This window comes from Lampris incognitus, chromosome 3 (assembly GCF_029633865.1).
Source record: "Lampris incognitus isolate fLamInc1 chromosome 3, fLamInc1.hap2, whole genome shotgun sequence".
Classification (NCBI taxonomy): Eukaryota; Metazoa; Chordata; class Actinopteri; order Lampriformes; family Lampridae; genus Lampris; species Lampris incognitus.
Window position 1 is genome coordinate 97347907 of NC_079213.1, and position 288358 is coordinate 97636264.

Here is a 288358-nt window from a genome sequence, read left to right on the forward strand (position 1 = left end):
CACAAAGGGGTGAAGATTAAGAATGTGACTTGCCATGTGCCATGAATATTTAACTACAGAGAACTGTTGGAGGGCTTACGGACATGAAGGCCTCCACGAACAGGAACTGAATAATTTAAAAGGTTTTGGTCCACAGGTATGACCCACTGACACAGAGATGTTGATCTTATCTGGGTCTTCGGCAGACCCCGATCCATAGATATGGAATAATACAATATATTCGCTAAAATCAATTAAGAAGCTAACAAAATGCAGAAATATATTTGCTACAAGAGGCACAGACGCCACAAAACAGCCTATACTGAGTCCCACAACGATTTCTTTTAGACTTAAGTTCGACATGTTCAACAAATTCAAAAGGCAATTTGTCAAGTGGAAGACCAAGAATATTATTTCTCATCCAATTCAATAATTTATCTGTCCCCACTTTGGAATTGGGTGGTTTTTGTTTTGTTTTGGATTATTTTCTTATGCCCCCCCCCCCGTTTTCTCCCCAATTGCACTTGGCCAATTACCCCACTCTTCCGAGCCATCCCGGTCGCTGCTCCACCCCCTCTGTCGATCCGGGGAGGGCTGCAGACTACCACATGCCTCCTCCGATACATGTGGAGTCGCCAGCCGCTTCTTTTTCACCTGACAGTGAGGAGTCTCACCGGGGGGGACGTAGCGTGTGGGAGGGTCACGCTATTCCCCCCCAATTCCCCCTCCCCCCCGAACAGATGCCCCGACAGACCAGAGGAGGCACTAGTGCAGCGGCCAAGACTCATACCCACATCTGGCTTCCCTCCAGCAGACACGGCCAATTGTGTCTGTAGGGATGGCCGACCAAGCCAGAGGTAACACAGGGATTCAAACTGGCGATCCCCGTGTCGGTAGGCAACAGAATAGACTGCTACGCTACCCGGACGCCACAATTATTTTCTTATGTTAAGTATTTGTATGCAGACATATTATCATGCTTGTTCTTATCTATGTTGTTACGACAAGTCGTTCCACACCAGCAATGTGTGAGAGTGGGTGGGGCGGCAGTTTCCCAATGTATGGTCGTCTTGACAGGTCAGAAACTGTCGTTTTACCATTTTAAAAGGAGATCCACAATAGCTGAAGGTTAGCACAAAGTTTGGGATGAAGAGGATCCTATGCAAACACTCACAGACAATGTGGACCCTCTGAGCAAAGTCAGTTTGACTTCGTGCCAGAGGAGCTGTGGCTCAAAAGAACATTAAGTTAGATGGCACTCTCCAAGGGGCCACGGCCCGTCACAGTAATGTGCTGTGACACATCCTCCCCCAGTCCCACGCACTGACTCAGTGATGCCAGCCGAGGGTTGCAGAGTGGTGTTACCACGTCAACCCACAGTCTTCATCAGCAACACGCGGTCACGGGTTCCTTGTTGTTCTCAAGCAATTAAGGCCCATTAAATGGATGGCAGACCTATAAATCCTATTTTTGTATATTTCGAATATGCTTGCAAGCTTCAAATACTGAGAGCGAATAGCGGCTGGACTTATAGCGATTCAGTATCTGCTTTGGCTTCATTCAATTTAATTTGCCATCTTTCGTCATTTCTATTTTTTTTTTGGATCAAAATAATCGTAATTTGTTTGAGAGACTGAAAGACTATTGGAAATATTCATTTTACGAGAGGTTTATCAGCTGAAGGCCAACTTTTAATTTATCCAAATGTGGATAAATATAGTCTCAGTCAGGATCATCTTTTTTTTCCAAGACTGGAGTGACCTATCTGTCAAAAAAACCTATTAGCACAATTGTTTTTACCTCGTGCAATCCATATCGTTTAAAGTGCAGGTGTCAAATCTTTTTCTTTTTTTAAATAGTATTTTTGTTGTTTTTGCAGGCCGAATTCTTCATCTTTATAGAGCAATACATGGACACTTGTGGCTTTGCTCTTCATTTATTCCGGGCATGGCCCGGGTGTCAGAGTGGAACAACCGAATCAATCATTTGTCTGTCTGTCTGTATGTATGTCCGTCCATCGGTCTGGACAGGATAGGATGGTCACAAATAGGTCAGCCATGTGTGGCACCCATTGTATGTGGGCACTGGCAGCCAGTCTCTCAAATGGACATCCTCACTTTAAGCCCCCTGGATCAGTGTCAGTCAGGCGGCCCTTTCCAGTCAGCCTCTCAGGCCACATACACCACTTCAGCAGGGACTAGAAGTGACAGAATACCGAGAAGTATAGGCTACAATTAAGGGAACTGAGAGCGAGAGTGAACAGACTGCGCTCGGTGGTTTGATATAAGCCGTCCATTTGTCCCTGTCCAAATATGTTTGATGCGGCTTTTTTTGAAACGTTAGAAAAATAAAGCTGAAATTGTTGAGGAGTCACAGTCTATTGTGTCTGTTGATTTCTCGTGGGCTGTTGGAAAAGGAGAATTCTGTCCAGAGGAGAGTTGGTGCCATCTAGCTGGAGGATTTGTGTCCTTGAAAGCACTCTGATCTATTACTAAATTTAATGACTTGGAAACATCCATTACTCTGCGACCCTCGATGATTGTAGAGTAAATGGCTCTTTGTCAACTGCTTTGAACCTTGATTGTTTGAGTATGCATGGCACCTGTTCAACCGATCACTGTATAATACGCTCATCTATTTCCATTACGCCGGTGCAATGGAGGAATTGGAGGATTATAATACAGAAAGCTCAAGTCGTTCACCTACACTTGCTGCAGTAAATTTGTCAGAAACACTGGCAATTCATTATCTGGCCTTATCGTTCAAGGTTACAGTGGAGAAACAGTGAGTAACTCCAGCACGACTATCCTAAATGAGGTTATTTATCCACTCCTGCCTCACAATCAAACCTGTCCCCACACCCCACTGAAAAACCTGTGGAAAACTCTCAGAGCGTCTGGGTAGCATAGCGGTCTATTCCATTGCCTACAAACATGGGGGTCGGCGGTTCGAATCCCCGTGTCGTCCCCCCCCCCCCGGCTTGGTTGGGCATCCCTACAGACACAATTGCCCATGTCTGCGGGTGGGAAGCCAGATGTGTGTAGGTGTCCTGGTCGCTGCACTAGCGCCTCCTCTGGTCGGTCAGGTCACCTGTTCGGGAGGGAGGGGAAACTGGGGGGAATAGCGTGATCCTCCCACGCGCTACGTCCCCCAGGTGAAACTCCTCACTGTCAGGTGAACAGAAGCTGCTGGCAACTCCACATGTATCAGAGGAGGCATGTGGTAGTCTGCAGCCCTCCCCGGATCGGCAGAGGGGGTGGAGCAGCGACCGGGACGGCTCAGAAGAGTGAGGTAATTGGCCAAGAACAAGTGGGGAGAAAAAGGGGCAAAAAATCCGGTAAAAAACAAAAACGGGACACACTCTCAGGTCACCGAATATTGAGAATCAATTTCACAAAGCCTCTTTGGAGAAAAATATGAGTCACAAAGGTTGTTTTTTTTCTCTCTCTCTCTGCCGAGTTTTCCTACATCCTAATCGAGGGTGTAAAGATAGAAGGTGTGGTCCATTGTTGTCTGCTGTATCCACCTGTTTTTTATTGTGTGGATGTAAAGCCCTCTGAGGCTGCAACTGTGACTTAGGGCTACACAAATGAACCTGATTTGACTTGACAGCGTTAGCTTCATATGAAACCTTACTCATGGGACTCCTGAATCCTCTCAAAGCCCTAAATCCAAAAATAACATTTCCTTAAAAGATTAGATGCATCATAGAGAGTGAATAAAATTGCAAGCTTTCAATTCCCGCCATATAACAAAAAAGCTCAGAACAAGGGGGACAGAGAGAAGAAAAAAAATCACGGTGAGGTGGAGGTCTGTATCATCAGCATCGCTCTTGGCGTTGACTTCTTACTTGGCCGGCCTCGCCGCCCTGTCACCAGCCATCATTTCAACCCGGTTCATACAATGCATGTTGGCTTCATTTCTCCTTCCCTCTTCGCCACATTCAAGAGGGGCAGAGATAAGGCGCATTAGGCCGACAAACTGCCCCGTCACACACCAACAAGTCATTTGCACTCGCATTATCTCACACATGCACATGCATGCGACAACACGTGCACGCACACACAGGGAAATAAGGCACGCATTTTAACAGAGGGTGCACCCACACAAATACATGCAGCGGGACAACTGCACACAGAGATGCAGACACAGACTGACAGACTTATGAACACACACACACACACACACACACACACACACACACACACACACACACACACACACACACACACACACACACACACACACACACACGCGATGTCCTTTCCATCTACGGAGAAATAAAAAATGAGCTGTAAATTAAAAGGCCAGTGTGTTACATCCCCAGGGACTATTTTTTTTACCCTCAAAAGATCACGGGGGGAGGGATGAAGCAGATGCCCTGGCAATCCTCATATTTTCCTCTACTGACAGCGAGGGACAGTGAAACACTCATTTGAGCACCACATTCTGACTTCTCATCCTTATATTGGTCCCTGAGTGCACTGACATTGAATGGAAGTATAACATGTCCTCTCTGCAGCAGCCAGTTCTAATCCTACTTGAGGCCCGCGGCTCTGTGTGTCCTTCTCATTGACTTCGTCAGGAGGATCCCTGTCCTTTAGACTTCCCCTTTCACTGCCCGCTGCCTGCTAATCAACCAGGCCAATTACAACCAGTTATCTGGAGTCAACAAGCATCCAGAAGAGGTCACACCACTCATTGCTCCGTCCTCTCACTTCCGTCCTTCCTTCTACCAGGTAAGTAAGAGGCCCGATCTGTACGTGAGAAGCAAAGTCATCAATACAGGGCTCAAACAGAGAGCAGCAGCAACTGCCGGACATGTCGCGTAACTTTATACTGTGTGGTGAGTATCCATAGAGATTAATTCCTCAAACTTTTTACATGATTGGCGGGGTTCGAGTTGCAGGCAAGCAATCCAATACTGCTGCCGTGATCCCTCGAGAAAGAAGTCTGACAAGCGGTGCAGGGTAGCTGTGCGCAAATTGCAAGTAATCCTCAGGCCTGGCCGGCAGTGCTGCTGGATTCACATCTATTCATAATTTACCACTTGACAGCAGTGAGTTGGAGAAAGTTCTGACCATGTAATAAGCTGGGAGGAGACATCTATCGGAGCCACTGAATGGGACCAGGCAGATCCATCTACCTTTGTACTATGGAGGGGTCCAGGATTGAAAACCACATTTTGTTATCAGTAGAGAGAGGCACATTGCTAAGAAGGTGCATGTATCAATCTATTTCACATCACCTTACATCTACAGCTGTCCATCCACAACGTTCAGCGAGAGATTAGTTGACTGAGCCACTGCCAATCAACTCTATTCTACTGGCAATAGTCTGATAGTGTCCAAGCCTTATTCACTTAGGCTTTCAAAGATGAATCACTCCTTCGGGTCACCTCCAATGGGAGCCATTGAAGCCTGTATCAGGTTGTTCTTCTCTCACAGTAAGACCACTTGGATCCTCATCTCCTCCTCAAGCAAACCAGTAGGAGTGGAATAAACCCTCCTAAAGCACCTCCTCGGACACATTGTTACATCATCATGGACCTCCTAGGATGGACTAGGGTTCAGAATCAGAAAACTTCATTATCTATCACACGGATGGAAATATTTCTTCCACATAGGCTGTCCCACCGCGACCCGACCTCGGAGAAAGCGGCCGATGATGAGATGAGATGAGGCTGTGGACACAAACAGCATAGATGACTGAAACAGCCAACAAGCATTCCTTAATCAAGACAACTGGCCAAATAATATTAACGGTTAAAAGGGAGCAAATGGAGTATGGAGAGTAAATGGAGCCAACACACTGTTCACAGTAAAAAAAAGAAAGAAAAAAATCACGTGCAAAAGTGATGAATAATTTGCAACAATAACATCTGCAAGTGTACAGTTTATAATTAATTGTTAAATGTTTATTGCTAAAGGGTGAGGGATTTTTAAATTTCAATGGTCTTAACATTTCTGTTATGAGACAGCATAGGATCAGCCAGACAGGATGGACTGGAAGGGGGCACGTCTGCACAGATCCCCTCCATTCATTCATTCATTCATTCATTCATTCATTCATTCATTCATTCATCTCTCTGACCTTCATGTGATGTTATTATACATAGTATGTTGCCCAGTATATATGTTAAATATTGTTTGTCTCAATTTTTGCTGCAGCATGCAACACCAAGCCAGACGTGGGTGTGTGTCCTGGTTGCTGCACTAGCACCTCCTCTGGTCGGTTGGGGCGCCTGTTCGGGGGGGAGGGGGAACTGGGGGGGAATAGCGTGATCCTCCCACACGCTACGTCCCCCCTGTTGAAACTCCGCACTGTCAGGTGAAAAGAAGCGGCTGGTGACCCTGCATGTATCGGAGGAGATATGTGGTAGTCTGCAGCCCTCCCCGGATCGGCAGATGGGGTGGAGCAGCGACCGGGACGGCTCAGAAGAGATGTTCTTCTTAACATTGAAAAGTCCTGAGCGACAGGCAGTGTTTGGCCGTGTCGTCGGGACAGAGTTCATCCAATTTATTTCCAGACAATGCAGCTGACACAGTTGCTGTAACTAAGACTACCTGGAAGGTCTGTTACGTGCCAGTACATACAGACGGGAACACTCTGTCACAGCAGAGTATAAAATCAAACTAGTTTGAAATATCAGCTATAATGCAGTTCTGTCACAAGATAAGGCTGACAAGTGAGCACACTCACCCCTGAATCACGATGCAGAAATCCTTCGGCAGGTTAACACCCGTGGCCATTTTGGGTGGAAAGCAGCACCACTTTCAACTGATGGACAATGGTTTTATTCACTCATTTCAACTCTCCAATCTCTAGCTGCTGATTTATACAGGACCGAGAAGAGTAACTCTCAAAGGTTAAAATACATATGACCTTGTAAATATAGGGGCATAGTGTCACAAGAGCAAAACAAGTTTGAAGAGGCTTTTCATTATCACTGCAACGGCAAGCAAGCAAACGCAGTGAAAACGAGGTCAGGGGTAACCTCACTTTTTTCAAGTTTAAATAAAACAAGTGCAGCTTGTCTGGTGAAACACATATTGCGGAGGTGACTTTGGTTGTCTGGGCTGTGTTATCGGTCCTGCGGGCAGACAGCAGGCCGCCTGCAGGTTTGGCGCAGCACTGACCTGGAGGTGACGAGGAAAGGTGCTAAAGGGGAAAGTGAAAGGGGTGGGGGTGGCAGGGGTGGAGAGGATGGACCACAGGGAGCAGGAGGTAAGAGCGGCTGTGGTGCATGAACACTCAAAAAAATATCTAAACCTACAAGTTAAAGCTCATGTATTTCAATTACATGTGAATTTTCCATCCAATTTGATCACATAACTCCAATGTAAAATATGACATTTCAAGAAGAAACGTGGATTGAAATGTCATGTTTTACACTGGAGTTATGTGATCAAATTGGATGGAAAATTTACATGTAATTGAAACACATAAGCTTCAACTTATGGGCTTAAGTATTTTTTTTGAGTGAAGGAGGGACAGGCTTTGGAAGCAGGAGAGTGTAAAACAGGAGAAACAGAGGAGGTGGGGAAGGGGGACTGAACTCGGGGCAAAGATCAGGACGGAGGTGGCCAAGCAAGAGGAAGCGTAAGGGATTGTGGGAGTGCTGATGTGAAAGTGGGACGATGTAGTGGGGAGGATTCAGCCAAAGGTTACAGATAGTCACAAGGACACCAAAGACACTGGCGTGTAATTGGACAAACAATGAGACAGACGGAGACACAGATACCACTCTAGCACAGGATTAGTCATTGGCGCTCAACGCAACATTTGCCTCATCTGCTCCTTGCCCACATTATTATTAGCTATAGCGAAAAACAATAATGAAAACAGAAAAATCACATAATGCAAAAAAGGTCCTTTAAGTGATCTATGTGCTATAGATGGAAGAAAACAAAACGATTCTGTGTAAATGATGCAAAAATTACGGGAAATCCCAGTGGCCCAGCCACTTAGCACACATGGGCATCTAAAAGGGGCATCTAAACCCTCTCTTGCTACCATATGCAGATGTGCCTGCCTCTCTTTAATTGACACGGAAACATTAAAATGAATTCACATTTTGAGGAAGTACAGACCTTCTCAGTAAAGATTGCATACTCTCGCTATGTTTTGTGTGGGTTTCCTCTGGGTGGCCCAGCTTCCTCCCACAGTCATAAGACGTGTGTGGACGGAAACTCCAGTGAGTTAGAGTATGAAGGCAAGGGTGAGAGATTTATGTGTCTATATATTGACCTTGAGATCGACTGGCAACCTGCCCCCTACACGAGGTATTATACGATAGGCCCCAGGCCTAAAAAGGAATAAACTGTTGATGGATGGATATTTGAGAAGAGCGGACTGCCCACCTTGCCTAAAAAGGTAGATAACATAGTGTAACATAAATCTTACCCGTCCTTAACTCTTACCAGTTGGTACTGGTCAGGACAGTGTACTGTGGGTCTCCATGCAATGCAGAATAAATCTTTCCCCCGAAAACAAAACTGAAAAACATTAAATTAGACTTCTTGGCTGCTGTTCGTGGAGCTCTGATTTTTGATCCAAATAAATCTCTCATACAATAAAATAAAATGTCTCAAAAAATAGGGCATACGTGTGATAAAAGTCATGTTGTTATCAATCTGCTGTTTTGTTTTGTTTTTACCCTGAATTGAGGTGAAAATAACAATATCCACAAGTGTCCCTGAGCAGTAATTATCCCCGTCTGACACACATGCATGGTGTCCTAGTCTCGGATTATAGCATAATGACATAACGATGAAATTTACTAGGCCATCCAGCTCTGTCTATGCTGTGCTGTGCTGCCCATAATTCAGATGATTCTGTTTATATGGCCTACTTCACTGTCCCGCCCTCTAATCCTGTGCTGTTGGGCACTGCCACACAGGCCGGCCCACTCCCCATCTCTCTCCTATACTCAGCTTTATTCTAGCCGCTGCCAAAACAGCCACCTCTGCACCGGGGATGGCTGGCTGGCAGCCTAAAACACAATCTAGACCACATTTCTGAGTGGTTAAACAAACTGCAAAGCAAATACTGAAATATCTCTTTCACTGGCCTTTCTATTTTTGATGATTTACAGCCCCCATAGCGTGGAGCCAAACTAAGTTTTCCCTTCTCCGAATTGAGCGTCTATGGATAGGGGGTGTCGTTTACGTACCTGTTTTGCACCGTGGGCATGCAAAGCCCTTTGAGACCGTAACTGTGAGGGCAACATACACAATCTCGGTTTGGTGTGGCAAGAGCATATATGTACATAATCTGACACTTTACTTTCGCTCTGATTCTCATACAAACACATTCAAGCATGGCTGAATATTCACATGTACTGAGATGATGATGAAGGGGGGGGGTTGTGTATGTGTGCATGCTTCTTCTGCACGGGTGTCTGTTCCCCGAGTTCTGGGAGCACGTCTCATTCTTCTCCTGCCAAATTGAGCCTGATAATGTGCGAACAGTAAAGTCGGAGAGCCTCGAATAATTAGATGGGAGTGTTAATTACAGGAAGACTGCTATGGAAATTACAATCCTTGGGATGATACTGGCACGGTATAACTTCTAAAGGCACAGAGGGAGGGACTCTCACGCCGTATCGCTGACAATTACCTCTTGATTAATCTTCCAACACACTCACGAGATATTCACCCCTCTGCAATCAGTAAATTGGTTGCGTGGGACCTGTAAGCGTTTGAAAGCTAGTTTATCAGCCATTCGTTAAATATTCACGACAAATTTGCTCTTTCATTTCCCTTTTGTGCCCATTAAATGGCAATGGGAAGTTTGGCTGAAAAGAAGCCACTGTTTATTGCTGGGAATTTAAGGGGAGAGCGGCATGATATTGAATCTGTGCCATGTCATCTGAGACAAAAGACGATGACACATGGGCGGCGGGGCAGCGTGGCGGTCTATTCCGCTGCCCACCAACACAGGGATTGCCGGTTCAAATCCTCGTGCTACCTCCGGCTTGGTCATGGCATCCCTACAGACACAATTGGCCGTGTTTGCAGGTGGGAAGCCGGATGTGGGTATGTGTCCTGGTCACTGCACTAGCGCCTCCTCTGGTCAGTCGGGGCGCCTGTTCAAGGGGGAGGGGGAACTGAGGGGAATAGCGTGATCCTCCCACGTGCTACATCCCCCTGGCGAAACTCCTCACTGTCAGGTGAAAAGAAGCGGCTGGCGACTCCACATGTATCGGAGGAGGCATGCGGTAGTCTGCAGCCCTCCCCAGATTGGCAGAGGGGGTGGAGCAGCGACCGGGACGGCTCTGAGAACAGGGTGATTGGCCAGGTACAAATGGGGAGAAAAAAAAAGGAGGGGGGGTCCAAAAAAAAAGACAACGATACATAATGAAACAGTAAAAACAACAGTAAAAGTCTTGTTAAAAGCAAAGGCAAGAATGGAGGATGCAGAGGCTGAAAAGAGAAGAATGTGTGGAGTTGCTAGCCATGATGTGAATACACAAAAACTGAGAAACTCAATGAAATAAAACAGAAGAGAAGGATAGGGTTGACTTAGCCAAACGACAGTAGAAATAAAGCTTGGCAGCACAGAGAAATAAAGACTGTTGGAGAGGAGAGAGACAGAGACAGAGAGAGAGAGAGAGATCTTTTTAAGGAGTGACAGATGAAAAGAAGTCAGATGCGAGATGGTTTAGAGGAGACGTGATGAGCGATTATACAACTTCACAGAACCGCGGAAGGAGGACAGCGTAAGAAATGGATTTGTCGAAAGTCAGGCAGTTTTGGGAACGCCAGCGAGAGAGAAAAGAGAGATTGCAGGCATGCGTGTTTGGATGAGTGTCTGACAGGTTCAGTCTCTCGTCTCCGAGGCATAAATCTCAGTTCACGAGACGTTCTATCCCATAGTGCATTGCTGCTCCCCATGCAAAAACTGTGTGCCTAATAAGGGGCATGCATACTGCTACAAAAAAAAGCACACGCAAATTCTGACTAATGCAATCACACACACACACACACACACACACACACACACACACACACACACACTCTACCTGATGCTCCGCAGGGAGTGAACACTGAGCCATGGCAAATGACACAGGTTTTCAGCTCTCCGTGATGAAGGCTTACTGAGGGAAAACAGAGGGAGGGTGGAGGAGCATGGACAGACTGAGGAAGAAGAGAGGGAGGAGACAGTGACTCAGCTGCTGTCCCTGACCAGAGAAGAAAAGAGGGATGAGGAGGCACCAAAAAGGAGGGAGGCAGAGCAGGACTCATCTGGTCTACCAGCTTTCATGTTCCTTTTCCAAATTCAGCTGCGGTGGGAAGGGGAGACAGACTGTGAGCTATGAGCTGTACAAGCGACAAGTATGAAAGGTTGAGTGTTTTGTCAAAGGTATTGGATATCATACCCACAAAAAAAACCAAACAAACATACATGGGTCACAAATCCTGATAGTCACAGTCAAATCCCTATACTGTATATGCTGTAATTGGCCATACCATCTATAATACTACTTTAGAGAATGACCACTCAGTGTGTTTGACAGGGATAAATATTGCACGCCACCTCGCTGCCCCTGTCTGAGGCCAACCATAAGATCATGGTCTTTCATCTGGCTTGCTAAGGGCCTCTCCACGGTCTCCATATACTGCTGTGGGCCCCGGGTAATTGGGCCCTGCCTGCACATCAAAAATAGATCTCTTCTGACATCACACAGGACTCAACCCTGGCTGCACTGCAGTTGGGATGAAAAGGCATGCTTTGGAGAGCCAAACACACACACACACACACACACACACACACACACACACACAAGAACGTGTATGTGTGTGTATGTATGCACATACAAGAACATATCCATACAAACATGCACAACAGCAACTGCATTCTGATGCTCGTGCTGTCAGCTGGCTCTGTGAAAACGTTTCCTGGGACATGCAGGCATATGGCCCATCACACTGCCTTCTCCACACTTAGAAGGTGGAGAGATCCGTCCAAGTTCTGATGAGGCGAGCACAAAACGGAGGGGGGGGGCAGAAAATTCTTTGAGAAAATCAAAGCAATGAGGCAGATAGAAAGTACAGGGAGAGAGACAGACAGACAGACAGACAGACAGACAGACAGACAGACAGACAGACAGACAGACAGAGAGGCAGAAAGACAGAGAGAGCGAGAGACAGATAGAGAGACACAGAGAGACAGAGACAGAGAGACAGAGAGAGAGGTGAAGGCAGGCAGTGTTGTGCTATGTAGAGAAACTGAACAAGTTCTGACAGCTTACTGTCATTCAGACGGGCCGATCCGTGATTCTCTGATCACAGTGTTTTTCTCCAACAAATAAATAAATAAAAGACAACGATGAATTATTCATCTCTATCCAATAACAGGACTTGGGAGAGGACTGAGGTGTCGGCTGCCATTGTTCTGCATCACCCCGGGACTATTTTGGCTCCAATTTCAAAATTCATAGCACGTCCCTGGAGTCCAAAAGCAACGTGTCCTCTTCACCTCAAAGTGTGGCAAATAACGCAAGGGAGCCAGTACACCTGTCAAACTGTGAAAAGGCAACAAAAGAACATCAAATAGACATAAACTTGATTATCTACACATGCATGCACCACACACATGCACACACACACACACACACACACACACACACACACACGCATGCAGGAGCACACGTGCAATACGGCACGGAGGTATTCATAGAAACTGACAACAATGACACACCCAAAGATTTGGATCAGCACTGACAAACACTATATCTCAATACGGTGACAAGAAACCATGCTTGCGTGTGTAAAAATGGCTTCGGTGTGTGTCAGGAGCAGAGCACAGCTTCTCGTCTTTGTTTGCAGCACAGTCCTCCAAACAACACGCTGCGGCGCTCGCCACAGCTTTCAGTCAGTTCAAAGCGGCACTCCTCGGCAGAGTACGTCTGATCAAACAGCTCTGACAGGCAAACCAAGTCCATATGTTCCCAAAGGAGGGGGAATGAGGAAGAGAAAGATGGGGAGGAAGAGGAACCACAGTCTGTTAAACATAATCTCCTCACACCCATCTGTTCCTGTTGCGAATACACGCACGTAACGACACATTTATTAGTTAAAATGAAGTAGAAAGGAAAGAAAGGGGGAGATTCTGCTTTAAGCGATGCCATCCTTTTAAAAGGAGAGCTTCATATATCTTTAGGCACCTGCCTAAAGATATATTGGGTTTGCGTCTCGGCACCACCATCAAGCTGCATAATGACTTAAGCTCTTAACGGAGATAACAACACATTGTCAGCTTTGATCATTCTCGGTTCATCATAGACATTTGATGCAAAATGTCACGGAGTCTACTGACAGTCTCGACTGGGTCTGAGAAAAAGCACTGGCTTCAGGAACCAGAGACACTATTTGTCATTTCATTTCATGCACTTAAGTACATGAAATGAAACGAAATGCCGCTTTCCCCAGCCCACAGCAGTGCAACACAAAGACAAAAACACACATCCAAAAACTACAAGAACCCACATATCCAAACTAACACATATATCCAAACTAAAAAAAAAAAATCACTGTCCAAGGGAACAACCATTAGCCAGGATGACTGTCAGAACCGCAGGTCTGCACAGGCTAGCAGTTAGCTTAGCCTGCCCCACTTCCGCATCCTGTCAGACCGCCCTTGGTGTTTCCTCCTCGGGTGCAGCTTCAGGCAGGGGCCGTGGTCCCTGGATCCGCCGGACGAAGCAGACACCCTCGACACACCTCCCCGCACTCCACACGACGACATCAAAAACACCACAGTCAACACCAGGCGAGGCCGCCACCAGACTGCCCTCGGTGTTATCGGAACTGCCGGTCTGCAGCCGGGAATCGAACCAGGGTTCCCCGCACCACAGGCAAACCAGTCAACTAAAGGGTCCGACCCGTTAACCAAGGGCTAACGAGTCTACACATCTGTGGTCGTTACACTGTTACACTAGCAAGTACACAAGTATGTCAGAAAGCAAGAGAGAAAGCAAAAATGAAAAAAGATATGAGAGACTCCTTAGTGTTCACTTTACTCTCCTTTCCCAGTTGGACTAATCGACACCTCAGGAAAATGACTTTTGATCACACGTCTTATGCTGAAAAGCAGCAAGAGGATAATGAGGTGTGGAGGCATGAAATTTATCCTTAATCTTTATCTAAGGATCTCAGGATGAAGATTAAAGATAGGCGGGATATAATGGGTTCTAAATCCAATTTCTTAATGTCCTGGTGAAGATTAGGCCGGGGACCACTTAATACTTGTTTATTTCCTTGAGTAACTGCAGCTAAATTTCATCATTAATCCACATCTAATTTTTATGACCATCAACCTAAAAACAGCTGACTGGATGGCAGCGGGTTCACAACCCAGCTGAGTCTAACAGACTGTTAACCGTTGTGCATGAAAGCACCCGTTTGGAGAAAGATTAATTAATCCAATGCTTAATACCCTTGCAGAGTGTTAAGTTCATCAAACCAAATGACATAGAGCTCTCATTATAGTAGAAGTCATTAGCAGGTTTGGGGCTGAGGGGACATCATGACAACAAAACAGCTATTTTTGATGATCAAGCACTTAAAAATCAATTAGGAGAAACTGGTTACATGCCATACGTGTGTGTGTGTGTGTGTGTGTGTGTGTGTGTGTGTGTGTGTGTGTGTTGTGTGTGCGGTCAGTAACAACACCTCTGAGTGCTGTGTGTGCTGTGCACATCATAAAAGCGAAGCAATAAAATGCCCAGGACTCTGTCATCAATCTTAAAACAAAACAATGGTGCGATCAGTCCTTGGCTCATTTGACAGGAAAACTGGTGTATTAACTAAATAGCTTCTGTACAGGGGCCCACGGAGAGATAGTACAATAGATGTGTTTAACTAAATTCAATCCCCCGGGGAAAAACTAACGGGCAATTAAAATTACTAATATGCCTAGCATAACTTGTCACTGGCTAAATGTACAATCATGCCATCTTATTCAAGTCTGGATTGTTCAAGGACTTGATTTAAGGAGCCGAAACCTGTTCTAGTCTTAAATAAAACAGGCTACGTATTGGACAATTTATAAAAGCCTAATATGAAAGGATCTGGACAGAGTCATTGATATGCTAGTTAATTTACTTGACTCACTGGATTATTTTGCTCCTTATTTGTTGAGCACTTTCCCTACCATTGAGTGTTTCTTTTAACAAAGTTATATATATATATATATATAAATACATACCGCAGTCCAAAGAAATGTCAGTCATGTAAGTCGGCCATACTAAATTGTCCCTAGGTGTGAATGTGTGTGTGTTGGCCCTGTAATGGACTGGCGGCCTGTACAGGGTGTCTCCCCGCCTGCCGCCCAATGACTGATAGGCTCCAGCATCCCACGACCCCGGTTGGGATAAGCAGCTTGGATAATGGACGGCTATATATATATATATATATATATATATATATATATATATATATATATATATATATATATATATATATATATATATATCATAGCACAAGCAAGCAGCCATTAGAGTATTAGAGTCCAACTATGGTCCTTGTACCTATGGCACAATGGCACAAGTATAATGGAGAATATTGTTTTATGGCTGTCCGGTCACAATACTTCAAGCTGCCAGCAGCAGTGACAATACATAAAATGAAATGAGCTAGAGAGCCTGAGAAGTATATTAATGCCCCAGTCCCACCCACCCAGGCTCATAACGTGATTTAGCATTAGAGTTGCTTTTCGGTCTGTTGCACCGACAGACAAATGTCTCTCTCTCTCTCTCTCTCTCTCTCTCTCTCTCTCTCTCTCTCTCCCTCTCTCTCTCTCTATATATATATATCAGCCAGCTCACACGAAGAATTTCATTTTATCTACCTATCAGCTGACACACAGTAAGAGTTACCCTGACAAAGATATCTCTGTTGCTTGACTCTAGATCGTGTTTCCTCTGCAAATTATGTTGGATTCAATGCATAAGAGGACAGTTAAGGAATACCCTCCCTCCTAAAAGCAATTAGTAAGGATAAAAAACACCTGCGGCACAGAATAATATCTGGCCCTCTCCTTTGAAATAGCGTGCAAATATAGCCTTACCTACTATACTCTAATGAGAATTCCTTGGTTTCCATTTTAGCACTCATGTAAAGACATTGCCAGCGCATCACACAGTCTTTCATCCCGAGACAAGAAAAACATCAAATATGCAGCACCCAAGTAGCACAAATCCTTTTTCCCGCTCTCTCACTTCTCGCTCTATTTCCTCTGTACCCTGGCTCCACTTCTAAGCCTGTCAGGTATCCTTGATGGCGCAAAGAGGTCACACAGGCAAACTCAGCAGCTCAAATGTCAAATGAAGTCACCGCGTTTTCACATGCGCTCCACCCAGTGACAGGACATTTTGAACGGAGCGAAAGCAACCAGCATGAAATAGGTGAGACGGCTGTCTGACGGCCGGGACGCGCTACAGGGTTGGCGGCGCCTTTGATAGCGTTTGGTGTTATAGGCGATGGCACTACGGGAGTGCGTATAATGTGGCATGCCGTTGCTTTGCAGAGTAAAAACACTCAGTGGACTCAAAACGGATCAATGTAAGTGGATGAACTGCTTCATTATCCGTCTGAAAGGATGATGTTTTCTCCTCAGTTGTTTCACCCAGAGAGACAGTAGCATGAATGGCATTATGCTCAATAAGCTCACTGTACTGCGATAGGTTAGTGCTGGTCTGTATTGATATGAGAGGAAAGGGCTCTGCAGCACACTGCGATATTTACCTGCGTTAGAGATAAATATATCATTCGACAATGATTTACTACTCATTTATTGCCATGAGTCATCGTACAACACAGTAATGCTTCAGTGTATGCCTCAGAGGCCAAATGCCACCTCTTAAGGGTTTGGAGCAAAGTAAAATTCTTTTGCTTTTTTTTTTTTTACATTTCCCCCCTCTCCCCAACTGTATCTGGCCAATTACCCTACTTTTATGAGCCGTCCCGATCGCTGCTCCACCCCCCTCTCATCTTCCCCTATTTTCCAGATCTTCAGTTTTTGCCTGTAATTTTTTATAATCGCTCCTCAACTGCGTGTATCATGTCTCTATGCTCTCCATGTGGGCATCCAAATTATTCAGCCCTTCTTCATGATCACGCAGTTTGTCACTACATTCATCTAGGGCAAAAAAGCCCCCCCCCCTTTTCTCACCAATTGTACTTGGCCAATTACCCCACTCTTCCAAGCCGTCCTGATCACTGGTCCACCCCCTCTGCCGATCCAGGGAGGACTGCAGACTACCACATGCCTCCTCCGATACATGTGGAGTCGCCAGCTGCTTCGTTTCACCTGGCAGTGAGGAGTTTCCCCAGGGGGACGTAGCGCGTGGGAGGATCACGCTATTCCCCGCCAGTTCCCCCTCCCCCCTGAACAGGCACCCCAGCTGACCAGAGGAGGTGTTAGTGCAGCGATCAGGACACATACCCGCATCCGGCTTCCCACCCGCAGACACGGCCAATCGTGTCTGTAGGGACTCCTGACCAAGCCGGAGGTAACACAGGGATTTGAACTGGCGATCCCCGTGATGGTAGGCAACGGAATAGACCGCTACACTACCCGGACGCAGCAAAGTAAAATTCTGGGTACCACAGCCAGATAGACAACTTTTAATTTGAATTATGCATCAGCTGTAGGAAACTTTCTGAACTTGGATCAAATAAGAGCACCCAGTGTCTTTCAAGGTTAAAGTGGCAATTTCATTATTTAGCGTCATGTACCTGTTGGTGTCCGGCCCAGCTTGTACAGCACAGGTGCTCTCTGAGCTCTGCATTAAGGTTACAGGCCCCAAGCTGAACATCCATAATGACGGTACAGTAGCCAGAGAGTGGGAGGGCGGCAGACACAGACTGGCCCATATTTCCCCACTGATCTTTCCAGCTGGACATTTTAACCATGGCAGCTGACATGTCAGAGTGCCGGTAGGCATTTGACAGCCACTCACAGGGGCACACTCTCCTTTCCCATCCGCCTCCCTCCACGCCTCCACTGCTCCCTCCTTCCATCCGCTGCTGTTTTTGTGCCGTTTGCTACCATCTGCAACAGTGAAGCCGGGCTTCAGCAGCAGTGAGCTCAGGTAATGTCACCACTGAGCACAGCTGACAGCTTAACGCATAACAGCGAGGATGAGGAGGGCACATAGGCTTTGCTATGGACAGGATAGACTGGCTTTAATTCCACATTGCAATCTCTGGGCCGTGTAAGGCTGTCAAGCAAGACATTTCATTACTGACAGATAAAAAAGGTTAGCTGAGTGCCGTCATTGGTGCCTGTTAGGGGCGGTTGAATAATTACATTTCATTCTTCCTGTAGTTCTACTGATGGCGAAGACTATTGGTATACTACATAACAAGGAAACAACCAAGGACCTATGAGAGAGAGAGACCATAATATTCCTTTCACAAATAAAAAAAGAAAAGTTAATGGGGGGGCGGGGGCAAATATCCTGTGTTTTGAAAGATTATTTAGAGCGTGACTGCCCTCTGTGTACTTAACAGTTTACATTTCCATTTTTTACAATTTTATGTGTCACAAAAACACGAATCACGCCATACAGCTGATCAATTATCATCTGATCGTTTCATCAATTTGATAATGCAACTGATAACTGTATAATTTGGGCATCCGGGTAGCGTAACGGTCTATTCTGTTGCCTACCAACACAGGGATCGACAGTTCGAATGCCCGTGCTACTGCCGGCTTGGTAGGGCATCCCTAAAAAAACATAATTGGCCGTGTCTGTGGGTGGGAAGCCAGATGTGGGTATGTGTCCTGGTAGCTGCACTAGCGCCTCCTCTGGTCAGTCGGGGCACCTGCTTGGGGGGGGGGGGGAGAATAGTGTGATCCTCCCATGCGCTACGTCCCCCTGGCAAAACTTCTCACTGTCAGGTGAAAAGAAGCGGCTGGCAACTCCACATGTATCGGAGGAGGCATGTGGGCATCTGCAGCCCTCCCCGGATCGGCAGAAGGGATGGCGCAGTGACCAGGATTGCTCGGAAGAGTGGGGTAATTGGCCGGATACAATTGGGGAGAAAAAGGGGGGGGGATCCAACAAACAAACAAAAAAACAGTATAATTTAAAGAGCTTATGTAATTATTTACAAATCATCACATATACTACTAATCAACATTAAAAAAAAACAATGTTAATGGTGGAAAATGCTTTGGTCCCTCTCTCGTTTTTGTTGCAAGAGCATCAGTTTCCCAGGGCAGAGAAGCACCAGGGTCATCCTTAACCAGAACAGGTCAAAATAACCACCATAACTCAACTTGAAATTCAGATGATCAGAGCTGAAACTGCCATGATAATTACATAAAAACTGAGCTAAGAACACAAATCAAGCCGACAGAGAGCTGATCAAACACAGGGAGAGGGACAGGACAGTGACTGGCACGGGCGAAGACGTGTTGTTCAGGCGACAGGCACCGAGCCCCCCTCACGCTGGGCTGACTGCAGGGATCGATCAAAGGCTGCCTTTTTCTTCTCTGCCCAGCGTTTCAATCACTGAAACCTAACTGAGAGCCGATAAGCAGAGACACACATGCAGAGCAGCCGTGCCTGCGTGGAGACACAGAGGCGGTGGCACGCGGCGTTTGGGGGGATGACAATGGAACAGAATACCCATGGTGAGATAATGAGACCTGATGTCCCTCTGCATGAGATAACAGCTCTATCAACAAGAGAAGGACTGCGCCGCAGCAGTTTGTGAAGAAATTGAGATGGATAAGCCAGCAATGGAAGTGCTGAACAACCTGTGCAGTAAAAAAAATATATCTAATAATAACCAAAACTCCAACACAGCCATGTCAAAAATGTTTAAACTGGAACCTTGGCTGTTCGGTCATCTGTCTTTGTCCAGTTCTTTTCAAAGGCAGGAAAAAAAGGACTAATCAGGCACATAGGCAGAGGTAGTGAAAGCAGTAGGGAGAGGGAGAAATGAAGATGCTCTAATACAATGCCAGACACAAACTCTACTGGCCTGCTGCTATGATATCAATCTTTGATGGCAGGTAATGCATGCCCTCGTGATCGCATACGGGTGTGCAAAGTGACGGCTTGTTTCTGGCATACCTGGAAAGATCCCCACAGGAGTGTGTGTTGGTGTACGTGCACAGTAAGAGGCGGAAAGTTGACTTACCCAGGACCAGAAGTTGAGCAGCGGTTCTTCCACATCTGCAAGCCTGCTGACGGTCTTCGCTTGGCGTGCAGCAGTCCACACTTGTTTCCTCCTGGATGTCTGTCTACGGCTTGTGCAGGATAATGTTGCTCCTCCAGCCTCTGGTAAATGAGCTACCTCCTTGTAGCATCAGTTGCTGGGTTAGACTGCATTCGCTCCCTCTCGCTTCACTCTATCTTCCCCTCGCTCGCTCTCTCTCTCCACGCTTTTCCCTCCTCTCCCCAGCATTGCAATACAGTATCTACTACCTCCCCCTGCCTCTGCAGATGAAAAGACAAATGAAGTCCCCCCCCCACCCACCCCTTTCTTTCTCCCCCTCTCTCTATTGTATTTCTAAAACCAGCAAAAGGTTCTCTCCCAGCGGAGTCCACCGGCTTTGTGTCTCGGAGAGGCGTGAGGGCTGCCACAAGCAGTGGCAGGTTGTACGGAGCGAGTGTGCCGCTTTATTATTAAGAGTCCACATGTGTGAGAAAGATTATCTGTGTGAGAGGGAATATGCATATGAGAGCGTGAGCTCGACTCTCATCTGTGCTTTGGCAAGCATGTGTGAGAGCGGCTAGCGTTGGTATGTCCACGTGTGTGTTAGTGTGTTAGTGTGTATGTGTGAGAGAGAGAGAGAGAGAGAGAGAGAGAGAGAGAGAGAGAGAGAGAGAGAGAGAGAGAACCCTGCTGCTGCTGTTGTTCATCGTAGCTCATCTGCACCATTGCTGCCTCTCTCCACTACTCCGGCTGTTTCACCTCACAACTCAGTCTGCTTGCCAACAGGACCACTAAGGGATCATCAAGAAAGCCTGCAGTAAGAAAAAAAATGCGAGTAAAAATGCAATTAAATTCTTGCACACAAGAATTTTAACAGGGCATAAGAGAACTGTCAACTCTGTTGTATCAAATCACAATAACTGTATCTGGTTTTCAATACAGTCGGATGTCTTGTTCTAGTATATATTAATCTATGCACAGTGTTGGGAGGGTTACTTTTAAAATGTACTCCGCTACAGATTACAGAATACATGTCATGAAATGTAATTTGTAACATATTGTTAGATTACTCAATGTGAGTAACATATTCTAAATACTTTGGATTACTTTAATATTGTCTTACATTTTGTGTAACAGTATATGTAGCATTCACACAATACTACTTACTTGAGTAGACGATTCTGTTTCTTCTATTGTATCAACTGGCTGAATGCATTTGAGTCACCTTAAATATATATTAACAAAGGCTAGACGAGTATGTAAACACAAAAGATCTATGATTTTTTTTATCTGGTAAAAAAAAAAGAAAAAAAAAGGGAACTTTTCTTTATTTCCATAGCTGTTAGAATGAAAAACCTGAGACGAAGATGAAAATATAGCATACCGTTTTACTGAATTTACTGTTGAACTAACATTTAGGTATCACTTTCACTGCATTTTGTGTCGCAATCCTCTTAAAATAAGAATGGCACCAAAGGAAAAAAAAATGAGTGATCCATTAATTTCAAGAATGTAACTATTCTGAATACCATAAATTTAAATTGTAACTGTATTTGAATACAGTTACTCATATTTTGCATTCTAAATACGTAACGCCGTTACATGTAGTCCGTTACTCCCCAACACTGTCTATGCATTTGCAGTTTAGTATTTTAGTATTTCTTTAGCATCATCTTTAGTAATTTATCATATTTTATGGACTGCTAACAGTTTTTTTTCTTTTATTCCCTCCCCCCCTTTTTCTCCCCAATTATACCCGGCCAATTACCCCATTCTTCTGAGCCATCCCGGTCACTGCTCCACCCCTTCCGCTGATCCGGGGAGGGCTGCAGACTACCACATGCCTCCTCCAATACATGTGGATTCGCCAGCCGCTTCTTTTCACCCGACAGTGAGGAATTTCACCAGGGGGATGTAGTGTGTGGGAGGATCACGCTATTCAGGTGCCCTGACTGATCAGAGGAGGCGCTAGTGCAGTGGACAGGACACATACCCACATCCGGCTTCCCACCCACAGACACAGCCAATTGTGTCTGTAGGGACAAGCCGGAGGTAACACAGGGATTCAAACCGGCAATCCTCCCCGTGTTGGTAGGCAATGGAATAGACCGCAACGCCACCCTTTGCCAACAGTTTTTACTTTGAAAAGCACTTGGTCGGCTTATTTTATGTGTATGTTGGTAGAGAAGGTTCAGCGATAAGAAATGTCAATATTTCACAGCAGATTAGGTGGTGTACCCTTCCCTTCTCTCTGGACTAGTCCCAGTTTACCCTTTCATGGACTCAGATGTCAACAAAGATGAGATAACATACTATTGTTCCTATGACGCCTTTTTCACATATCTTTCATACTGTGGCGTCATCTTTTAAACCGAGCTTTAATCAGAGCTTAAGGCAGTGCAAGGGTGCCATATCCCGGTGGAAATGGAGACTGTAGCATGATGTACCCTTTACCCTGCACAACTTCCCCTAAAACAGACAACTCAGCTGTGCTTTTTATCTTTTAATCTAAGACCCTGTTTTTAATCTAAGACCCTGTTTACACTTGGTTTTAAAATGCGTTTTGGGCGATCTGATCACAAGTGGACAGCGAGACACATCGCTGTTTACACCTGTGTCTATCATGGGTCTCCAAATGCGTCCTGCTGACCACTTGTGATCAGATTTTGTTATTCCGACAAAGAAGAAAATTTCCGGTTACGTCCTTGTCGAGGACACATCAGGACACATTAGCGTTTACACTCCAAAAGATATGTGGTCAAATGCGTCCCAGACCACCTCGGCAGGTGGTTTGAGTAACAGAGGCGAGGGATGCTGCTTCACATGGTTGAAAGCTCGGCTCCAGCAATTCTGTCCACCACAGGGGTGCAAAGATTACAACCACCTTCTCCATCCTTCACACCTGAGGGTCAAATAGCACTACAGCACCATCTAGAGAGAATGAGAACCAAGAATTGCTCCAGGTCCATCATGATGAGTGTCACATGTGTTTCTGTGATACAATTTGCCCTCATTACAATACCTAAAATGTAAAACATGGTTGAGGAGGGCTGTAGTTCAGTACCAGGCCACAATCTCAATTTGTCCCAGTGAGAGAACTGCTGAGGATCTGGCTGTGGCGTACAAAACTTTCATAGGGATCATAATCAAGCACTCCATATTTTGCAGCTGCTGTAGTAGCTGAGGGGGGAAATTATATCTATTCAATAAATCATACACAAAATCTGTGTCAGCACATTTACTGCACCCTTGATTACTAAATCAATGGTTCGCCAGAATGAAGAAAGTAATTGATTTGTGTTTATATAGCAGATGTTTTGCATCGGTATGCGTTTGGTGATTTGATGCCTTAGTTTTGATGTGCTCATTCTGTGCACAAGCCAATTGATGGAAAGTAAAGAGTTATTACAGTTATCACATACATCTGTCAGTGCATCTCCTACTTTACTGATGGTATACTGGTACTAAGTCTGAACACCTCCAGTATCACTAAAATACCCATGTTTAGGGCATCTGGGTGGCGTGGCGGTCTATTCCATTGCCTACCAACACGGGGATTGCCGGTTCGAATCCCTGTGTTACCTCCGGCTTGTCCCTACAGACACAATTGGCCGTGTCTGCGGGTGGGAAGCTGGATGTGGGTATGTGTCCTGTCCACTGCACTAGCGCCTCCTCTGGTCAGTCAGGGTGCCTGTTTGGGGGGGGGGGAACTGGGGGGGAATAGCATGATCCTCCCACGCGCTATGTCCCCCTGGCGAAACGCCTCACTGTCAGGTGAAAAGAAGCGGCTGGCGACTCCACATGTATCAGAGGAAGCATGTGGTAGTCTGCAGCCCTCCCCGGATCGGCAGAGGGGATGGCGCAGTGACCAGGATTGCTCGGAAGAGTGGGGTAATTGGCTGGATACAATTGGGGAGAAAAAAAATCCCCACACTTACACTAAAGAACATCAAGTGTGGAATAGCTTCTACACTACTAACAGTGAGCAATGCAAAGAATGATGCCCACTAGGTTCAGTGTTACAAGAGCTAGCATGGAAAGGAACGGATTTTTTTTTCTTTTTCTGAAGAACAGCTAGCACCATTTAATTGAAATTAGGAGCCCAGTTGGAATGTGTCCTCTCAGCTGCTCATTGAGTAATGGATCATACCGCAAGTGTGCTTTAAAATCTTAATAGCCATCTGGAATGGCTATAAATCTTCTGCTGCTTCTACCTACAACCAGTACCTCGTTACCTCGCAGTTTGTGCATCTGAACAACGCCGTCCATTACACCGCCTGTGAGTCATAAAAAATTGAAGCCCCTCCAAGACTTTGCCTTCTTTAACTGCTGTTCACTTTGACTGAAGGTCACTTACAAAAGTTCACAGAACCCTGCTGACATTTTCAATATGTTGTATCTCTAAAATTCGCCCACTCACTCAGGCAAATAACAAGCTGATTGCCTTCAGTGACTTTTAGCAGTTTCCCTCATTAATACACTCCCACTCATAGCAAAACACAACATTGTGAAACGAGCCATTTTCAGTGAACGAAGGCGGAGAAGCGGAGTAGTAATAACACTCAAGATGCCACAAGACTGCAAGTTTAAACTGACGGATTGCTACGCAACAACATTTTTGGATGAAACTCATGAGAATGTTGTCGTTTCACTCTGCTGTGTCTGTCTGTGGTATCATGAATACATGCGTACGCTGACTGACTGAGGATTGAATGGGTGGCAAAGTGAAAGAGGGACAAAGTCAGTGGATCCATTGTGCATTCAGCTGGCAAATATTTCTCTGCTATCAGTGTGTTAAAATGCTAAAACTAATTTCTGCATTTTAATGAGTAACATTGTAAATATCCATCCATCCATCCATTATCCAAGCCGCTTATCCTACTCAAGGTCGCGGGATGCTGGATTCTATCCCAGCAGTCATTGGGCAGCAGGCAGGGGGGCACCCTGGACAGGCCGCCAGGCCATCACAGAGCTGACACATTCACAACTAAGGACAGTTTAGTACAGCCGATTCACCTGACTTACATGTCTTTGGACTGTGGGAGGAAACTGGAGCACCCAGAGGAAACCCACGCAGGCACGGGAAGAACATGCAGACTCCACACAGAGTACGACCCAGGACGACCGCCAAGGTTGGACTACCCCGGGGCTCTAACCCAGGACCTTCTTGCTGTGCTAACCACTGCACCATCATGCCACCCCATTGTAAATATTCATCCATTTTCCGAACCACTTATCCTGCTCTCAGGGTCGCGGGATGCTGGAGCCTATCCCAGCAGTCATTGGGCGGCAGGCTGGGAGACACCCTGGACAGGCTGCCAGGCCATCACAGGGCCCGCCCGCGCACACACACACACACATTCACACCTAGGGGCAATTTAGTACGGCCGATTCACCTGACCTACATGTCTTTGGACTGTGGGAGGAAACCGGAGCACCCAGAGGAAGCCCACACAGACATGGGGAGAACATACAAACTCCACACAGAGGACGACCCGGGATGACCCCCAAGGTTGGACTACCCCGAGGCTTGAACCCAGGACCTTCTTGCTGTGAGGTGACCGCGCTAATCACTGCACCACCGTGCCGCCCCATTGTAAATATATTACACAGAAATCGACAGTGGGGAAAACGTTGATTATACCTTCATTTATAGAGCACCCTAAAGGAGATTTAAAGTGCTTTACAGGATATATTAACTATAAATAATAAATACGAAAAGAAAGATATACTAATGGGCATATTGGAAAAAGGTCACAATTTGTTAAAATGTTTTGTGGGGGGTGTGAATTGCCATACAGCATGCCAATATTCATCATGTAGTCCCTGTCCTTAGCCTCTAGTTGGTAGTAATCAACAGCTGCAGTAGCAATTTTATTGTTGCAATGATACAGCCCTCCATCCATTATCCGAACCGCTTATCCTGCTCTCAGGGTTGCAGGTGTAGTGATACAATTGTGAATAAATTCATTTTCAGATGCAATAATCATGTGTTTTTCATGGGGCCACAAGCTGCATACCAGAGTGTTGGGGGAGGGGGGAGGGGGTTGTTTTCCAGACATATACTAGCTGTTGTGTTGTGTCTGCCTAGTCCTTAGCCGCAGTTATATTAAGTAGACAGGGCCTTTTACAGCAGAGCACTTGACAGTATATAGATCAATTCTGTCACGCAAGGAAGACGTGTGTGAGAAAGTGTGGGGCAAACAACCATAGAGTCATATCCTCACTGCAGCTGTGAAACTGGCTAAGTGAGTAATCATGCTGCTCAGCCTCTCTCTCGTTCCCCTTAGACACCCTGGCAGTACAGTGAGCTCAGATGTACGGACACTCTTTAGTACCATGCCAACGCTGTTGACTTGCTGGGCAACGTGCAATTCCATCTCACCACAAATATGCATGTAAACACACATGTGTACATGCACACGCACACACACACAAACACTGCGAAAAGCTGCTACTATAAACTGCCAATTTCTTCTTTGCATCTGCATAGTGGTGTCTGTCGTGAGGACGCACAAGAAGTGATGACGCCGTTTGCATCCTTTGTTGCATTATGTAAGATGCACCGCAAAAGAAATGGTGCCAGAGAGGAACACAAGAGAAATGTTTGCCAACGAGACCCCCCCCCCAAAAAAGTGTTCAAATCAAGGCATAGGCTAAATATAAACTTTTATCTGTGAAGTCGTGCCTTCATCTGTGCCCTGCAGTTGCAGTCCGTGACGTGATGCTCTCACCCGGAACACATTGGGATCACATCAGCGTCCTCTTAATGACATGGCTCTCTGTAGCTGATTTGTGTGAACAGGCTTTCTGCCTTGTCTTCACAACACGATGTGATAAGTTAAAGTCAAGATTTACATGCCCGCTGTCCGGAGGAGGCAGGGTTGAGTAACGTGCTGGTGCTTTGGCGTTTGCGTGACATGCTGGTATGCACGTGTGTGAGCGTGTGCAAATTTGTGTGTGTGTGCATTTGTTCGTTTGTGTGTGTGTGTGTTTTCGTGTAGGCTGGATATCCCTATGCCCTCAGGACTCAGACATAGTTCGGTGACTCACCAAAGATGAACAGAAGCAGAAATCTGAATCTACGGTGCGTGGAGGACACAAAAGGGAGGGGGGTGGGGGGCAACAAAAGAACAACAACAAAGAGTAAGAGCATTAGTAACTATTCTACCAGACCGAAGAGGAGAGGAGGGATGGAGAGGAAGAGAGGAGAGGGCTGGTTAGAGAGATTTTTGGGTATCAGATGAGAAAAACAACGATGGGGGGGTGGGGTGTGCAACTCTTTTAGGAGCTTGTAGACCCATAGTTATCTACCAGGACAACAAAAAAAAAAAAGAAGGGAGCACAGGGAGAAGATGGAGGCAGAGTAAAAAATAATCTACTGGGAGTAAGGAAAGGCTGAAGGAGTAGATAAAAAACGGAGAGAGCAAGAGAGGGGAGGCTAAGCGGCATCCATGGGGATTGAGAGGGAAAAAGAGAAGTAAGGAGGGAGGAGACAGCTTGCAGGAACCCCAGGGCCTACACACACACACACACACACGTGCTCACAGATATACGAGCACACACATACATGCACAACACATACACACACACCAAATACAAGATTATCTGCATGCACACAAGCACCCAAATACACAGAGCAATTTCTATTGTATGTGGGAAGGAGACCATACGTATTTTATGGTGTGACTACAGAAACCACTGGAGGCCTGTGTGTGTGAGGTCTGTGTGTGTGTGTTCATGTTTGATTACACACTCAGTTTACTTACAGCATCCACCTTCTATACATCATTACACAGTAATTACAGCAAAAGGAACCAGAGACTATAATGGCATGAGGCCATAGGCTAGCAGCTACTGCATCTTGCCCCCCCTCTCACACTTCTTCACAATGAGGCTTTGAATGCCACTGTATCCATTCAGTTGAAGGCAAACCCGAAGGGTTTCTCACTTAATTGTTTCTACTGGGAGTTCCCATGTGATTGAGTGCAGCGCTGCGCTTGCTTGGACAGTTATTATCATTTGTCTGTGTTGTGTAGACTTAAGCTGTTCTTTGCCAACTCTCTGTAGCAGTACTATTCAAAAAAAAAAAAAGGGTTTCATCTGGTGTTTCAAAGTGCAGTTACACAGAGAGAGTGACATACCCAATTTGGGGCAGGCTTTGCGATCTCGAATTTTGTGTCAATCATTGGTTGATTCGGGTTAAGCGTGCCACAGCAGGGAACACCTCAGCTTCTCACAGCAGCGATTAGTTTGCTCTCATATGTCCTTAACATACATACGGTGGCGCAGTGGTTAGCGCGGTCACCTCACAGCAACAAGGTCCTGGGTTTGAGCCCCCGGGTAGTCCAACCTTGGGGGTCGTCCTCTATGTGGAGTTTGCATGTTCTCCCCGTGTCTGCGTAGTTTTCCTCCCACAGTCCAAAGACATGCAGGTCAGGTGAATCGGCCGTACTAAATTGTCCCTAGCTATGAATGTGTGTGGGTGTGTCAGCTCTGTGATGGCCTGGCGGCCTGTCCAGGGTGTCTCCCCGCCTGCCGCCCAATGACTGCTAGGATGGGCTCCAGCGTCCCCGCGACCCTGAGAGCAGAATAAGCGGTTTGGATAATGGATGGATGAACGTCCTTAACATGACAGGAAAATAGAGGTTTTATCTAAAAATAGTGAGTAAAACTGGATCACTCACGGCAAATTTCCGTGACAATGACCTGCTGGTGACGAACTTGAAACAATCCTTTAGTGTAAGGGGTGGATGCCTCTGAAAACACATGTGTGATATTTTCCACACACACATAAACCCTGCACGCATCACTGGGGAACACAAATGACCCCAGCAGCAACCCACCAATCTGACGGACAAACATGGCATTTAAACTCCGACAGCAATAACCAGGGCGAGGGAGCAAAAGAGGACGGGGACAAATTTGCGTTTCAGAGCTCTTGCGGGGGCTTTGATTAAAAGCCCTTTGAAAGATTGAGAGCTGTGATTAAATGGCGCCACGTAAAGAGGTGTTGGTTTCTATTTATCTTCTGCATAAAGGCATTGCCCTTATGTGGAAGTAGCTGAAAGGGAAACGGCGAGCCAAGCTGGAGAGATCCTGAGCCATGTGCCGAGACGAGAGCCCCCTCTCTAAATTCGCAGAGCACTTCAAAAACCGTCACTGGAGTGTTAAATAATTTAAAGTTGCCAGGCGACAAGTTATTAGCAGGCGTGCATCTGACTGCTGTTTGCAGGACAATATATGGCTTGGGCTCGAACGCCATATGGATACATTAATTATCTCAAGGCTTCAGGAGTAAACCAAACCCTTTAGATGAGCACATATTCTCCTGCTAGGGAGGCTAATTAAGTCTCAGCAATTATTTAAAACACACTCTTCATGTTGTTTCAAAGTTTAATTTTGTACCAAAGGCATCTGCAGAGGTGTGTGTGTGTCTCTGCATATGTATATATCTCTCTCTGTGTTTGTGCATGTGTGTGCATGTGTGCGTGCTGGGGGGCAGGCAGTGGTGTAGTGGTGGCTGTGACCTAGATGGTTAGATCACGAAGGAGAAACTGGGTATACGCTCCTATATATTTCAATGGTTTTTTGGCTGATAGTTGATTAAACTAGGACGAAACGGTGGCACAGTGGTTAGTGCGGACACCTCACAGCAAGAAGGCCCTGGGTTTGAACCCAGGGGTTGTCATACCTTGGGAGTCGTCCCGGGTCATCCTCTGTGTGGAGTTTGCACGTTCTGCCCGTGTCTGCGTGGGTTTCCTCCGGGGGGGCTCCGGTTTCGGCCGTACTAAGTTGTCCCTAGGTGTGAATGTGTCGGCTCTGTGGTGGTCCAGCGGCCTGTCCAGGGTGTCTCCCTGCCTGCCGCCCAGTGACTGCTGGGATAGGCTCCAGTGTCCCGCAACCCTACTCAGGATAAGCAGCTTGGATAATGGATGGACGGAGGTGATTAAACTATAAATTTCAGAAAACGAGCTGGGTATACTCCATATACCTCCGTATACTCTCCACTACACCACTGGCTGCAGAGAGAGAGAGAGAACATGTTGAGGAAGGAAGGATGAAATAAGGAAAGACATGAGAGTGAATTGAATATTTGCTTTCATATCGGAGAGAAAAAAAATTAATTTTACCAAGATGGGGCCTGCTGCTGCGGGAGACAGAAACATCAATGAAAAGAAAAACATAATACATAAAACATGATGGCTCGCGCATAATACACAACATCCATCAAATAGAGCTTTTAGCCTGCACCTGCTGATGCAGCAAATGAAGGTATGGGTGAGAATCAGTCATGGACGTGTGCCCCAATGAAGCTGAGGTTTGCAAAAATGAGGCGGGAGGCTGCAAGATGAAACAAAAGGCAACACAGCAGATACCTTGCACACGTAGCAGGCTTGTGTGGGAATTTAAAAAGGCAATGGCATCAAAATATTGTGCCAATAACAAGTATTTCAAAGTAGGAAATAGACCAGCAGCTATACGTCAGGTTCTCGGATGTATGGTTGCTTTGGATAAAACCATCTCCTAAACGAAATTGTAAATATGTCAATGTCATCTCCATCATCCTCACCTCTGTCCTACTTTGTGCTAACATGCTTTCATCTATAAGGTTAGCCACAGGTACGTTTGACTGGGCCAACCAGACAGGTCCAATTAGCAGTGCAAGAACTCCACATGGATCCCTCCACCACACACACACACACACACACACACACACACACACACACACACACACACACACACACACACACGGGTAACAGGTCTGACAGGACAGCCGTGGCATCATCTGCATGTTTTAAACATGGCCTCTTTGGATAAAAGCCAATGAAGCTGCAAGGGATGCCTTCAAATGATTCACTAACCGTGTCTCTGTCAAGTGAAGTCGACCTCGTTAAGATGGTCTGCCAATGATGCACAGAAGGATGTGCATTTTCTAGTAATTTTATATAAAATCCTCATTCAATGCAACAGGCAGAAAGACTATTTGAATCTAAGGATACACAAGGTGTTGCAGATTCACATAGCGGCAACGTAGACTGATAAAGGCATTTTCGATTATGCAAAGGATAAAAAAACGCACAAAAAGCATATTCGATTAAGGCAGACTACAGTCACGAAGGTCCATCTTTAATTACTTGTATGCAAATTTTACAGTGTATTTAAGGCATAATGATTGTTTTGTCCATGGCAGCACAAAACCCTGCCATCATTAAAGCAAACAAGCTTGACATTCATCTTGGTGGGGGCTTTAGCGAGTCAGCCGGTCTCTCAATCCCCACATCTTGCAGCAGCAGTTCATTAATGTTCCTTTGACGGCCTTATAGATGTATGCATACGTGCATGCATGCATTTGTGCACATATGCATTTGTATGCATGTGTGTGGCTCAATGTAGCTAGCATCCAGAGAAAACAGCCAAACCAATCGAAAGGATTTAGACTCAGTTTAGAGCGTGAGAGAGAAGCAGTGTAATGGGGACCCCTCGCCTGCTGCAACCCCCAACTCTAAAATCACACCTTATCTGCAGAAAACGATTTTTTTTTAAATCACTCTCATCCCTGTATCCTCATGTTTTCACGTCAAATTAGACTTTGTTGACTTTTTATCCAGCAAAACAAATTATGTATCCTGGCATCTCCTTTCATGCATATGCAAATTTGACCAATTCATCAATGTGTTGTCATTTACCCCTGCTGCTTTGCATGCACAACACAACACACTGCCTTTTACAGAGATGTTGGAGTCTGCCTGTACCATCTGCATCTCTATATTTGTAAAACTTTGTTTCTACAGGTGACAGCCACCGACAAAGCCCTTAAGGGGAGAATGAAAGATCACCAGACAGCCGAATCTTGTACTGCGGTGATGAGTTACCCCCCCCCCCCCATAGCAATTCTCTTTTTTAATTGGATTTGATTTGATTTATTTTGAACATGTAGAAGAAGACGGCAAGGTGGTGCAGTGGTTAGCACGGTCGCCTCACAGCAAGAAGGTCCTGAGTTTGAGCCCCGTGGTAGTCCAACCTTGGTGGGTCATCCTCTGTGTGGAGTTTGCATGTTCTCCCCATGTCTGTGTGGGTTTCCTTCGGGGGCTCCGCTTTCCTCCCACAGTCCAAAAACATGTAGGTCAGGTGAATCGGCAAAACTAAATTGTCCCTAGGTGTGTGTGTGTGTGGGGGGGGGGGGCCCTGTGATGGCCTGGCAGCCTGTCCAGTGTGTATCCCCACCTGCTGCCCAATGACTGCTGGGATAAGCTCCAGCATCCCTGCGACCCTGAGAGCAGGATAAGCAGTTCAGATAATGGATGGACAGGTGGATGTAAAAGAAGACGCAACAACAACAAAAAACAAAACAATAATAATATTAAATTGAAATGAACAATAAACCTTCCCTGGGTAGGCAGCTCACCGGTGAGTGTCTCGTGGTTAAGCCTTAGCCCATGGGCCCGGTCGGGCCTAGTTTGAAAAGAAAACATGGAGCCACCACCCCGTGGACCCACCACACATGGGGATAAGCATTAGAATAGGGTGCGATGCAGGCCGGGTGGCAGGCAAAGACAGGGACCAGGGCATGCCAACTTCTGGCATTGCAGATTGGTCCTCAGGACATGAAATGTCATCTTTCTGGCAGGGAAGGAGTCTGAGCTGGTGTGGGAGGTGAAGCGGTACCAACTAGATATAGTTGGGCTCACCTCCACACATAGCATGGGCTCTGGTACCACATCCCTGGAGAGGGGCTGGACTCTTTACTTTTCCAGAGTTGTACAAGGTGACAGGCCCCGTTGACAGTCCCCCATTGAGTGCCGCCATGTTGGAGTTCTCCCCTGGGAATGAGAGGGTCGCCTCTATATGACTGTGAGTCGCTGGGGGGGGGGGGGATCTGACTGTTGTGTGTGCTTATGCACTGAATAGCAGTTTGGAACATCTGGCCTTCTTGGGAGTCTCTGGGTGGTGTCCTGGATAGGGTTCTGCCTGGGGACTCTATAGTTCTGCTGGGGGACTTCAACACTCTCGTGGGCAATGATGGAGAAACCTGGAGGGGCATGATTGGGAGAAACGGCTTCTCCAATCGGAACTGGAGTGGTGCCTTATTGGACTTCTGTACGAGTCATGGATTGGCCATAACCAACACAATGTTCGAAAATAAGTGTACTTGGTACCAGAACACCATTGGCCGAAGATCGATGGTAGACTTTTGTGGTCATATCATCAGATCTGCCGCCGTATGTATTGGACACTTGGGTAAAGAGAACAGCAGAGCTGTCAACTGATCACCACCTGGTGGTGAGTTGGATCAGATGGTGGGGAAGGTTGCCGGACAGACCTGGCAAACCCAAATGTGTAATGAGGGTGAACTGGGAACATCTGGTGGAGGCTCTTGTCCATGAGATCTTCAAATTCTCACCTCCAGAAGAAGTTCTCCTGTACCCCGAGGGAGGCTGGGGACATGGAGTCTGAGTGGACCATGTTCAAAGCCTCTATCACAGATGCGGCAGGTGGGAGCTGTGGTCATAAGGTCATCGGTGCCCCTCAAGGTGGGCAATCTAAGAACCCGCTGGTGGACACCGGTGGTGAGGGAAGCTGTCAGGCTGAAGAAGGAGGCCTTTCCGGCTTAGTTGGCCCAGGGGTCCTGAAGCAGCAGACAGGTACTGGGAGGCCAGATGGGCTGCGGCTGCGGCGGTTGCACAAGCAAAAATTCAGGTGCGGGAGCAGTTCGGCAAGGCTATGGAGGAGGACTTTCAGATGGCCTCAAGGAGGTTCTGGCAAGCCATCCGGTGACTCAGGAAGGGGAAGCAGGGCCTGACTCAGGGGAACTGCTGACCCAGACTGGAGATGTTGTCAGGCAGTGGAAAGAACACTGAGGAGCTCCTGAACCCAGCTAACACGTCCTCAGTGGAGGAGGTAGAGTCTGACGACTCCACCTATATCCCTGGCAGAGGTCTCTGAGGTAGTTATAAGAAGCTCCTCGATGGCAAGGCGCCACAGTAGCATGACTAAGTCCCCTGACTGAGTAGCCCCCTCTTTTTTGGAAAGCGTGCAGGTAAAATCTGGATTTTTTTTTTGGTCTTGGTGACACACGATTCGAAGACCATTGAGCAACATAATAGCCCCCTTGCAGCTGATAGGAAATCAGTTTCTTGTTTGTACCTAGATTCTCCAGTTGAAGGACACCCCCATCCCACCCCTACTCATTACGATATCCCGCTGTGACCCGGGTTGACGTAGCGAGCAACATCAGCAGCTGTGTCTCCCTGAATTTTTGGGCGTGGGTTTGGGCCTGAGCCAGTTTGCCTGGAGTTTGTCTCCCTTTGCTGCCCTGGGGCATCTAATAAGCGATGGAGCCCAACCGAGCGCTCTGCTGCCCACATCATCATGGTAGAGCAGGTCTGGGCACAGAGCCAGGGCTCAGACAACATGCTTGTCTGTCATGGCTACCAAGCCTGCAGCCCTCCTGCTAGGGGCTGGAGGTGGGCAGCCTGCCCTTCCATTAGGGGCAGGCGTGTGTCTAGGCTGATGCGCTGAGGGTGGTGTGGGTTTGTTTATGTTTGGGTTGGAAGGGTGGAGGGTGGGATGGAGGACGAGGGAGGAAATGGAAGACAGACACGTCAATATTGAGCTATCTTTCTGCTCCCACCTTGGGACTCGAGAGTCTAGTGTCTTTAATGATCTATGACACTTTTTTGAGGGGAGCGATGAAGTGTGTGTGCATGGAGAGAGAGAGAGACAGAGAGTTGGATCATCTACGGTTCATAACCCACCAAGCACTAGATGCATTTTCAATGTGTCAGCTATGTGTTAGCTCTCATCTAGCGCTGAATGTATACAGCGAAATGTAACCCCCTTTTAGAACAAACTGTTTAATTGACCATTACATAACAACTTCAACTGTCTAAAGTACACAACAGAAATCCATGTATTTAGCCAGAATTGTTTTTGTTGTACTAGTGGCTGTTTAGGTTAAGATTTAGAAAGCCATCAGGCCTTCCTTTTTCAATCAAATCTAGCCTGGTTTTACATAGATGGTACATACCATTTAGACATCTTTTGAACATTTAAACCTAAAGGAGAGACAATGAAAGAACACCAAGAGGAAAAATCTCAGTCCACGTTTGTTAAAAAGAAAAAGAAAAAAAATCATTTCTAACCATTTGTAAGCATCTCAATATGCTTCTTTTACTTAAAACGCCATATTCCACCTACAGTCGAACCTCGTATAAATCTCCATTCCTCTTACTTGCGGTTGGAGAACAATTCGTTGAGACCCGTGCAGGAAGAATGTGCTTTAAACAAACGGACCACATTCAATCACCGGGCAGGAGCCTCTGCTTCCACTTTGTCTGGTGGTAATGACAGAACTGTCTGCAGCTGTCACCCAGAGAAATACACTGGGGTTGATTAATCCACCTCCTCTCCGCGCCTCTGTGCCTCTAATCCAATCTCAAGACCACAGACTCCATAGTCCTCAATCTAAACAAATGGACTGCTCAGTCCAGAGAGAGACGGGAGGGAGTGAAAGACTTGCACAGAAAACTAGAAGACATTGGGGTCAGCTATTGATGAAGCCCTCAAGGCTGCTGGCAAACTTACACTGCAGATGGGGGGGGGGGGGACACCTTACTTCTCTGTGTGAGGGAAAGGCTGATCTACAATGAAGTGGAGTTGAGGAATGGTGTGGAAAATGTGATCACAGTTTCAATTTGAAGCTGTCAGGAGTAAATAAGGAGTGCATGGCTGCAAGGCGATAGAGTGCAGGATTAGCTGAACCTCGCTCCACTTCACCAGGCAGCATATTTCCACCATTACTATGAAAGAGGCAAAGAGTGAGAGACTTAACACCGCTCAAAGCCAGCAGGGGGGAGGATGACAAGGCCACAAAAAATATATATACACATACAAGACTTTCAAAAGGCAAATACAGCATGATGAAAATGTATGAGCTCAAGGGTGGCTTATAGTGAGGATACTGCATATTATATGGACAAACAGAACTTTTCCTCTTCCAGAACTACGGATGGGCACGTTAAATGATTAATAAAGTATAATATTTTGGAAACGGCTTCCTCTGAGTGATGTCACTCCCTAGAGCTTATTGGCCTAAAATAAATAAATAAATAAAACATGGGATGCGGCATATCCACTCTGTGGAAAGTGTCAGGGGATTATGGGAGCTTGGTCATAGTGAAAACACATGAAGGTGGAAATATTTCCAGGAGCTTAGCTGAGTATGGAAATAAAACATGAAACAGAGAAAAGAGCAGTCTCAGTGAACAGACTGTCGTTTCCTTCTTAGTATTTTTTGGGGGGGGGGGTTAAAGTGTAAGGTTATGCATGATATGCAAATGTACAGTTTGTCCAACAAACAACCATGTATGAAATACAGAGAAAGGCAACCACACACCCACGCATGCATGCATGCACAGCTGCAGGCACCAGTCGCTCGCAGACTCCATGGAGTTTTTCATCAGATACATTTCGGCTTGCTGAAATAAGTATGCTACGTCAAAAGCTAGCGGAAAATAAATGCTCCAACGTACTTGACATACATATGTTAGCGTCAGCCTTTGGCAAACTTTTCTACACAAGATATATCAAGCAGCACACAGTGGGGGTCTATGTGTTTGGAGAAAACAAGACACACTTGTAATACAGATGTAGCCGTGGAACAACGGACTACGGGCACAGACTGAGGGCAGAATGCAAAAAGGGCAGAAAACAACTTGTTTTTTTAGATTTGTTTGGAGAAAAAAAGGTGGAAATGTACCACTGCTTGCTAAATTTTGGGTCGTAATTGTGGTTGTGGCACCCGTTGTTTGATGATATGTGCTTTTTCGTGTTTCAACGTCCACATTCATTGTGGTTATTCACACGGATCAGATGAGCGAGTTCACACAATAGCCTCCCACGTCGGATGCAGACCGAGGCAGTGGAGAGGATGGTGGGTGGATTAGAAAGCTTTGGGGTTATGTCTTCCTTTACTGTGGTTTCCACCAGGATTTAACAGCTTATGTGAGAAGCATCTAAATCATTGCACATGATATTATACCGTATGAACCGGGGGGGGGGGCTACAATAAAAACCAATTAAATGGACAAAAAAAAAAGAAGAAAGAAAGACATTTCCTGCGGTTGAGTTTCACTGAATAGGACGAGTGTTATCAGCCAGTGTACATTTCAGCAAATGGATCTTCGAATTACTTTAAGAGGGCATTATGGGAATGAGACTTTTGCTGGTGCATAGGAAATATCACATTTGCAAACATTAATATCTGCTGCTTTGTAACTGCAGCAGATGTTGTACTGTATCTCACTTGGGTACGGCCGTATCTGCACATACTACGCTGGAACTGAAAAAGCATTTTAAACACATAATGAAATATGTGAGCTGGTACATGCATACGTATCCACCCAGCTTGCACTGGACCACACACACACACACACACACACACACACACACACACACACACACACACACACACACACACACACACACACACACAGGAGGTGCGAAATATCCCTGACTGCCTGGTTTTACTTGTTGGTGAGAGTGTGCCGACCGCTGCTCCATTTTGCTTTAAGCTTGTTAGCGTTCCCACCAGGAGAGCCGATTAGGATGGGCGGCCGGCTGAGTTAAGCTGAGGACTGCAATGCTCACAGTTCATACAAATATCACTGCACACATCAGAAGGAGATAATGAGAGAGAGTGGAAGCGAGAGAGCGGGAGGGATAGGGAGAGAGAGAAGGATTAACCAAGTGGACAAAGAGAAGTGCCTCTCCATTAAATCTAATGTAAAGATAATTTGCTGCCAACCAATGTTTCATGGCAGCCTTTACATCGTGCCAAACTACCCTTGATGTGTGACGCAGCTTTGGTTTGGTTCTAGACTATTCCACATGCGGTGTTGTATTATGTTTTGGTTTATTTACGATTAGACCACTGACACAACAAGTGTCTTTTGGTCCACAGACACATTTCAGAGCGGGTGGCAGGAAAAAAAGCCATTTCATTATCAGATAGAAAATAAATTAGTCCCATTGTACTGCCCTCCCTTTCCCCTCACTGCATTGCTCCCTTATCTTTTCCTATTTTGTAGGCCTGCCAGACGGCTTTGACGGCATCACAGACCCTTCCAGTGCCCGGCACGTCAACACTGCTCACGTGGCTCTGGCCACATTCGTAGGGTTTCTCATGTTACACAAGGACCCTGGAGAGACGGTGAGTACAGTTTGGTTCTTCGCGCCATTGATGCTACATTATAAAGTCAGGCCGACGGGGCGTCCAGGTCGTATAGCGGTCTGTTCCCTTGCTTACCAACACAGGGATCGCAGGTTCGAATCCCCATGTTACCTCCGACTTGGTCGGGTGGCCGTGTCTGCGGGTGGGAAGCCGGATGTGGGTATGTCGCTGCAGTAGCGCCTCCTCTGGTCGGTCGTGGCGCCTGTTCGGGGGGGGGGGATTGGGGAGGGATAGCATGATCCTCCCACGTACTACGTCCCCCTGGTGAAACTCCTCACTGTCAGGTAAAAAGAAGCGGCTGGCAACTCCACGTGTATCGGAGGAAGCATGTGGTAGTCTGCAGCCCTCCCCGGAGCGGCAGAGGGGGTGGAGCAGAGACCAAGACAGCTTAGAAGAGTGGGGTGAAATTGGGGAGAAAAACGGGTTAAAAAAAACAAGTTCGTTGTCGTGTATGAAACACTAATATTGTTCTAAAACTGTTTAAGTAGATAACTGGAAAGTGCACACGGCAGACTTATGACAGTAACGTAGTATATTTATTCTTACGCTGTAACAACCTAGCTATCCCGAGTAGAGCGGAGTACCAAGAGAGCGCCCTGGTGGTGATTCTGCCTTATATACTCTTCCGGAACAACCAATAGCTGACCTCCACCTCATTCAGCACCAACCACATTTGAATGTGCACATTCAAACCCTACCCACCCACACTGGTTAATATTCTGTGTTGGGAACACCACACTCGTACTTTCAAGATTTAGTTTATTGTCATTTCATTATGTACCCGCGCACATAAATAAAAAAGAAATGCCGTTTCTCCCAGCCCATGGCAGTGCAACAGAAACGACAAAAACATATCTAAAAATTCGATACCACGATACCACTAAAAACACAACATGGCAAGGTGGCGTGGAGGTTAGCGCGGTCGCCTCACAGCAAGAAGGTCCTGGGTTCGAGCCCCAGGGTAGTCCAACCTTGGTGGGTCATCCCGGGTCGTCCTCTGTGTGGAGTTTGCATGTTCTCCCCGTGTCTGCGTGGGTTTCCTCCGGGGGCTCCGGTTTCCTCCCACAGTCCAAAGACATGTAGGTCAGGTGAATCGGCCGTACTAAATTGCCCCTTAGTGTGAATGTGTGTGTGTGTGTGTGTGTGTGTGTGTGTGTGTGTGTGTGTGTGTGTGTGTGTGTGTGTGTGTGTGTGTGTGTGTGTGTGTGTGTGTACGTGTTGTGATGCGTCTAGTGCAGCAGTGTGTAGTTGGAGGGAAGGTGCATGTGTTCTTCCAACCCGCTTGTGTCCCTCCTGCCCTTAGCTTGCTGGCGCTGGCTAGCCTTTGTGGCGAATAGGGAAGCATCCTAGCGTGTGAGCCTTCCCTTGCCAGTACATAGCCTCTCCTTCACCAAGACTCCTGCCAGGCCTCCCCGTGGCCACACGTGGTAACTGGGGTCTTGCGGCCCCAGGCTAACATGGCAGGGGATCTCGGAGCAGCAGTGGGCCCCAGAGATATGGTGTGCAGGCCCACCCTGGTGGACACGCCCTGGCACCTATCAACCACTGCCCCGCTGCCTTGTGGGTGACTCTGGAAGACATAAGGCTAAGGGAGCTTACCCCAACAGAAAAGCAAGCTGTGGCAGCACGCTTCGAGGCGGTTTCCGAAAAACTGGATTTCCGGCAGCCCCCTGCAGTTGTGTGGAGGTGCCGGTCATCTAGGGATCCCCCTTGCCATCAGAACCATCTCCTCTACAATCAAGTCATGTGGCGTTGGGAGAAGCGCATCCCTCATGCCACTTTAAAAACCATCTCTGCGCAGGTATCTTCTGCTATCTGAGTCCCCGACCTCACAAAGTCTGGCGGCGATGTAGTATCTAATGACGGGAGCAGGTCTGAATGAGCTGGGAGCTCTTAGTTGGAACTCTGCACGCCAGCGGCACCGGGCAACGGTCGTTAGCAGCTGGGATTGAGTGGCAGCTGTTTCCGGCAGACCCCTGTGCGTCTGAGCAGCCCTATTTAGGGACCGCACTGCTCATCCCTTTCGGGGAACGGCCTAGAAAAGGTGGCCTAAAAATTGCCCACTCAATACTGCGCCTGGGCAGGAAACCGCACCTGCCGGGCCATTCCACTATGCGGTCGAAAAACAAACATTATACCACTAAGATTTGCAGCTTGGAACATAAGAACACTCCTGGACGTCAGCCATGGTACGGACAGACCTCAACGCAGAACAGCACTTATTGCCAGCGAGCTGAAGCGCTATTGTGTGGATGTGGCGGCACTCAGTGAGACCAGGCTCCTTGAAGAGGGCTCGCTCAACGAAGTAGGAGAGGGCTATAACTTCTTTTGGAAAGGATACCCCCTAGGAGGTCAACACATCCATGGAGTTGGTTTTGCAATTAAGAACAGTCTCTTACCCAAACTCGAAGAAACACCAGTGGGCATTAATGAGCGGCTTATGACTCTCCGTATACCCCTTGCAAAATGTCGATACATCACCTTGATAAGTGCCTATGCTCCAACTTTACCATCTCATGATGAAGAGAAAGATCGCTTCTACCAGGCACTCGATGATATACTCATCAACATCCCAAGGAGCGACAAAGTCATTTTGCTTGGTGATTTTAATGCCCGAGTTGGGAAGAATATGCAAAATTGGAATGGAGTGATTGGCGCCCACGGCATTGGAAAAGTCAACCCCAATGGCATAAGACTTCTTAGTCTGTGCTCGGAACATGACCTCACCATCACAAACACCATTTTCCAACAAAAGAATAAATACAAGGCACCCTGGATGCATCCCAGATCCAAACTCTGGCACCTGCTTGATTATGCTATCGTGAGGCGGGTTGATCTTAAAGACGTGCTCCTTACAAGAGCTATGCGAGGAGCAGACTGCTGGACAGACCACCGTATGATCCTGACAAAAGTCAGAGTACATGTCCGACCCTTGAGACGCCAATCTGGGCCAAAAAAGAAACCACTCCACTGCGCCAGACTATCCAACAGCGACACCCGAAACACCTTCCGTCGTTCTCTAGCCGACAACTTAGTTGACATTGAACAGCTGATCAACTCAGAGTCTGGGATGGATGAAAAGTGGACCTCTCTGAGCACCACCCTCTTTGACAATGCAGCCCAATCCATTGGCTTCAAAACCAAGAAACATCAGGACTGGTTTGATGACAATGCCGGAACGATCTCCACCCTCCTGGACAACATGCATAAGGCACACAGAGCTGCCCTCAGCAACCCACTATCCCAACCTCTCAAGAAAAAATGGCAAGACCTCCGCTCTGAGGCCCAAGCAACTCTGCGGAAACTGCAAAATGAGTGGTGGATTTTGAAAGCCAACGAAATCCAGGCTCATGCAGACAGGAACGACATGCATGGTTTCTATGATGCAGTTAAGGCCATCTATGGCCCCAGAAACTGCTCCCTGACACCCGTTAGGTCTACTGATGGAACAACTCTCATCAAGGATCAGGCCCTGTTAGTGGAGCGGTGGGCCGAGCATTTTAACACCCTGCTCAACCAGCCCACCCCAGTGGACTCAACTGTACTGGCAAAACTCCCTGAACAGCCTACCTTGCAAGACCTAGACCTCCCACCATCTTTTAAAGAAATCCTGCATGCAGTCAAGACCCTGAAAAACAACAAAACCCCTGGACCTGATAATATTCCAGCTGAAATCCTCAAGGAAGGAGGCTACCTCTGTACGAGGACACTGTATCTCTATATCCTTGAGGTGTGGAGTTGCGATTGTGTCCCCCAACAGTGGAACGATGCCAACATTGTGGCCATTTATAAAAACAAAGGAGACAAATCCATCTGCTCCAACAGTAGGGGTACTTCACTGCTGGCCATTGCAGGAAAGGTTCTAGCCAAGATCATGCTCCGCAGACTAACACTCGCAGTAGCCGAACAGGTCATACCAGAGTCACAATGCGGCTTCCGAAAGGATAGAGGGACCGTTGACATGATCTTTGTGACACGCCAGCTCCAGGAGAAATGCAGAGAACAGCACAAGGATCTATACATAGCATTCATAGACCTCTCAAAGGCATTTGATACAGTTAACCGGGCCCTGCTGTGGCAAGTCCTGAAGAAATTTGGATGTCCACCCAAGTTTCTTACCATTCTTGGACAGTTTCACTCAGGAATGATGGCCCGAGTGGTAGTGGGGAACCGCAGTTCTGAGCCCTTTGGTGTGCAGACTGGAGTCAGACAAGGCTGTGTGCTAGCCCCAGTCCTGTTCAATATCTCTGTTACAACACTGTTACGAAGGAGGCTGGAGAAGCAGGCTGGAGTTACCATTGACTTCAGGCTCGATGGAAACCTATTCAACATCAGGAGGTTTCAGGCAACCACCAAGTTGACCTCTGAGACCATTATTGAGCTACAGTATGCCGACGATTGTGCCCTGGTAGCTCACACACCAGAAGCTCTACAAAACACTCTGTCGGCAGTTGTAACTGCATACAGGAGAATGGGACTGATTATTAACACCCAAAAGACAGAGGTAATCTGTCAGTTGACTGCCGGCCTCTCAAACCACCCAACAACCTTCACAGCAGAAGGGCAACAACTGGCCACTGTTCCTGCCTTCAAATATCTGGGAAGTATGCCATCCGACACCTGCAAAATAGACGATGAGATTCAGCACCGCCTCAAACAAGCCTCAACATCTTTTGGCCGTCTAAGGAGAAGGGTTTTCCAAAACAGCAACCTCAATCTCCACACTAAAGTGCTTGTTTACAGAGCAGTGTGCATCTCCACACTACTCTATGGATGTGAGGCATGGACTATCTACAGCCACCATCTCAGAAGCCTGGAGGCCTTCCATGTAAAATGTCTCCAGAGGATCCTCGGCATTACTTGGGAGGACAGAGTGCCACACACAGAGGTGTTGGAGCGGGCAGGCAGCTGCAGCGTGGAGTCTACCCTAAAACACCATCAACTCAGGTGGCTTGGGCATGTTATCCGCATGCCCAGCGAACGACTCCCACGAAAAGTCCTCTACGGCCAACTACGCCTTGGCCAACGCACTGCTGGTGGGCAGAAGAAGCGGTTCAAAGACCAAATGAAGACCACACTAAAAAGATGTCAGATCAACCCCTCTTCTTTGGAGGAACTTGCTTTCTGCCGCACAACCTGGCGCTCTCACATCTCAGAGGGAGTGAAGTACATGGAAAACCAGCGCACACAACACCGTGTAGCAAAGCGTGCGAAGAGGCATGCTCGCAAAGCTACCCCTACCCCCTCCAGCACCACTTTTACATGCCCGGTCTGCAACCGCAACTGTGCATCCAGGATCAGACTATTCAGCCACCAAAGGACCCACAAATAGAAGAAGATGGTCATCATCGGGCACGATGGACAACCAGCAAGCAAGTGTGTGTGTGTGTGTGTGTGTGTGTGTGTGTGTGTGTGTGTGTGTGTGTGTGTGTGTGTGTGTTGGCCCTGTGATGGCCTGGCAGCCTGTCCAGGATGTCTCCCCACCTGCCACCCAGTGACTGCTGAAATAGGCTCCAGCATCCCCGTGACCCTGAGAGCAGGGTAAGCGGTTCAGATAATGGATGGATGGATGGATAGATGGACATAAAAACAGAGAGGGGGGGAGCACAAGCAATTAACAACACACTCTATTCAAGTGCCATTTCAGTTAAATGTTGACAGCTGGTGTCTGTCAATGGCGACCAGCACTGATGGGGGGGGGCATAGTTTGTTAATGATCCTGACTGCTCATGGGTAGAAGCTATTTAGATTCTGCTGGACTGAATTCTACATTCATTAATGGAAATGAGCTTGTGTCAACATTTCAAAATTGTAAACTAGTTCTTTGACATCATGGTGGGTAGCGGTGTGCCAAGGGACTTTTTCCCCATCATAAAAAGTGTGCTGTGGCAGGAAAAAGGTTGGGAATATTTCCCAACCTTAACCTTCACCCTAACCTTATCTAAATTTGAACCTTAACCCTAAACCCAAGCCCTAACCCTACAATAGACCTTTCAAAATCAGAACCAACTTTATTGGCCAAGTGGGTCTATGCACACGAGGAATTTGACTGCGGTTCACAGCGGCTGCTAAGTACTTGCAGACATCACTCAAACAAAAAAGAGAAGAAAAAAAAGAAGAAATAAATAGAACAACAACAACAAGATGGAGGCAAGCATGTAGAGTTTTGTTATGGTTGAATAATCAATAATCTATGCCCATATATTACACCATATTGCTTATATACTATATTGCCCATGCACTATACCATATACCAATACCACAACCCATCCGTCCATCCATTATCCAAACTTAGGGTCACGGGATGTTGGAGCCTATCCCAGCTGTCACTACACAACAGGCAGGGAGACACCCTGGACAGGCTGCCAGTCCATCACAGGGCCGACACAATCACAACTAGAGGCAATTTAGTACGGCCGATTCACCCGTCCTACATCTCTTCAGACTGCAGGAGGAAACCGGACCACCCGGAGGAAACCCACTCAGATAAGATCATGCAAACTCCACACAGAGGATGATCCGGGACAATCCCCAAGGTTGGACTACCCCGGGGCTCGAACCCAAGACCTTCTTGCTGTGAGGCAACCAAACAAACCACTGCGCCACTGTGCTGCCATACCACAACCCATCATACCCATATACCATGCTATATACGCCCACTATATTATCTTATATACCAGAAATATACACTATATATTCACCTACCATCCACCTCACAACTACATACTACTACACAAGGCTGGATTACGGACCGGGCATGCCGGGTGAGTGTCCCAGGGCCCCAGACCACGAGGGGCCCCAAAAGGTCAGGGGCATTGTGTTCACGTATAATAGGGATCCCCAATCATACACTACAAGGGACATTTTGTTCCAACCCTGCGTCGCAATGCAGGGCCCAAGCTAGTCTCTAATGATGCGGGGGCCCCAAGCTATTCTCGTCTCTGTTTGTTTTGTGATTCAAAATTGTGTTGTACTTTGTAGTTGCCATCCGAATCCCATGCAGATTGACATAGCATTGACTACCATGTTGGGTATTTGCATTAGTTTTACATTTAACAATGTATAGTATTGTCTGTGTAGCCTATCTGACGGGGCAGAGGGGACAATGGAAGTGCGTGCCCTGGGGCCCCCTGGTGGGTTAATCCGGCCATGCTACTACATACGAAATAGGTAGCGATTGTACAGAAAACGGCTTGTGTTCTATTATAACAGGTGTCTGAAATTCAGATTTGGCCAGAAATGTAAAGCACTTTGAGTGGCTGTTGCAGCTAGAAAAGCGCTATATAAAAGGCAACTTGATTGATTGATACTATATTATATACCTATGTTACAACCACAACAATAACAGCGATCATATGTAACCAGTATACAGTATTTGTAAGTACATTTACAATTGTACATTTGAAGAAGTGAGGACTAGCAAGAATGTATGGTTAAAAACATAAATTAGTCTTCACTAATATAGCAGAGCAAGAACACACACACACACACACACACACACACACACACACACACACACACACACACACACACACACACACACACACACACACACACACACACACACACACACACACACATCAAACAAGTCCCTGTTTACTTGGTGTGGAATCAAATTTTTATCCTTTGTTGTGTGTCCTGCCTCTTACTATTTCTGTTGCCACACTTGAGTGAGAACATTAAGGATCATTCTTTCGTAACGAGACAGTCGGCACCGCTAGTGTGGGCACAGAAGCAAAGGGGAGGCTAGACAGGCTATTACCCATCATGACCTTTCGCAGTTTAAATCAATCGCAGTGAGATGGCTGGACGACCACGTGTCCTCTTTCGAAGGACTGGAGGTACACACTCATTGTGTCCAACAATCAGCAGCCTGCCAGACAAGGCGAAGGGAAATGAAAACCAGCTGAATGATGTAATCTCCAGACAGTATATATCTAAAGAAATATATCAACAAGACGGCAGGTCTATGTGGAATTATTGTCTATGGCTGAAGGCCCTCTGGATTTTTTTTTTCTAACTGAGAGGTGAGGTTTAGGCCACTTGGTGTTACTTTTTCCCTCAGACATCCCGGTTTAATTTCCTCCCAGCCTAGCCATCGCGAATCTCATCAGCAGCCAGACTGTGTCAGAGAAGAAGATTATTGAAACAACATCACACTTGAATCAATAAGTCAATTACACACGTACTTTTGCTTTCTCCATGCCTCCCCATCCATAAATATTCCCACAAATCAAGGCCATCTTCCCCTCTCACAAAAATTTTGTACCGTGCCTCGCACTGTGTCATTGTGTGCTCGGGAGCCACGAGGGAAATTCATATTTGTAATAAGCTGAATCATTCATAGTGTGTCTCCCGGCTAATCAGACTCAGATAGTCTGCAGTCAGGGAGCATCCGTGTTTTACCTCCCCCGTGTGTGTGTGTGTGTGTGTGTGTGTGTGTGTGTGTGTGTGTGTGTGTGTGTGTGTGTGTGTGTGTGTGTGTGTGTGTGTGTGTGTGTGTGTGTGTGTGTGTGTATAAAGACAGCCATACACAGCCAGTGAACGGAGACTGCAGTGTTGGTTGCCTGAAAGGTGACAAATCTCATTAGTGCTAGTGGGCACATCAAAGACTCAGGTTTAGGGTGTGTGTGTGTGTGTGTGTGTGTGTGTGTGTGTGTGTGTGTGTGTGTGTGTGTGTAAATTTAACGAAACAGCGTCTCTCTGTGACTAACATGAAGGTAAATATTCACCCCCGTCACATACTCAAAAGAGCACAGGACAGCAAGGAGCTGCAGGAGGAAACATGATGATAAACAAAACTACAGCAGACATTGAATCACAGTGGATGGGATTAAAAAAAGAAAAAAGAAGCCTCGGCACAGGTCTAGGAAATACTGTAAACAAAATGTATGACATTCCAGCGGGATACACCATATTATCCCACCACAAAACAAATACTATTTCACTGAACCAGAAAATGAAGCTCTGGAAAAGCACTCCTGAGCAGGCGGTGCAGCCTCCTCAACCAGCCAAGCTCTTCGTCTCTCTGCCCTACATCCCACAACCGGCACCATCAAAAATAAACTCTCCCCAAGCAGAACACTTTTCTGAGAACTGAAAGCAAGAAAGCCCGCCTTAATTGGACAAGTGGCAATTGGGGTACGCTATTCTCTTTCATGCCCTGAGCGACAGTATTCAGAGGGAACAGGGAAATGGGTGGAAGGGGCTACAAGTTAAACTGCTCGTGCCCTGAAACTCTGTTGCGATTTAAAAACAACTCCATCCATCCAGTTCATCCCCAGAGCAGAAATAATATTATACAATGACAACCACATTTTTATGTGCAAAATACCACTTGATAATTATGATTTTTTTTAAAATGTAATTTTGCCCATTTGCGCAGCACTTCCGGTGTCCCCTGCCCAATTTCAATTACTGATGATATTTCCGCTTTTCTTTTCCATTGCTACAAAAATTAAATGCACCACGATTTGGAGATAGTCAACGTGGTGGCGTTAGCACGGGAAGGGGGGGCCTGCACCCCTCCCTCCCCCAAGTAGCGGCAGGTGACTGTGTAACACCTTAGACCCAACAGTATGCCTAACGTTTCCTAACGTACAAATGCAAAAAACATAAATAAGTAAATAAATAAAATATACCTTTATTTAAACAGCGGGCTGGGACTGCGTGGAATGTACATTTTAGTAATAAAGTGGGCAAACACTCCATTCCAAATCTGCTACACACGCACCTTACAAACAAAAACAAACAATGACGTCATACTGTAGCGACTGGAGGAGGCGCTAGATCCAACGGGTTGTAGGCACGGAAGTAGCCGTGATTGGTTGTTGGTTAGGGTTGGGGTTTAAACTCTTTTTGAATTTCCATTGTTAGCAAGCGTTAACGTTAGCTATGGTTACAGTACGATCTGACAATGTTAAGGTCAGTTGTAAGCTAGCTAGCTAAATGTTTCAGTGCGCATCTGTAACGTGCATGGATAAGTAGACACGTTGGTCATCATTTGTTTCAAGTCAGTGCGCTTCGAGGTTCCGCGCTGTCTATTGGCCGACGCAACAGCCAATCACGGCTACTTCTGTGTCTACACCCCGTTGGCTCTGGAATCAACCTTCTGCGCTGGGGGAGCGCAATGGCTGATGGGACTGTTAAAGTTACATTTAAAATTGGTGTTTTAATGATGTGCTATTCATGTTGTGGTTATCTTGTGTTGTTGCTTTGGGGGTTCGACTCAGACCAAGTTGGAGACCGTTTACTGACTAACTGACTGTAGGACCCTGACTGGGACTGATGTCGCCACTTGCCACATGGGGGGGGGGGGCATGATGTTGTCATCAGTTCTGGTCCGTTCTTGCTGGTGTGAATGAAAGAGCAATCCTGGCCGTCGTGCGGTGTATGGGGCACGGGCAAGGCTGGCTTAGAACCCCCAGGGGGCCCTGGGCATTTAAGCTCATAACCCCCCCCCCCACACACACGCGCGCCACGCCATGTCCCAGCCATTACACCCCACATTAACTATTTTGAGCTTCCAGTCAAGCTGGTATTTCAAGTCCACCAGACCATAATCACACACCTATTTGTCAAAGGCTGAATAACCAGTCCAGCTGAGCAGGTATGCCTATAGACCAAGTTGTGCGTGCAAGGAAAACAAGGAAACAATGGATTAAACCACCCCAAGGCAGTGTATGACTCTAGACTGGCAATATTTGTGATAATGGAAAACCACCCAAGCAGACAGCACACCAGTTATTACTGACACATAATAATGTGACTGACTAGGAATAAATAGGCTTACAACAATGCCATCCCTAAGGTAATCACACAGCACAGCTGAATGCAGGTTTCAAAATAAGGCTCACAAAGTGAGCTAGGCAGCTTCACAAAGAACTGCAAAAACCAACATATTGTAGTGAATTCGGGGGGCAGCCGCGGAAACAGCCACAGCCGGGACGCGAACCCGTGTGTCCCGCTCCGCAAGCGAGCGACAACGTTAACGTGTCTACTTATTCGTGTACGTTACACTACCCCCCTCCTTCGGGAAGCGTATCCGATGGAGGAGACAACCGCCGGGGATCCCACTTCTGACACAAATGTAGCGAATTCAGGGGGCAGCCGCAGGAACCGCCACATCCGGGACGCGAACCCGTGTCTCCGCTCCGCAAGCGACAACGTTAACCACTCGACTAAAGGGTCCGCCCCGTTAGCCAAGGGCTAATATGTCTACTTATTCGTGTACGTTACAATATAATGAACTTGACAAACTGACACTAATACAACATAGCAGCATCACACCACAGTGATGCAAACACAAGTTATGAGAAATAAACTCATCCACAAAATATACAGCAACACACAATCACAACAGATAATACTGCCCAATGCACAGAAAACACAATCAAATGGTTCTTACCTTTAGAAGTTCTTCTTTCTTGACTTTTTCTTTGCAAACTCTGATCTAGTCCTCAAAATCCAGCTCCCTCGCAAGCTCAGACTCGATGGCCATCAAAGAGAGCGCTGAAAGCCTTTTCTGACCAATGGTTGTTCTGAGTTCGTTTTTTTTTTTAAATCAATTTCAGCTGTGAAAATGTCCTCTCTCCCTCGCAGTTGGATACAGGCAGTGCAAGAAAAAGCCTGAGCGCAACAAAAACGTTGGGGAAGGTTGTCTGGAGTCCATTCCTCAGCACAACTTGCAATAGGTTTGCAGGAGTCTTATTTTGCTCGGTGCTGACAAAAGACCTAAACTCATCAGCTAAGGCCTTGTCCAAGTCAGTTGGATATGAATGAGGAGAGCGCAGCAGCCTGTTTGCGGAGATCAGTGTCATCACAGTCCATGTGAAATACGATACCAACGCGACCATTTATGTCTCTGTATGCATCCAGCCGTTTGTTCAGTCCTGAGAGCAAACTGTCAACAGTCACACTGAATGTCTCAACTTGGAACTTTTTACTCCCAGTGAGAACGACTTCGTTGTCGACTGGCTCATCAGATCTTGAATCTGTGCAATGTAAGCCACCTGCTCTCTATGCCCACCCACCTTGACCGTTAGCCAATCTATACTAGGGCTGGGTATTGGCAGGGACCTCGCGATACAATGCGTATCATGATACATGGGTTACGATTCGGTTGAATCACGATACATTGCGATATGAAACATATTGCGATACACTGCAATACTCTACATTATTGTCACGGCGGGAGCAGGAGAGGGGGAGCGCAATGGCTGATGGGACTGTTAAAGTTACATTTAAAATTGGTGTTTTAATGATGTGCTATTCTATTCTAATAAGGCAAACGAACTTACATTACAGGAACAGTATCTACAGACAGCAAGGAAGACTCGGTACAAGGCATGAAGCATCCGGCAACCATGAGCCAACATAATATACGTATTTTTGAGGATCCGACAAAGCGCCAGGGCAACCAGGGAGAATATATAACGTTGGGGAGCCAATCAGGGAAATTGGGCGCAGATGAGCAGGGGAGAGCAGGAACAGAAAAGCCAATCAGGCTTGGGCGCAAAATATGGGGGGGTCAGGGGGGACAAGGACCCTCCCCTACTTTTTGAAAGTTCGATTTTCCACAACTACTAGATATATACATATGTATAATATTAGACATACACTCCCTGTATGTGGCATTATTCATGTCATTCCCATCCCAAAATAGTATGTAAAAGTATGTTATTAAAAAAAAGAAAATCCCCCTCCCCCTCCATGTATTTGGTACTGGCCGCAGCCCTCGCATCATTTTCATCTGACGTGACTGGCAGGAGGCACGCACAACTTTTTAACAGCATCTGGCTGAGGCACCACCGATGGCTTATCCGCGGTGCAGGAGATACGGGTTCGCGTCCCGGCTGTGGCAGTTCCCGGGCTGCCCCCCCCCCCCCTTATTCGCTACATTGGTGTCAGAAGTGGAATCTCGAAGGAAGGGGGCAATGTAACGATCACGGCTGAATAGGCTTGGTAGCCCTTGGCCAACGGGTCGGACCCTTTAGTTGACTGGTTAACGTTGTCGCCCGCGGTGCGGCATACATGAGTTCGCGCCCCGGCCGTGGACGCCCTTCCCGAAGGAAGGGGGGGCAATGTAACGATCACGGATGAATAGGCTCGGTAGCCCTTGGCTAACGGGTCGGACCGTTTAGTCGACTGGTTAACGTTGTCGCCCATGGTGCGGGAGATATGGGTTTGCGTCCCGACTGTGGCGGTTCCCGAGCTGCCCCGCTAATTCACTACAATACTTTTCGTTTTAGTTCGCAGCCCCCCTACTAAAATAAAAAAAACTGTTGTGGCGGACACTAGGGGCTATACCTCTCACCCAGCAGGACTGTGACCTGGGGGCGTGGTTTACGTTCCCGGACTCGCCGGTGCAGGGTTGTTCCTGCTGCAGTTGGTTTTTGGAGTTGAGGAATAAACATCAAACTCGCCTTGGTCTCCTGTGTTTTTCCAAATCCTGCCACATTGGTGACCCCTCCGTGCACGTTTGAGGCGGCGGGAAACTCCAGGGCCAGCGCTCAGTAGCAGCTGTGGGCGCTGGTGGACGTAGTGAGCTGATCTTCATTAAGGACACAATGTCAGGAAGACGGTTTCTGCTGGACTCAGGCTCGCAAAAGAGCCTACTCCCTCCTGCTAAGACAGACAGGTCGGCCGAAGGCGGCGGCCCACAGTTAAGGGCAGCTAACGGTTCGTCCATTGCGACGTTTGGCACAAGGTTGGTGACTGTTTGCTTCCACGGGCGCCATTTTGAGTGGGACTTTGTAGTGGCCGCCATTACTGTTCCTATTATCGGCGCGGATTTTCTGTGTGCTAATGGTCTGCTGGTTGAGGTTGCAAACCGCCGTTTAATTGATGCTGTGTCTTTCGCCACTGTTCCGTGCGAGACAGGGGGAGCCGGGCCGTTAACACACGCTAACTTTTTAGCATTAGGGGATGTTTTTCAGCGTTTGCTGGCGGATTTTCCATCGGTGACTACGCCTGCCTTTTCCACCGCGGTTACTAAACACGGGGTAGAACACTTCATTCCCACGGTGGGACCGCCAGTTTTTGCGCGCGCGCGGCGCCTCGACGCGGTAAAATTGGCTATAGCTAAGGAGGAGTTCGCCATCATGGAGCGTCTGGGTATAGTGAGGCGTTCCAACAGCCCGTGGGCCTCGCCGCTTCACATGGTGCCCAAGGCGGATGGGTCGTGGCGGCCTTGCGGCGACTTTCGCCGCCTGAACAACGTCACCGCCAATGACCGCTATCCCATCCCACACATACAGGACTTTTCCATACGCCTGGCAGGTACCACTATTTTCTCTAAGGTGGACCTGGTGCGCGGCTATCATCAGGTTCCCGTGCGCGCAGAGGACGTGCCCAAGACCGCAGTGATCTCCCCGTTTGGGCTTTTTGAGTTCATGCGCATGCCTTTTGGCTTGAAGGGGGCAGCGCAAACCTTTCAGAGGCCGATGGACTCGGTGTTGCGTGACCTTGCTTTCGTGTTCGTTTATCTCGACGACATATTAGTGGCCAGTCCGTCAGCTGAAGAGCACCTGGCGCACCTGAAACAGGTTTTCCGTCGTCTGGACGAACACGGCCTGATAGTCAACCCGGCCAAGTGTCAGTTTGGACTGCCGGTGATTGACTTCTTGGGTCACCGCATTTCGCCGCAAGGCGCGGTCCCGTTGCCTTCTAAGGTGCAAGCGGTGGCGGAATTTCCCCGCCCAGTCTCTGTTAAGGCATTGCAGGAATTCTTGGGAATGGTGAATTTCTATAACCGTTTCCTCCCTCGTGCTGCCCACCTCCTTCAGCCACTTTACGAAGCCCTGCGGCTTAAGAAGGCTAACGACCCTGTCGACTGGACTCCCGAACAGATCCAGGCCTTTGACGGAGCTAAGTGCGCCCTGGCTAACGCTGCCCTCCTCGCCCATCCCACACCCACGGCGTCCATAGCTTTAACAACCGATGCGTCTGACATAGCCGTGGGGGCTGTGGTTGAACAGCGTGTGGAGAATGCGAGGCAGCCACTCGCATTTTTTAGCCGCAAACTGCGGGATAGCGAGCGCAAGTACAGCGTTTTTGACCGGGAGTTGCTGGCACTGCACCTGGCAACCCGGCATTTCCGCTTCCTGCTGGAGGGTCGCCCATTCACGGCTTATGTGGATCATAAGCCGCTGACTTTTGCCATGTCCAAGGTGACTGAGCCGTGGTCTGCTCGTCAACAGCGCCACCTAGCGGCGATCTCCGAGTTCACAACGGACATTCAGAATGTGGCCGGGAAGTCCAACCCTGTTGCTGATTGTCTGTCTCGTGTGCTTGTGTGTCCTGTGCACCTCGGTGTGGATTTCTCCGCTATGGCTGCCGACCAGCCCAGCGACCCGGACGTCCTTGCCCTTAGGTCAACGCGTACCGGTCTCAAGCTAGAGGACGCTGTGATGCAGGAAGGCAGTCCTGCCCTCCTCTGCGATGTCTCCACCGGCCGTCCCCGCTGTTATGTCCGCACACATCGACAGCGCTGCATTTGATTTGGTGCTGTTCTATTGTGCTGGGATCGATTGGTGATGCCTGCGGGCTCTGGGTTGTTTGATCGGGTCTGCCTGTGATGCTGTGTCAGTCTAAATAAATAATGCAACGTAGCGGTTGTGTCGAGCGACAGCGCTGTGTCCTGACGTGATTTCTAAATACAATATTGGCGACAAGGATGGCTGATATTTATCTCCAACCACCTGCCCCCTTCCTGGCATTACCTGGCGAGCCTCCGGTACCATGGACTCGCTGGCTACATAGTTTTGAAAATTACATCATCGCCTCAAGGCTCGACGACGTGAGCCAGGCTAGGAAGACGGCTCTGTTGCTATACTGCTTGGGAGCAGAGGGTCATCGTGTGCTCGGGACTCTGGGGAACTTCACAAACTTTGACGAAGCTGTGGGACTTATGAGCACCCATTTCGCTGCTCCACAGAGTGCCCTCCTTCGGCGATTTATATTCCGTCAGCGACACCAACTGCCTGGTGAGTCTGTGCAGCAGTATGTAGCTAATTTGCGAGGGCTAGCTAGCTCATGCAAGTTTGGCGCGCTTCAGGACGAGATGGTTCGCGACCAGCTAATCGAACACTCCAACAACGCAAAGGTGCGTGAGACTCTCCTGCTGGAAAAAGACGATCTGCTGCTGTCCAGAGCAATTACCATCGCACTACAGGTTGAGGGAGCAGCTGAGTGTGCTGCTATGCTAAATACACAGCAAGTGGCCACCTCCAGTCAAGCTGCCAACGACTCCTCCCTCTACTCACGGCTGCCCCTCGGGACGCAACCCAGCCAGAGAGAGGCGAGCGCCGACACCACTGGGGACGTCTTGCAACTGCAACGACGGCGTTCTCGGCCCCGCCCTCAACAGTCCTGTGGTAACTGTGGATCTCGGTCTCATGTTTCAAGGGCTCAGAACTGCCCTGCTCGTGGCCAGACATGCCGTAGCTGCGGTAAGCAAAATCACTTTGCCAACGTCTGTCAATCTTCCCCGGCTGGGTCAGAGGGCCACACCCCCCAATCTTCAACCGCCGTCATTCACAAGGTGAGCTCTGGGCCAGTGTCATTCAAATCATGCACAGTCAACATTAATGATGTGTGCATCCCCCTGCTGTTGGACACCGGTGCAGGTGTGTCTCTCCTGAATGTTGATACCTACAGTCAATTTTTCAGTTCACTGCCACTGTCCGCACCCTCAGCTGTCCTCTGTGGGTATGGTGACTCCAAAATCGATCTGGTTGGCTCTCTCCAAGTGACTGTCCGCTATGGAACCAAGCTGGTGCCCAATGCAGTTTTTCATGTGGCACGCCGTGGGGCCAACCTGATGGGCCTGGACCTGTTCTCCGCTCTGGGGTTCTCCCTCTTAGACACAAGGGGGGCAGCAATCCTGACTGTTGCCACACCTTGGCAGCAGAAGTGGCCATCGCTGTTTATGGGGCTGGGCTGCCTCTCCGCCTTCGCCCATCAACCTCTCCTCAACCCTGCTGTGAAATCTGTCATCCAACCACTGCGCCGCATCCCGTTGGCTCTCCGTGATGGGGTCTCCGCCGAGCTGCAACAACTGCTGGAAGCTGGCATCATTGAACCGGTGGACGCGTCACCTTGGGTCTCAAACCTCGTGGTGGCTAAGAAGAAGTCGGGGGGCCTGCGTGTCTGCGTCGATCTACGTGCAGTAAATAAGGCAGTGGTCCCTGATAAGTATCCACTGCCCACCTCAGAAGAACTCACCACTTCCGGCACTGTAACCTCACAGATCATCATCGACTTCCTGGACTCTCTTTTCTCTCGCTGGGGCCTCCCAAAGACCATCACCACTGACAACGGCCCTCAGCTGGTCTCTGCTGAGTTCGCTGCTTATCTCGAAAGCAAGGGCATCCGTCATATACGCACTGCGTACTACCACCCCCAGGCCAATGGCGGCGTTGAACGTTTTCACCAGTCACTGAAGAACGGCCTCAGAGCACACATGGCCCAAGGGTGCTCTTTCACGCAGGCCATCCGTCACACTCTGCTGCACTATCGGGCCACACAGCACTCGACCACAAGCGTCTCCCCAGCCTCTCTCATGCTAGGCCGGGAACTGTGCATGCCCCTTGACAGGCTCCGCCCCTCCACACCCTAGGCACCTCCCTCTGGGGTCAGAGCCTCAGTCACTCGTCAGCAGACGCGGATGAAGCAACGGATTGACCAGTCAAAACAAACCAGGGTGCCAGACATCAATGTGTCAGACTGGGTCAGGGTCCGCAGGCCCCACAGGGACAATAAAATGGCTTCATACTGGTCCTCTCCTCTCCAAGTCACCCGTCAGCTGGGCCCAGCCACTTACCTCCTCAGCGATGGCACTCGGTGGCACTCCAGCCGTCTACAGAAGGTGTCAGCTCCGCCACACACAGCTGGTGACACAACCTTAGCCATTCCCTCAGCATGGCGAGACGCCCCGGGGCTTCATGCAGCTCCTACACGGGCCCCAGACATTCCTGGGCCTCAGCTTCCCCTGCCTTCTCCGTCCCCACCTCGGCCTGCCCAGCCTCAGGCCGCCCCGCGACCTGTTCACACACGTTTACGCCCTGGCCACCTAGAGGACTTTGTGTCAACCTTTCATGTTTGTAATCCTGCTGGGGGGGGGGGATGTTATGTCTGCACACATCGACAGCGCTGCATTTGATTTGGTGCTGTTCTATTGTGCTGGGATCGATTGGTGATGCCTGCGGGCTCTGGGTTGTTTTATCGGGTCTGCCTGTGATGCTGTGTCAGTCTAAATAAAGAATGCAACGTAGCGGTTGTGTCGAGCGACAGCGCTGTGTCCTGACGTGATTTCTAAATACAATACCCGCCCCGTTGTTCCAGTGGCCTGGCGCCGTCGAGTTTTCGATTCGATTCACTCCCTCTCGCACCCTGGAGTTCGGGCGTCGGTGAAGTTGGTCGGTTCCAAGTTCGTCTGGCCTGGCCTCCGAAAGGACGTCAAGGGGTGGGCAGCTGCATGTGTAGCGTGCCAGCGCGCTAAGGTCCACCAGCACACTAAATCGCCCCTCGAACCGTTTCCGATCCCGGCCAGACGTTTCGACCACGTGCATGTGGACCTGGTGGGCCCTCTACCTTCTTCACAGGGTTTTACGCACCTGCTCACAATGGTAGATCGGACCACCAGGTGGCCAGAGGCTGTCCCTCTATCCTCCACAACATCCTCGGATGTTGCACGCGCTTTTCTTTCCTCCTGGGTCGCCCGTTTCGGCACTCCGTCAGATATCACCTCAGACAGGGGCCCCCAGTTCGTGTCAGAGCTCTGGTCGGCACTTGCGCGATCCTTGGGTGTGCAGGTACACCGCACTACCGCGTATCACCCTCAGGCTAACGGGTTGTGTGAACGTTTTCACCGGTCGCTCAAGGCGGCGCTGCGCTCTCGGATGGTAACTGGGTGGAGCGTTTAGCTTGGGTTATGCTCGGGTTGCGTTCGGTTCCTAAGGAGGACCTCGACGCGTCATCCGCTAAACTGGTGCTCGGTCAGCCACTCCGCGTCCCTGGGGAATTTTTGTCTGGGAGTTCCGCTCCTCGACCCCGTCCGGCCGTTTATCCTTTTTTGTCCGACAGCACTCGGGTTCCAGGCCCCGTTCACCACTGTTTTCCGCGGTCGTTCGTGCCTGCGGAGCTCATGTCGGCTCGTTTTGTTTTTGTACGGCATGATGCTCACCGCTCGCCCCTCCAACCCCCATACGATGGCCCATTTCGGGTTCTTGAGACGGGTCCTAAGGGTTTTGTGCTAGATATGGGTGGGCGTAGGGAGCGTGTCACGCTTGATAGGCTTAAACCGGCGCACAGTGTGGCAGGCGAAGTTGTGTTTCCGGCCCAGGATCCCCGTCGGGGTCGTCCTCCTTCCAGGACCCCGGCAGTGTCTTCACGGTTCAGCGTTCTGCTTCTCAGCCGGCTTTGGACTGTGTTTCACCTACTGTTTCGGCTGAGGGACGGCGCAGCCGTTATGGCAGGCTGCTTAAGCCTCCAGTGAGACACTAATTTTCTTTGCAGGAGTCCCTTCTGGGTGTTCGGGGGGGGGGGGGGGGCTGTGTGGCGGACACTAGGGGCTATACCTCTCACCCAGCAGGACTGTGAGCTGGGAGCGTGGTTTACGTTCCCGGACTCGCCGGTGCAGGGTTGTTCCTGCTGCAGTTGGTTTTTGGAGTTGAGGAATGAACATCAAACTCGCCTTGGTCTCCTGTGTTTTTCCTCATCCTGCCACACTGTAACGTTTTACATTAAGTGCATGTAATAAGTGTTAGTTAATAGGTAATATGGCCCTTATAATTCATAACTTGCATTTTGTGGATTATCAAAATTATTATAACAACTTTTAATTATGAGGGTCCTTAGATGCTACCTCTGAAGTTGCATATTTCTCAAGCAGCACCTGGTGGCCGAAAATACGTTTATGATGCTATTATTAACACTTAGTCTTATTAACACAATATCAATAAGCGTTTTATAAGGACTTATAAGGGCTTGAATACCTATTAACTAACACTTATTACATGTACTTAATGTAAAGTGTTACCAAAAAGACTCTCGATAGGCCTTATTCCTGAAAGGTTGCATCATGACCACGCTAACTTTGTTTTAATTGATTGCCTGTGTCATCCACAATGTAGCTTCATGCATTTTGCTCTGCAATGAAAGATGTTAAAAAGGACGTGATAACGAAGAAGAAAGGTGAACTATGGGTACTTAGGCTGCAGAATGCTGTACAGGGCCAGCAAGTCAGGAGAAGCACTTTAAGTGGTTGGGGTGACATTCTTCTTTCAGTTTTTTCCATATTTTTCAGGGGTGACATTAATATATAAAAATGTTAAGTTATATGTTTGCATTTTTGAGGATATGATGAAATTGATTTCTTGGTGACAAAAACATGTAATTTCAGATATCCGATGTTTCTTTGAGGCTTGATGGCAGTAGTTGGTTTCCATTTCTTGCTGATGCTCAATAATATGAAAATAGCAGGAGATTCATACAGTAAAAGAAAAAGTTAAACACAACCACAACAATATCAAGAATGTTCTAAGCCATTAAAACCTCCCAAGTCGATCATTAGTTAGAGTAAGCGAGCAAGCAAATTTTTATTTATATAGCACTTTTAAAAACAACAAATGCAGAAATAGTGAGGGAGACAGGAGGGTACTTGGTGTGTCATCAAGACAGAGGAAGGAAGACAAGGAGACTTGGTGGTGGAATGAGGAAGTACAGCAAAGTATACAGAGGAAGAGGTTGGCAAAGAAGTGGGATAGTCAGAGAGATGAAGAAAGTAGACAGGAGTACAAGGAGATGCAGCATAAAGCGAAGAGAGAGGTGGCAAAGGCAAAGGAAAAGGCGTATGGTGAGTTGTATGACAGATTAGACACTAAGGAAGGAGAAAAAGACTTGTACCGATTGGCTAGACAGATGGACCAAGCTGCGAAGGATGTGCAGCAAGTTAAGGCAATCAAGGATAGAGATGGAAATGTGCTGACAAGCGAGGAGAGTGTGCTGAAAAGGTGGAAGGAGTACTTTGAGGGGCTGATGAATGAAGAAAATGAGAGAGAGAAGGTTGGATGATGTAGGGATAATGAATCAGGAAGTTCGGTGGATTAGCAAGGAAGCAGTGAGGGCAGCTATGAAAAGGATGAAGAGTGGAGAAGCAGTTGGTCCTGATGACATACCTGTGGAGGCATGGAGATGTTTAGGAGAGATGGCAGTGGAGTTTTTAACTAGATTGCTCAACACAATCTTGGAAAGTGAGAGGATGACTGAGGAGTGGAGAAGAAGCATACTGGTACCGATTTTCAAGTACAAGGGCGATTTGCAGAACTGTTGCAACTACAGAGGTATAAAGTTGATAAGCCACAGCATGAAGATTTGGGAAAGAGTAATAGAAGCTAGGTGAAGAGGAGAGGTGATGATTAGCGAGCAGCAGTATGGGTTCATGCCACGAAAGAGCACCACAGATGCGATGTTTGCTTTGAGAATGTTGATTGAGAAGTATAGAGAAGGCCAGAAAGAGTTGCATTGTGTCTTTGTAGATTTAGAGAAAGCTTATGACAGGGTGCCGAGAGAGGAGGTGTGGTATTGTATGAGGAAGTCGGGAGTTGCAGAGAAGTATGTAGGAGTGGTGCAGGATATGTATGAGGGAAGTGTGACAATGGTGAGGTGTGCAGTTGGAATGACAGATGGGTTCAAGGTGGAGGTGGGATTACATCAAGGATCGGCTCTGAGCCCTTTCTTGTTTGCAACGGTGATTGACAGGTTGACGGACAAGATCAGGCAGGAGTCTCCATGGACGATGATGTTCGCGGATGACTGTGATCTGTAGCGAGAGTAGGGTGCAGGTTGAGGAGAGCCTGGAGAGGTGGAGGTATGCACTGGAGAGAAGAGGAATGAAAGTCAGTAGGAGCAAGATGGACTACCTATGCGTGAACGAGAAGGAGGACAGCAGAATGGTGAGGATGCAAGAAGTAGAGGTGACGAAGGCATATGAGTTTAAATACTTGGGGTCAACTGTCCAAAGTAACAGGGAGTGCAGTAGAGAGGTGAAAAAGAGAGTGCAGGCAGGTTGGAGTGGGTGGAGAAGTGTGTCAGGAGTGATTTGCGACAGAAGGGTATCAGCAAGAGTTAAAGGGAAAGTTTACAAGATGGTTGTGAGACCAGCTATGTTATATGGTTTGGAGACAGTGGCACTGACGAAAAGACAGGAGGCGGAGCTGGAGGTGGCAGAGTTGAAGATGCTAAGATTTTCACTGGGAGTGATGAAGAAGGACAGGATTAGGAACGATTATATTAGAGGGACTGCTCAAGTTGGACGGTTTGGAGACAAAGCAAGAGAGGCAAGATTGAGATGGCTTGGACATGTGTGGAGGAGAGATGCTGGGTATATTGGGAGAAGGATGCTGAATATGGAGCTGCCAGGAAAGAGGAAAAGAGGAAGGCCAAAGAGGAGGTTTATGGATGTGGTGAGGGAGGACATGCAGGTGGCTGGTGTGACAGGGGAAGACGCAGAAGACAGGAAGAAATGGAAATTGATGATCCGCTGTGGCAACCCCTAACGGGAGCAGCCGAAAGTAGTAGTAGTAGAGATAGCACTTTTAAAAACAGTTACAAAGTGCTTTACACTCCATACACAAAAAACGAATAAATACATAAAATAAATTGAATGATTTTAAAAACAGTACAACTCAGATTACAGTAAAACCTGAGAGCATCACATCTGGTGCCTTGAAATTACCTTAATTTAAGGCCTTAATTTAGCCTAGTTTGACCCTGCAGAGAGGAGTTGTTGAGGATACTGACAGCCTGCCAGCTCCAGGAGGCGCTGTTCTACAGTACGCCCTTCTCTATGACTCAACTGTGGATAAGATGAGAGAAATTGTGCCTATCAATTTGTAATCACATTTTTGCATTATTATTACTTTGGAATGATAAATAATTAGCCTGTCAACTATGCTTCACTGTCAATTCAGCCTTCTCTTGGAGAAACAAGTGCTGTGAATTAATTGCATCAGAAGCTGACAGAGGTTAATGAAAACAGATTATCAGATTATTTCCATCGTGTTTGCAGCTCCAGGTAGTTAAAAGTTTTGCACGCCATGCAAGATCTCAAAATGAAACATCGCATGTGCCTCCCTCTGTCCAACCCTCTCCCACTTCCCCTGCCTTGTGAAAGGAGAAGAAGTTTCTGGTAGGTCCCTGCTGGTAATGACCTGCTGCCATCCCCCACCATCTCCACGAATACTTGCCTAGAGTCCCATAATTAAACTGAGAGCCACTCTGACCGTGAGAGGGTCCATATGCCTTCTTGCTCAGGGAACCACTTTTACCATGTGATGCATTTATCAACGTCCTACCAAAGAACGAGTTCAGCCTGAGGAGAGCTATGTTGTATGACAGGTCTCTACATGGCAATGTGAATTCGGGCCCATTGAACCACGTCTGGGAATTAAGTCACATTTAAATAAATGGATTTGCTGGCCGGCACCAGTGTGGGCACTCTCAACCTCTTGAGGCCCAGCAGAGTGCACTGGCATCTCAACTAAGTGAGTCAGAGATGTGTGCCTTACCTCCAACACTCATGGGGGATTACATGGCAGACAGTGGCAAAGCCTTTTTATCCTGGTTGGGCTGATTAAGGTGTGATAGGATCACTTGCGATTTCTGGCCATTCTGGCACCCTAGGCGAGATCTCCAACCCCGCCCCCCCCCCAACCCCAAAAAAGCACCGTCTTCAGGAGAAATAACCCTTTTTAATTTTACTATTCATTTTACTATTATAAACATGAAATAAATAGAAGTGCAACAGCACGCGTGCAAAAAAGGTAAACAAAATAGGAGACTCAACATATTGTTTGCAGTCATAAAATAATTTTTCAATAATATAAATAAATTATAAAAGCAAAACTAATGTGCAATTAAACATTTAATAATAGGTGCATCTCTCTCATCATCTCATAACAAATAAGTCTTAATACGTGTGTTCATTTTATTTTCATAATCTGTAAAAATACATATAGATGGAATTGCCCCCAAAATATATCTATTTTTAAGGGGCGGGAGGGCGGGCAGGGGAACACCGATCGGTCACCCCCACCACCATCCCCGCCCCTGCGGATGGCACCCTAGGTGACCGCCTAGCTTGCCTATGCATAAAAACGCCCCTGGATAGGATAAAGGCTATACTCTAATACAGCCTCGGTCCTGGGGGTGTAGCTCACTGACAGTAGGGGCGAGGTGAATTCATTGGAACTGGTTGACCTTCGCCTTAAGCATAGTGGAAGGCAACTCGTTTTGTCATTAATATCTTAAAGAATGGGGGAATTATTTTGCTTCAATGGAATGTAAAATCTTGCAATGCCACATACCTGAAAATCTTCTAGTTTCCTGAACTCAACTTAAATTTGAGAGACGGATCCTTGGGGTAGCAATCGTTCATCTACAAATGGTTGGCTAGCCACATTACTCAAATCAACATGATGTAAAATAATCTGAGTCCCGGGAATTTTATTCTGGACATTTTCCAAATACCGTCATCAACACATTTCCTTCCACCGTCTCAACAATAAAGGGTCTTTCACAGTCTTTCCTCATCTATCCTTCAAAAGATGATGGATACGTTTTATATCCTTAGGGACAGCTGGTCATTAGGCTCCAAGGGGAGGCTGTGAACCTGCAACTGCTCGAGTGTGTGTGCTGGGAGGGTATTTCTATCGACCAGTCTGTCTGTGTCTGCTCCAGACAGCAGAGTGAAGAGCAGAGCAGAAAGGTAAGAGACAGGGGAGCAGGGTACGAGTGAGATTTGAGGGGCCCTTTTGTTGGCTGACATTACAATCACATTGTAATGCAGCATATAATTCCCTGGTGGTCAGACAGGGGGCTTAGGAGCAGGCAGGACTTTCGGTCAAGGTGACAATACACCCATGTCACAATGTCCTACGATGTCCTAACAATGGCACTGCGCTGTGCCAAGCCTGTGTGTGTGTGTGTGTGTGTGTGTGTGTGTGTGTACCAGATTTTTCTATCGTAATGGGGACCAAATGTTCCCGTTAGGATAGAAAACTTGAAACCACATACCCTGTGGGGACATTTTATGGGTCCCCATGAGGAAAAGGGTTCTATTTTAGGGTTAGGACTTGGGTTTAGGGTTAAGGTTAGAATTAGGTTAAGGTTAGGCATGTAGTTTTAAGTTGGGTTCAGGGCTAGGGAATTAATGTAATCAGTGAGGGATCCCCACAAGTATAGGGTGACATTGTATATGTGTGTGGGGGGGGACAGTTAAAAGGCCTTGACAACAAACAATGTTGTACAGAGGCTAGTGTTAGTACTATGGATAAAGGTACACCTCAGGAAGACATGAAATGTTGCCTGCAACATACCGTAACCACAAAACATGTAAATGGATTACCCCAACAAACTGCTCCACACAGAGCCATCCATTACGGAACAAAAGTGCCACCCAAAAGCAATATATTTACTGACCGAGTCAGGCAGCCTTTGTCCTATAACACAGCTGGGACTGTTTCTGAATTTTATGCCCCTCCCATGGTGTTTTTTCACCAAGCAGTCCAAAGGCAAAAAAAGCGATTCAGGTCCATAAAGGAGTCTCCGAGCTGGCTAGGAACACTAAAGAGAGGTCAAGGCTTTCTACCTCCATCCTCCATAGACTGAGCGGCCTACCCTTCAAACACCCAGACAGCAAAATAAAAACCCCAGAGACCATCCCTCTGTTTTGTATCCAGCACTTGCTGGTGCCCTCACCACACGCGCACACACACACAAAATGCTTGATGTTTTCTTTAAGTCACTTTGAATGTGCTCTCTGTGGCTCCAATAAGGGTACATCTGCCTTTGTAGCAAAAGGCTCAGGAGATGAAAAACATCAGTGGCTAGGAAAAAGTGAGTCACAAAGTTTATATATATATATATATATATATATATATATATATAAGGAAAGTTTCAAGGTGTTTTGGGATAGGTTTACTTATTTAGCACTCAGACCTCATTAAAGACCTCTTTAAAACAATAGCTGTGGTTACATGGACACTTCTTCATTCTGATCGAAATCATTCCGATTGAAGGTTCCATCATCATCATCATCAGTTCCGTAACCTTTTTTGAGGTCGTAGGAGCACAGCTGATGCCTCAACAGGTTGAGCCTTCATTGTATTTCAGTAGGGGGAGTACCTGGTGGTCCCTATCTCCTCTCCAGGTATGGATGGCCGTTGGTTCACAGAGGAACTCATCCGCCCTCTGACAGGTTTTGTTTTTAGTCCTGCTGGGTGTCCACACACCCTCCTCACAACAACCCAAAGGTTGAAGTGGGGGTGCCGGTTTAGTCGCCGACGACCCGACGGTTGCAGTTTAACGTCGTACCTAGGGCTAGAAGATTCCGGGTTAACTGTTAACATGGAATGTGATCTAATATGGTCTGGCGTTTACATGCTCCGACGCATTTAATCGGGACAGTTGTGTGACATGCATGGTCTGACTTTTTTTTTTCTTGGACTTAGGACTCGTGGACTCTAATTTTCCTACTGTCTGGGCTTCCAGTAATGTCCAGTTCTTTAACAGTCTTCCTGTTCGCTTCCTGGAGCAGCTGGCAGTCTTCATAGGGCACTGTATCTGATCCAGATACAATCCGACTTTTGTGAAGGATGTCAGTCTCTTAAGTGGCAGACCATGACTTGACGCAGGCAAGAGAATTCTGGAGTCTTTGTAGAGATACGACCCGGCAAAAGTCTCTGCCTTGGAGAACAAGCTAGCTACTTCGGGCAAAAACAAGCGGGTGCCCGCTAGCAGCAGAATCCACTAGCAGTACAAATGCAGGGATCGGCGATCGTGAGCAAAGCCAGGAAAGCCCAGTCTGAGTGTTAGGTGGACACAGTTGCACGAAAGTTGAATCAGTTCATGAATTAAACAATATTTCCAGAAATCGGACAAAAAGCTCAGCGAGGAAGTATAACAAAACCGTCCAATCACAGCTATGGCTGAAAGTTGAGTCCACATGGTTCTTCTCACATACAGCGCCAGCACTAGGAGTGCGAGGACTTCAGTGCGATCAAGGCCGTGCAACAGTCAATGATTAGACAAAATATACTGCTCAAAAAAATAAAGGGAACACCTAAAAACACAATATAGACCTCGATGAATGAAATATTTCAGCTGAAAATCTTTATTTATTAGACAGAGGAATGTGTTTAGAGCAAAATAACCTAAGAATGATCAATGGAAATCAAAATCATTAGCCCATTAAGGTCTGGATTCAGAATCATACTCAAAATCAAAGTGGAAAATGAGAACATAGGCTGATCCAACTTCTGTGGAAATTCTTCAAGACGATTCAAAATGAGGCTCAGTAGTGTGTGTGGCCTCCACGTGCCTGTATGCACTCCCTACAACGTCTGGGCATGCTCCTGATGAGACGACGGATGGTCTCCTGAGGGATCTCCTCCCAGACCTGGATCAGGGCATCGGTCAACTCCTGGACAGTCTGTGGTGCGACATCGCGTTGGCGGATGGTACGAGACATGATGTCCCAGAGGTGCTCGATTGGATTCAGGTCTGGGGAACGTGCAGGCCAGTCCATAGCATCAATGCCCTCGACATACAGGAACTGCTGACACACTCTGGCCACATGAGGATGAGCATTGTCATGCATGAGCAGGAACCCAGGGCCCACTGCACCAGCATATGGTCTGACAATGGGTCTGAGGATCTCATCCCGGTACCTAATGGCAGTCATGGTACCTCTGGCTAGCACGTAGAGGTCTGTGCGGCCCTCCAAGGATATGCCTCCCCAGACCATCACTGACCCACCGCCAAACCGGTCATGCTGGAGGATGTTGCAGGCAGCAGAACGTTCTCCACAGCGTCTCCAGACTCTCTCACGTCTGTCACATGTGTTCAGTGTGAACCTGCTCTCATCTGTGAAGAGCACAGGGCGCCAATGGCGAATCTGCCAACCAAGATGTTCTCTGGCAAAGGTCAATCGGGCTGCACGGTGTTGGGCTGTGAGCACAGGCCCCAATTGTGGACGTCGGGCCCTCATACCATCCTCATGCATTCTGTTTCTCACTGTTTGAGCAGAAACCTGCACATTAGTTGCCTGTTGAAGGTCGTTTTGTAGGGCTCCAGCAGTGCTCCTCCTGTTCCTCCTTGCACAAAGGAAAAGATAGCGGTCCTGCTGCGGGGTTGTTGTCCTCCTGCGGCCCCCTCCATGTCTCCTGGTGTACTGGCCTGTCTCCTGGTACCTCCTCCATGCTCTGGACACTGTGCTGGGAGACACATCAAATCTTCTTGCCACAGCACGCATTGATGTGCCATCCTGGATGAGCTGCACTACCTGAGCAACTTCTGTAGGTTGCAGATACCGCCTCATGCCACCTCTAATGGTGAGGGCACTAGCACAATGAAAAACTAACCAAAGATCGGCCAGAAAAGATGAGGACAGGCAAATGGTCTGTGGCCACCACCTGCAAATCCATTCCTTTTATAGGGGTTGTCTTGCAAATTGTCTAATGTCCACCTGGTGGACATTAGACAATTTACCAACAGGTGAAATTGATTCACAAATCAGTGTTGCTTCCTAACTGGACAGGTTGATATCTCAAAAGTGTGATTGACTTGGAGCTACATTGCATTGCTTATGTGTTCCCTTTATTTTTTTGAGCAGTGTAGTACAGGCAAACCATAAAGGTCAATTACATGTTGGTAAAAGTTGCAAGGAAGCAAAGCAACAAACAAACGATTAAATAAACTGTCAGCTGACAACCAGAAATGACACAAGGCATGCCAAGCGTCCTTAAAGACACACCGGCCGTGTCTGCGGGTGAGAAGACGGATGTGGGTATGTGTCCTGGTCGCCGCACCAGCGCCGCCTCTGGTCTGCTGGTCCTCCCCGGATCAGCAGAAGGGGCGGAGCAGTGACCAGGACGGAGGAGTGGGGTAATTGGCCAAGTACAATTGGGGAGAAAAAGGGGGTCAAAAAGAAAAAAGAAAAAAAGAATGCAGCCCGAAAGTAATTGGGTTGGGCGTCTGGGTAGCGTAGCTGTCTATTCTGTTGACTACCAACACGGGGATCGCTGGTTCGAATCCCCGTGTTACCTCCGGCTTGGTCAGGCGTCCCTACAGACACAATTGACCGTGTCTACGGGTGGGAAGCTGGATGTGAGTGTGTCCTGGTCGCTATACTAGTGCCTCCTGTGGTTGGTCGGGGCGCCTGGTCAGGGCGCCTGTTCGGGGGGGGGCAGGGGGAATAGCGTGACCCTCCCATGCGCTACGTCCCCCTGGCGAAACTCCTCACTGTCAGGTGAAAAGAAGCGGCTGGCGACTCCACATGTATCGGAGTACACATGTGGTAGTCTGCAGCCCTCCCCGGATCGGCAGAGGGGGTGGAGCAGCGACCGGGATGGTTCAGAAAATAGGGTAATTGGCCAAGTACAACTGGGGAGAAAAAGAGGGGGGAAAGTCAAATATAAATAAATAAAGTAATCGGGTTGAATCATTTACATGTAACAATTTTTCTTTTGATCGGTCTATAAAATGGTTTATGCCACCCCTCTGCAACCGGGCCTGTTTATTCTGAATGAGGTGTTTATATGGAGCATTTCTATTCTGTTTGGGCTTGTAGACCAATTAGAATTGGAATATTAGGCTTCATGTAAACATAGCAAATGTCAGGCATCATTTAGAAATGTACGCTTAAAAAAACTTTACTCAGTCTCTTCACTGGGCTTCAACACTGCCCAATGGAACAACTGTTCAAGACCCCAAAAACCATGGTATATCTCCTAAACAAAAGTGGGAAGCTTGCAGTACAGTCGCGTGTATGTTTATTTTATATTTGTTAGAATATGTTTTGAATAGGAATCAAAATCCAATTTGATTAGGAACTACTTTTTGCAGTTTACATAGTGCACCCCAACAATAAACTTGCAAAGTCGTGAGCGGGAAGTACAATATAAAAATAAAGCGAACCCGTCCTTTAATGGAAGTTGACCGCTAGAGTACTTAAACACTTAGGCCTATACTGTTTATGTCCACATTTAATCAGGTTTTATTGTTAACCAAGCAAGTTTGCACATACACGAGTCTGACATGGCACAATGCTCACAATAAAAAATGCCAGGGATATAACGCATCATAAATGTATGAAAACTAAGAGCGTCTGGGAGTATTTACATATCCAGGAATACCCTAAGGGCAAATGAATTGAAATGAAAATATGCAGATAGTGTGTCTTTATTGTAGTGTATTCCCATGCTGAGTATTGCATTGTTAGGGAATCCTATTGCACTGGTGAAAAAACATTTATTAGAGATTTATTTTCATCACAGCAGACATTTTACATTACTCTGTGCAAGTTTAAGCCTTCTCGTGCATGCCTGGACAGCAAGTATGTCTGAACTGGATTTTAAACACTCAAGTTAGCTGAGACGTTTGCCAAAGAGACAATTTTAAAATTGTAACACCATTTTCAAGACCCCCACAGCACTTTGTTTTATCAAGAAATCAAAATTTCGACATGCAAACTGATGTCTGAAAAAGACAGTCTTTTCAAATCCTATCAAAGCCTTCTGTCTTGTTAAGACAGAGCCCTAAGGCAGCAACTGTTCATCCACCAACAGTTGGCCATCCGCTCATTTTGCAGTATTCAGATGAAAATGACAAGGAATCCGAGATCTATACGCCTTTCCTTAATTCTGTTATTTAAAGTGTATTCAACTGCCCAATTTCTAGGAAAACGCATTTCTTTTGGTCTCTACCCTGACTGCTCAACATTTAGCACTATCTCACGCACAATAACGACAACACAAGACAGCAGCGGCACTACACAGCAGTAACCAAAACCCAAATGCTGACCTGCCTTTCATATGAGGCCTGCACTGCTCCACTATCCAACATGAGAGCAGAACAAGCAGGGAAACGGTAGCAGCTCTCGCCCACATCTAGAGTGGGTGATGATGGGCAGACACGGATGGGTGCTGGCTGAGGCATTTTCAAGAGGTTTGGAGGGCTGTCCATGGTAGCCTCCCACGTACTTTCATGGACACAACAGGCACTGAACAGCCTGGCAGAAGAAGAGACCCAGGAGCCTGTCCAATGGAGTGGGACACCATGTGAAGGTGGATAGAAGGGGTAAAGAGAGCTGTGGGCAGCAATTGTAAAAAATTGCATTCAAGAGCCTCAACCTGACTGTCTCTGTCTTGTAAGTCATCAGCCTCATGGCAGAAACTTTCAGCTCACCTACATCAATGCCAGAAGGAAACTGAATAAAGTCACTCCACTTTGTCTTCTCCCGAGATATGTTTGTAATTAAATCAGAATTTAAGTATACAATGGGACAGACACCCATTATCCCCCCCCCCCTTTTCTCCCCAATTGTATCCGGCCAATTACCCCACTCTTCCGAGCCGTCACAGTCACTGCTCCACCCCCTCTACTAATCCGGGGAGGGCTGCAGACTACCACATGCCTCCTCTGATACATGTGGAGTCGCAAGCCGCTTTTTTCACCTGACAGTGAGGAGTTTCGCTAGGAGGATGTAGCACGTGGGAGGATTATGCTATTACCCCCCCCCCGAACAGGAGTCCTGACCGACCAGAGGAGGCGCTAGTGCAGCGACCAGGACACATACCTACATCCGGCTTCCCACCCGCCAACACGGCCAATTGGGTCTGTAGGGATGCCCGACCAAGCCGGAGGCAACATACACCCATTATCTTAAACCATGTTATGGTCCTTGTTACCCCAACATTACCTTTAAGACACACACACACACACACACACACACACAAGACATTAACTCCCAAATCTACCTCATGACATAAGTGCCATTTCCTAATAGTATAATGAAGGGAACACTTAAAAAGGGGCTGGAGCAGAAGAGCACGACTTTTCATTCATTTTGAAAAATTACACTAGATGTGGATTAGGTCTTCACTTACGAGTGAATGAGCATGTAATAACTTCCCCACCCACACACGTTTTAGTTAGGTAAAACGTATAGCACTTTCCCCTCCTAACAACTGCTGACGCCATGGAACAGTGAACCCTTGCCTTCGTCCTTCAAAGCCGGCTGGTTGTGTAGTAAAATGGTTGTACCAGGCAGCTCCCACTTTGAATGTGCAACTGGTCAGAACAGGGTATTGCCAATAAAGAGCATCGCTTGGGTCAACGTGGATAGGACTCATTAACTAGCCAAACACTTCTTCCAGGCTTAGGATAAACGTGATCATCTACCCGAGGTATCTTGCACACACCAAGGGTCTCATAACCACGTTGCAGTGAATGAGTGGTAGTCAGCTAGCTAGAATCGTTAGTTGGTGCATTTTAATATAGGATCAGTTAAAGGGTCGCTTCTGTTCCCACTGAACAGAAACGAGTGTCATTCGTTAACGCTTCCAAGACCAAACAAATCGTTTCTAATAATGGCAAATGGTCACACATTGTGATTTGAAAAGTTTGAGAAATAAAATTTGACAAATTTGCTGGCATTCTACATTGGAAAAGCAATTTTGTTTACAACCACTTGAGTACCTGCAAGAAAGTTTTCAATGAGAAATACAACACGTCTAAGGAACAGCGTGTGCCTCAATGTACCACTGATCATCCACTTAGTGAGGGCTGAAAGGCTGCTTGCTGCAGTAGTGAGTGGGTGGGGGTAGCCATGTCAAACGAGGAGTAAGAAAGCATGCAATACAATGTCTAAAATGCATGGTTGCTTGGACAGCTTAGGCAATGGGCTTAGTTTGTGTAAACATCCATCCACTCCAAATATTAGAAATGGAAGCTTAAGGTTTTACCACAAAAAAAGGGGGGGGTCATTTATCCCCCATTTTCAAGTCATTTCCATTTTCAAATTTACAGGCCTAAATCTTGTGCCATATGCATCTTTGTGCACCAAAGCCTTATGAAAAAAATCTAGCATGGAACGGATGAACACTTAACTGATAAAGCTGTTAAATTGTGCGTAACTAACCAGCTTTGCTTGACAGCATGTGAGCTTAGTGTAGACAACTATAGAGAAGTGTTGTGTAAAGAGTGCAGTGATTAGGATTTATAGGCAATAAGTGGTCAACATTCTGAGACATTAAAATGCCATAACTGACATCATCCATTTGCATTTGCTAATGGTGTTCAGTATAAAAGGTGAAGGTCTTCTGATCCATCGCTGCCATCTTGTGGAAGGGCACAAAATCATAGGAGATCAGCCCAATTTAACGTGAACATTTATTGAATTATAAACTTACAAAATTATATGGAAATGACAAAAATCCCAGCTCAAAAATGCAGGACACCACATCAGTTGGAATGGACAGTAAAAACATCCTGTAAAATACAAGACAAGCATGAAAGTGAATCTCTTCTTACAGTGTACCCCCCCCCCCATGTAATTTCATCCGAGGCATGTATTCAAGGATTTTGTTTACCGTTTCTAGGTCTTTAATAATGACCATGCCTTTCTCCGAAACTTCAAAGTCACTCTCCGTGTTGTTGTGAGAGCCGTATTCCTCAGTGTCAGATTCCACAGGACTAGGCTGGAAAAAAATGGCAAAGAGGGAGATTGCCTTCAAGAAAATAATCAAAATCCATGCGGTGAACAAAGTTGCTGTAACACTGATGTTTGCTGGTGGCCAGTGAATATTACAGAGGTGATCCGATGTGCATCACTGAACAGATTTTTAAACCTTCGGTTACCACTGTAACTGCATGAGCATAGCCCTAGCGGTACATCAGTAAATCAACTTTAGCCTCAAGTCTCCTAAAGCAGATCAGGGACGGGGGGAAGAAACTACAGGGATTCAGACTGCCACCTTTGACAACAATCTTTAGAGGAAGAAAAAAAAAGTTTTTGGAGTACTGGACAAGTGACATAACTTTATGAGGCATTAGCCTTTTGATTAGTAAATTTTTTTAAAAAAAGTTTTAAAAAAAAACGAGTAATCTGTTTACTAACCTCATAGTCTGGGTCCTCTTCAGAGTCTTCAGATACAGCCAGCTCCTGAGTGAGGATCTCCAACACAGTCTGCTGCTCCTCTTCTTCCTCATCCAAGTCATCCTGCTTCCTCTTACTACCCTTCCCATAAGGTTTGGTAGGAGAGACTCTCACTTCTGTTGACAAAATCCTGTTATAATCTCCTAGAAATGTATTTCAAACATTGATAGCTTGCTTTGGCATCCACGCCTCCAGATGATTTAATGAACAGTCATCGAATACAGACAGCACTATAAAGGATAGAAACTCATGATCTGGAGAGTAAAACTTTTACAATGATTTAAGACACTTGGAAAACTCTTAAGTCTAGGGGTTGTATCCAACCATTCAGTGGTATGGGGTCTACATGACACTTAAAAGCACGTGTCATTATGCAAAAAAAAGGTATATCCATCATCTTACCTTTTCATTTCCTGCGCAAACCTAATGTTATATATTTAGCCAAACCATTATGGCATTCAAGCATACTTTGGAAACCAGGTTCAAGGTCAGGAATACCTTCTTTTTTATATACACGTTTTAGCCAATTTTCTACAGTCGTGGATATTCTACACTGCAAATTATATAGTAATGGTTTAGATTTGTTTCGTGCATTTTTCCTTCCATACATCTACTAGTTAACGTTTATTTCAATGCAGTGAAAGTCAACTTACCGCATCACAGTGAAAACGCAGCCGCCGCCCCCCCAACTTATTGTTGCGGGATAACCTGCACTTTCAACTGCATTGATTTGGGGGGAAAATCCCAGGAAAAGGTCTTTAGAAAAGCAAAAACTAAAACATGGCCATGGACTCATGCTGACATGAACTGTCAGCCGAAGAAACATTAAGTTTGACTTCGAGCTAAGGAATAAGGGGCGATCTGGTTTAACTTCCCCAGTCTAAAAACAATCCAAAGCTATGGCATCCTTTTGAAAAAAATAGTCAGGGGTAGGGCTTTGCGATATGACAATATATATCGTGTGACGATAGAAAACGTCTATCGTTTCGCATTAAGCTCTATAGTTTATTTTGTTGTGTCGTAAGTCACACTCTTCATGGCAATATTTTTTGTCATTTGGACGACCCTTTCCGCTCTCTGCACAGTATGGATGCAGGCAGGAAATTTGCATGAAGGCAATACAAACAAACATGGAGGACAGTGAATGAAGGACTCCAACCAGCCAGGGCAAAATGAGGAGCTTGTACCTGAAAGAGGGCCTACATCCACCTTATGGATGTGGTTTGGGTATGAAAAGTCTTGACACAGACCAGAAAAACGTACTTCGCAAAATATGCCGCACGCCGGTCCCTACAACAGACTCAAACACCACTAGCCTCTTTTACCACCTACACAAGAATCATGTCAAACAGTACAGAGAGTCTACAGATGAGAGCCGCAAAAGCAGTCGAGTGCTCAGAACAAACCCCAGACTCGGATGTTGCAAGAGGCTTTTGCCTGCGGCACACCATATGTCAAAGAATCACGAAGATGGAAGGAGATAACGACTGCCGTTGCAGCTATAGTTGAAATGTGTTTTCTATTTACCTTTCTATATTTTATACATTAATATTTTATATTTTCATACATGCTTAATTGAAAATTTGCGCAAAGGTTTTAAAAGGAGAAAAATAATCAAATATGATTAAGTACCTTTTATTTGTCGAGTATATAATTCAAAATGTAATAAGAAATAGGCCTTTCCATGTGGTCATTTTACATAAACTATTTATTCACTGGCTTTACAGAAAATGTGCTATATCGTGATATATATCGTTATCGTGATGTGAATGACCTATATCGTGATACGAGATCAGAATACTTTATCCATCCCCGAGGGGCATTTGGGTTCTACTGCAGACGCTCTAGTGAGAAAAAACAAACAAACAAGATAAGAAAACAGAAACAAATAGAAACAAGAAAAACAGAGATTTTGATCATATCGCACAGCCCTAGTCGGGGTTAGTGTTTAACATACTGGATTTGCAGTTAATGACGAACCATATATAAAACTTAAAAGCAACATGGCACTTTGAACCGGGCGCCTCTTTACCTGGGGACAGCGAGCACCCGATGCTGCTCGAGACCGGGTAGCCCAGCGCGGCCTGCACGCGATTAGGGAGCACGACCAGCAGGACGCGCGTGAACCGGCTCAGACGCTTCCGGCCCGATAGGCTCACACGCGCCGGAGTGGAGCAGCTCCTCTGAAAGGGGACGCCGAGCAGCCACCGCACCCCGTGGTATGCCCGTACCTGTTACCGTCACATTTACCAGTTTACAAACAAAAAAACACGACAAAGAAAAGTACAAGTTAAATTATTCGGACAAATAAAACATGGGCCGCAATTTGCTTTATCCAACAACAACAACAAAAAGAAACACGCTAGCGTTAGCATACCATGATGCTGATGGGCCAGAGCCGCTTGAGGAGGCGTAGCACGGTGTAAAACAAGCCATCGCTCTTTACAGTTTTGCCCTAGAAATAAACAAGTTAAATGTTAGCGTATACTACCAAAAAACAAGCCGAGTGATCACTAATGTCAGCGAAAAGACGCAGCTAGCGATCCAGTATGCGACACTATGCGGGTTCGTTGGCGTCGCTATTAGCATGACGTGACGTTATGCTCGGCGTATCCACCAGGCTAACGTCCATGGCCGCCTTCCCATTCAAGATCCCCGCTCACCGAGATGTAGAAATACGCCAAAGGAAAGTGTAAACTCAGTGTTACCTCAGCACCCTCGACCTGCTCTTCCTCTGTCTGCTCAACAATGCAGGCGCTATCCCCGGGGGCCATCTTGACGCAGGCTCAGTGTGAGGGCGGAACAGACCAAAACAAATTAGTCTATAGCAGCGAGCTGAACTATGGGTAAATTGTAGCTCGACGTCGCGGCGCTGTAGCCAATCGTTGCAGACAACTGCACGCCGTACAATAAGGCCGACCAATCAGCAAGCCCTGCCAATTAACTTGACAGGCATTGTAGAGCTTTACGTTGCCTGGTCCATTTTCAGTTTTTAAACCACTGATAGAGAACTAGTGGATTTTAAAGCTGAAATCCGTGGTTTTCCTGTTCTGGCCTCCACAGAACTACAAACAAGCAGACACTGTCGCTTTTGTGCTGTCAGCTCATCAGTAAGCAGTTCCCACCAATGAAAAAATGCCATCCTCTGACCAGTGCTAACACAGGCAATTTAATGTATTACAAAGTACATCAAACTATAAGAAAACACTGTTCTACTGTAATATTGATTGTAGAATTGGTAGATTACCAGTCCAAACAAAACATCGCCACATTGTCATCACGTTTCAGTCTGCCTGATAAGGAACTGCTGTACCAAATTTCAACAGCAGTATATGATATGAAATCTATGGGTGTATGGAGAGTGTCTACAACCTTGGTAAAGATGCCAATTAATATTGTGTAACCCGTCTCCATGGTCCAGATGGATAAAATTGCCATCTATTAATGGAGAAACATCCCAGATTTCAGCTTTAGAAGGTTAGTAAAACTATTGTTTTTACTTTTTTTTTTTACTGAAAAGATGTTGGTATGGAGTGGGGTGGTAAAACCCATTGCCCTGATGATAAATTCAACAAAAACCAAGTCGCATCACGTGACCCCTTTGAGGGAGAAAATATGTCTTTTCTTGCATCTGGGGAAAATGCATGTCCCCCAACACCAATAGTGGTGGCAGTGGTGTTCTACTACAGCACCAACACCTTCACCCCCCCCCAACACCACCATTACTATCCTCTTGAACTACACCCATTTTTTTCCTTTTTCAAAATTGTGAGTGGGCAGAGATAGACTAAAATTAGTGCTTACATAAAAATTAGTGCTTACATATCTTTAAAAACATATGGACACTAATTTTTCATACCAGTTTTGATGCTTCTGCCTTGAAGAGGTGTCATTCATTTTTCTGTGGTGTTGTGCAAATAGCCAGCAAAGACGTAATGTCGTAATCCTTTGCAACACTGCCCACTTAAAAAGAGTTAAATATTTCTTTGAATGAACTCAAGGCTATGTTGCAGATGTATCCACACAACTGTCTGAGCGGTAGCGAGACCGAAGTGCTTTTTAGCATATGAAGAGGTTTAAATGAGGTGGCCCTCAATGTGCTCCAGTGATTAAGGAGAGCCCTAATTGGTAGGCACTTCCGCTGCTGAGCTTCGTCACACATACGCACATCTCAGTCCTTCGAGTGGGGAATAAAAGGGCATGGGGAGTAGAAAATTATAAAAGGCATTTACTATCATCCCTCTCACCAGTCTACAGCCCAGCCTTCACTTGGAGAAAGAGGAAAGCACCCACAATGGAAAAGAACACGGCTGTCACACGAACAATCAGCGTTGGAGCTGTTTGTAATAGGACAAAAAATGCTCATTCAACTGATTTCTTCACAGGACGGCGCCACAGTAGTGCAGGGATATGTGCACTCTTGTGGGCAACAAGTGGAGCCAAGTCTCTCGGGGATTCTTTTGGATCAGAGTTCCACATGAGTCGGGACAACATTTTTACAAATATCCTGACCCCTGACACCATCCCTCAGTTCACCATACCAAGTTTGTCGGTCCAGGCTGGCTTGAGATCATCAGAGACTGTAAAGGGCAGAGAGAAAGAGGAAGAGGATGCTGAGGCAGATGAAGGTCTAGGAGGTCCTGGACCAAAGCTGGCACTGTCTTTATCTGTTTCACTGTCCAGCTCCACACACTCATCATCCAAATCATCCACAGTCTTGAGCTCATCTCCACCAGATCGCAAAGCTCAGAGGAGTATCTCTGACCCCTTCACCAAGAGGAGGTCTTCCCTTCTCAGAGAATGTTCCTTCCCGGCTCCAAACGCAGAAGCACAGCACTGCCTGGATCCTGCCAGCAAAGCCGCCCTCTCCCTGCCACACCTCACCAAAGTCACCACCTCATATGGCTTTGTTACTTTGAGCCAGAGCCCCCAGATGGCCAGCGAGGAGGCCTTGCTCTGCCAAGCCAGGGTGCGGCGCTTAAACAAGGAACAGGATGCTGCATGCTTTCAAAGCAAAGCCCTACTGATGAGGACACAGGCCATCAATGTCCACAGCAATTCCTTTCACCAGTCAGCAGTGAAGCAGACAGTGTCCAAAGATTTAACAAACTCACAAGCTGAGGACAGAAGATTATCGAAGGGGGAGGTGCAAACCTCTTCCCCCTTCTCCTCTAAACCCAAGCAATCCATCAGCAGCAAGCCCAAATGCAGGCTCAGCGAGCTTATAAGAAAACACTTTGCCTTCCACCATTAAGAATGAAATAGAGCTCAATACAGCTCAACTTGGTTTTATTATGCACTGCCAGTTGTACCATTTCTGTATAAAATATGATGTACCGCAGTTCTGTAACGTCAGTGTGATGCATTATCAGTCTCTGCCAAATCAGAAAATAAAACTGAGAGAATGCTGTGATACATTATCCTTGGATGTTTATTTTTGGTGTTTCTACCTTGTATCACACACTATTGTTATTCAGGACAGTGTTTATATGACTCATCTGTTTGGAGTCCATTTCAAATAGTTTATTTTGCAGGTAAAGGTAAACTCAGAGCGGCATGGTGGCGCAGTGATTAGTGCGGTCACCTCACAGCAAGAAGGTCCTGGGTTCAAGACCCGGGGTAGTCCAACCTTGGTGGGTCATCCCAGGCCATCCTCTGTGTGGAGTTTGCATGTTGTCTGCGTGGGTTTCCTCTGGGGACTCCGGTTTCCTCCCACAGTCCAAAGACATGTAGGTCAGGTGAATTGGCCGTGTGTGTGTGTGTGTGTGTGTGTGTGTGTGTGTGTGTGTGTGTGTGTGTGTGTGTGTGTGTGTGTGTGTGTGTGTGTGTGTGTGTGTGTGTGTATGCGCATTGGCCCTGTGATGGCTTGGCGGCCTGTCCTGGGTGTCTCCCCGCCTGCCATCCAGTGAGTGCTGGAATAGGCTCTAGCATCCCCGCGGCCCTGAGAGCAGGATAAGCAGTTCAGATAATGGATGGATGGATGATTCTCTGAAAATTATTTTTAAAAATCATACACACTCTGTTTGTTATTTGCATTCACCCTGATGTGAATTTACTCCCTTGTGAATTGCTACAGGTACACAAAAGAATAAACTTAACTCCACCAAAACTTAAACTGCATCCATGCAAATAAGTAAATACTTGTTTGCGGGGGGACAGGGTCACTTTAAAGATGTATTGAATGTGCTGGGTCCTAGACATTTATTCCTTTCGCCACTTGTAAGAAGGTTAATGAATCCCTCCGCCTGTGTCATTTCAAGGATCGGAAATGTAAGTCCGCTTTTACACCCTCCATTCCCACTCAGCGCATCTTAGACTGAACATATATAGACACCGCGCTGTTAAGTGTTGCCGTGGTGAATGTGGCTACTAAAGTGGTTGGAAAGGATCACAGATCTCTTGACTCGTTTGCATATGAGGCGAGGACGGCAGAGGCCCCTCATGAAACCAGGCTCGCGGTGAAGCTCCTCATCGTCCCACTCTCTCCAATTTAGACGGACGCTATTATGCAGCAGAGTGCTCCTGCCCACGAGGAGCGGGAGGAAAACACAGTGAGTCATCACAGGGCTTTAAAATAGATGAGGCAGTGTAATCCCGGGGTAAGATCAATCACCCCATTGTGTTGAAACACCGCCGGCTAGTAATGCATTTCTGTTGATACACATTTGATCCGCATTAAACTACACAACAGGATTTGATTACTTTATCCTGCCATGATATTCAATCGGTCATTTCAAAGAGTTGGTGGGGGGCACACCTAATTAGAATAATGTCAACATAAAAAAAAAGAAAAATCTGGCCTCAGAGTCAGCGAAGTCAATCCTAGTGGGTCAGAGTCGACCTCCTGAAGGGTTTGTGATCCAGACGGATCAGACTTTGTTTTTCAGATGTAGTTGATGAGATGGCTAAGTAAGACACGCATTCCTCTGTAAGTGGGCGGCACGGTGTCGCAGTGGTTAGTGCGGTCACCACACAGCAAGGAGGTCCTGGGTTCAAGCCCTGGGGTAGTCCAACCTTGGTGGGTCATCCCGGGCCGTCCTCTGTGTGGAGTTTGCATGTTGTCTGCGTGGGTTTCCTCTGGGGACTCCGGTTTCCTCCCACAGTCCAAAGACATGTAAGTCAGATGAAGTAGCCATACTAAATTGTCCCTAGGTATGAATGTGTGTGTATGTGTGTGTGTGTGTGTGTGTGTGTGTGTGTGTGTGTGTGTGTGTGTGTGTGTGTGTGTGTGTGTGTGTGTGTGTGTCGGCCTGTGATGGCCTGGCGGCCTGTCCAGGGTGTCTCCCCACCTGCCGCCCAGTAACCGCTGGAACAGGCTCCAGCATCCCCACAACCCTGAGAGCAGGATAAGTGGTTCAGATAATGGATGGATGGATGGATGGATTCCTCTGTAAGTATACTAGAAAGGATCATTTCGACGTCACATTGGAGGAAGGTCTAATAGCTGTTCTTGTAAGTTTCCTTACAGAGGGAGAAAACAGAGAAGCAGACTGTAAGTTCGAGGACTCGTAAACTGGATTTTCCCCCAGTGACATTTTCTGTGCTGCGATCCCATCCCACTTTATTTGGCAGCCTGTATGAGAAGTACACAGGGGATTTACTGAGGTGATTGGCTTTTCTTAAAAAAAACAAGCAAAGTCGTATTTTGTGCACATGACACTGAAAGCTGAAGAGCTGCGTAGTCACCCTGGGCCGCTGTGTCGTTTCCTTTCCATTCTCCATGACGAGCAAGATGCTCCTCAGCTTCCAACTGGACTGTTTTGGATATTATGCGGAGATTTGTCAATTCAGTGACAAGATTTTTCTGCGCATAATTGCCATGTATTTCAATTAAATTATGCTATGATGAATACATAGCTGCATATTGGTGGGGGGGGGGGGCAGACTGAGAAACAATGGCCCTCCGCCATCAGGATGTGTGACTCATTCTGAGACAGGGTACTTGAGGAGAAACACCCTCAGCCTCCAGAGCACACACTTGCACCACAGTCAATATGAGAACGTGTCATCCGCCTATCTGTGTAAAACATCTACATTTTGATTATTCTTTTGACATTTTCCAGACTTGGTCAATACAGGAGGCTCTCTGCAGTTACTGCGATGGCAAGCGATTTGATAAAAGCTAGCGATAAACACATTAGGTGTATTGTAAAAGATACAGCTGCTGGATAGATAGATACGTGAGGCTTAAAAGATAGACATGTATCTTTTTCTACCGGAAGTTAAAGGCCTGCTATATATGTTTCAGACAGGGGTGTTGGTAGGCCAACTTCACTAGATTTTATTTGAGTAGAAATATAAGAGTCCCTCATATTAGTTAAAAGATAATTTGCTGCTTTTGACAGGAAACCGTTCAGGCTATGTGCGTGTTACAAAAGTCCGCCCCAAAATGAACTGATCACCTTTGACAGTGTAGCACTTGGAAATAATTTGATGCATTTTATTCTCAGCCCAAGGTTTACAGATGACTACCTTTTTAATGTTATCAACAAAGCTCATTTTAGTTACTTTGATTTACTCCGAAATGTCTCTGTTTCCCTTTAAAATGGCCAGTTTTGGGGCATCCGGGTAGCGTAGCAGTCTATTCCGTTGCCTACCAACACAGAAATCGCCGGTTCGAATCCCCGTGTTACCTCCAGTTTGGTCAGGTGTCCCTACAGACACAATTGGCCGTGTCTGCGGATGGGAAGCCAGATGTGGGTGTGTCCTGGTCACTGCACTAGCACCTCCTCTGTTCGGCTGGGGCGCTTTTTCGGGGAGGAGGGGGAACTGGGGGGTATACTGTGATCCTCCCACACGCTATGTCCCCCTGGTGAAACTCCTCACTGTCAGGTGAAAAGAAGCAGCTGGCAACTCCACATGTATCGGAGGAGACATATGGTAGTCTGCAGCCCACCCGGATCGGCAGAGGGGGTGGAGCAGAGACCCGGACAGCTCGGAAGAGTGGGGTAATTGGTTGGGTGCAACTGGGGAGAAAAAAAGGGGGGGGGAATAAATGCAATGGCCAGTTTTCATTGGGCTCATCCCTTTACACGTAAAAATACTGTAACAATCAGGAATGAGTAGACTTGCTAAGCGATTGGCTAACAGGTCGGACTCTTTAGTCGACTGGTTAAGGTAGTTGCCTGGACCTGGGCTCGTGTCCCAGCTGCAGCAGTTGCAAATTCAGGGGGCAGCCGGGAAGCGAACCCGGGTCGCCTGCGCCACGGGCGACTGTGCTAACCAGTGGGGTCCGACCCATTAGCCAAGGGCTAGCAGGTCTAGACATCCGTGGTCATTACAATACAACTGAATTTAGGGTGTCCAGGTGGCGTGGCGGTCTATTCCGTTGCCTACCAACACAGGGATCGCCGGTTCAAATCCCCGTGTTACCTCCGGCTTGGTCGGGCATCCCTACATACACAATTGGCCGTGTCTGCGGATGGGAAGCCGGATGTGGGTGTGTGTCCTGGTCGCTGCACTAGCGCCTCCTCTGGTCAGTTGGGGCACCTGTTCGGGGGGAGGGGGAACTGGGGGGAATAGCGTGATCCTCCCATGCGCTACGTCTTCCTGGTGAAACTCCTCACTGTCAGGTGAAAAGAAGTGGCTGGCGACTCCACATGTATCAGAGGAGACATGTGGTAGTCTGCAGCCCTCCCTGGATCGGCAGAGGGGGTGGGGCAGTGACCGGGACGGCTTGGAAGAGTGGGGTAATTGGCTAAGTACAACTGGGGAGAAAAAGGGAGAAAAAAACCCCAACTAAATTGTTGAAGCAATCTGTGCAGGGTGATGAGTTTGGATATATGTGGCTATATGCCCCCTGTGATGGCCTGGCAGCCTGTCCAGGGTGTATCCTCGCCTGCTGCCCAATGACTGCTGGGATAGGCTCCAGTATCCCCATGACCCTGGGAGCAGGATAAGCGGTTTTGGATAATGGACGGATGGATGGATGAATTTGTCGAATGTGAATTCATTAAAAAAAGTCCCCACTGTTGTCAACTCATATCGATACTGAGGCAGCAAGATTCGGGTTGGAGGAGTGAGTGAGCAAAACCATCTGTTAAGCACAACGCCCTGCTTCAACCCTGTGTCAAGAGCATCCAGATTTACTTTCAGCAAAACCAGTGGCCGATTTGCAGAGACATTTCAAGGGAGGTGGTGAGGTCTGCTGGGAATAACCGTCCTTGTGGTGGGTGTCAAATTTAACCACAAGCATCTTTTAAACCGTATCCTGTTTGTGTATTCGCCACCGTGAAAGATTTCCTAACACCAAGCATATTTCAAATCTATTAGTGAGCCTGGAAAATAACACGTCTCTGGATTGCACATCCTTATTATGTATAGCATTTAAATATCAATAGTAGATTTCTTTATACATAATAACGTCCCTTGATGCCATTAACCCAAAGAGGATAGAAGAGGGGGACTAGCAGTTTTGCAAAGGGTTGTTTTCTGTCGATTTGTTGAACCAGGGCGATGGCATCCTCATGCATGCCCCTTCAAATTGGCCTCTGAACGAAATACACAATCTCATCCACTTTCAGGAAGACATCCAGCTCTGTAATTGTACCCTGAAGTATTACATCAGCCTTAACAAAAACACAAGACTTTAAAAATATAGTTGGTATTTTTCAGCTGTTTCCATCAGGTGTATTCAGTATGCTATGCAAGTTTCTTTTGTGACTGACTTTGTGCACTGGACATGTTTACATGCATCAATTTAAGCTCTCCAACAAGATTGTTGTTATGTTTCCCGTTTGGAGTTGTATGTTGGGCTCATGCATTTGATAAAAGAAACTTGGATTATGAACCCTTCCCCTCTCCGAGGAAAAACAGTCAAAACCAACATAGTTTTAAATACAAAAACCAAGACCACAGAAAGGGATGACTGATGTGAAGAATAAAATTGCATAGAATAAAGTTACATCCTTCAGACAAAGTATTCAAGCTGATGCCGAGAAAGCACTGAGCAAGCAAGAGCTGCTGTAGCTGAAGATAAAAAAGAAAACGAGAGCTCTAGTTAAAGTGAGTAAAGTGTTTCTTCTCCATTTTGTAGCATTGAGGTTAAGTGTAGAGAGAACAACTCCCATCAAACACCACTTTTCCGGTGCCAACCTCAGACTACAGAAGATCAGAGCAAAGATAACAGCAACAGACTCACACAAAAACTTCCTCAGAAAGAAAGACAACTAGACAGAGGAGTGGAAAACAAAAAGGAGAGGAAGCCAGGGAGAGAACTTTCTCTGTCTTTTGCAGAAGAAGAAAAAAGCAGCTTGGTATTTAGTGGTTATCTTGCAGAGACACTTAGTTACCTGCAGACAGAGAGAGGCAGCCGTGGGCTTTGCAGGAACTGGCGACTCTGGCTGTGCATTGTGGATTCGCAGCACCCTTATGGAGTCTGGTGCTGCCAGCAGAGCGGAGGGACAAACAGGGCCGCCGGTGCTGCCTGTCAAACAGCGCAGGTAAGACCAACAACCAATACTTGTCTCCCTCCTGAGCTCTTTTTCTCTACCCGCAGTTCAGATTCACCATCCATGACACAGGAGCTCTGACAACACACTACAGGTCTTGCTGCTGCACTCTTTATTTTTGCTCGTGATCTGGTTGGTCTTGAAATTTCAGCCCTGTTGCACTGATAACTGTTTTGGATAAATGCATCAGCTTAATGCCTCAAACTTGGAATATATAAATATGTAAAGACTCTGCAACACCGAGATGACAGCTCTCATCACATCCACGTTGCCTTAATTGTAATGCCGGCTTAAGTGAGCACAGGAAACAGATATGTCAACTCTCTGGTACTGTACATTACTCTGTTACTCAACTTAAGCTTTGTTTATCTATTTGGTTGGTGTACTGTCATCTTTCAGTAGTGTTTCACGTGGGTACCAAGTGGGTCATGACTGAAAAGAGAGATAGAGAACTAGTATAACATGATACCTGATTGCAGCAGGATTTTGTCCATTTTGCTTTTCTTTTTTTTTTGCACAAGTTTTTTACAGTATTGCAACCACTGGAAATCCCTGTAATATCAGTCTTCGTGTTTTTCATGTTGCCAGTGGAATTGGAAATTTAGATGGTCCAATGGTTTTTGTAATTGCAGTCTCAAAAATACACTGAGCACCAGTTGGAATATTATCTTTTTCTAATTAATTCAAAGCCTGCATTGCAGAAGTAGCATAAGATGACCGAGTTGAATTTTGACAGTAACGAGAATTTGCTTAGTCTGTTATAAATGTACAACAACACTGAACTGATATGTTGTGATGCGATGTGTGTGTGTGTGTGTGTGTGTGTGTGTGTGTGTGTGTGTGTGTGTGTGTGTGTGTGTGTGTGTGTGTGTGTGTGTGTGTAAACAGGAATCAGTACTCCAGAAGCTCCAGCTCCAGTGTGGACCTGGAGTCTTATGCTGGTTTGTGCAGCCCTCTCGAACCCCAGGAACAGAACTTCACAGACACTGATGTGTTTTCTGAAGCCACTGACTGTTATGCAACCCAGTGCCCCATTCACCAGCGCTATGGTATATTGTAAAAAAAACAAAAAAACAAAAACAAACAAACATTTCAACACTGGTAAATTGAAATTCAAAGTGAGGCAAAACCAGCCCGTGTAGGCTTTCTGCTCATGTAACATAGTGCAATAAACAGGCCAGCTGAGATGGGGATCCTCTCCTTAAGCATTCAATAGGTCACTACAGTGGTGTAAAAAAGAAAATTAATGAATTAAATATAAATCCATGCACCTTTCTGCGTCGCATCACTTCCTACAACCATGTGACACCCTTAACTCTAAAAAAGCAAACGTCATGTAAAGGGAGGGGCACTTAATTTAGTATGTGTTCCTTTCTCTTCCTCTTTCTCTTCACCGAGTCCTTCGTTTCCTCTTTCTCATGAGAACTGAAAGGGAGGAAATAACACCTGAAACCAAACACTTAACATTTAGGAGCCACAAAGCTCATGTGTGTTTGCCTCAAGGCCAGTGAAAATGCCACTTGTGGAAAAGAACATTCATCATTGCTTTGCTGTAATGTTGTGAAAGTGTGAACTTCGATGCGATCACACTTCCTTTTTTCTAGATACGCTCCCACCAAAACCTGAACCAGGAGGTTACTATTGTTTTGTGTTGCAGTTGGTCAAGTCAACATGACTGTTGTCTAATTCTGAAATTCCCCTACTGTGTTACCTAGACACTTCCCATCGCCACCAGGAGAGGTTTTTCTCAGACAGCACACCGCCACCTGTCCCTAAGAAGAGGATAGCTCGTACCCTGTCCCTCCCTGGCGTCTACATATCTCCACCTTCACCCCTGTCCCCCATGTCTCCCCTTTTTCCACTGCCCCTCCATAACCATCCATATAACTTTGACAACCCTCTCTACATGCTGGCACCCATTGTAGACACTCATCCCAAAGGCGAGCAAGAAGAGGTTGAGCCAGTCAAAAAAACTCTGGTCCCCTCACTGTCCATGTCCCAATTGTCTTTTGATACACCTGATGAACATCTTCCATGCCTCTTTAGCAGTATCACTGACCAGGGCGTTGTTTCCCAAGGAATTCAGCATCGCCACCTACTGTTTCTTAGAAGTATCGCACAGAATGTAGACGCTGAGATTCTGCTGCAAGGACAGGACGAAGGGAAGCTTGTTGGCTTGTATCGACCCCAGGATTTTCTTCTGTGTGAAGGTGGCGGGCCTATTCAGATAGGAGATGCCCTTTACTATAAGCTGCACAGCCCAAAGTTCCCAGGGAAGGTACTTGGTGCAAGGGTAAGGCTACAGCTCTTTCTGTCATTACCTTTCTTTGCATAGTTTAAACATGCATGTACTATAAACATGTAACGTCTTTTCTGCCACCAGGTTTCCCACGCATCCTGGAAAAGCTGTACATTTCTAGAAGAGTTTTCCAGTCATGGAAAACCCCTGGAAAAATGCTAAAATTGATCAGCTTTCCTGAAATATTATTGGGGTCATGGGGAATTGTAAAGTTATGTTATAAAGTTGCATTTTGTCCAGATAGCATGTTTTCAGCATGATTTGTAGCTGAGATTGTCAATTTTTATCTATATTTTTAGCAGTTGAAATGTCATGTTGGTGCCTGAAGTTAGGGCGGTTTGTTCAGTCACCAGCTGAAAGTTACACAGTCCATTTGGAGACTGTTGAGGCTTCCACTGATAGTTGATACAGAAAAATATGACCTGTGAACAACACTTGTCATGTATATCTTAGACAAAGGCGCTGAAACGTGTCCTGGAAAATGACTTCCTAAAGAGCGGTAATCCTGATGTTTGAATACTACATAATGTATTGTCATTCCATAATGTTTTCTGCTACAGGACACTCACTAGCATTTTGCACTGGAAATTTTAGTCAAAATAAAGGATTATACCGCTTGCAACCAGAAAACTGTTAAGGAGAGGAACACATTCTGTCCTCAGTAGAGGAAACTGTGACCTGAATGTGTCATATTTTCAAAATACCACAAGCACTTCCTCCAAACTGTCACCAGGTGCTTTTAAATAATCCAGCTGTCACGGCAAGGACAGAAAACTACGGGGGCCCCTTAAGGAACCCGCATAAAAAAGTTTAAAGAAAAGGAAATGGAAAAAAGTGGAGTGAAGAGCAAAAAGCGTTATGAAAGAAAAAAACTGCCGCGTTGAAAATTAAACTACAGATGGGGGGGGGGGAATGCCGTAGTTTTTCCGCAACGATTAGCCAAGTTAGCTAACGCGATTGTCAGTCCTAGAAGGACGGAGGAAGATCTTTTGGAGTTCCTCCAAACGAGGAAAATCCCAGATGATGACAAATTTAGTCTGAAAAGGGACAAGGCAAGCGAAATTAATTTGCTCAAATATTTACCCCTGTGATGATCTGGCGGCCCGTCCAGGGTGTCTCCCCACCTGCTGCCCAATGACTGCAGGCTCAGCATCCCTGCGACCCTGCGTGGATACGCAGTTTGGATAATGGATGGATGGATTTACCTACCTAGCGTTATATGGCATGTTTGCTGTGAGTATTGTTAGCTAACCTAGTGTAACCGGTTATTTTCTTGCCCGGTGCGGGATTCGATACGGAGTGTACTGCACCACAAGGCGATGTCACTAACCGCTCGACTAAGGTAGTTTACAGTCGTCACCCTCCCCGGAAGCGCGCCCTCGCGCTTTGTTATTCCCGCGCTCCGAAGAGACTTCTGAGGATCTGCACACTTCCGGATCCCACCGCTGCCACCAATGTAACCGGTTATTTTCTTGCCCGGTGCGGGATTCGACACGACGTGTCCTGCACCACAAGGCGACATCACTAACCGCTCGACTAAAGGGTCAGACCCGTTAGCTAGGGGCTAACGTGTCTTATTAGTAGTTTATACTAGCTACTCAGGTAGTTGACGTGAGCCACTACTCGCTATTCAACATTGCACAGACAACCCCACAACAGTACCATTTACTTAATTCTATGTAAGTCACAGAAAGTTGAATCAGCTCATCTAGACACAACGTTTATTGAGAAACGTTTCTTTAGACCCTGTTTACACTTGGTTTTAACATGCGTTTTGGGTGATCGGATCACAAGAGGACAGCGAGACACATCGCCGTTCACACCTGTGTCTAACATGCGTCTCCAAATGCGTCCTGCTGACCACTTGTGATCAGATTTCGTCACCCCGAAGAAGAAGGAGAAGAAGAAGAAGAAGAAGAAGATTTCCTGTTACGTCCTTGTCGGGGACGCATCAGGACGCATTAGCGTTTACACTGCAAAAGATATGTGGTCAAATGCGTCCCAGACCACCTCAGCAGGTGGTTTGAGCAACCGCTTCACAAAACGTTTTGGTGGTCATTTACACTTGTATTTAGCGCTGTTCACTTGTGATCCGATCGCAAAAAACGCATTTTAAAACCAAGTGTAAACGGGGTCTGATAAGTGGCCTCTCAGTCTCGACTGACTGCAGACAGCACCACCCTTACAAACAAAACATTTGCATGACGACCGAAACCAACGATCGGTTTCATATGCAAATTACCGTGACCATTAACTAGAGTTTCAAAGGCCATGTGTGTAATGATCTGTGCCCTCTGGCTATGTTAACTTATAACATTAATAAAGCAAGGACGACTTCTCTCGTGCTGGGTGTTTATTCACCGACCGGATTCCGACTGACTTTGTTACGTACATCACGTGACTTTGTTGTGGCGCTACGGAAAGCCGTAAGGGACATTAGCAAATCAAATATTACTAGCAAATATTACATCTCCCTTTTTCTGAAAAGTGCTGCTTTCTCTGCAGAGATACAGACCACGTTGAGCACGTTTATAAGCGAATACAATCTTAATAAGAAAGAATATGAAAGTGGAACTCTTATATAACTGGACTGCAACAAAGTAGTGTAAAACATTTCCTTCACTGTCTAAATGTGACACCGTAATAACATTTCATCTTTTTTTTTCATTTCATTACTGGTAACTGCAAACAGCAGGTAGGTACACAAGGTAAGTGAACGCTGTAAATATTTCTTTTCAAAACATAGCAGGTATAGTACAGGTTGGTGTAAAATTCTCTTTTTTTAACATTCATAAGTCAAGGATTTGTCTTGGTTTGATCGTGCGACCTGACCTCGTGGTGTAACCAGGCTGTGTGTCTGGTTGTCGCTGATTGTTCGTGTCTGGAGGTTCAGCATGCTCTTGCTGATGGGCTTGTGTGTTGTTGTTAGCGCTGGTAACAGTCTGCTGTGAAGTGTGTGTGTGCGTAGTGTGAGTGTTCACTCTGCTTTGTCGCAGGTGTTGACGGTTGCGTTGGTAGATCTGACCTTCTTTGGTTTGGATGTGGTAGCTCCTGTCTGTGTTCGCTGGTCTTTCCACAGTTGCAGGTCTCCAGGATCCATCCTCCTGCCGGAAGCGGATTGGTGTGCCTGCGGGCAGGTGGGGCAGAGGTTTGGCTGTTCGGTTGTAGTATGCCTGCTGGCGCTGTTGACATACCTCTCTCCTTTTGTGAACATCCTCCTGACTGGCGATCTGTGGCTGCAGGTGTTTTGCTGTTGATGGGAGAATGGACCGCAGCCTCCGACTCATCAGTAGCTGTGCCGGTGATTTCAGGTTGTCCACCGGTGTGTTGCGATACTCCAGCAAGCTCATGTAGGGGTCTTTGTTCTCAGCTTTGGCTTTGTCCAGGATGCGTTTGGCCGTCTGGACAGTCTTCTCGGAGAGGCCGTTGCTCTGTGGGTAGTGGGGGCTTGTGGTGGTGTGTGAGAAACCCCATGTCTGTGAGAAGTTGCGGAACTCACCAGAGCTGTAGCACGGACCGTTGTCGCTGATGATAGTCTCGGGGATTCCGTGTCGAGCCATTGCTGCTTTCAGCTTCATGATGACGGCAGATGAGGTGCAGTTGTAAAGTCTCTCTAGCTCGAAGAATCTGGAGTAGTAGTCCACAGTGACTATGAAGTCCTGTGAGTTCCATGTGAATAGGTCTGTGCCTATCACTTGCCACGGCCGCTCGGGTATGGCGTGTGACATCATTGGTTCCTTTGCATTTGCGCTGCGCCGTTCTTGGCATATGCTGCAGTCTGCTACCGCATCCTCGATCTGTTTCCCCATGCCAGGCCAGAACAGTAAGTCTCTTGCTCGGCATTTGCTTTTTTCCACGCCAAGGTGGCTGGCATGGATGCGCTGTATCATGTCCTTGCGAAGCTTTTGGGGGACAATGATTCTCTCACCTTTGAACAGGATACCGTCCATTTCTGAGATTTCTGCTCTGTGGTTCCAGTATTCCTGGATGCTGGGCGGGCACTTTTTCTTTGTGTCTGGCCAGCCAGTGAGTGTGGCTCGTCTGAGTGCGGTGAGCTGTGGATCTTGCGCTGTTTCCTGCTTGATTTCTGTGAGTCTTGTGTCGCTCACAGGGATGTTGCTGAGGACTGTGTGCACTTGGGCCTCCATCCCTTCCTGTAGGTCACTGTCGTGGTGTTCTATTGACTTGCGTGACAGTGTGTCGGCCACCGGTATGTCCTTACCGGGGCGGTGGATGATTTGGATGTCGTATTTTTGGAGCGCCAGGATCATCCGTTGCAGCCGGGGTGGTGCTGCTGCCAGTGGCTTTTTTAGTATTGCCTCCAGAGGCTTGTGGTCTGACTCCACAATCACTTTTCGTCCATACATGTACTCGTGGAACCTCTTGCAGCCGAAGACCACAGCGTAGAGCTCCTTCTCTATCTGTGCGTAGTTTTCTTCAGTGCTGTTGAGTGACTTGGACGCATAGGCAATTGGTTTGCCATCTTGGAGCATGACAGCCCCAAGGCCACTTTTGGATGCATCCACTTGGAGTCGCAGCTCTTTCTGCGGGTCGAAATATGAGAGTACTGGACCTGGGTGCTGTGTAATGAGATTCTTCATCTCTTGGAACGCCTTGTCGTGGACTGCATCCCACACAAACTCACTGTCCTGTTTCAGAAGCTGTCTGAGGGGTGAGTTTATCTGTGAGAGGTGTGGAGCAAATCTGGCGAGGTAGTTGATCATGCCGAGGACTGTCTCCAGCTCTGCTTTGTTCTGTGGGGGTTGCATGTCCTTGACCGCCTTCACCTTGTGTGGGTCTGGTTTGATGCCTTCGTGTGAGAGCGTGTGGCCGAAGTAGCTTACCTCGGACACGCATATGTGACACTTGTCGGGGTTGAGCCTCACCCCTCGCTCCCTTGTGCGCTTCAGCATCGCTCTGAGACGCTGGTCATGTTCCTCTTTAGTCTTGCCGAACACTAGTATATCGTCCACTATGGCCGTCACACCGTCCAATCCTTCATATGTTTCATCCACGCGTCTCTGGAACTCGTCTTGAGCGGACACGATTCCGAATGGCAGTCTGAGGAAACGATACCTGCCAAACACTGTGTTAAATGTCGTCAACATTGAGGATTCAGTGCTCAGTTTGATGGCCCAATAGCCTGACCGCGCGTCTAACACGCTAAAGTACTCAGCTCCAGCAAGCTTTGTGGTGGCGTCCTCCAGCGTGGGGAGGGGGTAGTGAGGTCGTTGTATCACTTTGTTAAGAGCTCTGGGGTCTAAACACACTCTAAGTTTGCCTGTCTTTGGCTTCTCAACAATGACGAGTGCGTTCACCCATTCTGTGGGTTCTGTTACCTTACAGATTATGCCGCCTTTCTCCATGCTGTCAAGCTCGTCCCTCAGTTTGCTGCGTAGGGCGATGGGGATTCTGCGTGGCGGGCAGACGACCGGCGTTGCATCTGGTGTGACGCGGAAGGTGCACTCGCCTGGGAACTCTCCTATTCCTTGGAAAACATCTGCATACTCATCCATTATGCTCTGTGATGTGACATTGTTTTCCTCGCTCACAGCCATCACTATTTTTACCAAGTTTAGGTCACGGCATGTTTTCATTGCCATGACTGGTGGGGCGTTTGTGTCAATGACGTAAAAGTCCAGCATAATTGCATTGTCTCTGTACTTACATTTGAGTTTGCATGTGCCTTTCACGCTCAGCGCGCCTCCTCCATATTCAGTGAGTCTGTGTATTGCTGGTTTCAGTGTCACATTTTTGAACAGCGCCTGGAACAGGTTGGTGGGAATAGTATTGGCCTGTGCCCCAGTGTCTAGTTTAAACTTTACCTTCTGTGGAGGTGTGCCAATTCCAACCTCTACGTAAGCCTGCTCGTTGCTTTTTCCGTTGTTCTCTATTGAGATGCAGTCTATGTACAGCTCTGTCTGTTCTCCCACAGCGGTGCTCTCCACTGTAATGTTGTCGAAGTACAGTTCTTCCTGCTCTCTGTCAGTGGTGTACTCTTCTGGGTTCTCTCCGACGGCATGTACTGTGCCGCGGTAGTACTTTGTCTGTCCCTGGGAGCTAGACTTGCATACTTTAGCAAAATGATTGAGCTTCTTGCATTTAATGCATTGTTTACCCTTAGCTGGGCAAGTGGCTTTAGCGCCGTGTAGCCCTCCACAATAGCTACACGCCCTAGCGGCGGTGCTAACGTTACCCTCCCTTTGTCTGAAGTTAGCGTTAGCTGCTTTGGGTGCGTTCGGTTTGTAAGTCTTTCTGCCTATTGCGTGCACCGTTTCATGTGTGCTGCCCTGGCCCATAGACTTTAGCTGTTGCTTTGCTAGCTCGTGTGAGCGGGCTACATCTATGGCCTTTTCTAGCGTTAGCTCAGCTCCCTGGCTAAGTAGCTTTTCTCTCACTCTGGGTGAGTTGGTGGCAAACACGATGCGGTCCCTGACCATCTCGTCGGCATTTGGGTAGCCACAGTCTTTGACTAGGAGCTTTAGCTCAGTTACAAATCGTTCGAAGGATTCACTCTCTCCCTGCATCTTTTCATGAAATTTATATCTGGCATAAATCGGGTTTGCTTTGGGGGTGATGTACTCAGTGTACTTATCGTAGTACGTTTCTAGCTTCTTGGCTTGTTCTCCGCTGAGTGTCCAAGTGTTGTGCACATCGCGCCCTTTTTCCCCTATCCAGAGCAGGAGGTAGCTGCATTTCTCCTCTTCATTCTTCCCGCGCAGGGGGCCCGTGAACATTAGCTCCGTTGTTTGTCGAAATCGTCTCCATGCTTCAGGTAAGTTCGCCGATTCCCAGTCCATCCGTGGAGCTGGAACGCCGTACGAATCCATATTGGGTATTTAAACTCCGCTACTCTGACACCATGTAATGATCTGTGCCCTCTGGCTATGTTAACTTATAACATTAATAAAGCAAGGACGACTTCTCTCGTGCTGGGTGTTTATTCACCGACCGGATTCCGACTGACTTTGTTACGTACATCACGTGACTTTGTTGTGGCGCTACGGAAAGCCGTAAGGGACATTAGCAAATCAAATATTACTAGCAAATATTACAATGTGCACTATTCACGGAGGATTTGGGAATGTTTGCAATCACAGCATTGTAAAATGTTTCATATGCAAATTTTGCATATGAAACCGATCATTGGTTTCAGTCGTTATGCCACTATATCATTTATAAGGGTGGGGATACCTACAGTCAGTCAGCTGCGACTGAAGAGGTGTCCAGATGAACTGATTCAACTCTGTGATTTCTTACCTGGATTATTGAGCATGCATAAAGACATTCTATGTAAGATATATCCGTGTGTCATGAAAAACGGAATCAGGGAAAACCCTCAACACCCCCGTGATTAGGAGTCAAACAGCCGAGTGTGTGGCAACAACAGTGGAAGAGAGCCTCAAAAGGAGTGCCTTTGGAAAGTGTCGACTGTTAGTCTAAAGATAGGTGAAGTGGAGACAACCTTTCTCTGGGACACAGGCTCGAATGTGACTGCCATCACTGAGTCTCACTTCCAAAAGTCAAAGTATCTTTATTGTCCCTTGCAGGGAAGTTAGTTTGCCAAGTTTGAAATTAGTTTTCCGTAAACATTTTGAGGGGCGAGAGGCGATGTCAACCAATTGGATTGAACTCACAGCAGCAAACGGACTTGACATCCCTATTGATTTCAAAACTAAGCTTCCTCAGAAGCATGCCATTGTTCCGACAGCCCATTATTCCGAAACCCCAATAGTCCGATTGTCCCACTGGACCGAAATGCCATTTGTCCGGACAGCCCATTATCCCGAAAATAAACGCCCAATGCTCCGAAAAATATAAACTCTCCTAAGGGCAGGGTCACATAAGCTGACAGGTCACGGATTTTGCCATAACACCGGCAGCTACAATGCACTATTTCGGCCATCCCCCCCAGATGCTACTCCAAATTTTAACCACACCAAACGCACGTCAAAAATTAACCGTCTCCAGTAGAATGCTTAATCGTAACTGTAGTGCATTTGACAACCACATCATATATTACAGTAACCATATCTAATTTATGTTTAAATTTAACCGCATCGATCTGACTGCCGTATCCTGTCTGAAACAGCGTATTCTAAAAGCACGATGGTCACATAATATGAGGGATCAGGGATTTCGGTAAAACACCTGCCCTGTCGAGTGTCGTTGCGAATCATTGTTCGTTGATATTTCTGGCCAGTAGGAGGCGGGGAAATTTAGCAGAGATAACAGCGACAAACACAGCTCGGTAATCCGCCATTGTTAATGTTGTCGTACTCACGCATGGCTATTTGACTTAAAACGTAATACGCATGTGCGAAGTTGAGCAGTGACGTCACCGTTTTCCCAGTTTACACGGCGGCGCTGGGGTTGCGTTTTCAGATTTCACTCTGGAACCCGGTTTCAAAAGTTTGCGTTTTCAAGCCCCCAAAACGCAGTTGTCGTGTTAACGAACGCAGCAGTGCTTTACCGTTTTATTTTGAAAACGTCGCCGTGTACATGGTCCTGTGACACTCCTTGAAGATAAGAGATGAGAACCAAGCGCACATGTTCTTCCCTCACACGGACGCCATGTTCCCTACCGGGTGTACGTGCAGCGGTGGCTGTGAAGGTGTCCGGAGTACTGCTGTTGGTCTCGAATGAAGTCGACTAGGTCCGCCAGACTTGATATAGTATATTTCCCGTCGAGACAATCCTCTAGTACGAAGCAACCTCTTAATATGTCTTTCACTTCCGTGAAAACCATGTCTAGAGCCTAAAAATGACTTTGTGTTTGAGGCCAAGCCCTTGATCTCGATTATGGGAGAAAAGTTTAAAAAAAAATATATATATATATAAGCAAAACATTTCCACTTCGTTGGGGTTTTTTTCAGCCGGCAGATTTTTTTAACCCCACTTTTTTCTATGCAGGTGCCTTAAGGGGCTCCGTAGAAAACACCCATGAATGATTTAAATCAAAGAGAAACTGAATTATGAGACTCAAAAAACATTTTATGAGTGTGAATATTTTCCCTCTCTCTCTGTCCAGGTGCACAGATGGACAGACTCAGCCCCCCTAGCTGACAGCACCCCCCAGCCATCACACGTCAATCTCCAGGGGGTCATTGTCCTTTTTCCACCCGACAGCTCCCCTAAGAGTGAAACCAGCCCATCACAAATACAAGATCCCACGGTAGTCTCACTACCTTCACAGTCAGCCTGCACTGCTGTAAAACCATCATCTGGAGGTAATACCAAGGCGGGTAAAAGCCAGTCTGATTTTATGAACGCTAATTTTCCCAGTGTACTGTCTTTGCTCCAGAGAGGATACTCGGTGAGTGTCGAAAGAGATCTGCCACAAGTCACCCTGCAAGACTTTATTCAGGACAGGTGGTCACGGCCAACCTCTGAGGCCTTGCTGTATGAAAGACGGTTGTGTATTCTGTTTCTGCAGTTGATGAAGGGATTTCAACATCTATGCAACAGCAGGGCCGCTGGTTTTGAGCTCAGACCTCAGGATATCTTTCTAGTGTGGCCTACAGGGGAGAGAAGAGAAATTGAGGTGATAACGACGATAAAAGACCAGGATGCATCTGATAAAGAAGAAACCTGGAACGGTATGAAGATGAGTAAAACAGAAAAAAGCAACAAAGCGAAGGAAGAAATTGAGCAGAAAGAGTGGGAAACAGAGGGGGTCCAGATGCTGTGGAGAACATGGGGTTCCCCCCGTGTGGTGTTAGCCCATCAGCCACTGCATCAGTCTGTTTCTCACACTCTGTCCTCCATCCACACCCGCATTGGAGCCTTGCTTCAATACTGTCTCCATCCTCCAGGAAGCAACCCCTCTCCCTCCCAGCACTTAACGTCGAACTGTTTCGACTCACGGTATAAAAGGGGATTACTCAATCTTGCTGCTTGGCTGCAGGATGAGACCAGCGGGCTGCAGATGGCGGAGACTGTAGCGTTCCTTCAGGCCCTACTCTGGGGTCCTCACACCCAACTCTTCAAGCTAGATCACATCGGCTCCAAGACCAACATTGTGAATAACTGGCTGTCAATCAAGCGTGCTCTGCTGGTGATGAAGCTGGCAGAGACAGGGTTGGTCCAGGATCAGCATGTTCCTGATTGGGAGGACTGCCTTTGTCTGCAATACCTATCTTTTTGTGAATGCCAGAGAGTGATATGGGCAACTGAAAGGCTATGTATTGCTCTCAATGATGGCTGAGTCTGCAACCATTTTTTTTTAGCTATGAGTATTTCCATCTACAACTAAATGCCAGTCTTAAGTTACCCTGACACCAGTGGGAGTTTTGCTCAAATTGAATTCAAGGGGACACGTCCCTTTCAATGACCTTTGCCGGAAAATGTGGAAATGACTAAAAGTCCATCTCACATCATGTCAGCAGTTTCCAAAGTTGTACCATCCAATCAATAAATGGACAATTTTACCCATAACGTTACAATCCTGTGGATTTCCACATAACAAATGTCCTCTGAAATTTTGTCACTAGTATATTTAATATTTAAGACAATAGCACAAAATCCAAATTATGAACCGTTTAGTAACCGCTAATTTTTAAGTTACCGTCTTGTAGGACTTTATGAAAAATTATATGGCTGACTGGCGGCCTGTCCAGGGTGTCTCCCTGCCTGCTGCCCTACGACTGCTGGGATAGGCTCCAACCTCCCCGCGACCCTGACAGCAGGATAAGCGGTTTGGATAATGGATGAATGGATAGCTTGTTATATCTTCACTATGGCAGCCAAATGCAGAGAAAAAAAAGCAGGTGGCTGCAAGTTTGAAGAAGTGAAGTTGTTGCAAAGCTCAGACATTTACCAGCGATAACAAACACCAGTCTATAGGTCTAAGTAAAAGAAGACCATCTTCAACAGTGTAGTTTTTACCAGCAGGGGTTTTGTGTACTCCGACTGTGAATGTGACATGGTTCAACAAAATACTGCACCTCACTGGAAATACCAGTCAGGTTCTCTCACCAGGAGTGCAAAAGGCCATACTTAGGTTTTGAAACAAGTCTGGTGACTACAATTTTTGAGGCCTTTTTGACATAGTCATAAGTGCTTTTAATATTATCAAATGTTCCCAGTGAGTTCACAGAAGTGCTTCACGACTCCAGCATCATTATAGACTTTCCGCTGTTCAAATATACTTTCGACATATTCGGTTTACTAAGTGGTTCAAGAGGACTCCTGTAACCTTTCAATACTGCTATTCCTGTCTCACTTGTCCTCATTTGTTTACCCTTGCTCTTAAAACACCTGAACTAAATACGACCAATAAATCAAGCTGACGTTGCGTCCTTCCTCTGGTGGGGTATGACTTTTGTAGGCCATGAAGTCCTACCGGTTCCTCGTCTTGACGTTACACAATGACAACTCCTGCTCTCCGAGGTGAGCACTTTTATTTAGTAGTTACAACATGCAGATTTCTGTCAAGTGAGTAAAAGCAACAAATTAAAATTCATGCACACATTAAAAAAAAGAAATCAATATAAACATGAGAATCAACTGAGAATGACCACGGAAATGCATCTTACATGAATAAAATGAATGCAAATTTTTAACCATAAATATTCGTAGAGATGATCATTGAGGTTTACAGGGAGGGTGAATAGGAAAATCAGCACTACACATCATGGAAAGAAGTACAATGGTGAGGATGCACTACCCAGATTTTGTATGGGTCTTTTCTTAACATTCCTGGTTTATAACATCTTACACGAGTGCAAATATCATTGCAACACAGAACGTAGGTGAAATCAAAACAGAGAAAACGAAAAACTCTTTCACAGGAAACCTCAACCATATATTTGTTTCCAAAAAATTGTAAAATGAGTAGGTATGGGATGGGCACAAGAAAAACAAACAACTTTTGTAGTTGATCAGCGTAATTTAATCATCATCAGAGGAGTCTCGCTCGATGCTGTAAGCCATGAAGAAAGCTTCAGGGCGGGTAGGGACGAGGGGATGACCCGGTCTCACAATCTCAAAGCCCAGGAAACTGAACGTACGCAGTAGGGATGCTGAGGAGAGAATATGTGATGAGGGAGGAAAATTAAAAAAAATCTGAAACTTTTGAGAATGCTGTTTTTCTTTGCTATAAAGATCCTTGTATTCCAACTGGATCCCTTCTGCCGAGTTTTTGACAGATGTGTAGAATTTTACGCGACAGGTTAAGAGTGCGGGATGATTACTATCTGAAAATGTTTAATTTATATCAGGACATCTAAAAAAAAATCCAATCCACTAAAGATTTTGATAAACTTCTTGATGTCAGGTGGTATAATATACTATAAAAACAGAACAAGCAAATATTCAAGGATAGGTTCCGTTTTTTAACCAATAGCCCATTAAAACTTTGTCAAGAATCGTTAACTATTGAGAAATTGACCACTTACCACCACTGAATCTTCTCCCTGGGCTTCAATACAGTCGAATTGTTTAGGCCCTCAAAAACAATGTTTATCTCCTTTTCTAAAATCGGAAGCTCACACTACTGTTGCATATATCTTAAAAAATAGTTGCAAACCATTCTTTCTAATAAAGTTAAAATGACTTGAGAACAAATGAAGAGGGAACGACCATCCCTGGACGGGGGGGGGGGGGGGGTAAGAGTACATCTGTCGCAATCTTACAATGCTGTGATTGCAACTATTCCCCAGTCCTCTGTGAATAGTACACATTGCCGTTGTAACTCTAGTAAAGGGTCACGGCAATTTGCATTATGAAACCAACTGTTGATTTCGGTCGTCATGCCACTGTATTGTTTATAAGGGTGGGGATATCTGCAGTCAGTTAAGACTGAAGACGTCACATAGATGAGCGATGAATCAGTTCATCGTTTATTGATAAACGTGTCTAGATGAACTGATTCAACATTCTGTGATTTTCTTACCTGGATAATTGAGCATGCATAAAGACATTAAAATAGCTTTACTTTGCACATCTGCAAATATGTTTCCCCTGCTAAACCTGTGCTGATTTCTAAAACCATGAGATTGTAGCCAATGGGACTGTCAGGCGAAAGGACGTCCTGTTCTCCAATGCAAAGTTAACAGATGGATGGGATGTACTACGTCTACTGCAGAAAGTTGTTACATATCAAACTGAATTATGCTCTTACTACTACCACTACTTTCGGCTGCTCCCGTTAGGGGTCGCCACAGCGGATCATCCGTTTCCATTTCTTCCTGTCTTCTGCGTCTTCCTCTGTCACACCAGCCACCTGCATGTCTTCCCTCACCACATCGATAACCTCCTCTTTGGCCTTCCTCTTCTCCTCTTCCCTGGCAGCTCCATATTCAGCATCCTTCTCCCAATATACTCAGCGTCTCTCCTCCACACATGTCCAAGCCATCTCAATCTTGCAGAATTATGCTCTTAATCGAAACATATTCAGAATAAACATCCATCCATCCATCCATCCATTATCCAAACCGCTTATCCTGCTCTCAGGGTCACAGGGATGCTGGAGCCTACCCCAGCAGTCACTGGGCGGCGGGTGGGGAGACACCCTGGACAGGCCGCCAGACCATCACAGGGCTGTCAAACGCACACATTCACACCTAGGGACAATTTAGTGCAGCCGATTCACCTGACCTACATGTTTTTGGACTGTGGGAGGAAACCGAAGCACCCGGAAGAAACCCACACAGACACGGGGAGAACGTGCAAACTCCACACAGAGGACAGCCCGGGACGACCCCCAAGGTTGGACTACCCTGGGGCTCAAACCCAGAATAAAAATAATGAAAAATACACCATTCTACTGCGAGTATCCTGTTTATGAAAAGGAGATATAGCATGTTTTTTTAACAACTGCCAATTGGATGGTGTTGAATTCCAGTGAGAAAATTCAGCAGTGTGTCAATGCTTAAGTGATCAGAAGTTTTTGCAAGAACGATTCTAAATTATGCTAAACGTTTTATTGAGATCTGCATTCGAAAATAGTGACCTTCATAAGGGCTACATAAGAGAAAGGCAAGAATTCCAACAAATTAAAAGAAACAAATTACAGTTCAGAATGAATGTGTTGAAAGGTAGAGTTTCAGACGAATATATATGCCACTTGTAATTTAGAAAAAGATTTCTACTCTGACAGAATGCTAGTCATCATACATTTCATGACATGTTATCGATAGGATTATCCATGTTCACAGATGTTCAATTTCAGGTAGCAACACATTTAACTGTAGAAGTAGGACTTTGATATCAAATACCATTTCAAGTATGCTGGGATATTTTACACCTCAAGGATTTACTTCTTCTTCTTCTTTTTTTTTTAAAATACTTTTCTTGGTCCTGACTTTAAGTTAATTCAATTTGAGAAATTTTCAGTGTCAATTTGAGACTTCTGGAGGACTTGCAAACACCCTACAGTGCTTGGGCATTATCAACATGAGTCATTTCATGATCAGTATGGGTGATTACAGCAGAGTATGGTGTGTGAAATTGCAGAAAATAATTAGTTTACTAATTTCCAGAGATCTGACCGATTTGATTTTTCTGTCAGTGTGTTATAGCTTAATGTATCAGTAAAATATAAAAGCTTACTTTACATAATTTTTCTAAAATGAATGTTTCTTAATTAGTTCTTTGAGGCACCAAGGCAAGACCCTTTTTGATACTTGCACAAATTCCAACACAGACTATTACATCCTCTGCCAAGTATTTTAATCTCAGTACTGTAAGCATGCATTGGACGAATGTGCCAGGTGTGTTAAAAATTACCATAAAACTGTTCAGATCACACTAGTCTGACAAACAGTCAATCAAGTACTATATCAGATCTTTGACTCTCTAGAACAATGGTTTTAGAGGGACGTCTCACCTCTGTCATCACGATTCTTGTGGAAGCAGATGAACACATGATCAACCTGCAGCTGTTCCTCTGCAAACTCCAGCAAGAGCGCAAAACTAGACAACATAAAGAGGGGTATCAATCATGTTAACGAATTACAATGAGTTTACTGCACTGCAGAGGAAAAATAACAGTCATAATGATCTTGAGCCCAAGTCTATGTCCATAGGCAAACACAAACTATCCATTTGTGTACGTCAGGAGGAGCAGCCCTTTATAACCACAGTGACAAACGAAAAGCTGTTAAATGTCCTCAAAGTTATGTCTACTGACCTGTCTTTGCTGCCCTCAGGCAGAGCTCCAGGAGGAATTTCAACATAAAGGTTACCCCCTTTCAGTGCTGCCCTCCAGACACACTGTTTGCCCTCAGAGCGCCTGGGCTCAAAGAGCAGGAAGCGCACTCTGCCGTTGGCAGGGGGAGACTCCTCAAGAACCAGCAACTGAGCATCCTTAATGGCGGGAGAGGAAAGAGATGGACAAGAGGGATAGAAGGAAAAGTGAAACAAATCACTACAGTAGAAATACTAAAACATCAAAGATAAAAGAGAAGTAATAGATTGAAGGATAAACTAATACCATTACTGGTGTACATATGTTGGTGATCTACCTATTGTGCACTTACACCATTTGCACTTGACATGACATGCTCTCATTCACAGAAAGTTAAATCAGTTCATCTGGACATAACGTTGGGCTGATTCAACATTTTATGATTTTTCTTAACTGGATGTTTGAGCATGCATAAAGACAACATGCACTCATGGTTACAATATGACTGATACCAGTACAAGCCACCCACAATTATGGGTGTAAAGGTCTGAGGTCAGCCACACCTCAGTTTTTGATCAAGGTATGATTTGTTTCTTGGTTAAAAAAAAAAACCAAACAAAAACACGTGATACTAACTGGAAGGTTTTTTAATGACTTCATTATACTCTTTGTGATAACCTTTTCTACATTATCGAGAATTTCAACTTTAATAATAAATAAATAGAAAAGACATAACGAGTCAGGGAATTCCCTAGATAGTCTTCATGAAGGCTTGATAGTCTTCAGGAAGTCACAAATTAGCTAAAATGTTAACCTAATGGAACGATTACATATTAATCTTATACAGTGCCTACAAAAAAATCTTTGTCACGTTGCTGTGTAAAACATTGCCATCTTATCAGTGTGCCTCTAATTTTCTGTCTTTTTCATTCATTTGTGATAAAAGTTGACGAAGTCATTCAGTGTTTACTGTTCAAATTGCAGACACTAACATGACACAAGGTTAATTCAACTGATTACAATGCTGATATACAGTGACATACATGGACCTGATTAGTTGGCTGTCAGAAAGGCAAGTACAGGAAATTTGGATTTAGATAGTATAACACATTGAAATGATGATAGCAGTAGGGCTTTAGTCTCCCAGTTGTTTGGTCAATATGCCCTCGCCAGTGTTAATTTTCATCAGGAGAAAAGCACTACATCAATAGACTTCCAGGATTAATCCATTATTTTCGGTGGTGGGAGGGACAGACTACCAGTGAAAATGGGGGGCGATTTGAAAACAACCCCGTTTTCACAACTTTGAACTCGCCCTACCTATTGGGACTGCTAGACCTAACTTACTCAACGTAGCCTAAGTCTTTCACCTTGAGCTGGTTTATTTATTTATTTATTTTTAATGGACTTGCCTCTTTGTATTTAAGAGTAAAAGCTTTAAGTTAATAGGCTATTTTGTGTCTTCCAGATCACACCCATGTAGCTCTGTGTTCGAAGTCGGACATCACAGTGTGGCTGGAACAATAGTGGAGGGTCCTGTGTATTATCATTATTATAAAATAAGACAAGATCAGTTATCTTAAAATGATTTTCTATATTCTTCAATAGTTCTTGTTCTGGGATCACCAGCTGATAGTTATTTTTCAGAAATCATGGGCATGAATATGGGCAGGTGCCCGCCACGCTAATCAGCGCAGTCTTATCATTTCCGTATAAACTAATTAGGTTAAAAATAATTTTAATATGCTGTCAATACTAGCTTCTCATGTTTATTTATAATTCATTTAGGCTAATAAGGCTACCAGGTAGAGTGCACTCACAACACTGGCCAATTTAGTTAATCTGGATAATAACGCAGACCCCCCCACACACAGTCGATTTCAGTCGACCAAGATTTGCTTTGGTTAACGACAGCCCTAGATAGCAGTAACTTAGCCATGGATAAACAGCTAAGCTACTGCTAAGTTAAAATGAGAACAAAAGGTTGTTGTACTCACAGAGTAGAATAGCTTAGCTGAAAGACTGCGATCCCGCTGGTCATTCCCTCGCCCACCTGGGATCTTCAGGGGTGGGAGAGGGGCATCAGGAGCACCACAGAGGCCCCGGACACGGGTTACTGCAACAGCGGGAGCACCTCCTAGGACTGGAGATACTAAAGACAGAAACAAACGCATATGCAAATGGTGCCATTGTCAACGGAGGATGAAAGCGGACAAATGACAAAATTAAGTTATAGTTTAAAAACAGCTACGTCACATCACAAGATGTTAAAAAGTCATTTATGTAAGAAATGGTAGTAAAACATTGGCCAGGCTGAGTGGAAGGACTCAAATACAACACTGAGCTCAGGGTAAAAGTTTAATCTGCAATGGCTGACATAAAAGCCGACTACTTCTTGATAAATGACGAGAAGAAAACACTTTGCATTGGGCACCATGACTAATAAATGAAGCCATGGGGTGGATTTGTTATGCAACCAAGAAACACTAGTTTGTAATGGTTCATCGCTGACAACTTATGAAGAATGAAATAAATGACCGTCGACATGCAAAGTAGCTATTTCTACCAGACAATCACTACAACCCATGATGATGGTTCCCTAGATAATATTCATTCTACCCCATTCATCACTGATTAAGCATGATGAATATGACTAATTGTACAAAAATGATAAGAGTATGGTCATGCTTGACTGATGTAAAACTTCCTCAATGCATTGACTGTGCCACACTCAAATAAAATCAAAGCTGTTTGGTTTGAGTGTGCCAAAGTCTCTCTAGAATCATTTCAAGTTTGGAGTGTCACACAATTCGTGAGGTAATGCCAGCAACCAAGCAAGCAAAACTTCATTTATACTACACATTTCGTTCCAGGTGAAAGAACAATATACTACACAGTGTGGTCTACCACGGAAGTTGCAGCCATAAAAGCTATGCGGGTAGTGTTCAAAATGAAAACACGAGACATAATTAAATACAATTAAAAACAAACACAAATAATACCTGTGAGTTAAAAAACATTAAGAAGTAAATAATAAAATAATTAAGACCAGCAACTGACCAATAAAATTTTTTTACAAGAACATATGATTTAAAACCACTAAAAGTAGGAATAAAATAAATTAGATAACATAATTAAGACCAGCAATTTACAAAAAAAGGATATTATTAACAAAAGGTTAATTCTATGTGTCTGTTCATTAGCCTACTTTAGAACTGCACTGGAAATCTCTAGATGCTGGATAAAATACTTACCAGTATGACCAATGGCTATTTATTTCAGTTTGGTCATCAAAAGCATGTCATCCTGGCATTGTAATTAAAATCAGTGTCATGTTTTCATACCTAAGGCCTTGTTTAGTCAGTATTTCTTGAAAGAAGTCATAATGACATGAACCAAATTAAGCAAAAATATCTGCCAATGAAATAATATCTTAACTAAATTTGGAAATAAGGTTGTGAAGTCTAGATACAAGATAAAATGATCAAACTTGTCATTTCATGAGAGGGTCTAAAGACAGGATGTTGTGTTGCCGTTAAGCCCACTGAGGCAAATTTGTAATTTGTGATATTGGGCTATACAAATAAAATTGATTTGATTTGTAGTACAAGGTCAATTTTTCATGCTCTAGTCAGATAGCAAGAGGTATTAAAGGTCTCCGAGGAATCGTTCATTTCACTATTGATTTAAGAAAAGGCCAACTGCATGCACCTGTGACATACATCTTTCAGTTGCTGAAATGTCATGTACATTAATTCTGATATCAAGTTCATTATTCACACGGCTGGTGACCAAACGCAAACTAAAATAGCATAATAATGAAAAAAATCTCACAAAAGGAGCTGAATGTATTAAAGGAATTAAAGGTGATGTTCATTGGCATAAACCTGAACAGAAGAATGAGAGTAGGAGAGTGACAAAGGACAGATTATCAGTTGAGCTGAGGAATTGGTAACTTCATCATAACATCAACATAGAAACCAGTAACAGTTTATAAAATTCCCTAAGATGGACCAGCCTTTTGGATTCAGAGACCAGTAAATGTGTTCCAAATATTTAGCCTTACTTTTATATGTGTGCGTGTCTGCATGTTGCGAGCTGCATTTACTGGCCTAATCTAGAGTTCCCGTCAGGAACAAAACCCATTAGTTAGAGCCTCGCGCGCCCCAGCGACTAACACTCTCGCCGACGCTTGCTTACGCAAGCACCACTGCTATGCTGTATGTGGAGCAGGAGTGTGAAAACCAAATAAGAGCCATTGTTACTCTCATTGCTCACCCTCTCCATCTGCAATATCCAAGGTATCACCCAATGATGTATGGCATATCTGTTACGTAAAAGCAAATATGATGGCTAGAGTACTTGGCATAAGGAGTTGTTCTATCCCACTTGCAGATTATGTAAAAAGACAACTGACTACCAACATTATATAAAAATCCTATCTGCAACCTTATAGTCAACCTGTACTGCATTCTAACAAAAGTGTCACAGGCCTTCAGTCTTGATTCCTCATAACCTTAAAATAAAATAATTTAAAAATCTTGTTACATTTTATTAATATGTAATATCTAACCGCCCGTCTAGTTAAATTGCTTGCATACGGGAAACCGTAATAAGCTAATAAAACCGGTTGATTCTAAATCTGAGCTGTTAACAACATTCTTTTTCAAATCCCTATGTTCACAGTAGGCGGCAACATGCATTCAAGACTAGGGTAATCTTGGTTAAAACAGCTGCTCTGGTCACATGGGGGATGAGTCTAAAGCTTTTTCTTGCATAACAGGAGCTTTTCCGTGTGAATGAATAAGATGTAAAGAAGAGGAAATAGACTAGTGATCCTAGACAATACGCTGACCCAAAAGGGAATACGTGTGCCTTTTCACTCTAACCTTTAAATATTTGATAGGCTTGGTAAAAGTAAAGGAGCAATCAAGTGCTTTGTTTTAAAAATACTAAAAACATATGCACTGGTCATGAATAATCCCATAGTCTACACACACTAAGGATGGGCTGCCACCACATCAAAAGAAACCTTGCATAACAGCATCTACACTTGTCCTCAAGTTATATTGCGAGCAGGCTTCATAGCTCAATAACATTAAAATGTATTAACCTGTAAAAGGTAAGATTATAAATTACAGTTTAACTGGGATAAGACAGGAACCGCCTTTCAGTCAGCAGATAGTCAGAACTGGATCAAAGCCACTACAGTACTTCCCCTTCAAAGGCCAGAGCAGAAATTTCCTGAAGTTCTAGAGGGCTGTAGAACTAGACAAACGGCCATTTCCATGTAGTGTTCAACCAACCAATCAATCAATCAATCAATCAATCAAGTTGCATTTTATATAGCGCTTCTCTAGCTGCAACAGCCCTTCAAAGCGCTTCTCTTTCTGCAGCACTTAAAAGGCCATTAAGGCAGGAAACATGCCACCTAGTCAGACTTTAACCAGTCTGGGTCCACTAGTTCAGCTGTGTGTACCCATTATGGTTATTACCACAAGTTGGCTCGGGAAATAGGATACAGGCAGGCTTAAGAATATTCTTAGCAGTTTTCAGGCCTCGGGGTGCTCAAACGCCTTGTATAAGACCAACTGTTCCTCTATTACACAGCGCGATTAGCACCTGAGGCGAAGTGGTAGAAAAGCTAGCCAAAACTCGTCAATCTAGCCACGAATATAATAGCGTCACGTTAAATATCGTCAGCCATGAGCCTTTTTGGTTAGGTTAAACATTAACTCGGGAGGTACGAGTACATTTTAACGGCACTTCTGGTTTAAGCCTACGTTAAATTAGTTCGAGAGTCGCGTGTTTTTATCAATTCTTGTTTTCGTTCCAAGAACATTAACTAGAAACGTTAGCTAGCCGTTAGCTGATGTAGCTTTAAATAGCAAGATATCCGGCCATTTTAACAGACACGGAATTGACACGACAACACAGCAAAAAAAAAATCACTTAATCGAATTAGGTACCCTACAAAATATAGGTATGAAGCCCTTTTTATCGATAGCGTATTGACGGTAGACATCGAGCCACGGCCAGCTAGAACGTTAGTTAGCTAGCTAGTTAGCTTGGCATATTCATGTAACATTGCCATGAGCTACTGTTAGCTAGCTAGGCTAACTAGCGCTACCACAACATCGTTGACTGTCAGATGGCGTCTATTTGCTGGATAACGACATTGAACGACTAGGTGTCTCAAAACCTTGATTACCTATTACTTCATTTATAAGGTGGTGTCAGAATCTATTTTGAACTGGCTTTGACTGCAGTTGTATTCAATTTCTGGGCTATTGAGTGGAAAGATAATTTTGTTTCGAAAACGGTGTAAACAAGGCATATGGATGTATTGTACCAATCCATATTTTCCGTCGCGTATCTAGGCCGCGCCTGTGTGAGTTAGCTGGCTAACGACAATCGTAACAACAACGTACCTTTCACTTTCTGGTTTATTACTGGTTTGTTCAATAACTGGCATCTTGGATAAGTTTCTCTCTTTTTCTCTAACAAAACAATGGCTATTCAATATCGTCTGTAGGTTGGATTTAACCATCCGGCCAATGTCCACTCCGGCAGAACGCTGTTGTCTCTCCTCGCCAAATGATGAATAAGGAGGACGAGCAGCGAGCTTTGACAGAGGGGAGTGTCCCGACGATCATGACGTATGTCTCTGAAAACGTGACGCAGTTCATTAACAAATGGACAATACTGTCTAACATAACCAACTATTTAGAATCTAAAATATTCATGGTCTCCTAATTACATTATCAGGGAATATGTCAAACTGAGGTTGTGTCTGGGCCTCTGTAAAGCTGTATACATGTACAAGATCACTCCCACAACACCATACTGTTAATTCAAATTTTAACCATATTATGTCATCTTGAATCTCTTTCCATTGGTCAATGGAGTACAGTTGCTAGCTACACCAACTCTGACTCTGGTAACTTATAACCAATCTATACTCAAGTATCAGCACTCATCCTGAATGTCATTTTTCTTTTTTCAAGCGCTCTCATCTGTGGCTGCCAATCAAAAAGCAAAGGAATATGATGCAGGGTGTGCATGACACTCTCTGTAAGCGCATAGAGACGAAATCACCATCAACACAGCAGGACTAAACCTCAGTTTTACAGAGAAACACCATTGTAAAAGTCCAATCAGGTGAGTTTTTCCTCCTATCTATGCAGATTAGTATGTATAGTTGATAATGAAACTTGTTTTAAACATTTTAGTGTATATTCTAGCTATGTAGTGTGGATGACTATTTTAGGCTATGTTACATCTGTTGATGACAAGTTTTAGAAAACTGATCGTGCACTCTCCTGTTGTACTGAAGACCCACGCAATCTACAGTGAATTTGACATTCATTTGTATTGTCAAAAAGGAAACCTTATACTTACTTACAACTTTCCTCCAGATAAAAATGTGCCTAAATCTCATCCTGTAGGACAATGAATAAGAGCTGGAATAAAATCGTCTGAAAGTGTCACAAGTAAGCCAAGTCTACAGCTATCTTATTACTTCACCCAATTAAATTCAGCAGTCAATACATGAAATTTTGCATGTTTTTCCATGCTGCTGAGTGTGCTGTGTTTACCCCCTAGTGTCTTACGAACGGATTCTATCCATCCAAAGTTTGAGTGAGGTGCCAAACCCATGGAAGGGATTCACAATGAATCGCTGCCTAGTACTGGCACTAATTGTTGTAGTTGTGAGCTCTGGTGTGAATAACATACATGGTAAGTAGTGAGATATAACCATGATGACATATTTAATAACTTTTCCCCTTTAGAGAAAACACAGCTGACTCATGGAATTCACTGAAGAAAGCATCCATTCATTCATTATCCAAATCGCTTATCCTGCTCTCAGGGTCGCGGGGATGCTGGAGCCTATTCCAGCAGTCATTGGGCGGCAGGCGGGGAGACACCCTAGACAGGCCGCCATGCCATCACAGGGCCCACACACACACACACACACACACTTGCTTGCTTGCTGGTTGTCCATCGTGCCCGATGATGACCATCTTCTTCTATTTGTGGGTCCTTTGAGGACTCAGATAGCAGAAGATACCTGCGTAGAGATGGTTTTTAAAGTGGCATGGGGGGTGCGCTTCTCCCAACGCCACATGACTTGATTGTAGAGGAGATGGTTCCGATGGCAAGGGGGATCCCTAGACGACCGGCACCTCCACACAACTGCAGGGGGCTGCCGGAAATCCAGTTTTTCGGAAACCGCCTCGAAGCGTGCTGCCACAGCTTGCTTTTCTGTTGGGGTAAGCTCCCTTAGCCTTATGTCTTCCAGACTCACCCACAAGGCAGCGGGGCAGTGGTTGATAGGTGCCAGGGCGTGTCCACCAGGGTGGGCCTGCACACCATATCTCTGGGGCCCACTGCTGCTCCGAGATCCCCTGCCAAGTTAGCCTGCGGCCGCAAGACCCCAGTTACCATGTGTGGCCACGGGGAGGCCTGGCAGGAGTCTTGGTGAAGGAGAGGCTATGTACTGGCAAGGAAAGGCTTACACGCTAGGATGCTTCCCTATTCGCCACAAAGGCTAGCCAGCGGCAGCAAGCTAAGGGCAAGAAGGACACAAGCAGGTTGGAAGAACACATGCACCTTCCCTCCAACTACACACTGCTGCACTAGACGCATCACAACACCCTGTGTGTATGTACACACACACACACACACACACACACACACACACACACACACAATCATACCTAGGGACAATTTAGTATGGCCAATTCACCTGACCTACATGTCTTTGGACTGTGGGAGGAAACCAAAGCCCCCGGAGGAAACCCACACAGACATGGGGAGAACATGACAATTCCACATAGAGGACGGCCCGGGATGACCCACCAAGGTTGGACTACCCCGGTGCTCGAACCCATGACCTTCTTGCTGTGAGACAACTGCACTAACCACTGCGCCACCGTGCCGCCTATATCCATGATGACATATTTAATCACTTTCCCCTTTAGAGAAAACACAGCTGACACATGGAATTCACTGAAGAAAGCATCCATTCATTCATTCATTCATTACCCAAACCGCTTATCCTGCTCTCAGGGTCGTGGGGATGCTGGAGCCTATCCCAGCAGTCATTGGGCGGCAGGCGGGGAGACACGCTGGACAGGCCGCCAGGCCATCACAGGGCCGACACACACACACACACACACACACACACACATTCACATATTCACACCTAGGGACCATTTAGTACGGCCAGTTCACCTGACCTACATGTCTTTGAACTGTGGGAGGAAACCAGAGCATCCAGAGGAAACCCACACAGACACGGGAAGAACATGACAACTCCACACAGAGGACAACCCGGGATGACCCCCAAGGTTGGACTACCACGGGGCTCGAACCCAGGACCTTCTACTGTGAGGCAACTGCACTAACCACTGCGCCACCTTGCTGCCGCTGAATAAAGCAAACAAGCTGTATATCTAATGCTGATTTGAAAGTTTGCTGTTGATGTCATAAATTTCATTTTCTTATGATCCTAACACCCTTGAATAATTTGATGTCACATTAATTGATTTCAAATTGCTTCATTGTATGGACAACACACACACACACACAATGAGGTCTTTAGCTCTTTCTCTTCTGCTCAGCTCAAAAAGCATTCACTACCGTTTCTCATTTTGTTTTCTAGATGCGTTGGATTCCTTCCTTGATGAAACAGACCTGGGAATCATGTCTTATGTTGGGAGTCTACAAGATGGTTCTACAGCACAGGTACTGCCTAATCCATGACTACTATGCCTTAAACTAGAGGCTTTTTAGCAGGATGATTGCCCGCTTGCACCATGATTGTAGGACAGGCCCCATTTGGAGTCAAAAACATAAGCAGGATGTAATCCACTGAGCTACCCTGGACCAATAAAGCTCAATAGTTCATCACTACAAATCTGTTTCCTTGCAGTGGCGAGTTGTAATGCAGACAGAAGTTTTACCAAAGCAGAACAGGACAATTTACACTGGATTTTGCATTAAATGTAAACGAATAATTCCATAATCTATATAACTTGTCATAATCTGATCAATGAAATGAAAGACTTGTCCAGCAATTGACTTCTAAAGATGCTTTTATCTTTTCAAATCTTTTTCGCCCATGCGTGGTTGTACGTTCTTTGACTTGCATGGTGTGACAACTGTTGGGCTGAGCGCTCTGTGAGTCAGAGGCTGCATTATGTTCCCCTGTGGTGTGTGTCTCCAGGGCTCTCTGTGGGACAGTCTGCTGTGGTGGAGTTGGGGATCTGAGGAAGTTGGAGTGATACGAAGAAGAAAAAAGCCAATCACCGCAAAAGGAATTTTGAAACCCAAAAAATAAGGAAATCAAAACGTGACCGGCTGCGAAAAGAAAAGTGAAAACATCATTCAATGGGATGGGGAGTCAAAGAGGCCATCTATGTGAAGAGGGAACGATCATCCCTGAACCTGAGTGGGAAGGGGGGGGGGCTAAGAGTACAACTGTCGCCATCTTATACTGCTGTGATTGCAACCATTCCCCAATCCTCTGTGAAAAGTACACATTGCCATTGTACTAGTTAATGGTCATGGCAATTTGCATATGAAACTGATGGTTGGTTTGGGTCGTCATGCCACTGTATTGTTTATAAGGGTGGGGATACCTGCAGTCGGCTGACACTGAAGAGGTCACTTAGATGAGTGACGACACGTTTCTCTCTCAATAAATGTTGTGTCCAGACGAACTGATTCAACTTTCTGTGATCATTGAATGAAAGTTGATAAGTAATAAGAAAATGTTCAGACTTCTTATAGAAGAGTTTATAAATTCTGTGTTTAATCATATTAAGAAATTAAAGAATGTATTTGTCAATTTTATCCTTTGTACAGCAGAGAGTGAGGACAGTTTGTATAAACATAAGTTCTTGGTCTCGTACGATATGTGCTAACACACAAGTCTTAGAATAATACATTATAAATCACCGAACCGAACTGAAGATCACAGTTACAATTACGATTCGGTTTGTAAAATCGCTCATTACCAGATTGGAGTATGGTCTTACAGTCAGCAGTCACCTGTTCTGCTCATTAGTACAAGATGTTGTGAAAAGTACTTTGTAAGAAAACACATGACACAAACACAACATGTAGAATCCAATACAGTCAAAGTCAAGAGTTTCACTTTGGTAACACGTTGGCTTTAGTTGCCTTTCCCCTCTCTTGGAAGTCATTTAGTCGAAAAATGAGCAGCCACATAAAGTTAATCACCAAACTAAACAAAGTAATATTACCAGTGTTCGAAATTATTACAAAGCAGACATGACACATAACCATGAACCAAAACTGTGAAAAGTATCTCAGAACAGGAATCTCAGAACAGCCACTACTCTTTATGAACTTTACTATGAACTATGTATAAAATAGTGACCAAAACATTGCGCTGGGCACATATACATGGAATATATTTATCTACAAGCAGAATATTCAGGCCTCTGAATTAAATCATGTTGTTTATTTTTTTTTACCTGGGTATCAATACTGTATGCATTTGTGTCTTTTTCCCAGCTACGTTCTAAGGCATAAAACACAAAAGGGAAATAGCCCTAGCGACATTGACACTCCTTGGCCACCATATTGATTTGAATTTTCAAATAAGTCTCACTCGAACTCCTCACCTCCACGACTTGCAGGTCTTCATAGGCGATGGGCACACAGCACAGCGAACGCTCCGCCGCCGGGCCGGTCTTGAGTTTGCTTAGAATGAAGGCATGGCTGTTCTCAATGGTTACGAGGGTACCACAAATTCCCCAGCAGTTGTTGATGTTGGCGATGGTGGGGGCCATGAGGTAATTTTTCATGGGCACGGAGAGGCTATGCAGCTGACAGAGGTTGTGCTTCGCCGTGCCGTTCTGATCTGCCCTGGTGGCCCGCTGAACTCTCTCGGCCTCATAAATACGTGTCACTGTTTGCAGAGCCTTCATCAGCAGAAAAGCGCGGTATTGGATCTGCCCTGGAAGGTGCGGGTGTAGAAGGGTGAAACAGAGGCAGGAGATGGCAACGATGGAGATATATGTTATTCATGTTACGGTCAGAATGTTTGGAAAAAGGCTGATATTGTTGAATATGATTTCAACTGCTCATTGATAAAAAAAAAACTCACTAAAGGTGTTATTTTACATAGTCCCGAGGGCCGTTTTTGATGAGAAATAGACTCCTCATAGATTCACCTGTTACTGGTTTGTCTTTGGGAAATGCACTGAGCGCTTTGAGCCTCCCCAGCCTTTCAATGGCCACCGGCGCCACCTCCACCTCCAACATGGCATCTGCCAGCTGCTCCATGGCCTGCTCTAACCTCTGTCGGAGCACCTCCACCAGCACGGGGGGCAGTGCCAACTCCCCACTGTGTACCTGAAGCACAGGGCCTTTTGGGGGAAAGAAGAAGAGTGTGGGGGCCGAGGAGTTTAGCAGCTCCGCCAGGAGGGTCTCGCTGGAGGACAAGCCCAGAGCAAGGGAGGGGAGAGACTGTAAGGAGCCCAGTTGTACTGGAGCAAACCCTGGGTGACTCTGGGGCCGGACTTCGCTCAGGAACTTCTGAAGCTCACAAAGGAAGGAGATGGTGTCTGAGGGTCCCAAGAAGGAACATGTGGCTTGTGTATTTCTGAGGAAGATAATTGTTAAAGCTTAGAGCTTCATAAAACAACACATCTTACTTGTAGCCTGGTAATATTTGAGAAAGGGGGGGTATGTGAGCCAAAGCAACCTGACATCGCTCTCCAGGTCTAACATGAAAAGAAGAAATGGAGTCATAGTGATGTTACTCCCTGGTCCTCCCCTGCCCAGGATCTCTTGCAGTATTTGCCCTTCAACAGAGCAGAAATATGTTTGAAAATAAGCTGAGAAGTGCACACACTACAAAGTGAACATCTGGAAAATGAGACACGAGCTTGTTACCTGTGTTGGGGTCTTTTTTCTCCACAAACAGCTTCCAGCTCTGATGAGCATTGTCTGCTGATGCCTTCCCTGTCAATGCGACGTATCGTGTTTGTTCTGAAATGCAGACCGTCTGGGTAGGATCAAAACACAAAAGATATTGACACTGTTGGAATACCAGGCAAAAGATTGTGTCTTCCACTGTATTTACTGTCAGGGTCTCCTCTGTCTCAGTATTCTGCTTTTGAAATGCCTGCATGAATGTCTTCCAGAATTATCTCTTAATGTAAAGGAATCAAACTTCAAAATGAGAATTTATCATAAATATATTCAATTAGACATGTAGGTCAGGCGAATCGGCCATACTAAATTGTCCCTAGGTGTGAACGTGTGTGTGTCGGCCCTGTGATGGCCTGTCCAGGGTGTCTCCCCGCCTGCCGCCCAATGACTGCTGGGATAGGCTCCAGCATCCCCGCGACCCTGAGAGCAGGATAAGCGGTTTGGATAACGGATGGATGGATTCAATTAGCCTATAGAAAGGCGATTAAGTCACTTGGTGTCATCAGAAAAAATGTCCTCTGGTTCAACATTCCTATCGTTTATCTTCGTATTATAACCCCATTTACCCATATTTTCTGTACAGTAACATTGCATGGGCTGCCCCGTGTCCTACCTCTCTTCACAAAATGATCCAGTTGCAGAAACATGTGTAAGATTTGTTACTCACTTGTTATGAGCCATCTTTCTCCACTCTCTAAGCTAAATGTGCTCCCAGCCTTTAATGTGAATATTCACATAGCATGTTCTTTTATATACACGTCTGTACATTATCCTGAATTACTTCCATGTCAAGACCTATTTTGCCTCGATTCTCAAGTTCACACATACTACATACACATCATACCACCAGACACAACAGTAGTTTCCACTCTTCTCAGTGTAAGTTTTCAATTCAGCACAGACGGCTATGGAATAAATACTGTATATGACCGACTTTCAGTCAGTCATCTCTCTCCCTGTCAATACAGGTTAACGTCCATGTTCATTCACCATTCTGGCATATGATATTCCATGTTCTCTCTCCCTCTCTCTCGCACTCTCTCTCGCGCTCTCTCTCGCACTCTCTCTCCTTCTTATTCGTCTTCTCTAGTTTGTTATTTCATCATTATTATTTGCTTACAACTCTAGTGGGCGAACTTGAATAAGCCCTTTAGGCTTCCCTCCTCCCCTGCATGTAATTTTTTTTCATATTATTATGAATTTGTGCAAATAAAATAAACATCAATGAAAAGAAGCACATCTGTCTTCGTCATCGTCACACAAAAAAACGGGCACCTAATAGCTGGCTTGGTACATACAAGTTTGTTCTACACACCCATGGAGTTTTGTAGCCCTGAAGTTTGTCTCAGAGGCGTTGTAGAACGTGCCTGCAGGGCCTTGCGCCTGGCCTACATTACCGCAGTTTTAGATTATTATTTTTTTATGACTGTTCTTGACACAACAGACTTCTAAAATGAAATTCCTGTGTGTCAATTCCATTATACATAGTCAAGGTCACATGAACATTTTTTAAATAAATTATTCGGGTTTTTTTTATTATTATTATTATTTTTGATATTGCGCCGCTATGTAGTGCGTGCTCCATCTCGTTGCTCGCTGTGAGGGAGGAGAGGGAGAAACAATGCTGGCTGCACGAGAGCACATAAACACGAGCCGGGTGCTGAGAAAAGGAAAAAGAAAAGAAAAGAAAAAGAAGGAAGACCTCAACAAAACACTGCGAGGATCGCCGGATAAATTTATCAACACTTCCAGACATGGGGTGGTTGAGCAGGTGTCCACGCTAGCGGGTGTATGTGACCGCATGGGGCCGTAGGCCACGTGTAATGACCGGTCTGAAAAATGATCTGAAGCCTGAATGAAATGTAGGCTGTAGATGTGAAACACTGAATTATGACATACTGTCACACTTCAACATGCCAAAAATAAAGTGAAGCTGAGCTGACTTGATGTAAAGCCAGTAGTTTCACAGTTGATTTTTTTTTCATTTGAAAGACTATATCCAAAGGAATTGAATCAAGTGCAACTGGACTTGGTATATATCCGTGAAGACGTTTCGCCTCTCATCCAAGAGGCTTCCTCAGTTCGTGCCTTTCTGACTAGACCAAGCTAGTCAGACTAGCTTGGTCCAGTCCAGTTGCACTTGATTCAACTCCTTTGGATAATCATGACCTGGATGAATGAGACCTGAATGAGAACATTCACAGACTTGAAAGACTATAATAGCAAAAAGTCATAGCTGAGACTATGTGCATGATGATGTTGTATTATTCTACTTGTTAAAAATGCATTGCACTGAGATTACACAAGCAGTAGAACTAGAAGAACTGCGTGCAGAATTTGAACAACTATGTGCGCGTAACTGTGATTCAGCCCCCCCCCCCAACCGTCAATGGTGCTGCTAGAAGTGCTCAACTAATGAGGAGCGGAATATCAGTACAGATGCAGGGAAAAAAGCAGCTGGTGAGTGCGCGACGCACGAAACAGGCTTGTACTGCCATGTATTAAACCCCCCCCCCCCCGCATCTGTATTGTAACGTGCATGGATAAGAAGACACGCTGGCCGCTGGCTCGTGGGTCTGACCCTTTAGTCGAGCGGTTAGCGATGCCTCCTGCGGTGCGGGCGACACGGGTTCGCTTCCCGGCCGCGGCAGTTCCTGTGATTGCGTTGTCCCCCGAATTCGCTACAGTATTGATAACCGTGATTCATGCGCATGCACGTCAATGAGCCGGGCCTTGCATGTCAAGTTCGCACAGGGCCTGGCATGCCCCCCTGTGGTGGTCCTGCCAGGGTTACCCCTGAATTTAGACACCAGTTGGCTAACACTGATGTCTTTGCAAGCCTAGGTGACAGCAAAGCAAGAGGTACACAACAGATGTTAGGGGGAAGGAATTACAAATAACCATGACAGACAATCTTGAGAGCTAAATTCCACGAGTGTGTAAGAACAAATTCATACGTGTGAATGAATGATGACCGAGGCTGTGGTTTACAGTCACTATACCTTAATGGCGGGGCCTTACCTGTGCGTTTGGGTTCAGAGACTGACTGGTGAAAGTGATGGCCAGGTCACCTGCTGCTGCAGGGGCGCTTCTAAATGACAAGAGCAGGATGGGCTTGAGCCTCAGCAGGGGAGACTGTGGGAGGGTGAGGGTCAAGACAAGCCTTCCTCCGTCTTCTTCCTCTTCCAGCAACTCTGAAACCAAACAGTCCATATGCAAGACATACTTGTTTAGCGACATTCACATGGAGGAAAAAAACCCAGCAAACAAACAAACGAGAAGATTTGAAAGACGCTTCACCAGTACCTTTGGTTGGGTACAAAACATCCAGTTCATTCCCGTGTTCTCGGTTTGCTGCATTGACAAGCTCTGTTAAGACTGTCCCCCGTGGACCATCAGAGTTTATGCAGACTCCAAAGCGGGTCAAATCTTTGTTTGTTAGTTCACGCTCTTTCCCCCAACCTTCATGCAACACTGCAAATATATCGTCCGCAACCTCCCCCCGTCTGTAATTCGTCATACGTTTGGACTTTGTCTTGCCTCCTTTGGTTGTAATGGAAGAGGTCACATGAGTTAATGTGCACAAGAAAGTCAGTATTCTGTACACACATATGGTAAAGCAAATATTCTGTATCATCCTCATTCACTAAAAACAAAAAAAAGAAGTTAGAAGAGCAGCACAGAGAAAACTGTGACACTGGCAAAATGTTTTACTGCAGAATTATAAACGGCAGCAATACAACAGTTGGTCAAAGTAGTAAGGACTGGTAATGCACAATCCACATAGTATATGGAAATGCAAAGACCAGCGCATAAAATTGTATAAACAGACTTCATGCTCCATACATGAACATCTATAAAGCTGGTTGACGGATAATAACATGCACAGTAACTCTCACCCGTCTCTGTGGCTGCGACCTGCATCTGGAGTCCATGCAAGCTGTCCCTCTCTATGACCTGCTGGGGTGCCACACGGGCCACAGTCCAGGACATCATCAGCACCGCACAGAAGGAAACACACAGAACTGGCATGTTCCGTTGTCTGTCTGCCCGTCTGGACAGGTTTTGTATGGGTCAAGCTCAGAGGATGGGATTTATATGAACCAACACCCCTTCACACTGAATGGGGAGCAGCTTGCCAAAACAGTGGTGGGATACGTCCTGTCCTTGATAAGTCGGGGATACTGTTTCAGCTTGATGTTTGGTGTGTCGTAAGGTGTTGTCTCTCGCTTGGATCAGCATATTCCCCTAATCTTACAGTTCAACTGAGATAATGCGAGGAAAAGGGGGCAAAGAAAGGCAGACAATAGGTGGTTTTGTTGGTTCAGACACACATGTAAACCACCCTGTTGATAAGACTCGGACATATAGTGATGAGGACAGACATCCAAGGGAGGAGTTGGTGGGGGGGGGGGGTAGATGATGGATCGACTGTGCTGGAAGATTTTCATAAAGCTCTCACTGTCTCCAGCAAAAAAAAAATTGAGTGTACAAGTGTCCCCCAAGGCCGGAAGGTCCGAGGTGATGCCCAGCTACACTTATTCAAAAGTCGCAATCTCGTGGGACAAACGTGTATTATATTGTTTACAGTAGAAGTGTTACATTAGAAATCTCCCCCAGCCCGGGTCCAAGAGAGAAATCTCACAGCTGCAGCCTTGTTTTGCAGACCGTCAAGGTCTCTTGAGCTGCTCGGTGGCAGCGGACGTCAAGAGATAAACTCAAGGCTCATTCTTGTGCATTCAGAAATGCTACGAGGAATTACAGAGTAGCTTATCCTGTTCTGCTAGCTTTTAAAGGGTCTTCGCAACAATGATTGAAAAACATTTTGACAGGCACCACAGCCCGATCCATCACGTGGGACGAGTTTGTTTGCCTCTTTCCTCACATAGATATCTGCACTGTGGGAAATACTGGTCAAACAAGGGCTTGTATTCACAAGACTCCCAGAGGTTTTTGGTTTGTTTTTTGAATACAAGTGTGAGATATGCACGTCCAGATAATGTCGGGCTTTTTAGGCTGGCAATAAAAATGATAAAATAACAACAGCAAGGCGAGCCTTGAGCTGCAGTCAACATTTCCCCTCCGCAATCCCTTTTCAAAATTTAGTGCCTACACTGTCCAGATGTCCCATATATAAAACAGCTGGGCATGTTGTGCTGCACTTTCCTTTTGTGCCATACTACGTATGCATTGCAAAAAAATTTACACAAATCGCTTTCTCCACAGTGAGGCGAAGATAGCCCGGAGGCGGACGGGGGGGGCTGGGATGAATTCAGAATGTGCACATCACTCAGCAAGAGTATTCATTCATTTTGAGACATGTTGCTCTATGAGCACTGAGGTGCCAAATCTGTTTTAGGGAACAACTGGCGATGGGATTGTTGGCCCGGCTAGCTTTGCAGTGGAAACTGGGTGGATGTTGCCCAGTTTTGTCTGAAGCATTACACACATCCTAAGATCCAGATAATCGATTCATGAAGACACACTAGCTCATTTTTGGCCGTAGCTATGAGCACGGCTTTGAACAGAACGGGCTTCTCTCCAACTAAAAAGGAACGGATGTTGAGACTGGAATAAACCGGGGTCAAATAGATTCAATTAAAATTCCTCCAAATGCATGACATCAAACTCGCCCAGTATGAAACCATTTTTATTAATAATCATAAAAAGCAGAAAAAAAATCTCCATTCATTTTTATCATTTATAACATCTTAAGATAAAAGCACCAACACCAAACAGCAAGAATTTTCCATGAAAACCCAGGGCCTTTAGGAAAGTAGGTTTGCTGTTATTGCACTTCAAACCTGCCCTGGCTTTACCAATCAGAGATCACTATACATAGGTCACATTTGTCTTTAACTGACGCTTACTCCCTTGTAAAGGAAGGGATCGTAACCAAAGGATATTGAATTTCCTTCTTGGCGAGACAGACACCCAGACAGAGGCATTTGTAAGGAGGAAGATGCTGAATGTTGCAACCATTCTGCAACTTCTGAAGGTCAGACTGATGTATAAAGCAGGTTTCTGCTGGAGGAGCTCGGACGTATGTGACAGTGAGAAGTAGTCTGAAGCAGACGTGGAACATCGCTCTAACGCAATTTGTCAACTGAAAGCACCGAGGGCCAATTTTGCCATCATCTTAAGCTAGACTCGCTTGAGGGCAGTCCTGGTCCTGAGTTTGGGGAGTAGAGAGGGAGAGAGTGAATTCATCGTGCCATGAGATGGTGGATGAGTTGGTGACACGCAGTAGTTAAAAGCAATACATCATCTCCAGCTTTCTGAGAAGTTCCTGAGTAAGACCTTTGGCAGGATTCAGAGTAAACAGCCTCAACCACAAAGCTCGCACACATCATCTACCAGGATGGAGCATGCCAGACAACTGCAAAGGAGCTTTAATACAAATCAGGCTTGGATGCCAAAGAGTTAAAACGTCAGCACCTCGTTCCTTTTGACAGATTCCACTGAGCTACATTGACGCCATCCACTCAGGTTTACAAAGCAGGTAACAGCATTCGCCATAACCACACAGCGTTCTCACTGGCACATACATTAAACTGCCCCTCCAGTCTGAGGGAAGTTCTGTAGGTTAGATGGGACATCAGAAAACCACTTAGCAAGCTTGTGTTGCAGATTATTTAAACTTGCATCTCAACATCACAAGAGGAGAGAAGAATATTTATCCATAGCTGCATTTTCCTTGTTTTAAGTGAAGGAGAGCACCATGCTGACTGACTAGTAGTATTAGAACTTGATCGGAATCTTAAGTCACAATTAAAATCAAAATACATAAAAACTGCAATTCTATCAAACACCAAGAGTAAGAAAATCAAAACGGCGTCAACAGTAACAATAATTACAAAAAGACCTTTCAGTGCTGGTAACAAAAGAACTGTAGCTTCTCTGGTTAGGTTTTAGCATGAGCAAATTATCGTCCTCTTTTCAATTGAAAGCTGGCAGGTGAATAACATCTGTGCACTTGAGTCTACAGGACAGCATTTTGTCTATAAAGCTTTGATTAGTCTCACCTTCCCTCGGACATACATTGGCAAATGGAAAAAGAACACACACGCATACACAAAATAAGCTGATAATCCTGCTGGGTGATATTTAACTGACTACCGGGGGGGTGGGGGTGGGGGCTCGGCTGTTCTAACCCAAAACCAAGCAATGCACAGTCGTATTCACACAGCTGGCTTCACACCAGGACACGCCTGTCATTATGCTGACACATTACGCTTGCACCATTTAATAAGACATAGCCGATGAAAGGCAGTGTGTATCAGAGGCCGGGGTTTGGTTCTGTATGCATCTAAGATTTTGACTGTAAAACTTGAATTTCTGTAATTTATAAAAAGACCAAAACAAAAGCAGATTTTCTGTCTGCACTCCCGATACAAATGCAATTCAATTTATTGTCATTAAAAAGCAATGTGCAGGCACACGTGTAAAAATGAAAACTCTGATAAAACATCTGACATGGTTCACTGTAGATCTAAACTGGAATCTGGCTGTATTCGCACCACGGCACATCTCTGCATGTGTTCAAATGAGTTTCTCTGTCGGTGGAGTGCAGATCACATGGGCACGAGCTCTGCCGTGCTTTGTTTTTTGTTTTTTCTCCTTTTTTCTCCCCAATTGTACTTGGCCAGTTACCCCACTCTTCTCAGCCATCCTGGTCACTGCTCCACCCCCTCTGCCAATCCGGGGAGGGCTGCAGACTACCACATGCCTCATCTGATACATGTGGAGTCGCCAGCCGCTTTCCACCTGACAGGGAGTTTCGCCGGGGGACGTAGCGCGTGGGAGAATCACGCTATTCCCCCCAGTTCCCCCTCCCCCCGAACAATTGCCCTGACCGACCAGAGGAGGCGCTAGTGCGGTGACCAGGACACATACCCACATCCGGCTTCCCACCTGCAGACACGGCCAATTGTCTGTAGGGACACCTGACCAAGCTGGAGGTAACAAGGGGATTCGAACCGAAGATCCCCGTGTTGGTAGGCAACGGAACAGACCGCTGCACTACCCGGACGCCCCCGCCGTGCTTTGTTGACACTGAAGCCAATGGTAATTTTGTCAAGTGACAAGGGTCCTGTGGTAGCATTGCTTTGCTTTCCTTGACTTGACGCCATTCCTGTTCAACAGGCTAGGTGTAAAGCTCACAAGCCACACGCCCCTATAACCTCCTCTCCTCTTTCCCTTCTGTTGTGTTGAAAAGAGACACACAAAGAAAACCAAACAATAACATATATACAAAAGCAGTGCTTATGTTCATTCATTGACAAATTGCCCCCGGCCAAAATAACAGGGTTTTGAGAGCAACGGGTGACTTTTCAGTATCGCTACAGACATTATTAAGTTCATCTTATTTCTAGAGTGTCCATTTAAAACAACTTTTTTTTAATTTTTTTTTTTATTGGACTCCAACCCAGCTGACGCAGAGAAGCTTTATCCAAACATGTGGTGGCGACGGTTGTACACTAGGCTTTGGGAAAAATAACAGACAATAGATTCTTAAATATGAGAAAGGAAATGCCACTAAACGGCATTAAAAATGTCCCTGTGTACAAGCAGCACCAAGTATTCGATTTTGTTTTTTGATGATTTCAATACAGAATAAATAAGATCAGGCACAGTCCGGAGTTAGCACCATTGTTTTCAGACTGTGAGTCAAGTACACACACTATTGCATTCTACACTGTCAACACATTTTAGGACCAAAAATAAACAAAAAAGGGGAAAACAAATATCAAAAACAAATGGAAACTGACAGCATAAATATAATAATCTAAATTATACACAATTATACAGTTTTTAAATGAATCCCATTCACAGTACAAACATTTTGTTTACAAAAAACTAATTACAAAATAAAAAGCAAACAAAAGGTGTGAAAACAGTCCAGTAGTATGTTGTGGTTGGTGTTACTTTTGTATTCCCAGTGTGAAAATGGTACATATGCGTGAGTATGTGTGCGTGTTGGTTGATTTGACAAACTGTTGTATAACTCCACAAGTCAAAACGTTTAAGTCCTAAGTATTTGCCTACAATTTGCATTCTCCAAAAACAGCAAGGATACAAACAAACAGGTTCAGCTTCGTAATAATTTAAAAACTCTCTGTGTTAAAAGAATGTACAGAACTCCTATGGCAGTCCTGCACAGTACTGACTACTAGAAACCAAATTACCAGTTGAAGGAACAATATTGACTATCAATAGCTGCAGAAAAGACCCCCTCCCTTATGGAACTTGTATCGTCTCATTTTTTTTTCCACTAAAATTCACTTATATCTGTATTCATCTTAAATAAATGTGTGGCCACAGAAAACAGACACCAAGGGACAGGTGCTTTCCACAGCCCAGTATTTTTTATGGCAGACAGAGTGAATAGTTATATACTGCAACAGTACGGTACAACAATGAGCATTAATTCATTAAATGAAACTTACTGGGTCTTTCTTAAATAAAACAAAAGGACAAATACCACACTTACTACACTGCCACTGCAACCTCATCTCCCATAACAAAGGGAGCTGTCACCGGGTATATCGCTCCGCTCCGCATTATTTGCACCCCTTGAAAATTTATTCAATTAACTAGGTTTTCAAAAATAAGCTGCTTTGTTGTTTTGTATCTTAAGAAGCATTAATACGCGTTAGCGTGCAGACAGAATATATGAGTCGTTTCACTGTCAGTTTCACGTTCTTCAACAAGGAGTTCAGCATTTCAATTCGTGAGAAAGACATTTGGTCTTGAGAAATTTTGGCACCCGAGAGCTGGAATCTTGTTGTTTGGAGCCAATAATCAATAACAAAGTAAAACTTCCCTGTAAGTCCTAACAAACATTCGACATGGTAGAAATTCTCTCGACCACTACTCCTGAAGAATTTGTTTTTATTATTTTCACATGCACCCCACACATGTAGTATAGTGCAGTATACCTGGATTGATAAGTGACTGTGGTACTTTCCATAATACCACCAATAACCCCAGAATAATCACTCTTTAACTACAGTACTCAAGGCTAGACTTAGTGTACTTTTCAGTGAGGGCCTCCAGAAAAAAAATGGCTCACTGGCTTCAATGGAAAAGTAAGTGAGGATGGACCTACTAAAAATGTCGTTCCTTAGGCAAGGCAGCCAGCGGGAAGGTGACGGCAGAGCACGTTCAAAAGCAGAGAATATGGACAATGAGGCAATCTGAGACCAGACTTTCCATTTAACACAAAAGCAAACAATGATAGAGAAGTGGTTTTCCCACTTGCCAGGGTAATGAGAGTTAGCAATATTTACTAAGAATATTTAATTACATAATTTACTTGAATTCCTAGCAGTGAAGGGCAAATCTTAGGTTTTGGATACCAATAACTGTGGCCAGTTATTGTTTTCAATTTAATTGAAATGCTGAGCTATATATAGATATATGCCTTGATCAAAGTATCTTGATCAGAGATGACGCTGTGAAGAACATGGGCCTTAGATTTTTTTCTTTTACTTATTTTAGTTATGTAAACTGAACATATGGTCGATTATCAACAATAATTTTATGGTTGTTAATATATCAGGCTGGACTTTTGCATCGTCTGCTACATATTACACTATCCAGTGGGAAATGACACCAAAACGTTTAGCTCCTCATCTTGTTTCAAAGTCAAATGCTTTGCAATGCGCATTTCATTTCACTGAAAGGAAAAAGGGCAGAGACAAGAGGGCACACATGCAGAGGCACAGCTGCATGATATCTGAGCAAAGTTCAGTGGACTGGTATGTGTGTGTGTGTGTGTGTTTGTGTGTGTGTGTGTGTGCAGTCAAATTTGGAGGGAATACAGCACCTATTGATATCAGCTCATAAAAAGGTGGGCAGTCTGTGCTTATATCTGTTGTTAAAATGCTAAATTAAAGCTCTGAAAATTATGTACTTTCCTAGGCACCACATGTGATAGTGGTGACTGATAAATGAAAAAGTAAACTCACATAATATTGAGCACCAAAATATCAAGCAGCTCAATCATTCAGTGCTGGACTGTAGCCTGTGACTGTTGCCGAAGGGTGAAATATTTTTAACTAGCAAACCCATAAAGACTCCTCACGCTTCTGCACTGAGTGAGTGACCACTGCCTCCTCCCCTTTAACTCCACACATAAGCATGACCTTTGTCTCTGAATTCTGCTCAGGGTGACCATAGTGGTATGGTGTGGTGTGTAAATGTATAAACCTGTGTTTAAGTGTGTGTGTGTGTGTGTGTGTGTGTGGTGTCTGTCTGTGTGTGTTTGTGTGATATCCCAGTACAGAAGCCGGTGTTGGAGGCGGTTGGGTTGTGCAGATATTTTGAAGCACCAGTGAGTGATGAGAGCGCCTTGGTCCACACTTGGCCATTTGCATAGATTACGTTAGGTTGAGGTAGTTTTCATCAGTTACCTGCAAGAGAGAGAGATAAGTAGAAGTTACATATAACATGCATGGGCCAGCATTTCAAAACAGCTACGATACCAACACCAAAGGAGTACTGAATAGACACTATCAAGATATGAATGACGGTATTCAAACACACCAACTTGTGTAATGTTTAAACAATATCAAACTCGATTCCACGAACTGACTTACCTTGTTCAAACAGAACAATGACTTGTGGGAGCATAGGGAAACCAGGCATCGTCTTTCACTCTCACTCTTTCACCCCCTATCAGCCCCCCCCCTCTCTCATTTGTCTTACCCCACTGATTGCCCTTCACCCTTCACCCTCCTCCCCTCCCTCCCTCCCTATTGTCTCCAGCCCTATCTGGGTCTGGAGCCAGGGAGCTGGGATGTGGTGTGGGTGACGTGCACACTCAGAGTCCTCCACATGCCCCCACCACCACTTCCTGAGCTGCTGACTGGTGGTGGAGGGGGCAGCCGCGGGGTGTAGTGCACCGTGAAGGGGCGAGAGGAGGACAAGGACGAGGAGGAGATCGACAGAGGGGAGGAGGAAAGGGAGGCAGTAGCAGCAGTGGCAGAAGCAGACACAGACACAGAGGAGACAGATGAAGAGGATGAAGGGCAGGAAGAGGAGATGGAGAGCGCGAGGGATGACTGTGCCCTCTGGTGGTGGAGGGAGGAGTGGGACAGACGGGAGGAGAGGAAGGACTCTGCGCGAGAGGAGGGCAAGGACGAGGGATCGGAGTGTGCGGGTGCAGTGGTGGAGGGGACACTATGCAGGGGTGGGGGAGGTGGCAGGGTGAGGGTGGGAGGAGAGGGGCTGTGCAGGACTGACTGTGTGCGGCTGTGCTGGGCCTGGGACAGGGAGAGGGGTAGCGGGGAGGATATTGAGGCCAGGCGCATGGAGGCTGGTTGTGGAGCGGTGTGCTGCTGAGATTGGGAGGAGGTGCAGGGAGAGGAGGAGAGACTGAGCAGGGAGCTGAGGCCTCCAGATGTGGGCAGCGCTGCCCCAAACTGATGGGAGGACACTGGGGGAACCACGTGGTGAAATATACCTGCAAATCACATAGCAGAGACGGAGGGATGGGGGGGAAGGAGAGGAGAAGGTGGACAGAGCAAGACAGAAGTGGCCAAGAGGGAGGGGGAGAAAGAGATAAGCAGGGACTGAGCCAGGTTGTGCATAGCGCCAAGCATGTCTTAGATGAGCACACAGAAAGCAGAGTCGATGCACTGTGACCTTGGCTGAGCAAAACCAAAAGGCAGCCAGAAGAGGCGAGTCTTAGCATGGCACAGCCACCACTCAAAATAGTTTTGCAAATTGGACCAGTCACAATAGTGGAATGACTCTTGACATATAAAAGTTCCAACAGGTACACCCACAGAAAATGGCCAAATCAATATGGTCTACATTAAAATAAATTACAACAGTTTTTCACCAAACAGATTTTGTAAATCGACCAATCAGAGCATAACACAACTTTTTTTTGTCGATTTTTGTATTATTGTTTGTGCTAAATGTGCAACCTACTAAAGAAATTTTTCCAAGGGTGTGTCCAAGTTTTGCTTTCAAGCAGCCAGTCAACATCAAAGCAAAGCAGCGAGACACATTCGTCAGTCAGTCAGTCAGATGGGCAAGCAGACAGCAGCATTGGCACCCACTTACCTGACACTAAGATGGCCTTTTCCCACTGACTCATTCTTTTCTTTTTTAATTGACGAGATTCCAGGCTCTGACTAAATTCTACTTTACATTACAGAGACAGCAATCAGTTTATCAGTGGGCCCTTACCTCCAGCTGCTCCCCCTGCCAGCCCAGCACTGGAGAAGCTCCCCAGGGCAGAGTGTCCGTTGACCAGCCGTGAAGGTCCACTCACCGTGGATGCGCCTGTCTGGGCCCCAAACAGGGTCTGTAAGACAGAGGCCCCTCCAAGAGGGAACTGAGTCCCCAGGTACGGTCCCACAGTTGCTCCTGTGGCTGATGACACGGCTACAGGGCTACCCCCCACCTTCCCACTCAGGATGCCCCCTCCGCTGCTGGCGGCAGCAGAGATAAAGAGGTTCTGGCTGGCCAGGCTGCTGTTGGTTTTCAGTTCCCAGTCTCGAGGACCCTTCTGCTTCTGGGTTGCCGGCCGCTGATCTGACACACTGGGTCCTTGGGAACCCCCACTGCTACTACATCCTCCACCCCAGGCCCCTGTCTCCTGGCTGAGGAAGGGGTTTGGGGCCATGTAGGATGAGGTCTCTCCTTCACTTCCTTTCCTTGTCTGCTGATGCTGCTGTTTGTGGTCAGAGTCTGAGTCTGTACCCCGACCAGATCCCCCCATGCCAAAAGGGGAACCCCCCTGTCTCAAGTCAGAGCCAGGCTGCTTGGGGTCAGAGATGGGAGAAAAGGTGGACTTCCACTTGCTAGTAGAGGATAAGGACGATGAAGATGAAGCCTCACTACCTGTGCTATTACCACTGCTGCTACCCGATTTCCTACCTGGTGGGGAGGGAAGGAGGAAAGGGGGGGGGGGAGAGAGAGAGAGAGAGAGAGAGAGAGAGAGAGAGAGAGAGAGAGAGAGAGAGAGAGAGAGAGCTGTTGTCACTTGGCAAAAAAAAGGCAAGCTAAAGATCTGAAAGCAAATACACTTGGTGCTTTTGGACTCCTACCTCTCTCACCTTCTCCTATTCTCCCTGGTCCATCTCTGCTTTCCAGTGATATAGTGGCAATTTTCCTTTCAATTCTGAAGAAAGATAAGTTTCATTATTTATGATGAAAACTGGAACAATAAAATAAACCGACATAAAACAGAGCAATGTAGAATTGCAGGCACACCACACCACAGAGAAATCTCTTTCAGGATATTAAAGGGTTTTTTTCTAATTTTTTCATTACCGCGAGCTGGAACTGTCAGCAGGGTATCCTGAGTCCTCATCATCTGAGCTGGGGGCTGAGGAGTAGCGCCCTGTCCCATTGACCTCCAGTGGGCGTTCTCTTTTCAGGACAGGAGGCTGGTCCAGATCAGGACCACTGGGGCTGCGGCTCGACTGCTCAGGGGAGGAGATGGCAGAGATCTCCAGAGGCTGGTTGATGTTATTCACCTGTCAGGAGAAAGGACATACAGCCCACGATGAGAGCCTTCAAAACTGGGCCAAGCAGGGCACAACAGTATAGTTACTGACTCAAGACAACTACAAAAGCTACAGCTATAGTATACCAATGTTAAAATGATACCCTGCTAGCCTATGACTTGCTTTCCAAATAAACGTCCCTATCTACTCAAACCAATATTTAAAGCTCATCCACATTGTGAAATTACAGAACCTTTTTTTTATACTTCCACTAAAATGGGGGTTTAAAACCTGTCAATGATGTGTTCACACAATCAATTCAATCAAGAAAAGAGGTTTGTTTCTCAGTCAAATTCTTATTTGGAATATGATGCTTATTTGTATACTTCATACCATGTTCAGAAATACCCCCTGTACAAATAAATATGCATCATAAAAATCAACAAGGAACAAGACTCAGTATCCTGGATGATATCCACATAGCATTGATATAGTTATTCAGATTACACCCAATCAGGATTAAACACTGCTTGGGCTTTTGTGATTAGGATATGATTTTTACATTTGGCAAGAAATCCTAGGCAAATTGTGACATCAGCTGGGCATGTAAACATATTCAGTGACTAACCATGGAGTTGATGTTGAGTGGTGACCCCGAGGAGTGGCTGTTGGAGTTGACTCCCGGAAATGACCTCCTCTTTGGGGATCCACTGGCTGTGATAATCCCCGCTGAGCTACGTTTCCTCCTGCCCCGCTTGCGGCCCTCCTGAGAGCTGGGGCCATGGGAGGAGTGTGATGACGGTGGGTGTGTGGGCGTGTGTGTGTGCTGCGAGCTGGGTGACTGGTGGTGGTGTTGGTGGTGGTGGTGACTTCCATGGTTGCCGTGGTGTCCCTGCTTGCTCTGGCTGCCAGTGTGATGATGGAGGCGTGAGGCTCCAGCTGCACTGCCACCAGAACCTGAGGAGGACGAGGAAGACGAGGATGACGAGGAGGAAGAGGAAAAGAAGATGCGACGCCGGGATTCGTTGTCTGGTGGCTCTGGATCAGATTCCCCCCCCTGGCGCTCCTGCCCATCTTCTGGAAGAATCCTTGGGGGTCCATCTGCATACTGGAGCACCCCACCACTGCTGAGTGGGGGGCTCTGGATGGGACCTCCCCGGCTCATTGGTCCTGCTGAAGAGGTGTTGGTATGTGAAGAGGGGGAGGAAGATGCAACATTGTGTTCCTCAGGGTAGGAGCCTCCATTCATAAGCCCTGAATTGGAGGAGTAACCTGGAGAGAGACCCAACAGGTGAGGATACACCTACACCTTTAATATACACGACACTACACACACACAAAAAAATATTACATACACACGTGTATTATCTATCTCTCTAGACCAGCGTTTCTCAAAGTGTGTGGCGTGCCCCCCAGGGGGGGGCACAGAGGCATGACCAGGGGGAGGCTGACCATGGGGAATGTAGTGCGGAACTACTGTTTTGACATTGGAATCTTTTTCATGACGGAACTATCAACAAAACTTGCTTTCATGAGACAGAGAGTCTGTAGGTTCACAGAATGGAGAGAGAGAGTTGACAGGGACGAAAAGAAAGAGAGGCGGTGCTTCCGAGACAAACAAGACAAAGTGCTTAGCTGACAGTAATCGACCAAAAACCAAGTTAAGAAAATATGACGAAGCCTATCTTGCTCTTGGGTTCACAGTGAATGTGGTGGGAGATAAGGAGAGACCAGTGTGTATTTTATGTCTGAAAACTCTGGCAGCTGATAGTATGAGATCAAACAAATTAGGAAGACACTAGAGACATTACACCCCACTCACGCCAATAAGCCACTCGAGTTCATTCAGAGAAAACGTGGTGGATACCGTCAGCAGCAACATTGCTTTGTAAAAGCTGCATCAGTGAACAACAAAGCACTAATGGCATCATAAGAAGTCGCACACAGAATTGCCCAGTGCAAGAAACCACACACAACAGCAGAGGAGCTCATACTTCCCGCGGCTTGAGATATGGTGTCAACTATGTTTGATGAGACAAGTGCCGCAAATTTGAAGGCTGTCCCTTTGTCCAATGATACAGTTGCAAGATATACACTCACTGGCCACTTTATTAGGTACACCTTGCTAGTACCGGGTTGGACCCCCCTTTGCCTTCAGAACTGCCTTAATCCTTCGTGGCATAGATTCAACAAGGTACTGGAAACATTCCTCAGAGAGTTTGGTCCATATTGACATGATAGCATCACGCAGTTGCTGCAGATTTGTCGGCTGCACATCCATGATGCGAATCTCCCGGTCCACCACATCCCAAAGGTGCTCTATTGGATTGAGATCTGGTGACTGTGGAGGCCATTTGAGTACAGTGAACTCATTGTCATGTTCAAGAAACCAGTCTGAGATGATTCGAGCTTTATGACATGGCGCGTTATCCTGCTGGAAGTAGCCATCAGAAGATGGGAACACTGTGGTCATAAAGGGATGGACATGGTCAGCAACAATACTCAGGTAGGCTGTGGCGTTGACACGATGCTCAATTGGTACTAAGGGGCCAAAAGTGTGCCAAGAAAATATCCCCCACACCATTACACCACCGCCACCAGCCTGAACCGTTGATACAAGGCAGGATGGATCCGTGCTTTCATGTTGTTGACGCCAAATTCTGACCCTACCATCCGAATGTCGCAGCAGAAATCGAGACTCATCAGACCAGGCAACGTTTTTCCAATCTTCTATTGTCCAATTTTGGTGAGCCTGTGCGAACTGTAGCCTCAGTTTCCTGTTCTTAGCTGACAGGAGTGGCACCCGGTGTGGTCTTCTGCTGCTGTAGCCCATCTGCCTCAAGGTTCGACGTGTTGTGCGTTCAGAGATGCTCTTCTGCATACCTCGGTTGTAATGAGTGGTTATTTGAGTTACTGTTGCCTTTCTATCAGCTCGAACCAGTCTGGCCATTCTCCTCTGACCTCTGGCATCAACAAGGCATTTTCGCCCACAGAACTGCCGCTCACTGGATATTTTCTCTTTTTCGGACCATTCTCTGTAAACCCTAGAGATGGTTGTGCGTGAAAATCCCAGTAGATCAGCAGTTTCTGAAATACTCAGACCAGCCCGTCTGGCACCAACAACCATGCCACGTTCAAAGTCACTTAAATCACCTTTCTTCCCCATTCTGATGCTCGGTTTGAACTGCAGCAGATCGTCTTGACCATGTCTACATGCCTAAATGCATTGAGTTGCTGCCATGTGATTGGCTGATTAGAAATTTGCGTTAACGAGCAGTTGGAAAGGTGCGCCTAAAAAAGTGGCCGGTGAGTGTATATGCTGCAACATTCCAAATGACCCTGAAGAACAACTCATTGAAAAACTGAAAGACAAAACGTTTTGCCTTACAAGTGGACGAGGCTACTGACAGCAATAAAGACTGCTTGTTTACTGCTTGTGTTCGCTTTGTCACATCAGCGTGACTGTGTGAGGATTTGCAGTTTTGGAAGTACGTCTTAAGTAGAGCGACAGCTGATGAGCTCTTTAGGCTTCTTGATGGTTACCTGACAGAACATGGGCTGAAATGGGGGAACTGCGGGCTTTTGCACAGATGGTACACAGACCATGGCAGGGAAAATTAAGGGACTGCAGCCACTAATCAAGAGGGTCTCGCCAAATGCGCAAAGGACGCACTGTGTCGTACACAGAGAAGCGCTAGCATCAAGACATATTAGCCCTGACTTACACAAGGTTTTGACCGATGTCGTTAGCGTGGTCAATTTCATCAAAACAAGACCCCTCAGAGTGCGGCTGTTCTCTACACTTAGTGAGATAGGAGCTGAACATTCAGCTGTGTTGTTTTACAATGAGGCTAGGCAGCTCTCACGGGGTGACGTGTTGTCGCGAGTCTTTGAGCTCAGAGAGGATATTGGGTGTTTCTGGAGGAGGAACGTATGCATGACGTTGCAAGGTTAGTGATGAACAATTTCTGATGAAACTGGCCTATCTCAGCGATATACTTGGGAAGCTGAATAAATTAAATCTTCAGGTTCAAGGCAAAGACAAGCACCTTCCTCACCTGGCAGACAAGATCTTGAGATGTGAAGCAGGCGACTTGATCAAGGAAATACTGATTTCTTTGAGAATCTGAGTGAATTTGTTGAAACCAGTGATTCTGGCACTACCACAGTCATTTCATGTCTTAAGGAGCACATCTCGTCCCCGAGAGGATTCTTTCAAAATACTTCTCAAACAACAGTGCTCAGTATGACTGGGTGACAGATCCATTCAATGCAGCAGCATCTACTGACTTCAGCTCTGCTGAAGAGGACCAGTTCATCGAGATGACATCTGACTCCACCCTGAGGCCGAGCTTTACAGCTCAGACACTGAGTGAATTCTGACTTGGTATGGAGAGGGAGTATCCACTCATAGGACAGACGGCTGTGGGCATTCTGCTTCGCTTCACCACATCCTGTCTCTGTGAGATGGGCTTTTTTGTTGTTGCCTCACTTAAAACAGAGTACAGATCCAAGCTCAACATTGAGCATGATTTGAGAGTGGCAGTATCAAGCCTACAAACCCGTTTTGAAAAGATGTGCAGCGTAAAACAGGCTCATTGCAGCCACTAATGCAGTGATAAGACTTGAGCTCTCACAAATTGACTTGCTCATCGTTTTTCCCAAATATCTGCATTTGTTCTTTTTTACACAGATTGAACTTTGTTATTGTTCTAGCAAAGTGATTTTTAAATTTTGTTTTGATTTTCTCTGTTTTTGAAGAAGCACAGACTGATGGAGCAATCTAGTGACAAATGTCCCAAAAAGAGGTTTGATAAAGTTGAAGGGGAATTTGTGTTGTTATTTGCACAACAGAAATTACTGAAAGGAAAGTGAAAGGACTGTCCATGATCTTGATGTTATTTAAATAAAGTTAAACTTGAACCATTTTGTCACCATTTTGCTGGGGTGGGGGGCATGAAAATTTTTCTTCCTCCAAAGGGGGGCATGACAGAAAAAGTTTGAGAACCACTGATCTCGACAGATATAGACAGATAAAGGGTCAAATCATGAGTATATGTGAAAGGGTAGTACATGTGAGTGTCTTTTAAAGATAATGTGAATGTAAATGGTACACTATGGCAAGTTTAGCACAATGTTAGAATATGAGTTATGCTGCAGTTCTTACCATTGGTCTGACCTGTCTGAGACACAGGACTTGGTGTGCTCCTCTGTAATCACAAACAGAAATTCTAGCATTAAGGACTTTATTTGGGCGGGCCACCCAGGTATATTAACGGACGCCAAAGTATATTTGGCATCCCATTTTAGCATTTTTTTATTTTTATCTGTACAAGAGAACAACGGACTATCTTCCCTTGCTCTACCAGTCCTATACCTGTTCGTTCTACAATTGCGAGAAGGGCCTACTAACAATCTACCACCACAAATATATTTCAGACCTGTGGGAAACACTGCTACACTTGAGGAAATTACAGTATATGACAGTATAATAACAGAAACAAAAGCATCAACATATTTCACTAAGATACAAGAATAATATCTATAACAGCCCAGTTACAAAAAGCACAGCTGATCTTACATTACTCAAGTGTTGAACGTCAATACACCAATCCTATTCTTCATCAAGGGATGTTATATTTACGCTATCTGGAGCAGGACTCTCACATGTGGTGAAATGGTTCATCAGCTAGAAAATTCTGTTTTCTAGCTAATAGGGCACTTCACTATATACAAGGGAGAGTCTACATAATAGGCCAGATTCCTGTTCAATTAAAGATTCCTGCCATTCTGTAACCAGAGGGTCAGAGTTCGGATCCCAATAGAGCCAAAGCATGTTTATCATCAACCAGATCACCTATCAAAACTCCCTGGAGACCTTCCTCACTCACAATTAGCTGCTTTGAATAGGAGCATCAGTAATGGCAAATAAAGTCACAATCCAAATTTAATGCAAGTAACCCACCAGTCTCTCAGCACGGCTGGGCAGCACAACACTTGCCAGAGGGATGCTGACTGGTAGTTTACTGGGGTGAACAGTGCTTAGGGGGATACTGATGGGAAGGCTTGTGATGGTGTTGTCACCTTGACCAGATGGACTCTTCTCTTTACCACCCTAGATAGAGCAAACGGGGGGGGGGGGTTGCGTGTTAACAGGCAGAAGACCACATATGCAAAGACAAACAAGTAGCAAACCTGATTGTCATGTCATCATGACAATGAACCCAACACACTTCCATGTAGATAATGCTGGCACATGTTATGAATGTATCATGCAGGATATGTGACAATCATCTTTCACAGTAGCAGTTGATCTTTACTGATTGTCCTGATACCTTCCTCATCATTTTCCTGATACCATCCTCATCAAACTGCAGATAAAGCAGTAATCATATATGATATTGTAGTAAATATTTGTTTCTTCTAACCATAGTAATCGTAGCATGCATCTAACAGCCAACTGCTAATGTTGGCCAACGTAACATTACTAACAAACAAACTCAAGCACATACTTTTGCCAATACTTCTAGTCATGTAATACCAGAAAAGTTGGCCAGTATGTGCTTTACAAATAAAGCTGCTGCTGTGATAGCTGGAAAACCGCCCATGTGCTATATTAAAAATAAATATAGTGAAGTATCTTACCCTGCTTGACCTACTGTTTGGCTGTGCTTTTCATGGTGCAGACATTGGTTTTATTACTGCCTAACTATAAAGAACATGAAGTTGACCAGAATGTCAATAATGTTTGATTTACTTTGACTCAGGTTGACTCAGGTTATTGTGATAAGAGAGTAAAGTTGTGAAGCCGACATATTAACTGTGCAGAGACTGTTAATGTATCATAATTATTTGGTTGTTTTTCACCTTGATTTATCTATAATCAGCCAATCTTGGTAATCCATTGCAACTAATGTAATATCCAAACTAGAAGAGTACACTCAGTAAAGTATAGAGCCCCACCAAGCATAGTGTCCCTTCTCCGATGCTCAGACTTGGCGACAGGCCACCCCTTTTTTTTAACCTACCGGGAGAAGGGAAAATACGGAGGCACTGTCTGCGTAGCTCCCCTTCTCCGGTGCTCGGACTTGGGCGGAAAATCAGCTGAAGAGTAATCAGGCTTAGCCCCCACATTATGGAACTCTCTTCCTATTGAACTCAGACAAACTAAGTCTCTAACTTCTTTTAAATCTCTTCTTAAAACGTTTCTCTTTGAGAAAGCTTTTGCAAATATTTGATAGCTGTTTTTATTTATTTATATCGTTTTTATTTTTATTCCTATTTATTTGGTCTTATTCTTTCATTGTTTTTACCTCTTTGCTCATGTCCTTTGGTCTTATTCTTATTTTTGCTTTGTCTGGTTTTATTTCTTTTGTAAAGCACTTTGTAACATCGTTTTAGAAAAGTGCGATATAAATAAGTTATTATCATTACAAAGAGTTAGAGAGGAAAAGAGGAAGGCCAAGAGGAGATTTAGGGATATGGTGAGAGAGGACATGCAGGTGGCTGGTGTGACAGAGGAAGATGGAGAGGACAGGAAGAAATGGAAACAGATGATCAGCTGTGGTGACCCCTAAAGGGAGCAGCCGAAAGTAGTAGTAGTAGTAGTAGATCATTACTAAGAGTTAGCACTCAATTGTGGTATAAAACAAGTATTTCAAAGGTTTATAATCACTTTAAATACAAGAGGTCCTTGATTATATAAGTCATAACTGTGAACAAAATTATCAGGCTGACAGGTCCAGTAGTATGTTAGATTAGCAGCGGACAGATACATGCACACATGGACAGAAAAACCAGTGTTTTTCCTGCGATTATCAGACTTTTGTGCAGCGTCCAAGTCGATTGAATGGGAAATATGGAGAAAAAAAATCTTTTAATATACAGTGCTCAAGCTAAAAAAATCTACCTAATAAAAACGTTTGGCCGCTATGGTGGCCCAGCGGAATAAACCGCCGTTCTTGCAATCCGCTCATCATGTGGCTGGGAGGTTTGTATCCCTGACTCGCCATAACCAGTCACGGCCAGAGCATCCACAGGGTAAGGCATTCATTAGGCCACCCTTACCCGAGGGATAGTGGGTGTAGATCGTTGTAGTGTTCGGGGACTCGTCGTTCTCCAGTGACCCCTCTGGCCCACGTGGGACGCCTGCAGCCAAGCAACCAAAAGCATTCTCCCTACGCCTCCTTCGCGGACTGAAGGTAATGAAAGCCATGCGAGGCTTCAGCGTGTAAAATAGCGAGAGCAGCCGACACAAGTTTGAAGGAAGCTGGTGTTACGACTATCTCCTTCCTGTGGAAACGTGAGCAAGGGGAGTTATTCGACAAGAGTTCCGGCCATATGCCATTGGGTTAATCGGCTGGGATAAAGGGGAAAAACTAGAAATAAATTTACTATGTGTGTATATATATATATATATATATATAAAACGTTTTGCCTGTCAGTCTGTGGATGCGCATCCTCGGACCCCCGCACGACTGCGACCAAGTCTAATATGAACTTGCATTTTCCAAAAAGAAAAGGTTTGCTATGCAACCATTCTAGTGTAACCCTAACCCTGTCTTCATTTTCATAATATAACAAAGCTGGGTAAACCATTTATGCTAGTGCATGCGCGACTCACATCTACGGTTGACTCAGATCGGGCAGCAACAAGAATATGCAACATTTCCGGTTTTGACTGCAACCTAGAGGAAGTTGTTCCTTTATAACTTTTGCATTTTTTGGATTATCCAAATTCTTTTAATAACTTCTGAACATGTCGCAAGAAGCTGAGAGAACTCATGACAGGAGAGACGCTCAGGATGTTCCAGAGTTAGTCAAGAAAGGGCCTGATCAAGTGGAAGAGATGGATGACGGAACATAGGAGTAAGAGAAGATGTGAGAAGATCCCAGCCGAGAGGGAGCGCAACAGGAAGATTCACATATGACACTCTGGGTCAACCATCATACCGGCATTGGAGTGCAGATGTGAACACCCTCTTACCGAACCAACCCATCGCAGCGACTCAAAGCTTTGTCCCTTTCCAGCCATACTGCTACAATTGTTATGCTCTTGTACACTAAAAGATGGACACATAAAGAAGTGGGGGAGAATGTAGAAGGTTGAAAAGAGCTAACCACAGAAATGAATAGAGCGAAAAACAGACATCCCCCATTTTTTCTTCGTCTTGTAAGTGCTATAAAAATAAATAATTATTTCACTACACTGCTATTTCACCTCCAAACCGCTAGATGGCGGATTGCGCTTGGGTGTTATAGAATAGCATTTCCAGCACACACAGGAAGAATAAATCCTCCTACCATGAAGTTAACGCCAGCAATGTGTATGTTTTCTATTCTTTAACACAAATTGGTAAATATGCCTTAAACTGAGTGTACATGCTAGATTTTAAGAATTGCACATGTACTATGTTGTAGACCGTTTGCAAACGTTGGTCGAAGAAACGATTTGTTAGAGAATCGTATGTAAATAGGGATAGAGGGCTGTACGCTAACTTTTTTAATGCTAGTGGACTTTTGTAGTGTGGAGTGGTGTGTGGAAAACTAACCCAAAACAGAGAAACTTGTGAATTCACCAAACGCTCTTAATTCAGTATGCTCTTAATTTATGAAGCAGGGTCCATGCAAGAAGTTATTTCCTGGTTATTATCTGTAGCCAAATGGACATATCTGTGGTTTATGGCCAAAACCAGAAAATGCTATTGTGGCGAATTCTGGGGGCAGTCCGGGAGACCGTCGCCACAACCGGGACGCGAACCTGTGTCTCCCGCTCCGCAAGCAACAACGTTAACCAGTCGACTAAAGGGTCCGACCTGTTAGTCAAGGACAGGACGTTACACTACCCCACTCCTTCGGGAAGCGCGTCCCTCATGCCTCTGGGCGCACGCGCTTCCGATGATCTCACGGTCTCACCAACCCACCACTGCCACCAATGTAGCGAATTCGGGGGGCAGTCCGGGAGACCGTCACCACAGCCGGGACGTGAACCCGTGTCTCCCACTCCGCAAGCGACAACGTTAACCAGTCGACTAAAGAGTCCGACCTGTTAGTCAAGGACCAACGTGTCTACTTATCCATGCACGTTAAACTATTATTAAGTAGTAGAGCATACAAAATGGCGACTGCACAACGGGTGCAAGACGTGGTAGAAACAGCGTCATTAAATTAGCAAATGTAGTTGTTTTTGACCTCAATAGGACAATATGTTTGTTTTATGGAAAAAGGGAAATGTTTTGGGTTATGTTAAGAGAATAAAAAAAAGCATTTATAGCTTGTTTGCAGTCACGTGATTCTGATGATGCGCGAGATTCAGATGGAGGGCAGGAAGAAAGCAGAATGGACGAGATGGAGCTAGTTTAACCTGAACTGTGCTAGTTTAGACGATATTATGAGAGAAAGGTATAAACAGAAAGTAAGATATGTTGGACATGATCCTTATGTTATGAAGAGTGATTTTTTTTTTAACGAAGTGGTCACTGCACACGCGTGTTATCCGTCTCTGCTCCTCCCGACCGCAGACGATGGTTCGCAAGCCATTTTTTCCAGCATTTTCGGTCAATTTCTTGCACCCCCCATGAACAACAACTTTTGGTACTCAATAAAAACTCCTTGTGGTTTCTCAGTTAATGACGCCAAACATAGGCATTTCGGGCGTTTGTGATAGTGCTTCCTACGTAGAAAATCCCTTCCTGCCCTCCATCTGTAGTTCGTGACTTCAGCTGTCTAGATAGAGACAGCTGAAGTTTATTTTATGTTGTATTTCATTCATAAGCCAAGCCAATAACTGCTTTGGAAACTGATTTAGTTTTGTTCTGTGTTTTTAAGCCAATCTGTTCTGCCTCAACCGCCACTGGGAGTGTTGTTCCCTGTCTGTCTTCCCGGCCCTGGTACACTTCACCTAACACAATGCAGAGACCTTAATAGGACTCACCGCCTGAAAGACAGGGTTACACACACACACACACACACAAAAAGCTTTTTTTAAGCGACTGATTCAAATAAACCTATTACAGTGTGTTATCATTTAGGCGATTGATTTATTTTGTTTCTTTCATGAACTACCTTTTTTGACCTGGATCTACGGCTATGGTTCACACTAAGCAATGAACATGTGTTTATTTGAGTAAACAAGTCAAGTCAATTTTATTTGTATAGCCCAACAGCACTGTTTATTGTTTTGTTTTCACTTGCCAGGTTTGACAACCATGTATATTGTTCTATAGAAGAATAAATCTTCCTGCCATGTATGTGTCTTCTGTTCTTTAACACAGCACAGGCAGGATTGAGAAACTGCTGCCCCTTAACTGGCAGGTTTGGGAGGTAACACAAGCCCAACCTGGCTTGTTTTTAACCTTTACATGGTTTTTAACCTGTAGATGTCAGAAAACTCACTAAAATTGTTCAGGGTTTAAATTCACATGAAACTGTGTCTTGCACACATACAGTAATGATGCTTGGTTACCAGCAATGTGGGGTCTAAGAATAAGGGGTGACTTGTATTACTGTTTTGGATCTACTTGTTTTTGGAGATATGATTATAGAGCCTTCCGACACCATAATTTCAATATAGGGCCATACAAATAAACTTAACCCGTTTTCCTAAACTTCAAGCTGCTGTTTATCCCCCTCCAGATAGAGACAAAATATCAGACTGGCTGGGGTCTTTGTATCAAGAGCTGCTTTTGTGTAGCTTTGCTTTTCCCAGAAAGAAATCAAAAGAACAAACCTTTTACCACCTTGATATTTAACTACACACCCCCAAACAAAAGCAAGGCATTTTCTGCCTCACTCCCTTACCACATTTGCATTGAGTGTGTGTTGTATACTGATGACAAAGAGTTACCTACATAGAAGCATTTCTATAGCCTTTGTTTATAAACATTCTGATTTGCCCTACACAAACAATGTAGAATGACAAAATGAAAGATGGGGCATGGGCACAGAGAGAATCAAAGATAAATATTTACCCTCTCAGAACTCTTAGGAGTGGTATTCTGGGCATCAGATGAGTTGGGAGAGGAGCAGCTCTGTTTGGCTCCAAGTGGAGAGGTCACACCACCCACTTCCCCCCTTGAAAATCAAAGGCACATCACATCCACATTTTTAAGTGTTAACTGATGGTTGACTTTGGAGTACAGCTGTACATACATGTATCTCAGTAAAGAGCTCGTCCAAATTTAAGTTCTCCCACTGTATGAGACCATGTGAAATCGAACAAGGTATATGTGAATTGGTTGAATATTGTCAAGTTAAAATTTCACATAATAAAACCATTAATTGTTCTTACCAAGTACATTCCAACCTATCAACAATTTGATAGCTTCTAGAAGCAAAACAATTATGGTATTTTTCTTGATTGGCTGCCTTAATTTTACCTTTTGAGGAACCTAGCACAAAGGCACTAGAACCATCGCATCAAAAAACAAACAGGTAATGAATGATAAATGGGAGTCTATTGCTTAGTGTGTAGTGCCTACCAACCTGTGTGTAGCCAGCCCCAGACCTCTAAAGTGAGCTGATGAAGTGGGATCCTGGTTGAGGTGCCTCCGTAGGGCGATCTTAGCTGGGGAGAAGCGGGTGTAGTCTGGGAGTGCATGGGAGGAACCAAGCTGCCTCTGCCTTGCATCGGAGGTGGCAGGTACGATCTCGTGGTCTGGGGAGATGGGCAGATAGCGGGAGAGGAGCTCTCCCTTGGCGTTAGCCCGGTCAAAACAGGGTGAGCCAGTGCCGTTGATGGAAAGCTCAGGGCTGAGGCCATTAAGGGCAGGAGCAGAGGACAGGCCAAGTTTAGAGGAGTCAGTATCTAGGGAACAGCGTGGCTCTAGGCTCTTCCTGTAGGGTGAGCCCTCACAGGGGCTGTAGGATTTGAGCTGAAGGAGTTCCTGTTGCCTCTGACTCTTTTCCAGCTCCACAATACTGATCTACAAATGGACACCAGAGGGAGCCGTTAAACAGGAAAACACATTTCGCAACGCTGAAAGAATAGTTTATATTAATGTCAAGCTAAGATACCACGTACAAAACTAAACAAAATATTATTTTAATTAAAAAAAATTTAAATTAACCAATATCCTCTTATTTTGTGTTTTTTCCCAATGGTACAGTCAAATTTAAGTGGTGTGTAGACCTGTCATATTAGAATACTTCTAAAAGTCCCTTTTGGCAGGCATGCAAACTGGTTAGGGGTGGAAAAGGGTGAGAATGATGTGTGAGCAGAGTAAAACACAGACCCACTAGGGGAGTCCGGGGGTATGCTCCCCTGAATATGTTTTTTTTTTTTTTGATAAGCTACTAAATGCTCATTTCTGATGTGTTTTAGGATTACTCTGGTGCTGGTCACAAGATAACACAATTACAAGATTGAGCAAAATAAAGAACAAAGTATTAATTTATTAAATGCAAATGTACCTTTACATATGCTATGTTCACATTTACAAAGAAAGTTAACAAGGGCAGCCCTACCAAGTACACAACTAATTACAATTATTTTCAAAATGATTACTCTCCATATCCGCTCTGTGCCAGAAACCATGTTAAAATGTGAAAAGAAAAATTACAAATTTGCATATTAAAGACTATCCTATGCTTTACCACTAGTGGCATCTGTCCTTATTTTTTCTTCTTGCCCTTGACCAGTGTCTCAAGGGCCCACTTTTGCTGTTTTGCCATATGCTCAGCCTTGCCCTCTTCGCTTCTTTAGCTGTATGCCTTTTGCTCTCTTGAGCACTGCCAGATGGTTGGCAGCTATACTTGCTCTGCTGCCGTCGCTTTTCAAGTTCCTGCTGACCAGAACGTTCTGACAGAGTGTGCAGTCCACCTTCCCGCACCTGACATCCTCCCTTAACAGTGTAGCTAGCTTACTAACAATTCTTGTTTCCTCCCATTGGATCTCTTATCTCAGGCTTTCTGACTGGAGCGCATTTTTTGGTTTTCAGTTGATGTCTTCTCTGTACTTTCATGGCTGGCATGTGCCACTGTGGCAACTCTGTTTCGGCTTTTTCCACACAGCAGGTCACAAACAGATGGTCTGGACTCATGCTGTACTGTGACTAACGAATTGATTGGCAGCTGCCTTTTGTTGATAGATGATGCACATGCATCCAAATGCACATACATGACATCAGATGTTCACACTCCATTGTCTTTCTATGGAAATCACTTGGAGTAGGTAGGCTCTCGATGACGCCACCCGAAAGTTGACAAGTTTGCATGCCTGCTTTAGTCAACTATGTCTTTACAAGTGAGAAATCCATAACTCCTTAGTCTTCCTCATGCAAAAAATTGTATTGAGAAATAATATTGGTTGTATTGATATTTCTTTTCCCTTTATTGTCAATTCTTAAAATTCATTGCAAACATTTATCAGTGGAGGTGCAAATCGGGGAGTAACAGCAAAGCAAGCCTATCTTATACAGACAAAACTCACACACTGCGCTCCATTAACGTTCCTGTGTAAGATTGTCAGGTCTGACAGCAGCAGAAATTACTGAAACTTGAAGTGTTCTTTTTATTTTTACTTTCTATTTATGGCCCCATTTGTCAATATAGAGGTAGCACCTAATCAGCTGTTTAGATTTCTTCAAGTCGTCTTTTCTTTTGCCCCCCTTTTCGCCTGTGACATTTAAAATCAGTTGTATTTTTTCCTTAGGCATTTTTAAGGCATTAACCATGTTAACTGAACATCATGGGCATACACATCTAATTTACCATTAAATATTGAACCCAGCCACTGAGGATGCACATGCCAGTGCATTCTTAGTGCCGGTCCCAAGCCCGCATAAATGGGGAGGGTTGGGTCAGGAAGGGCATCTGGCGTAAAACCTTTGCCAAATCAAATATGCGGATTATAAATCAGATTTCAATATTTGATCGGTCAAGGCCCGGGTTACCGATGACCGCCACCAGTACTGTTGGCCAGCAGGGTGCCGGTGGAAACTATGCTACTGTTGGGCGAAGGAGAGGGAAAGGCGGAAGGCATGTCCAGAGGCAGCGGGAGAGGAGGAAGAATAAGAATGTGGAGTAGAGAGTCAGAACTTTGAATGTTGGCAACTGATATGACGGAGAGAAGGAAGGTATATATACTGCGTGTGCAAGAGACCAAGTGGAAGGGGAATAAGGCTGAGAACATCGGAGGTGGGTTCAAACTCTTCTACCATGGTGCGGATCGGAAGAGAAATAGGGTAGAGGTAATTCTGAAGGAAGAGTATGCCAAGGGTGTGTTGGAGGTGAAGAGAGTGTCAGACAGAGTGATGAGTATGAAGCTGGAAACTGAAGGTGTGATGATGAATGTTATCAGCTCATATGCCCCACAAGTTGGGTGTGAGATGGAAGAGAAGAATTTAAGAATGAGTTGGATGAAGTGGTGGTGTACCCAAGGAGGAGAGAGTGGTGATTGGAGCAGACTTCAATGGGCATGTTGGTGAAGGGAACAGAGGTAATGGGAAGGTATGGTGTCAAGGAGCGGAATGTGGAAGGACAGATGGTGGTGGATTTTGCAAAAAGGATGGAAATGGCTGTGGTGAATACATATTTCAAGAGGGAGGAACACAGGGTGACGTGTAAGAGTGGAGGAAAGTGCACACTGGTAGACAATCTTATGCAGGGAGTCCGATCTGAAAGGGATTGGAGACTGCAAGATGGCGACAGGGGAGAACGTAGCAAGGAAGCATCGGATGGTGGTCTGTAAACTGACTTTGGAGACAAAGAACAGGAAGAGAGTGAAGGCAGAGTCAAGGATCAAATGGTGGAAGTTGAAGAAAAAAACTGTTGTGTGGAGTTCAGAGAGGAGTTAAGACAGGCACTGGGTGGTAGTGAAGAGTTGCCAGATGGCTGGGTAACCACTGCAGAAATAGTGAAGGAGACACCTAGCAAGGTACTTGGTGTGTCATCTGGACAGAGGAAGGAAAACAAGGAGACTTGGTGGTGAAATGAGGAAGTACAGCAAAGTATACAGAAGAAGAGGTTGGCAATGAAGAAGTGGGATAGTCAGAGAGATGAAGAAGGTAGACAGGAGTACAAGGAGATGCAGCGTATAGTGAAGAGAGAGGTGGCGAAGGCAAAGCAAAAGGCGTATGGCGAGTTGTATGAGAGGTTAGACACTAAGGAAGGAGAAAAGGACTTGTACCAATTAGCTAGACAGAGGGACTAAGCTGGGAAGGATGTGCAGCAGCCAGCAGGTTAGGGCGATAAAGGATAGAGATGGAAATGAACTGACAAGCGAGGAAGGTGTGTTGAGAAGGTGGAAGATGTACTTTGAGGGGCTGATGAATGAAGAAAATGAGAGAGAGAAGGTTGGATGATGTGGGGATAGTGAATCAGGAAGGGCGGTGAGTAGCAAGGAAGAAATGAGGGCAGCTACGAGGCAGCTATGAAGAGGATGAAGACAGGAAAGACAATTGGTCCAAATCACATACCTGTGAAGGCATGGAGGTGTTTAAAGAGAGATAGCAGTGGAGTTTTTGGGTTTTTTTTCTTCAAATTTATTTCTGATTTCTCCCAATTTAGTGGCCAATTGATCCCTATATTTTAGTTGAAACCCCCACCCTCCTACTGTATGCGTTCGCCAACTGCATCTCTCCGGCCGGAAATCTCGAAGGAGACGCCTCCCCACTTTCGTGACAAGGCGACTCCAGGCCGAACCACTGCTTTTTCTGACACACACAGAGACGCATTCATGTGACGAACACAAGCCGACTCCACCCCCCTCCCGAAGACAGCGTTGCCAATTATTGCTGCTTCATCGAGTCCGGCCATAGTCGGCTCTGACGAGACTGAGGCACAAACCCCGGTCCCCAGTGGGCAACTGCATCGACACAAAGCCGATGCTTAGACCGCTACACCAGCGCGGACCCAGCAGTGGCGTTTTTAACTAGATTGTTTACCACAATCTTGGAAAGTGAGAGGATGCCTGAGGAGTGGAGAAGAAACATACTGATACAAATTTTCAAGAATAAGGGTGATGTGCCGAGCTGTAGTAATTACAGAGGTATAAAGTTGATCAGCCACAGCATGAAGATATGGGGAAGAGTGATAGAAGCTAGGTTAATAGGAGAGGTGACGATTAGCGAGCAGAAGTATGGTTTCATGCCATGAAAGAGCACCACAGATGCAACGTTTGCTTTGCAAATGTTGATTGAGAAGTATAGAGAAGGCCAGAAGGAGTTACATTGTGTCTTTCTAGATTTAGAGAAAGCATATGACAGGATGTCAAGAGAGGAGGTGTGGTATTGTATGGGATACTGGATTTAAAAATGGCGTCTGTTCATTCCGATGAGAATTGCTCGCCTGACACATACGGTGAAAAGGTTTCTGGCTTCCGGGTTACTTCCAGGTACATGGGGCCCACTGAATATGCGCAGAAGTGTTACTCCCATCATGCCTCATATACCACCGTGCTGTCATGCAGGAAAAAAAAATGTTCTGGGCTTTGGAAAATTTTTTAAAAAGATTAAAACCCCGTGGCTTAAAAATATACAATACAAAGAGAAATAATTGACCATGATTATAGCCGCAGGTGTCCTGTCAACAGTTTTACAGGCGTCTCTTCTACAATTGTGGTCTATGGGGGAATAGCTTTTTGGGCTGCAATACTGCAAGTGACCACTGGAAAAAAATTAGCTGCAAGGCCAAGCGGTAGCGCCATATCCAGTTCTACTACATCCATGGATACAACACACCTTTACAAAGAACACATATGAGTAGTTGAAAAAAAAATTTTTTAAACAACTTGGTACTGTTCACATTAAACTAAAAAATAACTCATTGAGTATCTTTCAAGAATATCTGTTAGGAGAATATAGGTAAAGCTTAAATCAATATAACCAATAATCAATTCAGATTTTTACTTGTCAGAATAGAAAATAGATATTGAAATAGACAATAAAATTCTACACTAATATCATTTGGAAAAGCAGACATGTAGATATCTAATCCACATTTTGACTAGTCATAAGTAAATTATAGAACAACTTAACACCCAACTAGCATTACTAGCAAAATTACACATATGTACATTTAAATTGTGACTATTGAAAATACAAAATAAACCGTTTGTGTCTATACAAGTTAAAATTGCTTGCCCTAGACATTTACGTGTGTCCCTGTTGCTCCATGGGAAGGCATAGCTACTAGGGCATTCACAACTGCTGCATTTTAGCAGTCATCTCTAAAAAAGTAGTTGAGTAGTCGATTAATCACGGGAGATATATATTTTTCACCCAATAACAACGGTCAATTCTCGTCAAAAAATTCTCAGATACAATCAGTAAAGGGTATCTAATGTAGGTGGGACCAACCTGGGGGCAGGTGAAATAGTAGAGTCCTCGATTGGCTTTGAGACACCGTTTACAAATGAGCTGCAATCTGATTGGACTAAACCCCCTGCAAGCCTATCTGAGCTAGATACTATTTGACTGCAGTAACAACGGGACTGCTTTCTTGCAGGTATTTTGGTTTAACTAGTGACCGTGTTCTAGTGACTTTCAATTGAGTGCGTCCATACCGTGGTGACGGCAACTGTTGAAAAGCCTAAAAGCCTTAAATTATCTCAAATTGAATGTTCAATACAGTATGTGTATATATATATATATATACATATATATATATATATATATGTGTGTGTGTGTGTGTGTGTGTGTGTGTGTGGTCGTCTGGTACTTTTTGTCCTACATTATGTAAATTAAACAGTTGTCGCCAAAGAGAAGCATTCGCATTTCTTGGAGTCCCTTTTAATGTGGGGAAAAACAGATTAGCAGAGCAACTAGCGGCTATTGAGGAATTTGGCATAATGTTACAGTTTAAATGACTGAATATGGGTCACTTTCCGATTCAAGATAAAACATAGCTGTACTGTCAGCTGCGGTTTGTTTCTCACATGATAAGAAATGTTACGAGGTGAATGAGTCTTGCTGAGCATAATCTAACTTACGTAAATTGTTAGCATAGATATTAAACACAAAAGTGTATTTAAAATTGATTAGATTAAAATTAAAGGCTTTTAGGAGGACACTACATGTTCTGGTCGTGTTTTCAACAGCTGTCGTTAAAAGTCAAGGTCACTCATTAAACTGAAACACAGGAATAGTGTAGATAAATAGATTCTTTCCTTCTGTAAATACCATACATTCTGTTTATTTAACATGGCATAACACAGAAAATTAATGTTCCAACAAATCTATGTTGGAGCCACAGCGCCCCCAGCTGCATATCTGCTGTAGATGCATTGCTTTCTTCCTGCACAGTGCTTAAACCTCAGATGAACGATTAGTCTACAACTATGCAGTGCCCACTATTGGTTTCGATAGTTGACTAATCAACTATTCTGTAAAACCAACCTCTGCTATTAGTAAAAAAAAAAGTATTCATTAACTCCATTGTTTCTTTGGTTGTTATAAAAATGCAAGTTTTTTTCCCCTCTGAAATTATTGTTACTTGATTGCAAACCTTATAAGTTGTGAATTTTTGTAGGTTAGTCATTCGTTTTTATGTAGTTTCATTTACTTTTGTTGCAAAACAGGTGTGGTCAAACAACCGACAATGCACCATCTTTGGAAACTATCATTTGTACAAACTTGCTTATTATTGTCACCCATTTAATCATCAAGGTGATGCTGTATTTACATGGCTATGAAGTAGTAAATGAATCAAGGTCGTCTCAAATGGCCCACAAAAGAATTTGAAGAATGTTTGAGCTGACACATGTTGGATATACTGACATTTGAACAACAACATTGATATAAGTGAAAATGTTACAAATGGTCAGGTGTTTGGCTACTACTCAGCTCTAAAATAAGATTCATGCTTTTTGCTAACAGTAAAGATATGACAGCATTTCATGAAATCTCCCTGAAACATGCATCTCCTAAATAATTCAAAATGATGGGAGGTCCTTGTCAGGGCCAGAGAAAATAACAGGAGAGAAAGGGTTGAGGAAAAAAAATAAAAAAAATAAAGGCAAGTAGATCTGGAGGAGATAGTGATAGAGGACGTTAAAAACGGGGTTACACAGAAGTTGCAGTATAGTTGAATGTATACCTGAAGCTCCAAGCAGTGTCTTTGCTTCTCAGATATCTGTCTGCGCAAGGCCTGCTTCTCTTTCAACAGACTCTCCAGACACAGAGAGCCCCAGTCCAACTTCAGCTCCTCACATCGAGACTTCAACTGGAACACGCACGCACGCACGCACGCACGCACGCACGCACACACACACACACACACAAGCACACACACACACACACACACACACACACACACACACACACACACACACATAAGTAACATACTCTGGAGGTGTGAGAAAAAGTATTAGTGGATTTGCGTGGCAGCTAACAATCAGGGCGCTATTTTTGTGAATAAAAGTGCACAGCGCAAAACGCAGTCAACTTCGTGCTGCACATTGCACACGGGATGTGGTGAGCGCATCTTGGGTATTTTCATGGAAGAGGAGCGTGGCGCACCTGCAGCGCATTAAGGAAACAGGGTGGGATTAGGAGGAATACATATTCAGTGGGTGTGGTCAGGGCTGGTGTTGAATGAACCAATCATATATCCTCTTTGCCTTCCCTTTAAAAACAAGCATGCACTATACCAGACTGCTCTGCCAATTTGGTGATGGAAGCAGCAGAAGGCAGCCCGGAGGTTTCTACACACAGAAACGTTTCGCTCAAGAAGAAACTGATTTCTCTGTGCATGAACAGTAGAATCATCTGGAAAATCTAAACCAGGTTTAATTTATCAGTCAAAAACATCTAGACACAATCAGAAAATATGACGTTTCATGGCAGGATGATCTTATCAAATAAACGTCCATCTTAACAAAAAATGTTGATTTGATTGTTTATAAGCCAGTGATGCCACAAAACAGTCTATAAGTGGTTGGAGATATAACATTCCTAAATAACAGCATTGATCAAGGTCAATAATATATAGCAATATAGCCAACATTATTTCCTTTGTCAGAGACAGAGCCAAAAGCGTCAAAGCTAAGAGCCATCCATTTTCTCTCTCTCACAAATAGAGATTTGTATGACACTATGACACGTTTTGTATTCAGGAAAAACAGAGAACACTTTTAACAACATATTTCAAAATGAAAGCCACTGATTAAAAAAACATAGCCACTGTTTATAAGTTGAATGCCCAATTACATCGACAATGGCAAGGTTATTTTCAAGTAACAGCACTATACACGACAGGCTACTTTAACGTTTTGCATTACGTTTATAAATATGATAAAGTATGCGTTTGTAACATGCACTTCTCAGCGTTGCACAACTGAGCGCATTTATTCATTAATCATATATTTTTGTTACTTGCTTAATCAAATATTGTATTTCAAATCCATAGTTTGGTCATGAGCCTGTACAAAAGTCGGGCCTCCAGTGTTTGGTCGGTCATGAATCATTTGAAGAGTAGCATAATAACAATAATAATAATAACAATAATAACTAAAAAATCTCTAAAAAACAATTTGAAAAAAATTATAATAAACAGGTGAACTGCTTTGTGAATGTGAAACATACTTTAGCATCAGTCTACCATTATCAGGTTGAAGATGACAAAGCAGGCCTGGACTGGAAAGTGAAGTAGTGCAACAGCAAGGGACGACAGCTTAGTATGACAGCTGACAAGAGATTTGAAGCAGCAAAAATAGGTGTGATCAGCAGGGATTGGGGTGTAACAACAGGACAAAGGCTGTAATAGCAGAGTGCATGGCTCCAAGAACTCACCAGCAGCAGGCTGTGGTCTCGCAGCTCAGCCATGTCTCTCTCTAGCTGCTTGGTCTGCTCCTTCAGCTGATGGTTGTGGGCCGAGATCTCCTTCTGGGCCTGCAGCAGGTCCTCCACAGTCAGGGCCTTCACTCCCAGCTGCCCACCACAGAAATATGAATCAGATGAGGGCTTACGCAGACCACAAAACGCACCCCAAAATTTGCCACCTCGGATCCCTCACAACTACACTGTGTGCATACACACACCTACATTAAACCAAAACTAATGTGCATATGGATACTACGATTTAGACTATTGACCCAAATATATTTTGTACATCTGTCATTTATGAATCTTTTACCATTTATCAACAAAGTTTTACTTTGCATATGCAAGCAGTCCGTAGACCTCCCCCTGTCTGCAATTGGTCGAAATTTCACATGGTTTGTGGCATCACGGTTTATCAGCGGGGTACAGATTTCAACTTGAATACTTTTGAAGTAAGAGTTGCTGAAGACAACAAAATATGTGCAAATTCCATAACAGCTGGTTCTGGTAATTGCTGCCTCATAATCATTCGAGGCCCCCCAGCAGCAGGAGTGACATCATGAATAACAAAAGAGGTTGTGTTGAGTATACCTACAATGGTGTTGGGGACATGCTGGCCAGTGTTTTTAGAAAAGGCAATTCATTGTTTCAAGTATACTGCCCGTTTTATGCTCTGACTTAATACTGGCAGTGCATTTCTGCTACTGTTAATCAGTGTATTTGGTCTGTGCTATATGTGAGGATCCATAAGTTTTCAGTTATACACCTAGAATGCTAATCCTGTACCCTGGAACTGTCGTAATTTCACAGCACCGATGGACCAAGCCACATTTCTTGTGCACTCAGCGCAGTGCTTGGAGGTTTAAAAGTTAATGTTTTCGACATTTTCTGAGTTGAAGAACATACCTCAAATAAGATAACCACCATAAAAGAAGTGGTAACTCTCATGACCATATTCTTCTCAAGTGTCATATAGATGAAGGTCAACAATGAAAATGCCATGGCTGGATTCAAACATTGGATGGACAATGCAAACACTGTCTGTGTTTGGACAAAATCTCACCTCATCCAATTTAGTCTGAAAGAGTCCTTTGATCTTATCCTTGTGAGACTGGCACACAGAATGGAGCTGCTCAGCCTGCCCTGACAGTTCCCTGTGTTTCAGCTGGAGAGAGAGGAAATCATGGGATATGGGAGAGAGGAAAGAAACAAGGGGTTACAGTGAGGTGATTACATAGAGAGAAAGAGAGTGTTGGGGGGAAAAAATGAGATTGCATAAGGCAGAGATACACAACCCCTCCTCCCTAGGGAAAATGTGATCACCACAATAAAGTAAAAACTTTTTTTTGCCATTTTCTTTTTCTTTCTTCTTTTATGCATCCTTGAGCCTGCTAATTTATATGATGGATGCTGTGTCTTTTGTTTCATTGTGTACATACATCTTTACCAAAATAAATCTCGCTCCAAGATCTCTACAGGTACATTTAGCTTTTTAGTGTAATCTTAAAATCTCATTTTAAGGGAGTACTTTCATTGTATGTCTTCCCATCCATCCATCCATCCATCCATTATCCGAACTGCTTATCCTGTTCTCAGGGTCGCAGGGATACTGGAGCCTATCCCAGCAGTCATTGGGCGGCAGGCGGGGAGACACCCTGGACAGGCTGCCAGGCCATCACACAGGGCCGACATACACACACACACACCTCCCTTTGCCTGAAAATTAACTTATGTATATCATGTGGCTGCATTTATTTACACTGGTAATTGAAATACTTTCCCCCTCTGTTCTTCACATCTTTACCCTGCTTTTATGTGGTTCTTGGCTAGTCTAGTCTGCCAATTATCAACATGGACAGCAGTTACTTAATGTTCACAGGCATAATTGGATGTTAAACATTGTAAATTGTGAAAGTGTAACACTGACAATAAGCTGCCACTCTTTTGACATGGCTCTCTGTTACCTTCTCTTGCTCTAGGAGCTGCTGCAGATTGGAGCGGTATTGAGGAGTCTTCATGTAGGCCATGAATTGGAGATACTGAACCTTAATTTTGTCTGTGGAAAGATAGCGAGATATTGAAACAGATGAGAGAGAGAGAGAGAGAGAGAGAGAGAGAGAGAGAGAGAGAGAGAGAGAGAGAGAGAGAGAGAGAGAGAGAGAGAGGTTAACATAACAGATCTTCTGCTCTTCCACTCTTGTCACAGGTTTTTGTCAAACTGACATACTTGATACCCCCACACAATGACATTTTGGCCATTGCAAGGGCGTTTCGTAGAATTGTCATGAATGATGATCTGCTGTCTTGGGTCATTCAGTCAGTAGTGCGTGGCAAAATTTATTGAAGCCAGGCAGCTTGGTATGGAGATCATATCGCCATATGACGGTGATCATGTGGGGATTAAATCTCCATATTATCACATGGCGATATCGTAGCTAGTTGCTTTCACAAACCAGAATAAACAAGTGCCGTTACCTGAGTAATCAAAGAAGGCTGAATCAGTTCATCTGGATACAATGTTTATTGACAGATACATTTCATCACTCAGTAACTAAGAGACATCTTCAGTTTAAACTTGAAGTGTAGACTTCAACCTTCTTTGATTTTCTTACCTGGAGTATTGAGCATGCATCAAGACTACTTGAGTAATGCTTATCATTCGTGCTTATATCCCATTGCTTGGGAAACATAGCATTTACAAGGCTTTTGTGGACTACAAAACAACACGAGGTGCGGTTTATTTTCTCTCTCCAAATACAGTACAACAAGTTCAAACTTCTCACAGTCGTACGCACTGGTTATTAGTAACAGGTGACATATGTGCATCCCCTTATGAGGGGACATCTCCAACAATACAACTGCAATCAGTAATAAACAATGCTGTTTGCTTTAAAAGATGCATGCCCAATCACACACTAGCTCTATACAGGCTAAAACATGATGCTGCCTCGGAGTTTCTTCTCATCATCCAAAGAATAAACACGTAGCTGAAAGTTTTCAGACACACCCAATTGCATATAAATATCACAATTAATTGGATGTACAATGGGGTAGGCCTACCATTCTGTTTGAACTTCAGTTGCAGCTCAAAAGCAAGTTAATAAAAATATTTTTTATGAGAAACTCCGAGGTCCCTGTCTCCATCCATTCTGCTAACTTGCCAACTGGTTCTGCCTGCGCTACGTGTGCGTGTAGTAGGCTAGCTGGTTGGAGACTTGATGCAGGCAGTTTTTTTGTATGACGACAACAGCGATTTGACTGGCGAGAAGCCACTGGCCTACCTTGCTTTGTTTTTTTTAACATGAATTGATCATTCAATGTTGAGCTCAGTCAAGCCGAGCCTCAATCTGATTGGCTAAAACGTTTTTTTTTCCTCTAAGGGAAGCCATGCAAAGCTGGCCTCCTTTGAGGAGAATGCCTTTGAGCAATGGTAGCATTTCACTGACCGCTAGACAGCACAGAGAACATCAACTACACATTGTAATGCATGCAAAGGGGCACTGTTTCGCACGCTACACCAGCTAAAGAACATAAACAAGAGAAATGGCAAAACTGAATAAAGACACAACCATGGGAATAACAAATTTTGTTTTCTTTATTAGAATGCATTTATGGGGAGGCCAGGGTTGCTTTGGCCTCCGAGAGAAGCCGCCTCTGCATTCAGTGTGACAGGATAAAGGACACCTGACAAAATACCGATCCACGGAGATGTAGACTCTGTAGTTCTAGTAGTAACAGAAAATCTTGGGCCATGCTCATGCAGTGTTGCAGGGGAATACCATGTTAATTATGGCTACGACACCATTCTGGTGAGTGACGTAGGAGCATGATAGAAAATGACATTCTATTAATTATGATTAACAGAATATATAACTTCCTATTGCCAACAAAAGGCTCACACTACTCAGTATTCTGTCTTTCTGTGTGCGTGTATGTATTTCTTTTAGGAAATCAGTGAAAGTCATCTTCTTGTCCAAAATACTAATGTACAGACTGTTTCATTGAATCAACAGTGCAAACTGTTTCATCAAATGTCTGGAGATATTACTATACCTGAAATTCACTTCATAAACTGCCACCCTGTGCTTTTGAGTTTATCACGAAAAAAGTGCCGTTGTAAATGCATCTGCATGTCTTTTCAGCGAGACCACACTGAATGTCCCACGTACCAGATTGGCTTATGCAGCGGGCACAGTCGGCGTGCAATTGGCTGACATAGATTGTGCCATCGTTGTTTGCACAATGTGACAGTAGACTCACTTCAGTTCACACAGCGTGACACAGGGATGTATCAAGATTTTACTTGTTTTCCCTGTCGTGCAGTCTGACATACCCAAAACGTGCAAGACAGCCACAATCATTCACTGGGTGTGGGCCTTTAGTCGTACCAATATGTCAACGAGTCAGCTGAGGTAGATTACATTACATACATAAAGGCAGGACAATAAACATACCACTGGACCCATTCATTTTACAATGACAACAAGGGGCTCACCTAGCAGTTGTTGCAGGCCAGGAGGAGTTGGGCTTAACAGTAGTTGACCGGAGGCATAGTGCTGGACCTTGGGAGGTAGCTGGTAGAAGGGACTCTGAGGTGACCGGTATGCATCTATACAAACACAGAAGACAAACATATCATCATTTAATTTGAATAAGTAAACAAAGCACTATTTCTGTATCTGTAAGGAAAGGAAGCTTCATGCATCTGTAGCCAACTGGATAAGCACAGATTTTGTTTCATGGTATTGTTTAGGAAAAACAAAAGGAAATTGTAATCAAATTTGAAAGCAAGGCTTGGTATACTGTGTGTGTGTTAGTGCTGAGCAATTAGAAATTTTTGAGTTTGGTTTGATTTCGATTCCGTTTTGGAAAATAAAGGTCGATTTAGATTATGAGTTTTTTGTATTTATTTTGACTATGTCCAGTAAAACTGTTTTGAAAAAAACTATAAATTTTAGCCAATATTTACAAACGTAAAAAAAAAACTTTTCCAGCATCAAAATGAATAAAAAAATACAATTCTAGTGTTCGGTTTTCAGTGGTGACATGACTGTTTTCATTTGGACTACAGATTGTACCTTTGACAATACCAAGGTTGCCCTTTCTCTTACTCTGCTCCTCCTCTCCTTGTGATCTCCCTTTCCTTTCTCCCTCAAATGACACATCTACTACCTCCTGCGGTCTCTCCATTTGCGAAACTGAGATATGCAACAGTCCACTGTTAGGGGTATGAAACCGCTAAGTAAAAACTGTAGAACGCTGATGTACGCAATGGATTATGGTTGTTGTTAGTGCGACGCTGAACTGTGTTGAACATCTTGTTTTTGAAACTACAATTTCCATCATGCTATACGCTCAAAAGCATATTGCTGTGCTCCATATAAGATAGTATGCACTGCATGTCATTTTCTTCCTTAGCATTGAGTTTGGAAGAAAAAAAAAAAACTAAACTGAGTATACAGTTACTGAGTGAACAGTTAACAGTTTTAATGTTTCTAATAATTTAATGTTTCTAATAATAGTACTGATCTCAATCAATTAGTCTTTTTTAAACACTGAAAATTAACCGAAACTTCAGGTAATCCCTCAATACTAGTGTGTGTGTGTTTGTTTGAGTGTGTATGCATGTGTGTGCTCTCAGACCCTGAGGGGGTGCTGCAGAGACTGTCTTGGCATGCAGCAGCTCCAAGGCGCTCTGGCTCTTCTTGTTCCTTCTCTCAGCGGCGGCAACAACAGCTTTCTTAGGTCGGCCGCGCTTCTTATTGTTCAGCTTCCGACCCTTGGACAGTAGCCTGGCTCTCCGGGGTTTGGGAGAGGCTTTCACCACTGTCAACAAGCTGGGGCGCTCCTCCTCACCACAGGAATCCTGCTGTAACAACCCCCCCCCAAACAAACAATTAGCACAGAGAGCTTTCCGTGAAGACTCAAGTCGACTGAAGTAGATATAGGAATAAGAAGCAAGGAAATACAACTCAGCACAACAACATAAACTGAAAAAGCAATCACCTACTGTTTTAATTTCTTACTGGTAGACTAGTTATATTTGTTAAAAGTACCAGACATCTGTAAAATCCTACCTTGTTCTGTTCTTTAGGCTTGGTGGGGGTAGTGCTGTTGCTTTTACTATCCTTAGTATCCTTCTGTTGACGCCGCCTAGCTGCTTCTTGCTCCTCCTGAAACAGTACAACATCTTACAGTGCCACTGTATGGTGGGTAACTACACCATAACATAACAGTAACAAACCAAGGAAGTTACTTTAGAGGTTGAAAAGAAAACACTTCGATGCAGTAATGTCAATATGGTCAGAGAAAAGAAATGGCTTACCCTGAGTTTAGGATTTTTGAGACTAGAAAAATAGTTTTCAAGCTGGAAAAAAAGGACAAATAATGGCATATTAAAGGTTTGAAGAGCACAGTGGCATGGTGTAACAAAAGCATTGAAGCAGTTAGCATCTTGACATCTATATATCCATATTGTCACTTATTTTGGCATATCTTCCATATGCTATATCTAAATAGTTCAGTAATTTTTACAAAATTTGGCCGAAAATGTATGCACACTGTAGGTCAGGGTTTTCTAATTAGTTTTCCCCAAGGGCCAAATTATGTCATGCATGCCAAGCCAAGGGCCAAAACATCCAGAGTTTTTTTTTTTCCATTGTGCTAGCAAAAGTTGTTTTATGTGCAGGTGTTGTTGCTGCTATTATGATTATTATTACTACTACTACTATTACTACTACTACTAGTAGTAGTAATTTAGGCCTGGGATTCTCAAAGCCTGTGTTGAGGGTCACACAAGAAAAAAAATGTACTCTTGAAACAAAATAAGTCCAAAACCAACCATTTAATTATGGACAAATGGACAAAAATAAATTGATGTTCATTCACCAATCAGTGAGAGAAGTGAGAACGACAGGATGAGGCAATTTTTCTTCTTTTTTTTTAAGATTATTTTTTTGGTCTTTTCCACCTTATTTGATAGCAACAGTCGAGAGAGAGAGACAGGAAAGGCAGGGGAGAGAGGGGACAACAAAGGGCCCGAGCCGGATTCAAATCCAAGCCACTGTGGTAAGGACTCACATCTTATGTGGTACGCGCTCCGCCAGGTGAACCACCGAGGTGCCCTGAGGCAATCCTTCTGATGTTGGGCCTGTTTTCTATTGTGGCAATCCTTAGGTACTGGCCAAAAAGTGCATTGGAGAGTCTGTTTCTTTCCTGGTTCTTCATCAGGTTCATTGAAGAAAACAATGACTCACATATGTACGAGGAGGGGACAATTGTGGGTGGGAGCATTGCGATAGCTCTCATGTTTTTGAATCGAGCTTGGGGAACCATGTTGATCCAAAAGTCATTCACCCCAATGTCCTTGTGTTGTGCTTTGAGCAAATCAGACATTCCCATCTCCAAGACCTCCATCTGAGAAGTTGTGTCATCTATGGAAGGTATCAGCCTTTTGGCCTCTGCAATCCATTGGCCATCAGCCAAAATGGAGAACTGCTGTCTCAGGAAGAGGAGGATGTCACCTGAGAATTTAGGTGAGCTTTCAAATCATTCCTTGAAGTTTTCTGCCAGGATCGTCATGAAATCCTTCACTGCTGGGTCCTCCCGCATTTCGTTCTTCTTGCAATCCTCCCACAGAAATGGAAAGTGTAACTTTCTCCCGCAAATGTCTCTCTCCAAAAGGTTCAGCTTTGACCAGAAAGCTTCAACTGCCTTGCACATGTTCACAGCAGAGTGGTTCTTGCCTTGTAATTGTAGATTAAAGTGATTTAGATAAGACATGATGTCACAAAAAAAATAACATGCGCTATCACCTTATCACATAAAAACCTCTGATATTTTTGGGCTTTTTTGGCTACGCAGTCCAAAGAAAAATGACAAGCTTATGTTGCAGGTCGCACACCCTCTCCAACACATGGCCCTTGCTCAGCCAATGGACATCATTATGCAGCAAAAGATCCTTGTGTTCCACTGACATTTCCTCCAGCAATGCTCTGAAAAGGCAATGTTGCAGACTAGAACTCTTGCGAACCAAGTTTACCAGTCTCATCACAGTGTCCATCGCCTCTTTCGTTTCCCCACACAGTTTAGCGCACAACACTGATCTGTGAATAATGCAGTGAAATGCTAAGAGCCTGCTTACCAAGCTCTCGAGTTGTCCCACTGTTGACGGAGCCCCATCGGTGACAAAAGACACAATTTTGCTCACATCCAATCTTCTCAAAGAACTGTGCTAATTCATTAAAGATGATTTCCCCAGTTGTGCACCCAGGCAGAGGAAGCAAACAAAGTAGCTCTTCCCAAAAGATCTTTCTATCAAAAAATGTTACAAACACAGATAGCGGTTCCATATCGGTTCAGTCACAGGACAAGTCTACGGCTAGTGATATGGCTTCTGCTTTCTTCAAATCGGTGAGTAGAATGGAAAAACACTGCTTTGCTAAAAGTTATACTCTTCTTGTTGCCATGTTAACCGACAATGGCATGTGCTTTAATAGCACCACAACCGTTTTCTTGTTTTTTTCATCATAATTTAAAACTTTGCCAACCATTGTCAATTGAACATTTTAACAAGTCATCATCAGCAAATGGCTTCTTAGCTTTAGCAAGGTTCCATGAAACATGAAATGATGCAGCTGTTGCACTCTCTTTTGCTGACGCTGATTTACAGATAGTAAAAATGGAATGCTTGTACGATGTTGTCATATTTGCTTTTTTTTTTTGCAGTGATGTGATTTTGTAGGGTAGTTGGCATTAAAACTGGCAGCATGCATAGTGTTCAAGTGCCGCTTAAGATTATTTGCTTTGCAGACAGCTACAGTCTGCATGCATATCAAGCATGTCAGTTCAGCACTGGCGTTGTCTGGCAAAATAAAACAAAACTGATCAGTCCAGTCAGATTTGAATTGACGGTTTTCCTGGTTGACTTTCCGCTTTTTCGTGCAGGCCATGTTACTGGTTTAGGACAGTTACTGATTATCTGTGACAGCTGATGAGTGGCTCTGTCTAGTCAAGGATCGTAGAGAGCAGAGTACGCCTTACGTCTACGTGCACTCTAAGGCATAGGTCAAGTGTACGGTGTGGGGTGAGGTCAAAATAAGTAGAGCAGCATGTACTTTATTCACATATTGCACACTTTATTTTACATGTTATGACAGGTGCATTAGTGTCAATGGGTCGGCGCGGGCTAGACATTTGGCTCTCGTGGGCTGGACCTGGCCTGTGGGCCGCTTATTGGGGTTCAGGGCTGTAGGGTAAGTATTTTCAAGTTTCCCTCATATAACTCTAACACTATGTCCTACTGGATGCAAGTGTCCAACTATCGCGTCGCATCGGACGCTCTCTGTCCACATTGAAACAGTCAAACCATGTACCTATCAGCTGTGCACTCAAGATCAGACCAGAGACGTTCCTTGTCCATGACGCAGCGCTTTTCAATGCGAGCGACAGAAAGTAAATAGAAACAGGGCGTTTGACAAAACTTCAGCTCAAAACGTTGCACAGCGCGTTCGCAGCAAATTAGGACATTCCAATAGAAAATAAATCAAACTGATTTTGTGTCTGATGCTCACTTGCATCACATTCAGTTAGGACACAGTCTAGTGGTTTTGAAGCCATGCAGTGGATAATAAGGAGGAAGTAAATTTAAACTAGGGGAGAAACATGCTGAGTGAAGCTTGTCCAGAGAGGACACGTGAAAAGTATAGGAAAATCTAATACAAATTCCTCAACTACATAATTTAGTCATCATAATCTTCATAACCGACATGAAAATTTGACAGTTGATTTATGTGCTATTAAAAATAAATCCAACTGTCAAAGAAAATAACAGGTCTTTGAACAAAACACTCTTGAATGTAGAGTAACACTGAAAACATTTTTTTTAATTCATGAAGTTGGCCATGTACATCCTTGATGTCAACTTGGCGATTTGGTTGCCCTGCACACCCAGGCACTGACATGATACTACATCAGGGTGTGACCAGTAAAACACACACACACACACACACACACACACACACACACACACACACACACACACACACACACTCTATTAACTATACAGTTAATTCAAATGTATCACAAAATGTATAAATATGATTCTTCATATTTCCCCCTTCTATAAATTTAGATGGTGATACCTACACCCTCAACTTTAGAAACAAATGGTTGCTATATCAACTTTATCAGCTGGAATGTTAGGGGACTTAATCACCCTATCAAACATAATAAAGTATTCTCCCATCTTTTACACCTCAAAGTAAACAACCACCTTTCTTCAAGAAACACAACTAAAAAAAATATAGACCACCCTAAAATTGGGAAAAAATGGGTCGGACAAATGTTCCATTCTAAATTCAATAGTAAAGCTAGGGGGTACTGCAATCCTGATCCATAAATCTACTCCATTTAACTGTTTCTGATGTAACAGCAATAGACTGCGCCTCAATAAGAACCCCACCACCCTCAAAGTCCTCTTTGGTCTTACAGTTATATCTGAAGGCATATGGGGCTGTTGACGCATGGCAATTTCTTTTTCCATCGACCAGCCAATACTCATTTTTCTCTCTGATCCATCAGACACACTCACATATTTATTACTTCTTCGTTGATAAAAAGCTACTATTCCATTGTCAAAGTGTGCATATATAATAGTATTGTAATATCCTATCATAATCCTCTGGTTTTAGAGCTCAGCTTCCCAAATCAACATTCAGTTTACTCATTGTAGCTTAACCCTCTCACTATCTGATGATATATAGTATACACACACACACACACACACACACACACACACACACATCAACACAGATAAAGTAAAAAAGTTTTAATGCATTGCAGTACAGGCCTGTTTCGTGCGTCTCACACTCATCAGCTGCTAATATATACATACATACACATACACCCACACACACATATATGTATATATATATATATATATATATATATATAAGTGTGTGTGTGTGTGTGGGTGTGTGTACAAAAGTATTGGGACACCTGGCCATTACACCTACAGGAGCTTTTATGACATCCCATTCTAAATCCATAGGCATTAATATGGAGTTGGTCCCCCCTTTGCAGCTATAACAGCTTCCACTCTTCTGGGAAGGCCATATATATATATATATATATATATATATATATATATATATATATATATATGTGTGTGTGTGTGTGTGTGTGGGTGTGTGTACAAAAGTATTGGGACACCTGGCCATTACACCTACAGGAGCTTTTATGACATCCCATTCTAAATCCATAGGCATTAATATGGAGTTGGTCCCCCCTTTGCAGCTATAACAGCTTCCACTCTTCAGGGAAGGCTTTACACAAGATTTTGGAGTGTGTCTGTGGGAATTTTTGCCCATTCATCCAGAAGAACATTTGTGAGGTCAGGCACTGATGTTGGACGAGAAGACCTGGCTCGCAATCTCCGTTCTAGTTCATCCCAAAGGTGTTCGTTGACATTGAGGCCAGGGCTCTGTGCGGGCCAGTCAAGTTCTTCCACACCAAACTCACCCAACCATGTCATAATGGACCCTGCTTTGTGCACTGGGGCACAGTCATGCTGGAACAGAAAAGGGCCCTCCCCAAACTGTTCCCACAAAGTTGGAAGCATAGAATTGTCTAAAATGTCTTGGTATACTGAAGCATTAAGATTTCCCTTCACTGGAACTAAGGGGCCTAGCCCAACCCATGAAAAACAACCCCATACCATTATCCCTCCACCACCAAACTTTACAGTTGGCACAGTGCAGTCAGGCAGGTAACGTTCTCCTGGCATCCGCCAAACCCAGACTCATCCATCGGACTGCCAGACAGAGAAGCGTGATTCGTCACTACACACAACACGTTTCCACTGCTCCAGAGTCCAGTGGCAGCGTGCTTTACACCACTCCATCCGACACTTGGCATTGTGTTTGGTGATGCAAGGCTTGTATGCAGCTGCTCGGCCATGGAAACCCATTCCATGAAGCTCCCGGCACACAGTTTTTGTGCAGATGTTAGTGCCGGAGGAAGTTTGGAACTCTGCAGTTATTGAGTCAACAGAGTGTTGGTGACTTTTACACACTATGCGCCTCAGCACTCGTTGACCCTACTGTGTGACTTCACGTGGTCTGCCACTTCGGGGCTGAGTTGCTGTTGTTCCTAAACGCTTCCACTTTTCAATAATACCACTTACAGCTGACCATGGAATATCTAGCAGGAAAGACATTTCATGAACTGACTTATTGCAAAGGTGGCATCCTATGACAGTACCACGCTTGAATTCACTGAGCTCTTCAGAACGACCCATTCTTTCACAAATGTTTGTAAATGCAGACTGCATGGCTAGCTGCTTGATTTTATACACCTGTTGCAATGGGTCTGAACAAAACACCTGAATTCAGTGATTAAGAGGTGTGTCCCAATACTTTTGTCCATGTAGCGTATATGAAAACACTAAAACTGTGTACTCTTCCATAACTGATTCTTATTCAAGCAAATTACAATGTAGATTAGCTATAGACAACCGTTATTAATAAATACATCTATTTTTTGCATGTGTATTTATGTTTACTTTTTGATCTATTTTGCCATTTGTCTATGTACATACATTTAAATCTTTTATTTTATTTTTCACTTTAGTTCTGTTCTGTACAATCTGTCTTTTTGTTTTTTGGGGGGAGATAAAAATGGACAACATGCAAAAAAAAAAATTCATAGAATTAGTATTGACTTTATCAAGTTCATCCAGAATGACTACAATTTCAGGAAGAACAAATCTTAACAATGGGAAAGAAAAGCAATGGTACGTACTATGGTGCGGTCTATGGTGTGTAGGTAGTAGGAGACTGGCTTTCCTGTCCAGGACACAGAGCCTCTCAGCGGAGACAGCTCCACCACACGCATTATTGTGCCAATGTCTGCAGTGTAGAGACAGAGGAGACTAAGGCATTGCATTCTCATAGTAAACTTACATGGATTCAAATGACCAGAGTTGTAACATTTTAAAGTCAGCTTTTCGCAGATACTTACCGCTCAAGTTTCGACTGTTTATTCTGAAATTTAGAGGTGCAAAAGGTTTTGAGGATACAATTTTACCACCTGAAAAGAGAGAAAAATACATCTTTCGGTAAATGTATTTTACTCAAGTCAATGTTCTTGATATACAATGGATACAAAGTGCAACCAGATAAAAACAAAGACCAATAATAGTCCCAGATAAACACTGGCATCAGCAGATACATTCATCATCCTGTCATGTTATGGGTTTTAAACCCAGGGTTCGGTGGAAGAATTGGGGATCATAAGGTCATCCGGCTGTTCGGGGTCAAAGGCCAATCCCCCTGTGTTTATCTGGCTGCTATAAGCCACCATTGTCCACCCTCTCTTTTGAATCACTGGTGAGAGCAGCTGAAAAAATAAAACTTTTCAACAAACTAAGGCGTCACTCACAACACATTGCATAGGTGTCTCCAACATAGATCAAAATGTCAATTGGTGTTAAAACAAAAATAGATTTTAGCTCCAATTAGTTAATAACCTCCCCCTGGAGGCTTTGATGGACTGAGTCCTAAAGCCAAGTTGTATTTCCCAGAAAGCTGAATCAATTCATCTGGACAGCATTTAGTGGGAGAAATGTTTCATCATTCATCTAAGTGACTTAGTCAGTCTCAAATGACTGCAGGTACCCCCAAACCTTCCAAGTTGTATTTGTTTTTTTACTTCTTTTTCTTGCTCTAAAGTCAGATGTTTTGACAAACTACTTAGCCCTGTATAAGACATGTTAGAAGCTAGAGTGAAGATAAAGTATACCTCAAATACTGAGAGAGCATTTAAGAGTCTCGTAATTTGCTTGCCATTACCACCAGAAAAAACACTGCACACAGCTAATGAAGGCCAGAGCACATGAGGGGTCCCCACAATGACCATGTTTACATGCAGCGATTACTCTGATTAAGGTGAATAATCAAATTAAGGTGTCTACATGTGTTTGCAATAATGAGATCTCTTCAATAATCCCAGTTTACAAGACTTGATGGATAGTCATGGAACGTAAATTGCATTGCATATTACGTTGTGTTTGAGACTTTTGTCTCTGTTGTCTCCGTTTCTGTTTTTTCCCCCAATCCAAAAACATATTTAAACGCCTTCATTTTACTGAGTATGAACATTGTTTCAGTCTCGCTCCAGGAATGTGGTGGCTGTTTAATGCCGCTCACCATATTGTCCTTTGTCTATCATTTCCAGGTCAGATTCCAGTAAAGATCTCGAACTTTGTGGGGCATTGCACAACCAATTCTCCAAAAGAAATCTGATTAAGGTGTATAAAAAGTGCATTGGTTGTGCATCGTGCAACAAATTCTCCAAAACACCTCTAATTAAGGTGGATAAAACACATTAAATCAATACCAAAGCACATTAAATCAATACCACTATCAATTTAAGCTCTCTCTAGCGCGCTCTCTCTCTGATGCGCATTTTCTGATACATGCAAACACACACACAGCATGGTCAACTGTCACATGTAATGCACACGTACATGCATATGTATAACATTTATAATATTTATAATATAATCAATATAACAATATTTCATACAGTGGCCTATGTGTGCTCTGCACGTATATGGGAAGTTAAATGAGCCAGAGTCCAACCCAAGCCCAATCTTATAAAAACAAAAAAAAAGGCCCGAGGCCAGCCCAAATCAACTCAGCATGACAGGCTTGCAGACCTCTACTGACACCAAATTACACAAAGATGACAGCCTTTCCATCAAAGATACTTCATACGCTTGGGACAACATACCTATGCGAGCAGGCTTTCTCGGTGATGAATATTTAAGTCCAAACTGCACAACTGGCTGGCACACAGACATCTAAATGATATAATGAAAATGGCAACTGCCTAGAAACCGGTCCCCGATGTCAACATGCTAGTAAAAGCCAAAAAGTTTCAGGTGTCAATCTGCAAGTGAAAATGTAAGTAGCATGTCTTCCTTTTCCGCACTCAATTGCATTTACACTGCAGGCCACTAAGCCCACTGGTAGAACCACTTACTCCTCCCCCACCCACTGTCTTCTTTTTCCCGTGGTGCGTGCACAACTGCCACCATGGGCTATGCATCACAAATCACTCACTCACTCACGACCTGAGAGGGAGGTTTAGTAGGGACGTACTCACTCATGGAAGACCTGAGAGGGATGTTTAGTACGACACGCTCACAACTGATGTATAGACACACGGAATCTGCTGTTATCCCCTTTCTCATTTAACACTGCCTTGCTCCACCTTCACGCGCAGCACAGGCGTGCTGTAGGTCTGGATGTCTTGATCCAGCTAAGGAAATCCCAGAAAGTTGAATCCGTTCATCTGGACACAACATTTTAATGAGAGAAACATTTCATCACTCATCTAAGTGACTTTGTCAGTCTCAGCTGACTGCAGTTATCCCCAACCTTATAAACAGCACAGTTGTATAACGACTGAAACCGAGACAGTTGTGTCACAACCATAGTGGTTTCCCATGCAGCGTACTGGATTCTTAAATCTACATAATTATTATTAATAGTTGTATGAACAGGAAACATGCTTTCCATGGCACTTGTGATCGGCTATTTGTTGCACTTTTCCCTTCCACTTGAAATGTATTCTTGTCAATAAGTTACATGGATTTGAAAATGCTTTCTGTTCAACTTCTTTATGTTGCGGTTCTCTCTTCTGCTTTATGTAATTTTATATTGTGTGTTATCATCATGTACCAATAATCAGGGGTGGACAGTAACGAAGTACATTTATTTGAGTACTGTACTTAAGTACATTTTTCGAGTATCTGCACTTTACTTGAGTATTAATTTTTTTTGGAAAATTAGGACTTTTACTTCACTATATTTGAAAGATCAATATTATACTTTTGACTCCACAACATTTCTATGAAGGTTCCCATTACACTGCGCTCACACTGGCAGTGACTTTATCGCTGTATGTCACCAAGTTGCTGGCTGCAGCTAGTCGCTGTGTCACTGCCCCTTTATGCAGCCAGCTTGTGGGTGTTGCTAACGTAGTTTTGAAGAAGTGGGCTACAAATGTATTGACAGGAGATGCAGCAATTTTCTAAAAAAATGTACATACTAATAAATATAAATATATTTTATATTTATTTATATGTTATATTTACATCGTCTTTGCTATATTCATCGTGGAGTTGTATATTTGTATTTTCTTAAAGGCAGGCCTATTAATATATTGCCCAATATAGTATGTGTGAACCCACAAATCAGGAGCAGTCCCGCTGAAAAATACGTTTTGGAGGGAATTTATTTTCCTATAAATACTGTGATCTTGCCTCAAACACTACCGTTTTACCATGGAGCGCAAAGTAGCATTCGCAATCGCCACTATCCATGTGCGGAGACAATGCTGCCAGAGGTGATTTTTATATGAATGGTTTAATTTTAGCTGATTCACTTATTAAAAAAAAAAAAAACCACAAGTCCTGCTCACAATCATTCACATGGGCTACGTACTGTTCTTGAAGAATTTTAGCTAGCATCATTGACAACTGCTTAAATTTGCCATTCACTTGATTAAACCTCACCACTCATCCCAACAATCTTTTTTTTAAATTAAAGTCCCTGTAAATGGACAGAGATGCATCATACAGGTCAGGAAAGCCAGCAACAGCTGCAATCAGTTTCGCCACCATGTCGGCTATGGGAACTAAAATGCTAATATAGGAACTTAAGTTTACGAAAACATTTCACAGCGAAAGAATATAAGAGCACTACCTGCCTCTGCTGCCTTTGAAAGGCTTTTTAGTGCAGCTGGATTGATCTTCAGCCCAAGAAGGGGAAGAATTAACTCACACAATTTTGAAAACCAGCTTCTACTGAAGTTGAATAAGAACTTCTTCAAGTTTGACTAGCTTGACCAGACAGTTTTCTCGCCTGTCACCACTGTGTGCATGTATGTATTGCACGCACACAGTGCCAGAACCAGACGTCCTACACGCCAAACTCACCACCTGTGAGATGGACAGTATAGTAGAAGTAAGCCACAACAAATAGTTTGCATTGACAGCAGAAGTGCACTTCTATTGGACTTTAAAATTGGGTGGATGTAACCTCACAATTAACCAATACTTCATTGTCTGAAAGTTTTGTTTGGTTATGAATTAATAGAATCTTTATTGAGTTTTGGTTTTTGTTTTTTGTCTTGCTTAAAGCAGTGTTGCTGTTGGGCAGTTATAAAGCTAGAGATGTGTAACTGGGATTTCATTGTAGGTTGGTTGTTTTATTAAATTGTTTTATTGTTGTGTTAAATAAAATAAAAAATTAAAACAACAATGGCTGTCCTTTTGTTGATTCAATTGTGTTTCTATAGGCATTTCTATAGGCTTCGTAGCATGTTCTACAAGCTTTTTATTCTACAGGTTCTACAAGCAAGTCAGTGTGTTCAGTAGGTTGTTTCAGAGTCATTAGGTTCTGTAAATGCATTGCAGCAACAATACAACAATGTATTGATATTAAAAAGAAAATATACTTTTGAATACTTGAGTATTTTAAAAGCAAGTACTCCGGTACTTTAACTCAAATGGAAGTTTGACTGAACAACTTTCCCGTCTCAAGACACACCTTTTCTCCATTGCCTTCTCGTGCCCCCCGTCCTCTCATCCACCCCTGGTCTAGGGCAGGCTGGGGACCGAGTGCTCGACCTGCCCCCTCCCTCAACTCCCTCCCCAACTCCCTCCTCAAGTGCATCGGACACTGCTGCTGTCCGCCCACTTTCAGGTCATTGGTTGGGACTCACCTCCCTTTTGTATCTGTCCCTTTTCCCTTCTGTATCTGCCCAAGTCGGAGAGTACTGCTGATGTCATGTGTGGCTGCCGCTTCTCCCTCTCATAGCCCCCCTTCCCATCCACCCCTACCCTTGAATGTCTGTGTTATGTTTATCTGTCGTCTTGTTTCATCCCATTTATTGTAAAGCGACTTTGAGTATTAGAAAAGCGCTATATACGTTTAATTTTTTATTATTATTATTATTACTTGTATTGGAGCAATATTTGACCAGGACTATCTATAATTTGACTCAAGTAGTGGAGTTGTGTACTTTGTCCACCTCTGCCAACAATGCAATTTCTCATTGATTGGTATCTGTGGGCCTTCTTGAGTGATTTCAAATAATAAATCCACAATTATCCTAAATAGCCATGTGTTGAGTCAAATTGATTTTATCAAAAAAAACATTTTTTAAATCTGGCCCCCACGACATCTCATCTGAACCAATCCGGCCCACTAACTAATATGAGTCTAAAACCCATGATTTAGACCTTAATTTGATTAAGGTGTTTACATGGCAGTCTCGATCAAATGATTGCCTTAATATGATTAAAATTGAATTTAACTTGCATGTAAACACACTGGCTGAAAATTAGAAGAAAACTAAAAGTTACAAATGTCTTGATGCATGCTCAATAATCCAGGTAAGGAAATCTCAGAGTTGAATCAGTTCATCTGGACACAACGTTTAGTGGGAGAAATGTTTCATTGCTCATCTAAGTGACTTCATCAGTCTCAGCTGACTGCAGCTATTCCCCAACCTTATAAACAGCACAGTTACATAATGACCGAAACCAACAATTGGTTTCATATGCAAATTGCAGTGACCATTAACTACAGTTACAATGGCCATGTGTACTATTCAAAGAGGATTGGGGAACAGTGCACAAGCCAATCGAAGCGAGGAGGACAACAGCTTGCTAAGTGTAAACCACTGGTGATTCTGTATGTGGCGGAGTGTCGGAACTGTTGAGATGCATATTTTCCAAATACCATGTCTCCGTTGCTTTCAAACTCCAAAACATGCTGTGCCAGAAATCAGTCCACCCCAAGGACAGAGTCCCCTGGCACAAACAGAGCAATATAGTGTACACTGTTAAGTGCCGGGAGGACTGCCATGTCTTGTACAGTGGGAAAACTAAACAGACGCTAGCTAAGAGGACCTGACAACACAGAAGAGCTACCTTGTCAGGCCAGGACTCCGCGGTCTACACCCATCTACAGGCCAGTGGCCACTCTTTCAAGGATGAAGATGTGCACATCCTTGATAGGGAGGAACACTGGTTTGAACGGGGAGTCAAAGAGGCCATCTATGTGAATAGGGAACGACCATCACTGAACTGGGGATGGGGCTAAAAGTACATCTGTCACCATCTTACAATGCTGTGATTGCAAACATTCTCCAATCCTCTGTGAATAGTACATATGGCCATTGTAACTCTAGTTAATGGTAACAGCAATTTGCATATGAAATCGATATTTGGTTTCGTTCGTTATGCAACTGTGCTGTTTATAAGGTTGGGGGATACCTGCAGTCAGCTGAGACTGACGAAGTCACTTACATGAGTGATGAAACGTTTCTCCCACTAAACGTTGTGTCCAGATGAACCGATTCAACCTTCTGGGGTAAAAGTTACAAACCTTCCTTCATGTTAGCAAAGCGCTCCTTCAGCTGGTGATCAACCTCTGGACCGAAGGCAAAGTTATTCACAAAAATAACACTGTAATACAGAGAGGAGGTAAAAAGGTAGAAAATGTCAAGATAAAACATGAACAGTTTGAAAGTCATTCATAAATGTGTAAAGAAAAAAATGTTTGAGCAAACATCTAATGAAAAATATCAATTATATAAAGGTATGCATCAGTTCAATCTATGAAAGCAGAGTCCTTCTTTTACATTATTCTCCAAGACACCTTTCAAACTCTAAACATGTGATCAAGGGTCTATTTCCATTGCATTTTGCATGGAGAGAGACCAATATGCAATAATAATACATGATGATGACAATGATATGGTAGTGCCTACTATAGTTAAAATGCTAATATTTTAGTGACCACAGATAAACATGGGGGCAGTCTTTATCATTGGGGTTAACATTAAGTCCTCTGGAAAGAGGTTTTTAAATACAGCATCCAAATAGTAATTTCTTGTCCCTTAGAGAGAGAGAAATTTAACACCTCCCAATTTTCCCAGACAATCCACAATTTCCCTTTTATTTCTCTTCTATTTTCTTTTCCATAACCGGGTGTCCACATTTTCAGGACATGTGGGAACCACGACTTTCAGGCTGCTATTGTGAGTTTTTGGTACTCCACCTTGTGTTGGCTATCCTTTCTTTCCATTCTTCAGACAGAAAGTCGCCTCTCTCCAGCTGAAAAAAATTAAGAGGTAAATGAGCTGCATGAACACTTCTACACAGTGTGCTGAAAGGGCTTAATTAAAATGTTTGAGTCATACTTCATTTGATGGAAAACATTTTCTTTTTTTAGTGCACATGTCTCTGAAAGCGTTCCACCTAAATTGGGCACCCTTGGGACCCAAAGTTTTCACCCTATTGCTACTTCTATTCTGAATATCTTGACTAATAAACATTTACAAAGAGGAAAAATTTAGCTGAGTTACGAAGGGCTAAAAGCTGATAATGGCAGTGGCTCAGCGTAACAGCTAATGATGGTGGTTGACTGTTATTGAGCCCTTATGGAGGCCTCACACCGACAGGAAACCTACCGTGTACTCCCCATGCTTCTTCCCATACCATTTCATCCACTTCTTAAATTCTTTATCCATAGTCTGAAAGAGTAGATATACACAATATCAATCTCAAATGAAATGTAATAACAGAAAATGTCAGTCATTCTACAACCAGCTAAGCATATGTTTGTTCAAGACCTTGGAATATGTGTTTACCTCTGCATAGGTTGCTGGAATGTCTGCTTTCTCCACACCAAAATAGTGTTTACAATTTGTTGCTGCTGCGACCTGCAGCACTACCTGTCCCACTCCTGTAAATAAGAAAGAAAAGGAAGTGTTAATGGATTAATTTCTTTGTACAACAGAACGTAACACTAGGCTTTCAATCCAGTCAAGTTACTAACAACCAGACAGCATGAGGGTTGAAAGTCAATTTGCATTTTGTACTGATAACTTCAGTGTATATATAAAAAAAAGCTAAAAAAAAACCCTTTGATTTTCAGGAAAACAACTCCCTGTGACAGTGTGTTTGAGTGCCTACAGCAGCAAACAGTGGTAACAAGTTTTGTTTTTTTTGTGCTGTAATTTTCAAATGTCACAACCTCTACTTTATATTTTATTAACAAAAATCCTGTGATGGGGGAAATGGTGCAGGAATTGAGCGTAGGGCTAGGCAATCATTCAATATTATCAATAACTATCATTCAATGTTATTGTATCCAGATGAAATTCAGACTGTGATATTATGTCACACAATTTTGTTGTCTAGAATGAGACTATCATTTAATTTAATTCTGATAAAAGGATATGGTTTTTCAAGAGGCAATTCAAGAGAGGACAAGCACTCTACCTTGAGAAATTGCAAAATAATAACCCACAACAGTTCTGGATGGAAATACCTAAGTTTGATGCCAAAAGGAGTAAGGTGATTCCTATGGAGATTGTAATGGAAAATGCTGCAACAACATTTCAGGCTGAACAGATTTAAAAGAAGTGGGAGTTAGACTATAGTAATTTATATGCATGTAACAACCCTTCATTGTTTGATAACCAGTTCTTAATTGAAATGTGTAACCTAAAACACGAGTTTGTAAATCTAAATCATATGTTGAATATGGAGATCACTAGGAGGTGCAGAAGAATGTAGATAGAGTTAAACTAAATAAAGCAGTGGGTGCAAAAGACATCTCTAATTAAGTCCTTAAATCACCTAACTTGCTGAATATTCTGCTCTGTATTTTCCAAACTTGCTTTCAGAATGGTACTATTCCATCCAGAGCACTCAAGGACACCTTACAAAACACAGTTAAAAACAAGCAGCACTGTATCAGACAGCATAAAATCAAACAGAGCAGTATACAATAAGCTAATACAACAGATAGTAATGAAATAATCATCTGCGCAAAACTCAGTGTGGATGTAACTATTAAAATCTGGATCACACTGAATATGCCAAGTTTGAAAAAGTGAATTTGAAGGTGGAGAGTCAATACTGCGAATGTCTTGTGGGAGAGAGTTCCAGAGGTGGGGGCAGGACAACTGAAGGCTCTAGACCTCATGGTAGTGAGGCGGGCAGATGGTGTAATGAGTTGGATGGCAGAAGAGGAGCCGAGTTATGGTAGGGTGCGTGGATATGAAAAAGTTCGCAAAGATATAAAGGAGCTAGGTTATTACGGGCCTTAAAGGTGAGAAGCCGAATCTAGAAGTCGATATAGTATTTATCAGGGAGCCAGTGGGGTTTCTGAAGAACAGGAGTGATATGATCTATGGAAGGAGGTCTGGTAATGATATGGGCAGCTGAGTTCTGGACCAATTGAAGTTTATGAAGACACTTGAGGGGAAGACAAAAGATGATAGAATTGCAGTAGTTAATACGGGATGTAACCAGGGTTTGAATGAGAATGGCGGTGCTGTTAGGTGTAAGCGACACGCAAAGACGATTAATGTGTAGATGGAAGTACGCAGACCGAGTAACATTGTTTATGTGTGCTTCAAAAGATAATGTGCTGTCCAAGATAACACCCAGACTCTTAACCTGAGTACCTACTAGGAGAACCTGTTTTATCACTACTAAGTTTGAGGAAGTGGTATGAAAATCAGGATTTAATTTCTAGTGAGCAGTTGGGAAGGGAAGTGGGCAGAAGAGTTGAGGCAGACTTGGTGAATAGATAGAGCTGGGTGTCATCCATGTAGCAGTGAAACTGAATGCAAAATTTCCTGAAAATGTGGCCAAGAGGTAAAAGGTAAATAATAAATAGGAGGGGGCCCAATACAGAGCCGTGGAGAACACCAGTAGTAACAGGAAAGGACTGTGCAAAATTTTTAAGTTGGACAAACTGAGTGCGGCCAGAGACACATGATCTAAACCAGGCAAGGGAGGTGCCAGTGATTTCAATGGAAGCTAATCTATAAGGGCTGACCCTTGGATGCCATTAAATTATATGGGTATCATCCTAAATAGCATGGTTTACAAATTATATTCTGGTAATCTTAATATGGTTTTTTGCTAGTTGTTGAACAGAATGGTTTTAGGAAAAACTAGGTGTGTTTTGATCATATTTATGCAGTATCCTCTGTGGTAAGAGAGTCACCAAGATGGCGTCGCAGACCACAGCCTTGGTTCTACGCTCTCTAGTGCTTTTTTCTGTTTTTGTTCATTTGTTTAGAGCCCAGGGGTAGTCCAACCTTGGGGGTTGTCCCAGGTTGTCCTCTGCTTGGAGTTTGCATGTTCTCCCCGTGACTGCGTGGGTTTCCTCTGGGTGCTCCGGTTTGCTCCCACAGTCCAAAGACATGTAGGTCAGGCGAATGGGCCGTACTAAATTGTCCATAAGTGTGAACGTGTGTGTGTGTGTATGTATGTGTGTGTGTCGGCCCTGTGATGGACTGGCGGCCTGTACAGGGTGTCTCCCTGCCTGCTGCTCAATGACTGCTGGGATAGGCTCCAGCATCCCTGCGACTCTGAGTAGGATAAATGGTTTGGATAACGGATGGATGGATGTTCAGTTGCCATCTCTCACTTTCTGATCACATTCAGCATGGAAGAACCCCCGACTATCCACTGGTCAAAATTTTTCATTGAACTGGAAAGTTTTACCGAGCTTTTAGTTGGAGAAGCAGCAGCTCTATGGACTTTGCCGGAGCCGACGACAGGGGAAGCAAGCTGGAGCGTTTGTTAAACTGCGACAGTGGGGATTTTGAACTGCATTCCCGTCAATCCACCTGGCGAATGTCCGCTCTCTGGCTAACAAGATGGTCAAATTGCTGCTCCTCAACAGAAGAAACATGGAATTTTCCAGATCTGCTGCCCTGTGCCTCACTGAAGCCTGGCTTGGTGAGCATATTCCAGACAGCTCACTCCATCTGCTGTACTTCCAACCCATCCGTACGGACCGTGAAAAAGAGCTAGCAGGGGGGAAAAACAGGGGCACAATCCGCTTCTAAATAAACGAAGGTTGGCGTACAGATGTCACAATGCTGATCAAGTCATCCAGCCCTCACTTAGAGACCATTTTCATTGACTGTAAACCATTTTATTCATCGCAGGAGTTTTCATCATTTATTCTGGCCGGTGTCTATATTCCACTCTAGGCCTGTGTTAGTGCGGTGTTACAACACCTGGCTGACCAGATAATAAACATGGAGCACAACCATCCAGACTCCCTCCCTTGCTCTGTTAAAATCCTTCGGGATTTTAACAGAGCAAACCCCAGCCACGAACAGCCAAAATACTGAAAACACGTTAAGTGTCCCACCAGGGACAAAAACACACTGGATATTGCTCCACAATATCAAAGGATGCCTATCGCTCTGTCCCTCATGCAGGTTTGGGGACTCTCTGATCACAGTCTGGTTCATCTTCTCCCAACCCACAGGCAGAAACTAAAATCTGCAAAGCCTGTGGTTAAAACTGTGAAGAGATGGACTAATGAGTCAAAACTGGAGTATCAGGCCTGTTTTGACTGCACTGATTAGAGTGTTTTTGAGGCTGCATCTACAGACCTGGATGAATTTACTGACACTGTGACATCTTACATCAGCTTTTGTGAGGACATGTGTGTGCCCACCAAAACTCTGCACCTTCAATAACAATAAGCCCTTGTTCACAGCAAAACTCAGGCAGCTTCATCAGGCCACGGAGGAGGTCTACAGGAGTGGAGATAGGATCATGTACAATCAAGCCAGAAACACAAGGGGCTATACTGAAAAACTGAAAAACAAGTTTTCAGCTAATGATCCTGCATCTGTGTGGAGAAGCTAGCCGGACATCAACTAAAGGAAACCCTCCCCCACTAGGGATGCATATCGTTAAGATTTTAACAGTACTACTACTCTTACTGATATTACTTAGTGATCTGGTACTTTAACGGTACTTTTTGTTGATTTTTATGAGAAAAAAAAATTAAGAACAGAATTAACATTATTTTATTTTCTCATGTCTGGACAGAGCGTTACTTTTAATCATTAACCCATTTTTGTATAATTTAGTTAACTCCATGTGGGCTCTAGGCTGCTAGCATACAGAACATACCTGAGGTGTATGGGGCAACGAGAGATAAACTAGGTAGTCAAAAACTGTGCATTTCTCTGCCTGTATCTGATGCACTTTCACTAAATGTTTCGAAAGATTGCTTGTGTTTCTGCCCTTACATGCACAAGACTTGTTGCACTTGTGGCAATGAGCATTGCCAGCATCGACTCTAGTGAAGTATAACCAGACTTTTGACCATTTAGTTCTTTCTCTGCCCTTGTCACAAAGAGCGGGCTCTGTGGGTTCGTGTATGTGATTGTGTGTGTATGTGTGCACGTGTCAAGACAGAGAGAGGCAGAGAGCTGGCCCCACCCCTTGGCTCGCACATATGACAGGTTCCGAGATAGAGATCTCTTTTTTGGATTGGGAATAGCGAAAATGCATCATAGACAAATGTCTTAATCTTAATCTGCAAATTAGAAACAGAGTTGGTGAGATAAAAGGTGCAAGATAACATTTATGTAGCCTCAATAAATAGGAAATGTATTTTCTTAATTTCTCCAATACTGATAGAACTGTTAACGTTGAAGCCTATCAATGCTATGGTCTTTAATAATTTAGCACCGGTGCCCATTTAATACCGGGTTTCGGTACCCATCCCTACCCCTCAACACTGTGGAGAACCTTCACCTACCTAATGACTTTAATGTAGGTTTGATCAGCTTACTTTCACACCCCTAACCTATTCCAACTCAGACATCACACAACTGACTGCACCCACTGCCATCACCCCTCCTCTGCCCCAACTCCCCACTGACACTGATGGTCGGTGAGGAGGATGTGTGTCAGCTCTTCCAGAGATAGAAGATCAGGGAGGCACCAGGCCCGGACAGCATGTCACCCTCCTGTCTAAAAGTCTGCACAGACCAGCTGGCCCCCATCTTCACATGGATCTTCAACAGACTACTGGAGCTGTGTGAAGTCCCCTACTGCTTCAAATGCTCCACTATCATTCCAGTCCCCAAGAAACCCTCCATCACTGGACTGAATGACTACAGGCCCATTGCCCTAATGTTTGTGGTCATGAAGTCCTTCGAGAGACTGGTGTTGATCCAACTGAAGGACATCACAGGCCCCCTGCTGGACCCCCTGCTGGACCCCCTGATGTCTGCCTACCAGGCAAACAGATCAGTGAATGATGCAGTCAACATGGGACTGCACTACATCCTGAAACACCTTGACTCCCCAGCGATGTATGCAAGGATCCTGTTCGTAGACTTCAGCTTGGTGTTCAACACCATCACCCCAGAAGTCCTACTCACCAAACTCACCCAGCTCACTGTGCTCGCCCCACCTGTCAGTGGATAACAAACTTCCTGACAAGACAGATGGCAGCAGGTGAGGCTGGGGAAAAATCACATCCAGCACCCAGACAATCAGCACTGACGTCCCCCAGGGATATGCGCTCTCCCCTCTGCTCTTCTCCCTCTATACAAATGACTGCACCTTAGGAAACCCATCTGTTAAACTCCTGAAGTTTGCAGACAACACAGCAATCATCGGCCTCTTCTGGGATGGTGACGAGTCTGCATACAGATGGGAGGTTGAACAGCTGGCTTGCTAGTGCTGTCATAACAACCTGGAGCTGAACATGCTCAAAACTGTGGCGATGACAGTGGACTTCAGAAGGAGCCCCCTAACACTTCCCCCCTCACCATACTCAACAGCACTGCGTCTTCTGTGGAAACCTTTGGGTTTTTAGGATCCACAATCTCCCAGGAGCCTAAAGTGGGCATCCAACACAGTCACAATCATCAAAAAGGCCCAGCAGAGGATGTACTTTCTGCACCAGCTCAAGAAGTTCAACCTGCCTCAAGAGCTGCTGATTCAGTTCTACTCTGTAATAATCCAGTCTGTTCTCTGCATATCCATCAATGTTTGGTTTGGCTCGGCCACCAAACAGGAGGAATAGACTACAATGGACAGTCAGGACTGCAGAGAAAATCACTGGTGCCAACCTGCCCTCCATTCAGGACTTATCCATCTCCAGTCAGTAAACGGACAGGCAACATTACTGCAGACCCATCATACCCTGGTCACAACCTGTTCCAACTTCTCCCCTCTGGTAGGTGCTACAAAGCACTGTATGCCAAAACAACCAGACACAAGAACAGTTTCTTTCCACAGGCTGTCACTCTGATGAACACTTAAAACAGTCATACAGTGCCAGAAACAATTCCGGTCCACCTGTAACACTGAACATCCACTGTACCTACAAATACTAAATTATAAACATTACTATATAATAAACTAGTAAGTGACCCGCAACCAAGTTGCGGTGATCATGACGTTTATTAGCTATCCACCCGTCTAAATCTCCCTCCTCTTCATCCTGCCAGCTAACCGCCTTCCCCCTGCCCCTAAACCCCCCCCCCCACTACAACTCCCTCCCCCCAAATGCTCAGAATCACTTGAAATGCCGAGGAAAGTGGTTTTTAGCCATTTTTAGAAAATGCATATTTTTGCATAATTATTATAATTATATTGTAATTTTCTGCTATTTTTCTGGTCCTCTCTGGAACAATACCTACCACCTCCAAAAGAAATTATGATCATAAATGCTTTAGTTTTCGGTCCCGCTATCTACACTAACACACACACACACTAACACCACACACACACATTCCGAAAATATATGAGTAGAAGGTGCGAAAGTACCCACACCTGTACGACACGTCACAGAGAGGATACATACCACCGTCTCTTCAGTTTATTTTCTTGTAGAGCCAGCAGGCAAGAGCATCTCTTCCTCGTCGTCAGTGTCGGACGCCATGACAGAAGAGTGTAAACACGCAAGCATTGTGGGTAATGTAGTGTTTCACGGGCGGCTTTACAGGAAACTACAACGCGGAAGTGCGCTCAACTATGGAAGCCCAAATGACTGCGGACATTCCTCGTGGAGTCCGCTCCGCGTACGTTCCGCCCGAGTATGTTTGGGCCTTTAAATCTGATTCATCAGACAAGACACTCGGACACTTCCACGCGCGGAACAGCGGACAACTTTATTGTTCGTCAGACCCGCCAAAACCCGAACCGCCCGCACGCGCTGATTTACATTCAAAACAGAAAACTTTATTGAGTTCACTTCACGTGACAGCCGCCATATGCGCCCGTGCTCGACCCATGCAAATGCGACTCTGACGTTGTGGCTTATTTCACGGACGCTTTCTATTTCCAACGCTGCTCGCTGTCTCCGCCCGCCATCCAGCAACCCGTTAAGAACGCGAGGTTTGTGCGAACGGCGGAAAGAGCCCAGGCGTGACGTAGCCAGAGCCCGCCATCTTGTTGAACTGCTCAGGATTGTGAAGGGATTCCACATATTTTATGCATATTATGCCTATTTTTAATGTTCCACTATTTTTAATAGGTGCCCCTGATCATCCCCAATAACCTCCAAAAAGAATCAAGGCCCCAAGTGCTTTAGTTTGGCCGTTTATAGACTCCCACACAGACACACACCAGACACACATTGTGAAAATACAGGGGTCGATATCTGTACATAGTAGTTAAATGTTTGTTTACCTTGTTGTCTTTGTTTAAGCTGTATCTCTAGTCTGTGTAAGTACATGGAGAGCAATGGAGGAACCAGAGTCAAATTCCTTGCACGTGTAGGCATACACATTCTTGGCCAAATAAACTGGTTCTGATTCTTATTCTGAACAGCCAGATTACGAGATGGGAAAACTACGTTTGCGTATTTTGTGTACTTTAAAAGAGCATTTGACTGGATCAACAGAGACCTTCTATCTTATAAGTTGACATGTTCGGGTACTGATGTATACTATTCACAGAGGATTTGGGAACGTTTGCAATTGTAAGATGGTGAAAGATGTACATCTGAACACATACTGTACACTCTGTGAACAGTACATATGGCCACTGAAACTCTAGTTAATGGTCATGTCCATATTTGCATATGAAAGTGGTCGTTGGTTTTGGTCGTTATGCAACTGCATTGTTTATAAGGGTGGGGATACCTGCAGTCAGTTTAGACTGAAGAGGTCATTTAGATGAGTGATGATACATATCTGTCAATAAACATTGTATCCAGTTGAACTGATTCAACATTCTTTGATTTCACTGGACAACGAAGATTTTGCTTCCCAAACATTTTTGGGTGTATTTTATGGATTTTGGGCTGATGATCATGAAAATCACCTTGATAATTTCCTATCACATAACCATTTTGTAGATATAAGCTATTTCTGTGATTTCCAGTCATATTTTAAGTCTACTAGTAATACTGCCCACAAAGCAAGCTCTTTTGATCAGTCTAAGCATGCCTGGGCATGCGCTCAGCGTATGTGCTATGCAAATGTTGTCTTAAGCATGCTTAGTCAGGTTAGATGCTGGCAGACTGGCTATAAAAGCTGCTCACATTTACAGATGCTGTTTGGACGCATGTTGATGCATATGTTCTTCAGGTAATAGCATAGTGAGTATACTTAAAGAAGCTATAGGCGGCCGCCGATTTTTGGCAACATTCTAAATTTCTTATTATATCTCAACAGTAATCGATAGTACTAAAAAAAAATAAGACATTTGACACTGAAATTAACAAAAAATATCTGTCGTTCCTGTAAGGGGCAGGAGCTAAAACAACGACATCCAATCAAACGAACGACCAAGTCAAATGATTGGAACAAGCAAGCTGTCAATCAAACCCTCAGTGACACGGCTGCCCACGCTGTTGCACGGGCATAGATCCGACCACAGACACGTCCTCTTCATCGGCCGTTGTTTATGTTCATTATAATAATAAAGTTAGTTTTCTCTTACGTGTGTGACATCCATTCGGTACAGCTAATTCGGCTGTCTCAGGTGAAATGCTTTCGCTTCAATCAGCTGGTGTGTCAGGCACGTGCATGTGTTTTCGGGGCGTGGCTTTGGAAGCATCCTGATACTTTCTGATTGGGAAGGGTGGTGTCGAATTCGGTCTGAAAATATTTCTAAGTTCTACCCAAAATCAATGGCCACCTATTGCTACTTTAACATTAGGGTGATTGTCTTCAGGAAGATTTAATACAGCAGAAATGTCTCATCTATGTTGCAACAACTGCGATACATTCTGTTACATCTGTGGTGAGTATAAGCTTAAGGCTCAAAGATGCACCATGACTGCACTTATTAAGAAAGTCTATGAGCTCGACTTCAGATGTAAAATTGGTAACCACGACAAACCCTGGGCTCCTCACATTTGTTGTGCAATATGTGCAGTCAACCTGAGAGCTTGGTTCAGATGTACTCAGAGGTCAATGCCATTTGCAGTCCTAATGATAGGCTGAGAACAGAAGGATCATGTGACGGACTGTTACTTCTGCCTAACCAATGTATCTGGCTTCTCTACTAAAAATAAGCAATCTACTGAATACCCCAATCTGCCTTCAGCCATTAAGACCAGTGCCACATGATGACAGTTTGTCAGTACCATCACCACCAGAGACACGGAGCCTAGGTGAGGCAGATGAAGATGCCACAACACATGAACCAGATGTGGAAAACAACACTGATCCAGATGTTGAACCCTTTATGCCTGGTTATCCTCATCTGATAACACAGCCAGAATTAAATGACCTGGTCAGAGACTTAGATTTGTCAGCAGCTAAAGCAGAACTGCTTGGTTCAAGACTGCAAGGATGGGGTTTGCCGTCACCAGGTATGAAAATGTCCATCTTTCGGAACCGTCAAGAACATGTGACAAACGTCTTTACGTAGGTTGACAACCTCTATTTCTGCGCTGACATTGATGGATTGTTCATGGCTTTGGATTGTGTGCATGACCCAAAACAATGGCATCTTTTTATAGATTCGTCAAAGTTAGCCTGAAAGCTGTGTTGATACACACTGGCAATGTCCACCCTTCAGTACCCACTGGCTATGCAGTACACACGAAAGTAACCTACAATAACATGGAACTGTTGTTGAAACACATACTACTACTACTACTTTCGGCTGCTCCTGTTAGGGGTTGCCACAGCGGATCCTTTGTTTCCATCTCTTCCTGTCCTCTGCATCTTCCTCTGTCACACCAGCCACCTGCATGTCCTCTCTCACCACATCCATAAACCTCCTCTTTGGCCATCCTCTTTTCCTCTTCCCTGGCAGCTCCATGTTCATTTGATATGAATGAACATATTTCATTTGTTGTTGAAACACATACAGTACAACAATTACGACTGGAACATTTGTGGTGATCTTAAAGTATTGGCACTGCTACTAGGAATGCAGCTCGGATATACAAAGTACTGCTGTTTCCTTTGTGAATGGGATAACAGTGCTTAAGAGTCACATTACATTAAAAAGAACTGGCCGCTCCGTAAGCATTTCATTCCAGGGCAGAAAAGTGCGACACATAAACCACTTGTCGACCTAACAACGATATTTCTGCTTCCTCTTCATATAAAACTTGGGACTGATGAAAAATTTTGTGAAAGCAATGAACAAAGAAGGTGATAGATTTCGCTATTTGGGACAGATATTTCCATGAATAACTGATGCCAAGATTAAGGAAGGCATTTTTGTTGGTCCACAAATCAGTTTGGTCATCAATGACAGGGAGTTAGACAATTTACTAGTGGGGCCAGAGAAAATAGCATGGAGGCTATTTAAGGATGTTGTTGAGAATTTTCTTGGCAACTACAGCGTACCAAACTACATTGAGCTGCTTGACAACATGCTTAAAGCATACAAAACCATTGAAAATTAATTCTCTGCATTCACACTTGGACTTCTTCCCTGCTGATCTTGGTGCAGTCAGTGACGAACATGGTGAAAGGTTTCACCAGGACATTGCAACCACGGAAAACAGGTATCAGGGCAACTGGAATCCATCAATGCTGGCCGACTATTGTTGGACACCGATACGAGAGGTACCAGATGCTGAGTAAAAATGAAAATCAGCTGTAAAACATTTTAAGCTCAGTTGAACTAACACAACGTGTCAGCATCACTATGCGATTAAACATGTTAAATTCAATAGAAGTTATTTTAATGTTTCTCCAAATTCCTACATGATACAGCAAATCTGAAATTATTTTTGTGTTCAGCTTCACAGTGTCTATCACAATCTTTTTTTTTTCAGGAAGCAAAACGTTTGAAAAACTTTGTTGTCCGGTGTTTTCTCACCTGGATTATTGAGCATGCATAGACATTTTGACTCATTTTAGCGAAGATTGCCTTAAACTTGTACGTGAGTACGAGCAAACGTAAGACGGCAAACTACAGGAACTACCTGAGATTCAGCCTCAAATGCAGACAGAGCAGTATTACACCTAAGAGCCTGCAAATAAAATCTTCGGTCAAGGGCCACCATGCTAACAAGATCCTCCAGAAGGCACAGAGCCAGCTGTTGAACAAACGGGTGAGACAAACTAATTTTACTATCGACGCTTTGAAAGCAAAAGAGGAGCAGATCCAACAGAGACTCACATCATGGCTAGATGAGATCACTTTCCAACATGTGATTGAGTTCACAGATAAGGTTCATCTAGCTCAACACGAAAAGTAAAAAACCAGGCAGCAAAAGAAGTTCAACCTACTTGCTGCATGCCAGAGACAGACAACGGACAGCGCCCTCAACGGCAGACAGAGAGACGGACGCCAGACATACGCCGGCAATGTGGACAAGTGGGTGAAGAATCTGTCCACCAGCAATGTGGACAAGTGGATGAAGAATCTGTCCAACAGACAACTCACCCAGACGGAGAAAGACATCCTTGCTAAGAGGCTGAATTTTACTGTCACACCAAGGGAAATCCTGCTAGTGGAACTGATCACAGCCGCAGAATCAGCAATCCGTAAAAACAACATCGCGAACCCGGAAGCGGAGCAACTGTGGATGAAAGTTCCAGCCTGCCTCAGCAATGCGAACGCGCTGCCATCCAACATCAGTAGAGATGAGAGAAAAGCTCTCACAAATCTCAGTAAGGACAATAACATCATCATCCTTCTAGCTGACAAAGGCAGATGGACTGTTGTATTAAACCAGACAGGCTATAATGAGAACATTATGATGTTGCTTAGTGACATGAATACTTATGAGCCCCTGAAACGAGATCCAGGCAGTGGTTACAAGAAAAAGGTGATAGATTATCTGAAGTTGTTAGAACAAGACAATGCTATTAACAGAATTTTGTATCACAGATTATACCCAGGGAAAGCTACACCTAGTCTGTATGGTTTACCTAAGATATATAAACAGGATGTGCCACTATGGCCTATTGTTTGTATGATTAACTCAGTGACCTATAACATCTCTAAGTTTCTTAAATCTATTCTTAACCCATTGGTAGGCAGTAATGAACATCAAATTCAAAACACTATGGATTTTGTGGATAAGGTGAGCAGCATCATTATGGAGGAGGATGAAAAAACTGTCTCTTATTAGGGATGTCCCGATCCAATCCACAGCATTGGTATTGGGTCGATACTGGCCCAGAATGCTGGATCGAATATCGGACGGGAGAAAAAAATATGACCCGATACCTATCTGATACAATCCATGGGGAAATCTAGCTTAAACCATCACCTAAATGCTTATGCTTGATGCTACATCCAACGGGGTGTAGGCACGGAAGTAGATGTGATTGGTTGTTGCGTTGGCCAATAGACAGTGCGGAACCTCGAAGCATACTGACTGCCAGACCAACAAACAGAGCAATAGTTGGGGCAAATTAAGTTAACGCTAGTTAGGTAGCGATAGCAATAGCAATAGTGGTAGGGTTACAATACGATCTGGCAATGTTAAGGTCATTCGTAAGCTAGCCAGCTAAATGTTTCAGTGTGCATCGTTTGTTTCAAGTCAGTACGCTTCGAGGTTCTGTGCTGTCTATTGGCTGATGCAACAGCCAATCACGGCTACTTCTGTGCCTACACCCCATTGGATCTAGCATCAACCAATGCTTATATATTATTTCTTCTTCGTCTTCTTATTCTTATTCTCTCGGTTTACTGGCGGATCGCAAACAACGTTAAGGTGCATACCACCACCTAATGTACAAGAATGTATAACATCTTCTTTCTGGCTTCTTCATATTAGCGCTTCCTGTGCCGCACATCTCCGGTTAAGCGGCGCAGCGTGTCAAGTGATAAAAACAGTAGTAGAATTAGTCACAAGTGTATGAATGTTAACTACCTGTGGAATAGTCATGTAAGTGGTGTGGAAGTATTTCAGAGGAAACAAAAAATCCAACAGCCGAATGTAAAATTTAAAAATAAAGCAGCTAGGTCAGTAAAGTCAGTTTAAACTGTGTTTGTTAATGTTATGTTATTTATTTGGAATGTTATACATATTTAAGTTGTGTTTTACAGTGCCATTTGCACATAGCTGCACTGTAAGGGATAATTTTGTATGTTTTTTTTACAATGCTGAATGCTGATTGTTTTGACTTTAAACCTGTTCGCTTTAAAGTACTGCAGTACCTGTTTTGTTTTGTTTTTTGTAGTGTTTGAACAAAGAGTGGCAGTCTTTCATAACCAACTGTTGTTGTGGACTATATACTGGGGAAGTATTTGTTTGTTCTCCATTTGAGTGAGATGCTTTTAGGTTGGTAACTGGCCATCATAACCAAAGTGCTTCTGTGCATTTTATTATTATTATTATTTGTACATGCAGGTGGCTGGTGTGACAGAGGAAGATGCAGAGGACAGGAAGAGATGGAAACAGATGATCTGCTGTGGCGACCCCTACCAGGAGCAGCTGAAAGTAGTAGTAGTAGTAGTAGTACAAGAGTAAAACAAAATATTGGATTGATATCAGTGTCAGCAGACAGCAAAAGATGTGGTGTCGGTATCGAAAGTAAAAAGTGGTATTGGGACATGTCTATCTCTTATGATGTTAAGTCTCTCTTCACGTAAGTTCCTGTTGATGAAGTAGTGGAGGTACTTCGTAAGAAATTACAAAATGACCTCACCCTTAGCAATAGGACCACCCTTAACAATGACTGAGTGTATGCTCTTGAAACTGTCTTCAGTCCACATACTTCTCATACAAGGGGCAGTACTATAGGCAGAGGTGTGGGTGTGCTATGGGTTCCCCAATGTCACCTGTAGTGGCCAACTTGTATATGGAGGAAGTGTAAAAGAGGGCTCTGATGTCCTATATAGGGACACCACCTTGCCATTGGTTCAGATTTGTGGACAACACCTGGGTTAAAATTAAATCTCAGGATGTACCACATTTCACCGACCACATTAACTCTGTGGACAACCACATCAAGTTCACCAGGGAGGATGTGAAAAATGACAGGTTAGCCTTCTTAGACTGTGAAATTGCAATTGGTGATGGGGGACATTTGATCGTTAATGTTTACCATAAACCAACACATACTGATCCGTACTTAAGGTTTGACTCTCATCATCCACTGGAGCACAAACTACAAGTCATCAGGACGCTGTACAACCGAGCTGACAACGTCCCCACCGACACAGCATCCGGGGAAGGGGAGAAATCCCACATTAAACAGGCCTTGGTTAAGTGTGGTTATCCTAACTGGCCATTTGTCAAAGCCAGGAAGATGCCTAAACAGTGCACCAGCCAATCGAAGAGAGAAGGACAATAGCTGCCTAAGTGTAAACCAGTGGTGACTGTGTATGTGGTGGGAGTGTCAGAAAAGTTGAGATGCGTATATTCCAAACACCACGTCTCAGTTGCTTTCAAACCTCAAAACACACTGCATCAGAAGTTGGTCCATCTCAAGGATCGGGTCCCCCAGCACAAACAGAGCAAAATAGTGTACATAGTTAAGTGCCAGGAGGATTTCCATGACTTGTACACTGGGGAAACTAAACAGATGCTGGTCAAAAGAATGGCCTAACACAGGAGCACTAACACGTCAGGTCAGGACTCCGCAGTCTATACCCATCTACAGGCCAGTGGCCACTTTTTCAAGGATGAGGATGTGCACATCCTTGATAGGGAGGAACGCTGGTTTGAACGGGGAGTCAGAGGCCATCTATATTAAAAGGGAACAACCATCACTGAACTGGGGGGGCTAAGAGTACATCTGTCGCCATCTTACAATGCTGTGATTACAAACATTCCCAAATCCTCTGTGAATAGTACGCATGGCCACTGAAACTCTAGTTTATGGTCACGCCCATATTTACATATGAAACTGGTCATCAGTTTCGGTCATTATGCAACTGTATTGTTTATAAGGGTGGGGATACCTGCAGTCAGTTTAGACTGAAGATGTCACTTAGATGAATGATGAAACGTATCTGTCAATAAACTTATCCAGATGAACTGATTCAGCCTTCTTTGATACATTCAATACAGTTTGGTTTCCTACGCCATTTGGGGTCAAGAAAGGAGACGTGTTCTCCCCCACTCTATTTGCTCTCTATGTAAATAATTCAGCCCAAGAAATTAAGCAGGCCAATTTAGGCATACCAATCGATGAACTAAATTTTAGCATATTGTTATATGCTGTTATATCTGAAAAATGAGGTTAATTTACAGAAAATGTTTAATATTATGAATTTGTGGTGCAATAAATGAAGACTAGCCATTAATAACAAGTAAACCCAAATCATGCACTTTGCAAACAAAGGTGTTCAGCAGAGAGCAGTTTGGATCTATGCCTTTAATCAATAACAGTTATTATAAATATCTGTTTTTTTTTGGATGAAAATATGTGCTTTAATGAAGGTAGAAAACTACCAGCAGATTCAACCGGAAGGGCACTAGACTGGTAAATAAAATGAAATGGTGCAGAGATCTTGAATTTTTAACCTTCTCATGACTTTATAATACCGGAGTCTGCACAATTTTATTTTATGCAGCGGGAGTGTGGGGTTTTAAAGAATCTCCAGAAAGACTCCATCCAAAAATCGAGCAACAAGGTGCTTTCTTGGTTTACATAAATTTACAACAAAACTGCCCATAGAAGGTGATATGGGCTTAGAGCCTTGCCTAATAAAACAGAAATGTGAAATGATAAGATTGTGGAATCGCCTGGTTCAGTTGCCAGTAGGGATGCCCCCCGAAACCCGGTTCTAAATGGGAACCGGTTCTAAATTAGTAAAAACCGGAGCATTTTTAAGATCCGACGTTTTCGGTTCTGCTATTGGTAGTCGGTAGGTACTCGAGAAATCATGGAGTGAGATTTATATTGTGGCAATTGTGTTTTTCGAGGAATTTAAACGTCGCGAACATAATCTTGTTTGCCGTTTTCTCCATCTCTCTGTCTCTCTCCCTTACTGCGCGAGGGGCGGGGCTGTGCTGTGCTCCACACAATCGCTCACACACGCACAGACAGCTCTGCTCAAGTGCTCATCATGGCGGAGAGAACTAAACGTTCAAAAGTTTGGGTATATTTTTCAAAAGTCGATGACAACAACGCTCGTTGCCACAAGTGCAACAAATCATTTGCCAGTAAGGGTGGCAATACAAGCAATCTGTCGAAACATCTTTTATCGAAACATGGTATTAATCTGCAGAAATGCGGCGTTTTCGACTGCTTTGCTCGTAGTGTTCCATCCACGTCCACTGCAGGTAAGCCGTATGAGCCATAGATATGGAGTTAGCTGGGCTAATAACGAATTATTACGAATAGGCCAATAAATAAAATATAATTGCTTAGCTAATTGTTTAGCTACAAATATATAAGCCATAGATACGGAGTTAGCTAGGCTAATAACGAATTATTACGAATAGGCCAATAAATAAAATATAATTGCTTAGCTAATTGTTTAGCTACAAATATATAAGCCATAGATACGGAGTTAGCTAGGCTAATAGCCGGGGACACTATAAGTCAGGAGAGATCACGACCCCTGCCGGAGAAGGCAGATATGTTGATTTTTCTGCAGAAGAACTGTTAGGATAATGTTCTAGGTTCTTGTTTGTTTGAACTTCCGTTAGCCTTCTGCTGTAAAAATTTATTTTTAATATATTTTTTTTCTTTATCTTTATCTACTTTTATTTTTTATCTTATTTGTTGTTGTTGAATGTTGATTATAAAGTCTATAATTCAGACGCATTTAAAACATTGCTGCTGCTGTTGCTGCTGAATAAATAATATTTGTTTATATTTATATAAAGTTATATAATAGAATAATAAAGCAATGTCGATTCTGTTCTTAATTAAGTGTCTTTTTTTCTTGCATAATAATCAAAAAGAACTGATAAGAGTATCGATAAAGTACCGAACCGATAAGCAGCACCGATAAGAGTAGTAGTATCGATAAAATCCTAACGATACCCATCCCTAGTTGCCAGAGAAGCTGACCAAAAAGATGTTCAACTGAGATAGAGCACTTAATTATCCATGGTCAAAAGATGTCTGAAAAAATTTTCTAATTCAGATCTGCAATGTATTTTTACAAATAACCTACAGTGTAACATAAACTCAATTAGACAGAAGTTATTCCAGAATTATACAGATGGATGGGAGATGGATATTTCGAATAAAGCAAAGTTTAGAACCTACGTCCAAATTAATTCTGCATACTATACAGAACCACACATTATTTGCAGTTTAAAAAGACAATAGGTCTCTGTGTGCTCAGTTGAGAACCAGTACCCTGCCTCTTGCAATTGAGGTGGGCAGATCTAAAGGCTTACCCGAAGAAGGTGTTACTGAAGATAAATTTCATTTTGTGCTCATTGTACAAGGTATAGTGACCCAAGAATGTGTGTTTGAAAGGATGCAAGCAAAAGAAATCCTAACGTGTTTTGATCTTGCAAGTGGGATATGTTGAGTTGGCTTTACAAGGTTTTTGTTTTGGCTAGATTTCTAGAGAGAGCGTGGATGAGAAGACAGGGTGTCTTATATCCTCAATCACACTCTGATCTGTGCTGTTTTGGTTCTGTATGTGATGTTGATTTTAACCCAGCCACTGGCACAAGCCAGTGCATTCTTAGTGCCGGTCCCAAGCCCGGACACATGGGGAGGGTTGCGTCGGGAAGGGCATCTGGCGTAAAATCTTTGCCAAATCAAATATGCGGATCATAAATAAGATTTCCATACCCGATCGGTCGAGGCCTGGGTTACCAACGACCGCCACCAGTACCGTTAACCAGCGGGGTACCAGTGGAAACTATGATACTGTTGGGCGAAGGAGAAGAAGAGGGGAAAGGCATGTCCAGAGACAGCTAGAGAGGAGGAAAGGTAGGCGTGTGGAGGTGAGAGTCGGAACTTTGAATGTTGGCACTATGACAATTGTTGTGGATTTTCCTTTATCCTTTTAATGGGCTCTTGCCCCAGCAACCTCTGGGGAGAATAATCATCGGACAAATATTAAAGCAAACAGAGAATATTTAATGCATCTGCAGATGGAGAGACATAAGGCCACACAGAGGTTCGTCTGTGAAGATACGCTCTTCCTCTGAACTGGAGATAGTGGTTTTTTATAGAACAGTCCGTCGCGTCATACACTATGTTTCCTGCATCAACTAAGGTGTGATCTTACAAAGGAATGCATCTACGTTAATAACGTTCTGTGCCTCGTGAGTGTCTGTAAGTCTGTTGCACTTGTCTTTTGCTGAACGAGGCCGTTCCTGGGATGCAACAACGGGGAGGCAAGCATGATAACAGTTGCTATGTGGCCCCATGGAGGGTACACATGAGAACAATGGGTATGTCTGTCTGCAATGAGTGAGAAGTTTCACACACACAGAGAAGTGGAAAACTACAGAGTACATACGGAGTGCATATGGAGTACATTTTTTACTCCACAATTGTAAAGGGAGAGAGTTGGCTGATATGATGGAAAGAAGAAAGGTAGGCAATACTGTGTGTGCAAGAGACCAGGTGGAAGGGGAGTAAGGCCAGGAGTATCGGAGGTGGGTTCAAACTCTTCTACCATGGTGTGAATGGGAGGAGAAATGGGGTAGGGGTAATTCTGAAGGAAGACTATGTCAAGAGTGTGCTGGAGGTGAAGAGAGTGTCAGACAGAGTGATGAGTATGAAGCTGGAAATCGCAGGTGTATTGCTGAATGTTATCAGCGCATATGCCCCGCAAGTTGGGTGTGAGATGGACGAGAAAGAAGAATTCTGGAGTGAGTTGGACGACGTGGTGGAGAGGGTACCCTAGGAGGACAGAGTGGTGATTGGAGTGGACTTCAATGGACATGTTGGTGAAGGGAACAGAGGTGATGGGAAGGTATGGAGTTAAGGAGAGAAATTTGCAACGACAGACGGTGGTAGATTTTGCAAAGAGGATGGAAATGGCTTTGGTGAATACATATTTCAAGAAGAGGGCGGAACACAGGGTGACGTACAAGAGTGGAGGAAAGTGCACACAGGTGGACTATATCTTATGTACAAGGTGCGATCTAAAAGGGATTGGAGACTGCAAGGTGGTGACAGGGGAGAACGTAGCCAGACAGCATCGGATGGTGGTCTGTAGGATGACTTTGGAGACCAAGAAAAGGAAGCGAGTGAAGACACAGCCGAAGATCAAATGGTGGAAGTTGAAGAAGGAAGACTGTTGTGTGGAGTTCAGGCAGGAGTTAAGACAGACACTAGGTGGTAGTGAAGAGTTGCCAGATGGCTGGGCAACCACTACAGAAATAGTGAGGGAGACAGCTAGGAAGGTACTTGGTGTGTCATCAGGACAGAGGAAGGAAGACAAGGAGACCTAGTGGTGGAATGAGGAAGTAAAGCAAAGTATACAGAGGAAGAGGTTGGCAAAGAAGAAGTGGGATAGTCAGAGAGATGAAGAAAGTAGACAGGAGTACAAGGAGATGCAGCATAAAGCAAAGAGAGAGGTGGCAAAGGCAAAGGAAAAGGCGTATGGTGAGTTGTATGACAGGTTAGACACTAAGGAAGGAGAAAAGGACTTGTACCGACTGGCTAGACAGAAGGACCAAGCTACAAAGGATGTGCAGCAAGTTAGAGCGATCAAGGATAGAGATGGAAATGTGCTGACATGCGAGGAGAGTGTGCTGAGAAGGTGGAAGGAGTACTTTGAGGGGCTGATGAATGAAAAAAATGAGAGAGAGAGAGAGAGAGAGAGAGAGAGAGAGAGAGAGAGAGAGAGAGAGAGAGAGAGAGAGAGAGAGAGAGAGAGAGAGAGAGAGAGAGAGAGAGAGAGAGAGAGAGAGAGAGAAGGTTGGATGATGTAGGGATAGTGAATCAGGAAGTTCGGCGGATTAGCAAGGAGGAAGTGAGGGCAGCTATGAAGAGTGGAAAGGCAGTTGGTCCAGATGACATACCTGTGGAGGCATGGAGGTGTTTAGGAGAGATGACAGTGGGGTTTTTAACTAGATTGTTTAACAGAATCTTGAAAAGTGAGAGGATGCCTGAGGAGTGGAGAAGAAGCATACTGGTACCGATTTTCAAGAACAAGGGCGATGTGCAGAACTGTAGCAAATACAGAGGTATAAAGTTGATCAGCCACAGCATGAGGATTTGGGAAAGAGTAATATAAGTTAGGTTAAGAGGGGAGGTGACGATTAGCGAGCAGCAGTATGGTTTCATGCCATGAAAGAGCACCACAGATGTGATGTTTGCTTTGAGAATGTTGATTGAGAAGTATAGAGAAGACCAGAAAGAGTTGCATTGTGTCTTTGTAGATTTAGAGAAAGCATAAGACAGGGTGCCGAGAGAGAAGGTGTGGTATTGTATGAAGAAGTCGGGAGTTGCAGAGAAGTATGTAGGAGTGGTGCAGGATATGTATGAGAGAAGTGTGACAATGGTGAGGTGTGCAGTTGGAATGACAGATGGATTCAAGGTGGAGGTGGGATTACGTCAAGGATCGGCTCTGAGCCCTTTCTTGTTTGCAATGGTGATGGACAGGTTGACGGACAAGATCAGGCAGGAGTCTCCATGGACGATGATGTTCGCAGATGACATTGTGATCTGTAGCAAGAGGAGGGTGCAGGTTGAGGAGAGCCTGGAGAGGTGGAGGTATGCACTGGAAAGAAGAGGAATGAAAGTCAGTGGGAGCAAGATGGAATACCTATGCTTGAATGAGAGGGAGGACAGTGGAATGGTCAGGATGAAAGGAGTGGAGGTGACGAAGGCATACGAGTTTAAATACTTGGGGTCAACTGTCCAAAGTAATGGGAAGCGCAGTAGAGAGGTGAAGAAGAGAGTGCAGGCAGGGTGGAGTTGGTGGGGAAGAGTGTCAGGAGTGATTTGCGACAGAAAGGTACCAGCAAGAGTTAAAGGGAAGGTTTACAAGATGGTTGAGAGACCAGCTATGTTATATGGTTTGGAAACAGTGGCACTGACGAAAAGACAGGAGGTGGAGCTGGAGGTGGCAGAGTTGAAGATGCTAAGATTTTCAGTGGGAGTAATGAAGGAGGACACGATTAGGAACGATTCTATGAGAGGGACCGCTCAGGTTGGACGGTTTGGAGACAAAGCAAGAGAGGCAAGATTGAGATGGCTTGGACATGTGTGGAGAGATGCTGGCAGGGCTTGAAATTAACTTTTTTCCTCAGTGTCCCACAACTGTCCCGAATTCTACTTTGTATTGTCCCGGATATAACCAACAGTGTCCCAAATTTTAATTCTTGTCGTCACCCCCTCAATTATGCAGAATACATATAATTTGATCCTTTTTTGTCACTTAATCATCACACCATGGACTCTGGTCCACCATATAAGTTTAAAATACTTGTTCTTTTATTAAACATATTAGTTTCGGGAGTCGGCAGTAGTGGGGCTTGCATCAGGGGGCTGTTAATTCAACCACCTCAGCATTTCTTTCTTCTTCTTCTTTTAACTGTCATTGATGATGGTCTATCGCTCTGGCTCTATGAATATTGTATTGGCGCGAGTCCAGCAGCAGCCACTGGCAGAGTGGATGACGTAGAATGCATTCTATGATTTGCACAAACAGGCGATTGACTGCCCTATCGTGAGGTGCCGCAAGAACGTAAGCCTTCTGTAGTTTCGCCGTTCACACGTTTTTATTACATTATTCAAACGACAAAGTAACATCTAGATACTCATAATTAATGACTTTGCAAATAACACCTATTTCGAAGTTTACTTTGACATTTTTTTTCACTGTCCCGGGATTGTCCCAGACAAAATATATTTGTGTCTCAGTAGGATTTTTTTATGGTCCCCGGGACATCGGGACATCGTTAATTTCGAGCCCTGGATGCTGGGTATATTGGGAGAAGGATACTGAATATGGAGCTACCAGGAATGAGGAAGGCCAAAGAGGAGGTTTATGGATGTGGTGAGGGAAGACATGCAGGTGGCTGGTGTGACAAGAGGAAGACGCAGAAGACAGGAAGAAATGGAAACGAATTATCCACTGTGGTGACCCCTAACGGGAGCAGCCGAAAGTAGAAGTAGATGTGATGTTGATTTTGCTTGTGATTCTTATTTGTTTGACTCTGCTTTTTCTAGTGATTATGTATGCGATTCTGACTGTGATTTTGTGCGTGAGCTTCTTGGATCTATTTATGGAGTAATTCATGCTGTAAAATAATTGTACACATAGACATAGTAAGTACCATGTGAATAGCGTCATATAAGGCTATGTGGGCTGGGCACCTTGTAAGGTGCAGGACACTTAAAACAAACAAATATTGTTTTTACTCATTTATTTATCTATTTATTTGAACTTTTTTTTTTAATCATTATTTTATTTCCTAATAAGTAGGGTTTGGTCCTCCATAATTTTATACTAGTTGTACTCGGTAATGTGCCATGGAGGACCATGTGTATTAAGGTTTTTTTCTCTAATCCAACGCTATTATCAATTGATTTCCCACATTAGGACAGATTCAACCAGAAGGGAAAACTAATTAGTCAAGTCAGATGGTGTAGTGTTGGAAAGATTTGCACGCACATGGCCCTTCATGACACATGGTTGAGGACCACAGATTTATACTTCCTTATCAAAAATAGGCCAAGACATTTGCCGTTGATGAAAAGGCCCAATCATATATTTAGATTGATCCTAAGCCCACAATACACAGTATTGCTCAATATTCTCTTTAATAAATTGTTTAATTGGCTAATTCATTTTAATGTTTATTAGGCTAATCAATTTTAAGGGATGCAAATAACTTTCATGTCAACAAAGTAAAATAAATATGCGTCATGGTAAATAAAAATATTTATGCACACCTAGTGCAAATTGTGCTTGTGCTTATAAACATGCACTACCTGTAGTCAAAAACAAACAAACAGACATACATGGATTTTACATACATGGACAAACATTCAAAAGTTTGGAATTCCAACACCATATTTCCCAAGTTTTGGGCATGATTCCATTTCTGTCAGCCCCCAAAATTGAAGAAGTCTCCTGAAGAGTCTACACCTTTGCATCTTTCGCTGAAGCAGACTTCAGAAAATTTAAAACAGTTTTAAGCAGCTTTAAGCAGCTATTTTTAACTCCTCCATTATTGAGACAGCAGGCAAGATGGAGGCACTTCAGTTTCTGGGCCATGGAGGACAGGAGGAAGTAGTGGAGAAAAAGATAAGAGAACTTTTGGGCACACCCCCTACAATAGAGGGAGAGAGAACAACCTATGGACCATTAGCGAGAGTAAGCGGCACATCGTTACCAGTCCTTAGAGCCAGCCAAAACAAGGCAGTTTCATAGTTGTAGATTATCCTGCAGGAGTACATTGAATTTAGACTTAAGACTTGTTCCAAAAGGGGATAGTCTAACTCTTCACTGAAGGTACATTATTTAGTATGTTGCTTTTCGTTTACGGCTGAAGAAACCCATGGGCAAGAATTGATATACTCTATGTCAAGTATCGTCTTGATGCATGCTCAATAATTCAGGTAAGAAAGTCAAATAAGGCTGAATCAGTTCATCTGGATACAATGTTTATTGACAGATACGCTTCATCACTCATCTAAGTGACCTCTTCAGTCTAAACTGACTGCAGGTATCCCCGCCCTTATAAACAATACAGTTGCATAACAACCGAAACCAACAACCAGTTTCATATGCAAATATGGGCGTGACCATTAACTAGAGTTTCAATGGCCATGTGTACTATTCACAGACGATTTGGGAATGTTTGCAATCACAGCACTGTAAGATGGCGACAGATGTACTCTTAGCCCCCCACCCCCCGGTTCAGGGATGGTCATTCCCTCTTAACACAGATGGCCACTTTGACTCCCCGTTCAAACCAGCGTTCCTCCCTATCAAGGATGTGCACATCCTCATCCTTGAAAGAGTGGCCACTGAGCTGTAGATGGGTGTAGACTGCGGAGCCCTGGCCTGGCACATTAGCTCTCCTGTGTTGTGCCATTCTCTTGGCCAGCGACTGTTTAGTTTCCCTAATGTACAAGTCACAGCAATCCTCCTTGGCACTTAACTACATACACTATATTGCTCTGTTTGTGCAGGGGGACCCAATTCTTGGGGTGGACCAACTTCTGGCGCAGCGTGTTCTGGAGTTTGAAAGCAACTGAGACGAGGTGTTTCGAGAATACGCATCTCAACTTTTCCACCACTCCCGCCACATACGGAATCACCACTGGTTTACACGTAGGCAGCTGTTGTCCTTCCTTCTTCGATTGGCTGGCGCACTGTTTGGGCGTCTTCCTTGCTTTGACAAAGGCCCAGTTAGGATAACCACACTTAAACAAGGCCTGTTTAATGTGGGATTTCTCCCCTTCCCTGGCCGCTGGGTCGGTGGGGTCGTTGTCGGCTCGGTAGTACAGCGTCCTGATGAGTTTGTGCTAGTTGTTCTAGTTTGTGCTGTTGGTTTTGGTCATTATGCAAATGTATTGTTTGTAAGGTTGGGGACACCTGCAGTCAGTTTAGACTGAAGAGGTCACTTAGATGAGTGCTGAAACATATCCGTCAACAAACATTGCACCTAGATGAACTGATTCAACCTTCTTTGATACGTCTAACTTGAGACAAATGTTAAAATGACATATTGTCTGCTGCCGGATGCATAATACTTTGGCACAACAGAAGATACTCTATGGAATCTGTGCAGTCCCTGGGCTTAAATTCAATAGTCCCACTGTTACTCCTGTTTGGCTTTGCAGGGTAGAGATGGCGCTATTTAAAGGTAGCATTTGGTGGATTGCTACTGAAACCGTCGACACCACCAGGAAGTCTATGAGACTTACCACTGCCAAGGTCAACGAAAGTGTCATCCTCCATCATCTCCATCTCGTCGATGATCTGAGCAACTAGATCGAAAGAGGTCTCGCCATACACTTCAGGGGAGAAGGGCTCATAGTTGTTCAACTTCTCTGGGTCAGTCACTGAGTGATTGTACACCTGCTGCAGGATGTGTCGCAGCAGCCCATTGGACGGGCGTTTGTTCAGCTTCATGGGCTGGGTGGTCCCTTTCCACTGCAAGATGGAAATCAATGTGGACACAGAAATGGGCACACACATCAGGAGATTAGGGCATGGCCCATACATTAGTGGTGGGTATTATCAAGTGAAATTGACCTCATAGTATATAGTATCACCGTTTGCTCTACTGGTAATACAGCCGAGAGGACAACAGAACTTGCATTTTGGGAAAATTGTTTATGGTTGTTTTAAGGAATTTGCATGTACTTTAGCCTTTGAGAGGAAATATGAGGGGAATAATAGTGTGTTCAAAAAGGTTTATCGAAAACTTGACCTCATGGGGGGGGGGGGCCTTACGATAATGAATTTTCTTGGGTAACAATATTCTAAAACAAATTACTTGTTTTTAGAGAAAAGTCTGGATACAGGAAACATTTATAGGCACAGATACACGTAAATGATTAAATGTTCTTATTAATTTCTGATATTTTTTCCCACACCCACTTTTACCTACACAGCATAAAGAGGCCTTTATGAAGACCATTACAATACATATGGACTCACCAATTGGTGAATACTGTCGATGGCTCTATTGTACTTATCACAAAGTCTCTGCATACTCTCGAAGCTGTAAGAACAACCAAGTACAGAATTAACAGTGCTATGGTGTGTGAAATTAAATCCATATTCCTCCAGAATCTCCCCAAGCAGCACTTGTGTGAAACATATCGATCATCAGTTAAATCTTTTAACTGACTTAATTTGCACATTAAAACAAAATACAACGCAACTTAATGTGAATGAAGATCTGCCACACCAAACACAGATCAAAAACATGGGTAAAAATCCCAAAATATTCTGTCACCACTGAAAATGACAGACGGAACCTTGAGTGAAGAAAAACTAAACAAGAAACAAAAAGCTCAAAATATGAGAATTTAGACATTTAGATTCAAGCAGACTTTAGTGAACCCTCTACTCCAACTGGCTGAAGCTGACAGAGATTGTCCTGTTAACCGTCTCATCTTCATTTGCATTTTTGATCAAATGTTTTAAGAAATCAGAGCTGTATTGCGTGCTATTTCTATTAGTCATCGTTGACTAAAGGCTCCCACACATCTGGCGACAGAACCAGACTTTCTTGATGCAGGATGTTCAGACCTACAGGTCGCGATGATCGTCTTGCCTGCCGTCATGATCCTATTCAGATTAGGCAAAATATTGAGGGTTTCAAGACTCAAAAGCCTGATTCTTCATGTCTCATCTCAAATTTTGCAGAATCTCATGGAAACTCGTAGGCTCAGAAAGGAAGTTGAGAATGGAGACCGCCGTAGTAGAAGAGAGAGAAACAAGAGCAGTATTGATAATCTGCCGGTCAAAGTACAAGCAAATAAACCAACTGGAAGAGCGCACTCAGCACACTGCAGATCTCCGCCAGGCGTATATCCCCTTTTCCGGTGCTTGGACTTGGTGACAACCACCCTTTTTTTCACCTACCGGGAAAAGGGAAAATACGGAGGCACTACCCGTGTATCTCCCCTTCTCCGGTGCTCAGATTTAGTTGAAAAACCAGCTAAGGAGTTAACAGTCAACTGCGGTATAAAACAGGTTTTTCAAAGGTTTTGAATCACCGCAAACACGAGAGGTTCTTGAGCATACAGTCATAATTGTGCACAAAATTATTAAAATTAAATATTAATATAAATATAATAATATTAAATTAAATATTAGGCTGATAGGGATAGGCTCCAGCATCCCACAACCCCAGTTGGGATAAGCGGCTTGGATAACGGATGGATGGATGGTCCAGTAGTATGTGAGATTAGCTGTAGACAGATGCACGATGAAACGCATGATCCCCTCCAGGCTGCTGCCTAGTGGAGATAACTAGATTTTAGCGTAGTTTGTACAGCAGTCACTCTGCTTCAAACTCAACAACATTAAAAGTCAAGAAGTCACCCCAGATTATCAGCCCGATTCTCATCAAATGTTGAGCTGCCTTAAAGACCTTGTAATTTTCTTGTTCATCACAGAAACTTGAATCAGTTCATCTGGACACAACATTTATTGACAGAAACGTTTCATCACTCATCTAAGTAACTTCGTCAGTCTCAGCTGACTGAAGGTATCCTTTATAAACAATACAGTGGCATACCACCCCAAAAAAAACGATCGGTTTCATGTGCATATTGCCATGACCATTAACTAGTTACAATGGCAATGTGTATTATTCACAGAGGACTGGGGAATAGTTGCAATCACAGCATTGTAAGATGGCATCAGATGTACTCTTAGCCCCCCCCCCCTTCAGGACTGGTCATTCCCTCATCACATAGATGGCCTCTTTGACTCCCTGTTCAAACTAGCATTCCTCGATACCAAGGATGTGCACGTCCTCATCCTTGAAAGAGTGGCCACTGGCCTGCAGATGGGTGTAGACTGCGGAGTCCTGGCCTGATGCGCTAGCTCTTCTGTGTTGTGCCATCCTCTTAGGCCAGAGTCTGTTTTGTTTCCCCCGATGTACAAGTCACAGCAATCCTCCCGGCACTTAACCACTTAGGTTATCCTATCTGTTAATAGTACACTTTAGTTAATAGTCCCTTGTAACTCTAGTTAATAGTCACGGCAATTTGTATATGAAACCGATTGTCATTTTCGGTCATTATGCCACTGAATTGTTTACAAGGCTCAGCGTTTTCGGTTTTCATTTAAAAAAAAAAATCCCGGAATTTATAGGTGTTTATTTTGAATATTAAAAAACAGGTGAAAAATCAGTTGGAAAAAAAATAAAGTACACAAAAATCCGGTTGAAAATCAGACTATAAAAATAACAATGCAAAGATCAGGGTGAAAATTAGATTTTAATTCCAAACATTGATAATTTACTGCTTTTCAGTTACAATTGTTTGTTAAATGAACACTGCTGGAAAAAAAAATCTGCTATACCAGCACAGTAGGCTATAATAACTCGGTGCATGGGTCCGTATGCCTAGGTTATTTAAAATAAAAATGATCAAAATGGAAAAGGCATTCATATTTGAAACCAATAGGCTACATGAAGCCTATCAAAAGCTTTTCAACAAAGCAAATAACATGCACGATGATAACCCATTCCAATTTAGAACGTAATATACTGCTGCAGGCAATCTCTTTTACTGGAAAAGTAGGTACATTATCACAAGACTTTTTTTTTCTTAAGAGTAATTTGCCAATATAAAGCATCTATGCAGTATTTATCTAAAATAAATAAATGATCAAAATAGAAAAGGCATTCATATTTGAAACCAATACATGAAGCCTAAAAAAGCTGTTCAACAAAGCAAATAATATTCCACATGCACGATGTCGATGAACCATTCCAATTTAGAACATGATATACTGCTGCAGGAAATCTCTTTTACTGGAAAAGTAAGTACATTATCACAAGATGTTTTTTCTTAAGAGTAATTTGCCAATATTAAAACATCCATGCAGTATTTGATGTACAGTATTGCTCGTAATAATAACGACCTTCCGGAGACTTGTGTCTGTCGGAAATGCATGAAAAGATGTCTTCGCATTACAAGCTTTAATCGACCTTGTTGGACAGTCTAGAAATAAGCTATAATTACCTTTCTCAGCAGAACTTTTTTTACCCTTCAAGGCAGTGCTAATGGTCATGCCAGAAACCCTGTGTGCTGTATGCTCTTAACAGTTTTTTTAGAGTGTCTTTTCCGAGGGATGCTCTGCGACAGTCTTGAAGGCAGCCAAACTTGGAGAAGGCCCGTTCTGCATCAGCGGATCCAGGTGGGACGCAGAGGATGCGTGAAGCTGTGAGACTCAGTGTTGGAAAGTCGTTATGATGAATTCGCCAGTATTCCAGTGGTGTGATTGTGAGGTTATCTGGGGGTGGGATTGCCATGTATGCATTGAATTCGCCCTCCATGCTCACCTTGTCTTCGTTAGGAGCCACAAAAGGAGACATGATCTTCATGTAATCGCCGAATTGTGAATTCCGATTTGCGGTGTGGATCAAACAGCTCGATTATAATCCAGAATGAGACTTCACTGTGAAAGGCCTCCTGTGACAAGTTGCGAAGCACAGTGGCCTGACATTTCTATGACAGCTCCTTGTGGAAACTTCGAAATCCATCTTTCAACGTGTCTTGATCTCTGATAGGCAACATTGACAGAAAGAGACTCGCTCTCTCCGGAATGCAATTGGATGCACAATTTCTGGCCATTTCGGCGGTGATGTCACGTGCCAAGATTTGATACACTTGCATGTTTGAGAAAGTGGTGTCTTTCGCAGAACATGACTCCAGTTTCAGCTGGGCCTTGTGAAGTGGTTGCAGCATTTCAATCAGAAATTCCAACTTGGTTCACAGGGTCTGCTTGATTACATGGGAGCTGGCTTGCACTTTCAGTCTCTCTGCTTTCCCAGAGTTGAATTCTTTGTGTTCCAAAAGCCACGTCAGAACACTCCATGCCTTTTGCACGCTCTGTGCCGCCAGATACAGACTGAACCACCACGCTGGCAAACCAGGAATCGGCATGCCACCCCAGAATCCGACTTCCTCTGTGATGTCCCTGAAAAGATTTCTGACTTTGTTGGCATGCTTAAAGACAGCCCCGGCATCAATGATGAACTTCCTCACGTCAGCCATAGCTGGGGTGCTGCATTCATGAGAGACCACTACATGCAGTAGATGAGCAGGACATGACAACCGCAGGAGGTTGGGTTTCTGATTAAGTTTGACGTCTTGAACATACTTGGCACAATTTGATGCTGAGTCTGAACTCATCGCTGCTACTTTCTCCAAGGTAAGTGAGTATTCATTCATTGTCATGGTGATGCAAGCTGCAAGATTTTCACTGTTTGCAGACTTGATGAAATGGAGGTCTGCTAGTACCAGAGCGGGCTTCTCTACTGTGAAGTAGAAAAACGAGAATAAAATCGCCAGTGTAGGTTGATCAAGCATATCTGGGGTTTCGTCGAATATCAAAGAACTGACTACATTTTCATTAAGTCTGTCTTTGATTTTGTTAACCAGGGCCGTGTCGTTTTCCTCGAGATACTTTTTTAGAGGTTGGTAGAAAGTGGCAAGGTCTTTGCAGCAGGGCAGTGCTTTCTAATAAAATCTCCTAGTGGACCGTCTGCAAGGGCAAGTGGTTGACCGGAGAAACTCAGTGCTTGAACAAATACATTTGCAACATCTTGTTGGTCCCTTACGCACTGGCGAGACCGTATAAATGAGCTCTAAACTTCTTCGGCTCCTAAGTTCTCCTTCCTCCTTTAAACGACAGTGTCGTTTGCTTTTAACGTGCTCTTTAATGCGGTCTGTACACGTATCTATCCCCACTGCACACCATTTGCAGCACAAACATTTAGTTGTTTCACCCGTTTTTGCTTTTTGTTTTTTTAACCACTTCAAGTGAATCTGGCTGATCTGCTGCATAATCAGCAGTTTGTTTGCGTTTTCTTCCCATTTTGCGCTCCACTTAACTTTTTCCCTTTCCGGAAGCTTGTTCCGAGCCATCCAGCATGCCAAATTTCACCACAAGAGGACACTGTTACATAACCTCACATGAACAGGAACAACTTTCGGATCCGTGGAAACATAAAATCCAGGTGAAAAGCAGTTTAAACCGATCTGCTCCTTTTAAAAAATCTGGGTATTTTTCGGTGAAAATAATCATAGAAACATAAAATCCGGGTGAAAATCAGTTTAAACCGATCTGCTCCTTTTAAAAAAATCTGGGAATTTTTCAGTGAAAATCTGATGATGAACTGATTCAACTTCCTGTGATTTCCTTACCTGGATTATGAGCATGCAATAAAGACATTCCTTGTTCATCCTTGGCATTTTGAGTATTCATGAACAAATCATTGCTATCAGTTTCCTTGCACATGTTTTATTGACTACATTACTAGCCCAATCTTGTGGAATTGGGTATGTGCATGAAAATATGACTGTGGGCTCACCTTTTGGTGTCATAGTCAATGAGTACGTAGTTCTCCATCGCCAACTTAAGGTCTGGGATCTCCTCACACACCCACCTGGAAGGTACACACACCAGATTGTACAGAAAACGCAATTGATAGTCACTTGCTTCATAAGACATGGGGGAAGCCACTCACCGGATGGTCTCGATGATTTCATGAGCAGGCATCATGGTGTTTATCCTGAAAAACAGACCGACAATGAATCGACTGAAAAGGTCAGGTAAGCATTAGCTACTTGGGTGAATATTTGTCATTAATATGAATGTAGTTGGATGGAGAGAGAAAGCAACAACAGAAGTAAAGAAGTGAACAGGGGGCGTCCGAGTAGCGTAGTGGTCTATTCCATTGCCTACCAACACGGGGATCACCAGTTCGAATCCCTTGTTACCTCCGGCTTGGTCAGGCATCCCTACAGACACAATTGGCCGTGTCTGTGGGTGGGAAACCAGATGTGGGTATGTGTCCTGGTCGCTGCACTAGCGCCTCCTCCGGTCGGTCGGGGCGCCTGTTTGGGGGAGGGGGAACTGGGGGGGACTAGCGTGATCCTCCCATGCGCTACGTCCCCCTGGCGAAACTCCTCACTGTCAGATGAAAAGAAGCAGCTGGCGACTCCACATGTATCAGAGGAGGCATGTGGTAGTCGGCAGCCCTCCCTGATCGGCAGAGGGGGTGGAGCAGCAACCGGGACGGCTCAGAGGAGTGGGGTAACTGGCTGGATACAATTGGGGCGAAAAGGGGGGGGGATCCAAAAAAAAAGAAATGAAACAGTCGGCTTATCTCATTGCAACAGAAGAACATCCCTTCTGGACCCATGTCCCACCAGGACAGCCGTCCAGGTAGTAAGTATTAAGGCCAGATAAACCCAGATAGACCTAAACTAATTTTTCCAGCAAGACACAACAAAAACAGACTCAGCATTGAGTCTTATTCATCTTCCCATTGCAATAACAACTGACATATACAACAGCCTCTCCAGACATTACTGTGAATCAGTTTAACTGTGAATGCTATTTAGGCTATCCAGGAATTTTGTGAATGTCCGCATCTCAGACTGTTTGAATTCTGCTGAGAGTCTAAACGTAGCAATGTGTTGTGTAAACCTCTGAATTCATGGCGCCGTCTCTGTGTCGCGGGTGCAATGAGAATCCAAATAGCAGTTCTGAACCTGATTAAACATAGTCACTGTGCTGGTACACTTTTAAATAGCATTATTCTGTGCTTCTGTTGAGTGTTTGTCAGAAACTGGACTAGTTAGATTTCTCTCTCTCTCGCTCTCCCTCAATTTATCGCTAATTTGTTAATTTGGTTACACATTTATCTTTATTGAGAAATCATAGCAGTAACATGCTAAGCTGCTTACTGCCCTAGAGTAACGAGACTCCAGTCACGCCCCGTGCAGAGCCAGCCTGAGCCTGCTGCCTGAGCTGACCCACTGACCCACTTTCCGTCTCATGCTTCGATAGACTGCCAAGGAGAGCCTCTTGTGAGGTGAAAGAGGGAAAGGAAAATGCAGGGAAGAGAAATGGTGAGAGCGAGTGAGAACGGAGGGGTCGGAGGAGAAAGGAAGCGAAAGAAAAAAGAAAGGGCCGAGGAGAGAAAGTGAAAGTGAGAAGGGCACAAGAGAAAAAGAGAAGGAGCCGCAGAGAGAGAGAGAGATGAGAGAGAGAGAGAGAGAGAGAGAGAGAGAGAGAGAGAGAGAGAGAGAGAGAGAGAGAGAGAGAGAGAGAGAGAGAGAGAGAAGAGAGAGAGAGAGAGAGAGAGAGAGAGAGAGAGAGAGAGAGAGAGAGAGAGAGAGAGAGAGAGAGAGAGAGAGAGAGAGAGAGAGAGAGAGAGTGAGAGAGAGGCCTGGTATTTGTCAGCTGTTTGAGGTCTGGCACAGCAGCCAGAGCTAACAGCTTGCAGGCTAGAGCTCCCGGCTTCCCGCTCAATATCGCCCGCCACTACTACGCAAGCTTCCGCTATGGCTCACACTCATGCATGCGCAAACCCACAACGCACACGAAGCTCCTGCTACTCATGTCAACACAAACTCTTGTCAAGCACCACAGTCAGAGGGCCATAAATATGATGTTACGTTGTCTGATCAGATCTTTTGACAGTGGAATCTGAAGTCAGAGAATATCGATAAATAGCCACGAATGAACACATACTGTAGAAATATAAATATCACCACTCAAAGACAAGCTTTCAGGTGACGGTTGGTTGTATCGTTAATAAACCGAATGAAGAGCTACTCTTAGTATGTGAGGTGTTAACGTAGTGAGTGCATTTACAGCAGCGTATTCAGTTACATACGATGTGACAGTTAATGAGGCAGGTATGTACATTTATTTGTAAATGAGAAGAGTGCGTGTGTGTGTGTAAATGGCTTCAAGAGCAGGGATCCTACCACTCACACAAAGGACGGTGCACAGCAACAACAAAGCAAGGATGGTGCTAAAAATAAACACTGTTGGAGAGAGGAAGAAAGAGAAAGAAGTAAAAAGAAGAAGAGGGAAGAGAGAGGCACTCTTCTCTCCCCCACTGTGGGTAGAAGTGACGCATGTACCCCTCTCCTCCTCTCAACTCACCAACTCTTTCTCTCTACCTCGGGTGTGATGCACTATGGGTGTGTAGGAACTTTACGCATCACGCTGTTCCACTACGCACAACTCAGCAGCCCACAAGAACAAATGACTAACTAACTGGTAGGTGGACCAGTGATGCTGCTGAATACCACTAACGAAAAATAGATTCTCCAAAAGTCCCTTTGTTCTTAAGTGTGGTCACAGAGTAAGGTGGCAGATATGTCAACCAGAATCATGCCAGTATCACTGAAAAGCATCATGCCGAAACCAGTCTGAACAGATCCTGCTGATAGCTAGGCAAGGTTTGAGGTAAGATCTCTGAGGAACAGCAGACCTTAGACATGCTGACTGGTGGTCACGCTCAACCACCCAAACAACATGCATACACCTGAAGTGAAACTGCCTTGACGTCACCATCTGGTTTATCTTAACCGATAACTTGGAAGTTGAGGGCAGGTTGCGTGAGCAACTAGTCTTGTCAGCTGTCACACAGGCTTGTCACAGATACACCATGTATTTCAAATCACATCTCTGGCTGTTGTGATAAACTGGCAAATATGACATGACTTAAGAAAATCCACTAAGGATTAAAGGATGTGATTAGATATAGTTGCATATAACAAGAGGCGCTGTAAGGTATTATAGTAGTGTATCATCATAGCTTAGTAAAGTGGTAATTGGCAGTGTGTTCTTGGTTGGTTAGCACCCACACCCAGAACCAAATGAACAAAGAACACATGACCAGAGGTGTTCTTCATATGGAAGCATTTACAGAGGATTTAGGTCCACAGATGTAAGAGAGAGAGCGATAGAAAATGAGTATCCTGAGTTTTAACATGTGACAGGTACTGAATAAAGCAGGAAGCCTGCACAGTAATCATTTCATGTGTACAAAAACACAGACAACGGTGTGTTTGTGCTCTGTGGGTAAAACAAGCAATCTGGCTGCTCTGTGGGAGTGGAGAACAACAACACCCTCTCCAAGGAGTGGGATCACTAGTGAGACAAGCAGGATAACTAAAAATGAAAACGATATAAACATGACAGAAAACAACATTCATTATGAACAACCACACTGAACATAAATACAAATATGACATTATTACTTTACGCATGTGTCAAAAAAACTTGTTCAATATCTCCTATGACTTCATCCCTTGTCGAGTCAACCATATGGACGGGAGAAGAGAAGGGAAGCAAGAGGACCTTTTTTCTCTTTGAAGACAGGAGGCGAGCTCAACTTGAATAAGTTATTACAGAACTCTAGTCTACATGCAGGCATTGACCAAGGACTGTCAGCTGGTTCCAATTCATTTCAAGACATTGAAGGCTAGCCTCCATAAAAATAGCCATCAAGTAGGTCAACGGTATATTAAATTCATATCGCGCTTATTCTCATGCCTATCCCTACAGACCATAACATGAGGAATTTGGCCAGGCTACAACAGTGATGGATTTCTTTCCTAGAGGAGGGGCCCAACAGCACTTCTTATCAGTGACCAGCCTGCTGGCCAAGGAAACATATCAAGAGGAGCTTACCGCAGCAACTGTAGCAATACTGACTCAGTCAGTTTCACTCTTAAGGGAGAAAATACTATGCAAGTGACAGACTAGGACAGTGTAAAAAGAAAATAGACATAAGATCCCACTGAGACATTCTAGGAAATCCATCTTTTCTCAGCAATGACTGTGACGCCACAGTCACTACAAGAGAAATAACGCTGAAGCTTGCGATTAACCAATAAAGAAACCTACTATTTCCCTTTTGGTTCCTCTCAGATGAGTTGGCTATGTTCACCCACTGGCATGTTCACAGCATGAAATACAAAAACATTGTATGTGTATGGCACATACCAAATTTAAGAGAAAGCCACTCGTCTCCAGGGTATGTAAATGCAATCGAATTAGACAGCTTCTCCCTGACACAAAGCAAGTATTTACTGGATGAATGCCGTTTAATACATCTCACAAAACCAGCTCATCACAATCAGAGGTGCCATGGGGTGGACAAAGACATAGCATGCAAGGAATGCTGTTATGCCATAACTAAATCGATTACCAACACTGAAACTGGTATGCATGTAGCTAGGCAAAATCGAGATTTTTTTTCAATAGGTCCGAACCTCCCCAAACTTCCCTATGTAACGATTGTAACGTCATAACTCCCTTTTCACGACACACTGCTAGTACTCCGAAGTGACTGGGCATGCTCTGGGTTGTGTATTTGTTTACTAGTACGACAGGCGCATTGTATTCGATAGTGACCTCCAACTTGTGTCCACATTTCACTATATGTGACAGAGCAAAACGAAACAGCACAACCGAGGAACTATTTCGCACCTTGAATAAAATCGCTGGTGAAACAGTTGACATTGTGCCGTTGTGAAAGGCAGAGGCTACTGTACTTTCAATACCACACCGGCATCCTGGGGCACTAGATCTCACAACAGAAATATTCATTCTTCCTCAGGGCTGTCAAAGGGGGTTTGTATCATTCTCACACGAAATCCCCCAAACACAACTTGGCAACTGATAGTGTACTTGTCGTAGTCATATCCACCATGCGGGTTAACAGAGTGCATGGGACCGTACACGCGGATGTCTGTGTATTTTGTCAGTTATCCTTGCAGGCTGATACCTTGAAATGTGTCGGCTTCTGGCACCACTTCGACCCGCACGACCTGGCTGGCCGTGTGTGCGCGTGCGCGCGCGCGCGCGCGTGTGTGTGTGTGAGCATGCCTCAGGTCTTTTGGCTAGCCAATGTTAGCAATAAGAAGCTGGCTAACAAAAGATAAAGAAAAATTCAAACCGTTTGTCGGCAGTTAACAGGATTAACACTTACGTATACTGGTAACGGCCACGGGTAGCCAGCGGGTTCGGCTCCAACCGGCGATTTGAGTTTGAGTTCGAGCTTTTCTCCCATTCTACACTTCGCGGCGGCTCGCTGGGATGATAGCTAGCTAGCTTAGCTATCGAGCTAGCTCTCGTTTGGCTAGCTGGTCGGTTAGCAGGCGAGCTACAACGTGAACATTTTGTAAGGAGAAAAAAAAACAGAAACGCGTTAAACTAAACAGACGTCGACGCCGGTCGTACAGTAAATACAGACGCTATGCAGTCAAATACATAAATACATCGGACTCCAATTTAGATTTGGCCTAAAATGCCTGTTCATGTCCACTGGCAATAACACTCCGGCCGTATCACCGCCATCTTGCCCGGCATGAATAAATATGGCAGGGGTGGCCACAACCAAAGGGGACCCAGACGTCACCGAGGAGACTCTGATGAAGGAAAACAAACGTGGGAGTGTGTGGCCATGAGAAATTTGAGCAGGCGAAAATGAACGATAGTGTGTAGAAAAGAAAGTAAATACGTTTTTTTTTGGGGGGGGGGGTTATTATTTCGCATCATCATGTTATTAAGAGTTCCCTGAACACCGCATTCTCCAAGTACGTACAGCATTTGTTTTAACTGATTGTAACTGTAATTTTCTGCCAGTAATAGAAAAAAGAAACTGAAACCGCACATGTTGGCACAAATAAGAGAGATGGGGTGGGGGTTACACACGCTGTAGTCGCTGGTTGAAATAAAGAGTAAGTCAAATAAAGATGGTATGATGCTATGAGAATACGATTAAAAAGACCTAGATTGTGTAGCGCAAGTGAAATGTTTGTGGCTGCAGGAGTCAGTACCTTTCTGGCTAAGTATAAAATTATTTGCCGGCTCAATGACTGATAATGTAATCAATCAAGAGTTTACTAACATAAGATTCAGTGCCACACGCCACCAATACCGGCAGTTGGACCATTGGTATAGCTGCCTTCTTATAAGACACTGATTTGTTCCTTTTATGTCATTTTATTGTGTTTACTTTAGGGTTTATCTTTTACCTGTGGTTCTTATCTTTTATGGCTTATTCGTTCTTCTGTTGTTGTTGTTGTTGTATTTTTTTTACCTTGTCTTTGTTTGTTATGGACCCTGAGTCTGCAATAAAGTTTTTAATTGAATTTAACTGAATTGAAAGATTATACTCAGTTCATTCACGGAAGGCTTCAGCTCATTCGGTTTGTCGGTCATGTATACCGAGGACGGGACGCGAACCGGCAAATTGATCGGAGAAGTCTGATCTCACCGGCAATATCTTACATGTGACCGGCTGCAATACACTGAATCAGTGTTGCAGCCTCCGTGGTTTTAGTGCTGAAATGGATGAGACAATGCGTGTCTCGTCTCTAAACTTTTTTTCGGGTTAGATGAGGACTGTGTGTGTGTGTGTGTGTGTGTGTGTGTGTGTGTGTGTGTGTCAACAGGAGAGGCAGCGGCTTGTTTGCCGTCACTTCATTCTGATGACGCGCGAGATTCAGATGGAGGGCAGGAAGTGAAAAGCAGAATGGACGAGATGGAGCTAGTTTAACCCGAACTGTGCTAGTTTAGACGATATTATGAGAGAAAGGTATAAACAGAAGTAAGATATGTTGGACATTATTCTTATGTTATGAAGAGTGGTGTTTTTTGGGTATTTTTTTTTACGAAGTGGTCACTGCATACACGCGCCGTTATCCGACTCCGCTCCTGCCGACCGCAGACGACGGTTCGCAAGCCATTTTTTCCCCGGCGTTTTCGGTCAATTTCTTGCATGAACAACACCTTTTGGTACTCGTAAAAACTCTTTGTGGTTTCTCAGTTAATGACGCCAAACATAGGCATTTCGAAAGTTTGTGATAGTGCTTCCTATGTAGAAATTCACTTCCTGCCCTCCATCTGTAGTTCGTGACGTCATATGCAAACAACATGAGGGGAAACTGCTGTCTTGAAATATGAAGGTGAAAGGTCAGGGGTATTGCCGGTGTTGTATCGAACTCTGGTCCCCCGTCGAGATCTGTTTGCCCCCTTAACCAGAGTTCGATACAACACCGGGACGCTTGATTAACCTTAACCTAACGCTTACCTTAACCTAACCCTAACACTTAACCTAAACGATAGCCAACCTGGTTCCATAGGGGGAAACAAATCTCTGCGGGAAACATTGTTCGATGCGCACTTTCAAAGAGGAATCCTCTGTGAGCCGTCCTTCACAGACACCCTGTTTACGCTTGGTTTAAAAATGCTTTTTGGGCGATCGGATCACAAGTGGACACGAGACACATCGCCGTTTACACCTGTATCTATCATACGTCTCAATGCGTCCTGCTGACCACTTGCGATCAGGTTTCGTTACTCCGAAGAAGAAGATTTCGTTACTCTCTACGTCACTTCTGCTACAAGGTCAAAGGGCCTCAGTCAAGCGCCAGATTTGCCGACTAGCTGTGAAAACAATAGCTTATGTTTAAAGATGTTTCGAGCACTAATATACATGTACAGACTATTCCAACTGTCGAGATTGACAGGACCGATTCTTCTGCCCAAATGGAGATTAGGCATCTCGTTTCACTTGTACTCCAACCATGTACACTCTCCTCTCTTCATTTTTTCAAAAGTTGGTGTGCTGTTACCAAAACAACCACCACATCCTGCACTGATGACGCATTTTCCTGTTACATCCTTGTCGGGGACACATCAGGACGCATTAGCGTTTACACTACAAAAGATATGTGGTCAAATGCGCCCCAGACTATCTCGGCAAGTGGTTTGAGTAACCCATTCACAAAACGTTTTGGTGGTCGTTTACGCTTGTATTTAGCGCCGTCCACTTGTGATCCGATCGCAAAAAACGCATTTTAAAACCAAGTGTAAACGGGGTGAGAGATGTGAGGCAAGGGCCACATCATGCAATTAATGGGGAGACCTGTGGACATTGCAGTGCTTCAGCTATCTCGGTCTCACCTTGGACAATAAACTTACTTGCAATCAACGCACCACTGATATCCATAAACGCTGCCAGCAAAGACTTATCTATCACAGCACTTTCTCTTGCCCACCCCCACCCCCACATTCTGTTGCTACAAAAAGCGCAATTTAACCCATACTATGTTTTTTTATTACCATGTCACCGACAGCAAACTCACCCGTATCGCACACGCCACCTCCAAGATGAAATTGCCTTCCCATCCCCGAACTCCAAAACCTCATAGGCAACTTTCTCTCTCTCACACACACACACACACAAACACACACACACACACACATTCTTCACTTCACTCCCATCTGGTCCAATGTAAGGTCCATAGCCTGGGGAAAAAGCCTGCTTTGCAAAACTTTCATCCCCTTCTGCCATAGCAGCTCTAAATGAAATACCCCGCACCAAGTCTCTGTCTGTATCTGTGTACCAACGTCTCCCATGTCTACCGGATGTCATGTACGCATTTTTGCAGTTGTACTTGTGTACTTGTGTGAATGATATCGATGTTTACATGTAAATATTGTAACGACCACGAATGTGTAGACTCGCTAGTCCCTGACTAACGGGTCGGTTGCTTTATTCAGCTGGTTAACGTAGTCGCCCGTGGTGCGGGAGACCCGGGTTCGCGTCCCAGCTGTGGCGGTTCCCGGGCTGCCTTCCTGATTTGCTACATTTAGGAATTAAGTTTAAAAAATCAAAAAAAGGAGTTTCGCCAGGGGGACATAGCGCGTGGGCGGATTATGCCATTCCCCTCCAGTTCCCCCCGCCCTCCTGAACAGGCGCCCCGACCCTACCGACCAGAGGAGGCGCTAGTGCAGCGACCAGGACACACGCCCATATCCGGCTTCCCACCCAAAGACACGGCCAGTTGTGTCTGAAGGGACGCCCGACCAAGCCAGAGGTAACACGGGGATTCGAACTGGCGATCCCCGTGTTAGTAGGCAAGGCAACGGAATAGCTCACGATGCTACCCGGGCGTCCTCAGCTGAGATGTTTTAAGCGAAACAACAAGTGAAACATAAATTGCTTCTTTTCCTTTTTTTTTTTTGGATTGGTATGATGCCAGAGGGAATTGCATTTTCTTCCTGCGGCTTAATTGAACAGACATTCGTCATAAGGTCAGACCCAGTAGCTCTTTCTGCAGCAAATAAACTGAACAGGAAATTGCCCCATGGTACACCATAATATGTCTTCGCCAGCCACGGCTCCAACACATAACAGTTCCAGCACTTATAGTAGCAGACCATTATGAACTGAGGCTCTCTGCAGTCTTTCTGGTGAAAGGTTCAGAAGTCTGAGCATTGAGATTGTGACCTTGACACAAATAACATACAGTAGTATGGCGTACACAGACCCGGGTCCAAGAAATCTAAAGTCTTTGATTATTATTCCCTTTTTAATTCAAAAACTGTTTTGAAAAAGTACGAAATAAACAGGGCGATTCTTCCCACCAACATAAACCATGTCCATTTTGTGTTGTGGTAGGGCTCAAAATAATTTCAAATTAAAATGAAAAAATAAAATAAGATCATCTTTAGACTTAAATAGCCTCTTGTCATCTTTTTGTTGTTCATATTTCCTGCTTCCAAAAAATGGCAATGTGATATCCGTTCTACGTTTTTAATCATCCACCATCATCAGACTATCTACGGCTTCCTTTGTTTAGATACAAGCTGCAAATGTAACTTGTGCCTCAACTGATATTTTAGCAGTGGGGTTGATTTTAGCCTACATCATTCTGGTAGTGTATTTAATAGCGCATTTAATACAATTGTAGCGAATTCAGGGGCAGCCGGGAACCGCCACAGCCGGGACGCGAACCCGGGTCTCCCGCACCACGGGCAACTACGTTAACCAGTCGACTAAAGCGCAAGTTATACTTTCCGCATCCGTGAGTACGCGGCGGTCCGCATGACGTAAATTTCGTCATCAGAGGGTGTACGCGTGGGGTTCGCGCGGACATCCGCGTACCTCCAATTTTTTGTGTGCACGCGAAGTCCGCGTTGGTCCGCGCGGTCAAGGGCGCAACTGCCCATGCACTGGTTAACAAAAATGGTCGGCGACTTTGAAGAGAGGCTGTGTGACGAGGTCCGTCGTTATCCTCATCTTTATAATTCATAATTAAAACACTACTGCAACTGGTTATTTTTTAGCCCGGTGCGGGACTCGATGCGGGGTGTACTGCACCACAGGGCGACATCACTAACCGCTCGGCTAAGGGGTCAGACCCATTAGCTAGGGACTAACGTGTGTTATTAGTAGTTTACAGTCGTCACCCTCCCCGGAAGCGCGCCCTCGCGCTTCGTTATTCCCGCGCTCCGAAGAGACTTCTGAGGATCTGCACACTTCCGGATCCCGCCGCTGCCACCAATGTAACCGGTTATTTTTTTTGCCCGGTGCGGGATTCGACACAGGGTGTACTGCGCCACAAGGCGACATCACTAACCGCTCGGCTAAAGGGTCAGACCCGTTAGCTAGGGACTAACGTGTCTTATTAGTAGTTTACACTACAAAGATAACCATTTTCTTGCTTTCGCTTTTTTATTTTTTCTCCAATTGTGGTAAATACAACGAACAAAGCAGCTCTTCTTCTTGCATGTATGTCGCCATTTTGCCCGGAAAGACGTAACGCCGATCTACTGCGCATGTGTGAAACGCGTACGCCAAGCCAACTCCCGCAGAAGTACTACACATTCGCGGAGTCAGTAGCTGTCCGCGTACGCGTCCGCTCTGGAGTATATCCAGGCCTTAAAGGGTCCGCCCCGTTAACCAACGGGCTAGCGAGTGTAGTTATCTGTGGTCGTTACACTACCCTCCTCCTACGGGAACAGCATATCGGCTCCCTCACGCCTCTGGGCGCACCCGCTACCGATTGCCTCACGGTCGCACCATCTCACTTCTGACACCAATGTAGCCAATTCAGGGGGCAGCCGGAAACCGAACCCGCGTCTCCCGCACCATGGGCGACTACGTTAAACAGTCGACTAAAGGGTCTGACCCGTTGGTTAGCGAGTCTAGTGATATCATCTATGAGCCCAGTTTTCTATTGCCTCCTCTGCAGCCCCACTGTGGAGATCTGTACTTTAAATAGCGGCATTTGAGCAATATGGTTGCAGTTAAAACAATTGTTTTACTTGAACCTTGGAAATTCCTTAATGTCTACTACGCATAACGATTGCCTGAAACTTCACTTCAACCATGGCCTTAATTTTCAAATTAAGGCACTAATCTGCACCACTACTTGAGACTAGATATTACGCAGGTTTCCTTCTCCATCAGATGCAAAAGCCAAAAACAAATAAACATCTGCCCCAGTGGTAAAGCCACTGGAAACGCATGGAGGGGAGGAGCATTCAATCTGTGCTCAGACAGTAAACATGCCCAGAGCAGTCACTGTATGTATAATAGTGCTGTATGTTGAGGGGAGGGCCGGTGGGGAGGCAGGAGATGGCAGCCTGCCACAGTGAACTCGCTGACACCCCTCCAGCTCCCTGCTGAGGCCAACATTGGGATGGGAGCCAACAGCAGCATAGCAAGGCTGCTCGGCTCAGCCAGGCCAACTGGAACGTGGTAGCTATGTGGATTTCTGGGATCTTTCACAGTGTGTCAGATGATTGCTGCGAGTCGGTTCTCTCTGTCGCCTAGCTGGAACATCCCTCTGTTTGTGCCGCCATGCCAAGGCCTTTTTCGGGATCCACATTTCAGTCCAAGCCACAGATTTGGCAGCGAACAATACACATTGCTGTGGGATAAGAAGAGGCCCCATAGACACGAGTAACAAATAAAGGGCAGTGTAGCCTACATAAATACTTTGAATGCAAGAGTAATGGTCTGTTTTTGCACATCAATTATGTATTTCTCTTCCCTCTCATAGTAATTTAAAAAAATTCCAGAGGTGGCCATGGGCTCTACAGGCACAGCTAACATCTATTTAGAAACACCAGCGCAGGCTTGAAGACCAAAAGGACCCAATATGTTTCTATTCTACTTTCTGCCCCCTCCGAACAAAAACAAGGTATGCAGACACCGTAAGCCAGGGGTTCTTCAACTTTTTGGGGTCAGGGACCCCTTTCAGGGCAGAACATTTTCCAAGAACCCCCTCATAATCGTAATATCAATTAAGTATATGCTTACTACCATTTGTACTCGTAGATGGCATTGAAACTATTTTTTTCTAAAACTTCAACCTAAATACTTCAGACCTGTTTCATAGTGATAAACACGTTTCGAATTGAATCATGTTATTGTAATGGACACAATATGCTTGTTTTATTGGCGCAAGTGGTCCCCCATTTGTAGATATGCACTTTTTAATGATGCTGCACAATTTTATAATTTATAGCAAATTAATTCGCGGACCCCCCCCCCCCCACGGGTCTCAGTCCCCCACTTTGAGAACCACTGCTGTAAACTATGGGAACTAATGCAGCGGGGCAATGCTGCCACCTACTGGACATCAACTCAACTGCAGGTCAATTTGTGTAAGAGGAATGTGAACTAATATTGAACAAAGTGAATCAGGGGATTAAGACCATGAGAGCTCTATATAGATATATAGATATATTTAAAAAAAATCAACAGATGTATAGCGGATGGAAAATTAAGGAATAAGTTGCCCAGTATTTTCTAAAAATACACTAGTCCCTGAAAGTAAACTTTCTATGGGAATGCTAAGGGGAACGCTTACGTCTTAGAAGCAGGGTGTCTACACAGTTAAGAAATCATCCGAGATATTCTACCCCTTTGTAAACAGTTGCAGTAGTGACATGTGTTTTGTTTATTTTGTCAAAAGTCAGAGATCCATGTAATTTGGGCTCATAAATATCAGGGTGATGGCTCTCTCTTGTAGAGATCAGGAACAAGCCAGAAACAGGGAATTCCATCTACGACCATTCATATTCAGCAAGAGCCAAAGTAAATACGTGGTTGTTATTCTCCGAGTGAAAGCTAAACTCTGGGGTGGAAAGTATTGCCGTCTTTTTAGATGATGGTGCCTTTCTTACTAATGGTACAGGTTACTGTAAATTAAAACTTCATTACAATGAGAGACCGCAACAACTGGCTCAGAATTTCACAAATGAGGATTTTAAAGAATTTTATTGAAATAAAAATCGATTTCAGTCCCAGTCCCTTATGGTTTCAAAAAGCGTGCTTTGGGTTTTAGCGACAACATCTCAGACGACTCTTCTCCAAAGCCCTCTTTGCTTATACAGCAGCATGTATTTAATCAGAGAAAAAACAAAAACCTTTACAAACTGGTCATTTGGCACAATCAACTCATACAATAGTATTCCTGTGCTGGCATGTGTTCACTGCCAAACAATTTGCTCCATATCTGAGCAAAAAAAAAAAAAAAAAAAGTTTCCTTTGTTGTTACCATCTCTTCGGATGTAGAATTGATTCCTATGGATGTTGACCATGATAGAGGTGTAATACAGCAATCATATTAGAATGTCTCTAGAGGAAAAAAAAATACACGCAGAAAGAAAAGTGAAAAGAAGGCTTTTCTTTTGGCCGTACTGGGTGTTGCTCTTGTTCACCGGACATTCACATTGACACCTCCTCCACTCCCACGGCCTCCTCTTTTCCTTTCCCAAGCCAGACGTCCTGAAGTCCCAGTTCCAACCTCGGTATAGACCCAGTAGTAATTCAGCACTGCCGTGATGGATCTCAGAATATCTGAACGCTGGCCATGTTGTAGTGTTTTGCATTATGAGAGAATGAAACCTCTGCAATACCATCGAAACGCCTGAGCCCAGTCATGCAAATCTCATCGGAGGTGAGGGAGAGAGCCCTCTCTCTTCTCGGAACAAACAGTTTGGGTGAGAATATTAAAAACATAGATTAAAAATAAATAACTTAAAATTAAAAATGTAAGCAGGGAATCCTGTGAAATGGATTAACTTCTTTTGCCAGCGTCTTGAGAAAAAGGGTTTTGGTTAAATCCAACTCGGTAAGCACTTTGGTACACATGCTGGTCAGAGCCATGTCTAATCAATTCCATATTAATACAGTTGAACTAGGCCTTTGCTTAAACGTACATGTCCTTGGGCAGTTGTTTCAAGTAAAAGGTACAAATACTGGTCATTTTAACACATTCATACCGCATGCACTCTAATGGACAAAGAAAAAATTTCAATCGGACTAAACAGCAAGATTAGCAAGGAAAGTGCTGAATTGTCCTATATCCCCATAAAAAAGGTTGCTATGCATAAGGCATTAGCTAACTAAACCAAACTCAACCTAATCATCTGTTTTTTGTTTTTGTTTTTTTTGTTAAGGTCTGTGACAACTGGTGTAGTGCGTCTAATCTGACTTTGGACATGTTTTAAATTTCTTCCCAACACTCATTGGAGAAGAACACTGATCCACAATGAGCCACCAAGCAATCCTTGTAAATACTGATCATCATGTTCGAAAAGGCAAATCTGATCATGGATGTGCATGGTTCTCTAAGAGGCCTTAGGAGCAGGGGCCCTGCAGTAGGTCTACCAAGCAGACTAATACCCCTTTCACACTGGCTGAAAAAACCCGCTAACATTTGCCTTGGGTGGTGAATGTTACATTGACCAAAGGCGGATGTTAGCAGGTTTTTTGGCCAGTGTGAAAACGCCACAAGACTGCTGGTGGAGGACTCCGGCCCACCTGAAAGACTATGCAAGGATGACAGCACCTTAACAGTCATATTGATGGCTACCATGTGGAGGATGAGCGGACAAAACAAGAAGCTCTAATCATCTTTATAAACACTGTAAACAAAAAATCTTAAGTATTATCTAAAGGTTACAGCGACTGTAACTTCTGTTGGGTATCCAATCTCTGGTTCCAAAAAAACGAAATTTCGGCACACTGCGATGTTGAAAAGGATCGCAATGCCGCGGATCTATGCTACAATCATATCCACATCATCTTTCAGTTAAATGATCTTTCTTGAAGCATGATGCGGGCTGGCAATGTTACTGCTCAGATAACTTATAAGTTTAACCGCAACTTAAATTGTCATGGACTGGACTCGATAGACAACCAATCGACAGGGCTGCATATAAATCCGTGTTACATCCCGAGTGACGCAATATGTGAAAAGCCAAAATCAAGGACCACCGCTTGAACCATGTGACGAAGAAGCGTCGCGGCTCGTCGTAACTGATGGAGGGGACCGTGTTTCACAGCCACGGTTATCGCTCAGGTGTGTGTTGCTAACAGCATCTGAGGTAACGGCGGCTCTCACACGTCACCCCGGTAAGACATCTGCACATGGTTTTAAGAAAAGCCAAGCACAGGCATCTGTGCCTGACCGCGTACATTTAATAGTGTTGTCTTCATCTAATCAACAGGGATGTTTCTATCTCTTTGAAAGGAAGAAAAAAAAAAACAAAAAAAACAAAACAAAACAATCAACCGCAGCAAATGAATAGCTGATGACCAAGGCAGCTTTTGAATTAAATACTGGCTGACATTCAAGATGTGAAGACACAAAACAAGAGAAACGGCTTTATAGTACTGCTATTGAGAGGAGCGTAAAATTCTAAGAGACTCACTACCCCTATGAATGTCAAAATAAATTATAAAAGGGGAAAAAAAAAAACAACAGTAAAATAAGTTCAACATCAGAACAGTCCATTTGAATATACGGGCTGGGAGGGGGGAGTTCGGCTCATCTATTTTTCTCTTTCTGTACTCCAAACAAAACCATTTGCATCTGGCAAACAATTCATAGACCCCATTTTCAGTGTCACCCCCCCCCGCCCTTCCCTCCGAACTGCAAACTGGGAGAGATTACTAGATCTCCAAAGTTGACCGGTTCCATGTCTACACTTTGAGAGACCTCTGTGCACTACCAGGGGAGGTTGGGTGGGTAACCGAGAGGGGGAGAAAAAAAAAAGAAAAAAGAAAAGCCACACAGGATCTTTTCCTGGATGCAGTGTAGCTACATAGTGGGGCATTACCAAACCAGCTACAGTCCCATCTTCAAATGAGCAACAGAAGAGTGAGAAAGACAAAAAAGATCATATGGTCTAATTAGTCCTCACTAGTGCTTTTGGCCCCAATGAGGGGAATACTCCCTTCAAAGCATCTTTCGTAAGTACTTTTTAGAGCAAGCGGAATCCAGAGTTTTCCTTTCTCTGCCTGGTTTCCAGGAAGAAGAAAAAACAAGGGGGGGGGTGCAGAAAAAAAAAGTATAACTAGTGCCAGTTTTGAATGTGCTGTTGATCGTACTCGGCTATAAGTTTCTTTATATGTGCCAGTTTGTTGTGGAGATATTCACAGCGGTTCTTCTCTTGGCTATAGTTTGGATTAGTCTGCAAGAGAGGGAGAGAAAGAGCGTCAGAGTCTGACCAGAGGCACAGGTGGAAGTGCTAAAGCGCAAGGCAAAGTGAGCCAGAGTAGGGGAACCTACCTTTTTTATTTTACGATATTCTTGGAGTATCTGATTGTGGATTGTCTGTGAGACGATAGCACATAAAAAAGGACGTTAGCTGATATGAATCAAATCTATTTATATTCAACAGAAAAAAATACAGCCTGATAAATTATGTAGCAGACATGTCAGTTGACTTCAGCTCATAATCAAGAGCCAGAAAGGCTTTGTGTACAGTATTCACTCCATCTTTGATAGGAATCTACCTTGTACTTTTCTGTGCCTTGCTGGAGTTGTTTGAGCTCAGCGTCAAGTACTGTGAACTGTCGGGTGATACCCTCTATCCTCGCGTGCAGGCCCCGGTACTCACTGTACTCGGCATTGAAGTCGTTTTTATAGTTCTGACGCTGCTCCTGGGAGCCAATTACTGTGTACTTCCTGTGAAAGGAGGTATGAAACAGGGAATGAGAGAAAAGGCTCTCGGCACAGAAATGTTCTTTTGAAAAATAGGCACCTGGCTCCCCACCATTTGTGTTTTGTTGTGGCGAGAGAGTTTGAAGGCTCTTTCAAAAGACACAGTAAGAAAAGCGGGGGATTCAGTGAAGGAAAAATTAAGTGTGCGCTATCAATAAACTCTCCGAAACAGTGCCATGCATAACAGAGCTTAATTTTTAACGTGATGTAATTTGGCGTTACAGAGGAGGTGTTGAGAGAGAAAGGTGCTTTCAGTACAAACAGCCGAGTTTCTTCATCTCAGAAACAGCAGAGTCTACCAAGGCTGAAAGTAAATACTTGCGTTAAATAGTCTGCCATCTCAGATGATGACGAAGGAATACTGGTATTGTTGCACATTCCATTCAGATCTGCAAAAAAAAAAGAATAAGTTGTGTATTCTGAAACTGGCTTTAGCTTGAGAATGAAAACACTCATAACATGTACTGATATGCAGAGTTACGCAGTGGAGCAACAGATGAGTCGATGCCCCAAAGGCGATCATTACGCCTGATTTTTGGGCTACACCAGTCCACATTCACATCTCTAGGCTCTATATATATATAATCTTCCTATATTTGTGATGCCTTTGTTTGACCCCAGCCCACATGGATATGGGAGTGGGTAAGTGGTTACAGATGCCATAATATCAAACAGTAGGTGTCTCCATTTCCCAGGTGAGTCATATACTAGCCACTGAGACGTGTCACTACTCAGTCACTATGTGGTTTTTCCTCATCATATGAGGTCATAAAGGATTTCCCCAACCACCTGAAATATCTGTTACCTGATGTGGCCGGGCCATGACACTTGCAAATACTCTCAGATCTGTCAGGTCAAATCAGACATCACCTCATGGGAAGTTGGGGCAAGCAAGTGTGTGTGTGTGTTTATACGTGGATGTCTCACCTGTGCTTCTGTGTGGAATACTGCTGCTTTTCAGGTTCTCAGGGCTGGAACTGATCTCACAGGTCCTTTTAGGCTCAGGCACAGGTTCCTCACTTCCTTTCCTCTCCTTCCCTTTCTCTTGCTCCCTCTCTCTGTCCTTCTCCTTTTCCTTGCTCTTATCCTTGTCTTTGTGTTTTTTCGATTTCTTCTTGGACTTGCCGTGCAGGGATGGAGGACTTTTATCCCGAGGGCCATCCGGGCCCGTATGTCTGGGTGATGAGGTGCCAACATTGGGCAGAGAGAGCGCCGTAGGGCCTGAGAACATGGGGGGCAGTTGGCCAAGCCTCTCGGACACTGCTGCCTCCTGGCCCTCACAATCCCGCCCATTGTGACTGGAGTCGTTGCTGACATCCGACAGTGGGTCGAATGGACGTGGTATGTCCAGCAGGGGGAGCTGGTGAGAGCTGGATGTCACACCACTGTCTGACACAGACACCGCCGCCCCCGCCTGCGTTCCACCTGCTTCTCTCCCGATGGAAGAGCCGAGCTTGCCATTGATTGGCCCTGCTGCTGCCTTGCTGGCGATGTGTGATATCCTGGGCTTTTTGTTGGCAAGAGGGTCGATGAACTCTCCAGCAGGCCGTTTCTGGCAGAAAAATGGCAGTTTTAGTAGCTGAACTTAAGACAGGGTTCAGTATGAACTTGTTCCACCTCAGTGAGGGAGGGAAGGAAAAAAATAAAGAATTAAAACCGGGGGGAAATGTGTTATTAATACACCAAGATACAGACTTTTAGTCTCCAGATAATTCACCTTGTGGGAATCTAGAGACCAAGCAAGGAAAACAAATCCGAGCAAACAAATATGGTCTGAAGCATGAAGGACAGGAAGGTGGTGAGTGGTCTGGTGGTGCATTCAAAATTGAAGAAAGAAAGGTGAAAGGGACAGGCAGGTCAGAATCAGTCTCTGTAGTCTTAGGGTCGGGGAGGCTCATGATGACTGTGCCCTCTCTCTCTGCACAATAATAGGGATTATGTTATAAACATGCCTTGCTTGACCCGGCCCATGGCAATGATTTTGGGAGAGGCTGACCTAATCTCCATGCGGTTGACTCTCCCAACAGGAAGACTTAGGGCTCTGAAATAACAGCAGGGACCAGTGTGGAGCTCCGTTTGGACCTGCACAGCTCCTTAACCTGTTTGCTTTGGCAGCACTCCCTGAACCATCCTTCACCAAATCTGAGACCGCACTGTTCACACACAACCAGCTTGTTGTGGTGCTCCTTTTAGACCGGTGAAGCAAGGCAAGTGCCTGAGCTACTGTTTGCTTGCTTGCGTGTGTGTGTGTGTGTGTGTGTGTGTGTGTGTGTGTGTGTGTGTGTGTGTGTGTGTGTGTGTGTGTGTGTGTGTGTGTGTGTGTGTGTGTGTTAATACATACAGAGGGAGGGAGCGGAAGGTAAGGGACATTGGGTATCTGAGGTGTGTGTGTCCCCTGGGAGGAAGGAGCTATTAATACCACAGACCAGCTCCACCTACTACCTAACTGAGGTGTAAACACTGGGGAGAGCTCTGTCAGGACTGGCCTACCGAGAAGAGGAGCAGGACAGACTAACAAGAACAATAATAGGAAAATTATGGTTCCTCCAAATAGCATTAAGGGCTATAAAAGAGGAAACCAGAACAGTTAGTGGGAAATATAGATACCAGAACTCATTCAGAAAAATCACGCACTAGAATGACACACAAGGTAGACAGAGAGAGAAGGCAGAATAATGAAGAATAATGAACACAGAACTCACCTGTGAGGGGGAGTTGCTGGCCAGCTCTTTGGGAGGGCTCACCGGGTTCTCTGGCGGAGTGGCAGGGGTGTTTTGTGAGTGGGATAGTTTCCTGAAAGAACACACATCAGTGTTAATTCTGACACCCATTTTTAAATTTAGTCTAGTCTTAGGCAAGTCTTTTGCCAAAGGGTGACAAATAGTTCCTGCCACTTTTTAAGTTCTTTTATTTTAATTTAGTCAAATTACTGGTTAAATGGTAAATGGATTGCATTCTATAAAACACTCGTCTTTTTTTTTTCTTTTTGGATTTTTCTCCCCAATTGTATACGGCCAATTACCCCACTCTTCCGAGCCTTCACGGTCACTGCTCCACACCCTCTGCCGATCCGGGGAGGGCTACAGACTACCACATGCCTCCTCCGATACATGTGAAGTCGCCAGACGCTTCTTTTCACCTGACAGTGAGGAGTTTCGCCAGGGGGACATAGCGCATGGGAGGATCACGCTACCCCCCCCCAGTTCCCCCTCCCCCCCGAACAGGCGCCCCGACCGACCAGAGGAGGCACTAGTGCAGCGACCAGGACACATACCCACATCTGGCTTCCCACCCACAGACACCGCCAATTGTGTCTGTAGGGACACCTGACCAAGCTGGAGGTAAGATACCCATGTTGGTAGGCAATGGAATAGACCGCTACACTACCTGGATGCCCATAAAACACTTTTCTATCTGCAACAGCCACTCAAAGCACTTTACAATTAATTAATGCCTCACATTCACCCACCCATCGCCACACACACACACACACCAATGGTGGTGTCAACCATGCAATATATATATATATATAGATATAGATATAGATAGATAAATAGACAGATAGATAGATAAGATATCAAGATAAAAGCCAGCTCATCAGGAGTAGTTAGGGGTGAAGTGTTTTGCTCAGGTACACCTCAACATTTTTGCAAGGAGGAGCTGAGGATCAAACAGGCAACCCTCCAGTTAACAGACAACCTGCTGTACCTCCAACTACTGTTAAAGCGACCAAACCTCTGGTGGTCTCAGTCTTCTCATTGCCATTTTAATTTAAGTCATACTTTATTCACTGTACATATGGGTCAACTCTCATGCACTGACACCAAAATCTGAAGTCCCTGCGTAAAAAGCACAAGTTAAACAGTCATTTTCTCATGCTGTGCTTGCTATGTAAGTGGCAAAGAATCCAGTTTTATTCAAGCATAAAATGAGAATCAAATAAAACAAAATTTTATATATATATACACTACCGTTCAAAAGTTTGGGATCACCCAAACAATTTTGTGTTTTCCATGAAAAGTCACACTTATTCACCACCATATGTTGTGAAATGAATAGAAAATAGAGTCAAGACATTGACAAGGTTAGAAATAATGATTTGTATTTGAAATAAGATTTTTTTTACATCAAACTTTGCTTTCGTCAAAGAATCCTCCATTTGCAGCAATTACAGCATTGCAGACCTTTGGCATTCTAGCTGTTAATTTGTTGAGGTAATCTGGAGAAATTGCACCCCACGCTTCCAGAAGCAGCTCCCACAAGTTGGATTGGTTGGATGGGCACTTCTTTGAGCAGATTGAGTTTCTGGAGCATCACATTTGTGGGGTCAATTAAACGCTCAAAATGGCCAGAAAAAGAGAACTTTCATCTGAAACTCGACAGTCTATTCTTGTTCTTAGAAATGAAGGCTATTCCATGCGAGAAATTGCTAAGAAATTGAAGATTTCCTACACCGGTGTGTACTACTCCCTTCAGAGGACAGCACAAACAGGCTCTAACAGGTACTATTTAATGAAGATGCCAGTTGGGGACCTGTGAGGCGTCTGTTTCTCAAACTAGAGACTCTAATGTACTTATCTTCTTGCTCAGTTGTGCAACGCGGCCTCCCACTTCTTTTTCTACTCTGGTTAGAGCCTGTTTGTGCTGTCCTCTGAAGGGAGTAGTACACACCGGTGTAGGAAATCTTCAATTTCTTAGCAATTTCTCGCATGGAATAGCCTTCATTTCTAAAAACAAGAATAGACTGTCGAGTTTCAGATGAAAGTTCTCTTTTTCTGGCCATTTTGAGCGTTTAATTGACCCCACAAATGTGATGCTCCAGAAACTCAATCTGCTCAAAGAAGTGCCCATCCAACCAATCCAACTTGTGGGAGCTGCTTCTGGAAGCGTGGGGTGCAATTTCTCCAGATTACCTCAACAAATTAACAGCTAGAATGCCAAAGGTCTGCAATGCTGTAATTGCTGCAAATGGAGGATTCTTTGACGAAAGCAAAGTTTGATGTAAAAAAAATCTTATTTCAAATACAAATCATTTCTAACCTTGTCAATGTCTTGACTCTATTTTCTATTCATTTCACAACATATGGTGGTGAATAAGTGTGACTTTTCATGGAAAACACAAAATTGTTTGGGTGATCCCAAACTTTTGAACGGTAGTGTATATATATATATATATATATATATATATATATATATATATATATATATATATATATATTTAATCAGGGGTTTCTACAAAAACAAATAGAGAAGCAGCGAGTGAAATTCTAGAACTGCGTAATTTGGTGTAGTATGGGTAATGAAGTCTTTTAGTTTGATGGTTAGCAAGGGTTCATAGAAATGAAACACCATGGACTACAACAGATCACAAAATCCTGTGAGGGAGAGAGAGTCAGAGAGAAAGACTGAGGGACAGAGATTGTACTGTCTCCAAGTCATGAAAAATGTGAAACTGCAACACCAACCCACTCACACAATCTCACTCCAAACCATTTCAAAAAGATAGCAGCCCTGCTGTATTTGTAACATCTTTGTTGCAAACTTAAATTAAAAATTATACACAATGGTACTCTTCCACCTCAACCCCTTAATCAGCTACATCATTTAATAAAACAAATGTGATTGATGTATAAACCAAACGGGGCTTCCATTTCTGCACCACGTTTGTTTGGTGCTGGTGAATTTTAGTAGCTACTCATGTAGCGTAAAGGCTCTCAAGCCCCCGGCAAAACAAATTTGGCCGTTTTGGTCCAACTAAATTTCAAATTCGACTGGACCTCTGACAGAGAAAACAATCACGAGCTACACTGATGAGCCAAAACATTATGACCACTCACAGGTGAACCGAATAACGTCGATCATCTCCGAACAAGCGCATGTGTCAAGGTCTGGGAGATTAGATGGTATGCAACAAACCAGTTCTAGTAGTCAACATGTTGGTTACAGGAGAAATGGGCAGGAGTAAAGACCTGAGCAACTTTGACAAGGGCCAAATTTTTACGGCCAGACTACTGGGTCAGAGCTTCTCTTAAACGGGAAGGCCTGTAGGGTGCTCCCGGTGAGCAGTGGCGAGTACCTACTGACAGTGGTATGAGGAGGGACAAACCACAAACCGGTGACAGGGTGTTGGGCACCAAAGATTCATCGATGTGTGAGGGCAATGAAAGCTATCCCATCTGGTCCGAACCGACAGAAGGTCTACTGTGGCACATGTCCCTACAGTGGGCACACAAGCATTGGAAGTAGAGCTGCGTAAAAAAAAAAAAATCTAAAATACTTTGCTGATTTTCCAGCCCCTCATATCGATACATTCAAAAAAGATTATTCATGGATTTATGTTCAATGTGTTCAGTGACACCAAGAATAATTAACATGTACTTGATTTTATGATGTTATGGCATCTACATTGCATTTGAGTTCAGCGTGTTCTCTGACACAAGAATACTTAAAATGCACACTACTTAAAATGCACACTATTTTCAGATGTTATGGCATCTACATTGCATTTGAGTTCAGCGTGTTCTCTGACACAAAAATACTTAAAATGCACACTATTTTCAGATGTTATGGCATCTACATTTCAGCTCAATGTGTTCAGTGGCACAGTGTGCACTGTGCAATGCAAATACCGTTCTAATAAATTATGGAAATTTTGAATTAAATAGTTTTGACTCAATTTGTCCTCCATTCCATCCATTATCCAAACCGCTTATCCTGCTCTCAGGGTCACGGGGATGCTGGAGCCTATCTCAGCAGTCATTGGGCGGCAGGCGGGGAGACACCCTGGACAGGCCGCCAAGCTATCACAGGGCAAACTTGTCCTCTCATTTTGAGAGGAAAAATAATGTGATGTAAATATTACACTACCCAGGTTGTACACAGCAAGTTGCATTTTCAGCTATATTTTTAAATTTACAGTAAATTACTATGTAGAGTATTGCAGTGTATCACAATCTGTATCATACTGTAATGTATCGTGATAAAATCGTATCGTAACCCATGTATCGTGATGCGTATCGTCCTTGCCAATACCCAGCCCTAGTTCAAACTGGACCATGGAGCAGTAGAAGAAGGTCGTCTGGTCCGATAATTCCGTTTCCTTTTTTGATCACGTGGATGGCTGTGTACGTGTCTAAGATTTACCTGGGGAAAAGATGGCACCAGGATGCACTGTGGGAAGACGACAAGCTGGTGGAGGGAGTATGAGGCTCTGGGCAATGTTCTGCAGGGAAAACCTGAGTCCGGCCCAGTGGACGTCAATTTGACATGTGCCACCTACCTAATCATTGTTACAGACCAGGTACACCCCTTCATAGCAATGGTATTCCCTGATGGCAGTGGCCACTTTCAGCAGGATAATGCACCCTGCCACACTGTACATATTGTTCGGGAATGGCTTGAGGAATATGATGAAGTGTTCAAGGCGTTGCCCTGGCCTCCAAATCTGCCAGATCTCAATCCGATTGAGAATCTGTGGGATGTGCCTGACCGACAAGTCCAATCCACAGCAGCTCCACCTCGCAACCTACAGGACTTGAATATCTGCTGCTAATGTTATGGTGCCAGATACCACAGGAACACTTCAGGGGTCTTGTAGCAACCTCAGCAGGTTGACGCTGTTTTGGCAGCACACAGTGGACCAAGAGCACATTAGGAAGGTGGTCAAAATGTTTTGGCTCATCAGTGTAGTCACTGATAGTATTTTAATTTCATCGTGTTATCATCAACCTTAATTGAGAAGGAATTTAGTTGTAATTACTTTTTTTAAGGATATTTTAGTCAATCATCATCTGCTTGAAAGTAAAAAAAGGGCGTATGACATATTTTCATCACTTTTCATTGACTAACACTGACACGCACGCACGCTTCAATTAAGGTGTCCATTTCCCTGGGATCAAGTCATTTTGTGCTCAACCACTCTTCAGTGCCCTTTCTTCAAAGGGTGTTGGGCATGGTAGACGGGTGGACATGGTAGAGCTGTAACTGCTAATCAAATCCACTTGGAAACAGCTAATTTGTTCAAGAATCTCAGACAAATGCATCTAGAACTGGAAGGCAGGTCCACAGACCGAACGTGAAACAGGATCCCTAAATGATAGTGGACTGCTGTAGAACAGCCATTAAACTCTTATGCCTCCTTAATTTAGTGGTTGTATCAGATGCACATGACTGTTGCCGTCTCATGACCTGGCACTGCAATCTGTCCTTTTCCTCTTCTTGTACTGTCGTTTAGATTTATTATGATGCACACAACTCTGGTCCGACAATGTACTCCAGTACATCGTCGGACCAATCTGTCACACAATAGCAGCGTGTAAACAGGCAACATCAGAGAACTTTGCAATTTTAAAGTCTTCAAGTCACCCTAACCAATCAAGATATAGTCTTTCACCTTCACTGACTTGGACCACACCAAATCAATATGCGGTGTGATGGCCACCCACTGAGATTAGGATTTGTGGACTGCTGGGAGGTCCCACCAACAGCCATGTAACTGATGAAAAGAATTTGGTCCATGTTAGTGGACACTTGAAGGAACATATTTAGAAGTTGCTTACGTGATGAAAAGAGAAGATAAGAACTCTGCTCAGAAAGAGGCACTTCTGCCTCAGTCAAGTACATTGACAGTAGGGGGCAGTGGGCCACACTGCGTCTAGAAAATGCCCCACCCCTGGTTGAGTTAGGGGTTTAGTACAACAAGGCAAATAGGCAGTCAGAGAGGCAGCCTGGCAGTCAGCCAGGCGGACCTGGGGAGCACGCACAGGTTAAGGGAAAGCTAGTTGTCAACAAGCTAATCAAACTGAGTGAGACAGTCAGACAGACAGGCAGCCATTTAATAAAGACGAGGACACCACTGGCTAGGAGTGAGACAGCAGGCGGACTGATATGGGTGGACCTTGGACCAGTGCCACCGCACACATGGATCAGCATGTGCTGGAACACTGTTGCATCACGGGCCTTCCAATCATTTTGCTGAGCTACTCCTGCGAGACTGACTGCTGCAGCTCAAAACTCAGTAGAGGAGCGGGGGGGGGGGTGTTGGGTGAAAGACTATGGCTGTTAGTCAGCTGATAAACTAACCAACAGGGCTCAAAGTACAGTAAGGAGACATAAACACACAGTGACACAAATAGGTTGCATGTGCACGCACATGCATATTTCGGCACACAAAATATTGGGTGTACGTGTGAGTGCTCTCACACACTTAGATGCATACACACACTGTGTGTGTGCGCATGAATACCAAAAATCCTTTGCACGATAGCTGTCCCAAGTGGCTTTAACCACAGGAACATCTAGACTTATCGTGGAGAATGTGAACTATTCCTACTTAACTGCATCCAAAACATTTCAAGTCCTCTCAGTAAACCCAAACTAAGCTCTGGGCAGTGCTGCCTGATCTATATATAGATGGCTGGGAGCTGGCTTTTCCTCGCTGCCCCAGATCTTGAGAAACCAGATTTTTCCACTTGGGAGGGAGGCTAGTGGCCTTTGCTGTCAACAAAGAGAACAGTTACACTAAATTCAGTGGAAAGCACAGAAACCTTCCCAGGGACACAGAGCCGCCTATCATCCTATAGACTGGAAATGGTTGACTTCTCATACCTGGGTACAGAACAGTTCAGCACGGCAGGGGCTATGCCATTTGAAACAAAGGATCTGATCTAAAATATTTCTCACACCAGACCTCTAATTGAAAACTTTAGTAAAGGTTTTTAAAGGGAAGAGTACCGAGTGCAGGTATGTTAGGTATGACAAGTGGGTATGGAGTTTAGGGAATGTTTGGTGGCTCAACAATCCTCACTTCCCAGAACCACCACCCTCTGTAATCATTCTTTAACAAGACAATCATCACAATACAACCATCAGTCTTGATGACACAACCTTGGGCATAATTCTCTTCTAAATACACATTATCAGCATCTCTATCAAGAACTAAGTAAATAACTAATGTAGACACTTGTATTATTCAATGTTTGGTAGAAAACTAAGATAAAAAGATGAGCACCACAGTGAACGTGCAGCAGGCCTGATTTCCATCGGACAACTGTTGCTCACATACCTAACGAGGATTCTCTTTAGGAGCTGCTGGTCTCCCTCAGTGTAGCCCGGCCAGTCCCTCTGGATGTCCTTAAACAAGGAGTCCTTCAATGTGAAGGTGTTGTCCCTCCCATTCAGGTTCGCCACCTGAAAGTTGAGACATGAGATTCAGCCACGAGCAATGGAGACTATACTGATACAGAAGAGGAACCAAGTATGCACACAGCCAGAACACATCATTAAGGTGCAAGACAAAATTTGCAAAACTAGAATTAAGGAGTAAGGTCTGTACTATATTGCTCCCAAGCACTAATTTATTTGCAATATTTCGATCAGTCAGATCTTCCTCAGGCCACGATACTGACACAGCCTTAAGTTAGCAGTTCAGGCCTGCATGTATATGTGTGTCTGTGACAACACGGTGGCAAAATGTGTGTGTGTGTGTGTGTGTGTGTGTGTGTGTGTGTGTGTGTGTGTACACAAGTAGGACCTGTTGCAGGTGGTTGTCCAGGGAGTCCTTGTCTTGTTGTGAGAGGCCATCTTTCTGCAGCCTCAGGATGAGCTCTGGCTTCCTATAAGGCTTGAGAGCCAGCAGGTGTGTGAGGCGCTCTCGGAGCGGCCTCTGCTGTGCTGCGCTTTTCTTCAACGTACTGCTTGAGATGATAACTGGCCGGGATGTCCGTCGCGATGGGGCAATGTCCGATAAGCCCGGGGCCGGCTTCCGGATTTGAACTTTTTTACCTAGAGTGTAGATGAGAGGCAGGTTTGATATCAGAGAAGTTGGAAATGGTAATGGATTTTGATAGATCAGGTAGGTCAGATGACAGAATAAACAGCGTTATACTTCACTAGAATCACAGATACTGTGATGATGCTGTCTGACTAGAGATTTCAATAATTCAATTTCACACTGTCTTACTAAATCAAAACCATAGCAGGACTATCACCAATGGCTATTTTGGTAATCGAGTATACTATTGATTATTCTGACGATTAATCAAATTTATCATAAGAAAAAAAAAGTACTTTAAAGGCTTTATTTTAGGGCAACAATATAACACAAGATTAACTCTGGTCGATAATTTACACTCTGGTTTGCCCCTGTTGCCCACTATATTGTAATATCTTCCTCTATGTGATTTGCCTTTTCTTTTTTTCTTTTTTTACTTCTGGTCCATTTTCTCTCGTCCCTGTTGGATTTACAGCTTTTAATGTACATGACATTGAGTATACAGAAAGACAGCAATCAAATAAACATAAATTTGTAGGCAGGATGATTCCTGTTGAGGTGCTGCACAATGTGCTGTTGTAAGCGAATCCAACTTTGCACTGTTAGCAAGACCACTGCATTTAAAAAAAATGGTCCCAAACTTTATAATAATAATAATAATTACATTTATATAGCGGCTTTTCTAGATGGCCAAAGCACTGAAATTTGAACATTTTCTGTCATTTTTTTGGCGTTTGCCTCTTCTTTTTGTTAATCTTCGCTTTCCTCCATTTTCATGACTCAAATAATTCGCTGCGTCATCGACATGCAACAGTAATGATCACCTGAACACTTCACTGCTGTTCTGCATGCCCAAGGATGTTTAGACATGCAGAAAGATATCAAACCGAGCTTTGAAGGCAGTAAATTGTAATCCAGACTTTTTTTGTTAGCTACCCCAGCTATTCGATTACTCATAAAAGCCCCAAGCCACAACAGTTTTTAAATGTTGACAGTAAGATATCACCCCTAGCATTTTTTAGCTACCTCTCCCAAGAAGGAAGCCACACAGTAGGGTTGGGCGATGTGTCAAAATTTTCCTACTGGCCACCGTCAGCCCAACAACTGGTGATTGCCATGGCCGGTGCGCACCGGCCATTTTCAGCGGTTGCAATCATGTAGGAGCTCATTGGGAAAAAGAATGCAAAATCTCCTATTTGGGAGTTTATTTTTATTTATTTTTTTGGACCCCCCCCCCTTTTTTTCCTCTCCCCAATCATACCCAGCCAATTATCCCACTCTTCCAAGCCATCCCGGTCTCTGCTCAACCCCTTCTGCCGATCCGGGGAGGGCCACAGACTACCACATCTCCTCCGATACATGTGGAGTCGCCAGCCGCTTCTTTTCACCTGACAGTGAGGAGTTTCACCAGGGGGACGCAGTGCGTGGGAGGATCACGCTATTCCCCCAGTTCCCCCTCCCCCCTGAACAGGCGCCCCGACTGACCAGAGGAGGCACTAGTGCAGCGACCAGGACACATACCCACATCTGGCTTCCCTGCCGCAGACACGGCCAATTGTGTCTGCAGGGACGCCCGACCAAGCCGGAGGTAACACTGGGATTTGAACCGAAGATCCCCGTGTTGGTAGGCAACAGAATAGACCGCTACACTACCCGGACAGGATTATTTTGGTTTTAAACTGGACACAACCGGCAAGCCGAAGGACCTAAATGAAGTAATGTGACCTCTTTGCAAATGAGTAGTGCTGGCAAAAGATTCTGAAACTACCAATTTGCACGAGCGTTAATGTGAAAATCTAATTTTACTAAAACATTACAGCCTATAGGCTACTCTTCCTCCATTAAACAAAATAAATCACCATGAGAGCTTTGTTAAACAATAAGTTGTAAACAAGGTTAGGTTAAAAAAGCTGTAGACAGGTTGAACAGCTCTCCGACATGATTTGGGGGGGGGGGTCTGATGACATTAGAGAAGGACGCCTCAGCTTGCAGCCTCCAAATGAATAAACAGTTGGGGATGATGTCACTATGTTATTAAATGATCAGGGTTCACAACTGCACATACAGTTTTTGGTCTAGTTCCCAAACATGAATTATGAACTGACGTTGCTTTTCAGCATCAATCGTTTCGACAGAAACCACTAAAGACGGCTAAATTTGTCAGTTACTCAGTGCAGTCACTGCCCTGTTTGTGAAACACTCGTCGGAAATCAGTGCAACAAGAACGTGCATGTAGCCCAACTCCCACTGCCAGTTCCTATTCACGCACGCTTTGAATTGCGCTTTACAGGTTAATTATGTACCGAGTTGAATTCTCAAGGAGGCAGACCATTAAATTAGGGGGGGGGGGCGAAAAAACAAAACAAAACAACTGCTGATTGGACTCAGCCAATCACTCATTGCCGGTATATATACACTCACCGGCCACTTTATTAGGCACACCCGTCCAACTGCTAGTTAACGCAAATTTCTAATCAGCCAATCACATGGCAGCAACTCAATGCATTTAGGCATGTAGACATGGTCAAGACAATCTGCTGCAGTTCAAACCGAGCATCAGAATGGGGGAGAAAGGTGATTTAAGTGACTTTGAACGTGGCATGGTTGTTGGTGCCAGACGGGCTCGTCTGAGTATTTCAGAAACTGCTGATCTACTGGGATTTTCACGCACAACCATCTCTAGGGTTTACAAAGAATGGTCCGAAAAAGAGAAAATATCCAGTGAGCGGCAGTTCTGTGGGCGAAAATGCCTTGTTGATGCCAGAGGTCAGAGGAGAATGGCCAGACTGGTTCGAGCTGATAGAAAGGCAACAGTAAATCAAATAACCACTCATTACAACCGAGGTATGCAGAAGAGCATCTCTGAACGCACAACACGTCGAACCTTGAGGCAGATGGGCTACAGCAGCAGAAGACCACACCGGGTGCCACTCCTGTTAGCTAAGAACAGGAAACTGAGGCTACAATTCGCACAGGCTCACCAAAATTGGACAATAGAAGATTGGAAAAACGTTGCCTGGTCTGATGAGTCTCGATTTCTGCTGCGACATTCAGATGGTAGGGTCAGAATTTGGCGTTAACAACATGAAAGCATGGATCCATCCTGCCTTGTATCAACGGTTCAGGCTGGTGGTGGTGGTGTAATGGTGTGGGGGATATTTTCTTGGCACACTTTTGGCCCCTTAGTACCAATTGAGCATCGTGTCAACGCCACAGCCTACCTGAGTATTGTTGCTGACCATGTCCATCCCTTTATGACCACAGTGTTCCCATCTTCTGATGGCTACTTCCAGCAGGATGACGCGCCATGTCATAAAGCTCGAATCATCTCAGACTGGTTTCTTGAACATGACAATGAGTTCACTGTACTCAAATGGCCTCCACAGTCACCAGATCTCAATCCAATAGAGCACCTTTGGGATGTGGTGGACCAGGAGATTCGCATCATGGATGTGCAGCCGACAAATCTGCAGCAACTGCGTGATGCTATCATGTCAATATGGACCAAACTCTCTGAGGAATGTTTCCAGTACCTTGTTGAATCTATGCCACGAAGGATTAAGGCAGTTCTGAAGGCAAAAGGGGGTCCAACCCGGTACTAGCAAGGTGTACCTAATAAAGTGGCCAGTGAGTGTATATATATATATATATATTTATTTTGGGGGATTTCTTCCCCTTTTTCTTCCAGTTGTATCCGGCTAATTACCCCATTCTTCAGAGCCATCCCGGTCGCTGCTCCATCCCCTCTGCTGAGCTGGGGAGGGCTGCAGACTTCCACATGCCTCCTCCGATACATGAGGAGTCGCCAGCTGCTTCTTTTCACCCAACAGTGAGGAGTTTCACCAGAGGGACGTAGTGTGTGGGAGGATCACGCTACCCCCCCCCAGTTCCCCCTCCCCCCTGAACACGCGCCCCGACTGACCAGAGGAGGCGCTAGTGCAGCGACCACGACACATACCCACATCCGGCTTCCCACCCGCAGACACGGCCAATTGTGTATGTAGGGACGCCCAACCAAGCCGGAGGTAACACAGGGATTCAAACCGGCGATCCCCGTGTTGGCAGGCAATGAATAGACCACCACGCTACCTGGACGCCCCATTGCCAATATATTTGTCCAATCAGTCAAGCCTACCACACAACACAAACAAACATCAAGGCATCAGTACTGAGCCATCTGACCGATAGTCATGTTTATTTTTGTTAACATCTCCTGCAGTTCTATGATGCTAGCTGGCTAAACATGCAGATGAGTCACAGAGACCTCTCACTCACTGGTCTTGCCTACCCTTGCTCTATTCTTCCATTACAAATCTAAACTCTCATCTTTCCCTTCACTCCTCAACCTTTTTTTCAGGTGAATCAGGCTCAGCTGAATCGTGCATTACCTCCCACTAAGAATAAAACACAGTTTGGGTCCACAGCAAACATGAACTAAACAATTTATGACTCATTGCTGAGGAGTGAAAAAACTAACACTGGTCTACTTTACTGAATGTCTTTTTTTATTTCTAGGCAATGAGGCAGTGCCGCTGCAGTTTTTAACTCGACTTTCGCAGGATGTGCTTTAGAATACAGGTCTGAAAGCAAAACAAGAAGCCTGTAAGTTGATGCGTTATGCTCAGTGACATCTCCCTTTTTCCTGTGTGTGTGTGTGTGTGTGTGTGTGTGTGTGTGTGTGTGTGTGTGTGTGTCTAAATGGCATCCATAGCTTTAGGGAAAGAAGGATAAGAGACTCATTCTCTCCAAGACACGATCACAGTGGGAGGTCAGCAGTGTGTACGCACGAGCTCAACTGCGTGCATGCATCTCACACACTATATGCTTGACTGGTGGGGACCGACCATCATCAAATTCAATAAGGTTCTGGTTACGGATGAAGCATGCTGGCAGTTTACTAGCTCTCTCCTATACAGCCCTAGGTCCAAACACTGTCTGGCCCAGTGGGAGACTGCTCATCAGGTCAGCGAGGCTATAAATACCTGAAGAACTTGTAAGGTTACAGCCAACAACGCCATCACTTTTTGGCAGCCTCATTAAGAAGCTTTTCACTCTTGAATTTCTATCGTCTGATGACAACGGTAACCGTCATATAAATGTTGACATCACCAACATCACGACAGGCGAACCAAATGGTAAAAATAGATTCTTCTTCAGCGTGCAGGCTCAACCTAAATCTCAGGAGAAACGTTCCGGTGAGAGTAAAAGGGCGTGAGGTGATCGTCGTGGATGACAGGTGGACAGTCCTACCCTCCACAGTCTGATTCATTTCACATGGTAGTTATAGGTTTTATCATTCATGCAGGTGTGTGCGAATCTTGTGTTTCTGTGAGTGAGACTGAAAATGGTGACTGACGTATGTTAGCTAGATGAGTCTGTGCATGCGTGCACCACGGCTCCTCACCTACGTATCTTCCCCCAGGCTTGATGACGATGGCACCCCTGCTGCGGGTCTCCTCCTCGGCCTGGGCCATGCTTTGCCTGGCCTTCTGGTAGGAGTCATCTGTAGCACATACGGTGATCTTGTCCTGGATCCCCGCCAGACAGTCCAGCTGAATGTTTCCCTCACTGTCAAGACACAGACATGAAGATCACAAAGAAAGCAATGAGGAGGAGTGGAAGGAAGTTGAAAGAGGCTAAGAGCAAAAGAAATTGAGGGGAAATGGATTCAGCAAAGAGAAAAATGCAACTCTCTAAGACACTAAATCTTGTATGAAACGTCGAAATCAATGCTATAAAGCTACTAGTTTCAAAGAAAAAAAAAAGAATCTTTACTATAAAGAAGTCATCATTTATAATAAACTACTCCTTAGCTGTGCCATTCCCATCTAACTAGCACAACTGACATCAATGATAAACACCCTGAGGGTATCACTTTTACTCTTTTTTTCTTTCAGTTTTCATCAAACTGTGGATTCCCACATTACAAATCACTGCTGCATCAAATCCTATTTTTTTCATGGCTCTACCCCCCCCCCCCCGATTCCCCTCTACTTTGATGAGGGTTTGGCAGAAGATGAGATGGAGCTGGCAACCGTCCTCAATAGCTGGGCTCTGTCGTTGGGTTTAGATTGGAATTAGAGGCTGATTAGGATCCAGACAGAGATGTGGATGAACTTCAATTGACCCCCTTTTTGACGTTTTTTTTGTCAGGATGAAGGTGTCGGAAACTCGACCGCTGGATGAACCAACGAATCCACTTCCTTCTCATTTTCACTTTTCTGGTCCCTTTCCATATGAACACATATGTTTGGTCCCCGTTCACGTAACTCTGTCAGCATTTTCACCACCTCAGTCAGGCCAGGGACACAGAAAGCACGAGAAGAGAGCTTAACCATCGGAATAAGAGCTTTCCATTTACCAGCTGCCATCTGGAGCTCCATTCTGCTAGTCAGTGAACTCTCTTAAGAATCTCACAGAGACATGGTAATTTGGCTCAGATCCAAGCTATGCCGAACAAATAAACGGATCTGCATGCGAGTGCCCCCACCAAACTATGCTGTCCAAGCATTACTGACTTCCCTTTTCCTCCCGTTTTAACTACACAGAGCTAAAAAAAAAAAAAAAAAACAAAAAAAACAAACAAACAAACAATGAACAGCAGGGTATGGAGAGAGAAGATGATGTGGCAGAAATCCCACGAGATTCCTTGAGAGGTGGGTGCATAGTCACTGAATGCAATCAGGAAAGGACAAAGGAGCGAGTGTGTGTTTGTGTGTGTGCACTTGTGTGTTTGTTCACCTGGTGATGTACTGCTGGATGCAATCGAAGCTTCCCTGGGGGTTATCTCTGCCCACATTAGACAGGTAGAAAGTAAATGTTCGCAGCTCATTTGGATTTTCTGACCGTGGTATTGAGATTTTCTGTTGAGGGCAGAGAAAAACACATTCAAAACCTCAAATGAAAGAGAGTGCTCCTATTCTAATGATTTCGCAGAATTATCGAACAGCAATAGAAAATAAACTGAAACGCATCACAGGGTGATTATTATTGTGACAGGGTCGCGATAATACATTTCCCATTTTGAAATAACATAATTTACATAACCTTAATTTTTTTAAAACCCCCCCTTTCCTCCCCAATTGTACTTGGACAATCACCCCATTCTTCAGAGCCATCCTGGTCGCGGCTCCACCCCCTCTGCCGATTCGGGGAGGGCTGCAGACTACCACATGCCTCCTCCGATACATGTGGAGGAGTCGCCAGCCGCTTCTTTTCACCTGACAGTGAGGAGTTTCGCCGGGGGGGGGGGGGGATGTAGCGCGTGGGAGGATCACGCTATTCCCCCCAGTTCCCCCTCCCCCCAAAACAGGTGCCCCGGCCAACCACAGGAGGTGCTAGTGCAGCAACCAGCACACATACCCACATCCAGCTTCCCACCTGCAGACACGGCCAACTGTGTCTGTCGGGATGCCCGGCCAAGTCGGAGGTAACACGGGGATTCGAACCGGTGATCCCCATGTTGGTAGGCAATGGAATAGACCATCACACTACCCGGACGCCATGACCTTAATTTTCAGACACATTGGTCACAAACTGTTTTGTGCCTTAGACTATAAACTGATAATCACCTGGCATATGTGCAAAGTCTCTCAAGTTATTTGAATTTTGATAGAAAATTTCAAGACCTTTTATTTGTTTTGCCAATTCTTTTGACCAATTTCTTTTTTTGTTTAATTCCCCCCCACCACCCCCACACTTTTATAAGCCTGGACACTGTCAAAACCAAATACTTCTGATAACTAAATGGCAAGCAAAACGCTTGTTTCAAAGAGGAATATGAATGATTTGTCTTATACAAATGTACAGCCTAAAATATTTGTCATGTCTTCTTAATGCATTCAGCACTCTATAAACAAATGCCAGTTGTGTAAATCAAACCAACCTTGGCCTCGACTTGGCAGAGCTCTGAATTTAGACCCGGGGCATCCATCAACAGCACTGAAAGCTTCACAGAATATAGCTCGCTAGCATCCACTGCCTTGTTTGCCTTCCGCCCATCTATGGGTGCTGTGCCCTCGTGACACATTTCGTATGCGCTAGTATGTCCTATGCAGGGCAAAGCCTTGCCCGCTCCCTCTCTTAGCTACCGGAACAATACTAAAGAGGACCTTGGAGGTAGATTACAAAAGTGGAGGGGCTATGATAAGTATTTCAGTAAGCTTTGGCCTTCAACTAAGTAATACATAGCCCATTGCACCCCCATAATTACCTTCCTCCCACACTACAGGTGTTGTGTAGAAAAAAGAAGGCGATAGAATTACAGACTCGTTGTGCTGCAAAGCACTGCATGTTTCCTACCACTGTCCAGTTGCTGGATATTGTTGTTGTTGTTTTTTTTCTAAGGGGAGAAATAATTTGACAAATGGCCACCGAGATGCAGATCTTTCCTGATGTTCTTAACTCGCACGGTGAGAAAGGAAAGAGTTATAAATCCTTTAGTGCAGTGCTAACAAGCATGCCAGTAATCTTATTAGGAGAGAAATGGCGAAGGAGGGAGCTGAGAGGATACTCTGTGAAACTGAAATTCTCTCGCATTTGAGCATAACGTTCACCTAGTACAAAACAGCTTATTCGTTGTAAAAAAAAAATTAAAAAATTAGGATATCCTAGCACAAAGCATATAAAAAAAGAAGGAAAAAAATCAAACTTGTTTGAAAAGTCCAAAAAGAAGAATCCTGCAGGAGCGAGGGTGAACTGAAGCAGGTCAAGGCCAAGGATTCAACAGATTCAAGATCCTTTATTGTTACGTCTCTAAGTACGAGAGAGTAAAATTCTTGTGTTTCGGCTCCTCAACCCTGCAGCAACAACAGCAATAAAATAACAACAAAACAAACCAAAAAATTAGTAATAATAAATAGTGTGTGGTGTATGTGAAGTGTTGTGTGTATGTAGGCTCTGCCTTAATAAATGTGCATATGTGTGCGTGTTTGTTTGGATATTTGACACCAGGGAGACAGATGTGCTCATAGGAAGGGGAGTGCCTTGATCCCTCTTGGTTTGCTCTGCTTTCCTGGGTCTGAATACAAATTGTGTCACAGCTTGTGCATTACACTGACCCAGGGTTACAAAGGAAAGACGGAGCTACCCGCGAGACTGAGTTTTGGGAAGCCTCAGCCTAGGTTCCCTTGACTAACTCCTTCCTCGTGACCCGAAAGGCAAAACCTAACCTAGATCGGTGGCTGAGCCGGTGACTCAATAACTGGCTCCTCCGTCAGTGCCGTGGCCGACATGCTGCCTGGCTGCAGGCAGCTCGGCTCTGTTTACCCAAGGTCCCAACACGTGTGAAGCCTGCAGGTGGCCCACTATAAATAAACACCATGTCCCTACCCTGCCTTTCTGTGAAGCCCTGGGCTCTCCGCTACATGACACGCTTCGTTCCAGTAGAACAGAACGCTCTCTGACTCTCGCTGCAGCCTTTTACAGGGCAGTCAGAATCGAGATGACATTTTAGTCACTTTAGTTAAATGCTCTCATCTAGACCGACTCGCAGTGCAAGCACAGACGAGTTACTGAGGTGGCATAGGCTATAATCGCAGCTCTAATAAATTTTTGATAGCTTGCAAAAGAGATGCGTTAAAACATCATAATTTTTATATACTTAAAAATTACAATATTGCTGGAGTTAGAATTACAATATTAGTTTTGGGACATTTGGAGCCCTAAAGCAATGCTCTAAAAGCCAGGTGAAAACCAGCCTCGAAAGGCCTGTCATGTTGCTTTTACCATAATAATCACTTACATCTGTTTAAAATGTAAATGAGAAGAAAGGTACTTCAGTTTCATCTATTATTAATTATAATCATTAGTGGCATTTCATATTAAAGAGAAGGACAACAATAACATTTTATATCCTTAAGCCACACACAAAAACACATGCACCTGTGTCAATGGACCCCCCCCACCACCACCATCACCAAAAAATAAATACATAATTGAAACCTATTGCAACATTGGAGGACTTTGTTTTACAAGTGGATTACAGAAATTAGCCTACATGTGCTCCGTTTCACCAGTAAATTAGAAAATCAGAATCGGGTTTATTGGCCATGTAGGTTTGTACATACATGGAATTTGACTCCGGTTTCGTGGCTCTCTCAGCATACATAACATAGAACAATGACACTACAACGCAACAATCTTCAAATATATACACAAGGATTGACTATATACAGGTGAAATAAGAGGTGAGGAAGTGCAATGGTGTTGTGGATTGTAGAGTCATACACAAAAAAAAAGGCGTGCAAATATGCTACTGAAGGTTGGGTCTTTGTATCAACAAGATTTGCTGGAACGTGAGCAGCAGTGACTACATCCATTTTATCCTCCTGTAACACCGAGGAACAACTTAAATGCAAGCAGTCATGCCAGCAATTTTCTGTCTGTGAATAGTCATGCATTTGCACATACACAGGGGAGAAAGGCTGAATGCGCGTGTGTGAAACCAGAGATGATTAAGAGGCAGAGGAACTGACTGAAAGGCAAGGCACAGGAGAGTGACTCAGTTGGCTCACTGACTCACACGGTACAGGATAAGAGGGTGAGAATCAGGGAGGCAGGCCGGTGGGGCTGTGGCTCCTCCACACAAATATGGCTCACGTCTACGTTGATTAAGCTTGAGAATGTTGACATCACTTATTGTGTCGCTTTAATAACTTTACTCACACCTAGAGCAAGTATGGTTTCCAAAGAAAACGAGGGCACACGGCGTCCGGGTAGCGTAGTGGTCTATTCTGTTGCTTACCAACACGGGGATAACCGGCTCAGATCCCCATGTTACCTCCGGCTTGGTCGGGTGTTCCTACAGACACAATTGGCCATGTCTGCGGGTGGGAAGCCAGATGTGGGTATGTGTCCTGGTCGCTGCACTACTGCCTCCTCGGATCGGTCGGGGTGCCTGTTCGGGGGGGGGGAATGGGGGGAATAGCGTGATCCATCCACGTGCTACGTTCCCCTGGCGAAACTCCTCACTGTCAGGTGAAAAGAAGCGGCTGGTAACTCCACATGTATCGGAGGAGACATATGGTAGTCTGCAGCCCTCCCCGGATTGGCAGAGAGGGTGGAGCAGTGACCGGGACGGCTCGGAAGAGTGGGGTAATTGGCCGGCAACAACTGGGAAGAAAAAAGGGGAAAAAATCCCCAAAAAAAAGAAAAAGAAAAGAGGGTACATGCTGAATACCGCAACATCGTGTGTCCATTTTCCTACTCTTTGGGCAAGTTTTAGGAAGAACTTCATCTTCCAGAGTGCAATGAAGGTAAAAGGAGAATGTTGTCGACTACACATTAGATTGTGATGGTGTCATCATTTTGTGTGCCCTGTAGACTTGATCCATTTACTACAGTGATGGTAGAGAGCATATTGAATGTGACGCATTTTCATAGATCATAGAACTGAAATTGATGTCGTCCCCAAGTGCCTGTGACAGCATACATACAAGAACTAACAAAGCACAGATTAGTATGCACAGTTCTGCACTGTGACAGTACACAAATGAGCAGTTTATCAAAACATGATCTCAGCTCTCAGGCACTCTGGTTGTTCAGCTGCCCTTATCTCGCTCATGAAGAATCTAGTTCAGGAGTGGCTAACCATGTGCCATGGAGAGCCGTGTGTATGCAGGTTTTCATTCCAGCCGGACTCCACACCAGGTGATTTCACTGATTAGCAACCCTTCAACCAAAGAGGAAGAATGCATCAGTGAAATCACCTGGGGCCTCATGTATCAATCGTTACTATGGGCAAATTTGTGCGTACACACTCATGGGATTTTTTTAGCCCTGAAATTTGTCTCAGAGGCCAATGTAGAACCTGGGTAACCCCAGAATTTAGACACCAACTGGCTAACACTGATGTCTTTGCAGGCCTGGGGGATTGCTCGTTGCAAGAGGTAGACAATAAATGTTAGGAGGAAGGAATTAGAAATAACCATCATGCCTTGCTGCTGACTGTCAGACAATCTTGAGGGCTAAAAAATTCTATGGGCATGTACACAAAAATTTGCCCATAGTAACGATTGATACATGAGGCCCCAGGAGTGGAGTAGGGTTTGAATGAAAACCTGCATACACACGGCTCTCCATGGCACATGGTTAGCCACCGTTGATCTAGTTGTTTAGGTTACTTGGCTTGCTAGTCGGAGTTAGTACCTAATCCACTAGCAAACCTAACTTATAACGAATTATGTAGAAGCACTGCTCGTTTAAGAACATAGGCACATTTGTAATTTGTGATAAGGCTATACAAATAAAATTGACTTAACATGCCTTTTCAATGAAATAGCCTACCACAGTCTATGCTGTATCACATAAAAAGATTTACTGTAGCTATATAATCGCCATACTAGGCTTTCATAGCTGTCCATACAAAATAAATAGGACCAAGAATACAGACATGGTCCAGTAGTTGTGCCACAGATTTCAATCTCGATCCAAGGATCTGCCTTCATCGACCTGGGAGTAAAAGGAGGCAAAGCTTTCCCTTGCGTGTACCCGGCTCCTTCTCAATAATCAATAAAAACACTTAAAAGTTGAGTTAAAAGTCCCCTTTGGAGAAAAAAGTAGTAAGTTGTGAATTATGTGAATTTTACTGGAATACAAAAAGACTGTGAATGTTGTGTGAAAATTCGTGGTGAAGGTGAGAAGACACCTGGCTAATCTAATTATTCATGCTATAATAATAATGATAATAATAAGGGGCATCTGGGTGGCGTGGCGGTCTATTCCGTTGCCTACCAACACGGGGATCACTGGTTCGAATCCCCATGTTACCTCCGGCTTGGTCGGGTGTCCCTACAGACACAATTGGCCGTGTCTGCGGGTGGGAAGCCAGATGTGGGTATGTGTCCTGATCACTGCACTAGCGCCTCCTGTGGTCGGTCAGGGTGGCTGTTCAGGGGGGAGGGGGAACTGGGGGGAATAGCGTGATCCCCCCATGTGCTACGTCCCCCTGGTGAAACTCCTCACTGTCAGGTGAAAAGAAGCGGCTGGCGACTCCACATGTATCGGAGGAGGCATGTGGTAGTCTGCGGCCCTCCCCGGATCGGCAGAAGGGGTGGAGCAGTGACCAGGACAGCTCAGAAGAGCGAGGTAATTGGCCAAGTACAATTGGGGAGAGAAAAAAAGGGGGGGATACTAATAATAACAATAATAAACTCAAACATTTTTTGATTAACTAGATACACCCGAATTAAGAGCAGGCATGACTTATTTTCCCCCCTTTAAATCACTAACAAAGTGGCTTGCTCTGAATAATACCAAGTCTCCAATAGAATAGTGGCTGTTTTGCATACAACTGTACTAATGACCAGAAAGGCAAACCGATGTGGAGCAGCTCTCTTGCTGAGCTATCACCGGTCCTGCCCTAATGATCTACCATAGCCAAAATCAAGCCCACTCAACTGACTACTCTGTCCTGATGCTGGACAAGGTTCACCCAGCTGTAAGCAGTGGAACGTCACGCTAACGTGCCACTGTTAGCCACACTGCTGTCTCCTCTCTATAAAGACCAGAAAAAATTCACATAAAAAAATTAGTTATGCTTTGTAAAGTCAAAGACTTGCAGGGAACAGCAGATGAACAAGTATTCAAAGCTTTTTGGGCTTCAACATGCTGCTGCCAACTTAAACAAGAAAACCAGACTAAATGCAATGGAAATACTAAAAGCGCACATCATTAAGTGCACAGAAGAGTGTTTAAACAATAGGTGAATAAAGAACAAATGCTCCAAAGCACCCACTCCACAAGATGTAACCCCCTTATTACCACTTTTCCCACCAGAGCAAGGGGTTTTTAAATAGTCTGTTCAACTGCCCACTGCTTGTGGCCAGTTTCATCCTCTCGTTCTGCATGTTGTCCTGAAAACAATGCCTCTTTTCATGCTGGGGTCGCTGAAGAGAACTGGCCCCTCACCACAGCTCCTCTAGTCCTCACTCCACGGCCATAATTAATGAAACGCTAAAGGAGAGAACAAATCAGAGAGACAGAGGAAGAGGGCAAGACAGAGCCAGAGAGCGACAAATGGAGACAAAGAAGTAGTGGAGGGGGTGTCAGGGTGGCGTAGCGGTCTATATTCTGTTGCCTACCAACATGGGGATCGCTGGTTCGAATCCCCGTGTTACCTCCGGGTGTCTGCGGGTGGGAAGCCGGATGCGAGTATGTGTCCTGGTCGCTGCACTAGCGCCTCCTCTGGTCAGTCAGGATGCCTGTTGGGGGGGGGGCAGCATGATCCTTCCATGCACTATGTCCCCCTGGTGAAACTCCTCACTGTCAGGTGAAAAGAAACAGCTGGCGACTCCACATGTATCAGAGGAGGCATGTGGTAGTCTATAGCCCTCCCCGGATTGGCAGAGGGGGTGGAGCAGCAACTGGGATGGTTCGCAAGAGTGGGGTAATTGGCCATATACAATTGGGGAGAAAAAAAAAAAGGGGGGGGAATCCAAAAAAAAAAAAGAGAGAGAGAGAAGTAGGGGAAACAGTGGTGGCCATGGCTCCATTTCACCATTGACCATCAGTCTGTCACAGTGTTGAACCAGACCGGACTAATACAATGGACAATGGTTGTGGGCCGAAGTAAGACAATAATGTGTCACGTATCTGTTATCATTTACACACACACATAAGCAAAACCACACTTCTTCACATGATGTCAAAATGTCCTTGGCCACTTTTCGGGCCAGGCTTGCACGTGCTAGGTAAACAAAGAAAGGGTACAAGTAGGCCTAAACAACCAGGTCAGGGTTTCCCCAGCATGTAGGTCAAACCTTTTATGAGGCTTACAAACAGGAAGATCAGAAACTCAGGTTGTCAGAGAAGATAGATTTTCTTTCCAGGCAGCTTTTAAAAAGCAGCATCTTCCTTTCTATATGGTACCTGCTTTTAATTTTGCAGAGTTGTGCTCGGCTCTTGTTACATTATGCCAGTCATGCCTGGTAAAAGGCTGACCATAATGGGATGAAGGAATATGGGCTCAAGTGTGCCACTTGGTGACATGATATACATTTAGTTACGTCACCACTTTTCATACTCGTTCCAGTCAAAGAAATGCATTATTTGACTATTCAAACAGCCAGTAAAAATATTAGCTTTTCCACCATCTAATCTCCATCGTCGATTAGCCTGTTTAACCCTGATAGTGTGTAATTGCATATGTGTGTGTGTGTGCATGTGCATTCCCTTCCCTGTGCAACACATACTGGATAAAGATGACTCAGGCAGGAGATTCAGCAAAACAAATAATATAAAAACGCTATTCTTTCTGTGCCATTTCTTACAATCTGAGCAAGGGGCTTATTGAATTAGGTCCTATCTGAACATGGGCTGATCAAGTCATAGCCTACACAAAACAGACAGAGAAGGTTTGACCACAGAAGATGGTAGAAAAAGAACTTTGGCCCTTAGGAGAAAAAAAATCCCCATTCCACGATGCTAGTTAAAAAAGTAAAAAAGCATGAAGGGTGGAGCCTGCCTCAGAAAAGACAGTACTGCAGTATACTGCACTGCACTGCACCTTCCCAGTTTTACACACATACACTCACAATATATACCTTCAGCGACACTGGCAAGGTGACAGAAATTGCATCAATGTGCACTGAGGATTTGTGTGGTTGGAAGTCCAGGATGCCATCAGTAGAAATCGGCCTTACTAACACTAAACAAAGGTGAGCAGGTTCAATTAAGACTTTGTGACAAGTGAGAATCCAACAGAAAAGATCCCATTTTTATCAGCCAATTGTAAGTTTTACCACTCGAAAATTCTATCTGGCTGAAAATTCACAAACCTAAGCCGCACTGCTGACATGCCAGTTTAGAAGATCCACAAGACTGGAACTTGTATTTTCTCATTCTTTTTTTTTTTATATCCCCCCCCACCCCTTTTCTCCCCAATTGTGCCCGTCCAAGTACCCCACCCTTCCGAGCCATCCCAGTCGCTGCTGCACCCCCTCTGCCGAGCCGGGGAGGACTGCAGACGACCATGTCTCCTCTGATACATGTGGAGTCGCCAGCCGCTTCTCTTTACCTGACAGTGAGGAGTTTCGCCAGGGGGGGATGTAGCACGCGGGAGGATCACGCTATTCCCCCCAGTCCCCCCCCCCCCCAAACAGGCGCCCTGACCGACCAGAGGAGGCGCTAGTGCAGCAACCAGGACACATACCCACATCTGGCTTCCCACCTGCAGACACGACTAAATGTCTGTAGGGACGCCCGGAGGGGGGGGGGGTTCTCATTATTATCCAACTTGCAGCATGTGTGATGGCGTACCTTAGCTCATATACAATTTCTAAAATGATTCAAAGTGACTGACATCAGACAGGGCCATGAACCAAATTGCCCAAGACCTCATCTTTCACATCAAAATTGAGTAATGCTTCGTCAAAATAGCTAAAAAGCCTCAAGACAACATACAAACACACAGCAAACAAACCCAATCCTGGCTTTTGAATTTGACCGTTTTGTTGTGCTTCTGCCGACAAAGCATTTGTAAAATACAAGCACGTAATGAATACAGTGATATTCTCAAATACATTTAGTGTTAAAGAAAATGTATTTTGATACTAAGCTCCCATAGGCTACAATTTGGGCAGCCTGATTTAGAAAGATCGATGCTGGAGGGGAAGCATGTGACTGAGCAGTTGCCTTGATATTTTTTCTTTTTTAGTCAATTCTTTTTTCTTTTGAAACCCCCCCAACTGTATCTGGCTATTTACCCCACTCTCCCGAGCTGTCCTGGTCGCTGCTCCACCCCCTCTGCTGATCCAGGGAGGGCTGCAGACTACCACATGCCTCCTCCGATACATGTGGAGTCGCCAGCTGCTTCTTTTCACCTTACAGTGAGGAGTTTCACCTGGGGGACGTAGCGCGTGGGAGGATCACGCTACCCCCCCCTGTCCCCCGCCCCCCCCGAACAGGTGCCTCGACTGACCAGAGGAGGCACTAATGCAGTGACCAGGACACATACCCACATCCGGCTTCCACCCGCAGGCACAGCCAGTTGGATCTGTGGGAATGCCCGACCAAGCCGGAGGTAACACGGGGATTTGAACCAGTGATCCCCATGTTGGTAGGCAACGGAACAGACTGCTTCGCTACCCGGACGCTCGATATTTTTTCTTTTTTAGTCAATTCTTATTGGTTACAAGGCAATGTCTGTCAATACTGGTAACATACACCTACATGTTAGAATATGGAGCAACAATCCGGTAGCACATTTATCGTTGTTTGGTTATGGCTTAGCATTTCAGGTTCTACTTTCCTCACATTTCCCCCCCCCCCCCCAGTTGTTTTCCATATCGGGTATTTACTGTGCTACTTTGTCCAACTGAAGGATTTGTTTGAAGAAAACAAAACACAATGAGGTTATTTCATTCCAGCTCCGTCCAGTCAAGTTATGAACAAAAAGGCTTTGCCAGGCTCTGCCAACATGGAGATCATGCTCTTAACAGTTCAGATTAATTGACAAATTTCCAAGTCACTTGATGTTAATTTCTTTATCCATTCATGAACTTTAGTTAACAAGATGGCTTTTCTTTTCTTTCTTTTTTTTGCCATTTAAGAGGAAAACACCAGGTCAGTCAGTGAGGGGTGAGAAGTTTCATTGCTTTCTATGGGGAGTGGGATTTTACAATGACAAATCTCACTCCAGATGTAAATTCTCACTTAAATCCCCCAATCATCATCATCATCATCATCGTCATCTTCAATCATCATATATTCAGAAAAAATGGCTATTTTTCATTCTGTATTTAACCACTCTTATTTACATCTGTGGAAAACAGAGCAAATAATATAGAGCTCCTGTTTTTTTTAAAGTAGACAAATGAAAATACACATCTAGTGAATACATGTACCAAACTGAAATGTTTTCCCTCACAGTTCACCGCTTTTTCATGGACTACAGCTGATGTGAATCACAGTTTTCCATGTGGATGCTGGTCAAACAAATGTTCCCTTGCAGAGATAAGGAGCTTGACCCGACAAAAATAAAGTTTTGTATTTAACGTCTTTTTGAATAAATACAATTTTCTCACCCTTGACTTTGTGAGTTAGCAAAGCAAATGGTGAGGATGCAAACAGAAGCGGTGTCCAGTGTGCAATAGCGCATCCTGTTTCCATATCAATTCAATATGCACAAAACTTGCGGTAAATCTGGAAAAACGGACCCCCCCCCCACCCACCACCCCTTTCACAATGAGTGAGAACTTCACTCTGGTGGGATACTGCAGGCTTGTGTGATCATGTCCTCTTCCTGCTCCATGCAAATGTATGTGCAGTAACAGACATGGCTTCCAGAATGACAGGAAATCTAATCCAGTCAGCGATCACTGGCTGCTGACAACTAGGGGAAGTCAGTGCTGTTGATGCAGCTGAAGCAGGCTCATGCTGGGTCCTGACACTGACTTCTAGCCAGCCGGTAGAAGGTGAACTCTTTCACAATCTAAGAACTTTTTAATACACGTCAGACTAGAGCACTTTTTTTTTGTTTTTTTGCTGTGTTAGCCTAAACCTTTCAAAATCTCCTGGCTGAACAGGAAATCAGTGATGTCAACAATTTGTACTTTCTGTCCTTTTTGGCAAAAGCTTCAAACCCACTAATACAATCGGCATACTTTTTCAACATGATTTTGTAACTCTTTTAACACTTTCACAAACCTTTTGGTTTGCATGCAGCAGTACAGCTTAGATGTTGGACCAAACTTGACTGCCAGCATGAAGTTTTTCTGCATACGTTCTATCAACAGCAAATCAAGCCAACAATCCCTTATTTCTGAACTGTCCAAAATTCCCCAACGAACACAACCAAAGTTATGAATGGATTTCATTTCAACTCGGAGGCATAACTGTGGTGCAAACAAGACGACTCAAACAACTGAATTTTCAGACAACAATAAAAAGCTTTAAATACTCCCTCCGAACATTCTACAGCAAATGATCAGATAAATGGCTTACAGAAACAAATGCCCTGCCAAAACTAAACTCTCAGTAACCAGTACCTCTGAACATATCACTTCCAATATCTTTCACCTCTAGATGCATTTAGGAAACTTACCCCTTGGTTCCCAGTAAATCGGATCAGCGGCTGTGATGACAGACCCTAAAAGAGAAGAATAAAGGTATTGTTAGACATTTCATTTACAACAAGTGGTCAAAAAATGTCCACTGCCACCCAGCTGGGAGGTCTTCAACCAAGGTGCAGGGAGAGTTAACATCCACATTGGAATAGACAGAACTTCTGCATGCTTGGATCTGTGCAAATTTCTGTGCTGAGCTTTCAGTCCACCAGACTTTTATCAGAGCACATTTTTAACAAAAGGTAAAATGTCAAGGGAAGATGCCAATTGGGTCAAAGTACTGAACTGCTGAATTATGAAGTGAGTTGTGTTAGACTCACAGACAGCACTGACAGCATAGGCAGCATTTGATTCAGTCACGTGTCAGCCAAAACAATAAATCACTTCACAATGTTAACTGCTTGCTGTAGTTAAAATTGAAATTACAATGGTACAAATCCATCCAAGCAGCTGGGAAAACACACAAGGTCAACTGACTGCTGGAAATTCCTAAGCAAAATCGGTTGGAAAAAATAGCTACTTTATCACTACAGTAAATTACCAAAAGCACCAACATAAATATCTGAAATTTGCATTAGCCAAGACTGAAGCCTCCAGAGATCTACTCCCCCATTTAAGACCTGGACGTATCCTGTTCCTAAGTTGTTTTTGGACCTGCCAAGTAAATAGAAAAATGAGGAATGCAAGACTTCCGAGCAGTGCTTCTCCACCAACTAGGTTCATCTCTTCAAACCATGAGCCTCTACCATTTAAATGACCTCTCCCCACAGGATACAGGATTAAAATACCAAGCAAGCAGCATGTTATCAACACCAGTCAATTTCCTAACCTGACCAATTCGCATTATCACCAAGACTGACATAAAGGAAGACAGATAACCTGACAATGACATAGCCAACAGTAGATCTGTGCAAAACCAAACTGCATGTCAGTTGCTGGAAAGTCAAGGCGTGCAAGCGTGAGTGTGTGTTGGTGTCCAGCCAGCCAACAAACGGATAGAGCTGTACTGACATTTTTCAAATATTTTTCGCTGTTAGTATCCCCCCAGACAAGGCTTGAATAAGTCTGGTCAACTTGTGAGGGACAAATACAGTCAATACAATCAAATTCCTCTGCTGTCTGGACAATTGGGAAATATCCTGGGCTTAGACAGCCTGAATATGCCCATTCTGGTAGAGAATTCCATTTCTGACACAGAAGCATTGCTGTTCCACCGACATGCCAGAGCTGCACAGCACAACAGTTTGGATTGCATGCCATGCGCCATTAAAAATTATCCTGTGCGAAGAGAAATATGTATCCACTCGCACGTGTGTGAGTGGGTTACGCTGGTGTCACAGCTGTAAAAATCAGCTAAAGAAACAAAATCTTCTTGCCCCGGACAAGTGCCTGTCCCTTATTGGAGCAATGCTTTATGGGAAATGTATTTTGAAGTGTCTACTGTCCATTCCAATGCAACTACTAAAAAATAAATAAATAAATAAATCTTGGTAAAGGATTGCATTGTCAAACAGATAGTATTCCATTCATTTAAACAGAACACTACCAACTATGCCAGCTAACGACAACCTTATAGCCTTCAAGAAGATATTGAACTATTCAATCCATCCATCCATCCATTATCCAAACCGCTTATCCTGCTCTCAGGGTCGCGGGCATGCTGGAGCCTATCCCAGTAGTCATTGGGCAGCAGGCGGGGAGACACCCTGGACAGGCCACCAGTACTATTCAAACATCAACCAAAATGAAAAAAGGTACTTTTTGGTAGTTAATAACGTCACCTCAACCAGTCAGAATGATAAAAACCGCAAAAAAAGACATCACTTGGAGGTCATGGAGTCATCTGCTGCCACAGCAGCTAACGTTAACCCTGAGCCTTCAACACTTACCTCCTCTTCATCAGACGGAGCAGTCTCCTCGGGTACAAAAACATATTGATTTAACCCACAGTGGTAAAAAGACTTGGCCCTGTGATGGCCTGGTGGCCTGTCCAGGGTGTCTCCCTGCCTGAGAGCAGGATAAGCGGTTTGGATAATGGATGGATGGGATGGTTAAAAGACTTCTCTTGGCTTGTTAACAGTCAGGCTTAAAAAGCAATGTTTTGTACATATTGTATGGAGGCAGGTGAAACGATGGCAGGGAAGACCCCCTTCCTTATACGGGATCCCATACTTAAGCGGGATAACGTTTCAAAGCATATGGCTTGATGCATGCTCAATAATCCAGGTTAGGAAATCACAGAAAGTTGAATCAATTCCTCTGAACACGTTTATTCAGAGAAATGTTTCATCACTCATCTAAGTGGCTTCTTCAGTCTCAACTGACTGCAGGTATCCCCACCTTTATAAAACAGCACAGCTGCATAATGACCAAACCAACGATTGCATATTAAAATGATCGTTGGTTTGGTCGTTATGCAACTGTGATGTTTATAAGGGTGGGGATACCTGCAGTCAGTTGAGACTGAAGAAGCCACGTAGATGAGTGATGGAACGTTTCGCCCAATAAACGCTGTGTCCAGATGAACTGGTTCAACTTTTTGTGGTTTCAAAACATAGCATCTCAAAGTGACACATCACATGTAGAGATGCTCACTTGGCCACTGGAGAAGCTCATTGGATTTGGAGCTGACAGAGCCTTAGTGAATATGGGGCACCACAGAGGAGTTATATCTCTTTTAAAAAGAGAAATTAGGGGGCGGGGGGGGGGGTCATACGATTCCTTTTCACTGCATGCTTCACAGGTAGGTCTAATTCTCTGTGCCAGTCTTATGCTGTTCCTGCTTTCTCAAATTTTTACAAGCCTTTTCACTTTTTAATTCACATTTAGATCGGAGCTTGCAAGCCTCACCCTCCAGAAAAAGGAGCCCATGCTGGACAAGGTGTACGAGTTGCTGCACCTTGTGTGGAAGACCTACCACTTTCGGTTACAAACGAAATCTAGTACAATTTGTTTGTGGTATGAACGTGACCCGACCTAGATATGAATCAACTGCAGGGAGCATTGCGCACAAGGTCCTGTCGCCAGCTGCGCTGTGCATTATGGGCTGAGGACAAGCTTTGTCAACACAGAATTGCCAACTGAAGGTAGCACGTCTTCTTCACGTAACGTGAAGGAACACATTGTTCTCTAGATGTTGCCTTGAAGTGCATTCAAATGTACCATTCTGCTCGCATATTTTGGCTTGGTATATAGCCCAAACGATGGCCACAATGAACAAATGCCAATTCTGCTGATGGCCCATTTTGGATAGCTGTCCCGGAAGAAAAACAAACTCTCTTTTCTCTGCCCGCCAACCGCACAAGATTTCTGACCAATGAACGGAGTGACAGCTCCCACATGGCTTTTGTTGCTACATTTTGGTTCGCCTGAAATTTTGCCATGTGAAACCAAACTGAATCAAAGCGAAAATGCAACAAATTGGCAACTGATTCGGACCAAAGAAAACCGACTAAGTGTGAAAATGCCCTTAAATCAAGCATCCGATGTGGTGTAGACTTTTGTGCCTTCAGTCAATTTTTGGCTGATGTGTTCTATGAGCTAGGAAGTCTAGGCCTGTTCCACACCGCTTACCTTTACCTGTGTATGACGGCTACCCCGCTGAACTGCTGCAGCTCACATGTGTGTGGTGTCCACACAGACAGCACTGCTGCTGTGGCACTGCTACTGCCAGCCCTATCTTTCTACACTGAGTTTGCCTTTGATAATGGCCATCAAAAAAAGTATAATATAATCCCGCGAGAGTTTTGAAAATTCGTAAAGCTAGGGTTACCATCCCAACAAGACCCCTAATGTTCCGTTAACATAATTATAGCCTACATGGGGTTTCTGCTAGAACTACATGGTACCCGTGTAGCCTCCACTTTCTCTTGACATGCCATTGTTAAATTGGCTAAAATCAGCTATAGTGAAAAGGTGTCAGTTATGTAATGCAATGTTGCTAGTGTGATGTCATTACGACCATCAACAGATCATTTTCACTGAGCCATGCCTCACGCAGAGAAAATAGGCATCACATCTATAGTCTAGAGTTGCATCACTGCAGTGTGGCTTGAGCTGTGCCTGAGCCACGTGGGCTTTGTGGCTGCTCTAACCTGTTAACATGGGCGCCGAAAACAAAAGAAAGAGGTTCCACTGCGCAAATGCACCGCTCATGTAGGCGGCGTGGCCCGGGCAGCTGCACTCTTCAAACAAATGACCCGATTCTCTCACTTTTGTTTTTTAGAGCAGCACAGACGCGTTTCAGTGTAGTGTGCATTGGCACATTTTAAACAGTGACCCAAATGTTGGCCATGCCTTTCAAGATCTCCCACAATTCTGTTAGAAAAGAGCTCCAAAATTTGAGAGATCGCCTCATGCTTTCTTATTCCCCAGCCCTTACACCGCAACCCTTTCCTTTCAACATTACGGAGGGTAATTTTAAATTTTTCAACCGTGGTGTTTTACACATCCTGACACTAACAAATATTTTCAAGTAAAGGGCAGAATTTACATGCTTATCGACATTTCTGGGCGGCACAGTGGCGCAGTGGTTAGAGCAGTCACCTCACAGCAAGAAGGTCCTAGGTTCGAGCCTCGGGGTAGTCCAACCTTGGGGGTCGTCCCGGGTCATCCTCTATGTGGAGTTTGCATGTTCTCCCCTTGTCTGTGTGGGTTTCCTCCGGTTTCCTCCCACAGTTCAAAGACATGTAGGTCAGGTGAATCGGCTGTACTAAATTGTCCCAAGGTGTGAATACGTGTGTGTGTGTGTGTGTGTGTGTGTGTGTGTGTGTGGGGGGGCCCTGTGATGGCCTGGCGGCCTGTCCAGGGTGTCTCCCCGCCTACAATGACTGCTGGGATAGGCACCAGCATCCCGTGACCCTGAGAGTAGGATAAGCAATTTGGATAATAGATGGATGGATAAAAGTGGTTAATACTGGATCTGATAATTAGCCAAGCTGATAATCAGTTGACCCCTAATGCATGGCCTGAAAGTCGAACCCAACTGCTGGACTATGGCATTGAAGAGGATGATGTCCTTCTGAAGCAATTTGGTGACATCCTTAAAAAGTGAGTACATCAACTTAAACTCACACTTAACTAGGAGGAATTCACCTCAATAACAACCTCTATTTATATTCATCTCCCACCATATTTATGTTCATAGAGAAAGGTGCAACACCAACAAAGTGCAGGAGGAGTGGCAGAAACTGAAGGTTCTTGTTGCCAGCACCTTCAGCGACAATAGATACTACCTAGCTCTGTGGCAAACTCTTAACAAAAGATCCATACAAACATGACTGTTAGGTATGTCAATAATATCTCGAGAATTAGTTTAATAAATGTTAACATACCTTTCACACATAGAACGTATATATTAGTTGCTGTTTTATAGAACACCCTGCACTTGGTTGCAATCATGCTGCTGTTTCCAATCTCTTCTGCCTAATGTAAGAGAGGGTTCTCTCCTTTCTGGAGCAGTCTTCATGTCTCCACAACAAAGATCTCATTCAGACCAACGTGGAGAAAGGTGCATTGGAAACAATCGACCCAACAAAGTCTGCAATCCATTAGCTTTCCTCATTTAAATATTCAAGGCAGCCCAACTATAAAGGAATGGGCACAGTTTTTCTGAAGTTTAAATATTTTTTTATTGTAAAGAACCAGTTCAAATGCCAGTCAACAATATGTTTTGTTTGTTTGTTTTTTTACCCCCCCCCCTTTTCTCCCAATTGTACTTGGCCAATTACCCCATTCTTCCGAGCCATCCTGGTCGCTGCTCCACCCCCTCTGCCGATGCGGGTAGGGCTGCAGACTACCACATGCCTCCATCCAGCTTCCCACCCGCAGACACGGCCAATTGTATCTGTAGGAACGCCTGACCAAGCCTGAGGTAAGACGGGGATTCAAACCGGCGATCCCTGTGTTGGTAGGCAACGGAATAGACCACTACGCCACCCAGATACCAGTAAATGTATTTTTTGACCATTAAAACGTGTTTAACCGTCCACCTGTGAGTGCTACTAAATTTTTCTTTGTGTTATTGAAATCTTTAGCTTACTAGCACCAGCGCTACCGCCTAAAAAATTAAGCGTACAGTCCTGCATACGTGAAGGCAATAAACAGATCGAGGCCTCAACAAGATACAAGAATGTGAAATAGGCTTGAACGATACCCATTTTTGGAGAGGAAAAAAAAAACTTCATTACAATTTGAATTTAGCTAAAATCCTAATTGTAGCTATATGGACATACTGTCTTGCTCAAGGACACTTTAGCAGAATGAAAAGTTGCTAGTGCAGGGTCTTAAAAGGTCCTCACTTTTCCTAGTGCATATCAAAAGCATGGTATGCTCAGCTGTATCGTGACTGTGTGGGAGCAAAATAAACTGGTCAAGAGAACACTGTAACAAAGCTAAAACAAGTGTCCACTTTCACTTTGTGTAAACCTTTAGCCTATATCTATTACACAATATTTAAACATGGAGAAGGTACACCATAGAGTGAAAGGGGCAGCAACCGCTTACTTTGCTCAGTCAAGACAACCTCACCATAACATTCAAGATATAGCTCATGCTTTCAAATGCCATGTCCATCAGGTATTACCCTTCATTCTGTTGTAGAATCCAAAATCACCCCACAACATTTTTTGCTGTGTGTTGCTACCTGCTAGAGACATGTCATTTTGAATAATGAACGGCACCTACCAGCCTTCCGTTTGATGTGAATACTATTGTCAGATTAGAGGCACAGGAATTAAGAGGTTGAAGGGGAAAATTTACAGATCATATCTTGCATACCATTGGCCATGACATCATCAGACTGTGTGGTTAATGAGGCCATACAAATTTTCTATTTGTGATTTTTTTAAGAACCAGGATTTGAGCCATTTGCAGTTCTTGACCATTTTGCATCAAATATAATAATAGAGCATCATGCAGAAGTGAATGATTGCTATACTTCAACAATGTGTGCAAACAAAGCTAATGCCACATACAGCCTACTTAGTTTTTTTTTTGTTTTTTTTTTCTTTCCCAAACACAACCATAGCTATGGCCAACACAATCAACACAGTGGAAAATCATACAAAAGCACTAATCAAAAGCAACAAAAGACTTGGCTCATATCAAAGATTGGCAATGATGTAGTATTTGAATAAGCAGTTTAACAATGAGACACTAAGAATCAAGCAGATATAACAATGGGCTAGACAACTGTGAAACGCATTAAAGGAATTCATTTCGGCTTTTGTTCCTTATTGATTCTGAGACAGATCAAATCTGGTCCAGAAGAAAGCGGAGCCAAGCAGAATGCGGAAATCTTAGCACAACCCTAAAATAAATAACACTTCTAGCACACACCCATAAAAGTTAGACAAAAATCACATGCGTTGCCAAAGGTTTTAAAACCTTATGCCAAGGCTGTCTGGAATCTCTGCATGAGAAAACCTTCTGCCTGGGCACCACAGAAGGTTTTTGAGTCAGTCTTTGTTTTAGATTTATTTTAGCATCAAATAGCATAGGCACTAACAATGATTCTTAACCTTTTTAGCCACCGAGAGCCATTATATATATATATATATAATCCTACTCCTCAAGTGACTGAATATAGAATGGTGTACTGTGACGAGTGACGAGTCACAGCCTGCGGGAAGGCGGAGTTGGCCCCGCCCAGCCCCGCCCACAGGTGCGGCCCCGCCCGCCCACAATAGATTGACAGCGATTTATGCAGAAAATAATGTCTGTGTTTAACATAAGCCTACGAGAGTTTCACGTTTTGTTCTACAACACAAATTTTGGCCGTTAATATCGCGACTGTTAATTCTGAAGCTATTGTGCTTCAAACTTCTGTTAATTGCCTGTGTAGATCAATATTCGTTAAAAAGTGGATTGATTTGTGAGGATTATCTTGATGAACAAAACATGTTAATATTATAACGCTTTGTTCGCAACAGAATTCATATTCGTAAGTTACCCAAAACCATAATTTTAGGATTCACGGGACCTTTTCCCTTTTCCGGTTTAAAAAGTAGGCCGGAAGAAGAAACTCGCATTATGTCGGTGAGTGTTAAATTGCCTTGCTGCAGTAATTTAAAAGCTCATTAAAATCTTATTAGGAATCAAATGCGTAAGGATATGTAGGCTGGTTAGTCACACTGCGTAGCGTTGTTGGCATGTAACGTTAGATCAGTTATTTTAAACGAGCGACAGCGTCGTGTAGGGCTGGGCGGTACATCGGCTGTTCACGTTATATCGATATATTTTCAAACAAGCGATAGGACGAGACAACACCGTTTAATATCGATATAGTTTGATGTTGCGTTACAATACATAACCCGTTCCTTAACACAAGAACGATCGGGATTTCACTCCTACCTAAAAACGCTAGCCTAAGCTACCTAAAATGGGCGGTCGTTCAAATTGATGGCCGGTTTTAAAACTCTATATTCTGTCAAGATTAATAGCCAATTGAGACAATGTATTGCATATGTTGGTATGTCCGTTAGGAAACGATCCATCCATTATCCGAACCGCTGACTGACACCAAAATTAACATTTTAACAACTATAATACTACTAGTAGTAGACCTACCTACTATTTTTCAAACAATTTAAAATGACCGGTGTGTATGTACGCGTGCGTGCGCGCACTTTTATAACCCTCTGGGCTGGATCTGTGGGGTAAAATGCCAAATCAAAAGCACGGTGAGTACGAAGCACGGTAACGTGAATGTAATAATTACATTTTACGTGTCCTGCCTAGTATAGAATCGTGCAGAATGTGGTAGTAACATATATATACTGCTATAAAGTAGTCCTGTTTATTGTTTTCGGGGCTGGGCCTGTGTGGTAAAATGCCAAATCAAAGCACGGTGAGTAATCCATGTGGGCTGGGGAACGAAGCACGGTGACGTAATTCAATTCAATTCAAAACTTTATTGCAGACTCAGGGTCCATAAGAGACAAAGACAAATGGGTAGAAGACAAACCCCAGACAATACAAAGAGTAAACAATAAAATAACATAAACTGAACAAATCAGTGTCTTATAAGAAGGCAGCTATACCAGCGGTCCCACTGCCGGGATTGGTAGCATGTGGCACTGAATCTTATATTAGTTAAACCCTTGATGATTACATTATCAGAGTCACTGAGCCGGTAATGAATGTGGGCAGGGTTGGACGGCCAACTCCGCCTTCCCGCAGGCTGCAGGCGGTACTACCTGATTGATACCTTTCAATAATCTGTCCCTCAGAAATTATTTTGACGATTATCTCAAGACAAAAAAAAAGCCAGCAAAATGGGAATGCAGTTATATAGTGGAAATATTTTTCACACAATCCATGGAACATCTTAAAACACTTGAATCATGTTCATTGAGGGTTCAACAGCCCAGTTTGAGAATGGCTGGCGTGTAATGTCAAGAGGTGGTAAAATATAACAGGTAGAGTTAAACTGCTGAATATTTTCAACATGACTTATTTCACTGAGAAGCAAAAAGCCACACACACCCCAACCCCCAACTTTGAGAACCTAAGCAGAAATGAAGATTCTTGTGCAAAGCTGCAAATGGTATGGGCCAATGTCTGCTTTACTACAACAGTACATTTCTCAATTGAGTGTTAGTCAGTGATGTAGATTTGTAACCTTTGTGAAGACAAATTAGACCTATGACGACATGATGTTTCTTGGGAAATTGTCAAATTGATTGCAACATTAGGTATGTGTGCTTCAGTACATGCATGTACTATGTGCAAAGGATCACCAAATATTATTTGCAAAGGCTACTTTGACATTCATAAAACATCAGAATACAATAAATGGAAATTAACGGTGACACAAGACAAGCTCAATGAATGAGACCAACCTTGGCATATTCACCACTTGACTGACTGGACATTAAGGAATGTCACTACAACGTTAGATAAAATAAGAACTGAGAATTTTCCAGAGTTGGAAGCTCACGATTTGAGATACACATCACACAGTCAAGTAAACGATTAAGGGTCTCATCAAAACATGACCCCTTGCTGCCACATGAAAGTGGTCAAAAAATTGGTTAGAGACATGACTTAAGAAAACAGTTGGGTATCACTGAATACACAAAAAAAAAAGGTAAAGAAAAGAAGTGTGGATAAAGGAAGCAAACCAATAACTGGTCTTAGATATAGGCTCTGTAACAGCCCAGCCTATCCAGCCACACCAGACCTTTCATGGTGCCACGTTCTCTGGTCCAACACTGCAATGTTTAACAGAGCACCGAATTTAGCTCTCCCACCCGGCACCCTCCCCCTCCCCCATCCAGCCCTGCTAACATAGTGCAACACTCAGCCTCTTCATTTGAATGGGCTGCTGACATGTCACTATTCTCTGGGACCTGAGCCCAGAATGTTCCACAGGACTAGCTAACCTTACGGACAGAGTGTAGCTCCTGACCATGGCTCGATGACAACGCTGTGGATGTTCACATGCGTTGCCAAATCACAACAGAATAGGGAATACCTGGAGGTATTACAGACGAGGAGAAAAGTAACGAGTGGCGATTGAAGCGCTTTAAGGCAAAAGTTTGCAAATTTTTCTGCTTGAAATCAGTTTATTTCTTAAAAAGTTACTGACCGATGTGAAGTTTGAGGTCTGTAGCCATGACAGGGATCCTCTGACTCCCCCTTCCCATATAGATAGATAGATAGATAGTAGAAACACATCAAAATTTAAGACACAAAATTACTGGGATAATGTATTTATTATTGTGCACAGCGTTTGTAAAGGGTTTTGAAGGTTTAAATTTCCAGCTAAATCATATCAACACAATATCTGTTAACTGTCATTTGTTTACATGATCCACATCTCCATGTGTGAATCTCAAAAACATTTGTTATCCAGGTCTGCAACTCTTCAGCACATTTATGCAAAAACTAGGCCAGTTTATTCCAAATAAATGTCAAAACCCGAGTAAGAGAATGGAGAGTCAGAGAGAAAAGCTTCCACTCAGAAATGCTTGATTCATGTTTAACAGCTGTTCTGCTGGTCAAGAACACCCAACCCACTCTCGGACTCGTGACCACAGTTCTCTTATGAGAGGCGTAAGCTTATTCCCTCACTTTGATTAACAGAGATAACATGGGGCTAAATTGCAAGAACAGCAATCGTTGCAGTGTAGCCTAAATTTCATTTTTTTAAGTAGTTTTACACCTTAGGAAACAGTTGACACAAGAGCCTGGTGTTGAATTGCAAGAAGCTCAATATGGCCCTGGGCAAACGCAATTTATGGTCACATAAAATGACGTATGATATACTGCATAATACTTGCAGACACTCAAACGAAACATAAAAGAACACAGAATTTGTTTTTTTCTTTTCAATTTATAACTAATGTTGCATTCTCAAAGGTTTCTAGTAACAGGACCGGAATATTCCCTGTGGCTTGGGCTAAGGCATGCAGAGTTAGGTTCTTTGTTGCATCAATGTCACACTGAAGGTGTTCCTCCTGTCTAGGATTTCAAAAGGTGGAAGGAACACATGCACTCTGCAGGATTGAACTCTTATTGGGGCTATAACATGCTTCATCATTTGCAATTGAGGTTAAGTGTTTACACACATCATAGAACATGGACTGTGCAGTGGCGTAACTGGTGTATTAGACCATCTCTTCAAAACATTTCAGATAAATTATGTGCGAGTGCAAAGTATTACACTGCAATGATGTGGGCTTGATTAGTAAACAGTTATAGTAAGTAATTGGACTTCTTATAAAGCAAATTACTAAAAATGCAAGGACAAATCTCTAGATGATAATGAATGTGACCTCATCATACAGACAGAAAGCAATAGACTTAGCAGCATCATTTCCAAATTTAGACAATCAGACTCATTTCAGCTGCTATTAAGAGTCCTTTAAAGAGCCATCTTCATGTTGTAATCTAGGTCTGATACTAGTGATGTGAGAGAGAAGACACGATGATCATGGTAATGGCCTTTGAAAGATAAAGCAGTCTTAAAATTTTTAAAGCAAAGGTGGAAGAATAACTAGTCATATGTATGAGTTACACAAAGGAAACTGAAATTTGAAGTACTTAAGTGATAGATCTTGCCCCTTGAATTTTACAGTCAGTAAGAAAGCAAGTAAGGAAACAAGTCACATGGGGCATTTTAATTTGCCATGCACATCCTCAGTCAACGAAAGGTTCAATTATTTGCATGTGATAGCCTATATGTCAAGACTGATAAATTAGTATGGTTATTAAGTAATATTAAAAAAGATGATGCAACATTAAGCTAAGCTAGGGTTTTATACTGGCACAGAGACAGTTGAAGCAGATAATGAGAAGATGAACATGGACTTTGCATTGCAGGCTGCTTTGACAAGAAGAATGACATGAAAAAAAGTTTCTTGCCTGGTGCTGGAACCGGTGTATTATAATAATAATAATAATAATAATAATAATAACAACTTTAAAGCATGGTGCTCAGCCATGATAAGTTAATTCTTTGTAAAAATTACTAATAACTATCCGACTTTGACAGCTATCATCCTTAATATGATGAATGCCCACTGCTGAAGCACACTGTAGTTGCATTTCCTTTATTTGGTCCTTTGCAGCCACTTTACGTCATGAGCTTTGCATGTGATTGAGTTTTAATTTCACCAGCCATACTTCCCCAACAGAGGCTTAAAATGGCAGATGTTTGCAGTCTAAGGTCAGATCTGAGCAGTCCAATAACGATCTCTTTGGGAGACATGAGACCTGCATGTCAGAGGGTGTGTTCTGCACACAGCGACACCAGGTTGACCAGTGTAGCAACCTCCCGACAGGACAGAGGGACATCATGACATTTGGAGTCATATTAGGCCCTAATGGATATGGTCATCTCTTGCAGTGCCCCTTTCGATCTGTTGAAACCGAGGAGTCAGCATTCCTTAAATAACCATGGCACCAACACAAGCTGACCAACGTCAGGCAACAAAATCCCCACCAGTCTCCATTACTTCCCATACCATTCCCATAGGGGCTGGTACGTGAGGGATTTGACAGGGAAGCATAACAAAACGGGGAAGAAAAAAAAACCTGACTTAGTGTAACCTGACCTCCTAAGTGCAGCCTATAGCCATCCCTGGAAGTCAAGGGAGAAAAATGATTACTGAATATCAGAAGCACACTTTTCTTTCACATGACTTTACCTCATTTCAAACCAGCATTTTAGAGCGGTGATGTGGGCTGGCTTATTTCAAATAATGGATCGAGAGATTGGTTTGGAGGTTGAGTTTTCCAACCCTAAAAAGAGACAAGTTCAGTGACAGCTGATCGAAGGCCTCTACCTGGTGAGGCAACAAAAGTGCAGACCAAGTGGGTCAGAGGAGCATGGTCATTAAATCTCAATCAGTCCCCTGTCTGGTGTCAAGGAGGAAAGCAAGAATACTAAAGGTTTCGTCAGTGGCTGGTCTGCGGGGCAGGCTAAGACCTATATTTAAAAGCTCAACTTCCCCATATGCACGTAAAAACACAAACATTAGCATTCTAACATCAACGTACTGACAACACTTGTGTGCATGCGTCACAAACTGGGTCAGTTGTGATAACTAGTAAGACGTGCATGCCACTATCAATTACTTGTGCTAGATAAATAAAATAATATGTATCATTACCACTACTGTTGGTTCGCTCATCTAGGCGTTACTGATGACTCAAATGCAAAGGCTACACAGAGGAGTTCCTTACTGAGCCACATGATGGGTGCCACTACTGTGAGGTGTTGCTTTAAGAATGCAAAAATCACACTCCCAGCTCACAATATAACAATCACCAAGCCATTACCTCACCCCATGACAATGGCAGACCTACGGCCAAAACAAAAATTAAATGCCGAGATCAACAGTAAACCCTACTCATCTCTGACAAATGCGTCACTGCACCCCCCCCCAAAAAAATAATTTAACATTGTTTCAGAGATGCAGCCTAACATGCTTGTACCGTTTGTGAATCTACTGCTAACATCTTAAAAGCAAGCAAACTTGGGGAAAAAATGGTTGCTCAATAAAATGCAGACCATTTTACTCTTATGGATTGTTTGAGCGTTTCAGAAAGGCAAGATTTGACTGTCATAAAAACAGTATTCAATCAAAACAAATTAAAAACTTAATTCTGGTCCTGCCACAAAGTTTTATCAAAATATACAAACCAAAAAAAGGAAGAAAAGATATCCTAAGCTATAATCCTAAAATGTTCTCTTTATAACCTTGAGCTTGATGACACGTATCTAGTCTCACTCAATTCCTTGCATATGTCAGAGCCCGTTTAAAAAAAAAGCCAGTGATTCTCTGGGCTGCCAATCCCTTGGACGGGGCTCCAGTTCACTCTCTTCTTCTTCTTCTTCTCAGATGTGCAAAAAGAGCAACTGGCTGACGCTGGCAGGCAAGTCTGATACAGGGAACAGCCAGTAGATTGAGCACTGGGTACCTGAGGAGGACTTGACTACTATTGCACAATGCTCTTTATGAAGAACTCACATACAAGTACCAATGAGCGTATAGTTTTGTGAGACTACACTGACAAGGTATCAAAAACCCATAAACATCTTGTCATATCCCACAATGAAACCTTAATAGAATCACCAAAATCTACATTCCACCATCATTATTTCAGAAAATATAAGGTGCCAATTTTACAGCTAAAGGCTACATTAAAATCAGTGAACAATGAAAACTACTTCTGTTAAATGGAACTCATTAAACTTTATAATGGACTTAGTTATAAGCTGGTGAGTATTTTGTCTGGTATGAAGTATCTGTCCCCTCCGTAAAGCCCATCGCAAGTTGTTTCAGGTTGATTTGGAAAAGCATATGGCTTCCAAAACAATGAAAAAGACTGCTTGTCAAGACCTTCGCAAGTCCCGTTTGTCCTTGGCAAAGAGCAAAACTGGAGCAAAAAAAACCAAAACGTCAAAGTTGCTTCATTCTCTTCTTTGCCATGGCCAAACTATAGCTTCTAAAACCGAAACCATCCTGGTGCTTTTCTCCCCTGCTCTTACCCATTTCCCCGACTAGCTCTCATTCCTGCACGCCAGCTGACCACTAGAACATCCTCCAGTGTTACAGGACTGGCTTGTGACTGCCTACTTCTTTGATATTCAGCTCTTGCCACACAAAAAAAAACAAGCATGTCTCCCTCCACCAAGAAAAAAATGGGTATCTACACAGCCTACATTTCATCAAACGGTAATTTTACCTTAAACGACAGGAAAACAAATTATAAGTTGAGACTAGAATGTGATATAGTGTGTGACAATGTGGCTCTTTCCCATACAAGAGCAGTATAAAGCCATTTTGCCACGTTACTCACCCAGGTTAAGCCATAAGTTATTGCCAGCAGTAGCAAACAATATCTGATAAGATTCAACAAGGCTTGAGAAAATCATTTGTGTATAATTTAGTTTTGTCCCCTTTTCAGGCAAAGTAAGACATATAAAAGCAGATTTGCATAAATTGGGCATACCTTTTATCACTCAAGTGGACAAAGTAGCACAACTGCACAAGGGGCAGAAACAGGGCTGCTATCAGTCAAACTTAGAGGCAATGTAGGCATATGCCGGAATTCTTTGAAATCGGTGCCTATTTTTAGGGAAGACAATCGCAAGAATTAACGGGAGAAAGCAGTAAAGAGTAAACCTCCATATGCTGCATCCTGGTTCATGTTTCAGTCATTAAATGACCTATTTTTCCATGAAGAGTCGAAAATACAAAAGGCATGTGAACCTAAAAAGATTGCTTTTCACATCGTCACATTCTTTCACTGTGACCAGAAAAAAAACCATTATATTTTTTCTTTTCTTTGACAAGTCAAATAAAATAATCGGGGGAAAACAGGCTTTTGTTGAAGTAGCCTAAAGAAAACAGAAGATTTTACATTCTTTGCTGCACCTATCGTAGCAAAATGACAATGCCAATGTCTCGGGAAGAGTCGAGCTACGGCAAATATTTCTTGGCTACTTTTTTGTCTCAAAAGTCAATACTTGCTATAACTAGAAGTCACATCTGCCACAACAATTTTATTGTGTTGGCTTATCAGCTGAAGTCGAGCTGTACGCTGCCACCGAGGCAGGAGATAACGCCCTGTCCTCTCGGCCTGCCAGGTTTTCCCCAGTCAAATATTTATAGAACCTGAAACATTAGAAGACCATCAGACTAGCTAGCTAACTGCAGAAGGAGCCTAGCTAGCAACAGCAGAGCCATGCTACATACATCAATTCTTGGATTCGGTGACCAGCTTTAATGACCAACAAAAGCTGATAAGATGAAGCTAATGATCTGCCGATGTGCTTGCTTGTCGAGATATTTTAGATGTCCTGCTCAAGTCATAAGCATTAAACGCTAACTGCCCAAGCTTCAGCTGAGTGATAAATACTTCCCAAATCATCCACCGTGATTCATTAGCCTACTGTAGGCTCTCACTTGTTGACACGACACATGTAAAGGACTAATTAGTGCAACAAAAAAAGAGTGCGTAACGTTAATAAAAAAAACGTCTTTTTAAAAAAAAAATGTTATTAAGGTTTGACAGTTACTGGCTAGCTCTGCCAGATTTTTTTGACAGCTCAGCAAACTTAATGGAAAACATATGTTTGCATAACTGAACTTATCAGGCGAGGAACGTTTACGTTATTTGCGATAATCTCAGCCTCTGCTCTTAACCTCTCCTTACTACTTCTTCAACTTTGGGAAACTTCAACTAAGATGTGGGGGAGAAAACACACACACACACGCAGTAAAGCTGAGCTGTAGGGGGTTAGCACTTACTACCAACAAGCACCATGATAAATTCACGTGTTACTTCTACAAACAAAATCGGATAAATGTGGAAGAAGTCCGGGTGTTGGAAGTTAAAGCCAAGCTCGGCCAGCTGGACGGGATGGCGGCTCGTTAAGGGCTAGGGCAGGACAGATAAGCGGTCTAGTCTTTTAAAACGCTACAGCCCCGCCGCTGTCGCGTTTTAAAGCGAGGAGAGGCGAGCAGGAGTGAGGGACCTCACTCTGCCTGTCACAGCTGCCCGGGCGGAACTCACACCACTATTGTCGTTTTAAGAGGAAAGCCGCCGTTTACCTTGCCGCCCTGGTATCCCTCCAACGCCTTCAGCGCGCTGTCAGTGAGTTTGACGTGGAAGACGGAGACATTGCTGCCGTTGCTCACTCTTCCACAGGACAGCCCGTAGCACTGCTCCTCCTTCAACGCCGCCATCTTGCTACCATTTCCACCACGCGCACGCACTCCGGTCGTAAACGCGGCGCCCCGTCGTAAACGCAAGCGCTCAACCAAGTGGATACGCACCCAGCGGCCGGCGGAGTCACGGCCTGCCGAGCGGACGACGTCCGCCTTCACACAGACCTCATGGTCGCCGCCGGTCCCCCGATTTCTCTGCTAAGCAAACCGGGTTTTCTTTTCACTTTATGTGCAAAACGAAGGTTTCGCGCGTCGAGAAGGCCGCAGTTAATAGATAAATAAAATCACTATTCGTTTTCAGTTTAGACGGGTGGCGACGATTGTTAAGGCGCAAATGCCAAAACAAAAAGCAAAAAAACAAAAAAAAGACGCCTTCGTCCCAGCGCCGCGGAATCGGCATTGGGAAAGCAGAGACGTGCGTAGAACGGGGGAAATATAAGGTCATATGACTACGTCAACGACACGTCAATGTCTGACAAAAACCCCACGACAAGTCGGGAATGTCCAGGTAGCAAATGAACCGGCGGGGGAGGGGGGGGGGGTTGTAAAAGTTCTCTCTTAACTTCTAGATGGAAAAATCGTTTACAAGATTCCAGACTCGGAGATAACGGCTATCGGCAAAACAAAAAGTGAGGGAGCACAATTTCAGCATGTAACGCAGATATTCTCCGTGTGATCTTGGGTTTCTAAGTGAATAAGAACTGTTTTCAAATGTCACAGTGTATATCCTAATGGACAATGTGCATGGCAGGCCGCAGACCCCCCACCCCCCGGGGACAATTTGTTGAGCTGAAATGCTGAGTGCACATTGTGATGTGGTTGGACCAGGAGAACTTGATGGCATTAGTCCTGGTGGCTGGCATATTTCATGCTCACGGTCAAACGATTCCAAAGGATAGGAGAGGCTTTTCTGCCAGACAACTTGGCAATATTACAGAAAAACAAACCTCTGGCACTGGTTAGTTATTGGGGAATGTCGTACTGGAATAAAGGGTAAAAGTGGCTGGAAAAAAAACTGGGTGAAGAAAAGCACATAGTTGAATAAGAACAGAATAAACAAGCTTTTATTTCAATAAATATAAAATTAACAAATGAAGGGAATGTGAGAAATGCGAATGAACATCTGTAATCACTTATGTCATCAACCGGTGACAGCCTTGTTTGGGTCTGTACAATATTAACTGAGGCAATTCTGCACTCTCATTGGTAGGAAAAATAAATGAGAAAAAAGTCTAATAAATAAGCAACATTGAAAACACCCACCACAGATTTGCAATCTTAAAAAAAAAAGCTAAAAAAAATCATAAGAGAAGCTGAAAATGAAACTAAACTTGTATTTAAAGGTTCATCCTTCAACATTTGGTCTTGATAATCAAAAAGTGAGGTATACTTGCATGAAATAGTAGTGTTTCTTATATCTACTCCAGTGAAAAACACATGTGCCATGAACCAAGTTATGTTGATATGAAACGTTGGGAGAAGAAAATAAGGAACGTTTGATTGTATTTCTTCTGGCTCAATGTACATAAGCAGAGTTTAGTAAAGGAGTCAGGACACAAGCCCAACAATCTTGCAAGGGAGAAAGGACCTCAGAATACAGCATCAAAATAACCCCAATTTACATCAGCTATTGATTAGAACAACAAAAAAAATTACACACTTTCTCTGAAATAAGGACAATTTAGCAAATTCAACTGCAATTTCAAGCTTTATGATGAAATAGGCCCATTTCACAGTAGCTATTTAAGATTGAGAAAAAAAATGCCGTATACTTTAAATAGTTATTATATGGTTAATTTGAATTTCAGCACTCTATTATTTTCGTACAGTCACTGCCAAAGACAGACATTGGCAGTAAAAAAAAAGCAGTTGTCAGGCAATGTCACACACACACACACACACACACACACACACACACACACACACACACACACACACACACACACACACACACATCTCCCAACACAAATAATGTCAATTAGTATTCAATTATTTGTCACATATAGGTCTCAAACATAGCAGAGGAACCTCAGCACAGTCAGTGAACAGGCGCCTGACCGACTTAACACGTCCAAACCCTTTCCAACAAAGTTCAAAAGGCACTGCCAGATGTCTTAAGTGCTTCGTTGTTTTGGGATCTCACTTTGAAGGGGCTTGGACTGGCAATCACAAGTTTGACTTAATTTCTGGCAGCTATGACAACAGACAGTGCTATACCACCAATGGCTACAGCAGTGGCACCAAAAAGCCACTTCCAACTGAGACCCTGGAGAAACAATGGGGAAAAAAAACAAGACAAGAGTAGAAAGTGCAGATTAAGTGGGATGAATATCATGATGTAATAAAAAGCTCAACAAAGGTCTCCATTTTAAAAGTTTAGATATTTGAAAGTTTATTAATTTTAACACATTAGCCATTTTAACTCTGATTCTACAAGTGGCACTGTGGTAGTCTTACAAAGTGGCAATTTGAACTCTAATCTTACAAGTGCTGTTGATGTTTAACCTTAAAATTCTGTTTGTTGCAACTTTTAAAGAGTCACTTGACTATTTCATATATAAAGTGAATCATTTCCTAATAAATTAACAACGCCTAAGGATCATTTGATGATGGACATGTAGCATGGAAGTTTAACTGCTGTGTTTTGATAAAAAAAGACAAATCATGGTCTCACCCATGAAGACTTGGCCTTGTGTTTCTGTGTGCTGCTGCTGCCACTGGCAGGGTTACCCAGCATCTTCTTGTACATGGCCTGCTCTGCACCCTTCTGCTCTGAGTGTCTCTTCACCAGCTTGGATAGCTCTGCGTGGATAGTCTTTACACAAGAGACAAGACAAAGAATGAGAAAGGCACTGCAGGCCACTGTCCAACCTGTAGGATATACACGTCACACATGTGCGTCATGCACAGACACACGTTCACAAAACACTCCAATTAATTATACGTAGATTGGACACACTGAGCACAGCTTAGAAATGAGGAAATCCAAACCAATCATTCTATTTTATTTTAATATTTTAAAATAAAATAGAATATTGTGTTAAAGATTATCTTAATTCTCAAGAATTAAAATATCTTTTAACACAATGATTCTGCGTGAACAATACTACCATGACAGATGTCTTTTTTGATGATAGTGTTTGATGATGACAATTCCCACAATGACCTGTGCCAATTAACATGCTGCAAGTGTCCAAGGTCTGAGTCATTCAGTAGTATGACAATGATGTCAGAGCTTTTAGAACAGAATCTAGCAACACATTTTCCATCACTGCTGGAAGATGGAGGGACCGAGTGGTCACTCTACAACACTGTGTGCCATTATAAACGCCAATCCATTTCCGTGCCGCAAGACATCCCAACACTCCATTACAGAGCTCAGTCACTGTGGGATATCGATTTCAACTATACAGTAGTGTTTCATTTGAGCCATTTCAACATTAGCATGGTATCCTAAACACTTGCAACAAATTTACAATTCTTTTTGCTCTAACATGGAAAACAACCAATTTTGGTACAAACATAAAAAAGAAGTAAGATTTTTAGTTTTAATAATGCCTTGGTAAATGGAAACCAACTGGCTTACATCACAAAACCAACCTACCATCTAGCGCAACACATTTAACTGGAGAATGGGCTTTGCAATCATTCAATTACACTTTAGCTCTCTGCTTGAAAAGGTGGCGAGGGACTAAGCAATTCTTAGCTTTTCACAAGTACTAAGAAATGTCATGCCCCGAAAATGTGCTTTAAAAAGGACAGACCAGCAAGTTTAATGTCAGCACAGAATTCACTGCAATTTTTTTTTTTAGCAAACTTATGATGCAACTATGGGCATTAATTTAGCACATGAGATAGTTACATCATAGCACAGTCTACCTTTTAAGACATCTGTGAGGAGTGGAAAACGTCTGAGTCTCCTCCTCTAGGGTCTCCCATTCCCAGTTTGTTACTAAGTTTAAGCATCTGCTTGTATGGCATCAAGTTTCGGCAGGGCATCCTCGGAAATGTTGCCATCCAAGCACCACAGACTCATTTTTATGCATGAGGGTGAAAATTAGCACCACATTGAAGTTTTTTTTTTTTTACTACAGAACATGAAAAGTTCAATATCATTTTAACATCAAGATAAATACCTTAGCTTCAACTTCTGTTAAGTGCCTTGAATTTAAGGGAATACAATCGCTGCAGCCATGCATGAGGCAGACACCTTGGGAGACTATGCAACAACTCCCTGGCACAAATCTGGTTGCTAGACAAAAGCATCTGTAATGAAATATGATTGCCTGCGACCTAAAATATGCACGTTTGTAATACCTATGAGCAATCTGCAGAAGATTGTAGATAGTATCCATACGAGCCATGTTAAAAATGCCAGCATATCTGAGATTAGCAGTTTATTAAATGTACTTCTGCATAATGTTTATGCATTGTATAAAAAGATATTTGACAGATTGGTGTGAAACAGAATTGGGGGATTCTGGGCGCAAGGACCAAGCTGTTCTAGCTTGCTTATTCAATTGTCCGAAGCTGACGTGCAGTGCTGAGCTCTCTCAAATGGCCTTGTATAGCCAAAGAATTAGCCTGTATGTGCAGAGCAAAAGCAGCAGCGAGGCATTAGATATGACCAGTGTGAGGGGCACAAAGGGACAAACCTATTTACAGCAACAACATGAAAACAGATCCACTAAAACGATGAGTCTGCAGTACAATCTACTTTATGGCGCAGCCTGTGTGACGTGATGTTTTGTACTTTGGCACCATCTACTGGACATCGGTGAGAAAACTTTTTTTAACACCTCAAGAGGCGTTTTCTCTAAAAGGAACGTTAAGATCCCCTAAGTACCTTGTTACTTGGTTCCAGCTTCAGTGCCTTCCTCAGGGTTCGTATGGCCTCTGCATATTCACCTTGCAGGGCCAATACCTACAGACAGTATACAATGCCATTTCTTAGAACAAGGACCACACACGCACACGCGCACGTGCATTGATACTCAGATCAAGAACATGACACAGAGCGAGAGCAAATAATACCTTGCCCATGCGGAAGAGTGCTTTTATGTTTTCTGGCTGGTGAGCCAAAGCTGAGACACAAGACTTCAGTGCTGCATCATAATGGTCAAGCTTCAGTTGAGAAGCAGCCATGTTATTCAAACACTTCACTTTCACATCCATCAGCTCTTTCTCCTCTTCAGGGGTGATGTCCACTGCAGCAGCAAAAAAAGGCAACGAAACAGAAAAATAAGCAGAAATACATCACAAACCATACCAGCACCTGGAAAAAGTATCACAAAGACTCCCAACAAACATTCCCAAATATAGATAAATCTCATGATGACTGGGCCTCGACATTCCTGCCCATAGCAAGTATTCTACCTTTAGAGCTAGACTCAGTGATCTGCAGGGCAATGCTGTAAGAATTGACAGCGAACGCATAAGCCCCATGCTGGTAGTGGGTGTTGCCCCTCTCTCTCTTCTGGCCAGCTAGGGCAATCCTCTTTACAGGGGACAGGAGCTCCAGGTCTGGTGCATCAGTGGCCTCCAGCAGTTTCACCTCCAGAATCAGCTCAGCATTAGGGGGAATCTCAGGGTCAATACTGGTGGGGAAATAGGCCCAGTCAAGTTCAGAAATGTCAGAAATTAGACCCTTAATCACCATAAAATACACAGTGCTGTTGACAATTTGTTTTATCACATGCCCTTCTGAAGTATGCATCCATGTATGGGATTAACTGGATTAGTCAGATCATAGGGGCAGTCAGGAACCACAGAATAGAGATCCCACAGAAGTACCAATAAGCTGTTCTATGTCACAAAAGACATAAAGACACAAGCGCATCCACCATTGTTGTTTACCTGGAGCGGCCGGTGATCACGCACAGTCAGTAATTCAATGGTGCCACGATGAAGATTGTCTCGTTTGAATCAACCGATTCAAATCTGTTCATTTATCACAAATGCAAAGCTTCGGAGAGTTAATCCGGCCTAATCGACAATAAAGAGTATTAAATATCACACATTATTAGTGGCGAAATAGGCACCGTTTGTCCCGAAACATCAGCACAGAAGCGATCTCAACGGGATCTTACTATTTCTTCTTAGTCCCTTTGTTTACAAATATTATTATGGGCAAACTGTAGAACTATCACTCAAATCAAGAGAATATTTTGTGCTATGATGCAATAAAAAGACACAAAATTCCCCGCCATCGGACCTCACTCAGAGTGAGACTTGAACTGAACTGTTGACACTGAACTGAAAAGAAAGGGATACCCTGTTAAGTGTAACATTGCATTTATTAAGGTTAAATTGTTAATGTTACTGACTGTATATTGATGTTTTGAGTTGAATGGTGAATTTGAATGGTTTTTCCTGCAAGGTTTAATCTCAAAGGGTCAATTTACCTCAAAAAGGGATTTTAGAGTGTAGACTTACCTGATTCACCTGAAACTAAAAAGAGTTAACTCAAAGGATAAAATAACTGAAACAAAATAGGTCTAACTTGATAAAGTAGACCGTTATCCTAAGAAAATATAGATTGGTCTCATCTTAATTGGAAAATATAAAATAGATAATTGACTAAACTAATTAGAAACCTGAACCTAAACAACCTAATTGGAATTAAAAAGGGATTCAAACCAGGGATTTAAGTATATCTAAATGTATGAATGTGTGACACATAGCTGTGAATAGTTTTCATGTTCAAGTGAATTTACACTATTTTGTTTAGATGTGGTCCAGTGTGAGATAGTGACACAAGTGTTACATAAATTTCGAGAGAATATTTTGTACTGTGATGGAATAAAAAAAATAAAATTATGCAACAATTGTGTCACTATCTCACACTGGACCAGATCTAGGCCCTTAAGGAGTGGTTGAGCAACAAAATAGCAGACCAGAGACTGGGGTAACAAAATTAAAAAAAACTCAATTTCATGACAAAATAGTGTACATTCACTTGAAACATGAAAACTATTCACAGCTATGTGTCACATTCATACATTTAGATATACTGAAATCCCTGGTTGGAATCCCTTTTTAATTGCAGTTACATTGTTTTAGGTTTAGGTTTCTAATTAGTTCAGTCATTTATCTATCTTATATTTTCCAATTAAGATGAGACCGGCCTATATTTTTCCTAGGATAATAGTCTTATTTTATCAAGCTAGACCTATTTCCTGTCAGTTATTTTATCCTTTGAGTTAACTCTTTTTAGTTTCAGGTGAATCAGGTAAGTCTACACTCTAAAATCCCCTTTTCAGTTGACCCTCTGAGATTAAACCTTGCAGGAAAAACAATTCACCATTCAACTCAAAACATCAATATACATACAGTCAGTAACATTAACATCTAGAGAATATTTTATACTGTGATGCAATAAAAAGATGCAAAATTCACCGATGGAATCGGACGAGTCTACCCGTCCTCAGCTCGATGGTGTCTTTGTTGTTACTACAGCAGTAGATTCCATGGCAGTAATCAGCCCCTTTACGAACGACAACAGCATTTTCGCAACTCATTATGACCTACAATCCATGAAAACAGTGTGAAAACATGCAAAATTTGCAATATTTTGATTTTAGCTCCAGTCGAACAGTAATGGCAGTGGTCCAGTGATGTCATGTTATGTCTTACACGTCGCGAATGTTATTGGTACTTCTGTATGATCTCTATTCTGTGGTCAGGAACAAAGCCCCTAGAACAGGCTGAGGTTCAGTGTTTTTGCTCAAGGACATTTGGAAAGGAATGGACATGATGGCTGTTGTGGAGATTGGACACACAACAGTATCCCTAAGCCATATTCTACCATTTTGAAGAATCAGCTCAATTAGAACAACATGATCTCAAATAATGAGAATAGAGACACGGAAATTAAGTTAGAGTGTGTTTTGGGGAGAGCTTCAGGGACAAGACTCCCAATAGCCAAGACTAGAATAACAGACAGAGGAACACTCAGTCAAGCACAAGCTAGAGTTGCCTGAATACTGTTCAATGTCAAGTAAACAAGTCGGTCAGTGAAAAATCAACCATGGTATATGGCTTGGTGGAGGCCAGAATGATAGCCAATGATAACACACTATCAGAGGACACAGTCTGCTAAGGTACAGTATGCACTGTAGAAAGATAGAAATTACAGTCATTCCACTTGATATTTCCCCTGGAAGTAAAAAGTAAAAGCACATGTAAAAATGCTGTATGCAAGTTAATGTTATGTTGGCACTGAAAGGCATTTTTTGGAAATAAAACTATGTTGTTGACAGGCTTTCTTTACTGGAATGTCACTAATTTTTCCCCCTTTTTCTTTTCTCTAAACAGCAGCGGCAAATAATATTTCAAAATAAAAACGAGTGAATAGCAGTCAGACTGAACAAATTGCCTACCTCCCCAAGGCACCATACGCATATTTTGCACCTGCTTGAACAAGGGCCTTCTCTTCCATTTCCATGAGCTGTACTGTGAGATCCAGTGCCTGAAAGGAGAAACAGCTGACTGTAGTGGGGTAAAGATACAGCAGACAAAGCAACATTAGCTGCTGTTATGAGTAATCTAAAGGTACAGAATCTGTATGACCTAAAATATTTGCGAGAGTTCACTCCATTTTTTCCAATTTAAAAAATAAATGCATGTCTCTGCAAATTACTCTTACCTGGATGACATCACCGTCTCCTAGAGTGAAAGAGAGCTCAGGCTGTTCCTCTAGAAGTGTGCCATCAGTCAAGGAGGTCTTAACATGAATCTTAACATTTTGTCCCTGCTGTGGCCGACTGTCTCGCCCTTTCCCTGCTTCCACTACTTTTTTCTTCAGCTGATCATTACCTGCAGAGGGACAAATGAATATAGTCCTTGACAAGTCAGACCAAATACCAGTGTTTAAGAGCAATCACAAACCACATTACTATCCAACTGTTTTTATACAAAATTTGTCATTTCAAATAAAAAAAACAGGCTTGATGGAAACAACAAAATCCCCCAAATTCCCATAAAGGTTTTGACATTTGCTTGAGGTGGATGGAAATGTGTCAAATAAGAAATAAAAAAATGCAAAGAGAATTGAATCATATGATCAACCATTTTTTCATATCAACTTCATGTGAGCAAAGTAGGATGGGAACAGATACAGGTGGATGGAGGAGGAAATAAAAAACATCCCTTGACTCAAAAAAACAAACAAAGGCAATTTTAGGCAGGAAACAGTTGTGAAATGTAACCATTTATCCAGATTTAATGTCCATTTCCAGCACTATAACATCACCCAATGCATTTTGCATTTGTCTTTGGAAAGCACTGAATGTGCCCATTAGCTGAACCAAAAGATATGAATCAGTTCTTAATAGACTCTGTAGCTCTTTCAGGGTTTTTCTTTGCTCAAACAGTTCTAATGGAAAAGCCCCTTACTTTGTTTATGATGTATAATGTGGCATTTAATTGTTTGCTTGAAATCTATTCTTAAGTTAGATGGAAAGAAACATAGCTACAGTCACCTATATAGAGGATTTGTCAGCCTTACTATCCATAGAAACTTAACTGAGAATGAAGCAGGTGTACTTCTCATTCTCATTCACACATTGGGGCTGCCCAGCGCAATCACATCCTAATGTTGGCCACTAAAGCAATTGAAGGTTAAGAACAGGGTTGGGTATCATAAGGAATGATTTGAAGATACATCCTAGAATGCACTGGAACACATCATCAGTGATGTTTCCTGAGGTCCTCGGGTCTTTCAACATCATATACCACCTCTCAGGCGACCCAGCCAGGGTTGATCAGGCCCTGGCTTGTGTCCCAGCAGCATTGGCCCACAGATCACACCTGATCCAAAGCCATCTGGATGCCCTCTCTGCAGCCTCTATGGACGACTTGATGGCTTTCCTTTTAGCAGCCCCAGTGATGCCAAGTAGAGTGTAGCGCTTGCATAGTGAGCGGCCAGCAAAGCCTCTAAGCCCCACTTCAAGATTTAAGATCCTTTATTGTTACGTCTCTAAGTACAAGAGTAAAATTCTTGTGTTTCAGCTCAACACTGCATCATCATCATCATCATCATCAGGTTGAGTGTCCTCGGATGGAGCATCAATAGCAATAAAATAACAACAAAACAAAAAAGCAGTAATAATAATAGTGTGCGGTGTATGTAAAGTGATATGTGTATGTAGGCTCTGCCTTAATAAATGTGCATGTGTGTAGTTGTTTGCATATTTGTGTGTTTTTGTGTATGCCAAGCTACGTATGTGTGTGTGTGTGTGTAAACTGATGATCCGCTGAAGACCATAGGTCAGTCTGGCAACAGGCCTAGTGTCTTTAATGTTCTTTGTTCAAAAGCCTTGTTGCTTGGTGGAAAAAGCCGTTCCGGAGCCTACTGGTCCGGGCTTTGAGGCTGCGGTACTGCTTGCCTGACAGTAGCAGCTGGAACAGTCCATAGTTGGGGTGGCTGGGGTCTTTGATAATCATGCGGGCTTTGCTGACACAACGTCTGTTATATATGTCCTGGATGGAGGGAAACCCACATCCATTGATGTCCTGCGCTGTCTGCACAACCCTCTGCAGCATTTTGCAGTTGTGGGCAGTATAGTTCCCATGCCAGGCGGTGATGCATCCAGTCAGGATGCTCTCAGTTGTGCCTCTGTAGAAGGCCCATAGAATCTTGGGCCCCATCTCAAACTTCTTCAGTCGTTTGAGGCATTGCTGTGCCTTTTTCACCACATGGCTGGTGTGTTCAACAACCAATCAATGGGCTCACAATGCACCTTCCATCCTCTCCTCCAGCACTGATCCATCAGGTCCTGGTACTTGGACCACTTCCGCTCATTTGCCTCCTCCATCCGGTCCTCCCAGGGGACTGTCAGCCCTGTAAGGAGCACCTGTTTTGAAGAGGCTGATGATAGCACTATGTCTGGCCTCAACAAAGTTGTTGTAATGTGGTCTGGGAACCTGAGCTGCCCTCCCGGGTCGACTTGCAGCTCCCAGTTTGACGCAGAGGTGAGGAGACCAGCTGCTGATCTGGGCTGTGACTGAGGCTGCTCACCATCCCTGACAAAGGCAATGTTCCTCTGTCCACGGGCTTGCTTGTTGTTGGCCACAGCTTTGGAGATGGCCTCTGCAACTGTCTTCAGCATCTGGTCATGTTGCCAGTTGTAACGGCCCTCCCCCAGGGCTGATGGGCAGCTGCTGAGGATGTGCTCGGGTGAACTTTTTCCAGGGCACAGAGGACATGACGTAGAATCAATCTTGCCCCAGAGACGGAGATTTGCTGGGCTAGGCTTAACATCACACACAGCTGGTACCATGAACTCGATCCGCTGCAGTTCTGCCTGCCAGATATCTGCCCAGGATAGCTTCCTCTCCAGCGCACCCTCCCACGTTGTCCATACTCCTTGCTGCCGTGTGCCCACCATTCTGCTGGTCCTTTCCTCCTCGACACCTACCCGCACCTCCTCCAGGACTAGATGGCATTGGTCCTTACCATGGGCCTTATCATAGCAAGATTGTGGGATGGCTCCCAGCCCTGCCCGTCCAGTTGCCACTGTACCCACCAAAGCCCTGTGTCTCAGCCGAGACTCTGCTATCTCCAGGCTTTCCTGGGCTCTCCACTTCCTGCCTGTCCGCACCATAATGCCTGCTGATGCAACTCTACAGTCCTTAGAGTCCTGATAGAGAAGTGCCTCTCTTGTGCGAGAAACCCCGAACTCCTCGTCGAGGCTGCTGACAGGGAGCTGGAGTTTGTTGCTCCTCCCCTACAGAGCTGCACTACTAAGGTTGCATGGCAGATCTAGCCATCAGCTACTGATCTTCCTCTCCAAGGTCTCTACTGTTGACAGGGTAACATCATAAACCGGCATAGGCCAGAGGACTCAGGGTAAGATGCCATGTTTGTAAATCCAAGCTTTGAACCTGCCAGGTAGGCCAGACTTATCTACTGTGGTGAGCCAATTCTCAAGCTCCTTGATGGTTGCTTGGAATACCACTGTATCTCTAAGGCTACAGTCAAAGACCTTGCCTAAGCGCTTGACTGGTTTCTCGGTAATGGATGTGATTGCAATGCCATCCAGAAATAAGCAAAACCAGTTCACCACTTGTCCCCTCTTCAACACCATGGCTCTGGATTTGGCTGGTTTAAAACTCATCCTTGCCCAGGAGATGAGCTTCTCCAGGCCCTGGAAGATCCACCTACCACCAGGCACCAATAATGTGATGACATTGAGGTCATCCATAAAGGTTCGATAGGGGGCTGCCAAACGCCAGACTTGAACAGAGGGCCTCTGCACTCAGTTTCAGCTACCTTGACCACCATATTCATTGGCAAGGGTGAAGCATGCCACTGAGATGGTACACCCAGTTATGATCCCTTTCTCGAGCCGGTGCCAGTCAGATGTTGCGTTCCCAGAAGTGACTCTGAGCCTGAAGTTCCTGTAGTAGTTCAGGATGAGGTCCTTCATCTTACTGGGTACATGGTGTCAGTCCAGAGTAGTCTCGATCAGCTTGTGGGGTATTGAGCCATATGCATTGGCAAGGTCAAGCCAAAGCACAACTAAGTCACCCTTCCCTTCGTGCGCCTCCCCGATCAGCTGGGTGACAACTCCAGTGTTTTTTAGGCACCCTAGAACTCCAGGAATGCCGCCTTTCTGTACCAGTGTATCAATGTAAGCGTTCTTACGGAAGAAATCTGTCATCCTTCTGGATAAAACACTAAAGAAGATCTTCCCCTCCAAACTGAGGAGTGAAATGGATCTGAACAGCTCCAGCTTGTTTGAGCTCTCTTCCTTCAGTATCCAGACTCCCTCTGCCTGCCTCCACTGGTCTGCTACAGTTCTCCTGTGCCAAATCACTTGCAGAATCTTCCAGAGGATACTGGGGAGCTCTGGGCAATGCTTGTACACCTTATAGGGTACTCCAACTGGGTTCCAGAGCAGAGCAGGCTCTGGCTGCAATAACCACCTCCTAGACTTCCTTCCAGGTGGGCTCTCTGGTGTTGAACTCCACCATGGGCACTGGTATGTCCAAAACGGCTCTGTGGGGCCCTAGCTCTTGCTCTCTATCAGGGTCACTCAAGAGTGTTGTGCAGAAAGTGGTCTACCTCTTCTTTAGAGCAGGCAAGATGACTGCCCTAACAGCTGCCTTGCGAATCCAAATGGATCAGCTATAAACACAGTACGCTTCCTGGCTCTATCTCTCCTCCGTCCCCTGTGCCATTCTGCTCTGCGCAGGGTCATGAGCTTCTTCCTGATGATGTAACAGAGCTCAGCCAGTGGTGGTTTCTCCTCCTTGGTTGCTACCTTGAACTGCCTTGCCAGAGTCTGAAGCTCTTGCCGCAGTTGGTGGATCTTGTCTGCCCTAAGGTTCATGGTGTAGTTGGGTCTGGTGGTCTTGCCCTCTTCAACACCTAACCTCTCTGCTGCAAAACTGACAATGATGGCTGTTATCATCAGAGGTCATCTGTCTGCATCTCCCTTAGCTGTTGACATGATTCTGCCGCGTCCTCGTCAAATTGGAGCCATTCTCTGTGCTGGCTTGCTGGGGGCCACTTGATTCGACTCTGCTGAACGACTTTGCTGGGAGCCAGAGAGCTTAGCACACGGAGGTTCGGGGCTCTGTGGGGTGTCTCCGGACCAGGCTCCTCCTGCATCTTACCAGGAGTGGATCCTGTGCACTGTGCTATTCCTCTCTGTGCCAAGCATTTCATTCGGGCATGATGGATTTTAAGGCCGTGATCATTCTTGCAGACCTTGCCGCAAATGCATCTTCAAGTTGTAATCATTGTATTGGAATTATATTGTATTGGTACTGATACTGGGACCTCTTACCAATTTTTAATGAGTATTTAATGGTAACTGTTATTATCATGCTGTTAAAAAAAAATATTGTTAGTAATTGCCAAATATCAAGAACACCATCATATTTAATAGATGACAAAAATACAATGTTTATCTTGTTGGCAACAACCAAACATCAACATAATAGGCATAACAGCAGTATACTGAATAATGAACTGGAATATGAAGTTACTTTGAAGCAATGTGATTACTGGCGGGCACATACTTTTAACAATTTTTTCTGTAGAAAAATCAGCATATCAGCCCATCCTGGTAGAACGCGTGACCTCTCTTTGCTGACTGCTGTGGAAAATCACTTATGTATGTTAAATGTGACTTGTGGCACTGGTAATAAGCACCATTAGCAGGGGCTCAGACTTTTCGGTCTGGATGGTACCACTCAATTTGGTACCGGAACCTTAAAAGTATCCATACTCTGTACTCATCAATGGCTAAGAAGCTTTGCTCAAGGGCATCCTAAGAAGTGCCTTGATGAAGAATACATTTTTAATGGATATTATAGTGCATCTGATTTCCATAGCCAGTGAAGTTTTTACAAGCTGACATGAGATTCGGCTTAGTAACCTTTAAGTAATAAACCTACCCCTCTATCCTATAGACAACTGATTGCTGAGAAGTACGAGCATAAAATATGGCATCTCGGATGGCACAGATAGTAGGGGAGATTTTGGGCTACTTCCATGATTTGGCTCACTTACCTAAGACATCCAGCCATTCTTCCATTGAAACTTCAGGTGTGTCCGTATCTGTGTTTGCTTTAGTCTTTCCTGATTCGTCTCTCTTGCTCTGCTTCCCACCTCCTGCATCTTCAAGGGGAGGTGGGTCATCATCGATATCATCTTCATCTAACATCTCAAAGTCTTCCCCGCTGTCCAGCAGCGAGGTTCGTCCAGACTTCTCAGCTGTTAGAACAGTGTCATGACTCTCACCTGCTTCGATTGTCTCTTCTTTCTCCGTCATCTGTTTAGTGTTTAATTAAATGAAACAGAATTAAGTCTATGAAGTTTTTTTTTCTTCATTCATTCATTTTCCAGGCCGCTTATCCTAATTAGGGTCGCAGGGTGCTGGAGCCTATCCCAGCACTCATTGGGCAGAAGTGGGGAAACACCCTGGACAGGTCGCCAGTCCATTGCAGGGCAGAAACACAGACACATTCATGCACACATTTACACCTAGGGGCAATTTAAAAAGAAGAAGAAAGCAACTTTATTTTTTCACTGTACCTTACAATGAATTGTATTCTCACAATGAAAATCTGTTCTCTGCATTTAACCTACCGATCCTATTGTATAGGAGTATTGGGCAGCCGCAGCACACAGGGACCAACTCCAATTCTTCTTTACTATTGCCTTGGTCAGGGGCACAGACAGGAGCATTAACCCTAACATGCACGTCTTTTTGATGGTAGGAGGACACCAGAGCACACGGAAGAAACCCACGCAGACACGGGAAGAACAAGCAAACGCCACACAGAAAGGACCCAGGACGGCCTGGGGTTTGAACCCAGGACCTTCTCGCTGTGAGGCAACAGTGCTAACCACTGGGCCACCGTGCCGCCTTAAGCCTGTGAACTTACCGATTTGTTAGCTATCGGTGTTAATTCAAAAGCCTATGAACTAACATCTGTGATGGCCTGGCGGCCTGCCCAGGGTGTCTCCCCGCCTGCCGCCCAATGACCGCTGCGATAGGCTCCAGCATCCCTGTGACCCTGAGTAAGGATAAATGGTTTGGATAATAAATGAATGAATGAATGAACTAACATTTCTTATTTGAAAGCAACCGTTGTTAATTCAAAATCCACAGTCAGTCTACTTCTACAACCTAATGTTAACTAGCTTAACATCATTTTGCACACCAACCACAACAGTGGGATTTGTTCAGAATGAATGGGGTCAGGTTTGTTGTCAATCTTACTGCAGTAAAGTTAGTTTCTTTTGGATTTTTGTTTGATATTCAACAAACCAGTCTATTAAACGCTCTAACCATTTGACTTTATGATGTCAAATATGTTAGAAAAAATGCTGATTCATACTCTTCACGCAACACAAAGACTGGTTTGGGGGATATACAGTGCATCCGGAAAGTATTCACACCCTTTCACTTTCCCCACATTTTGTTATGTTACAGCCTTATCCCAAAATGGAGTAAATTCCTTTTTTTCTCATCAATCTACATACAATACCCCATAATGACAACGCGAAAAAAGTTTTGTAGAAATTTTTGCAAATTTATTAAAAATAAAAAACTGAAATATTGCATGTACATAAGTATTCACACCCTTTACTCAGTACTTGGTTGAGGCACCCTTGGCAGTGATTACATCCTCAAGTCTTCTTGGGTATGAAGCTACAAGCTTGGCACACCTATATTTGGGGTATTTCTCCCATTCTTCTCCGCAGATCCTCTCGAGCTGTGTAAGGTTAGATGGGGAGCGTCGCTGCACAGCTATTTTCAGGTCTTTCCAGAGATGTTCAATGGGGTTCAAGTCTGGGCAACTCAAGGACATTCACAGACTTGTCCCGAAGCCACTCCTTCGTTGTCTTGGCTGTGTGCTTAGGGTCGTTGTCGTGTTGAAAGGTAAATCTTCGCCCCAGTCTGAGGTCCTGAGCGCTCTGGAGCAGGTTTTCATTAAGGATCTCTCTGTACTTTGCTCCATTCATCTTTCCCTCGATCCTGACTAGTCTCTCAGTTCCTGCCGCTGAAGAACAGCCCCACAGCATGATGCTGCCACCACCATGCTTCACTGTAGGGATGGTATTAGCAAGGTGATGAGAGGTGCCTGGTTTCCTCCAGACGTGACGTTTGGTATTCAGGCCAAAGAGTTCAATCTTGGTTTCATCAGACCAGAGAATCTTGTTTCTCATGGTCTGAGAGTCCTTTAGGTGCTTTCTGGCAAACTCCAAGCGGGCTGTCATGTGCCTTTTACTGAGCAGAGGCTTCCGTCTGGCCACTCTACCATAAAGGCCTGATTGGTGGGGTGCTGCAGAGATGGTTGTCCTTCTGGAAGGTTCTCCCATCTCCACAGAGGAACGCTGGAGCTCTGTCAGAGTGACCATCGGGTTCTTGGTCACCTCCCTGACCAAGGCCCTTCTCCCCCGATTGCTCAGTTTGGCTGGGCAGCCTGCTCTAGGAAGAGTCCTGGTGGATCCAAACTTCTTCCATTTACGAATGTTGGAGACCACTGTGCTCTTCGGGACCTTCAAAGCTGTAGAAATTTTTTTGTACCCTTCCCCAGATCTGTGCCTCGATACAATCCCATCTCGGAGGTCCACACACAATTCCTTTGACTTCATGGCTTGGTTTCTGCTCTGACATGCGCTGTCAACAGTGGGACCTTATATAGACAGGTTTGTGCCTTTCCAAATCATGTCCGATCAATTGAATTTACAACAGGTGGACTCCAATCAAGATGTAGAAACATCTCAAGGATGATCAGTGGAAACAGGATGAACCTGAGCTCAATTTTGAGTGTCATAGCAAAGGGTGTGAATACTTATGTACATGCAATATTTCAGTTTTTTATTTTTAATAAATTTGGAAAAATTTCTACAAAACCTTTTTCACTTTGTCATTATGGGATATTGTGTGTAGATTAATGAGAAAAAAAAGGAATTTAATCCATTTTGGAATAAGGCTGTAACATAACAAAATGTGGGGAAAGTGAAGGGGTGTGAATACTTTCCGGATGCACTGTATATATTTAACCGATTTAATATGTATTTTCCAGGCTTGCAAATGTGTATACTTATCTAACTACCTAACCACCACCCTCAATGTTGTCAAATGTGGTCTGGAAAACACAATTTTACACACACACCACATGATATATTTTCTAAATGTATATAAATATATTCATGCCAAGATTTTAATATGTTTAAAATTATACATTTATAAATCTATTAAACTACCTTAGCATTATATGAAATGATGTGAAACCAAGTGTAAAGTACACAAAGGAATGTACTGCTTAAACCACAAGGGTTGTTTCAGGCAAAGTACCTTTCAGTGTTTTTTAAAATTGACTAATTTATACCATTAATTCTATTAAATTAAGTTACAATCTAAGCAATTAGTTCCAAAACACATATACTGCACAGAGATGAATATTCTGCACATGCCACTGGGCATGTTTTAGGCAAAGTACCTTTCAGTGTTTTGATATTGACTTATTTATACCTTTAATTGTATTAAACTAAGTTACAATCTGAGCAAATATTGCCAGAACCTATTAATGTATTCCATGACTGGTTCCATGACTGCCGCATTAGAGTTCTGACAACCTCCAAAAAAGGACTTATCATGGTATGTTGTGCAAACAGAAAAGTTAAAATAAATAGAACAAATGAAGTTACTTAATGTCTTGTCATGTTTTAAAACAAAGTCTTTGGGTTATCTGCAGAACATTCAAGTTTCTTTATCATCATCATCATCATCATCATATTCTTTTGACTGCTCCCATTAGGGGTTGCCACAGCGGATCACCTATTTCCATCTCTTCCTGTCCTCTTCATCTTCCTCTATCACACCAACCAACCAATCTTGCCTCTCTTGCTTTGTCTCCAAACAGTCCAATTGGAGCTGTCCCTCTAATATACTCGTTCCTAATCCTGTCCTTCTTCATCACTCCCAACAAAAACCTTAGCATCTTCAACTCTGCCACCTCCAGCTCCGCCTCCTGTCTTTTCGTCAGTGCCACCGTCTCCAAACCATATAACATAGCTGGTCTCACTACCATCTTGTAAACCTTACCTTTAACTCTTGCGGGTACCGTTCTGTCGCAAATCACTCCTGACACTCTTCTCCACCCACTCCACCCTGCCTGCACTCTCTTCTTTACCTCTCTTCCGCACTCCCCGTTACTTTGAACAGCTGACCCGAAGTATTTAAATTCATCAACATTGGCCACCTCTAATCCTTGCATCCTCACCATTCCACTGTCCTCCCTCTTGTTCGCGCATATGTATTCCGTCTTGCTCCTACCGACTTTCGTTCTTTTTCTCTCCAGTGCATACCTCCACCTCTCCAGGCTCTCCTCAACCTGCACTCTACTCACTACAGATCACACTGTCATCCACGAACATCATAGTCCACGGAGACTCCTGCCTGATCTCGTCTGTCAACCTGTCTATCACCATTGCAAACAAGAAAGGATTAAGGGCCGATCCTTGATGTAATCCCACCTCCACTTTGAACCTATCTGTCATTCCTACCACACACCTCACCACTGTCACACTGCTCTCGTACATATCCTGCACCATTCTTACATACTTCTCTGCAACTCCCAACTTCCTCATACAAATACCACACCTCCTCTCTCGGCACCCTGTCATATGCTTTCTCTAAATCCACAGACACAATGTAACTCCTTCTGACCTTCTCTATACTTCATCAAAGCAAACATCGCATCTGTAGTGCTCTTTCATGGCATGAAGCCATACTGCTGCTCGCTGATCATCACCTCTCCTCTTAACCCAGCTTCCACTACTCTTTCCCATATCTTCATGCTGTGGCTGATCAACTTTATACCTCTCTAGTTACTACAGCTCTGCATATCACCCTTATTCTTGAAAATCAGTACCAGTATGCTTCTCCACTCCTCAGGCATCCTCTCACTTTCCAAGACTGTGTCTAGTTATCCGGGCTTGGGACTGACACTAAGAATGCACTGACTCAGGCATACTCAGTGACTGGGTTCTTTGAAAGCTATATAGGTTTAATAAGATCAGTTCTGGATTATGGGTGTGTGGCATATGGGGCGGCATCTAAAACCTTGTTGGGAAAATTGGATGGAATACAAGCACAAGCATTAAGGGTATGTAGTGGGGCTTTTAAAACATCTGTGCCAGCATGGCAGGTAGAAATGGTGGAAATGCTGTTGCAGTTAAAAAGACAGCAAAGCAAATTATGATGACATATTGGGTCAATTTACAAGGACATAATAACCATCCTACAATAATCACAGAAATTTGAATCAGTTCATCTGGACACAACATTTATTGAAACTCTTCATCACTCATCTAAGTGACCTCTTCAGTCTCAACTGACTGCAGGTATCCCCAGCCTTATAAACAATACAGTGGCATAACGACCGAAAACAACGATCGGTTTCATATGCAAATTACCGTTACCATTAACTAGACATATAATGGCCATGTGTACTATTCACAGACGATTGGGGAATACGATTGGGGAATAGTTGCAATCACAGCATTGTAAAATGGCGATAGATGTACTCTTAGGCCCCCCTCTCGGTTCAGGGATGTTCTTCCCTCTTTGACTTTGTGTTCAAACCAGGGTTCCTCCCTATCAAGGATGTGCACATCCTGTGTACATCCTCGCCGTCACGCCGAGGCAAATCCCGCTAGTGGAACTGATCATAGCCACGGAATTGGCGATCCGTAACAACATCACGGGCCCGGAAGCGGAGCAATTGCGGACGAAAGTTTCAGCCTGCCTCAGTACTGCGAAGCCGCCACTGTCCAACATCAGCAGAGACGAGAGGAAAGCACTCACAACTCCCAGTAAGGACAATAATAACATCATCCTTCCAGCAGATAAAGGCAGATGCACCGTTTCATTAAACCAGACAGACTACCATGAGAAAGTTATGATGTTACTTAGCAACATAATGCCTATGAGCCCCTGAAATGAGATCCAGGCAGTGGTTACAAGAAAAAGGTGATAGATTATCTGAAGTTGTTAGAACAAGACAATGCTATTAACAGAATTTTGTACCACAGATTATACCCAGGGAAAGCTATACCTAGTCTGTATGGTTTACTGAAGATACATAAACAGGATGTTCCATTACGGCCTATTGTTTGTATGATTAACTCAGTGACCTATAACATCTCTAAGTTTCTGCCATCTATTCTTAACCCGTTGGTAGGCAGTAATGAACATCACATTCAGAACACTATGGATTTTGTGGATAAGGTGAGAGACATTATTATGTATGGAGGGGGATGAAATTATGGTCTCTTATGATGTTACGGCTCTCCTCACGTGCGTTTCTGTTCATAAAGCAGTGGAGGTAGTCTATATGAAATTACAAGATGACCCCACCCTTAGCAATAGGACCACCCTTAAATTATTCTTGCTAAAAAAACATAGGCTTGAATCCATTTGAATATTTTACACATTATGTCAATAAGAGGTCAAACCAATAAAATGAGAGACATAACTACTTGTATAGGTATATTTATTTCAATGTAAACATATCTTTTAAAAGATCAACATACCTATATACATTACAAAATAATTTTCTATACCGTAAAACTTAATTTAAAGACCATAAACCTCTCTCTGCATCGTGGTTGGTACTAGAGTGAGAAATGAGAACGCGCTGTCTCTCGGAGCGAGATGAATGATTCGTAATTGATGTGTTATTTTCAAGATGTGCCCTCAGGTTAATCGCAGTGGAATGATAAGCTAACTGTAGCTTACATAGCTTGTATACGACTTTATCTCAAGGTTCCACAATTTTACCATTTTGTGACCAAAATCCGAAGTATTTCCAAACTGGGCTTTTAGATTGTTCGGAGTGAAAATCACTCTCTCTGTGGCCGA

At 44.2% G+C, this 288358-nt stretch overlaps 6 protein-coding genes and 1 long non-coding RNA gene across 10 annotated transcripts in view; 1 reads left to right on the top strand and 6 right to left on the bottom strand.

Annotated features, from left to right (window-relative positions):
* Positions 1-71622: 71622 nt before the first annotated feature.
* On the bottom strand, positions 71623-83779 carry org (oogenesis-related gene). The gene is made up of 6 exons (XM_056277969.1): positions 83686-83779; positions 74772-74849; positions 74427-74625; positions 72356-72510; positions 71829-71936; positions 71623-71727 (listed from the first exon to the last, which is right to left on the bottom strand). Exons 2-6 carry the CDS (start codon positions 74772-74774, stop codon positions 71701-71703), a joined length of 492 nt encoding a protein of 163 aa, XP_056133944.1. The 5' UTR covers positions 74775-74849; positions 83686-83779; the 3' UTR covers positions 71623-71700.
* A 13749-nt stretch (positions 83780-97528) lies between these two features.
* On the bottom strand, positions 97529-107887 carry oaz1a (ornithine decarboxylase antizyme 1a). Its single transcript, XM_056277130.1, is given in 6 exon segments — positions 97529-98166; positions 100974-101059; positions 101277-101452; positions 103271-103357; positions 103359-103425; positions 107705-107887. Coding segments are annotated over 6 exon segments (666 nt in total). The 5' UTR covers positions 107824-107887; the 3' UTR covers positions 97529-98035.
* Positions 107807-112008, top strand: LOC130110137 (uncharacterized). Of its 2 annotated transcripts, none has more exons than XR_008810026.1 (6): positions 107807-107932; positions 108281-108434; positions 108692-108766; positions 108879-109013; positions 110944-111026; positions 111508-112008. It is a non-coding gene; the product is annotated as an uncharacterized LOC130110137 (long non-coding RNA). The 2 variants fall into 2 exon arrangements; XR_008810027.1 differs by having other exon boundaries at positions 108722-108766.
* A 118-nt stretch (positions 112009-112126) lies between these two features.
* amh (anti-Mullerian hormone) lies at positions 112127-118280 on the bottom strand. The gene is made up of 7 exons (XM_056276880.1): positions 118148-118280; positions 117555-117791; positions 117270-117442; positions 114210-114321; positions 114019-114118; positions 113486-113916; positions 112127-113268 (listed from the first exon to the last, which is right to left on the bottom strand). Exons 1-7 carry the CDS (start codon positions 118278-118280, stop codon positions 112862-112864), a joined length of 1593 nt encoding a protein of 530 aa, XP_056132855.1. The 3' UTR covers positions 112127-112861.
* Positions 118281-126022: 7742 nt separating this feature from the next.
* dot1l (DOT1-like histone H3K79 methyltransferase) lies at positions 126023-208470 on the bottom strand. Its single transcript, XM_056277295.1, is given in 29 exon segments — positions 126023-126717; positions 127452-128144; positions 128315-128388; positions 128541-128746; positions 129345-129988; positions 133884-133926; positions 134682-134831; positions 140686-140788; positions 141200-141639; positions 148751-148876; positions 150445-150582; positions 151538-151639; positions 152439-152530; positions 154970-155083; positions 156118-156343; positions 156552-156647; positions 156800-156841; positions 163276-163382; positions 163495-163563; positions 169938-170017; positions 170613-170668; positions 171025-171087; positions 171205-171299; positions 196543-196771; positions 197282-197345; positions 202683-202757; positions 202839-202864; positions 202866-202883; positions 208113-208470. Coding segments are annotated over 29 exon segments (4947 nt in total). The 5' UTR covers positions 208194-208470.
* A 7702-nt stretch (positions 208471-216172) lies between these two features.
* ell (elongation factor RNA polymerase II) lies at positions 216173-267345 on the bottom strand. The gene is made up of 12 exons (XM_056277176.1): positions 266847-267345; positions 249756-249800; positions 237455-237576; positions 236118-236281; positions 230474-230724; positions 230006-230130; positions 222645-222735; positions 220870-221494; positions 220265-220331; positions 219735-219906; positions 219508-219552; positions 216173-219409 (listed from the first exon to the last, which is right to left on the bottom strand). The coding sequence occupies exons 1-12, from the start codon at positions 266979-266981 to the stop codon at positions 219293-219295; spliced, it is 1959 nt and encodes a 652-aa protein (XP_056133151.1). The 5' UTR covers positions 266982-267345; the 3' UTR covers positions 216173-219292.
* A 670-nt stretch (positions 267346-268015) lies between these two features.
* fkbp8 (FKBP prolyl isomerase 8) overlaps positions 268016-288358 on the bottom strand; it is a 24030-nt gene continuing 3687 nt past the window's right edge. For 2 of the 3 annotated variants that reach the window (XM_056277340.1, XM_056277339.1), the window contains exons 2-9: positions 281488-281749; positions 275611-275780; positions 275345-275433; positions 272340-272560; positions 271998-272170; positions 271810-271887; positions 269638-269778; positions 268016-269229 (exon numbers count right to left, since the gene is read on the bottom strand). In XM_056277340.1, coding sequence (XP_056133315.1) covers positions 269143-269229; positions 269638-269778; positions 271810-271887; positions 271998-272170; positions 272340-272560; positions 275345-275433; positions 275611-275780; positions 281488-281749 — 1221 coding nt within the window. In that variant the 3' untranslated portion in view covers positions 268016-269142. Of the gene's footprint in view, positions 269230-269637; positions 269779-271809; positions 271888-271997; positions 272171-272339; positions 272561-275344; positions 275434-275610; positions 275781-281487; positions 281750-282365; positions 282498-288358 lie in introns of all 3 variants that reach the window. The other variant, XM_056277341.1, reaches the window with a different exon arrangement.

Coding starts and splice junctions, on each gene's coding strand:
- org (XM_056277969.1), bottom strand. Junction 72,511..74,426: donor CGGGTGCTCGCTGTCCCCAG/GTAAAGAGGCGC, acceptor TTTTGTCAACAG/AAGTGAGAGTCTCTCCTACC. Junction 71,728..71,828: donor TTATTAAAGACCTAGAAACG/GTAAACAAAATC, acceptor TGTATTTTACAG/GATGTTTTTACTGTCCATTC.
- amh (XM_056276880.1), bottom strand. CDS start 118,280: ATGCCAGTTCTGTGTGTTTCCTTCTGTGCGGTGCTGATGATGTCCTGG. Junction 117,443..117,554: donor TGTTTTGTACCCAACCAAAG/GTACTGGTGAAG, acceptor GTTTGGTTTCAG/AGTTGCTGGAAGAGGAAGAA. Junction 114,322..117,269: donor CTCTGAACCCAAACGCACAG/GTAAGGCCCCGC, acceptor GATCCTACCCAG/ACGGTCTGCATTTCAGAACA.
- ell (XM_056277176.1), bottom strand. CDS start 266,981: ATGGCGGCGTTGAAGGAGGAGCAGTGCTACGGGCTGTCCTGTGGAAGA. Junction 219,553..219,734: donor AAGGCACAGAAAAGTACAAG/GTAGATTCCTAT, acceptor ATCGTCTCACAG/ACAATCCACAATCAGATACT. Junction 219,410..219,507: donor AATATCGTAAAATAAAAAAG/GTAGGTTCCCCT, acceptor CCTCTCTTGCAG/ACTAATCCAAACTATAGCCA.